At 42.4% G+C, this 256,945-nt stretch overlaps 3 protein-coding genes across 10 annotated transcripts; all 3 read right to left on the bottom strand.

Annotated features, from left to right (window-relative positions):
• Positions 1 to 12,103: 12,103 nt before the first annotated feature.
• On the bottom strand, positions 12,104 to 23,539 carry lzic (leucine zipper and CTNNBIP1 domain containing). 4 transcript variants are annotated; one of them, XM_067970348.1, is made up of 7 exons: positions 23,465 to 23,539; positions 20,128 to 20,235; positions 17,531 to 17,666; positions 15,662 to 15,760; positions 14,431 to 14,526; positions 14,101 to 14,182; positions 12,104 to 12,400 (listed from the first exon to the last, which is right to left on the bottom strand). In XM_067970348.1, exons 2-7 carry the CDS (start codon positions 20,226 to 20,228, stop codon positions 12,342 to 12,344), a joined length of 573 nt encoding a protein of 190 aa, XP_067826449.1. In that variant the 5' UTR covers positions 20,229 to 20,235; positions 23,465 to 23,539; the 3' UTR covers positions 12,104 to 12,341. The 4 variants fall into 4 exon arrangements, with proteins under 4 accessions (XP_067826449.1, XP_067826450.1, XP_067826447.1 ...); XM_067970349.1 differs by lacking the exon at positions 23,465 to 23,539 and adding an exon at positions 22,400 to 22,906; XM_067970346.1 differs by lacking the exon at positions 23,465 to 23,539 and adding an exon at positions 22,047 to 22,377.
• A 9,248-nt stretch (positions 23,540 to 32,787) lies between these two features.
• Positions 32,788 to 194,038, bottom strand: pik3cd (phosphatidylinositol-4,5-bisphosphate 3-kinase, catalytic subunit delta). Of its 5 annotated transcripts, XM_067970341.1 has the most exons (26): positions 193,725 to 194,038; positions 193,452 to 193,553; positions 145,877 to 145,985; positions 117,330 to 117,467; positions 101,004 to 101,172; positions 97,938 to 98,166; positions 93,409 to 93,641; positions 90,353 to 90,532; positions 88,934 to 89,089; positions 80,784 to 80,873; positions 69,193 to 69,414; positions 57,910 to 58,006; positions 56,212 to 56,342; positions 55,141 to 55,191; positions 54,132 to 54,299; positions 48,891 to 49,012; positions 48,517 to 48,660; positions 48,253 to 48,352; positions 46,725 to 46,903; positions 45,782 to 45,891; positions 44,034 to 44,112; positions 42,129 to 42,296; positions 39,168 to 39,291; positions 38,000 to 38,145; positions 35,618 to 35,750; positions 32,788 to 35,159 (listed from the first exon to the last, which is right to left on the bottom strand). In XM_067970341.1, the coding sequence occupies exons 5-26, from the start codon at positions 101,142 to 101,144 to the stop codon at positions 35,022 to 35,024; spliced, it is 3,141 nt and encodes a 1,046-aa protein (XP_067826442.1). In that variant the 5' UTR covers positions 101,145 to 101,172; positions 117,330 to 117,467; positions 145,877 to 145,985; positions 193,452 to 193,553; positions 193,725 to 194,038; the 3' UTR covers positions 32,788 to 35,021. The 5 variants fall into 5 exon arrangements, with proteins under 5 accessions (XP_067826442.1, XP_067826443.1, XP_067826444.1 ...); XM_067970342.1 differs by lacking the exons at positions 193,452 to 193,553; positions 193,725 to 194,038 and adding an exon at positions 149,780 to 149,855; XM_067970343.1 differs by lacking the exons at positions 193,452 to 193,553; positions 193,725 to 194,038 and adding an exon at positions 149,097 to 149,149.
• Positions 194,039 to 231,563: 37,525 nt separating this feature from the next.
• foxl2l (forkhead box L2-like) lies at positions 231,564 to 233,053 on the bottom strand. Its single transcript, XM_067970078.1, has one exon. It carries the CDS (start codon positions 232,943 to 232,945, stop codon positions 232,094 to 232,096), a length of 852 nt encoding a protein of 283 aa, XP_067826179.1. The 5' UTR covers positions 232,946 to 233,053; the 3' UTR covers positions 231,564 to 232,093.
• Between the last annotated feature and the right edge of the window lie 23,892 nt (positions 233,054 to 256,945).

Here is a 256,945-nt window from a genome sequence, read left to right as displayed (position 1 = left end):
CTACAGTCTTATACATTTGCTTTCTGCAATTATGCAATGCTACATTATTACAGACATAAAACTTCTAATCATATAGATACATTAATGGCATCAAGGAGCCCAAGCAAAACTGAGGTCAGTGGGTGTTAAGGGCAAAACGCTCCAGTAGCTGACACACAGGAAGATGGTCATGATTGTCAGGGGACAATTATCGCAGCCCCAGGACACTGCTGCAGAAGTTCCTCAAGGCAGTGCCCTTGGCCCAAACATCTTCAGCAGTTTCACTGATGGACCTTCCCTTCAGCATAAGATCAGGAATGGGGATATTCACTGACAATCCTACACTGTTTGGTTCCATTCATAACTCCTCTGATAATGAAGCAGCCCATGCCAGACTACAATGAGAACTGGACAACCACCAAGCTTGGGCTGATGTAACTAGTAACATTCATGCTATGTAAGTGCCAGGCAATGACCAACTCCAAGAGGAGAAAGCACAATCACCGTCCCCTGACCATCAACAACATTGCTGAATCCCCCACCATTAACATCTTGGGGTGTCCATTGACTAAAAGTGTAACTGGACCAGTCAACAGCACTGTGGCTACAAGAAGGATAGAGCTGGATACCCATTGGCAAATGGCTCTCCCCCCTGATCCCTCAAAGCCTCTTCACTTTCTACAAAGCACAAGTTAGGAGTGTGACAAATAGACACCACTCGTGTGGATGGGTACAGCCACAACAACACTCAAGAAACTCAACACTATCCAGAAAAGAGCAGTCCACTTTATCAGTACACTTGCTATGGGACTCGATATCTATTCTCTCTACCACTGGTGCACTGTGGCTGCAGTATGTATTATCTACAAAATGCACTGCAGCAACTCTCAGCCCTGTGGCCTCTACCACTGAAAAGCATAAAAGCAGCAATGTCGAGGGAACACCATTATGTCCAAGTTCTTCTCTAAGTCACACATTATCCTGACCTGAACATTATCACCATTCCTTCAATGTCATTGGAATCCCTTACCAAGAATCATAGAATTGTACAGTGCAGAAGACAGCCATTTGGCCCATCATGCCTGTGCTGGCTCTTTGAAAGAGCTATCCAATTAGTCCCACTCTCCTCTTTCCCCATTGCCCTGAAAATTTTTCCTTTTCAAGTATTTATTCAATTCCCTTTTGAAAGTTACCATTGAATCTGCTTCCACCACCCTTTCAGGCTGTGCATTCCAGATCATAACAACTCGCTACACAAAAAAAAATGTCTCCTCATCTCCCCTCTGGTTCTTTTGCCAATTACCTTAAATCTGTGTCCGCTGGTTACTGATCCTCCTGCCAGTGTTAACAGTTTCTCCTTGTTTACTCTATCAAAACCTCTCATAATTTTGAACACCTCTATTAAATCTCCCCTTAGTCTTCTCTGCTCTAAGGAAAACAATCCCAGCTTCTCCAGTCTCCACATAACTGAAGTCCCTCATCCCTGGTACCATTCTAGTAAATCTCCTCTGCACCCTCTCCAAGGTCTTGACATCCTTCCTAAAGTGTGGTGCCCAGAATTGGATTTATAAAGGGTTAGCACCATTATGGGAACATCATTACCATGACTACAGCAGTTCAAGAAAGGCCACCAACTACTCAGGGTAACTAGAGATGGGCAATAAATGAGGCATTATCAACAATGCCCAAATCCCGAGAACAAATTTTTAAAAATTGGCATGGTGCTGTAGTTTGAAAAGTCTTTGACCTAAGATCACACAGCATTATCAGTATCAATTGGAGCAAACCCATTACTACAGAGTTCACGTGTGTATTTTTTCCAGGGTGAATTCAGAGGACAGTTTAAGTTCCACTTTCATATCCTCAAACTTAAAACAGTTCCCCTTTATCAATATTCTGAATTGTAGGTATTACTCCTACTTCACTATCTGTCAGTTGTGACAACTTTCAAGAGTCGCAGAACAACAGACCTTATTCTACAGGCAAAATAGCCTCATTTCAAAGGAAGCTTAGTTACTTTGGGCTGGTAATTCTATGAAAAGTGGATTTTAAGGTTATGTTTTCATCACAAGAGTAGAGTCATGTTTGGAGTGTGTCAGAAAAGTTATCCCTGATGCATTCAACAGCTTCCCCATTTTGAGATGCTTACTTATTGCCACTATATATATATAAAAGTTTTGACAGCATCTGTGAATTTCAGATATCAAAACTGCAGTGTCAAAAGTATATAAAAGAGAGAGCCAGATATTTCATGTTGGTTTCTTCTAATCTGGAACTGGAAATTTACATGCCCCTGCCAATCTGCAATCTTCTCTCACCTGCAGCAAATAAGCTGGAATTGAACTCAGGATGTTTACAGCAATGAGACTTTGTGGCTTTAGAGGGACAGACCGTTTAAACACAGCTCTATCTTCGAGCAGAATAATTGTGATTATATACTGTGCTCCTGTCGTTATAGAACAGCACATCATAGAACAATAATTTACGGCGCAGAAGGCGGTCATTCAACCCACTGGGTCTGTGTTGGCTCTTTACTAGAGCAATCCAATACTAACCCTGCTGCCCTGCTCTTTCCCTATAGTCCTATATCTTCCTTAACTTCAATTTTTAAATCCACTTTTCTGTTAAAGGATGCCATGGTCTCTCCCCTAATGGCAAAGCTCCAATAAATCTCTGTGTAAAGAAATTTCTCCTTATCTCTCCTTACTGACTTACCATGAGCATTGCTACAGGAGATCTGCTACATCCCAAAAATCTTCTCTCTGTTACATTAAAATCAGTAAACATTTAATAAATGTAAATGAATGTAAGCAATGTCAATGAGTTTTTTCTGCATTATTTACTTTCCTTGCTGGAGTACAGTCCCATATGCAATGGCAACCCTGCAGTACCTCACCTTAATGGCCTTTCAACATAAGCAATGATGTTTATCAAGATTTTAAAAATTAATTTGTCTTACTCCCGATTGAATCTAGCATGAATTATCTACGGAACAGATATCTCCACATTTCCGCTGTTAAAAAAAAAACATTTTATTATCCAGGATTCATCTTTAAGCTGACTTGGGTCAAACAAAAAGGTTAATGTTTTAAAACCACATATGCAGATGTGTCGCAGATAAATTTTACATTGTTAATCAAACTAAACAAACCTCAACCTTTCCCGCTTCCATACACGGCTCAATATGAGGCCTCGTGTGGTTTCCACTAATTGAGAGATAATTAGTAGCTGCATAGAGAGGAACTCTTCGATCCGCTGCTATTATGTGGCATTCATTTCTTTAATGAGGTTGCAGGTTATTTTCGGCGCAAGAGGGGAGAGCATTGCAAAATTCCGATTTCTGATATGGGGGGAGGCTGCCAGGAAATTTCACCTTTGCTACTTTTCGTCTATTATTTAGTGCAGTCCTCCACCTTAAACATTACGACGTATTTGCAAAATATGTCAGAGGGGGGACAATGTAAATGGAAGCCTGCAGCAGACTGCCGGCGAGGAATCGTGGGTGTTGATACGTGCTGTCTGAACAAAAAAAAAATCACAAATCTTTAAAGGGTGCACACCAACCTAAGTTTCCTTTACATTTCATACATGCACGGAAATGGGAAGCTGTCAAATCTATAATTCCGAACATTAGAAAATGCATAAACTAAACAGCACAATTATCAGTCCTCGGGGACTCGAGTTCGACTCCTGCATAAAACAAAGCAAACGCACAAAAAAAGAAACCTCCCTGTAACATCCGCGGCGAAAAAGGAATTATTTGGGAAAAAATATATACCCTGCGTGCGGGCCGTTTGGGGGGTTGTTCCTCTTGCACACAAAAAAAATCTATCGCAGGTTTCTTTCAACTGGGACTGCCGTGTCTCTCATTAATGCTGAATTTACAATGTTATATGTAAATTACATGCAAACAGCACTCGAGTGCACATTTTATGTTATTTCTGTGTTTTAACAAATAAAGCGTGCTACAGATATAATGGCATGTCTTCTTTGGAGCTGTCAGGTGGTGCAGCAGATATTTTCGGTGAGCCGTATCCAGCATTATGCCTTTGCACAAATAAGATAGTTGCAACATTCAAACTTGGCAATAATGAATCATATGCTAAACAGATGGTTGTGGGCACTATAGAATGAAAAAAAAAACGCTGTACGTTTGCCTCTTGCTGCATAAAGCATTCACTCTGTATCTACTCATATTTGATGCATTAAATGCTAAGCCAGGAATGCATGTTGACTTCAAACTTCACATCTGTTTCTAAATCGTCCACAGTCCACCCTCACCTTACCTGAATGATCTTTTCTAGCCATATGTCCGAGCCCAGCCCCACCAACCCCCCTGCTCCTCACTCTGGAGTTCATCCACTCCCTCAGCTCCATCACTGATGGCCAGTCTTTCAGTCACTATGCCCCTGCTTTCTGAAACTCTCTCCCGAAACCACTTCACCGTACAACCTTCTCCCTTTCTTCAAAAGCCTCCGATAACTTTGCATTTGGCTCCCTCTTAATGTTCGCCATCTCCTGCTCAGTGTCCAAGTCTCCTCCTTGTAAATTGCATTGTCTGGAAGAAGTTGCCGACCCTGTTATCCGGTGCTTAGGTGGGTCTTCACACTGTTATGCCACTAAGGCTGTCAAATATACTGTTTTTAAAGTGTATTTTGATTGTACTCTAAATGGAATGTTGTGTGGCTTCATGCATTTCCCTCTTACCAGCTTTGACTATGTTAGGATTGGTGCATTATTCATCTTCAGAACGTGACTATGATAGAAAGCATGGCACCCAAAGTATGTTCCAGTTGACTTGAACCCAAGATTGTGGGGTTGGGTCATTTCCCTGGACACAATGCACCCTAAAACCACAAGACAACATGACGAAAAGCCAATTTCTCCTTGTTAAAGCCTTTGATGATCATTATCAATTAACTCATTCAGTATTCTGCACCTGTGCAAATTTAAAATTGAGTATTTCACTCCAGTCTTTTCATAAGCTTGACAAAAAGGTACGTTTTCAAGTATCACCAGCCGTGACAGAAATGAATAGTACATGGGGAGTTTTCCATCAGACTGCATGTTTAAAGCAGTTATATTGCAGTACAATGGGAGGAGGAGGAGCAGGAGGCCCAGGACTCACAGTGGGAACCAACCCAGATCTACCACAACATAGTCACTTGGGTATAGCAAAGGACCAATACATGAGGACGCTCAGGCTCACCAGGGAATGGATGATTTATTTTTCCTTATGAAGTAATGTATACATACAATAGTCCCTCCACAAAAACAGTTGATGTTGCGTCCGTTAACTTCTTAAAGTCATTGGATAGCTCCCCCTGTTCATTAAAAGGGATTGCTGGGTGCACTACTAAACCAAACAGACCACAAGTTCATCAACTGTTCCACACTGGATGGCATCATAGCAAAGCTCATCCTGTTTTCATCTAGTTTCCACATGCAAAATTTCCAGCATATTTTCCCCTTTCTAGTTCAAGAGTACTAAAGCCAATTGTAAAACCCACACTGTTGTCCAAGCAGCCAGTTGAGCACAAACCAGTAACTGAACTTGGAACCTTCGTGCTCTGTATGGCGTAGTAGCAAACTGGCCCACTTGGCTATCAGGGAAGCCCTCCACTGATCTATTCAATGTTGATGCTATCCTGTGGACCTCCTACTAATTTGATTGCAATGGACTCCTATCCAAACAGACAGCAATAACCAGATTTTAATCCTGACCTGCAGCTGAAGTAGACACACACTTTTGAACACTGCTTCAATAGTTTCTTTTTCCTCCTCTTCCAAATCATTATCTTTGTTGGAAGCTACATCTACACATTTCGTAGAGAGTAGATATTGCATTATGTTAAAAGACAGTCGAACTGAAAGAGCTTTGTTCTAAGTGTCACTGTTAAAATCTGCTCTATGCCATTACTGCTCCATTTTGTTTACATTAACAGCAGCGAGTAATGTAGGACCAGTAGTACAATCGCATCATCAGTCACCCAAAGGGTCAAGCACAAAGGCCACAGACAAGAGCAGATTGTGACAGCTCCTAGTGTGGGGCCTGTTGTTCTACACGAGGTTGGAATCCTGCAGTAAATTCTCCATCATTCTGTCAACATCCGAATCTCCCGAATGAATTAATGATATCTATGACGCAAATACACCCAGACAGGCTGAGTAAATTATAAATTTATTTTCTCATCTTGGAAATAGATTTTTTTTAAAAAGCACAGTTATGCACTGTTACACAAAATTAACACATACAAAAATTACAGACAGTTTTTAATATTTGCAGAATGATGGGAATAAGGGATATTCTGCTGCTCTGTACATTTCTCTGTGCCTACTTAGCATTCCAAGTTAGAAATCTGCTCAGCCTCTTGCAGATACTATAGTACATGACCCATTTGAAAGCAGCAAAAGGAATTCAGCTTTGAAGATTCTAATTTGTCAAATCTTTTATAAAAAGACAGAGGTACTGGAAAAGATTCAAAGAGTAAAAAGAATAGTTCTAAGCTTCTGATCATTCCGCTAAGGGAGACTGATCCATTCTTATTGCAGAAAAAATGATGTTGAAGGAGAGACATGACCAAAGTTATTAAAATCATGAAGGGAATCAATAAAGTGGAAGTAGAGAGGTACTTTGAATAGAATCATGAAAGGAGCACCAGGGGACGTGATTAGAAGCTAAAAAAGCCATGAGCTAAATGTAACAAGCAACAATTTCTTCACAGTTTGGGGTAGAACTTGGCTGTCTTTGCGCCTGATTTCCAGACAGAAAACAAGGGCAAAAATGATCAATTACGCTGGGCTCACCCCAAAGATGCCTGAAAAAACATCCTATGCCATATTGGCCTCAGACAATTTCAGGAGGCCATCTAAAACGGGCATTAGGCTCCTTGCTAATGCAGGGGACATCTGTCAGATCAACCAGTCATCACTGACAGATGCAGTGTTTCCAAGGTGCAACAATTCGACACTTTTCCTATGGGAAGGCAGGCTCATCATGTGGCCGGGTTGACAAGAGTCCAGGGCCTGGTAGATGGCACTCTGCATGACAGCAGGCCATAGGATATGATTAAGGAGTGGGAAAGCCACTTTGTTGAGCCAATCTGGCAGTGATATGCTGGTGTAAGTTGATGCCTAAGGTCTCCAAAGCCCCAGTCACAGTGTTTGTGGCCGCTCTATCGTCTGGGGCCTCCTTCCAGTTGCCACATGCTTCATGCTGCTTTGCAGTTGTGAAAATCTTTCGCATGTTGCTGTCGAGAGGTCCAAGTTGCACTGCTGCACATTTTCCGGCAGCCCTTCAGGGTGTTCAGTGCAGCCTGAAAATATATCACAAAGGCCTTTTGCTCACTAATCATCCTCCTTCTGAAGGCAAGCTCATGGGTACCAATCGCTTGCCGTGCAACAGAGAAACACCTGGGTGCTCAGGTGCTGGAAAGTTGTTTGCTGTTCTTGCACTTTGCACTTCCACTTGCTTCACCCAGTGCTCCCTCCTCAAACTCACCATCTAATGCCCCAGGGTGCTAGGATCAATGATGGTGCTTACGTCAAATGGAATGTGTGATGTGAACCGCTGTGTGATCGGATCCTGGCTGCCACCATTTGCTGCCCCCTCACCTTTAGAAGATACAATCGGAACAGAAAGGGAAGATGTTACAAAGGGGGCGATTTTAACCCTACATGCCCAGCACAACGGTGGGTGGGCAGTTAAAATTGCCCAGGTTATTTATCCATCCATGAGCTACCCGGAACCCGTCAACAGCGATTTTTACACAGGCTTCTCTGATGTACTCCCAATAACCAACCACTGTTTACTGTCTAGTGTTATATATGAAGAATGACTCCATGGGGGAAGAAGACCTGCTTGTGCCTTTGGAACCATACCCAACAAGAGTCAGTGCTGTCATGATAGAAGAGGAGAAAATTAGAACAAAATATATATATATATATATGTTGAGCAGGAAGTATAATATCTTGGTGGTGGGATGTTGCAGCATAGTGGAGGCCCAATTCCCTATGCGCTAACAGGTTGGCAGGCTGTAACTAGTGGGGTGCAGCAAGGATCGGTGCTTGGGCCTCAGCTATTTACAATGTATATTAATAACTTAGATGAAGGGACCGAGTGTAACGTATCCAAGTTTGCTGACGATACAAAGCTTGGTGGGAAAGTAAGCTGTGAGGAGGACACCAAGATTCTGCAAAGGGATATAGACAGATTAAGTGAGTGGGCAAGAAGGTGGCAGATGGAATATAATGTGGGGAAATGTGAGGTTATTCACTTTGGTCGGAAGACTAGAAAAACAGAACATTTTTTAAATGGTGAGAAACTATTAAATGTTGATGTTGAGAGAGACTTGGGTGTCCTCATACAAGAAACACAAAGTTAGTATGTAGGTACAGCTAGCGACTAGGAAAGCAAGTGGCATATTGGTCTTTATTGCAAGGGGGTTGGAGTACAAGAGTAAGGACGTCTCACTACAGTTGTACAGGGCTTCAGTGAGATCTCATCTGGAGTACTAGGTACAGTTTTGGTCTCTTTACCTAAGGAAGGATATACTTGCGTTGGAGGCAGTATAACGAAGGTTCACTAGATTAATTCCTGGGATGAGAGGATTGTCCTATGAGGAGAGGTTGGGTAGAATGGGCCTGTTCTCTCTGGAGTTTAGAAGAATGAGAGGTGATCTCATTGAAACATAAGATTCTAAGGGAGCTTGACAGGGTAGATGCTGAGAGATTGCTTCCCCTGGCTAGAGAGTCCAGAATTAGGGGGCATAGTCGCAGGATAAGGGGTCGGCCATTCAAGACTGAGATGAGGAGGAATTTCTTCACGCAAAGGGTTGTGAATCTTAGGAATTCTCTACCCCAGAGGGCTATGGACGCTGAGTTGTTGAAGGCTGAGATGGATAGATTTTTGGACTCTAGGGGAATCAAGGGATAAAGGGATCAGGCGGGAAAGTGGAGTTGAGGTCGAAGGTCAGCCAGGATCTGATTGAATGGTGGAGCAGGTTCGAGGGGCTGTGTGGCCGACTCCTGCTCCTATTTCTTATGTACATATCCCTGACTTCGTAATCTTCGTTGTGTTGCCATGGAAAGATGTTGAGCAGGGGCCAAATGCTTGGTTCGAGGTAGGAAGGTGGGGTAAAGCTAGGGCTGATGGCACAGAATAACTGGTATCAATAAAAGTGACCACAAAGCTGTCTGATTGTTGTAAAAATCCAACTGGTTCACTAATGTCCTTTAGGAAAGGAAATCTGCTGTCCTTGCCCGATCTGGTCTATATGTAACTCCAGTCCCACACCAACGTGGTGGACTCTTAACTGTCCTGTGAAGTGGTCTAGCAAGGTACTCAGTTGTATCAAACCGCTACCAACAGTTCAAGAAGGCAGCCCACCAGCATCTTCTCATGTCTAGGGTCTAGACAGAATAGATGGAGAGAAACTGTTCCCCATTGGCAGAAGGGTCAAGACCCAGAGGACATAGATTTAAGATGATTAGCAAAAGAACCAAAGGTGACATGAGGATAAACTTTTTTACGCAGCAAGTGGTTAGGATCTGGAATGAACTGCCAGAGGGGGTGGTGGAGGCAGATTCAATTAAGGCCTTCAAAAGGGCACTGGATAAGTACTTGAAAGGAAAAAATTTGCAGGGCTACAGGGATAGGGCGGGGGGGGAATGGGATTAGCTGAATTGCTCTTGCATAGAGCCGGCACGGACTCGATGGGCCAAATGGCCTCCTTCCGTGTTGTAACCTTTCTATGAAAAGAAATCAGACGGACAGACACCCCAGTTTCACACACCATCTAGTGGCTGATTTATGACCAGCACTAGAGGAGGACTGGGAACCGGTCAGCCTTGTTTGTGTTCGCTAGGCCAAAGATACGATGCAGGGCAATAAAACAAAAGAAAATAGGCCTTCTTAAACAATTAACATCTTGAATGGGATTGTCTCCAAAATAATTAACACTATAATTCATTGATTTAACTCTTTCGTTCCTAACCCTTTCCCTCAATCCCTCCCACACAAAAAACAGACCTAATCTTAAAATATGGGCAAATTCAAAAGCCCACTAACTTTCAAATTGACCTGGTCAAATTCTTGTTACCCAAATAAATACCTGCTTACAATCAAAATCTGTTCGAGGCTTGGCAGCAAAAGACTTTAAGTCAGAACACAAACTCGGTTGTGGTAGCAGAAAGGCAAAGGCAATTTATCCTGATTTGGAGAGAAAGAGCAAAGACTCAGCAGACTCAGACTTCAAAGGGACCCTATGATAAAAAGGCTGACTAATAGTTATACTCATTTCACAAATGATAGTCTGCACTATCGGAGGTGCCGTCTTTCATATGAGATGTTAAACTGAGGTCCCATCTGCCCTCTCGGGTGGATGTAAAAGATCCCATGATACTATTTCGAAGAAGAGCATGGGAGTCCTGGCCAATATTTATCCTTCAATCCATCACTAAAAAAAAACAAATTAGGCCATTATCACATTGCTGTTTGTGGGAGCTTGCTGTGTGCAAATTGGCTCCCGTGTTTCCTACATTACAAGTGATTACACTTCAAAAGTACTTCATTAGCTGCAAAGCACTTTGGGACATCCTGAGGTCATGAAAGGTGCTATATAAATGCAAGTTCTTTCTTTTCCCAGCACAAATGAATTTAATACAGTTGGCAATTGAAGCTGAAGGATATTAAAACAGACCAGTAGCTGGTCATGGTGTGATCCGGACTACGTACTGACATTACAACAAGAATGGTAAAAACCCAAGACTCCCCACAGGCTCAATTCCCAGTATTGCCTGGGCCACGTGGGGCACCAGTCAAGTGCTGCGAACGTTCTCCCCCACTCCCTTCTCCGAAGAGTTATCTGCAGGGTGGCAAATGTTACAATGCTGAAAATTATAGGTCAATTAGCCTTACCTCAGTTGTGGATAAACTTTTATAGTCCATAGTCTGGGATGAAATTAGTGAGCATTTAGAAAGCTACCAGGAACAGTCAGCATGAATTTTTAAAGGATGGGTGGTAAACATCTGCGTATCTGCCAATTTCCATTATTTGCTGGGAAGAGAGGAGAGGAGAGGGTGCCCGTGCCCGGGTGCCTCCATTTCAGTGATAATTGAATTTGTTAATAACAGAGTATAATTTGATACCAGTGTCAGTACTGTACCTGTGAACTTTAACATATTTTGTTTCAAAGCCAGAAAAACTGCTCCACAGAGTGGTAGGATCCAGATCCACCCTGTCCATTGATTAGATCTAGGTTGTGGATTCAGCCAGGCTGAGAGGAATACCTCACAGGCAGAGGAGCAAAAAACATCCAGCAGTGAAATAACCTGTGCTACTCACAAACCCTCCTTGCAACATTGGCAGAAGCCCGGTAAGACTGCCAGACCACCCTCCCACCTTCAGAGGGCGGTGCACAGTGCAGGATGACATAGCTGCTCCTGCTAAAGGGGTCTGATGAAAGGTCATCAACTCCGTCAATCTATGGAACAGGCTCCTTGGGAGATGTTGAAAGCAGATAATATTGGTTCATTCAATACAAATTAGGTAAGATTTCTTTCAGAAAATAATATTTTGGGATTATAGTATGAGTAATTTGAGCCATGATATATGGTAAGTGTGTCAAGCTTGGGAGGAACAGGTGACTTTGGAGCAATGGTTCCCAAAGCTCTCCACTACTGTGGTTTTCCTCGTCTCTTGTCTGGGTCTGTTGTCGACTAACTGATAGAGGTTGATTGCTATGATTAGTCAACAGATCAATTATCAGTGTATCATGCGACTACCAGGATAGTCGAAGGTGAACTAAATGGACCGTGGTCATTTTTCATCGAGCAATTCTTACTTCCTTTGAAATGTTAACCCTACCTTTCTCTCTCCACAGATGCTGCTTGACCAGCTGAGTGTTTCCAGTATTTTCTGTTTTTATTTCAGATTTCCAGCATCTGCAGTATTTAAATTTTTGTTTTATTGCTGCTCTCTACACTGGCACAGCAAGAATATAAACAATTATACAGGTCATAAAAACTCATACCGTATCTTGCAGTCGAGCACAGTGAAATTAATCTTTAAGACATTGAAGAAACACCACAAGCACAACTGAACTCAAATTACAATAGTTGGGATACATGGTGGACTAGGATTTTATTTTATAAAGAAAAACAATTCAAGATGCGACGCTTAGTGTTCGAAGCTGAATACATACAGAAAGATTTGGAAAGGCTGTGCATACAAAATAACATATATACAAGTTCTATTCCGATTTTACATTTTGTTCGGGTTTAATCAAAAAACAAACAGGACATTAAAATGTAAACAAAGAAAACAGGGTGTTATCTGGAAAATGGGAACGTAAATCACTCCTCACTTCTTTGTGATTTCCACTCCTGAACTGGCGAGGGCAAGGACTTTGTCTCCAGTTCCTGCAAGTTTAAGGACACATTTTCTTATTGCAATGATTGTATTTTGTTCAAAGCTTCCCTTGCTGCAAATTAAATCCAAGTAACATTCCATGTCGTTCAGGCATTTCCCCCACTTGTTTCCCCATTTTTTGGGGTATCTGAACCCCTTTATCTTCTTCCACTCTCACATGGTCTCCCTGGGCTGCCCAGCGGCTGAGGCCAGAGGAAGTGATTGGGTAACCTGTGCCCAGGCCTCTGCTACTTCAGCTTTGAGCCGACTACTGGCATCAGTCTAGAATGCACAGGGGGCACCTCTACTGCCCACATTGCCTTCCACTGCAGGCTGACGTCTGATCTCTGCTTGGCTAGTAGAGCTCAGTGGAGATGTGAATAAATAGTAAATGGAAAATATTAAACACTGAACTTGCAGTCAGAGCCTGCTCTTCCTCTAGAACACATGTAAATAAGGTTTAATAAGCATATATTTGGTCACATAATATTAACCAATACAAAACTACAAGTTTAAGTGGCTAAATTGTGCAATTTTTTAGTTTTAGTTGAGTCTATTGTGTATTTATATCTAATTTGCATGTGCCCAACATAATTTACCACCATTTTCATATTTTGGCCTACTAAGTGTACTTTCTATCTTCACAAACAAGCTTAAATTATATTTGCACATAAGTTATGTCTCGTTATCGCTAATAAGTATTTTATAAAAACACAAGTGCCAGGCTTTGATTTGTTAATGAAATTGTGGAAAAGTTGTTTCACTTGTGACCCTTTGTGGCACCCCCACAAATTTGTAAGTATTCATGCGTAGAGTGTTATTTACTACCCTGAAGGAAGAGGGATAGGTGTTAAGGTCTAGTCTTTTTGTTAAGATTCAGCCTTTTATGGTATTTGCTTTTGGAGGAAATAAGTCAAGCTCCACAAGAATGAGGATTTTCACAATTGGAACTACCATTTTTTAAAAAAAAATCACAGCTGCTGGTCCATGACAGATACCATCACCTACAATGTGTCAGTCAGAAACCTCGTGTGGTTTTGGTAATTAAAAGCACCAACAGTTAGATATTCCTTCTGTTGAGTTGCCTCAGGGACCCTGGGCCGGGGAGGGAGAAAAAAAGTCAGCCAATGTTCCCTGTTCCTGGTCACTATTTAGTGACTGCTGTGTAAGTTTGTTTGTGTGGGCTTGACTTTAATAGCAGTTGAACAGTCCACTGACACTCACTGTCCAGGCTAGCTGAACCAGCTTTGATCCCCAGCTGAGTTTGTTGCATTCAACTGGGGTGGCAATAGGGATGTTCCAGTTAGCTGAGGCACCCCGAGATTTGGGAGGGGATAATTGACGAGAGTCACTGCTCTTCATTGCCATCCAATAACCCTTGCTGGGAGCGTGACGGTCACGTGAAGATAGAATTGGACTTGGGATGTGATGCGTCAACGGCAGAATAATCTGTTGCCACAGTGAAGGCTCACACTGACCACTTGGTACGGGGTACAAGGGGGTAATGTCTTCCAGAAGAGAGAAAGTGTCAAAATAGCAGGGAAAGTTAGCAAGAGAAAAAATACTTAGCCAAATAACCATTTCAATGAAACAAAAATTAAACTGCTCACTTCACTACACTTAGAAATATGTTGCAACTAATTTCACTAAGCTGCAAAATTTAATGTCGTGGTTATGAGACACACACGCACTCACACTGATTCAGACTTACCTAGGTCTCTGGAGACTTTCTCAAACTGACTGAGCGTAGCACTCGCATTTGCCGAGAGAAAAGCTTCTTCTTCTGGCGTAAGCTGAAATGAAATGTCAGAACATTAACTCTTTTCTGCAGTCTCAAAACCAGCCCAGAATTACATTCTGCATGGCAATGCTACCTTATATATTCCATCACAAGGACAAGTCATCACAAGACTATATACCACAATAACAGCATCACTAATCACTCAGATTCATCAATTTGTGCCTTATTGCAAGATGATCTCATAAAATTAGGAACAGTCCTTCAACTGCTTGGTCGTAACATTGGTCTTTACATCGTTACCTTTTCTTCCAGCTTCCTCAAGGCTGTGAGCACCTCAACCTTCTGCTGTGTGTAGACATCCCTTGGCAGTTTTCCTACTATTACATCTCTCTCCATCTGAAGAAACATAGTAATATCAATCCTCGATTTTTAAGAAATATTTACTACAATTATTACACGCTGACATTGTGGGAACAGCATCTTTCAAAACATATGCATATTTCCCAGAGAATCAAAAATTATTCTCTGAGGCTTCACCCTATAGGCCAATTGGCAAAGAAATGTGCAACTGAACTCCACAGACTCGAAGGAGCAAGTTTTGATTCCTAGTCTGTGATGCTACAATTGGTCTGAGCATCCCGACACAATAGAGGAGAAAAAAAACAACTAGAGATCCTGCACCCATTCGCTATCCAGTGATCCATACTGGAAAATGTGCATGTATGGACGTTAAGCAAGGTCTATTTTTGATCGTATTTTTGTTAGGCAAGAGTATTAAGGGTTACGGAACCAAGGCGGGTAGATGGAGTTAAGATACAGATCAGTCATGATCTAATTGAATGGCAGAACAGGCTCAAGGCGGGGGAATGGACTACTCCTGTTCCTAACGTCAGGATCTGGCTTGACAATGATGTCCTCCACAAATATATAGTCAACCAATATGATGGCACTAGGTTCACGCATGAAGAATAGCTACTTTGCCGAGGAGCTGGAGGGTGACCAGCTTCTTTAAAACCAAGTCCCAGCAAGAGTCAGCCCCTGCAGATGAGGGGTAAAAATTGGGGAAAAATAAATTAATCTCCGAATCAGTAACAAGTCCAACAAAAATCCAATACCAGCCAGTGTATGTGCTCCTGCTCTGGATTAAAAGAGCTTCACATCCACTGAAATAAAATGGCTGTCATTTGGGCTTTTCCAGCAGTTCCTCAATCACTTGAATGAAAGGAGACTGTTGAAAATGATTATAAAATATCTATTAGGTGTTCAGTGTTAATCAATAAACTCCTCCCTTTTAATTAACATTATCTGCAGAGACATAAGATTGCAATCTTATCATATTATTCTGTTCCAAACAAATTAGTACAGGCCTGAAAAGGGTTAAAACAATGTCATGGTGGGCAAATACTGAATAACCATCATCAGCGATACCAGCTGTCTTGATTCTAACCTCCTTCTTCCTTAGTATTCAGAAATGTCAACGGCACGACTGAACTTTTCAGCAGATTAATCAGCTTCACTGTGGGGGGCTTACCTCTGCCAGTCTAGTCCGCAGCTGTCCAGGCTGTTTCTTTGCAAACATTCGGATAACCTCTGGAGTTTTGAAGGCCTGACTAATAGCTGCTTGGATTGCCTGCCAAAGAGAAAACAAAAAAATCAAAAGCTTTAACAAGATTGACACAAAAACAAACCTGAGTGAGACTCACCAAAAATTGTCACAAATACAATCTTCTCACAATTCCAGGAACAACATTCCATGCAAAGGTTTATGCTGAATATTGCTCAAGGATATAAGATAGAATTAATCCATATTTAGTTGCGAGGTTGGGATGATGCAGCTCCAAAGCCATATCAAAGCCATTCTCCAGGAGAGGTGCTTCAGTATGGAAAGAGATACTGTATCCAGTGTTAATTGTATCATGTGATTTATATCAATTAGTGTTAATTGTATTCAGGTGGTGTGTGACAATTGGGGACTCTCTTGTATCCTTTTTATATGAGAGCTGATCAAGTGTGTGTGAAAGGGGGATCTCTTTGAATAAAGGCTTGGAAGCAACTGAAGACCAGGTTCGAGTATTCTTTCCTTCATCATCTGGCTATCCAATTTATAACATCCAGTACAGTTTACTTCACCTCCCCAGACATGATTCAGCAAAGCTCACTCTATATTCAGTCAAGTGTGGGATCCGAATCCTAACATCTCCTAGTTAGGGATGCAACACTGGCACTGAAGCTACCCACCTAAATTGTTGTCTTATTATAAGTTGCTTTCTGCATTTCAAGGATAGGTGAACCAAACATTTTATTTAAAATAATCCCTCCCCCTGCCAAAGCTATGTCATTCTATGACCCATTGAAAGGGGATGCGTCCCTCCCAGTTTTCCATTTTATTTCAGCCTCTGCTCAACAGCACCCTCCGAACTTCTGTATAGAATTGTGGGCATATACGGTCTCAAGATTCAATGAGTCAATGCACTCGTACGGCAACAGGCTGAGTTGATAGACTACACAAATTCAACCCTAGAGCTATGATTGAGCTGAAAGGCCCATCACCACTTGGTAAGTTTTACTTGTGCTTTGCTGTGGTATCAACAGAAACTACATGCACTCACTTCACCTAGTGTAGGAAAACTACAGTAACCCATTTTTTGTGACCCTTATGTAAGCAGGAAACTGCTGTGTTGCATAAAGTCAATAATGCAAGAGACAAATCCTGTCCATAATCAAATCACCACATCTAAGCAAGGCAAATAGACACAGGTCTTCAAACAAATGGTCTGATTTCTATTTGTGGCACAAGCTGTTAGAAAAAAAGCAAATACTAAATATTAAGGCACCTACAGTGCTGAACCGTGAACTGTGAGACAGAATCTCAGCTGAATCTGTGTCCCTAAAGAGCATGTCTAAGGCAGAATTACAAATATTAAGTTAAGAACAACTGGCATTTGTATAGCGCCTTTGAGGTTGGAAGAAGTCCCACATCTCCTGTTTCACAGGAGCGTAAGACGACTAAAATTGATACCAGGCCAAAGAAGGAGATATTACAAAAGCAAAATACTGTGGGTGCTGGCAATCTGAAATAAAAACAGAAAATACTGGAAGCCCTTTTTCCATGAACTCTGCTCTTGCTTATCAACTCAAATCCTGAACTTCTTCCAGTTCTGATGCAAGGTCATCGACCTGAAACATTAACTCTGTTGCTCTCTTCAAAGATGCTGCCTGACCTGTGGAGCGTTTCCAGCATTTTCTGTTTTTATGAAGGAGATATTACCGCAGGTAACAGACGCTTAAACCTTTTGACGCAAGGACTACCTCCCTGGGAGGACAGTGAGTTAACACATGCGCAATTCAATTCCTGCTGCTAGCTCTAAACAAATACAAACTCATCAGCTCCATTTCTTACAAGCTGCATCCCGCTGAGCTCATCAACTAACGTCATATCTCCAGACATGATTTTCTTCAGTGACTCGTTGAATTCACTCAGCTGTTCCAATGTTTCCTGCTTTGTTTCTTCATATTCTTCTGGCTCAAGTTCTTCTCTGAAATTGTGGGGGGGGGGGGGGAGAAGAATAGGCAAAAAAAAAAATCAATAAACATGCCTTCACTCCAGATCCACACCACAGACCTCCAGGCACCCACAGCAGCCCCTCCACCTTTCAATAAGGAGCCGAGAATACTGTATGAATTATGTAATAGGACATTTTTCCTCCTCCTGTCCCATCTTCCACTGACTCTCTCACTGGGGTACGGTACCACAGGCCTTTACTTCATTCACCTGCGAGCCTTAATAATTATTGGCATTAAGGTATTTGACTATGGAGGGGGGGCATCACTAACACTGTTGAGAGAATTGCTGGGGGGGGGGGGGGGGCGGGCACACAGAGATTATGGGGGAAAAGATGATCCTATCCTCACCCGGAGCCCACATACATGTAGCTGCAATTTGGGTTACTGGATAACAGTCACCCGGAGCAGCAACCCCTTATCAGTTTTCCCTTTCTTAAAATCAGGGTTGCAGCAGCCAATTGTTATGCCCCTTAGTGCTGCACCACTGAGATCAACAAACTCAGCACAGGCCACAGTGGTCTGTGGCTTAGAGACATTAAGTAGCCTCAGAGGTATTCACACTTCCAGATGAGGAAAATGGTTCTTTGTGCAACAAAGCTTGGGCTGTTAGTTAAAGACCAACAATCCTGCCCACAAGCATAGTTCTAATACCCATTCAACATACATGCTGATCTAGGATTTCTTTTAAGTATTATTCTAAGCTATTTGTATTCAAATACCTAATTTTGGTTGTAATTTGTATTAGGATTATGTATGAGCACAACATATTGTTACATTCTAATGTATCATACTCGTAAAAAAAATTACTTTATCCCTCTTTTAAGCTTTTTCTTTTAATTTATCAGAAATCCCTTTTTAATCTTTGTCCTTCAATGTTATGCTTCTCTATAAAATTTCATCAAAACATTTTCACTTCAATGATTGCTAGGTTAATCCTTTTAGTTTCTACTTTTATTTTTCACTAAGCTATTTTGTAGAGATTTTTTAAATCATGGCGTCCTCTGCTGAGCGCCAATCCATGGCGAAGAGCAGCAGAAAACTTCTGCTCTGCCCCAGACATTCTGATTGACCACAAGGAGGTATGAACAGATATTCTGGGAATGACCTAATCTTGCATTTCTCTCCCCTCCTGCCTCCCAACTAGCACCATGAAAATGGGAAACTCATTCGGCATGGAGCATTCATGTCCTAAAACATGGTGTGACACGAGCTAGTGCTCTTGTGCACTAACCCCCACCTCGCAACAACATTTTGTTCCTACCACAGCAATTCACCACTGCGCACTGTGGCTGCAGTGTGTACCATCTACAGGATGCACTGCAGCAACTCGACAAGGCTTCTTCGACAGCACCTCCCAAACCCTCAATCTCTACCACCTAGAATGACAAGGGCAGCAGGCACATGGGAACACCACTGCCTGCACGTTCCCCTCCAAGTCACACACCATCCTGACTTGGAAATATATCGGCCATTCCTTTATCGTCGCTGGGTCAAAATCCTGGAACTCCCTTCCTAACAGCACTGTGAGAGAACCTTCACCACACGGACTGCAGTGGTTCAAGAAGGCGGCTCACCACCACCTTCTCAAGGGCAATTAGGGATGGGCAATAAATGCTGGCCTTGCCAGCGATGCCCGCATCCCATGAACGAATAAAAAAATATTCTGCCTTTCACGTATATCCTTATCTAATCCCAGCTTTATTATACCACCAATTAGTGGTATTAATTATCTATTTTATCCCATCATCAATTTGTGGTGTTTATCTATTGTTATAGAATCAAATAAGAAAATGTTTGGATTTTTGGACACCTGCACTTACACTGGTTCATTCCCATTTAAATTGCTGCTGTCCTTCGGGATCAGGTACCAGTGATGTCTGTCAATCATATCAGCGTGTGAAGGTTCATGGGGATTAGTTTCATCAGTTGTCCCCAAGCTGCTAAGTGACGTAAATCACTGCTGTGGATACTCCAACCAGGGTATTTTGGGGGGGGGGAAGGAGGACGAGAGTGTGAATGACATTATGAATAATACCCACTTCCTTCGCCCCACCATTGGCAGCCGTGCCTTCAGCCATCTCGGCCCTAAGCTCTGGAATTCCCTCCCTAAACCCTTTCACCTCTCCATCTCTCTCTCCGCCTTTAAGAAGCTGCCTCTTTGACCAAGCGTTTGGTCACCTGTCCTAATGACCCTTTCTTTGGCTTGGTATCAATTTCTATCTGACTATGCTTCTGTGAAGTGCTTTGGGACGTTTTACCACATTAAAGGGGCTAAATAAATGCAAGTTGTTGTTACCACAGCAGAAGGGCACTTCCCTCCGCCTGACAATAAGCCATCCATAGCAGCAGTAATGAAGAGCACATTTTACACATGAATGAAGTGATGGGAGGAGAAAATAAAAAATAAGAAAAAAGGTTTTGACCAACTGTTACCTGCATTCATCGAGATCCTGTAACTGCTGCATCAACCTGTCCAGCTGTTCCTCTAAATTCTGCTTCAGTTTACTCGTCTCACTCTTTCCTCGTGATGCCATCTTTATGCTAGATTCAAGACAAACATTACACAAGGATTTATCCTTAGTAAATGGAAACACCTGGACCATTATCAAATGTTCCCCGCCATTATTTAATAAATGTTTCTGAAAAATCCCCGGGTTGAGTGGCAGAGTATTTTTCAGATATCATAATACTTCTAGTTATACCAAAAAAAAGCTATTTTTCTTTTTGAAAAAGATGAGTCTGTATTATGGCAGGAGTTACATTTCCCCTGCACTGCAGTTTGTTTTGTTAGCAGGCCTCATGCAGAGTGACCCTATTCCATTCTCCACTGTGATTCTAAACACAGTGATGCCCATGAACAAGTTTCTCTGATTTACAAACAGAAAATGCATGAAATACACAGGTCAGTCAGCCACTCTAAAGAGAAAAGGCAAGTTATGATGTTTCAGGTGTGTACCAGGTGTCCATCAGAACTCCTGAATTGCTGTGCATTTCCAGTATTTTAAAAAGATTTCTAGCATTTGAAGGTTTCTTCTTTTTATTTTGAAGGAATTGGATAAATACTTGAAGGGAAACAAATTACAGGCCGAGAGGGAAAGAGCAGGGGAGTGGGACTAATTGGATAGTTCTACCAAAGAGACAGCACAGGCACGATGGGCCGAATGGCTTCCTTCTGTGCTGTATCATTCTATGGTTCTATGCTTTTTGCTCAGCTGGTATTAGGGAGTTGCTTGTGGTCCTGGAGTGTTCCATCTTTTTGGTAGAGGTGGTAGCAGAGTTAGATAGGTGAAAGGAAGGGAAAACAATATTAGCCAGTCTTACAAAGACCAGCAAGAAGCCAAATACATCATAGTATTTACAGCGGCCCAGACCAAACTGACAGACCAGGGATCTTTACGGCAAATACATTTCTTGCAAAATGGTCCAGGCACACAAATAACTATTTTTCTATTCATTTTTTCAGTATACCTTTTCTCTTCTGAAGGCAGTGACTCGTGGCAAGAGATCCTTTGGTACTTTATCCAAATGGCCACTACTTCTTTATATGAGACACTGGACAGTGAGGGGCAGTCGGCTAATTCATAGCTGCAACTATTAAAGTGGAGCCCAACCCGAACCTCACCCAGCACCCACACACATACACTTCAGTGATCAGGAATGGAAGCCTGACTGTTTCTTCCCCCCTTCCCCCCACTCCCTTTGTCCCACTGTTGGCATCGATCTAGGCCCCGAGCTGTGGAATTCCCTCCCTAAACATCTCCACCTTTAAGAAGCTCCAGTTAGACAGGTTCATACTCCTGTGACTTGGCCAACGTTGTCTACCTCATACGTTGCAGGAAAGGATGCCCCGGAGCATGGTACATTGGCGAGACCATGCAGACGCTGCGACAACGGATGAACGGACACCGCGCAACAATCGCCAGACAGGAGGGTTCCCTCCCAGTCGGGGAACACTTTAGCAGTCAAGGACATTCTGCCACCGATCTTCGGGTAAGCGTTCTCCAAGGTGGCCTTCGAGACACACGACAACGCAAAATCGTCGAGCAGAAATTGATAGCCAAGTTCCGCACCCATGAAGACGGCCTCAACCGGGATCTTGGGTTCATGTCACGCTACACGTAACCCCACCAGCGGGGGAAAAAAGTGTTATCTGTTTTTAATACAACTGGACATTCTCTCTCTCTGCATTTCAGGGCTCTTTCTCTCCTTGTCTGTGTAATTTGACCCTTGTGTATTCAGTATACTGGGACATACTGTTTTCCGTGGCTAACCTGTCTGAACACCAACGACACCTTTGATTCCCAGCCTAATATAAGATATGCGATTTGAGAACCTCTCATTCACTCACTCACCTGACGAAGGAGATAATCTCCGAAAGCTTGTGATTTTCAAATAAAACTGTTGGACTATAACCTGGTGTTGTAAGATTCCTTATATTAATTGGGGCAGAGGTAAAACTATTGTTGGAATACTGCTCCTCTTTCATTGGACCTTTTAACAATGTACTTTGGGGGAAAATAGTTCATCGTTAAGTTGCATTATTACTCATGCGGTATAAATCATACAAACTGCTGTTTATTTAAGACCACTCAAACTGAACATTAATGATCTTAGCCAGTAAAGCAAAACACTGCTCAACAGGGCCAGATATTGGGTATGGAATTGCTGACAGTTAACCTGGACTTGCACAGCATCTCGTACCAACCTGCTTATCTCCTCTGTCAAGAAAGTGGGACAAAAGGTCTCAACTGAAGGATAGCGTTGCAAGGTATGCAGCGCTCCCTCAGTGCATAGAATTTAGGGCACAGAAACAGGCCATTCAGCCCAACTGGTCTATGCTGGTGTTTATGTTCCACACGAGCCTCCTCCCACCACATTTTATCTAACCCTATCAGTATAACCTTCTGTTCTTTTCTCCCTCATGCGCTTATCTAGCTTCCCTGTCAGCCTCGGTTATTAGTTTAAATTCAGGAATGAACAACTAAAAAAGGCAAGAATGGCAGCAGGAGGGGTAAAGATGCTCAAGGCACGAAGTGCCAAGCTTGCTGGCACCTGTCATTCGCTCAGTGTGAAGACATCAGGACAACAGCTAAATGTCCAGTTAAAAAGTTCACAGGTGACCCCGGGAAATAACCAGAACCGAACTGGAGCTGCAGAGTCTCCGCCTCACGGTGATGAGGGCCGCCTCTCCCGGGGAGGGGGGGGGGATGAGGGCCGCCTCTCCCGGGGAGGGGGGGGGGATGAGGGCCGCCTCTCCCGGGGAGGGGGGGGGGGATGAGGGCCGCCTCTCCCGGGGAGGGGGGGGGGATGAGGGCCGCCTCTCCCGGGGAGGGGGGGTGGGGGGGGGGGATGAGGGCCGCCTCTCCCGGGGAGGGGGGGTGGGGGGGGGGGATGAGGGCCGCCTCTCCCGGGGAGGGGGGGTGGGGTGGGGATGAGGGCCGCCTCTCCCGGGGAGGGGGGGGTGGGGGGGGGATGAGGGCCGCCTCTCCCGGGGAGGGGGGGTGGGGTGGGGATGAGGGCCGCCTCTCCCGGGGTGGGGGGGGGGGGTGAGGGCCGCCTCTCCCGGGGAGGGGGGCGGGGGGATGAGGGCCGCCTCTCCCGGGGAGGAGGAGGGGGGGGGATGAGGCGGGGGGCGGGGGGATGAGGGCCGCCTCTCCCGGGGAGAGGGCCGCCTCCAATCCGCCCGCTGAACCAGGCACGTTGCCGCAGCACAAGGCGCGACGCCCGCCACTGACCGCGTTGACCCCGAGCCCCCGCTCCCCGCACTCACCTCTCAGCACGGGGAGGGGAGGGGGGGGGACCGCCTGCCGACGGACCTGCTTCCGGCCCGATATCCAATCAGGACACAGCATCGGGCTTCTTCTGTGTCACATTCAATCGGCTCCCCCGGAACAGCGTAACCCGTTTCCGGCTCAGTGCAGTTTTTTGCCTGACAACCGGGGGGAGAGAGCTGGACCGCCCACTCGGCTCACTGGGGAGTGAGGCAGCCATTGGGGACCAGCAACTCTGACTGACTTGTTTTCCATCCTAGACCCAGGAGACACTGAGTCCAATTGTCGCACCCCCACTGCTTGAGGTCAGCACAGACCCACACATAGCAACCAACAGTGTGTCCCCACCCCCCACCCCCCCCAACTAGGGTTTGACAAAAATGACAGTGGGATTTAAACTCCCTGTGCTGCCTGGGTGTTGTGTCAAAGTGCATCATTGCAAAGCTGGTTAGAGTGGAGGAAACAGAGATTAGGAGTTAAGGGTAGCGGAAGATTGGGGCTCGAGCTGGGGGGGGGGGGGGGGAAGAGAGGAAGACTGCGTGTTGGGGGATTGGGGATCAGGCGGGAGGGAGACTGGGGATGGGGTGGATGTGGGGCCCAGCACCAATGTGGTGAGTGGGAGCGGCGCCGTTAGAGTGGCAGCCAGTAAAGGTGTGAGTGAAACCCGGGGTCTCTACTGTGGGTAAATAGTGAAAGATTATTTCCAGTGATGGGTGAATGGGGAACAAGGGGACGGAGACTGAGGATTCTCAGTGGAAGAACCAAATGTAAGGAATCTTACAACACCAGGTTATAGTCCAACAGTTTTATTTGAAAATCACAAGCTTTCGGAGGCTTTCTCCTTCGTCAGGTGAAGTGCCCCAAATCCAGAGCCCGCTGCCCATTGCACGATCTCTTGATTTGGTTCAGGTCGGCCTGGGCCGGTTGCTTTTTATGTGTGAAGTCCAAGTACAGATCGGCTCTGATTGAGGCTCCCGGTTCCGAGTTGTCCCGAGTCCAAACCAGAGTCCAAGGAGATATCTTTTTGTGTGTGAGAAGTGCTGGATTAACCAAATGGCCATGGCCCCATCTAGTGGTGATCAAAGGGATTTTACTCTACACTTGAATGACTCATCACAAGTTGGTTTCCAAAAAGCTGACTAATGATAGGCACTGATTTTTAAAAAAGGCTCAAAGATATGTTGATAATTTACATTGAAAAACAACAAAATCCAATTTTGTTTTCAAGTTTTTATTTATCTTAGGAATTTTAATAAATTTTAAATGTTTTCAAAATTTCTTTTGCTAACAGTGCTTATTTTCACTTTCGGCATCCATTATCAATATGAAGCATGACCAAATGCAGAGTTCAGTTCTTTTACATCATTCCACAATGTGTCTTAACCCCAACTCCTGAAGAGCACCCTCTACTGTACCAATGTGAATGTTCCCTTTTTTGTCTGGCAAGGCCGGCATTTATTGCCCATCCCTAATTGCCCTTGAGGAGGTGGTGGTGAGCCGCCTTCTTGAACCGGTACAGTCCGTGTGGTGAAGGTTCTCCCACAGTGCTGTTAGGTAGGCAGTTTCAGGATTTTGACTCAGCGACGATGAAGGAACGGCGATAAATTTCCAAGTCAGGATGGTGTGTGACTTGGAGGGGAACGTGCAGGTGGTGTTGTTCCCATGTGCCTGCTGCCCTCGTCCTTCTAGGTGGTAGAGGTCGCGGGTTTGGGAGGTGCTGTCGAAGAATCCTTGGCGAGTTGCTGCAGTGCATCCTGTGAATGGTACACACTGCAGCCACAGTGCGCCGGTGGTGAAGGGAGTGAATGTTTAGGGTGGTGGATTGGGTGCCAATCAAGTGCGCTGCTTTGTCCTGGATGGTGTCGAGCTTCTCGAGTGTTGTTGGAGCTGCACTCATCCAGGCAAGTGGAGAGTATTTCATCACACTCATGACTTGTGCCTTGTAGATGGTAGAAAGTCTTTGGGGAGTCAGGAGGTGAGTCACTCGCCGCAGAATACCCAGCCTCTGACCTTCTCTTGTAGCCACAGTATTTATATGGCTGGTCCAGTTAAGTTTCTGGTCAATGGTGACCCCCAGGACATTGATGGTGGGGGGATTCAGCGATAGTCTTGCCGTTGAATGTCAAGGTGAGGTGGTTAGACTTTGTCTTGTTGGCACGGATGTTACTTGCCACTTATCAGCCCAAGCCTGGATGTTGTCCAGGTCTTGCTGCGTGCGGGCACGGACTGCTTCATTATCTGAGGGGTTGCCAGAGTAGCCACCCGTAACGCTTTGCTGAGTGAGACCCAACTTGTGTTAGGAATAGAACTGAGAATGCTCAACCTCATTCCACGGAAGACCCTTCTAACTAACATGGAGAACACGTTCAGCCCATCCAGCTGGGTTACATTCAAACCCAGATCCTCGAGGTGAAAACCCAGTAATCTAACTTAGCATGGCTTTTTCAAAAATGTAGACACAACCTTTCCCCAATTATACGATAGTGACGGGAAGATTGAAATGGGGACTAATTACATCTGCATCCCCTGTTTCAATCATCCTCTGTCCATTAACCCCACCTCACCTCAAGACTACACTTGGTTTTGACTCCAGAGTACAATGTCACAGGAGATTGACGAGTAATAAAGGAAAAATCTTGCGTCTGTGTGCAAGCCCTTTCAGCTTTTTCCATTGTAAATTTCTATGTTCACATTTATAATGAAAATTGCCCATCTCAATGTCATGTTGTAATTACAGCCTCCCATCAGCGGTGGTGCTGCAGCACATCAGTATTGTATCTCCCAGCTCGTCAGCCGACACTGCAGAGAAACCCCAAGGATCCAGCTCCTCACTTTCCCAAATTGCCATGTGTTTTGCTATTGAGCTATAAATAATAATATAAAATCAATATATTATACAAAAATAAGAATGACATACATGACTTTGGGACTGAATTACATCTGCATGCTCTGGTCCAATTCTCCCCGACCTCAAACCCCATTTCATCTGAAGACTACACTTGGTCTCGACTCTTTGGGATAATTTTAACTTTCAGCGATAGTGTAAAACAGGCGATATTGGATTGGCCGCCCGTTAGACAGCCCGCCTGATTTTCCTTTCCACCGGATGAAAGTTAAAAATTACCCCCCTGTGCAATGCCATGGGAGATCAGCTAGTAATATATTAAGCATCTTGCATATAGCATGCACTGCCTATAAGTATTGCATTTCCTGTAGCAGTCACTGGTTGATGCCACCTCTGTTATAAAACAGTGTATCCTCTGATTCTCTATGAGCAACACCATGGTACTTTACATCGTGTGTAGTCTGCACTTCCTGTAAGTACCACATTTACTTCCTATCACACTCTGTATGTTACACTTCAGTGTATCTACGACTCGCCTTGAGCAATGAGAGAGATCAGCGCTCAGGAGGAATTTTTTTTTGAAATCGATGAAGATTCCCTGTCTGGATTGTCATCCAGCAATCCCTGCTGGAACGTTCAGCTCTGGAGGCTGTCTGAGGGCAAGCTTGGAATTGGCTGCGTTGCCAGCTCACTCACTCAGTGGTTGACTCGTCTACTGCCACTCCCTCTCTAAGCTCACAGATTAAGAAGGGGCATTTTGACTGAGATCCCAGAGGGACGACTGGCTGAGAGGCAGTTCCTCTGCTGTCCCGACTAACACTTAGCCCTCAACCAACACCACTAAAATAGATTACGTAGAATGTATAGCACAGAAACAGGCCATTCGGCCCAACCGGTCAATGTTTATGCTCCACACGAGCCTCCTCTCTTCCCTCTTCATCTAACCCTATCAGCATAACCTTCTGTACCGTTCTCCCTCATGCGCTAATCTAGTTTCCCCATAAACCCATCCTATATGCCTCAACTATTAGCTGGTTATTTATCTTGTTGCTGTTTGTGGGATCTTGCTGTGTGTAAATTGGCTGCCACATTTCCCGACAGCAGTAACTACACTTCAAAAGGACTTGATTGGCTGTACTTTGAGATGGCCTGCGATAGTGAAAGATGTTACATAAATGCAAGTTTTTTCTTTGGAACTGCACCTCGGCAAGAGTCAGTAACTTTCGATGTTGGGGGGGGCGGGGGGGGTTGAGAAAAAGTTAGCAAAAAGATCTGAACATTGCAATTTCCATTTATTGGACTAGTTCGATCCTACATGTACACAGTCTGGTTTATCTAGTTATCACACGGATTGATTAATACTGAGTCAGAAAGAATAAAGAGATTAACATTTGAGGAAGAAATTTAGAGTGGAGGGCTGCTGGAGTGCAAAGCTGAATGGTGAACTTGTACACAGCTCGAACTAAGGTGTCTGTCACTTTTTGGTTTCGAAACTCCCACCTCATCTCCAGCTCGCCCTCCACGCTGTCGATAATCACTCACTTTCTTTTGGGTGCTTTTGCTTTCTTTCTCTTGTGGCTCATTCTTCCCCCTCAGTGTCAATCGTCATAATCCGACTGATCGCTGTTCCACTTGCTCTGTTCGAAGTGTTCAGTGGGACTCACAAAATCCACACCTCTTCCTAACAATACTAATGTGCAACAGGACACAGCCCCAGCACCAACTGCCCCTCTTCCACAATAAAGAAAAGGAACATTTTAAAAGAAATGTGTAAAAAAAAACTCATCTTGAATAATGGAAAATAAACCCATGTCTGGGACTCCTGTGAGTTACTCGGCCTCGGATACTCAACTGTTTACTTTCCATGACCCACCACTTCCTGATGTGTGACCTTGTTCAGACTGATGCTGGGAAACACACCACCTGCAATATAAACTCAGTCAGATTGCGACTACAGTCAGAGTTTCCTTGTGCATGGATCACTTTGTGGTAAATTTGCATATCAGAACTACTTGTGTTGCTTTGCTAAGTACAGAACAAGGGGGCATAACCTTAAAATTAGAGCTAGGCCGTTCAGGGGTGACGTCAGGAAGCACTTCTTCACGTAAATGGTAGTGGAAATCTGGAACTCTCACCCCCGCCGAGGTCAATTGAAAATTTCAAATCTGAGATTGATAGATTTTTGATGAAGTGAGTGATGTGGAACCAAGACCGGTAAATGGAGTTAAGAGATCAGCCATGATCTAATTAAATGGTGGAGCAGGCTCAAGGAGCTGAATGGTTTTCTCCTGTTCCAATGTTCCTAATGCTGGTCGGTAACATGCAAGCTTCAGGCCCACTCTACCCTCCTCTGGTAATCACTGGGGCTCATGAACCGTTTTTTTTGAAGTGTAGACTCAGTGCCTAAACCACGAGAGGGCGCCATTGTCCAGTTTTGATTTTTCGCAATGACTGGTAAATTCCTCGGGCACAAATCTGGGCCTTTTTCTGTAATCACTACAAAATTTTTCCACTTGCAGGATGGACAAACACTGGTCTTTCTCTTAAGCAACTCAGTCTCATTCTGCTTGGAACAGGGTACCTGGATGTTAACTGATGTGGTTTCTGCAACAGCCTATCAGTGAACTATGCAAAATTACTTGTATTTTTTTTTGGTGCTAATGACAGGTTATTTTTCCTCTTTCTAATGTTCACCCTCTGCTCTCCCAAGATACCAACTCAAGTCAGTGGATTCATGGGTGGCCGCTGGTGTTTTGTCCAGGTGACCATTCCTCAGGGCTCAGCCTGTACAGTGAAGGTCAGCGGGCTACTTGACTGGGACATCACAAGTGAGCCCAATTATATCCTCACCCCACATCTACATACAATCACTAGACAGAGATCAGAAGCATGAACCCTGGCTGTTTCTCCCCCCCGCCCACAACCCCACCCCGAGCAGCTAGAGGACACAGAGCCCGACTGTGGAATCTCAATACAGACCCGACTGATGTCACCTCATACAGCAGGGTTCAAACTAATTCGATTTTTGGGCAGCATCATAAACCAGGAGAACCCAGTTCTGATTACTATCTCACTCTGTCGCACCTCCCGAGCAATGCATTTTTATTAACCTTAAAGAAATTAGTATTTAAATAAATACATAACAAGGTATTCTGACATTTTTATTTGATTTTTTTTCCAACATTACTTCTGCAAACACACTGGGATATTGCAAATGTCCACTTCTCAATAATACAGGCTGCATTTTATAATGCCACTGGTACCTCAGGTATGGTCTCCAAACAGGGTTTGAATGATTTCAGTTTGTAGATCAATTATCCATAAAGGCGAACACTTGCACCAAAACAAGGTGATGAGCCATGTGCCATAAGCAGGCAACTCCTGCAGCTTGTCCACTGTATATCATCTTATTACACACATTATACATCCGTATTTCCTTAAATATAATAACGTTTTTATAACACAACTTGACTTTTAAAAAAAAACTTATTGAAGCATTAAGTTATCTGAAGCAAGGTTTTAATTTATCAAGTATCCAGTTTTTTTCTTTTAAAAAGAACATAAGGTAAATTCTGTACAAGCAACCTGATTTATAGACAAGACGCCTCACCAACAGTACTGACAGGCATCCCCTGCAGTCTCCAGTTAGTGGTTTGTCTGCAGGATTTAAATTAAGGGAGTGAATGGTTAATCCAACTTTTTACATTATACATACATGTGGAAATAGTATCCTTTTGCTTAGACTTTTGTTTAATCTTCCCCTCTCTCTCTCTCTCTCTCTCTCTCCCCACCCCCAGCCCCCCTACCAAAAAAAAGAGATCTGGGAAGTTACAGTCAATGCCCTGCCAAGGCTGGCGAACCAACAGGTTAGGGGCGATTTTAACACTACCCGCCTGGCCGTAAAAATCACCAGGGAGATTTACCCGGTGATTTCCCGCTGCTGTCAATTATAGCCCACTTTTCCGAGCAGGTAGCAAGAACGTCCGTTGGAAGCCAGCAGGGTCCTTCATTAAACATATACGTTGGTTTCCATCGCTATCATCGGGGATGGTGGGAAGAGGAGTCGGGGCCAGAAGAGGTAAGTTTTGATTAACTTATGAAAAAAAACTTTCCTTGCGGGGCCAGGAAGGGCTGGAGGGCTCCTCCAAGCCTCATAAGGGAAGCTTAGACCTCCCGTGCCCCGGGCTGCTCCCCACAACCACCCCCCCTCCCTCCTTCCCGATTGCGGGGCCCTCCTGAAACCTCATCCCAGCCACCCAGACCCAGTATTAAAGCTGTGGTAAATGTGAATCTTCCCTCAGCCTCTCGTGCTTCCTGTGGTGAGGTTGGGGGGGGGAGAAAGAGAACAAGAGATTTGCGCAGAGGAACATTAAAACGCCCCTTTTTGACTCACTTTTTGACACTGTTACGAGCTCAGCTTTGAGCCCACGTAGGTAGTGAAACTTACCCACGATCTAGTGCTCACCACAAGCCCATGATGTACCTGGAAAGGGGACGGGGAAAGGAGGAAGACTGACAGTCCTCCTCACTCCCTGGAAATAACTTTCCGCTCACTAAGTCACGGGGGTAAATCTTGACTTTGGGCGACAGTGTGAAACGGGCGATAGCGAGTCGGCTGCCTGTGTTACACCTCTCCCGATTTTCATTTCCATTAACATCAATCAGGAGAGATGTAAAAACGGGCTGGCCGCCTCCTGCCACTCAAACCCAACCCAACATCCCCCTTCCCGCCGGTTTTGGGCATGCATTTGTGCGCCCGGGAGTTAAAATCGGCCATGGCTTCATGTTGCCAAGGTCAGGGGCGTGCCACTTGCCCTCTGCAGCACCCGTTCTGTCCCCTCCGCCCCCCCACCCCGACCAAGTTAAAATCAGGGCTTTGTATTTCAGTCTGTGAGCTGGGACCAGTCCCATCTACTCCCTCACACCCCTCCTCCCAGGAGGTAGAACACATCACTGCAGCTTGAGCTCCATCTGGTGAGGGAGATGGGAAGAGATGAACTGGAAGGCCAGGTGAGGTTAACATTTAAACTTGTGAACCCTCTGGTTCAGCTCTCAGCCTGCCTGCCTTTTTAAACCTTGGCTGCCTTCCAGTGACAACAACTGTGGCTGCGAGATACCAAACTCTGGAAAGCAGTTCATTTGAGATCTGCTTGTAAAGTTTATAAATTACAACAGTGAGCAACTGCTTGTAAAACCTGGAGTGCTTTGAAAGGCCTTGGTGAAGGCTTTACATTTTAATAGAAGGCCAAGTTTTTTTTTTAAAAAAAAGGTGCAAGTATTATTGTTACTGCAGTCAGACCCAGTATTAAAGCTGTGGTAAATGTGAATCTTCCCTCAGCCTCTCGTGCTTCCTGTGGTGGGGTTGGGGGAAAAGAGAACAAGAGATTTGCGCAGAGGAACATTAAAACGCCCCTTTTTGACTCACTTGATAGTTTAAAGCACAAACACATCACTAAAGCAGTAACCTGCTAGTGTATTGGTTAAGATACTCACATCACAATGTTATGAGCTCAGCTTTGAGCCCAAGTAGGTAGTGAAACTTACCCACGATCAATTGCTCACCACAAGCCCGAGATGTACCTGGAAAGGGGACGGGGAAAGGAGGAAAACTGACAGTCCTCCTCACTCCCTGGAAATAACTTCCTGCTCACTAAGTCACGGGGGTAGATCTGGACTTTATGCGATAGTGTGAAACGGGAGATAGTGAGTCGGCTGCCTGTGTTACACCTCTCGCGATTTTTATTTCCATCAACATCTAATCGGGAGAAATGTAAAAACGGGCTGCCACTTGCTATTGCCCATTTTTCACTGTCGCACAAGGTCGAGATCTACCCCAGTGTGGGACTGGTACAGCAAAGGGACTGCAGCCTGCTCCCCCGACCAAGGAATGCTGTACAGTGCCGAGCAACGATCAGTAACACATATTCCTCCCTCACAATGACTCAGTGTGTATAAGCTTAAAGAGGTTTTTTTTGCCTCTAAGTAATGCACGTTGCTATTTGAGGAAATGCAGCTCACGTATTTGGGAAATGAATATCTGAAGCCAGAGGGAGGTGTATTCAAGTCACGGCCGTCTGTTTAGCGCCTGAAAAAGGGGCGGCCAGGAGTTGTAAGACGAGGGGAGGGAAATTCGATTGCCCCATTGGTGGCCATATACTGGCAGGCCTGTAAATAGCCCGCCTGCCTGAGACACGCGTATGCAAATTGGGGTCCTACGCCAGTTGCCGGACCCTGACGCAAATAGGCGGAGCTTGCGCTGCAGGAACTCCGCCCCCTTTGTAGCAGGTCATGAGCGGCCTAACCAGCGGCCTTTAAAGGGACTGCTCGAGGCCGCTCAATAAAAATGGTCACGCGACTTATTCAAAAAGTTACATTTCTGTGCACCTCCTGGATCCACAAAATGACCACGGTCCAATCCCGGCCAGGGCTCCCCCCACCCTCGACTTCGCCTGCACCCCTCCCCACCCCTCCCCTCCCCTCCCCTCCACGGGCCAGCTTGCCGTTGAAGCCGCCCGCAATTTGTCAGGCCTCGACCGGCGAGCTGCGTCGGGACATCCGTTTCGTGGCTGCAGCTTCCAGTCAAGTGAGGCTCGACGCTGAATTCAGCCTAGTCCTCAGGCCTCAGCAATCGCCCCGGCAACCTGCCACCCGTAATGGGGCGCAACAACAATTTCTCCCCCAGTGAGCAGGGTTGAGTGGACGCATCACTTAGCACCTAGTAACACCCTAATGTCCTTGCCACATATTTTGGGGTATAAAGGCTGTATGTGTAATTTTGACAAATGTGTCTAAACTAAAAGTTTTTAAATAGCAGAAAAAAAAAGTTTCTAACATTTGGACTTACTGCAAGCAAAATTAGTTTACACAAAGCATTTCAGATGTCCTGGGATATTAATTTTGTAAACATATTCCTTCAAGAACAATTGCTCAAGATTCGACAATGCACAAAACGTACCTCGAATAAAAACAAAAACATTCAACCTTGTTTTTAAATATGCAAATATTAAATAGCTCGATTTACACAAATAAGTTTGCATAAGAAGCAAAACAAAGGCACGTTTAACTTCATCAAGGTGCAATTACACTATCTTTTGCATCTAAACAAATAAGTGCGACCAACGCAAGGCTACTTTGGTAGAAAATAAGAGCCGCGGCAAAATCTGGTCTCGAAATATTCCGTGTCCACAGTGGTTTTTACAGGTCTTTGGAAAGGTATCCCAAAACTGCTTGGGTTGGACAGTAGGACGTTTGGTCCCTCACCAATACTCGCTGGGCACTCGATGAGCTTCCGTTTCCACTGGGTCTTCAACACGGACACCCCCCCCCCCGCCAACCCCACACACCGACACCACTCCTCCTGAAGTCATCACTGCTTTCAAGCCTTGGACGAGCTTTGTACCAGCAGGACTTGCTCACTAGCTGCCCCCACACTGAAGCTACTGACAAGGCACTGCTGTTAAATATGGCTTTGCAGAAGCAAAAAAAAACCCCCTCCGACATTTCTGCTTTCTGCTTTGCAGTGCTGCTCTCTTGCAAACAGCCAGAAACGGGGGGGGGTTAATCTTCATTACAAAGCTGTTGATGATGTAGTACCTATAAACAACAAAGTACCCTTTAGACACATTTTCAGTTACTTATAAATATAACCATACTTTTCTCTTTCGTAATAAAAATGACTCAGGAAGCAGGTACGGCCTGTTTTACAAAAGAAAAAGCTCTTGAAAAGCTGCCCTATCATTGGTAATGATCAATCCCACTTGGAGAATCACGTAGGTCACATCCACTAAAGGATCAGAACACTGAAATTCACTGGGTGCTTTATTCATTCCATCGTTGCCCAACCAGACGACCCGACAGGGATTTAAAACGCAGCCTGGAAGTGACCAGCCTGCTCTCCTGGCTGTTACACTGCTCCGTCAGTTAACGCTTGAATCAACACCATGGTGCGAGTTTTGACCGGGCTGGGATGCTTCACAGAAGCAGAACACCTCACTTCAGCAGGGGGAGGGGTGATGGACATGAACATTTTGCTTCAACCCAAAACATGCAACGACTGAGCGCAGGAAGACATTGGCGCCTGAAGTTCTGGAAATTCAGATCTGCTTGACTGCCCTTCTGCTGAAAGGTGGGAGGGAACCTGGTTGAGAGCTGATTCACTGCGGTTACAGGACAAGACAGTCGTTAAACCTGCATTATTTTCAGGTTGAACAGTTGTCCACTTGACTTTTTCTTGCACTTTTCCCTCTTCAAGTTGGCGGCTATGCAGCTGTTGCCAGTCCTATCGAGTGCACTAAACAGCTAGACGAAAAGAGAAAGTCCGAGACAATAACAGAACATGTTAGAGAGCAACAGGCCAGCGTAGAGAGGGCAGAATGCCCCTTGAACCTGGGTAATTAAAGTGGATATTCAGAGCCAATTCTGTACCTAAGACCACATCTCGGAATGGAAAGGAAGTGGTTGCAGACAGTGCAAGTATCCACATTGCATGAGTAAACATCTTCCCAAGTTCACAAAATGTCGAGAAAGCTTCGCATTCTTCATAAACATAATCGCTCGTCAATCACATATCGATTCATTTGTGGATGCAGGATGCTGACAGGCTATTATTGGTCACTTTGCTTCCTCGAGTTTTTCTTCTTTTAGTTAAAGGCTATATAGAAAGAGAGAGAGAGAGAGAGAGAGAAAGAGAGAAAGAGAGAGAGTTCGTTCAGCTATGACCGATTGTCTTTGGCTACATTGTGAGCCATCCAATTCACTTTGGTCTTCCAGCTTTCACGCAGTGCTTCATCAAATTTCATTTTGAAGTGTTTAAGTGCCTCTTCTTCTGTTTTTCCTAAAGCTAGTGAATCCTGCCAAACAAAAATCCCAAATATAAAGTGAAATTCTCTAAATCAGCAATAATGACAATTACAAGAGTATTACATGCACAGCCGGTGATATCTCAGCTGCAGAAGTATAATACAAAACACTCATCTATTGTCCGCAGTGAGTTTCCACTTATTCAGGCATCTATTCTTACCCACTGTATACAAAACTACACCGTTTAATATTAAACATCACGTCGAAGGAGAAGGCAAGTGTCGGGGAAACTGTTCTTTCAATATTAAGAACTCTGCCCTCAATCTAGAGTATTGTTGATATTAAAGAACAGGTTGCCTGCCTTGGAAACAATGGGACCCTGCTCCGTTTTCACAGGCACAATTCTGCTGGAGTTTTGTGGCTGTGTTTCAGGGTTTTGCTGGATTGTAATTAGATCCTCCCCCTCATTGTGCTGGAGCTGCTTCAGGGACATTATGCATTTCCTCACCTTGAGATACTGGATATCTTTGGAGCAGCTGAGCTCTGGGAGTCCAGCAGCTTGCATCAGTGCAAAGAGGTTAATGAAGAGAGGGCCGTGCCTCCGGAGAATCATGTACGCTTGTTCACAATACTTTCGGAACCTTTTCAAGACATCAATCGGATAGGAATGGAAAAAAGGAAAAAATCCCAGTGAATTCAAAGAACGTTAGCAATACACACACACACACACACACACACACACACACGATGCATTCTTTTACTGCAGAAATGTTTACGAGAAAGGATTTTAAAGCCTGATTTGGAGATTCTTATGCCTCAATATCAGCTTCAAATTATTAATATTGGATTCATACTATAGCATGGGACTGAACTATTAACTTATTAATACTGAAATTCTAACACAAGGACTAAATATGTAAAATTTTAAATTCACTACAGAATAAAATAGAGAATAAGTTTAAACTATTGGAGCAGCACAGATCTCACACACTATTACTGTAAGGGATCACATACAGCAATGATAATCAGACCCTTCGAGAAATGTAGCACAATACAGCACAGGTAATGCAATGCCATCTGGATAGTTCAGTTGCCTTATTATCCCCATTAAACATCATGTAGATTCTACATAAGAACTTCTATGAACAGGAAAAGGCCAGTTAGCCCAACAGCCCAGCCCAACCCAACTCAACTTGGTTCAAAACAGTCAATGGTATGCATAACATTCCATTTGCACACTTGTTTGCACTGTACACTACAGAAAACTGCAAGCTCCTGTCACGCTCATCCAGTGCTACTGAAAGGGTGGAACTCCCAATGAGCGACATTCATGTACAAAAGCTTAACGTATCTCTGTGTGCACGATGTTTACACGTGTGCATTAACCTGTTTGTTTTCGAGGTGTGGAATTCCTAATTATTATGAAAAGAAGCTGGTTTTAAGTAACAAAAACATCAGTGAAAGAAAGTGGCGAACCCTTGCCCTTTTTTTCCAAGAATGGGGAGGAGGGGGCGACTTGATTTTGACTGTGAATGGATGGAAAATTCAGTTCACAGTGATTTCATGGCGAGACAGGAAATCTCATTATATTACAAACAGCAATAAGGAAGTTGCTGACTATGTAAAGGTCGTATTGTAAACTCCTCCCCTCCCACCATCTGTCGGGACATCAAGCCCCTTCCTAGCCCTCAAAAAAAATCGCAATGTCATGACCCTCTCCACAACTCTATTCCCCTTCAAGATAGTGATCCCATTCAATGAAAGTCAAATTAAATTCAAAGCAGTTCCTGTTATCAGAACAAAAACCACATTTAAAATCTCTCTTACGAGGAACTTTTTCTTCCCCATTGCTGATCTTTAAGAATAATTTTGTTTAAATACTGACTGCTGACATCATTGGGGAAACGTCACGAGACTTTCTAAAATTCAATGGCTTTGCGAAGAATGTGTTCATTTTGTTGAAGTGTTTAAAATTTTACTTGCTGGTCACCACCGTGACATCTCTCACTGTAATGGACCTCGAGTTTAACACTAAGGCGGCCATGCTCAGCGGGTCGATGCGACTGAGCTGGCTGCTTGTTTCAATACATGGGTGGGGGGAAATTGGAACAACAGGAAAGAGCGACGTAGGACAGTTTTAAAAAGAAGTCCATGTGTGTGTGTGTGTGGAGCGGCAAGGAGGAGAAACTACCATTTGACCCAAGCTTAGTGACGTTGTTACTAATGGTGTCCCATGCTAATTAGTTACCAAATATCCACTTCCAGAGGGGGTTGATTCCAAGGGGTGGAAATTTGAGCTTATATTTAAAACTCAGGTGGGCTTATAAGGGGTAATTTTATACATAGAATTAATAGCTCAGAAACAGGCCATTCGACCCACTGGTCTATGCTGGTGTTTATGCTCCACACGAGCATCCTCCCACTTTACTTCATCTAACCCTATCAGCATATCCTTCTATTCCTTTCTCCCTCATGTACTTATCTAGCTTCCCCTTAAATGAGTCTATGCTATTCGTCTCAACTATTCCTTGTGGTAGCGAGTTCCACATTCTCACCACTCTCTGGGTAAAGAAGTTTCTCCTGAATTCCCTATTGGATTTATTAGTTACTATCTTATATTTATGACCCTTAGTTTTGGACTCCCCCACAAGTGGAAACATCATCTTCTACATCTACTTTATCAAAACCCTTCATAACTTTAAAGATCTCTATTAAATCACCCCTCAGCCTACACTTTGAGAGAAAAGAGCCCCAGCAATATGAGTTTGCACTCCTGGTGCAGAGCCTCACCAACTGGGAGCTCACATCAGGAACTCAGGTACGTGGCCCCATGATTTCTGTCCATTCATTTTGGTTAATATCACAATGGCTGGAAGGCTGTATTGTTTACCTTTCAAACTTCTCGCTGTTGTTGGTTTTTCCTTGCTGTATCACGTGCACAAAGTCGTGCGTTAGAATGAATGGCACCCGCTCCCTGTTGATCCCAAACTTACTCTTGAAGTTTCCAAGGAAGTGTCCGAAATCGATGTGGAAGAGCTGTGGATGAAAATTCATTCTTTTAGTGAGAAAGATCTCCCAGAATAGAATTCAAGCAGATATTTAAAGGCTACAATTTATTATATAAAATCATTTAATGGGAACTTGGTGATGCAGTTATTAAGAGAATTCTCTTGCAACTCAGATTGGAGCTCCAGCTAGGACTTGGTTACTCTGCAGCTACGGGAAGGGGTGAGCCCAGTTGACTGAAGTTCAGGTACCTAGTTCAGTTTGGGTGCTACTCTGTTCAGCTGAACATGAAGGAATAGTTCCTCTGTTTGCTAATTGTAAAATCGTAAATATTTTGGGCAGGAGAAGACCATTGGCCCATCTAGTCTCCACTTCCAAACCTCCCATTAGGTTTCTAACCAGATACTGGAACCAATATCCCAGTATCCCCCGTCCTAACAGGAATTCAAATGTTTTTCTGTTCCACCACCCCGCTGGTAATGAAGAATTAAACACGTATTGATCTCGCGCCTTTCACATCCTCAGGATGGCCCAAAGCATTTCAGAACTAGTCAATTTTTGAACAGAAGTCACTGCTGTTATGGGCAAACACTGTAGCCAATTTGTGCAAGCAAGGTCCCACAAACAACAAAATGAGATAGCGGCCGGGACATTGAGAGCTCTCTGATCTAGAGTAGAGTGCGGGGAGGGTTAAGGGAAGGATTGCTCCCTTCTTCTCTTTCCCTCAGCCTTTTAAAAAAAAAAGGTTATACCTACTCTAAAAAGGAAAAGGGGTGAATGCTACAAGTCACAGAATACACGACACATCACTGTTCCATGAAAGTGCCAGCTTTGGTCACTCGTCACTCAGTTTGTGCTAAGTTAAGTGATTTTAGCCAGGGTGGCAGTAGGGACTATACAATTGGCTCCAGGACTCTTGGGATGGGATGAGAGGGGAAGAAGAAATCAGCCAGACTTTCTGCTTCTGACCTCTATCCAGTGACTCCAGCTGGGAAGTGCCCACGTGTGTTATTTGTAATCCAAGTAATCATATTTTTCTCGTATCCTCATACCTGTCCATTTTCCCTGATCATAATATTGTCACTGTGCCGATCTCCAATTCCAAGCACATAGGTAGCTACACAGTAGCCAGCACACGAGAGGGTGAACTCCTCAATGGCTCGATCCAGTGCTTCCCTGCAAGGTAAAGAGCAAAGTAATTTTGTACATCGCTGGAGAAAAGGGGGCAACTGATTTACAATTCCCTGCGACTATGGATTCCAAACAAGTATTGCCTCCCATGTTGCATCAGTTCTTGTAATGCAACAATCACCTCACTGCAAGTCTCTATAAAACCTGTGCTTCAATGAGGAGAGAAAACCAGTGGCTGAAAAATCAGATTCTTATAGCAAGATGCCAGCTGATGAAAAAATATCAAAAACAAGATTTTGTAAGGTCACTGTAACCACAAGAAAGCAAACAGATAGCGTTATATTTAGTGGTGGTGGCCAGATCACCATGAGAACCATAGTATCATGGGACCTTTTACATCCACCCAAACGGACAGGCAGATAGGAAAGGCTCTCCATTTAACATCTCATCTGAAAGACGGCACCTCTGACAATGCAGCATTCCATCCGTGTTATGTTGCAGTGTCAGCCTCGATCCCGTGCTGAAGTCCTACGTGGGAAGGGTAGCGTAGGCGTATTGCAGAGTAAACTGAGCACAACCAGGCAAGAAGACAATGTGATTATGTGTCTGTTTTTCCAGGAAATGGTTCTCTGGTTGTGATTCACCTGCGCTCGCTATGTAACTGGCAAAACCATGTGGTTAGCATGGACCAATCACCAACATGGGAGGCACTCTGCAATTATACATTTTGCAGTGAAATAGTCTTAGACACAAAACTTTTAATAGTTTAGATTTACACTAAAATCACCAAATTAAAGCATGCAGTTTCAAAAAGGCTCCAAACTTTTCATATTTTTTACTTTGTTGTAGTTCTGTTGTTCTTAAGGGCCGTTCATTTTTGAAACAGGCCGTTCATTTTGATTTGGTGTTTTTCAATATGAAGCCCCTTTTGTTGCATCAGGAATTTCAAAAATGTATATTTTATTTAGCTTCATGTGGTTTTCTTGAAATTTAATTAATTTTATCTTTGAAAAAGAAACATAAAAAAAACCATGTCAGGTAAACAATTAAAAAAAATACGATGCTACACATTGAAAAAACGAAGAAATTTTAATTCTAGTTAAGAAGTCTCAATTAAGAGGGGGATTGGGAGCAGAATGTTTGCAAGCACAAGTCTCAAGTAAGCTCAAACTGCTGCTCTGCAGGCAGCCTGCGGACTTGAACCACCAATCATGCTGTTCACTAGGATTCTATAATCCATGTGGGTTTGGGGGTGGGGAGTGTAATTATGGCCATTTTGCTTCTCTTTTGGCGGTCGGTGATCCCATCGCCCGAGAGGACTATATCGTCCCTGATTCCGCTCCCAGCAGTCGCAATGTGCGTCTGCTTTTGTCTTCCGCAATCGGGAAGAGCTTTTGTACCTAGACTTGGTAGGGGTGAGGGATGGAGGAAGGGGGGTAGGGGAGATCAGGCAGAAAGAAAAGGCACCCAGATAAACCACCATGGTGCTGGAGGACTCAACAAAACGTTAAACATGGTTGAGGAAGAACGGGTGGGTCTTTTCTAAACAGAATCCTTGGCTTCTCCCCAGCACGTCCCTCGCAGTTAGGGCCCAGTTCACTTGTACAGCGATATATTGGCATTGAAGTGCCACTGCTCTTATAGTCATATAGCAAACATGGTGCTGCAATGGCAATATTAAGACCACCATTTGGGTGAAGCAGAATAGCTGACCTGCTATTATGTTTCATAATTTTTCCCTTTCTTACGCCCCACTCTACCCCCACCCCACCCAAAAAAAATACAACATTTTCAAAGAGTGCAAAAAATTATTCAGTTTGTTTTAAAAAAATATCGGGGAGGGGGTGGGAAAGAGAGGAAAAGGGAGATCAGCAATTTTTCTGGCACTGTTTCGAACCATTGCTCACTGCTGTATTGGACAAAATGCAAACTTCAGCTCCTAAGTGCTCTGCAAGACTCAGTATCATTTCATCACAACAGTTAAACCACACAGTAGAAAATACAAAATAGCAACAGTGGGAAATTCAACACCAACCGTGTCAGTGGAAAACAAGAGCATAAAATGGGCCCACAAGTGCACATACAAAATTTGTGTCATTCGATTTCAAACTCATAAGGTACATCACTATGACTCATACTTTGCATCACGCCCGAGATACACTCACAGAGGGAAATGTCAGCCAAATGTCACGGGATTGCGACCACGGAGTGCCTCCCCAGCACGTCAGAAAGATTACGTTTAATGCTTTGAAAAACAAAGGAATAAAGCCTTGCTACACGCGTAATAAAATCATCCGGACTAAACTTCCAAGAATTCTAAATATTCCAAATAGTCGGATGAACAATCTGTTTGTTGTTATGGTTGGGTGTTTAACTTCAGCAAGAGATTCCACAATTCCCTGAAAGACAAACCAAACCCAGTTTAACGGTCGTGCTTACTGACTCAATTATCTCCCGAGGTTATCCAATCGATGAATGTTTCATTAACGTAAACTATGTTTTTGTGCAGAGTGTTCAGTGATTAAAGAATCATTGAATGGAAGCTCTGTGTTCACCCAACGCATTAGCTGCTCCAGCCTCTTCAACAAGGTCCACGCAGCACCAAGAGAGGAAAAAAAAACTGCAAATCTGAAATGCTGGAAATACACAGCAGGTCACTCACTAGCTGAGAGAGGGGGAAAAAAATTGGGTTAATGTCTCGGGTGGGACCCTTTCATCTGAATCCTGAAGAAAGGTCATAGCCAAAACGTTAAGTGTCTTTTCTCTTTCAGATACTGACTGACCCTGGCATGTATTTCTGGCATTTTTGGTCTTTATTTCTATTCAGCATGAAGATTCCTAAAAGTCCTAAATTACGATGGGTGTTCTTCTTCATTCCTTACCCCGGGTTCTTCGATTTTAGCCAGTTCAGCAGAGCGTCCTTGTTAAAAGCCGCAGTAGCTGCCATATTGCTTTTATTGAGTTGGATATTTGCAATTGTTTCTGCATGTGTTACCACTTCAATCACTCCTGTTTTGTCTCCGGTGGAAAGACAGGCGTAAGGAATCATCCTGAAGGAAAAAGAATGTACACGTTATGAACATCTTCTTGAAGTCATATTTTCAATAACTAGACAACATTCCACTAGTGCAGCTTGGTTGACAATGAAAGATGCATCCCTAATAATTTCTGCCCTGTCAGACTGAGGGGGTGATTTTAAACCCCAAGAACGGGTGGGTTGGGGGCAGGCGGGAATTGAAAATAGTTGTTTTTTTGGGGTCGCAACTGCAAAATTTTCGGACTTTGCATTCCCAGTGGGAAGCCTGTACTTTTACGTGCCGATGTTAAACCTGGAAATAAAGCCGGGTTGCGGTCGCGACCCAAAAAACAACCATTTTCAACTCCCGCCCACCCCTAACTCACCCGTTCTTGGGGTTTAAAAATCACTCCCTGACAGTTTTGTACATAAACTCGGGTTGTTTTGAGAATTTAAAGGTTACTGACTGACCTGCTTCAGATTTTCCAATAACAAGGTATTTTGAAGGGTTTTAAACGTATTACAAATCACACCTTTGAGGCTGTTCAAAGGCATTCTTTGTACAGGCATTGTTTCACTATTATATATATTCTCAGACACCTTTGCTACTCCCACACATTACTTCATATCTGGAGGAACTTCTCCCTTATCATCCAACAGTCCTGCACCAAGTCCTCTTCACCAAGTGAAGATTGGTACAATAGTTTTTTGCACCCTCCCACCACAAACTCCAAGATCTGAGCACTATTTTTAGTTAACGTAACTGAGTAAATATTCCTATGTGCACTTTTTAAAAAATAAGTGGGTTTATGTTCAAGTAATGCACACAGGAATTTTGTACGAGTGCATTAGTGAACTGTGCGCTAAAAGTTTCAATCCTTACACTTCTATAACAAAGCGATGAAACACGTCAAAAATCCATCAATTTAAAAGTGGCTTCATGTATAATTAGTATTGTAATGTGAAAAGTATTGTAAAAAGATGCTGAGATTAAATATACAAAACGATTCTTAAATCACAGTATTCTGTGTCCCAGTTTAATTTTTCATTTTGATATTTCTGAAGCAAAGAAATAAATTTCTTGTTATTAAATTGTCAGACTGGTTCCTCAAGTCTCTGAAGCACCTTTTCTCTATGTTAAAGACAGTATATAAATGCAAGTTATTGGTAATGGTTTGTTTTAATATCGATTTGAACTACAGCTCATGGGAACATCCTTGGACTGATGTTCAGTATTTCAACAGAAACTGCTCTGGACTTAATTCCCTAGACAGGGGTGTTATATCATTTAAATTCAGTCTTTGGAGGAGAGTGTTGAAATAATTATCTTTTCCGATAGCACAGTCTGTAAGCATGTAATGCTATGTGTGGATTTGCGAGTGAGAGAGAGTGAAACTGGCCATGACATCACAACTATGTGGGCAGAAATGTGATAAAGCTCCAATATGATAAAACTATAAAGTGCAAATTTCAGAAATATAAACAGCTACACTTAGAATAAAATATTTTTAAGAAATCATTGATCACATCAGTGCTTTTTGTATTTTGCTGTGTCAGTGTCATATCACATGAACCTTCATGGCTTAATTGGCTTGGCAGCAAGAATTGAACTAATTTATGGCGAGGTATCTCTGTGGAATGGTGTAGACCGGCTTATGATACAGTTTGATGCCATGCTGTCACTTTCAAGTGGGATCAGTTTGGATTCCGTCTGTGTAACAGCACAATTTGAAGAAAGCTCTGGAAGAAGACATCATAAATACTTTATTACCTATAATCCAGGCCCTGTTTTTTCCACAGAACATCCATTAGCTGGATCATCTGAATTGTTAACATGTCCTGGCGAAGATCTATTGTAAGAAAAAGAATACGAATAAGTTAAGTTGGGTGTTTTTAAAAAGATGTCTACCAGTGGACCTTCAATGCTGTAACTGCTAACCTGTCCTGTCCCTTTAAGGCCAGTGATCAAGTACCCCTCGTGAGAATCCAGGTAATTTTAGCTGCTTGCAAACTGGCGAGGTCAATTACAGGTAGATAAATGTGCTTGTAAATTTCAAGCTCCAGCTCAGTACAACCCAGAAGGAAATGCCTGGCTTTCTTTCTTTAGATTGTTTTGCCTCTGTAACAAAGTTTGACACCTGCAGCGTGATGGACATTTGCTAGATTTTATATATACTAGTGAATGTCCCACTGCTCACAGTAAGAGAGAGGATGTGTTCTTTGATGAGGATAGGAACCTTGTATCATGTAAAATAGAATGTAGGTGTGTGTCGCTTTAAGGCTCTGCATTCTTGAAATGAATGCTGGGGTTCAGGCTGCAGATCAGAACCCTGGATTAGTTTGATCGAATGGTCATTAACCAGTTGGAGATAGTGGAACTGGTAGGAGGGAGGGAGCTGTCGCACACAGCAGTTTAAGATTGCTTTGTGTCTGAGAGAGAGCAGAATATCGGAAGTAGAACGTATAAATTATCTCAATTCTAACAATCACGGTTTAAAACTTTAAACGTTTTCATTTTCACCTGACTTGGAACTGTTTGAAGTTTGTTGTAATTTATTTAGTCTGTTGCACCCGTTAAAGTGAAAGTCAGGGCTGGAAGTCAATCACCTATCTCACACTAAAATCAGGTATGTGCAAAAGAAATTTGGGTAGATAAATTTAGGGGATAATTCTCATAAATTTGATTAGAATTAAAAGTGATTGAGAAGGGTGCTTGAAAAGCAATGATTACAGGATGTGGATGCAAGGCAAGACTTCTTTATATATAAGAGAATATACAGCAAATTGAATTCAACACGTGCAGAAAGTAAGTTACATAATGTCCGAGGGGCAGTGCCACAAGTGAGTTATACAGGTCGGCATCACAAGTGAAAACAGAACCCAAGAAACTCCCCAGCAAGGTCAGCTCCTCATATCATCCCAAACACGCCCCTTCACCGTGTCAGAACGGCCCGATGCTCAGTGGCAGCTGTTACCATGGTGCTCGTGATATTAGTTGTTTATTTGTTGATGGTTCACGATCTTTAGAGGCAGGTAAGGGGCTTACCATGGTTACAGACAACCATCAATTAAGCAGGTAGTTTTTTTGGCGATTTTTGTTTTGAACTGCTGGTCATTTGCAGGGGAGTACTTCTGGTTAGGTTTTTAATCTCCATAATTTCAGATCTATTGTCACTTTTACACATGCTTTTCATGGCCTTGTATAAATAATTTGATTTCACAAGTTATCGTATACGTATAAGGCTGGTCCAGTGCTCCAAGCGGGGAGCTGCACATGCAGGGAGTGCGGGTTAGACAGACGGGGCTACAGTGTCGTGGCTCCATCTCCAAAATATTTGTAGCTCTATCGCTGAGCTACACTACCATCGAGCGCAGTTTTCCAGCTGGGAGTGTGGGATTGTGAAATTAGCTCCACAGTGTATGAGAATAAGTGAAGTTATTATATTCACTATAATGCACTCCATAATACTGAAGCGTAACAATTAAAACAAAATCAGAGGGACACAAAGATTTTCGTACCATCTCCATTCTTGAATATGATACCCATGGGATTCCCATCAGGTCTCTGATTTTTGTAAACAATCCACAGTGGTTTCATTTTGGAATCCATGAACTTGCATTTATCCACCCTGGAAAAGTCAGTAAGAACATGAGTAAAATAGACCACTGATTATAGAGTAGGAGGAAAATAATAATTAATAATTGATTTACTTGCTATGGGTCTCAAATGTACATTTGGCTAATTTGAGTCACTAACATGACAAATATGTCCAGTAAATTTCACAGCACTGGATGTAAAAATTACCACAAAACTCATTTTTGGCCAAAAATATCTTTTCGAATGAAAATTCCTTTCCAACGTGTCGGTTACTAACTCGTCACGGTCTCAGATTGCTCCTTAGTGGTTCTGGTTTTGCTTTAGGTTTGCATGACCTAAACTTTTTCCTTTCGCCAAATTTCCCCTCCTGAAGGCATCGAGTCCCTTGTTGGGATATGGTTCCACAGTAGCCAGTCACTCTTCAGTATCTCGCCCCAATGGCCAATTGATATTGAGTGCAGACAAGCTTATCAACTGTGGATGTCACATGTCCTCATCTGAACACCACATACTTGCACTTCCAGTAAGGTCTGCTAGATGGTGATAAGGAGCAGGTACCGTGGCTGATTTTGTCTTCTCGAACTCAATTTGGCCAATTTGAGTGTCCGTACCACTCCCCCAGCTGAGATCAACTAATTCAGCACAGATCAGGAATCAAACACAAGCTGTTCCAAATCTGTTTGGCTCAGAAACGGTGTCTTTACTTCAAAGTTATTGGGGACAGCCGATATGTAAAATTTCTCATTGTAACAAAATCAAAACCATCTCCTAGAAAATAGCACAATGCCCACTATAAGCTCTGGACCTACATTCAAGTGAAGCTGGTAATATCGCCTGCCTAACTATCCAATTATGTCCACGTACCAGAGTTCTGTGAGGAAGTTGCTGGGATTCAAGGGACAATAGAGGTTAGAAAGAGCTTCCATGTATGTCTCTTGTCTCATGAACAGCTGCATAGCTTCTCTTGTTTTTGGCTTGGTTGTCTTCTGGGAGCTGGACTTCACAAAATCATTTAGGGCTTTCATTTTCTTAAGTGCTTCACACTGCAAAAGAATACAGTGATAGATTGATTCAGTGAACAGTTGCATTAATCTAATATTAAATTGTGAGATGGAGAATGACCACAAAGAACCCCAACAGTCATGCATGTACAGTGGGGTGATACACTGGACTATGAAAAGCTTTCCATAGTAGAGGCTCAGGCCTCAGGTACTTGATATGTTGCAGTCGCTCTGCTCCAATGACACCTATTGAATTTTGACTATGAAAACATTGATCTCAAAGTGTAGTATGTAAAGTTTCATTGGGTTGCTGTTGAGCTCCTAGTCATCATCGTGCTCAGATCCATCAGCACAAAAAGCTAGCGTTTATGGGGATGGTATCGAAGATCATAGTATCAAGGTATGTTACAACACAGAAGGAGGCCATTCAGCCCATCATGCCTGTACCGGCTCTTTGAAAGAGCTATCCAATTCGTCCCACTCCCCTGCTCTTTCCTCAAAGCCCTGTAAATCTTTTCCCTTCAAGTAGAAAGCAAAATCTTTATATCTGTTATCAGTAACCCGGGTCAGGCACAATACGTTTCAATGACAGACTCCCTTACCTTCCCTACAAAAAGTATCCTCCCCCCACTAGCTACATTTTAGGATAGAACTTCTGATCGGCCAAATCTACCCATGGATGTGTAATGCACTCAAACTACAATCCTATGCTCTCCATTTTTACGCAAGCAATAACTCATTTTTAAAAATGGTTGAACACTTGTGTGAAAATAGTGCACACAGGAATGTAGACTGAAGACATTAAGTGTTCATAAGCGAACTTCACCGATCAAAACTGCTTTTCTTTTTTCCATCATCCTCCTCTTGGGATTTATGAGTGAGCCTATTCCATGCCTTCCTACCTTGTGGACTAATTGCTGTTGTGGCAAAGTATCAAAAGCATTGCTAAAATCTAGATAAATCACATCCTCAGAATTACCGTTGTCAACCAGGCCAGTTATTTTGCTCAAAGAGCTCCAGTAAAGTTTTTAGGCAAGACCTCTCTCCTATAAATACACACTAACTCCTTACCATACCGTGCGACCTAGGTGTTTCATTATCCTGTCTTTTCAGGATACCTTATAACATTTCACAACAGATGTTGAGCTCACTGGCTTCTGGCTTCCAGTATCATCCATATGCCCTTATTTTTAAGGAAAAAGAATTCCGTGATGTTGGCTACTTTTCAATTGGCATTATTTGTGATGTGATTTTAAGTAGGGGTTTAGTGCATAAGAATTATGGAAAATCAGTTCCCCCACCCCGCCAAGAGCAATGAACCGCATCACAGAACTGCTCGCTCTCAAATGGTTAACGGCCTGAATTATTGGCCAAGCCATGCCTCCCCTCACCTGTTTCAACAAGGACTTAATGTGGTGGTTAGTCCCTCGGCAGTAGGCTTCCAGAATTAAACCAAATCGTAGTGATACTGCTGGAAAATGCATTTCAGACCTAAAGCACACACAAAATGGGATTTGTCATCAGAATAATCAATACAGTCGAATGGTGCACCCCTCACAATTGTAAACATTAACAGGTAGGAATCAAGCACATTGATGTTCATCCGTCACCATGGTGTAAGTACACAGTGTATAAACACATTGTTTTTTTTTTACCTGAGGTGCCAGAACAGGAAGTGTCCTATTTTTTTGTTGGTCAAAGCCCTGTCCAATAGGAACTTTGTTAGTTCAGCGTCCAGGTAAGGCTCATATTTCAGCACTTGTACCAGCTGCAACAGATACTGGAACAGCTCTTCCTCACTGCAGGGCATGGGGAAAATAGCAAAACCAGAAAGAATTCTTTAACCACACGTACAAAATGAAACCGAAAACCATCGGAAATTGAATTATCATAAACTTGATTATAGTAACATTCTTGTAACATTAATGAGACAATCCAAAACAAATCCAATTGACAAATATCTCTGGAAATCAGCCAACTTCCCTGAAGAGTTCAGCTTAAGTGACTTGTTTTCCCAAACACTACATACCTCAGCTTCTTTAAACAGTTTATTGCCATTGAGCGGACGTAGCGACTGGGGAAGCTGTAGTCCAGAAGCTCCAGCGCGTTTAGTGCAGGCAGTTCTTGCCATGACTGCAGGAGGTATATCATCTGCAAGATAAAATACACCCTGCTGCAATTACACGGTTAATTCATGCAAGCACATTGATCAGATGCAGTGCAATAATGTCTCTGTCCATTTGCTCCCGTTAAGTTGCATTGAGTCCAAGAATAATCACTAGCATCATCCAATCCAAACAAAGAGGTTTCCCTGCTTGCCACACTGAACACTGTATATGCCAATCATCTGCTACATTTGTCAAGTGTCAATCATCTTCCGTACACTGGAAACTTGTAAAATATATTTTGTACAATACTCGTCGTAAGTATTTCCTGTTAATTCTGAAGTGCTGATCTGCAAGGTCTGAACAAAGTTCTGTCCTGAAATGGTTAAGAACTACCACTGCAGCAGAGTGCCTCGTCGAACAGCAGGCTGCTGACTAGGGACCCAGGGTTAATTGCTTATGACTCGAGCTTGTGGAGAGGGAGAGAACAGGAAGGCTGCTTAGGGCACATGTCCAACAGAGAGAAAGCTTCTGCTAACCAGTTCAAAAGTACAGGTGAAACTAATTGCTGTTGACGCTGTGTTGCACACAGCTCTGTTCTCTGGACTTCATCAACAGTCGCCAGAGATGCTGGTTACAGACAATATGGGGTCAGTGTTTCTCAAAACAGCTGAGCTCACGTTTATCAATTCGTTTACACTCCTGATGTGAAGCCTCACCAACCAGGAGCTCACATCAGAGAAAAGAGCCCCAGCTGGTTCAGTCTTTCCTAATAATTATAGCCTCTCAGTTCTTGTAAATCTTGTCTGCATCTTCCCTAGTGCCTCTATATCCTTTTAATAATATGGAGACCAGAACTGTGCACAGTACTCAATTGTGGTCAAACCAAGGTTCCATACAAGTTTAACATAATCTCTCTGCTTTTCAATTCTATTCCTGTAGAAATGAACCCCAATGCTTTGTTTTCATTTTTTTATGGCCTTGTTAAAGGCATTAAATTTAATTTACTGTACATATATCCTGCGCCCGACATCAATCTGTCCTCCCACTGAGCGAGTTTACCCCGTCGTTTTAAAAAAAAAGTGAGCAGACTCTAAGAGATTTTCAATATTCAAACGGTGGCCTAAATGAATAATAAAACACGAGTAACTTTTCTGTCCCTTTGTAAGCTTCAATACGCCACAGTGGGTTAAACTCAATGGCCACAAGTGTAACAACACATTTTCCTTCATTCAATTTCTGAAAACAAACTGATACTCTCACACAAGAGTCTGGCTGTCTCATTATTATGGTCACAGTGGCTTAGACACCTATCACTCTCAGCATAAAGCTCCTTTTAACATTTGCCTTTCATCGACAAGATGCCAACAGCTGCTCAACATGTAAGGACATCTAGCAGCTCAGTCAGAGTCAATCAATAGCTTTGTCTATCTAGAATCTAGGGCTGGACAATTCTTTCCATAATTTATCAATAACACTAATGGACTCTGCACACCTTATGCTTCATAAATAAACCCTTAGGTCTTCTTGACTGCCCAGAAATTACAGCATGAAATTAAGATAAATTAAGGACATTGCAGCTTCTGTTTCTCTCAGATCAGCTTAACTGAAAGTAATGTATCGAACCAGATTAATGCATTGATTTCAGAGCAATGGAAATGCTGAAAGCTCCTGCTTTTATTCAACAGCCTTCCGACAAAATTGTATGAAAAAAGACTGAACTCCAGCGGTGAGGGAGGAGTGGAATTTTTGCAATATGGGTGGAAATATTTACATTTCCATATGAAAAATATGGACGATCTAATCGTCCCAACCTGTGCGCGTGCTGCCTGGACCAGGTGTCAATATAACAACTGTTGTAGGTGTTATATGTGGCTGGAATCAGATATAGGGTTAATAATTTCACTTTTATAATGATGGAACATGTGATTATGGATTCTGATTTCTCTAAAGAATTTTTATTGCCATTGTGCCAAGCTCATTAGCCCTGGTTTACAACAGTTGAACCTCTGTTCTTCTCTAAAAAGGAATATAGTTGCTTCATTAGGAGTTCTACAGTCGACAGCCAGCTCGCAAAATGTAATTAAATGTCCGCCCAGATTGGCTGCCAGGGAAGCACATATTGCAGAATCATTTTTCTTGCTTTCGTATAGAATTAGAACAAGATCCCCCCCCCATGGCTTTGTGGGTTAGTGTACCATGTGGTGTGGTCCTCGCCATCGAGATCAGAAGGTCCCATGTTCAATTACTGATCTGCGCTGAGATGGCTGCAGCAGATGGGATGCTACAATTTGTCTCAGCCTTTCTGAGGTCGGGAAGAGAAAGCAAAAAAAATAAATCAGCCAGGCTTCCTGCTCCTAATTGGTATCCAGTGACTCCGACTGGAAAGTGAGCATTGGTGGATACTGGGTGACGAGAATAGGGATTGAGGCTAGCGGCCAACGTGTGTGTAAAAAAAAAAGGATATCTTGGCATGTCCTTACAAAATACGGCCACTTTCTATTTGTACAACAGGCCTAAAAATGTCCCTCAGTCTTTGCTCTATCACGTCCAAGTCTCAAAACGGGAAGAGGGGGCTCTACGCTCAAAATTTGTACAGTTTGACTCCAAGACTTTTAGCTGGGATGGATTCCACTGTCATGCCAACACTCAGTGTCTGAACTCTCACAGAGAATTGTCACTTGGGTGAGGTACCGGAGAACTGCCGGTGACCATAGAAAAGAGGGAGAAAGTTGGGGCAAGAAATTAAATAAAATACAAAAAAAAATTACAGACTCAATGCCCCTTTACATATTGGTTGTTGTTGTTTTTGTATCTTCCCTTGGAGAGCAGTGCGAGGTAGTGGAAGGATACGCAGGCTGATTAACGTCTGACAGGCCACGATGTGAACACTCCTTCCGTTGCCATCTTTAGACCAGCCGACAGGGTGGTTAGTCCTTTAGGGCGGGGGGGGGGGGGGTTAGGGTTTAATGGGCTCCCACAACCCGTATGATGAGGGTGAGGCCATCTACACTCACTCGAGTATCCTGCTGGATGTTAACCCAGAACTCATTGCTGGAACTCCAGTCTCCGCTCGCCGGGACTGTCTGGAGTGGGATTTGAACCTTGCATCTTCTGATTCACAGGCAGGAATGCTACAACGAAGCCAAAGGCTCACTCCCTACATATTGGTACATCAGTCATATTCCCCTCATCAATTTATCTCGCAAAAAGCAAGCCAACATACACATCTATTATCTTATAACCATTAAGGAGAAAAATCTAAAATTACAAAACAGTCTGTCCTGATCTCCAATTGTACAGAGCACGTTCTGGGAAAACAGATCAGATCATAAACCACGTCATGAGCAGGCAGCAAACAATGACTGCCAGTAGCTTGTGACTAAGAAGGAAATGTGTGGGAAGGTTAAAAGTGAAAATATCTAAGCAGATAACAGGCATTTTTCTGTAAACTGGATTCTAATTAGGTCAGGACAATAAATCTATTTTTCTTCTCCAGAAGTTTTGCAGTTTTCCCGTTTAGTCAGTGCCGTGTTATACTCAACATTCACAGCCTGTGTCTGCAGGTTTCTTATGCTGAAAACACCTCGAGAACGTGTATTTACAATGAATGGCCTCACCACCCTGGACCAGTTCAGGTTCATTCTCCGCCGTGGGGTGGCGGGGTGAGGGGGGTGGGTATGAAATATCCCAGAGGAGACATCCCGGAGGTCCAACTAAATCCATCTGAAAATAAACTGTCTGAAGTGGTTACTTCAACAGGTCATTAGGGGGTTTAGTTTGTACAGCATCAGTAGTGTTCGCTCATGACAGCACCTAATCGACCCACAGATCGAGTCACTGTCCCCATAGCCATGTTGTTAAGGACACCTGATGGTGTATTGCTAAATTACACAGTCCATAAGATCCATCCCTGGTCTATGCTGAATTCGCTAATCTCAGTTGAGGCAGGAATCAGGGATCAGCAACCAGTGCCCCATGGCTATTAAGGGGAGGGGGAGAATTAACCAAAAGATTCTGCTTTCTATCCAGTGACCCCTGTTGGAAACTACATCTGGAGACATTGGGTGAGGCTAGGGGCTAGGATCGCTCTTGGTGGTAATTCCCCCCATGGTCGAATAACCTGACGCCACTCATTATCTAGATATGCATATGGAGAATGGCCACATGGGTTAGGTGTAGGAGGACTGCTGGTACCCATGGAACTGGATGCCAGCATGAGTCAGTGCCAACAGGAGAGGAGGGGGGAGAACACTGGGAGGATAAAACAATAAATATTTTTTAAAAGGGAAAAAAAAATCTGCAGGTTCTCATGAGTGTACATGCTGCGATGTGTATCAATTTTGATGTGTAGATCAGTAAAATGTACTGTCCTTTTAAAGAAACAGTGGAAGAGACAGTACTAAAGTATATTATGCTTGGCCTACTGCCCAAGTACCTAGTTCTCTCTCCCTAATAGAATGCAAGTCTGGCGCACCGAAATCTGGCCCTGCTCAGCAGTCTCGTCACTGAAAGGTCTGGATTGAGGATTGGCTGTTTGAGGACGCATTGCATCTGGACCTTACATGAACTAGGATGGAGAATTAAAACGGCTAATTAAGCCCAATATGCACCTCATCAAGCACTGTCTTCATTTATGACAAATTCTCCATTGACAGCTGTGTTATACTGTACATTATACAGGAACAATTTTCAAAAGCAGAAAAAAAAAGTCTCAATCCTTTTCCCGTAATGTGTGTGTCCCTCTTGTACATTTCCATCTTTTCCCTTTCTTGGAAATCTGGATACCCCTCCCAGGAAACAGAAGGGCGAGTCCGCTTGGTCATTTGGGACAGTTATACCTCATCTTCCATCTGGTCGCGCATGATCTGGCCCTTTAGGTTTGTTTGTCTGTCGCACCCACAGCTGTGGAGACAGCCCCCCCCCCCCCCCCCCCGAAGATGCCTTTAGTCTCCGCCTATCTTGACATTCAGACACTCACTGAAACCTATCTGCCTGTGCATTCTTTTCAAATATACTGTATTTTGGGGATTTTATTAAACAAATTGTTTTGTCGCAAATAACGCACGGCACAATTCCGACCTCTAACTCTCAGCCCGTCCATCTGCCCAACCTGCAGGCCTCGTGTTAGCTCAACGAGAGGTGCACTCATCTCAGCTTCTTACTTGAGCAACATCTTCATGCTTATTCCACTTCGTTATAGACAGTAGCTTAGCGAGGGCATCGGGAAACTGGTTACGAACTTCATATCTTAGCTTCCACACGAGATCCTTCTCGTCTTCAAAAAACTCGGTGCATGCTTTGCGTTCCATAATCTCCTTCAATTGCTGTTGCTGTGTGGAAGTTTCAGGGAACAAAATTACATGTTTTTCAACAGGTATAGTCTCTATATTTTTCTCCGTTCACAAGATTACCAAATAGGAGCACCACAATATATTTGCACTGTTACTGGATTCAAAATACATTATACATATTCTTCAGGAGAGGCCAAGTGAAAAGCCCGAGTATCCACTTATCTCCATTGTTAAAGTGCTGTTGTCACCTTTGGAATAATGATGGAGAGAGCTACAATACAGTAATTGCATCAAATAATACAGTTTAATTTAATTTAAGCTCCTGTGGTTTGAGAAGGCTCCTGATAGCATTGGGAATAAAGCACAGTGCAGAAACAATTTGAGTAAGGGGGAAGCACTGGCCAGTGATGTCTGACTGAACAGCAGCTTCACGGGACAGGCACTGTAGATATAATAATATTCTGCTGCTCAGCAGATTACCGCACACAGACTGCACGTCACCAGCAAATAATTCACGTGTCACGGGAAGCAACAGCGTACGCACCGCGGGAGAGCAACCCCATCACAACAGACAACGTATGTGTTACTGGGGAACGTGCACATCACCAACACCGTCTATATGTTGCTGGAGAGAAACATAGCTGCTTATCTGGGAGTAACTCAGTAAGCATATAGCGGGCAAGTAAACACAGCATGATGCTGGGAAGTAACACAGCCTTCACACTACTGGGGAGTAACACAATGTACATGTTACCAGGGAGTAACAAACAGGCACAAGTTACTGGACAATAGCCCACTGTGTACACTTTATTTGGGAGTAACACACAGTGTACATGTTCCTGGGCATAAGCGTAGCGTGTATACATTATTGATGATTTACCTCTGCCTGTGATGCTTTTACATGGTCTCCATGCTTACCCAACTCAAGAATCTGAGGAAGGGAAAAATATATTAGCAAATTAACATTGAAAACAAACTTTACAGTCAAATTACAAAATTAAAAGACAACTAAACAGATATTTAGAGTTTCCGTTTTAGAAAATGTAGATTGCTATTTTGTAAGTATTCATCCAGGGGAGGAGAATATTGATCCTATTAATCGGGTCTAAGTGTTACGGGCTCCCCTGGCGCCTTGTTAGTTGAGGCAGTGAGGAGCTGAGACATACAGACCAAGATAGCCCTTCACGCAATCTCTGGTCTGTGCCAAGTTAGCTGATCTCAGTTCGGGCAGAAGTACAGGTGCAAAAACTACCCTCAGAATGTCTGGATTGGGGGAGGTGAAATCAACCAGGGTCCCTGCTTTTCACGGCTAACCAGTGAATCCTGCTAGAAGTGCAGGCATGGGGGCAGGGGAGAAATCAGCCAGGGATTTCCCCTCTTGATCACTATCCGTTGTAGGATTGGGCTAGGTTGTGATGCACTCCATGGTTGAACATCCCGCTGACACTCACTGCCTAGACTCACATGTGGTGACTTAGGTGAAATACTAGAGGGCATCTGGTGCTTGTGAAACTGACCGCAGCACGACCAACACCTTGGGCAGGGGCGGGAAGAGAAAGAGGCAAAACCAATGAAGCAGTAGAAATATCCAGAGTAGAGTTTGTTTAAACGTAGACCCGTGCCAGTGAATCAATCACACACTACAAACATTAGCTGTAGAATCATTTCTGCCTTCCTCCTCTCCCCAGATTTTATCTTCTTTCTTTCCAGTTGCTCCTCCAGGAAACGCTCCAATCCCCAAATGGGATCATAGGCAGACAAGCTGTTTTCAGATCTCTAACTCCATAATGCTAAATAGTCCAGAGGTGTGTGCACGTAGCCTGGACCAATGCACCATTTCATTTCTCGTTGCTTTGGGGAACTGCCTTGCTTTTGCTTAGTACCTTCCACTGCTAGTCTTGTGGAATCAAACATCTAAACAAACACTCACGAGATCTAAATCTGCACGTACCTTGTCAAAAGATGGGTAGTAGATAGGGTGGGATACAACACTGTGGAAATGGATATGCAAGGCCGCAGTGCTGTCGGTGTTTGGGTTGCTCTGCACAGTGCCCATCGGGTTCAATAGCTCTCCCTTGTCATCTGAGAAATAGACAGGATGTGCACTGTTAAAAAGTCTGAAATTAATTTATCACTTATTTAAAAGAAAACCCTTCCACATTTTGATGTTTACAGAACTGTAATAGTTGGAGGAGAGCCATTTCTCTGACTCAAATGCTAGTGAGTGATTAGGATATTTCTGAGCAGGGATCAGTGCCTTTCCTAATCCAGAATGTCAAGCCCTGTGTTCAAATAACATCTCCAAGTTCAGTAACAGCCAGGACATTTACATTTTTTTAATTAAGATTCATCTGCTCACATCATCCAACATTCCACCAGTACACAGTCATGCGCCTGTCAACATCACACCTTGTAATTTCTTAAAAGGCATAAGAAACTAAACATAATGGAGTATAAATTTGACGTGGGTTATAGCACAAAATGGGTGATAGCAAATCAGCAACCCGTTTTACACTCTGCCCGTAACAAAATTATACACCGAAAAGTTTAATCTATAATGGGCCAATACTCTCTGGAGTTTAGAAAAATGAGAGGTGTTCTCATTGAAACATATAAAGGTCCGAAGCGGGCTTGACAGTGTAGATACTGAGAGGCTATTTCCCCTGGCTAGAGAATCCAGAACTAAGGGGCATATAGTCCCAGGACAAGGGGTCGGCCATTTAGGACTGAGATGAGGAGGAATTTCTTCACTCGGAGGGTTGTGAATCTTTGGAATTCTCTACCCTAGAGGACTGTGGATGCTGAGTCGTTGGGTATATTCAAGGCTGAGATCGATAGATTTTTGGACACTAAGGGAATCAAGGGATATGGGGAGCGGGCGGGAAAGTGGAGTTGAAGTTGAAGATCAGCCATGATCTTATTGAATGGTGGAGTGGAACATGGCCTACTCCTGCTCCTGTTTCTTAAGTTCTTACGAGAAGCAGTTGGGATTTAATTTATTTCCCAATGGACACATTACTTTTTTTTCGTACTAAACCAAAATTTAGATTTTACCTCAGCAAAATATTTTTAAAACCAAGAAAACAGTGTAAGTGAATGTTTGGCATCTCTTGCTAATTGTGAGAAGTGTAGCAGATGTTAGTTCTGAAAACTTGGAGTTTGGTAGCTTGCAGTACTGGTTTCAAGTATGAGTTTCAAACATTTTCACCTCTCTTGTCAACTCTGTGCTGCTTTTAATTTAAAACACAATGATGATTTTTGCATTGAATATACTCGAGATACTGCTGCTGGCTCAGGTTTGACTTGTTCTTTGTTAATTTAAAGCAATGATCAGTACACAGGATTTCTGTGGAGTTGTCCATTCCACTCACACTGGTTTCATCTGACCGTATTGTCCTAAAATCTGCATTCCTTCTTGTGTTTCACACATCAACAGTTGGGATGTTTGTGTAATTCTTGCTGTTAATTTTGCTATAGCATAGGCTGGAAGAGACAGGTAATTCTGCTTCAACTCAATCACCCACCCAGTTCGTGATATTTGGGCTAGAGTCACTGATTAAAGCAGCATGATAAGAGCCTCTTACTGGGAACAGAAGAAGGCATCGTTTATCGTACCTTGACTGAATAACTGATCAGATTTGTGTCTTACCGGGCATCGATGGCCACGTGTACAACCACACATCACCAGTCTTTAGCTGGTCCTTGTAATCAAATACCATGGTGTTCACCCAGGCAATTGGGCAATCCTGGAAAGGAAACAGAAATATTCCAATCAATAAAGATACAGACTGAATGAGATCAGATACAAATCTTAAATTGCCAAGTAATGAGTACTAGTCAAATGAAAATTCAGTTTATTCAACAAGGGAATACTTCATCTCATCCATCCAATGAACGATATGGGGCTTTGTCCTCAGGATATCTCAATGCACTTCACATTCAATTAATGACTGCTTTAGGTGATGATTGAGGAAAGAACATTGGCCATGGAATCTTCTGCATCCACCTGAACAGTCAGATTGGGCCTCATCCAAAAGACGGCACCTTTTAAAAAATTCATTCTCGGAAATTGGACGTTGCTGGCAAGGCCGGCTTTTATTGTCCATCCCTAGTTGCCCTGAGGAGGTGGGCCTTCTTTTTGAAGTTTGATACAACTGAATGGCTTGCTAGGCCAATTCAGAGGGCAGTTAAGAGTTAACCACATTGCGACACTTGCTCAGGATAGCACTGAAACGTCAGCCGAGATTATGTGCTCAGGTCCCGGAGTACAGTTCCAAGATTCAGTTTAACTTTTGCAGAAGTAATCTTTTATTTAGTGTTTATAATTAAGTTAGATTTAGAATTCCGTCTGAACTCTGTATGGAAAAAAAGTGTCTCATGATTTGCTGCATTTTATACCTGAAAATTCATGTGGAGATTTTGTGATTTTTTTAAATTCATTCATGGGACGTGGGTATCGCTGGTAAGGCCAGCATTGATTGCCCATCCCGAATTGCCCTTGAGAAGGTGGTGGCGAGCCGCCTTCTTGAACCGCTGCAGTCCGTGTGGTGAAGGTTCTCCCACAGTGCTGTTAGGAAGGGAGTTCCAGGATTTTGACCCAGTGATGATGAAGGAATGGCGATATATTTCCAAGTCGGGATGGTGTGTGACTTGGAGGGGAACGTGCAGGTGGTGTTGTTCCCATGTGCCTGCTGCTCTTGTCCTTCTAGGTGGTAGAGGTCACGGGTTTGGGAGGTGCTGTCGAAGAAGCCTTGGCGAGTTGCTGCAGTGCATCCTGTGGATGGTACACACTGCAGCCATGGTGCGCTGGTGGTGAAGGGAGTGAATGTTTAGGGTGGTGGATGGGGTACCAATCAAGCGGGCTGCTTTGTCCTGGATGGTATCAAGCTTCTTGAGTGTTGTTGGAGCTGCACTCATCCAGGCAAGTGGAGAGTATTCCATCACACTCCTGACCTGTGCCTTGTACGTGGTGGAAAGGCTTTGAGGAGTCAGGAGGTGAGTCACTCGCTGCAGAATACCCAGCCTCTGATCTGCTCTTGTAGCCATGGTATTTATGTGGTTGGTCCAGTTAAGTTTCTGGTCAATGGTGACCCCCAGGATTTTGATGGTGGGGGATTCGGCGATGGTAATACCATTGAATGTCAAGGGGAGGTGGTTAGACTCTCTCTTGTTGGAGATGGTCATTGCCTGGCACTTGTCTGGCGCGAATGTTACTTGCCACTTATTTGCCCAAGCCTGGATGTTGTCCAGGTCTTGCTGCATGTGGGCACGGACTGCTTCATTATCTGAGGGGTTGCGAATGGAACTGAACACTGTGCAATCATCAGCGAACATCCCCATTTCTGACCTTATGATGGAGGGAAGGTCATTGATGAAGCAGTTGAAGATGGTTGGGCCGAGGACACTGCCTTGAGGAACTCCTGCAGCAATGTCCTGGGGCTGAGATGATTGGCCTCCAACAACCACTATCATCTTCCTTTGTGCTAGGTATGACTCCAGCCACTGGAGAGTTTTCCCTTTGATTCCCATTGACTTCAATTTTACTAGGGCTCCTTGGTGCCACACTCGGTCAAATGCTGCCTTGATATCAAGGGCAGTCACTCTCACCTCACCTCTGGAATTCAGCTCTTTTGTCCATGTTTGGACCAAGGCTGTAATGAGGTCTGGAGCCGAGTGGTCCTGGCAGAACCCAAACTGCGCATCGGTGAGTAGGTTATTGGTGAGTAAGTGCTGCTTGATAGAAGCTGTCATCGATAGTGCTATCACTTTGCTGATGATTGAGAGTCGACTGATGGGACGGTAATTGGCCGGATTGGATTTGTCCTGCTTTTTGTGGACAGGAAATACATGGGCAATTTTCCACATTGTCGGGTAGATGCCAGTGTTGTAGCTGTACTGGAACAGTTTGGCTAGAGACGCAGCGAGCTCTGGAGCACAAGACTTCAGCACTGCAGCCGGGATTTTGTCGGGGCCCATAGCCTTTGCTGTATCCAATGCACTCAGTCATTTCTTGATATCACGTGAAATGAATCGAATTGGCTGAAGACTGGCTTCCGTGATGGTGGGGATATCAGGAGGAGGCAGAGATGGATGCAAACGCTTCAGCATTGTCATTTGCACTCACGTGCTGGACTCCGCCATCATTGAGGATGGGGATGTTTACAGAGCCTCCTCCTCCTGTTCGTTGTTTAATTGTCCACCACCTTTCACGACTGGATGTGGCAGGACTGCAGAGCTTTGATCTGATCCGTTGGTTGTGGAATCGCTTAGCTCTGTCTATAGCATGTTGCTTCCACTGTTTAGCATGCATGTAGTCCTGTGTTGTAGCTTCACCAGGTTGGCATCTCATTTTTAGGTACGCCTGGTGCTGCTCCTGGCATGCTCTTCTACACTCCTCATTGGACCAGAGTTGATCACCTGGCTTGTTGGTAATGGTAGAGTGAGGAATATGCCGGGCCATGAGGTTACAGATTGTGCTGGAATATAATTCTACTACTGCTGATGGCCCACAGCGCCTCATGGATATCCAGTTTTGAGCTGCTAGATCTGAACTGAATCTATTCCATTTAGCACGGTGATAGTGCCACACAACACGTTGGATGGTGTCCTCAGTACGAAGACAGGACTTCGTCTCCAAGAGGACTGTGTGGTAGTCACTCCGATCAACACCGTCATGGACAGATGCATCTGTGACAGGTACATTGGTGAGGACGAGGTCAAGTAGGTTTTTCCCTCGTGTTGGTTCGCTCACCACCTGCCGCAGGCCCAGTCTGGCAGCTATGTCCTTCAGGACTCGGCCAGCTCGGTCAGTAGAGGTGCTACCAAGCCACTCTTGGTGATGGACATTGAAGTCCCCCACCCAGAGTACATTCTGTGCCCTTGCTACCCTCAGTGCTTCCTCCAAGTGTTGCTCAACATGGAGGAGGACTGATTCATCAGCTGAGGGAGGGTGGTAGGTGGTAATCAGCAGGAGGTTTCCTTGCCCATGTTTGACCTGATGCCATGAGGTTTCAAGGGGTCCGGAGTCTTAATTATTATCTTTACTATCAATTGCACTTTAGCACTCAATAAACTTGATGCTCATTGCAATCATTAATCTCTCAATGTGGACATGATCCAATGATAATTAGATTGAGAAACTTGATGATTGTATTTTTGCCTGAGACAGGTATCATGGTAGACAATAAAACTGCCATCATATTGGCAAAAATGGATACAATAATCTCAACCTGTAATTCAGTGATGATCAGTATAAGATGGTCCAGCTTCACACTCAGTTTGTGACCTCATCTGAACCCCTTGATGAATTTATTGTACTCATCCCCAGTTATCTGTTATTCTCTTTGATCCATTTGTAGATATTATATCACGGAACCCAGACCATAAATCTGGTGACTAACAATAACAAGGTAAAAAGAACTTGTACTTTGGGCTGTGTGTCGTGCAAAATAAGATTTGGCGATAAAGTGGAAGTAAATGCCACTTTGATATCTACAAATTTGTAATACCGGTCCTTAAAGAGAGTTTGGGGTTGTCAGTACGGTGACGTATCTCACTGGTGTGACACAGATTCTATCCCGACTCCTCAGGCACACATGCTACTATAGGGAGCAAAAATACAATCGTACACTGCCACACACCTGCTAGCAAACAGCTCCTGCCCGCACTGATGGAAGCAGGTCATGCACTCCTGCTTCTCTCAGCTGCCGTTGCAAGTGTGGGTCTATGGAAATGCTTTAAAAGGATTTGTTTTCAACAAATTTAACTTTACGAATCAAGTTTAAAAAAATGTCAGTTTTGGTGCCAAACCACAACTATGTCAAGAAGGCAGTGCCAAAGGTAATACTTTTTTGGCCAGAAAATGATAACTTCTAAAATGGCGGCTAAATTGAGCCTTCAAGTGACCGGCAAGGTTATTTACATTTGACTTATTTTAGTTCATTCAGCCATGCTGGGGTTTTTCTTCAGGTAGCAAGTTGCAATCTTAAGCATGTCACCAGAAGGCCAAGGGAGAGTGAAGAGAAGGTGCAGAATTGAAGAGATGTTTTCCCACTGGAATAGAGAGTACAGTCACCGCGTACCATTCTGTCATAACTTGTTGTGACTGGAACAAAGACACATTGACAGAAGCCTGAGAGTTGATCACCTGCTTGGCCAAAACTGTATGTCATTGTGTTACTTTTGTTTTGAAAGCAAAAAGAGGCTATAGGAAAAAAAGGGGACAAAATAAAAGAACAAATGAACCCAGTGCTTCATTAACAGTCAATATTTAATGTACCTGTTTAGATCAAATCTCACCGAAGGTCTAAGCAGAGAGTTGTGGGTGGCTGGATGAGCAAGAGATGCTTCTGTTTACATGCACATTAACATTGCACAATGCACTCCATGGGCTCCCTGGAAGCTCAGTGGGTAAATGCACAGTGTGGTGTGACACTGAGTCATGCAGATAGGAATGACCCAAGATTGAACCCCACCAACACCATTTAACTGATATTAGTGGGGCACTAACCTTGCCTCAAAGTCCCCAGTTTTGGGGCGGGGGGGGGGGGGGGGGACAGTGAGAGAGGGAAATCAGCTGCAGTTCAGTCTTGTTCACCATCGAATTTGCATCCAAAATATGGGGGCGGAGGAGGGGCACTAAGTGGTAAACCACACATACACACACATTTAATTGAGAATTTCTACTTCCACATTCTTACTATCCGTCAACAACACTTCTCGGTAATTCATGACTTGGCAACAGCAAGAAGTTATTCAAGAGATTTTCATTTGGAAAACAGTTTCAAACAGATGGTCATAAATAGGGAGTTGATATTGCACTGGCTGTAATAAAAAATTCTTTTCATACAAAATCTGTATGACTAAAAGGTGTGTGTGTGTATATATATATATATATATATATATTTTCACTGGTGTGATCAGCTTGTGCTGATCACGTGCTGGATGGTTCCAGTCAATAGCGCTGTCAGCACCTTACATTCTTGTCTTATGTGCGTGTGTGTTTCCACACCCACACATAAATATATATATCGTATGCACACAAGATTGTAGGGAGCACTGTTGACTGGGATCATCAGTTCCATTGTGACTGCCTTTGACATCAAGGCAGCATTTGACCGAGTGTGGCACCAAGCAGCCCAAGCAAAATTGAAGTCAATGGGAATTAGGGGGCAAACTCTCCAGTGGCTGGAGTCATACCTAGCACAAAGGAAGATGGTAGTGGTTGTTGGAGGCCAATCATCTCAGCCCCAGGACATTGCTGCAGGAGTTCCTCAGGGCAGTGTCCAAGGCCCAACCATCTTCAGCTGATTCATCAATGACCTTCCCTCCATCATAAGGTCAGAAATGGGGATGTTCGCTGATTGCACAGTATTCAGTTCCATTCGCAACCCCTCAGATAATGAAGCAGTCCGTGCCCGCATGCAGCAAGACCTGGACAACATCCAGGCTTGGGCTGATAAGTGGCAAGTAACATTCGCGCCAGACAAGTGCCAGGCAATGACCATCTCCAACAAGAGAGAGTCTAACCACCTCCCTTTCACATTCAACGGCATTACCATCGCCGAATCCCCCACCATCAAAATCCTGGGGGACTCGGCGATGGTAATGCCGTTGAATGTGAAAGACACTTATCTGGACCAGCCACATAAATACTGTGGCTACAAGAGCAGATCACAGGCTGGGTATCCTGCGGCGAGTGACTCACGTCCTGACTCCCCAAAGCCTTGCCACCATCTACAAGGCACAGGTCAGGAGTGTGATGGAATACTCTCCACTTGCCTGGATGAGTGCAGCTCCAACAACACTCAAGAAGCTCGACACCATCCAGGACAAAGCAGCCCGCTTGATTGGCACCTTATCCACCACCCTAAACATTCACTCCCTTCACCACCGGCGCACTGTGGCTGCAGTGTGTACCATCCACAGGATGCACTGCAGCGACTCGCCAAGGCTTCTTCGACAGCACCTCCCAAATCCGCGACCTCTACCACCTAGAAGGACAAGGGCAGCAGGCACATGGGAACAACACCACCTGCACGTTCCCCTCCACGTCACACACCATCCAGACTTGGAAATATATCGCTGTTCCTTCATCGTCGCTGGGTCAAAATCCTGGAACTCCCTACTTAATAGCACTGTGGGAGAACCTTCACCACACGGACTGCAACGGTTCAAGGCGGCGGCTCACCACCACCTTCTCAAAGGCAATTAGGGATGGGCAATAAATGCTGGCCTCGCCAGCGATGCCCACATCCCATGAACGAATAAAAAAGGCACAAATTGATCACACCAGTGAATTCATTTCAGAAAAACACACAATGCAGCTATACTGCTCCTTCGGCCAGTCGTTGAGTATATTCAAGATTGAGATCCAGAGATTTTTTATATTTGTTCACGGGATGTGGGCGTCGCTGGCGAGGCCAGCATTTATTGCCCATCCCTAATTGCCCTCGAGAAGGGAATCAAGGGATAAGACGGGAAAGTGGAGTTAAGGTAGAAGATCAGCCATGATCTTATTGAATGATGGAGCGGGCTCGAGGGGTCGTATGGCCCATTCCTGCTCCTATTTCTTATGTTCTTATAATGGAGAGGACCTTCCCCACCATCCCCCCAAATGGATAATCGAGTCCCCAAATTTTCATACATTGTTCATTGTTCTGCTTCTTCCCACATGCCCAGCTCAGTACTCCCCAGCACCACTCACCTCCATTACTTCTGCCGGCGCGGCCAGCTGGTGCTGCAACGTGGTGATCAGCTAATCTGCCAACTCACCTACCTACCCACGACTCCAGCTGCCATACTTGCCACAGGTTCCAGTGAGATGGCCAAAAATGCTGCTGTGATACCAACCAAAGACCCCCAGCGACAGAGGCGAGTAATAAAGGCAGTGTGTGCTCACCCCCAATGATCCCGATCGGGGACTCCACATGCTGATCTCAGTAGAGCAGCTGACTGTAAAGTGAAAACAGAGCCTGCCTGCCTGCTGTCTGTCCATATGTGCCCCCATGTTGGTGAAGAGGACATCATCTGGTCTTGCTGGCAGGAGGCGCCGTGCTCTGAAATTTAAAAAATACTGACAGCCCCAACTCCCTGATTCTTGTGGATAATTGCAAATGTTGGGTAATTGAGGTTCTACTATATCTTACCTGTGTCTCTACTACAAGTGATGGAGTTTTATGTTGCTATGAACTCCAGTATTAACATGGTGTTCTATTATAAACTACATGGAGGTTTATAACTCACAAACAATAAGCCAACTGCTGGCTACTTTGAGAGAGTTGGCTCCCTGCTGGTAAACTGTGTACACATCATGATGTGGCACTGGTTTCCAAAGTTGTATATTAAGCCTCTTCTCTAGCCCAAATATCAAAACAACCCCAACACTGGATAAGGTCTTATTATTTTAAACAACAATTAAATAAGGCATGTAATAAAATTTCATAAAATACAGCAATGTTAATGTCCAAACACCTTAATGCGACAGTATCAAATTCCTCTCTGCTATTTTATTGGAGGCCGTTTAAAATAAATAGATTGATGTCTCCATTAAAAGATGGGAGAGAGATGAATTTTGATACAAGTGTGTTAAATGTTCAGCTAACATCAGTGACAGCAATTTCTAGCCTTAAAATTTATAGCCTTAGTCATAGTTAGAAAATTTAGGTTCCTGCCTAATACGTAACAACTAAACCTTACATCGCAAGTGAAACATTGTCAATACCTGGTTGTATATAAGGCAAATACTATTACGTAGATGTTCATTCCCAGAACTTGAAAAAGATAGGAAATGCCTCCTGTTCCCAACTCTAATGACGACCAAACCCAGTTAATAGTCTCAATATAGTCTTAAAGTGCCCAACCTCCAATCCTGTCTCAGCTTTGACCACATAACCAAATAGGTTGGTATGAAAATGTTAAACAATACCCTGTTAACCCTGGGCAAAAGTACATCTCGTGCATTCCCTGCAGTGCCTCAGTCATCTGAAATACATATTTGCATTTCTCTGACTCATTGTTAACTTATTTTCATGACCTCTTACTCAAAAAGCACATTTGGATTTGAATGTGGTATCACACAATCCTGTACTTGCATGCGAAGAACCACAGAACAAGTCTGTTTTTGTCCTTTTAGTACATTCATAGAATGATACAGCACAGGAGGCCATTCAGCCCATCGTGCCTGTGCCAGCTCTTTGAAAGAGCTATCCAATTAGTCCCACTCCCCTGCTCATTTATTTATCTGTATAATACTTTACAATGTTGTGTTTGCCAACACCTTGACTTGCATCATTGCACCAAAACTGAAGTCTTAAAAAAAATAGCTAACCGTGAACTTATATTTGACAGTGGGCACTTTTCTCCGAATTGGGTTTCTGCCATCTGTCCGCATAACACGACCAACCGCTATTCTACTGACTGAAGCGCTGGAGTCTTAAAAACCTCCTTGAGGCTATGTTCAGATAGCAGTCAAAATAACATGACCTTCATAGCTTATTGGTGCAGTTTATTGAAGAGAGACTCGGTCTGCAGGGGGACTTTTAACTTGCCCCGCAGGATAGAAGACAGATCGCCCGCCCAACTGACTTCAATGGAAAAGAAAAATCAGGCGGGGTATCAAAAACGGGCCGCCAACCCACTACCGCCTGTAACTGCGGATCTTCAGCAATGCCCACGACAAATTATCAAGCAAACTCACAGGCAGATTTTGTTAAAGCACTTTTCAAGACTAATTAAACATACAAATCTACGGAGCTCTGGGGCCAGATGGTTAAAATCTGAACCCAGGGGTTTTAATTCCAGGTCTCACCTTCGCCTTCAGCTGCCTAGGCCCTAAAGCTCTGGAATTCCCTCCCTAAACCTCTCCACCTCACTTTCCTCCTTTAAGGACACTCCTTAAAACCTACCTCTTTGACCAAGCTTTTGGTCATCGGTTTCAATGTCTCTTTCTTTGGCTCAGTTTTCAATTTTTTTGTCTGATTCCGCTCCAGTGAAGCAGCTTGAGACTTTTTACTACATTAAAGATGCTATATAAATGCAAGCTGCTGATTAAATTTAAACTCGTCTATCTCATAGTACCCATGCTGCAGAAGTATAGAAAAAAAGGACTGGTCTTATGTAAAAAAATATAGAAGACTGCGCTCGGTGATGTTAACGTCCAAACACATAATGTGGTCGTATCAAATTCCTCTCTCTGCTAATTTAATAGATTTTAAAAAAATAAAAAGATTAATATCTCTGCTAAAATACCAGAGAGAGGGGAATTTTGATACAAGTGTGTTCAGTGTTCAGATAACATCAGTGCCAGCAATTTCTAGCCTTAAGATTTAGAATAAAATGTTTTTATCTGCATGTACAATAAAGGTGGGGACTTCACTCATTTTTGTAAGCTGTTGGGATTTCCATATTGGTTTCTACTGTACAAAATATTCAGTTAAAGAGAGAAATTTTATAGGAACATAGGAATTGCTACACGAAAAAAGACTAAGGTCCATCTAGTTTGCTTTCTACTCCTGGTAGTCGCATGATACAAGGATAATGGAGTTGTTGACTAATCATAGCAATCAATCTCTATCAATTAGCCGACAACAGACCCAGACATGACACAAGGAAAATTCCCAGTGGTGGAGAGCTTGGGAAACATAGGTCCAAAGTCACCTGTTCCTCCCAAGCCTGCTACATTTACCATATGTCATGTCTCAAATTACTGATATACTGCATCCCAAGATGTTATTATCTGAAAGAAATCTATCTAATGTTTTTGTTGTAAGCACCCAAATCTCTGAACAGGAGCCATTACTAGGATGTGACTACCGAAATTAAATAAATCACATAATACATTGACTGAAATGGTTGCAGTGTACTCGATATCTTCCTGTGACTCCAGATGATAAGGCACCACACTGAATACCTCAGACTGTATTTGAGCCCACCATGAGAATGGATATCCCTGGTGGTGAGCTATTTCCAATTCTCACTCAGTGACAGCATCAAATGCTCAGAGGCCAGAGTGGGCGAGGTTTATTTCTCAGCCTCTTCCACACAGCTGCGCTGACAATGGAAGCTATCTGTCCCTTCACTTTCCTGGCGAGGTTGCCTTATAAATAACATTTCGTGAAATGTTAAAAATGGAAAGCCCACCCTATTTAACTTTCATCCACCGGTCTCAAAAGCAGTTTTTTCTCCCATTGCTGGGCCAATGCCAGCAAGTCACCTTCAAGCAATACATTTTTAGAAGTGTGGCATCATTGCAGAATTATTGGATGTCCTATTAATAAAGTGACCTGCCACAGAATTGTGGCTCATTTATATTTTTTAAAAATGGGGGAAAAGACTTAGAAGCCATAATTGCCTGAAAATGTCCTGACACGGCCACACAAACAACTCCTTAGTGCTGAAAGTGTACAGTTATATGCTGTGTTTCTCCACAATCCCATAGCACGGGGTCAAAGAACGTTGTCTGTTGAAATTACTTGAACTGTTGAAATTCTACAATTTAAATAAAGCAGTTCCAATGCTGATGACGCATCTCATTGAAAACCAGACTGAGAATGCAGAAATGATTTCCCTTAAATGGGCCCTGCAGGCACTTAGGAATGTTTTAGGTAGGCTAAGTTCCTGTTAAGTGCCACAACGTGCTCTGGAAACTCTGCTCAAATTCACCATGTTTGTTGGGGTAATAATATCCATCAGTAATAAAAACTCAGTAGGAACATTTGGCTTTCTTCCCCCTCATTCCTGCGTCACGACATTTACTCTCCTGCCACGTGCAAAACCAAGGGATCTACAAAGCGGTCACTAAATTAAACTTACCCGAATGTAATTTAGTAATGGATCACCCAATCTGAGTAATTCATATCAGATCTAGTAAATATAAATGAAAATTTTATTGATTAATGCGGAAATCGGAGTTCGCAATGCAAATTCAACTTACAGCTTTTTTTGATTTCTTCTTGGTGGACCGGGCCTTTTTGGCCTTTTCAATCACTGCATACAAAGCGAAACAGAGTCTTGTCATGCGTGGAAGGTCGCTGAAGTTGATGTCAAACTCCAAATTCTGATTCCACAAAGGCTCTGAGCACACGTTAACCTCATGACTGGAAACCGTTTTGCAAAGCATCTCACTCCCATGAAACAAGCCTGCTTGAACGACGAGCTAGGATTGAGGAAGGAAAGGATAATATAAATCTACAGTTAATCATACAAGTGACAAAATGTCAGCTGTTACATCTACAAGCAAGCCGAACTAGGATTTTGGAGAACCAAACTGTTAATTCACACATCGACTTTTCCCACAACATTTTAAAATGCAGGACTCTGCGTTAAGATGTGACTTTAATGGAAATGTTCTAACTCTATTTGTGCTGTGGATGCGTTTGCTTCTTCAAGTGTAATCAGGCTGAAGGGGCTGTCACACAGTTTACTTGTTGATAAAGCCTTTTCAGCAGCAAAGGTTGACCTGTGCTGGGGTAACTTGTCCCTGGAATCATTTCTCAACTATCCTTAATACAACATAGGTACAATACAATAGATAAGACCCAAAGGAGGTTTTAAAGAAATTATTTTTATGCCATGCACTTGGGTGGGCACTTGAATTTTAAAACAGCACAAAGAGTCAGATTCTTTAGTGGGGGAAACATCACCAAGAAACTACAGCTGCATTTCCTGTTGTCCAACTAATCCAACAGCTTGACTAAAATTGGATCAATTGAAACGACTTCACACTTCTGGAGGGAAGCCTCGCTCACTAACACCACATAATGGTAATGCAGGCGCACGGCTTTCTGACGACGACCTTTATATACCTGTTGTCATGTGGGCAGCTGCGGTGCCACAAATGGGACCCTATTCGATTGCAGAGGAAGGAGGGATTTCCGATCAGAACTCGAGAGTGATGCTGAATTGAAGGTGTTGGGTGAGGTCTCACTTGGAGCCCTAATTTAGTTTAAGTGGTCAGGAAATCATGCACAACACCTGCTCCAATTTCCAAAATGCGCTCCCCGTGGTAGAGGCTCCACAAAGTTTGAAAACGAACCTCAATATTTTCATACACGGCAGTGAGTACCACTCTGGTCCACCAGAGTTAAACGACTGTCACAGTTTCCTGTGATTATTGCGGTCGTCAATGTTCAGACTTCAAAGAGTCCTCTCTGGGGGCTGAGGCAAACACCAATCTCAAATTAACTGCAAGCACTAATTCTCCCTTCATTATTTTTTCTAATGGACCGCCTCTTGCTGTTACTATCATCTCTGGCCCTTGTGATTTTCATGTTTTTTTTTTAAAGCTATGAACATTTGCTATCTTCTAAGTAGCTCTCAGAAAAATCCAGTACAACATAATTTTTTTAATAAAATGTGGTACCTTTCCAATTCTCTCCCCTGGTCTGAAGGTGCCGACTTACACTTGGGTACAACCCCACGGCCCTCAGTACCTCGCCTCACTGACCATTCGCCATGTGCGAGACTGGACAGTGACTGTTAGCAGGGTATTCAGCCACCATTTGGGCGCCATTACAGCTGAGTCAAAACCTGTCCTCACTCAACGTCCCCACACATGCACAATCCAACAGGAGCCACTGGAGAACAACCTACGGCAGGAACCCTGGCTGATTGTTCCTCTATACTATTGCCAGTTACGTTTCCACCATGGCTGAAATCAGCTAACTCAACGCAGTCTAGTAATGGAACTTGGGACTTTTGTTGTGTGGCCCAATAGCACATCAAGCTGAGTGTATGCAGATCCATTAACAAGAAGTCTCGTAAAAGTACCCTCAACACAAAGCAAGTAACTCAATCACATTCATACAAAATTAATCTCTGGAGTGGAGCTTCTCTTTTATCACTTACAAGCCCAACAATTTTCCGACATCATTTTGCATGTCGATTCGGTTGAGTAACAGAAATGTACGTAACCACAAAAAATTTCTCATAAGTGACATTTTCTGTACACATATTCAAATAAGTCATAAATTAGTAACATAAAAATAAACTTGTTTTATTTCGTCAGGCAACTCGTGGCTACGACTTTCTTCCCATATCCCCCTTGAATCACTGATACCAATTTGTGGTTTGGTTTTAATTCAATGGGGTGGGAGCTGAGTTAATATTCCCATTTATGACCTAAACATAATACAAGTATCTCAGAATACTATAAAAAAGTTAGTAACCAGTTGCTATGGGATGACGGTCTTTGAAGAACACTGCTGATGTTGATACTTGATGTCCAAGACTTCTAGACTGTCTACTGTAATAATTTAATTGGCAAAGCGAGCTTATGTAAATGAAGCACTAATCGTAGAAAAGATTATATCTGCAAAGCACACAAAGATCAAAGAATGAAATAAGAACTGCTGCGATTGCCTGATAAGCTAACCTTACTCATTTTTGAGCTATCTGGAAATAAATGTGGCCACTTTTTCAAGCCTGCATCATCTTTGCAGATATCAGCTCACAATAATCAACATTTCAGCGCTAAAGGCACAATGTTATCCTATGTACAGCGTAGAGGACTGCTTCAATAGTGGCAAACAGCTTAGTGCTATGTGCCATCACCACAGCAATGGCATGGGGTAAAAGTGGAGGAGAAGCATGACAGAAAAGGACAGCTGCTCCAATGCATTTTGTTCACGGGGAGGAAAGATGTGGGTTTTTGCCAGTGATCCCACATGGTAAAACTCTTCACCTTGTCTGTGACACTATAACAAGGTTCTGAGCAAAACCTTCCTCCAAAAACTGGGGGGGGGGGGGGGGGGGGAGCATCTATGATCCAGCCCGCTCCAACTCATTCCTAGTGGACAGTGACAGGGCAACACTGGCAGAGATCTGGATGCGGATCGTTTGGTTGCCCTCTCGATGGTAATGCTGTGTGTTTTAAGGAGACCAAACTGGTAGAGGAGAAAATCATCAATACCGTTAAAAGTGGTGGTGATTGGAGTAACAATCTGGTTTGATTTGGGGCAAATTCCTTGTTATCTTTGATAGCTGAAATTAGACACACCGTTTCTAAACAAGAATTTCTGGCTTGCAATGTTCAATTCACAGTGATGACGCACGACCTTTAAAAGGTCAGCTCAACGATAACATTTTAGTTACTGAAAAGTGGCCTAAAGTTCAAAAACAACAAGTCTATGGAAAACAAGCCTGAAAGCTCAATGAATATGTTTATTGTTTCAAAGAAAATGCTACTTTTTATTTAAAAGAAGAGCCTCACAACTTGAGGTCTAGTCTGTAAAAGTTATTTTTATCTGTCTGAGATGTGTGAACCAAAATGACCTCAAAATATTTGGCCCCGACAGTCAGTCCATGTCACGAAACAAAGATGGTACAATTTGCTGACAATTTTTAAATGACTTTTTTTTCTTTTTTTTTGAATGAGTGGAACATTTCAGAACCCAGAATCAGGTCAGGTACAGCACAGTTAGATGCAAAGCAATGTTCTCTCCCAGGCTCCATCCTCAGAAGTGCATGCTATACTGTAAGCGCTGTGGGGTTCAAAACCCCTGTAACAAAAGACATTTGAAGGAAAGGGTTAAATTTACCCCTTTTAAACAAAGGCATTTGAAAACCTGCAAACACAATAATGTGGCAAACTGTGTTCTCCCAAATCCTGTTTTTCCTTCAATGATGCTGATGGCATTGGAGAAGTGAGAGTTTCTGGATTGAAGACATTGTACTGCAGAAATATCTCTAGATTATTAAGTAAATAAGCTAGGTGGATAATATTGAGCTTAAAGCGTTGTCAGGCTTTCAAAACTCGCAGGCTTTTGGAAACACAAGCTTTTCAATACGGCGGGGGGGGGGGGGGGGGGGGTAATGCAAGAAATGGCATACATCAAAGGCTTGAATCGGGAAAGCAATGATAGGTGTGAAAAGGCATTGGCTCTTTCATTCCTATCTGGCGGTCTGTTCAAAGAGCTGGGAGTTGTGAAGCATCCGGCATATGGTCAAATGGTATACGGTACAGATTTGAAGCCATTGAAGCAATCAAAATTAGAGATGTAAGGACCATTAAGAATGTCTGGGCATAGAAATGTAAGGGGCTATCTCTACATGAAAGGCCATAAACAGACACAGTAAAGGAGCCTTTTACAACCCATCGTTCGAGCACATGGTCTTTTCTACATCAAAGGGTCTCCAGTCACATGATCAAAGCCTAAACTGTCAATCATTGCAGTACGTTAATGATTGAGGCGTGACAACAGGGAGCAATTGGACAAAAAGAATGACCCTCCCCAATCCTACGTCCGATTGGTAAAACACCAATATAAAAAGGTGACTTTGAGAACGCACACTGCAGTTGAACATCACGCAAGAAGAGGTGGACCTCAAGGACCGAAGAGCTGATCAACCTTCAGGCCCGATGAGCAAAATCCTTGGTTTAAAGGATCCTTGTATTAATGATTTGCCTGGTGTGTATGAATTGTTAAGTCATTACATAATAATGTTGCAAATTATTAAGTGTATAACGGGATTTTATAGAGGAAAATCATATGTATGGTTTGATTTTTCTTCATGAATGCTCAAAAGAATATTAAATAATTACTTTTAATTAACAAAACTACCGTGAGTGAGGGTGACTTTCTTTGCTTGATTATTCGTCTAGTGTCCAAGAATCACACAAAATAAGGAATTCCCTCCACTGCCCACACCAATTTAGTGCCAAATTAGGAGCAGTTGTGTGCTGTGAGCCCGTAACTATCACTAACTAGATTGATGTGGAGATGCCGGTGATGGACTGGGGTTGACAATTGTAAACAATTTTACAACACCAAGTTATAGTCCAGCAATTTTATTTTAAATTCACAAGCTTTCGGAGACTTCCTCCTTCCTCAGGTAAACATTTACCTGAGGAAGGAGGAAGTCTCCGAAAGCTTTTGAATTTAAAATAAATTTGCTGGACTATAACTTGGTGTTGTAAAATTGTTTACAATTAACTAGATTGAGATTGCCCAAACCCATTTCATGTAGAAGCCCTGAAGGCAACAGACGTAGGAGACTTCTGTCACATCAGTCTGGACGAGATTTAAAGCCAGATCCCAGAGGTGAAAGGCCAGCGTCCAATCCACAATGTATGAGGCGGAAAAATAATGCAAAGCTAACATATTATTAGGTAAAACCAGAATATTCAATTTATATATGTGCGAATGTACCATACAAGGCAAGCACAGGTTTCAAAACCAGCACAAGGAGTCTTATTATCGACAGTATAGTACGACAGTATTCCCTTCGGTCCCTTGGTGCTACTAGGGTAGAAAGGATCAATATACTTTCATTTTGTTGTTAGTTTTGTCCATTATTTTAAACTGCTCAATGCAAGGCATTTTCTTTAAGGCTAAGCTCGCAAATGTGAGGGTGTGTATGTTGAAACAGTTCCTCATGGACACATTACTCCGTCACACCCACAGACCAGGGTTCGTCTGAGGTTGGGACTGGAACTCTATGTTGGGACTGGAAGCAGGTCTTCACACAAAAAATGATCGATACCTGGAATGCAGTTCCAATATGGCAGTGAAAGGAAAAATTCTGGAGTCATTCAAGAAGTGAGGCGATCAAATGTTGTGATGATGGTGGGGTGGGGGGGGGGTTGAGGGGAAAGAGATAAATTGTAGATGTTAAGGGAAGTATGAGCTAGATGTGTAAAAGGAATTTCACTCTGCATCAATATTTTGATGCCCAAAATGGAAAGTGCTCCCAACACTGACATTCCTCATCTTGATCAGCATGAGAAAACATTTTTAAAAACAGAAATAAATATTTTATTTCCCCATGATCAAATACTTTGCCCACACAGGGAGAATGACCATTTGAGTATAAGTACCAAGAGGGTTGTCAGTGTCCCAGGAACTACATCCCAGTGGCCATCAACTTCAGAAGAATGGGCAAAATTAGAGGGGGGGGGGCGGGGAGAGGGGTGGAAACAGAGGTCACGATCCTCAGACATTTCACTGAGCAGCAGGAGTCCATGTGAACTGCTCTAGACCTCTACGCTCTCAAAACATACTGCAACCAATTTCAAGTTAACCGGTTAATCATTTTTGCAGTCTGGTATATTTTTGTACCTTCCTCCACAAAATGCTGATGTACATGACAATTCCCACGGTAGATGAAATGATAACTAAGGACAAGACTGGGTCAAGCTTCAAGTGACAACTCTCTGATGTGTTTGGAAAGCAACAACCACAAAACTGATTTTTTTTTTTAAAAAAGCACAAATGCCAAAAAAAACTGCAAGAAAACCAGAAAACATATCGTAGGTCGGTCAACATTTGCAAAGAGAAAAGACAGGTGAAAGGTTTGGGTATGGACCCTTTGTTGGAATGTTCCGATGGATGGAAACATGTTTACCCAAATTTTCTCTTTACAGGTGCTGGCACACCTCCTGTGGTTTTTTTTAAAAATAAAGTCATTTGGCCATTAAATATATTAGTATATTGGTCACCACAAGGATTGACATAACGTTTACCAAAAAATTTAGATAAAAACAAGAATCTTATTTCATTGATACAAATTTTTTGACTGCTTGTGTACATGGTCATCCCATACAGACAGCCAACACTCAGACAGGACATGAGTCAATATGAGAACAAAACCACTGCACTGATTCCCCTTCCTACCAAACTCAGACCAATATAATGACTTGCTCATAACTTCAGGCAGCATGAAGGTTGGTATCCAGTCCATCTGTTCCAATTAACAGTCGTCACCTGGGTCAAAGACCCAATGCCAGAATGACAATGACAAGAGATAATGTGCAACATTCCCTTCTGGTGGATGTTGGGAGGAAACAAGAAGTTAGAGATAGATTGACAGAAATCCAGTGGCAAGAATTATAAGCCACAGATGGGGAAAGGGAGCCAGGATCATCAATGTTATCCTCATAAACAAGACAGATTGTGCAAGGAAGCGTGATACGCCCAGGGTAAAAGAGTAATGTTATCCAGTAATCACAATCATATGTCAGGACATTACATTTCTCACTGAGGAAAGAAACATGTAAAGACAAGCAATGATTGCAAGAAAGTAACCACAGTGAGTGCGGGAGTGTGTTTCACAGGATTACAAAGAGTATTTTCTTTTCCCTACGGTGATGGAGGAGGAAGGGGTCGTTGGGGTTAAATACTTCACAAACGTCATCTCTCGTACATCTAAACTGCTTACATCTGGTGTTCATCTGTCGTGTCACACGTTTCAAAGGTGTGACACTGAGTTGTGACAACATGCAATGTGACACTTTCACATGAGACACGTCATAACTCAGTGTCACATCCCCATGGGGGAATAATGAGTGATAGTTGAAATGAGGGTTTAGCTGTTAAATCCCCAAATATCTGATTGACTAAAAATGTTAGTCAGTAAGTACCAACATGGAACAAGTAAGCAGCAAAAGAAAACTGAACAATCAAATCGCTCAATTGTTTTTTTGAAAGCTACCAATTCTGAACTTTTAAAAATGGCCAGAAGCAATCAAATTGCTCCAAAAATTCTGTAAAGTTTACTTGAGCTGCCATCTTAGCTTTTTCCCCACCAGCTGGTAACTGGCTGGCAGTTATAACACCAGAAACCAATAAACATTGAACAATCTTTTATGATATTGCAAATCTCTGCCAAACATTTTCTCAGGGATCAATTCCTGTGCCAGGAGACCATGGCTCAATTTGGAATACAGTTCTTGACCTGAAATTTTGGGTTTGGCTTTGCTGACTGTTTTTTCCGCAAATATTTTGGTTCTTCCTGATTGTGTAATTGGCCTGGACAACAGTCAAAGTCTCTGTCCTCTTCATTTTGGTTCCAGGATGCAGGTGAAGTGTCTGTCCCTTCAGAGTCTAATGAACACTATCACTTATTGGAGTTGAGAAGGGGAGGGGACAATGCAGCACACACCACAACTTTATGGTTGGCGGCAAGAACAAGCCATTCGCAAGAGTGTGCCATGAATTGCTGTTTGTAAGTCCAGAAGCCTGTAAGGTGCTGCTTTTTTTAAATAAAAATATCAAGACACCATAAACCATTTTGGAGGTATTGTAAAGAATTCTATACAAGCCTTGTTTATGCAATTTTTGTTTTCTAAAGCATCCATCTATTGATTTACTGTTCCATCGACAGACTCCTCCCACTCCCCGATCAATCTCCTCACCCTCCCTTAGACTACTCTGGTTTGGTCTTTACACCAAATATGCAGATTTGGGCCTAGCTGTCTGGGGCCTTTGACCTACCCTGTACTTTTACTAAACCTAATTGGCAATTGAACACATTGAAACTTATTTCCATCCCTACACCACTTTACTGTTCAAAAAAATTCTGGAGGCACATAGTCCTGAGGGGAAAAATGGTGGTGTTGGGGGAGAAGAAACCATGAATGACCCCAAATTGCCATTCTCTCACCCGCCCACCCAGGTGCCTCTTGATCTACTCGTTCACTCACCGAGCAAGAATACTTCCAGGCCTGCCCATTTGCACCAAGTATTTTCCACCTGTTCTCTGTGAAGTGCGTCCCATCTTGCCAGCTCCCACGCCTGTCTACCTGCCCGTGTTTTCAGTCCACTTGTACACCCACCTACTCATACCAAATGGTTCCCGAGCCCACTGCCGCATTGACTCCTGCTTGGAATGCCTTTGAGCACCTTGTTCAAGTACCCATTCTTCATGTGTGAGCCTGCACAGCGAGGTCCACCACAACTGAGCCTGATCTTATCCTCAACAGACCTCCACACATGTCCACTTCCAGCAATCAAAGGCAGGAACCCTGAATGATTATCTTCCTCCTTGGGATGCCAAGGGTAATTGTACACATGCAACAAAAAAAAACACCCAGAGGGTTTGTACTCTTGCTTGATTGCTACAAACTGCAAATGGACGTGTATAGATGCAAAGTGAGGATAGTGTTGGGCTCAACTACGATATCCTCCACATCTGTATTGCCATCCAAGAGTCACGGTCAAGGATCAAATGTGAATAATGGGCTTTATCAATTGGGCGAGGTAAGATTCAGGTACCCATGGAGCTGTACCAAAAGTAAAGGACGAGAGAGAGAGAGAGAGAGAGAGAGAGAGCGCGCGCGGCACTGGGACGAGACAGAGAGGGGGACGGCACTGGGATGGGACGGGACGGGACGAGACAGACAGACACAGAGAGAGAGAGGCGGCACTGGGACGAGAAACAAAAAAAAAGTACAGCAGGTTCAGTGCTCCTACACATGCAGTCCATTTTCCACATTTTGCAATGCGACCTGGAGGAGAATGTTTTCCCCAGCAAGCTCAGCTTTCATTCCAGTCATTTTGGCCTCCCTCCACACATTCCTTAACCCTCCCACCCACTTCCTCTGTAGGAAATCCCACTAGTTGGGAGCCGCCTTATTCCACACTCTTCCCGCATAATGGTCACTAGTCCCACAGAATGATGGTATGCTGCACTGTTGGACGCTGGATGTCGATGCTTCATGATCTCAGAGCGACAGTGAGCCATGTTGGAGGTGGTGTGGCTTCCAGGTTTCATGAGATCTGATCATCTAATGCGATCAGGAAACCCAGCTGCTACAGTGTAAACCAGTATAGAAAAAAGCTTTGTCAGTCGATCACATCGGCAAAGATGGTGTCTGTTTAAAATCTTAAGAAACTTGTATACACAACTCGTATCTTGGGAGACATTTAATGTATGTTATTTTAGGCATTTAGTTAAATCAGTTTCTTTTAAATAAAAAATGTACCCAAATTAAGGGTGGGAATATAACATCCATTGCTATTTTAGTGAACTCACAAGCCTGTGTGTAAAAACATTTACAATTTTGCACACTGTGGCTGCAGTGTGTATCATCCATAGGATGCACTGCAGCAACTCACTAAGGCTTCTTCGACAGCACCTCCCAAATCCGTGACATCAACCACTTCGAAGGACAAGGGCAGCAGGCACATGGGAACAAAACCAACTGCACGTTCCCCTGCAAGTCACACACCATCCAGACTTGGAAATATATCGCTGTTCCTTCATTGTCGCTGGGTCAAAATCCTGGAACTCCCTACCTAACAGCACTGTGGGAGAACCTTCACCACACGGACTGCAGTGGCTCAAGAAGGAGGCTCACCACCACCTTCTCAAAGGCAATTAGGGATGGGCAATAAATGCTGGCCTTGCCAGCGACACCCACATACTGTGAACGAATAAAAAAAACAATGGTGGAGATCTTCCTCCCCTCCAGCTCTTTCACCAGTTGAGCTCTGCATTGGGCAACTCAATCTCCTCTATCCCCCACCCCCTCCCTGCCTGATTAGTTGCAAAACAAAAGAAGAAAAGGGAGAGAGCAGTGAGGGAAAGTACAAGTGGTGAATCCACGTAACCTCTGTGGGTCAGACCAGGCCGCCCTCTTCGTAATGCAGGAATTGTGTTGGGAGGTCAGGAGTAGAGTGAGGTGGGGGTGGGGGAGATGTTTTGAGAAAACTCAGTGGTGTCGGTATGGACCGCGAGCCTTTCTGCAATTTTTGTGGCATTATTGTGGGAGAGATTTTCCTCGGGTGCAAAGGATAGTCTGGGTAGAGTGTGCAGAGGACAATTGGGCGGGGAGGATTGCATGCCTGTATCACACCTTATCTGATTTTCCTTTGTACATTCTGCTCAGGCAATGTTTTATGCCCGAACACTAAACGGGAAAATCTCACCCAATATATTTCAGAATACTCTTGTAAAAAAAAAGTGTGAACTGCACACAGAAGTTTTTCCGAAACGAATAATTTCTAAATTTTCAAAAACCATCGCCATCTTAAAGTAGACAAATGTATTTCACAAACCAGGCAAGATGCTGAATTTGTTCTCATCAAAATGCCATTGCTTCTTTCGTCCTTTCCTGCATTTCTTTTTATAACCAAACCAATAACCCAATTTGTACTTTGCTTGAGATTTTGCGTTTCGTACAATGCTCCCTCTCTGTTTAAATTATAAAACGGTCCTGGATTAGAATGTCCACACTAACAAGTCACAATCTTTAAGCTTTCAAAAAAAAAAATTCGATAAAAATGTTTCCTCTTCATTAAAAAATAAGATGTTTTTCTCTGGGACAGTTCACTATTTTTGAGTTCAAAATACAAGATTTTTTTTATAAACTCCAAAAATGCTTTGATTTTTGAAAAACAACACCTGACAGTCAGCTCTCTCTTTTTCATCTTTGCAAAACATCATCATGCAATGACAAGCCAGTTTCTTGCAAAGTGCGACATGCACCGTTGACCCCCCACTCCTTCACCCTTGTAAGACTAAACTTCCCCTTGTTGCTTGCAACCACAAAAAAAAAGAATTTTTACTGCCGAGAAATCATGATTCTAAGAAGAAATAACTTGCTTCAAGAGGTCTGAACCCAAAACCTCTACACTTCCTGTGCTTGTATATAAATTTTGCAAACTCGCTTACAACACAAATGTGGATTTGTGGTTGAAGTCATATGACTAGTAATCTATATATATTAATCATTTAACGCAGTAAACAACTAGGTAAGTTCACAACAAGGGGTGGGGGAGGGAGGGGGCGGGATATGACACCAACCTTCATTCCTTCGTCTGCATTCACTTTGCTCCCCGAAAGTAAACTGATTGTAAATGGCTTTTCCAAGTTCCAGAGGCTAATGCCAGATTGCTGAAATGAAAAAGGAAATGTTCCATTAATTTACGGGCAGATTTGCCAAGAGGCCAACTGTTAAGACTTGGTGAGCAGAATCAGCAAGTTGGATTGCAAACTCACTGAGATGAACAGGACTGTTTATTCATTTTTTTCTGCTGTGGAACAGTTCCTCCCGTATACACCACACACTTTTGTCGGCTCATTGAAAATAAGAGACTTGATAACTCTTTGTGTGCTGTGTTTTTCAGCTGGATAAAGCCACTCTACTGACATATGTGGCCAATTCCAGCTGGTGGTAATTTAAAAAAAAATTAGTGTTTGAGCACCAGGATCATCATCGTCTGGGAAGCCTGCCATTTCCTGCTCCACATAATGGCAGTAGCGCTCTGACTGCCCAGCCCCAGAGCGGCTGGGATGCAGCAGGTGGTCGGCAGGCTGCACAGTGACTGCAAGTGTTGATTATGTTGATAAGTAGGAGATACTTAAAAGCAAAAGAAAAGGGAGGAGCAAAACTGTAGGTGCTGTAAATACACAGATCATTCAGCATCTATAAAGAGAAAAGGCAGGTTAAGATTTTGGGTGTGCACCCTTTGTCAGAACTGAAAACAAAGATTAAAAAAAAAACTCCCTTAGCAGGGTTGAAAAAAAGGGTGGTTGGAAACAACAGACCTTCCGAAAAAAGTTAAACGACCGACAAACTGCTGAATAGAAAAGCAAGAAACTATTCATTGCTTTAAATGATCATCTCAGTGAGGCAATAAAGTCACTGAAAGGACCAGAGAGCGTCAATATAGATTTGATTAAATGGTACGGCGAAGGTCCAAACCAGGGAAAAACGCAAGAAAATGAAAGAAGAAAGAGAAAACAAAACAGCTTTAGATGTAGAAATGAAAACACAAAATGTTGGAAACACAGAAACCGATGAAGAATAAACTATTAAAAACACCTTATTTGGGAGGCAACAAAGGTCTCCATCGAAAGTACTTTTCATCCTTCTCCCAAATTGTATTACATGTGCATTAAATTTTTAAAGCAAATGTTAATTTATATCACAAGGTTTAACATTGCTTTTCAACAATTGATTTGTTAAGTTGAAAGCGCATTAATCTTTTTCTACCAACAATCTAACATATTGAAACACATTTGTTTTAAGAACAAAATCTTGTTTGTTTCCTATCAAAGAATTCTTATGTAACTGGAGGCTCATCTGCCAAACTTAGTTAATGTGAATTGGTAACTGGACTGCTTTTGCAGCTGGAAGCTAACACAGAATACATTACAATACATTCAAAAAAAAATTAACAATGGAACACTTGTAATAAACTGGAAAATAGAATATCTTTACCACATCAGATGCTTGTCAATCAGGGTTTGAAGTTACATTTTTGACAAGCAAGCAAATTACCATCAATTTAAAAATGTCAAAAGTTTGGTCTGTATTTTCTGCTATGCCAAATTTTCCATGGTAAAGAATATCGAAGAGGCTGTATAATGGGCAGCCGATCCGCTATCACCTGTTTTGCGCTCCTGCTGTAGTTCAATTTCACCCCAATTTATGTTTTAAAGAATCTGTCACTCGTTTATGGATTTGTTACACTTAATGCACGGAGGAAAATACTGTCTATTTTCCTCTTTTTGCAAAGGATGTTTTGTAGACAGATTTAAGCCCATAATAGTAATACTGTAATTACATTTCGAAATGAGAATCGACAGATCTGGGACAGGCTGTCTGCCCATCTTCTCAGCTGAGGAATGATGCATGAAAAAAAATAAAAGCACACATTGATACACAGACGTTCTCTTAGTCTTTACATCCAACTGGCCAGTACATAGTGACAAGTAGTTCAGTTTTCCTCAACTTTGTGGCTCAACATGAGTTTTGCCATCTTCATAAAATTCCTTATATCTGCACTGCAATTGTTGAGACTGTGTCAATTTTTTTGGTCCTCATTGGAAAGGAGAAAAATGCAGGGACTTAACCAGTTACTTTCCTCTCTTCTTCCAATCATATTACACAAAATCTTTCTGGCCATTCACATTGAAGCAAAAAAACAAAATCCATTACATTCTACACCCAGGTTGAGACTCAGAGGAAAGCTTTTGAGAACAGTGTTGCGTTGTATGATGTGAATTCTGAGGCAAGTCAATTATTATCTGCTCCTAGGGATAAAATGGCAGTAAGATTACCTGCACAACCTGCAACTCCATTAATGGCTAATCTAGAGACACTGTTCTCCACAAGCCTTGGACTCCATTTTAAATGCCTGTGCCCTGCTCCGTACCCAACTCTGCCTGTAATCCACTCCTGAGCCTGCTTATGCCTTGTCCATGGCTCAACATTACTCTAATTTAATTTTCTTTCATAAATTAACTTACCTCTCCAGCACGCAGCCTTGCTACCCATACATTCCAAACCCAAACCTGGCATCCACCCGCACCCAAGGCCTCACCATTAGCCTCCACCTGGACCCGTCATGTCAGTCACACAGACTACCCTCCTCTGCAGCCCACAATTAGTGCCACAGGATATTCACCAAAAAGGGACGGTTGGCTGAGCCAAACCGAGTTGGTATTGGTGTTTAAATATCCACTGATTTTCATCTGCAAGCAGACACAGGTTCCAAAACGCCGACTGTCCGTGTAAAATGCAGATGGTTGGCATGAAGGCTATTTATGCTTTGCCAGCTGCTGTGATTTGCCTGCACATTCGTGGCACAAATGAACAGGCCAAGTATGAATGTACCATTCGTGAAGCCAATCAGGTTCAGCTCAGTTAGTCAGCAACTGAAACACCCTCCTCTCAAATTGTTCACAGGGAACGTATCACATGCTGTTCCAATCTATCTGGAAGGTCACTGATGACACAGCATGTGATACCTTCACTCTGAATTTTGTGAAACTACAAGCAGCTCCAACAGCAAAGCTTTGTAGGGTCCCAGCGGATTTTAGGCCAGTGCATAATAGTGACATTGTAGTGCTGAATGAAAAAAAAAATCAAAGAAAGCACAAAGGAAGTGGCATTAAAGCAAATGTCTCTGAAAGGGCAGAAGTCAAAACTGAATTGTTCTCATCCTTGCTTTCTGAAGCTTGTCTGTGCCCATAGCGCACACACACCAGCAGGGAAGAGGACAGTTCAAAGAAAGGGAAAAAGAACTGTCCTCAGCAAAGAATCTGTATCAAACCACTGACCAAAAAGGTACAAATATTTTCAAGAGCTATACCATTTTTGTCTGTGTGTTTAAAATATTCATCGGCTCCATGGTGTAGTTTTTCTTTGCCGAGCCCCTTCTTCCAATTAATTTTCTTCCCTCCGATCCTCCTCTCCTGAAGGGGTTGACTCCTTGCTGGGGGACAATGCCACAGGCACTCCATACCATGCCTGTTTGGCCACTGTTCATGCACAAGTCCAGACATTAAGTGATTCAATCGCAGGGGACATTACAGCCAAGTCCAGTTATGTCCTTAATTGACATCCACAAATGTTGGTGTCAATCACAATTAGTAAAGGGACCCCCCCCCCTCCCCATTCCTGCTGAAGTTGCCCTCCTTAGGGACACTAAAGACAACTTTACTGACCCCTTCCATAGCACTGGCTGAGTTGAGTTTACTCAGCACAGACCAGGGACTGAACTGACACAATAACATTTACGTTAAAGAAAACTATTGGCAGTTTTTAGTAAAGACAATACAGTCAGAGCCTGACAGAAAGGAAGGGCACGGTATAAGGTGTAACTTCAACACAGCCTCCAGTCAAGGGGGACATTGATGGGAATTGGAGAAGATGCTCGTCTGTTGCCACTAGAATCAATGTCCTTTTTATCCTATAATGTATTCAAGGTGGAACTACCGAAGGAAACAACAAATAATGCTATCTGTAAGATAAGGTGAGGCATTTAAACGTAAATTAGATTAGTAGAAGCACCTAGTAAAATTTAGATTTACTACATTCAAGGATTGTTGCATGCAAAATCTGTTTATATCACCATATTTCAGATTAGCATCTCAAACACTATTAACCACACACGGCATGTTGAAAGTACTTACCACTGTCTATTTTTAAACTATGAATGATAGAATACTACAGGAGTTCTATGTCATGTATTGGCGCAGCACAACATAAAACTGTAAAGTCCCTAAAGCATTTAGGTGTGCTTTGAACTCTAAATGACTGTGGTCACTTCAACAACATATTTCCTGTAATTTTGGCTTACTTCCTGCAGTGCAACCTTGCTTGTATTTTGCATGATTAATGTATTTAACACATTAAAATTCTGCAATCTAAGCTTTCCTACTCCTTTCGCAACTTTTCTTGTATACTAATTATTTAAGCAACGCATTTGTAGCTTTTTGAATACCCGAACATACATAAATAATTCTAGAATTGGTTCCAATGCAAATTGTAAACAAACTCAACAACAAAGGATTGCAGCGGTCAGAAATCACGTGGGTTAGTATGTGTTGCTCACCATTTAAAGATAGCAATACTAGCTTGGTATTTTTTGTTTTAGTGCAGAAATATTCGTTCAATTTTGAATGAGTTAAATTCATACTGTTGAAACAATTTCATCAATATTGAACAGACATCTACAAGCAACATAAAATGGTGCCTAGATTCTATAAATAGCATTCATCAAAATGGTACTCTTACATGTCTGGGCATTAAGCTAGAGGAAGGCAAAGATTTATGGGATATGGGAACTGGGTGGTTAAATGTAATTAGGACTATTTGCTCGCCTGGAGGGCAAATGCTGACACGGACTAGTTGGGCCAAATGGCCTGTTTCTACATTGTCTTTCTATGTGTAATCCGCAAGAGGTATAGATTTCCTGTGCATATCAACCTGGTTTACTGGGACAGCACAATTTCTGCTGAAACCACGTTAATTTTTTAAAAATCATTCACAAAATGTTTATTTTCTTCACATTCATAAAAGGTTGATACTAGAAAAGCCTAAACTTCAAAAAAAAAACCTGATGGGCATTCATTCTGAAATGGATTTGAACACTGCCCTCCTGCTCACTAGAGTAAGTATCCTGCTTGTACATGTTCCTCTTGATAATATCCATTCATTCAGTTCCAACTTCATTGGAGTAGTCTTATATACTTAACTAAGTCTAAGTGGACAAATGTAAGGAGTCTTACAACACCAGGTTATAGTCCAACAGCTTTATTTGAAACCACAAGCTTTCGGAGGCTTCCTCCTTCATCAGGCGACGAAGGAGGAAGCCTCCGAAAGCTTGTGGTTTCAAATAAAGCTGTTGGACTATAACCTGGTGTTGTAAGACTCCTTACATTTGTCCACCCCAGTCCATCGCCGGCATCTCCACATCAAGTCTAAGAGGGGCTGCTTCGCTGTTTCATTCAATGGCGTCAACTAGTATTGCTGCGTAAAAAACATAACTTGCTTGCAACCAGAGCCAATGTTTGAGCTGTACCAGATGTTTCAAAGCAATGACGTTCTGACATGACGTCCCCATATGTAGCCCCCTCTTGGGGCACCTGTGTGATTAGGTTGAAAGAACTAGGGTTTGCAGCAAAAGAACAAACCTGCATTATATAGCATCTTTCATGTCCATGGGACATTCTAAAGTGCTTTGCAACCAATGGGTTACATTGAAACATAGAAAATAGGAGCAAGAGTAGGCCATTCAGCCCTTCGGGCCTGCTCCACCATTCATGGCTGATTGTCTAACTCAGTACCCTGTTTCTGCTTTTTCCCCATATCCCTTGACCCCTTTAGCATTAATATATCTATCACTTTCTTGAATACATCGAATGACTTGGCCTCCACTGCCTTCAGTGGTAGAGAATTCCACAGGTTGACCACCCTCTGAGTGAAGAAGTTTCTCCTCATCCCGGTTCTAAATGGCATACTCCGTATCCTGAGACTGTGACCCCCTGGTTCTGGACTCTCCAGCCATCATAGGAACAAAGGAACAGGAGTAGGCCATTCAGCCCCTCGTGCCTGCTCCCCAATTTGTGTAATCTCTCCTCGTAACTTAATCCTTGAAGTCCGGGTATCATTTTAGTAAACCTACGCTGCACTCCCTCCAAGGCCAATATGTCCTTCCGAAGGTGCGGTGCCCAGAACTGCTCACAGTACTCCAGGTGCGGTCTAACCAGGGTTTTGTATAGCTGCACCATAACTTCTGCCCCCTTGTACTCTAGTCCTCTAGATATAAAGGCCAGCATTCCATTTGCCTTCTTGATTATTTTCTGCACCTGTTCATGACACTTCAATGATCTATGTACCTGAACCCCTAAGTCCCTTTGGACATCCACTGTTTTTAACTTTTTACCATTTAGAAAGTACCCTGTTCTATCCTTTTCTGATCCAAAGTGGATGGCCTCACATTTGTCTACATTGAATTCCATTTGCCACAGTTTTGCCGATTCACCTAATCTATCAATATCCCTTTGTAATTTTATGTTTTCATCTACACTGCTTACAATGCCACCAATCTTTGTGTCATCGGCAAACCTAGATATGAGACTTTCTATGCCTTCATCTAAGTCGTTAATAAATATTGTGAATAATTGAGGCCCCAAGACAGATCCCTGCGGGACTCCACTAGTCACATCCTGCCAATGTGAGTACCTACCCATTATCCCTACTCTCTGTCGCCTTTCGCTCAGCCAATTTCCGAACCAAGTCCGTACTTTTCCCTCGATTCCATGGGCTTCTATCTTAGCTAACAGTCTCTTATGTGGGACCTTATCAAATGCCTTCTGGAAGTCCATATAAATAACATCCATTGACATTCCCCTGTCCACTACTTTAGTCACCTCTTCAAAAAATTCAATCAGGTTTGTCAGGCACGACCTACCTTTCACAAATCCATGCTGGCTCTCTCTGATTAACTGAAAATTCTCGAGGTGTTTAGTCACCCTATCCTTAATTATAGACTCCAGCAATTTCCCCACAACAGATGTTAGGCTAACTGGTCTATAATTCCCTGGTTTCCCTCTCTCTCCTTTCTTAATAAGCGAAGTGACATGTGCAATTTTCCAATCTAGAGGGACAGTTCCTGAATCTAGAGAACTTTGAAAGATTATAGTCAGCACATCTGCAATGTGCTCACCTACTTCCTTTAAAACCCTGGGATGGAAACCATCTGGTCCTGGGGATTTGTCACTCTTTAGTGACAACATCCTCCCTGCATCTAGTCTGTCTTGTCCGATAGAATTTTAGATGTTTCAATGAGATCACCTCTCATTCTTCTAAACTCTGTGAATATAGGCCTAGTCGACCCAATCTCTCCTCATACATCAGTCCTGCCATCCCAGGAATCAGTCTGGCAAACCTTGGTCCCTCCATGGCAAGGACATCCTTCCTCAGATAAGGAGACCAAAACTGCACACAATACTCCAGATGTGGTCTCACCAAGGCCCTGTATAACTGCAGTAAGACAATACTGCTCCTGTACTCAAATCCTTTTGCAATGAAGGCCAACATACCATTCGCCTTCCTAACTGCTTGCTGCACCTGAATGCTCGCTTTCAGCGACTGGTGTACAAGGACACTCAGGTCTCGTTGCACCTCCTCTTTTCCCAATCTATCACCATTCAGATAATAATCTGCCTTTTTATTTTTACAACCAAAATGGATAACCTCACATTTATCCACGTTATACTGCATCTAACCATATTCTTGCCCACTCACCCAACTTGTCTAAATCACAATACTTTTGAAGTGCAGTCACTATTACTTATGTGGAGAAATGCAGCACTTAATTTGTACACAGAAAGGGTCCATAAAGAGCAAACGAATGACCAGCAGGGTAAGTACTGTAGACATTTGACCTGTACTCGTAGTGAGCCACATTAGAGTCTCCCCGGGTACCAGTGCTGTCAACATGATTACTTTAACATCTGAGATACTTGGATAATATTAAAATCTAATCTGATTATGGATTGCACAAAAAATAATTAATCTGGTTACTGATTAGGCAGTTCACCCAGTATAATTTTCTCCCAGTCATCATTATGGTCTGCTAAGTTTAGAATCTAGTTAAGCTGCGTAACCCTATCCACTTAGACTGTTCCAGAGGGAAAAAACAATGCAAGTTACTTACCTTTTTAATTGGAAGCGGTGGCGGTTTGGAATAAGTCCGGCTCTTTGTGATTTGTCCCATGCTATTGGACTGCTCCTCTTGACACATCTTTATTGTTGAATTGTGGACCATCGTCAAATGTGGAGTTAGACTACTGGACATACAATTACAGATATACTGGAGAAAGAAAAAAAAGGTACATTGTGCTGGTAACTCGTTAAAATGCAAAATGCAGTCAAACATTTTGAGGCAATTTGTCCGTACAATAACTGTCTCATCACTTTATGGATAAATGCAAGGTCACAAATCAAAACAATGTGCGGGTAATCATCTTAGAGTTGATATTGTTGAGCATCACCGCAACTATACCTTGTAATAGCTTAACCTGATAGCAGAAAGCCTCTCCTCTATGTTCCAAATATTCAGACAACCTAATTTCTGGTTCCGTTTTGCATAATTTTGATTTACACACCCAAATAGTCAAAAATTAAAAATTCCAATTTGAATATTTGGACGAGGTCCTCTGCTGGCAAGTTATAATATATTCATTTTATTTAGATAATTGCTAACATAATGACAAATATCTCCAAATTACAGCTCGCTTCCATCTCAATTTCCTCCACTGCTCCTCCTTCACAAGATGTTTGCGACCTATCTCTTCCACCTTCCTCCAGACAGATGAGTTGGGTGATCTGGATCAAAGAGGTTCTCACAGTTGTCACCAATACTGTTTCACTCAAGTGGGTTAGATTTTTTCCATTGTCCTAAGATGGAATGACAGACTGCAACGCTACACAGTCGTGGCTCATATCAGGACAGATGAAAACTGACTGAGGCAAGTTTGTTTCCCTGGCGATCAAACTCATGACCTTTTGGGTTGGATTCAAGCACTCAATCATTTGAGTTACGTGGCTACCACCACGATTAATAAACAAGCACACATCGGAACAGGAGTAGAGCATGTTCCGCCATTCATTAAATCATAGCTGATCAGTATCTTAACTCCATCTACCCGCCTCGGTTCCGTACTCTTGCCTAACAAAAATCTATCAATCTCGGTTTTGAAATTTTCAATTGACCTCCCTCAACAGCTTTTTAGGGAAAGCGAGATCCAGATTTCCGTTATATGTTCACTGTAGAAATATTGTCGGCCATTCCAATCCTTCCTACACTACTGTTGAGGTTTTAAGACCTACAATATTTACAGACTGTACAAAAGTAGCGATGATAATTGCAACTTCAGCAGTCAACTGACAGGAGCCACCATTCATGAAGCGTCAAGTACTGTAGCGCCATAGCACGGATACAGTTGGCCCTTTCTGCTGATAGGCATCACTGAGGCCGTGAATCGAACACTGGAACTGGAGTGGCACTTCAAACATAAACCAAACTCGACAGCACACATCACCAAACTGAAAACAAAAAGGTAACGCAGCCCACCTTAAATCGACCGAGTGGGTATTTCCCGTAGATATATTCATCCGTCGCATTCACTTGTAGAGTGTAATCTTCTGGGTCTTCGACTACTTTATGCCGGAAAACTGTAGCTTTCTTCTTCACTACCAATTTCATTAGAAGTGCAGGAGGCGCTTGGGAGGAAATTTGGAAGCTGAAACTTTCCTGATGTAAAAGAAAAAAAAAAGCAAAAAATCGCTTAGCTGAAGTCCTAACAGGCGAAGCAGTTCAAAACATTTACGACACAGCATACAGATGATGAACTATCTATTTGCATATTTCTAACTTGTTGCAGATATCGAGCTGGACAGGTACTTTTCAGATTGTAGAGATCACTGATTCTGCTTAGGCAGTGATCAGTGATGCTGAAACCAAGAGAGTATTTAGTGCAGACCCAAAATTTGTAACGCTCAACCTCAGAGCAATACTCTCTTCACCACCAATGTGATTTTTTTCCATTTGCCATGGCAGCCAATAAGGAACTACCAGAATCACAGCAGTTTCCCCTGCCGGAATCTGGTCAATGATTCTGGGTATGACAGGATGAGAGGGAAGGCATAAAGGAATCTCAAGTTCCAGTAAATTGACAAGCCACTGATAGCTAAAGTTCAGCTACCCGGAATCCCGCTGTGGAACCTGAATATGTTGCCACAAAGTTACTCTTCCTTCTCCTCTCCCTCCCACCCTCTATCATTTGTTGGAGCTGATGTGGATCATGTAATGGTCGAAGGTACCTTTGTGAGGTTGGACCTTACAATTGCAAGTATCCACTTTGATGTTCTGAACCCCAATGAGATACGAAGCAGAAAGATCGGTGGGGTTTGGAGGACACCAAAGCCAGAACTGCATGGAGTCAGGAGCAGAGAAGTTAGGACAGAGTTTGTTTCTGTAACTCATGACTTTGGTTTTGTTGCTGATGCATTCTTAGAGGAAGAGTATTAACTGGACTGCACATGGCTCAAGCCAGTTTCTGTTTCAAAAACGATGCACTGCTCCCCAGGCTACTTTCAGCTCTGGGTTTGACCATTATGGCGGGCGTGGGCAAATCACACACTAAATCAAATGACGAAGTCTTAACTTAGACTTTTCAAAACTGTTATGGTATAAAGAGGCCAGATATATAATGTCCCACTGTTCATCTGTAACAAGTCTGTCAAGGCCTTCCCCTGAGGCCTCTCTCGCACAGCTGGTGCGCACTGAAGTAAAGATTGAGTAAAAGAGAGAAAAGTTTTTCCTTTGATAGAAGAGAGCTTTATTTTTGATTACGGTATGGAATTGCAGTAGTTGAAGGGTTAAAGCCTCAAAGTATTTTCTTTGTTAAATGCTGTTATTCCCAATATTCCCACAGTTGCACAGGAAAGCAAATCAATTTTTCCCCAGCTTCTGCTTCCTGAAACTCTCGACTCTGCCGGAGACAGTGCCAAAGGGTCCAACCACTTTCTGGTCCCTCTCCCAAGTGACTATTCTTCATAGGGTGAATTCAGGGCTTCCAGCGAGAGAGCTCTGCTCAATGGGAGATGCAGTTGGAGATAGGGCTGCAACACTGTAGCCCTGATTCTCTGACCTGCCACCTTTTCAAACCCAGCTCTCTGCAGTGAGAAGCAGGAGTGCTTAATTTACCCTCACGTGTGATGACAAACAATGAGCATTGGCAAATTATTCCACCATAGGGGACATAAAGCCAAGTCCAGTTCGGCTGTTAAGTCGACATCCTTGGCTGTACACTTTCCAGCAGAGCTCACTGGGTAGCAGTCAGGAACAGAAGCATCAGAGAATTTTGTTGCACTGAAGGAAACCATTCAGCCCATCGTGTTGATACTGGCGTTTTGCTCGAGAAAGAAATACTTGCATTTATATAGCGCCCTTCACGACCTCAGATCGTCCCAAAGCACTTTAATGCCAATGAAGTACTTTTGAAATGTAGTCACTGTTGTCACGTAGGAGACACGGCAACCAATTTGCACCCAGCAAGGTCCCACAAGCAGCAGTGTGACAACGACCAGATAATTTGTTTTTAGTGGCGTTGGTTGAGGGATAAATATTGGCCAGGACACTGGGGAGAATTCCCCTGCTCTCCTTCGATATAGTGCCATGGGTTTAACATCCCATCCGATAGATTGCACATCTGACAGTGCAGCACTCTCTCAGTACTGCACTGAAATGTCAGCCTAGATTTTGTTCTCAAGTCTCTGGAGTGGGACTTGAACTTGCAACACTGTGAGCAACCAAGATTAATCTCATTGCCTTAATCCCTCCCCATAGCCCTTTATCTTCCATTGCTTCAAATACTTATCCACTTTTCCCTTAAACAATGCAATGGTCTCTGCCTCAACCATTGTGGCAAAATATTCCATACTCCAGCAATCCTCTGCAAGAAGATATTTTGAATATCACTGCCTTAAAAATAATTTTAAATTGATGACCCATCACTGACTCCCCAATTAGAGTAAATAGTCTTTCCCTATTCATCCTAGAACTCGGTCAGATTTTTCTCCTCCCGAGCCTGGGATATTTAGTTCAACTGGAAGTCCCCGAATGATACCCTAGGCAGAAGTCAGCTAGCTCAACTTGGACAGGAAATTGAACCTAAATCTGATCTGTACTGCTCAGTTACAATCTACTTTTGACAATCAAGTCATTGGGAAACTCTGGAAAGTTTTTTTTGGTGCAATATTGAATGATAGGTCATTATTCAGCTCAGACGGATGATTGAATTAGTATTTTCAATAACCTGCTAATGATTATCAGTTTCATAGATCTGAAAAGGCTTTGTGCAAAAACTATAGCAGATCAACTTCAAAGACTACACACTTTAGTTACACTGAAGATATATTTAAGTAGTAGTACAGGTATAAACTGCCTGTCTTTTTTAAACAACCAGTAATCACTTCTTTGGGACTGAATTTTCCAAGGCAGTGGTGCTTTTTAAAATTCTTAAAGATTGGGATTTGAATGCTGAAATTAAAATGAAGCTGATTTTTTTTTTGGCAGTTGTTTCAATGTAAACTAAAAGAACGACTAAGAAAGCATTGTGTACTCACTTCGGTGAACTGAAACTTCACATTTATGACAATGTTTCGGTTATTCTGCTTCCTGCTGATGCTGCTATCTACTACTTCTGGGATTGGTTCCAGGTCCCTGGGAAAGCTGTATTCCATCCACTGCCGCCATGACAATCGCTGCCGCTCTGCCGCTTTCTCCTCACAGAACTGACGCATGCTCCCACGAAACTCATTCACCTCAGAATTGTGCATGCTGTCAAACTCATGAAGACCTGCAATGAAGAGAAAATGTTCCTCTCAATCATTTTCTTTTAATGATACATAAACAAAAGTATTGCTCGTAAACTTCGATCAGTGTGACCAAATAGTCAGCACGGGTTCAAGTCTGGCGAAAGGTTTGGAAAGGCAGAATGTAACAGGGACCAGAGGGCAGTGTGAGCAGGTAAAGGGCACAAGAGTATTCAGAGATCCCTAGTCAAAAAAGTAAAAGCCCATGGGATCCAAGGGAAAGTGGCTAGTTGGTTCCAAAATTGGCTCAGTGGCAGGAAGCAAAGGATAATGGTTGACGGGTGTTTTTGCGACTAAAAGGCTGATTCCAGTGGGGTTCTGCAGGGCTCAGTACGAGGTCTCTTGCTTTTTGCTGTACATATTAATGATTTGGACTTGAATGTGGGGGGCTTGATCAAGAAGTTTGCAGGTGATGCAAAAATTGGTCGTGTGGTTGATAGTGAGGAGGAAAGCTGTAGACTGCAGGAAGATATCAATGGACCGGTAGAGGAACAAAGGGACCTTGGAGTGCATGTCCACAGATTCCTGAAGGTAGCAGGACAGGTACACAAGGTGGTTAAAAAGGCATAAAAAAGAAGAGCAGGGAGGTTATGCTAGAACTGTTTAAGACATTTACTGTTTAAAATGTTTAAAACATTTACCTGACGAAGGAGGAAGCCTCCGAAAGCTTGTAGATTTCAAATAAAAATTGTTGGACTATAACTTGGTGTTGTAAAATTGTTTACAATTGTTTAAGACATTGGTTAGGCCACAGCTTGAGTACTGCGTACAGTTCTGGTCACCACATTACAGGAAAGGTGTGATTGCACTAGCGAGGATGCAGAGAAGATTTACGAGGATGTTGCCAGGACTGAAGAATTTTAACTATGAGAAAAGATTGGATCGTCTGCGGTTGTTTTCTTTAAAACAAATGAGGCTGGGGGGAGATTTAATTGAGGTATATAAAATTATGATGGGACTACCTAGAGTGGATAAGGAGGACCTATTTCCCTTAGCAGAGGGGTCAGTGACTGGGGACATACATTTAAAGTAATTGGTAGAAGGATTAGAGGGGAGCTGAGGAGAATTTCTTTCACCCAGCAGGTGGTGGGGGTCTGGAACTCACTGCCTGAAAGGGTGGTCGAGGCAGGAAACCCTCAACTCATTTAAAAAGTACTTGGATGTGCACTTGAAGTGCTGTAACCTCCAGGGCTACGGACCAAGTGCTGGAAAGTGGGATTAAGCTGGATAGCTCTTTTTCGGCCTGCATGGACATGATGGGCCGAATGGCCTCCTTCTGTGCTGTAACTTTCTAAGATTCTATGATTCACATTGATCTGCTGTTCGAAGGAATGCTGGAGATTCTTATATCTGGCTCTCCTTAAGATATGCTTCTTTTGAAACATTTTTTCACCTTAAAAATAACTCAATAAAAGATTAAAGAACAGAATGCAAGGAGATCCATGCAACAGCAATCCGTCCCGACAGCTGCTCCTGCCCTCTGTCGCCTTTAACACATGATTCTCCTTACAGACAAATAAACCATTAAGCTTGTCCCATGTAGACGTAGTGCAACCATGTATTATGTGGCATCGTTCCCTGATCTTGCAATCTCCTTGGAGAGGCAAAACACCAGAAGAAAAAACCCGCAGCCAATTCGGGATAAGCTCTGGGAATTTCTTCTCATTTCACATTTTTTGTTGTCCCACGAATAACTCAATAGATTTTTGAAGAAATTAATAAAGGAGAGGCATAATGTCTGAGGCTCCTCCCACTCAGCTAATTAGTCCGTTCCTTGATGCCACCTTTTGTCCACCAGCGCACTCAGCACTTAACATGTTTCAGGGCCTCTTTAATAGATCCTGCAACACGGGACAACAGAGGAGTTCAAACCAACTCTCATTGGACTCGTCCCACACTTAGGTGACTTCAGCAAAATGTAACTGCGTACGGTGGTGTAGTGGTTATGTTACTGGACTAGCAATCCAGAGGCCTAGGCTAATAATAGAGAACACAAGTTCAAATCATGGTAGTTTGGGAATTTCAATTCAAAAAATCTGGAAATAAAAAAGGCAGTATCAGTAAAAGTGACCAAGAAGCTGTTGGCTTGTCGTAAAAACCCAACTAGTTCACTCGTGTCCTTTCGGGGAGGAAGCCTGCCGTCCTTACCTGGTGTGGTCTTTATCTAACGCCAGTCCCACACCAACACGGTTGACTCTTAACTGCCCTCTGAGTTGGCCCAGCAAGACTCTCAGTTGTACCAAACTGCTAGCGGTTCAAGAAGGCGGCCCACCACCACCTTCTCAGGGCAACTAGGCAATAAATGCCAGCCTTGCCAGCAATGCCCACATCCCAAGAATTAAGTAATAAAAAAAAACTGATTGTCATCATGGTAAACCATTAACTGACTCTTCTCCCTCCTCCCCACTAAAAAGACTTCCTCAGCTTTGGAAATTGCTTAAAATATTGTCCATAAATAAATTTTTAAAAAATGGAAAATGCTGGAAATACACAGTACGTCAATCAGCAAGTGAAATGGAAAGAATTGTGCATTACCAGCATTATCTATTTTTATTTCAGATTTCAAGCATTTTTAAAAAATCTGTGTGAAAATAAAAGTTCATCTAAAGTACAAGTGTTAGCATTTGTAAGAGTTAAAAACATCCACTTCTAAGTTTAGTAGATCCTTGTAAAGTTTTAAATAGGTACACAATTATTTCTTAACGATCACAATTGGCTCAGTAAACAAGTATTGAGGGTGGAGCTCTAACAATACTCATTAAGAGCCAGTATAATGGATTTCTCCACAATTCTCATCAGCCTTAGTAACCAAGTGAAAATAATGTTGTTGATACATTGAATGATTTCAACCCATCCAGAGTCCCTTTGCATCTCTGACTTTTTAAGTCAATATTTTTAATCAGTTGAGAACTTTCCTGGAATGTTTTTTTTGGGCAACCTCATTTCTCCTGCGATGTCAACAAGTCCCAAAAAGCTGGTCCATTCCTGGAACACTTCCTTTTCCCGCAACTGTCAAATCACAACCATAATCCTTATACAATATACTTCTTTTATCCATGTGCAGAATTCTTCAAATTTTAACTGGCTACACATTACAGTTGCGAATGAACATTCCTGTAGGTTTTGTGTTGCAATAGGGAACAGAGAGCTGAACTAACAACTCCCTTTCCCAGAATAGTTGAATCTCAGCCATAATCCTTCTAGTACAATGGACTACATTTTACCAATAGCATAAGGTAGTCTCAGTAAAGATTCTCATACCTACAAAATAAAAGTTGCATGTCCCAGACAATAATATGCTGCTGTGTAATGAAAGAAAACAAAAATGGAGCAATTCTATTCCTTCTATAAATTAAACAGCACAAAATTTGTATCTCTTTTTGCAACTGATAAACAAAAATATTTAATATTTGCCAAACTCTGCACTGGTCAATTTTTCCCCTGATTATTGAAAATGAGGAAGATGAATGATAAGTGTGGATTGATTTTTCTATTTTCCTTTTGGATTACAAGTTGCAGTTGACCCATTTTGGAGTCGTCTTATACAGAGTACAGACTCCCAGAAATAACCAACAACGAGCAGTGTCAGGGATCTGTGAGCAGGACCACACTATGCAGAAAATAGATCTTTATAGCAAAAAACCATTGGAGGGAAAATCAGTTGCCCGGGAGGCAGCAAGGCCGCATTTATGGTTAGATGATGGGTGAAGATAGGATCAGGTTCTTAGCAATAAACTCCACAGGTCGTATAGTCTATTGACGGTCACAGAGCAGACAGACATGAAGAATACCCACTCGGGTGAAGTATCAGAGGGTAGGCTCCAATTGAGGAAGTGAAACCCATCAAAAACCAAAACCTTCAGCAAGAAAGGTTGGGAAGAAACAAAAGCTTCAAACAGTCAATATTTTTATAGAATAGAATTAGTGAGAAAACTCATTGTATTTCTTTATATTTTTAAGGAATCTTACAACACCAGGTTATAGTCCAACAATTTTATTTTAAAATCACAAGCTTTCGGAGATTATCTCCTTCGTCAGGTGAGTAGTGAATGAGAGGTTCTCAAATCGCGACCTGTGGAGTTTATTGCTAAGAACCTGATCCTATCTTCACCCATCATCTAACCATAAATGCGGCCTTGCTGCCTCAGTCCATCACCGGCATCTCCACATCATTTTTATTTTTAGGTAGTATTACTGCAGAGTTCCCTGAAGCCTTATAGCTGCTGCTGAATAACGTATATTGAATGTCTCACAAGCATTTTCAGCTTTGTGGGTCTTACCTTTTCCAATTAGAAGGCTGATCTGTGAGTTAATGAGTTTTTCTGCTCTGTCTCCTTCTCTCGCTACAAGTTTCAAGATAGGAAGGAACGGTCGCACGTCACAGAGGCGTCTGTGTTCATCTTCCAGCTCCTCCTGCTCAGCTGTGTGGTTGATGCAGGTGAAGACATAAGCGTCTGGTTCATTTAAAGTGTGGAACAGGGGTTGATGCTGAGCCTGCTGCCAAAGCAACTGGAGAAAGAGGAGACAACACTCATTACTTCAGTTATTACATTTTAAGGGAAAGCAAGATTCTGTTAGGAGATGACAACAACAATCTTTCTGAAACCCCCACCATTTCGGATGGCTCATCTGTACAATTAAAAATGACCTATTTGCAAAGCATCAAACCTCCATTCTTAACCAACACTGCTGTGATGAAGATATCTCCTTCTCACTGTTACCACTTGATCAACCTTTTAAATATAGAGATCTGCAGTTTCTACTTTCATGTTATATCTGGTTGTTCATGTCTTTCTTTTTTAATCTCCATAAATTAATGTCCAGTGTATGTTTATGGTCCTACTTATTAACACAATAAAACCAGATGGTCAGAAGGTTGATAACCAGAGGACACAGATTGAAGACAGTTGGCAAAAGAACCAGGGGGAGATGATGGAGAGATGTAGCGAGCTGTCATGATCTGGAAGGCACTATCTGCAAGAGTGATGGAAGCAGATTCAACAGAAACTTTCAAAAGGGAGTTGAATATATACTTAAAGGGGAAAAATTTGCAGGGCTATGAGGAAAGAGCAGGGGAGCGAGACCAATTGGATAGCTCTTTCAAAGAGCCGGCACAGGCTTGATGGGCTGAATGGCCTCCTTCCGTGCTGTAAGATTCTATGATTTTCGTGGTTTCTTTCCAATCTATTATGGATGAAGTGCTAGAGGAGAAAAGGGTGTCTGCTATTTTCCTCCAGTGCTACTATTTGCAAAGAAAGCCACACCTGAGACCCACACGATAACCCCCCATTCTGGTCATCACTGACCCCATTTCTCCTTCTATAATGAGTAGCATCAGTGGCAATAATCAATTCTCCATAGAGGTCATATTATCTCTTACTTCAACATATAAGATAAAGCTACACTGGATAGCACTCTTTAGAAGCGGGGACAGGGCTGAGCATCTTGTGTGTTATTTTCTTCTTTGTGTGACTTCACTGCTGTGGAGAATATGTTAAAATGAAGAATTTTCAATGAAGTTTGAGGCAAATATAAAATAAAACACCTGCTCTTTTCCTAAAGCAAAACTATAACGGCTGTCCCGAATACAAGAACACAACTGGGGGGGGGGGGGGGGGGGGGAAACGGGTGCCTTCATTTTCTCAATAATTATAAATATATTTAGGTTTTCAGATAAGAATTAATACAAAAGAAAAGATGTAAACATGGGAGTAAGGAGTAAATAAATAGTCGTTAGTTTCAATAAAAGCTTGGAAGGACAGCAGTTTCTTCATTAGAACTTTGAATTTGTTCGCAACCATTTTTTAGGGCCATTAACTTGTACTGTAAGGTAAATGAATGCATTCTCTTCCTGAATGAACACCACAATTTTCGGTTGCACTTACAGGTGCAGTGTGTGCAATCCTTCCTCAAAACTGTTGAACAGGAACTTCCATGCAAGTCATTTACTGTAAGCAATGAAGTAACAACTGCAACTACTGTGCAATAATGAGCTTACTGGCAAAAGATTATTAACCATAGATGCCCTGATCTGAAAAATTGCAGCCAATCAACTTCCCATCATAGAATCTTACAGCACAGAAGGAGGCCACTCGGCCCATAGTGCCTGTGCCAGCTCTTTAAAAGAGCTATGAAATTAATCCCAATGCCCCCACTCTTTCCCCATATCCCTATATATGCAGTGGCAAGCATTGCCTCAGAAAGCAATGAGCCACAATGACTTCAGTAAAGGGTTCTCCTGGCACTGATATCCAATTGGTCTCACTCCCTGCTCTTTTCCCCCAACCCTGCAAATTTTTCCTTTACAAGTATTTATCCAATTCCCTTTTGAAAGTTACAATCAAATCTGCTTCCACCACCCTTTCAGGCAGTGCGTTCCAGATCATAACAACTTGCTGCGTAAAAAAAATTCTCCTCAACCCCACCTCTGGTTCTTTTGCCAATTGCCTTAAACTTCTGTTTACTTGAGGTTTTTAGTAGAGACTTCTTTCTCTTGTTTTCTTTTTTAGACATTCTGTTACAATTGATTTGGTGGTTTATACAAAGTGCAATATCTGAAGTCAAAGAGGTTCACAGTTCGGGCAGTTCAACGCAGAGAAATGTGAAGTGGTAAACTTTGGGTAAAACAACAGTGAAAGGAAATATACCCTAAAAGATAGGATTCTTAACAAGCATTGAGGAACAGAAAGATACATTGATCTACAAAGGTACTGGTTGAAAAGGCCATAAAAAAACAATAGGATTTTGGGTTTTACTTTTTGGGATTTTGGCTTTTACTTTTAGGTATACACAGAGTACAAAAGCAAGGAAAGAATGTGGAATTTGTACAAGACATTGGTTAGGTCATAGTTGGAGTATCGTGAGCAGTTCTGGATACCTGATTATAGGAAGGATGTTGGAGTGACAGAACAGGGTTCAGCCAAGATTCCAGGAATGAGACATTAAAATTATGGAGATAGGCTCGAAACATTGGGGCTTTTCCACTGAAGGTTAAAAGGGGTAATTTAAGAGAGGGGATTTTGAAAATTAAGAGACAGTGAAAGATTGTTTTCAGTGGTTAACAAATTGGCAACAAAGGGGGAATAAACTCAATCGTCACTGGAAGGATGAAGGAGAAAGTGAGAAAAAAAATGTGATCTCCATAGGGATTATTAGAACATGGACTGCTTTACCAAGAATTACTATTGTGGCAACGATAATACAATTTAAAAGGGAATTTGAATACCACAGTCGAGGATTGTGTTAGTGAGAAAGCAGTTGAGTTTTCTTTTTGAATCACAAATGCCTAACTCCTGGATATTTTAAGAGACTTTATGGTCATGAAAAGCAATATTTTAATTATTTACCTTTTTGATGAATTTGATTGTAGAACTGCGAGGCACAAAGAAGTTTAAGTAAATCCCCGTTGGCAACAGAAATTCAACCTCCACATCCGGACTCTCGTCCTCACTCCAAAAGTCCTGCTGGTAATGTATTCCTGGAGGCATTATGGCCAATTTTCAGCTGCAATTTCCCCTGCGACAAAGAAGATAAAGTGGATTTTGAGATATGGACAGAACCGGACTTCAAACATCGCATCTCCACAGTAAGCCCTTGGTGTCAGTTCTAAAAACAATCCAATTCATTCAAGCTGCAGTGTGTATGAGATAAACACTCATCTATTAAGTTTATGGAGTTCAGATCTGGATTCTGATATCATTTGGATCCAGAAACCTAAAATAAAACAAAATTTGCCAGGAGCAAGTTCGCAATCTTAGATGAGTTGTCAGGGGGAGGAGAAAAGCTGAAGTGGGGCACTTCCTTAGTGAGCAGGAGGAAGTAGGAGGAGCAACTGAAGGTTATTATAAAAGCAGCTTGTGACTTCGAATAGGCATTCTGCACAGTAAAGTTAATGCACGTGTACAAACAGCACACACAGGATCAGAGGATGAGTGCATTAAAAATGCTTCATACATCGCCGATCGGAATCTCTTCCCTTTTATCTCCGTTTTTAAAGCATTCGCCCTGACTTGGTCGCCTTTAAATCTCAATGGGGCGATTTTCGGGTAAGCAAATCCATCATGGAGGGGGGCGGGTGCGAGCCTGTTGCCGAATCAATCCGAGGCCTGACCAATTTTCACGGCCGGGCTTCATTTCTATCATGCCAATGAGCGGCGAGTGCTAAATCAGCGCTCAAAAGGCAGCTCACCAATGGGTGAGGAGTCAGGAAATTTGGCAGCTCCTCGGAAGAGTCAAGGTGAAAAGAGAGTTAAACGAGGGGGTGGGGAGGCACGGACAGGCTGTAAGATTTTTGTGAGGCCAAGAGGAGCATTCATGTTTCTCCTGACCTCACAAAGATCTTTTTAAAAAAAATCAGGCTTATCATGGGTTGTTTCATGAGCAGCCTGCAGCATCCCTTTAAGCACCCCCGGTTAGGTTGCTGAATGTCTAGTACCAGTGGACGAAGAAGGGAAAGGAGTATTGCTCAGTATTGACTCTGCACTCCACCCTGAGATTGCACAGCTGACATTTAGGAACCCACCTTGTGAGCAGAGAATGGGGCTGCACTGCTGAACAGTCATCTTAGAAATCTACAGTTCGTTAAAAAGAATGATTTTAAAAATATCTAATCCATAAATAAAAAAAAAAGGGTCTCAGGCCGAGACCTCTTGCTAAAATCTATTGGCTAACAGAGTTTCCAATAGCACGCAGAATAAGTTAAGGGTGCAGCTATTATAGAATCATAGAATGATTGCAGCATGGTTAACTATATATTAGGTATACAAGATATACATTAGCTATATATATATATGCGCTATATTAGATACACATTAGATATAAATTCTTTTTGAAATCCTTAATTCTTTTTAAAGAACTGTAGATTTCGAAGACGACTGTTCAACAGTTCAGTCCCTCCTCTGCTGATACACATGTACACCCTGGATTTTCCCCTATGGCAAGGGAAAGTAAGCAGATTCTTTAAATAAATAAAAGATGTAAAACAGTTCTGGTTTCTGGGGTATTTTTCACGATAGTATTTTTCCTTATTTGCAGAAGAGCGATTCGTTGTGATTTGATATTCAGGAAATAAAATGAAGCAGTTTCACAGGCAGCTTCCCCCCCATCACTTTTTCTGAGTGACTATGCTACAGGGTATTTACCCATCCCTGTTCACGTCAGAGACACGATAGGTTCGTGTGTAGAAACGAGAAATCTGGCACGCTTCAGAAAGGAAGAGAGAAATCTGGCAGATGTAGCATCACTTGGCAAAGCAACATTTTTCTTTTGGGCCTTGGTAACCCAAACGATTTGTTCATTTAATTTCTGACACACAGATTCCGGCATAGGAACATCTCTACAGTGCAGAAGGCGGTCATTCAGCCCATCATGCCTGTGCCGGCTCTTCGAATGAGCTATCCAATTAATCCCACTCCTCTGCTCTTTCCCCACAGCCCATCAAATTTTTCCTTTTCAAGTATTTATCCAATTCCCTTTTGAAAGTTACTGTTGAATCTGTTTCCACCGCTCTTTCAGGCAGCGCATTCCACAGATCGTTACAACTGGCTGCATTAAAAAAGTGTTTCCTCATTCCCCCCGCCGGCTCTTTTGCCAATTACCGTAAATCTTGGTTTACGGTGGGCCCGTTACTCATTACTGGCACCGCACTCCTATGATCCTACAGAAGCCATCATCAAAACCACAATAAATAGCGATATAACATTCACGCTACTCGTAGTGATGAGCTTCACACAGCACCACCTGGACACAGGCAACCACAGAACAATACTGTCACATGCAGAAACGGGATTTTTATTTTTAAGATCACAAAAAACTGCACATCCATGACGACACATGGCCGGCAGAGTTACTGAATTACACATACACATCAGTAGACCTCCCACAGTGTCGTGGAGGTGTCATAGCGCTAGGCTGTTTCAGGGGTGATGTCAGGAAGCACTGCTTTACGCAAAGGGAGGTAGAAATCTGGAACTCTTTCGCCGCGTCCCCCCTCCCCTGGGGGTGTGCAAGGTAGGGAACAGGTGTGGAGCATTTACGGCAAGTTGCAAAGGAGGGAGCAGAGGTGAAGCTGGAGCACACGTGGGCCCCAGAGAGGCGTGTAGCAGGGCACAGGTTCCTTAAATTACGGCGGAGGATTGTGCAGGCCCAGGTATCTTGATGTCGGCATGCTGTAAAGAGAGTTGCAGGCTTGTGTGTGTAACCTCTATCATGTAAAACAAAAGCTGGAGGGTCATGGTGGCTGTACATTGGAGAATTTTTTTTTGCAGCAATGCAATTGAACGGAAAATTTATTTGGAGGAAAGATTAACCGCAACATAACTAGTGAATTAACAAAAGCAGAACATAACCAATTAGAGAAGGAGAAAAACATTTTAAAAATCCACGAGGAAGAAGAACAGAAACTTAATGAACACAGAAGAAAATTGACAGATGTTCATGACAGACACAAATTGGTGTAATTAGCTATATAATCAACAATGTAAATTAAAATATACACAGTATAGTTTTCAATTAGTCCAGATACACATTTATGTTGAAACTCCAGCTCCCCCTCCTTTCCACTAAGGAATATATAAACACTGCACAAGCCAGTAGGTGATGCACATGTTATTTTCTTGAAGCACAAGTCAAGCTATTTAAAAACTGTGACCGACAACTAAAGAGGAAATGAGCCACACACACGAGGTTTTCCAATTTTGTGAAAGGCAAGCCTTTTTATCCGACTATGTGAATGATTCGAGGCTCCCTTGGCTTATTATATATATTGGTGAATGACTTTTGCTCCTATGGTTAGGCCATGGGTGGAGGTCTGCTGGGAACAGGTATGGCGGCAGGGATCAAGTTTGTGATCTGCTGCAAGAAAGCTACTTAAAAAGTAGCAGGGGGTCTCGGCCGGGCTGGAGTGACCAAGAAATGCAGATACCCATGGCTGCCATGAAGCTGCTGCTATTGAGGTATCAGGTCAAGTGTGGGTCACTCAGGGCTGAGGGGACATGGAGCTCGAAAAGTAAATGAAATACTAGTAACTAGAGATGGTAGAGCAATATGAATGGATTCACTGGATCTGATTGTTCCAAAGGATGTCGAGGTGAATGGATGTGATTAGCATGGAACAATCAGAAACACAACTAAGACACTGTAAACATACAACCTTGGAAACACAAAACTTTTAATATAGATCGAAACATGCAGGGAATGGGACTCTTGAATTGATTAAGTAACTAGGTTTTGAAGCATTTACTCCATTACTTTTATTAACAAGAATTCTATGTCAAAACTGCTCTGATCCAAATGAAATCTCGACTCTTAGATTTTGAAGATTAAAACTGTTTAATCTTAAGAGCATAAGGCTGACAAACATCCTATCTTCCCTCCAGAGGCGTATGCTGTGGGGTCACAGATGTAGTTAACCTGTCTCTGCGTGGGCTGACGGCACAGCTTTAACTTTAGCATTAATAAACTACTACAAGATTGGGCTATTAGCAAGATCATCATACTCTGTTTCCACTGACTCCACCATCTCTTCCGTACATCTCTATGGGCTGAAATTAATATTTCAGCAGATTCCTTGCAATGTTTAGAGAGGTAGATAGATGGTTAGAAATAGATTTACAGCACGGAGGAAAGTCACTGGCAGCAGTTGGGTCAGAAGAAGCAGAAGAAAGCCCCAATTGGGTGCCTTCAATGGCAAGAAAGTCAGGTCATTTACACTACAGGGCTGCTACTGATGGTGCTCGTGCTATTGGAGGTAACTCTGCAGTAAAAAGGGGGTGTTAGAAGCTGATTAAAGGGCATGTGTAGAAGTGATTTATCACAATACTGACAGTTGATCCACTTTAACACAAAACATTTAGATAGGGTCCACAGAGGGAGGGGCAGCAGCCCCAATAATGATGAGAACTCGTCAAGAAGCTAGCTTTAGATTTCCACTTTCATCTAACATTCTCACTTGGATTTCCCCTTGGCTGGTTATCAAAACTTGCCGAACAGAAATGCCTCCTCACCCTGCAGAAGCGTGCCCCGTGATAGGCCAACCGAGCACCAACATCGACGAGGGCCGATTGCAGTAGGCTCGACAGATCAGGCTGCGTTTTTTTTTGGAAAGGGGGTAGAAAGGCAAAAAAAAAACAAAGTAAAATCACGGGAAACAACAACTATTGCAGTTGCTATTCAACAATTGCTGCATGGCACTGTTTGGCCAGTAGTCATTATCAAAGTACAGGGTTCAGAACTTTCATTCTTCCTCACTGCAGACCTTTTATTACGTACTTTGGAACACCGATTATCTACCACAATGTAGGGATCCTCTCCACCCTGTTTGTTAATGGAAACTGGGAGATAGTACAGTCCCAAAATTTTGCACATATGAAACAGCAATACTGTAGAATGGGAATGAAGACAATTACAAGACAAATGATCTAAATTAAATTTGATCTTTCTTGAGCTACAGGTTGATTTATGTCAAGCAAGAGGACATTGATGTTAGCAAGCTGCTCAACCAAGTGACATCTCGCAGGAGAATTTGTCCCACAATAAATTCTGGCAGATAATTGGAGAAACTAATAATAGGAGCAGCAATTGGATATTCCATTGTATTATGATTTGACTGAAATAAAAAATTGGGTCGTACGATTTTAGTGGGGCGGGGGAGGGGGGGGGGAACAACTCAATAAAAAGCAAGTTGAACACACCTCCACCAAGCATTCGACAACACTGAATGATGCCAAATGCACCAATAATATCAATAGTGGTTTCTAGTGTGGACACCTGCGATTTTGATCATTGAGACTGGATATTTAAAGTCCAATTTTCATTTTAAAAATAAAATGTGCAATGTATGGATGAATCCCTTTCTGAGTGTACCTGTGTGAATGTGATACATTTATGATGTGGAGATGCCGGTGATGGACTGGGGTGGACAAATGTAAGGAGTCTTACAACACCAGGTTATAGTCCAACAGCTTTATTTGAAATCACAAGCTTTCGGAGCTTTCCTCCTTCGTCAAGTGCTTTCCTCCTCACCTGACGAAGGAGGAAAGCTCCGAAAGCTTGTGATTTCAAATAAAGCTGTTGGACTATAACCTGGTGTTGTAAGACTCCTTACAGTGATACATTCACACACGCGCGCGCACCCACACGCACACAAAATTCCTGTCCCTCACTGTTTTGTGTGGGCAAAAGGGCACAGCCCTAAATTATGTTTTGCCACAATATTCAATTTTTAAAAAATCTTGTAAAGGGGAGCGCACTGCTCTGTTTAGTTATGCAGATATATTCAAATCAATTGAGTTAGCAATTGACAGAGCCACTCACATGGGCACTGAACAATTTGGCTAATGGCAAGCTTCTGGTTTTCTGTGGTTAGTATAGGCTTAAAAAGAAGGTAAAACAAAGTTCTGGTTCTGAAGAGAGGTGATGACAAATTAGTTTAATAAAAAAAAATAATTTCATCAGTATTAGACCAATCTTTGTGACTGACTTCCAAATACAATTTTCCCATTGGCGTGTTAGTGAACAGCAGTGCCTAGCTTGGTACATTTAAACAGTGTAATTAAAATTTACTGGGCAACAACATTTATTTTTGTTAGGCAAGGGTATTAAGGAGCCCTCATCCATGCCTTTATTACCTCTCGACTTGACTATTCTAATGCTCTCCCTGGCTGGCTTCCCATCTTCCACCCTCCATAAACTTGAGCGCATCCAAAACTCTGCTGCCCGTAGCCTAACTCGCACCAAGTCCCATTCACCCATTACCCCTGTGTTCACTGACCTACATTGGCTCCCAGTCCAGCAACGCCTCGATTTTAAAATTCTCATCCTTGTTTTCAAATCCCTCCATGGCCTCGCCCCTCCTTATTTCTGTAACCTCCTCCAACCCTACAACCCTCCGAGATCTCTGCGCTCCTCCAATTCCTGCCTCGTGCGCATCCCCGATTTTAATCGCTCCACCATTGGCGGCTGTGCTTTCAGCTGCCTAGGCCCAAGTTCTGGAATTCCCTCCCTAAACCTCTCTGTCCATCTCTCCTCATGAAAGATGCTCCTTAAAACCTCTCTCTTTGACCAAGCTTTTGGTCACCTGTCCTAATATCTCATGTGGCTCGGTGTCAAATTTTGTTTGATAACACTCCTATGAAGCACCTTGGGACGTTTTACTAAGTTAAAGGCGCTATATAAATGCAAGTTGTTGTGATGGAACCAAGGCGGGTAGATGGAGTTAAGATACAGATCGGCCATGATCTAACTGAATGGCGGATCAGACTCGAGGGGCTGATAGGAACAGGAGTAGACCAATGTTCCTAAAATGCACCATTGTAAACCTACAGATGATTTTATTTTTTAACAAAACTATCTTTGGTCACGAACAAAAATAATGTAAATGATCACGTGAAAGGACCACAGGCCATCTCCTTCCATTGAATGAGGAACCAATCCATTTATTTTAGAATGCTTTACCAGTCAGCAGTTAGTCCATTTTCCATACGTTGAATGTGAAGTACCACCTCCTCATGGTATAATTAGTTAGTGGTTTCCTAAGTTTGTAATGTCATCTGATTTTTGCCTTCCAGCTCCGCACAAAGAACTGCTCTATTCCATCTTTTGAAAACGGGGTCCCTGAACCATAAGGGATCTGCGAGGTCATCAGATTTCTACCCATCTTATCATTAGATTTCTGTATTTGTTGACTTACCAGCATGTTATTTGAGTTGTTATACACCAATAAGATGTTTTCTGAAATGATAGGGTTTCCTTTACGTGGCTGCCACTACCTTTCAGGTTAGGACGGGTGGAGACCCCCAGGGAGTAGGGCAGTATTTGTAGTGGGTTCCCCAACACAGAAACATTGAAAAACACTGCACAATACACCATCCTCATTTTAAACACTTGGGAGTTCTGTTACAAATCAGTACCAACAGTCAATGCACTCCAAAAGTAATTGATTGCATGAAGTGCTTTGAGTTATTTTGATGAGGTGATAAATTGTTACATAAGTACTAAATATTTATTTCTTTTAGGCAACCGTATATCCTTAGTTAAATAAACCACAGGACAGAGAGAAAAAATAAATCAGGTGGAGGTGGCCCCAGGTCACTGTGAAGATCTGGTTGGCTGCCGGCCAAAAAGGGAATGGACAGATATTTGGAAGCCAGCCATCCTTGTTGACAACAGGACACAATAGGTCCTTTCATTGGTTTACAAGGAAATAATCTTGAAAAGAAAGGCTTGCATTTCTATAGCACCTTTCACGACCTCAAGATGTCCCACGGCACTTCACAGTCAATGAAATACTTTTTTTTTTTGAAGTGCAGTCACTGTTGTAATGTAGGAAACGCAGCAGTCAATTTTCACACAGCAAGCTCCCACAAACAGCGATGAGATAATGACCAGATAATCTGTTTTTGGGATATTGGTTGAGGGATAAATATTGGCCAGGACACCGTGGAGAACTCTCCTGCTCGTTTTCAAAATAGTGCGGTGGGATCTTTTACATCCACATGAGAGGACAGACTTGGTTTAACTGTAGTATCACCTCAACATTAAGCATCAATCCAAAAGATCTGCACAGAATACTAATACAGCAAATTTGCTTACCTGAAGTCTGGCCCTGACGTTATCTGGAACTACATCACTTGGATACATAGATTCAAATGCACCGTTAACCACGGCTTGTTAAACCAGGACCACCGAAGCACAATCACGTTATGGCAAATCTAACCTTTCCCTATTTCTCCATTATAGCATCAAAGTCCTTTTGCACTTCAAGCAATGACTGCCAAATCAGTGAGACATCTATCCTGGTTACAGTTGACTGCAGCTGGATAAAACTCCCCACTCCAAAAATAATAAAATAATCTAGCCTCACCTGCCCACCTGGGTTTAGCTTAACACTACACAACTCTCCTCTTACTAAACTCAAGACTATGTTTAAATACTCAATTTATTTTAAAAATTCTGAAGACCCGTGGTACCATAAATCTGGTATGCAAGTCATGTGCATGGTATTTACCTTTTGACTTAATGATAACCAATTTGGTAAAAATCTTTCCAAGTGGTACCAATGTGCAAGTATATATTTAGAGGAAATAAAAGCAAATAAATAGATCTGACTTGGCAAACCAACTCTTACAGCATGTATGATTTTAGAAACAGACCAGTAGGAAAAGGTAAATGATCAAGATGTATTTCACACAGCTATTACTACAAGCTTGTAAACCGGTTACAAGATTTAAAAAAAAAATCAAACAGTGGATACAGTTGGTCATGTTAACAATACTAATAGTATCTATGTTGACCCTTTACAGGACCTGTTTGGTATTTTAAAACTAGTAACGATCCCTGTCTATGGTGTAACCCTCACAAATGTTCCCATCTTCATAAATAATTAAAATGTTCCATATAGTTTTCAGTTGAAAACAAAGTCATCTGATAAGACATTGTAAGAGTCATATTGTTTGATTACATTTCTCAAATATTTTGTTGCATCTGATACTCAGCATGGCTGAAGTACGGGATTTGAAGCAGGTTTATTTGTCTGTAAATGTTATATTTAGATTTTAAAGTCAGACAACATCCAATTATGAAAATATATCAATAATCAGATAGCACTGCTTCTAAACAATTTGCACATTGCAAAAACTCGTAGTTAAAATAATGTTACATCCTGAAACACAAAAATTAATACATATACATGCCTGCTGTATAAATTAAATATTAATACAATGAATGCTAACTTGCCTCAGTTCTTGAGTTGGAATGTGTGAAGAAGACTATTAGACCCATACATTAATATTAACGATCCTGGTGTCGATTTACTGTAGTGATGAGTACACTCAACCAGGAGCAGTCTTCCTTGAATGAACGTAAGTTTTATTGTAAATCAACTTTGCAGTTCAGAAATACGATACTGGTTACATCACACAAGAATCCTGTGCGCAAGTATAAAATCTTGGCTGAAATTCTCAACCAAGTAGCAGTAACTCCAGCGACAATTCAAGTGGGAAGTCAAGCATTTACGCCAGCTCAATGATGAAAGCCTGCCAGTTGACATCAGTCACAGCTTCAAGCAAACATCACAGCCAGAAGCACTGCCAGAATACACTTCAGTCTTTTAATCCTCTCCATTGCCTTGCAATATTTCTCCATTTCCCTTGCCGCACCAACCTTGCTGCTTCATGCACGAAATGAAATTCTCACTAGGGCTGCCAATAAGCATAGCAAATTATGTTTATGAACCACAACTTGAAAACAGAAAGAAAAACCCACACACAACCATAATGCTCCTCCTGCCCAGCCCATCCACCAACGGGAGGCTGGACTTAGATTATGTTAATCGACTAGAAGCTCCACCTCAGGATCAGTTACTAAAAGTGAAAATTCAACAGTTGAAAATGAACATGGTTTCCCAGGGAAAGTTGCTTACGAATTTCAGAAACTCTGCACAAGTATTAAATCCACACATTTGGATGTCCCAGACTCCATCTGATTGCAGACTCATTAAATTATATGGAATTCATTCATTCTTCTAAAACCAGCAAAGGTAAGTTGTAAAATACAATAAAAATGCTTCTGCATGCAAAACATCTGGGAGCTCAGGGCATTCTCTACATAACAACAACTTGAATTTATATAGCGCCTTTAACGTAGTAAAACGCCCCAAGGCGCTTCACAAGAGCGTTATCAAACAAAATTTGACACCAATATCCAAAACATAATAAGAACACTTGTAATGTGGAGGCACGTTCTGCTTTATCAGCAGGTAAAACACATGAAGCTCTAATCACAAACATTTCCCCAATCTGGGAATCTCCACTACACGGATAGGTGAGGGTGAAGTTTCAAAATGCTGAAGCCTCATAACAGTGGTCTTGTCAGTGATGTTACTTGTAATCTGTTAGTTTGAAGACTGTGTAATAAATGGAATTGAAGGGGTAGGAATTGGACCTCGTCACGCATGTTTTACGGTCAAAAATGGACGCAACGAGGGCCAAGTTTTGACCAACATCCTGCATCCCAAGGATGGCTGAAAGACGTCCAACCTGATATCGGGTCAGGCCATTTTTAAGGAGTCCAAAGTTTTTTTTTCATTCGTTCATGGGATGTGGCCGTCGCTGGCGAGGCCGGAATTTATTGCCCATCCCTAATTGCCCTCGAGAAGGTGGTGGTGAGCCGCCTTCTTGAACCAAAAACAGCCATTAGGCCGCTTGCATATGCTGATGAGGGGCCTAAAGTTTGTTTTATGACCCCTCAGGCTAACTGAGCTGTCCTGAGCAGAGCAGGCACTGGTCTGCTTTGCCCAGGTTTTCCAGGCATGGATGTGGCCAAACAGCTGCCACCAAAAAGGTTGTTTTTTAAATTTTAAGTCTGGTGTGGAACAAGGCAAGCGGCCCGACGTTCATACTCATTAAATGGGCGAGCTGCATGGAGAGGAGTGATGGGCACCGGCAGCTTGCCCAAATAGCGGTAATGAGGCCCGAGGCCCAATTTCAGGCGAGCCTCAGGCTTCCCGGTTGAGGCGCACACTCCATGCGTGGCTTCCATTTCAGGCCTATAAAATGAGCCTAAAAGGGAATTTCCGCCCCAAACAGAACAACAGTGGCTACACAGAGTTTTAGGTTGGAGGTTCTCCTCGCCCAATCTCTACCTGGGGAGGGACCAAAAAAAAGAAGAAACCCTGGAATTCACCTAATAATCTTTTAGTAGTCAGCTTATGAACAGATCTTAAGGGATGTTGATGGAAGATTCACTATTTTTATTCTGCGGTTTTCCAGTTCATAGTCGTGTAACGTTCGCTACAACGGACTATTACTAGGGTTAGGAAAATAGTGTTGAAGGAAAGGCACAGAACACCAGCCAATTCAAAGTAACAACGGGAATTCGAAAATTAAAAGTAAATGATCACTTTGCTCCATTTCTCCATCAATGTGCGAAGCAAAACTATTAACATTGGGGCACCTTGTGGAATTAGGCCATTTACCTTCAAAGGCAAATAAACATGACCCATCAAGGTCTGCCAGTGCTGAATATCATCATAAAAGTAGTGGACGTTATTTAGTCACTAAAAATACTAAGAAATGTTAGCAGTGTCATAACATAACAGCAGTTTCTTCCAGAACAAATGATTAGAAATATCTTTAATGTAGATACTTTGGAGATGGAGCAGTACCACAGAGCAGCAATGCTCCGACCCATGCTATAATATCACGTTCCTCACACTCTTTTAAAACGCTCACGAGAGGTTATATCAGACAGCTGCTAGGGCCAATTACTCTGCGTGAAAGGGAAATTCAGAATATTTACTCATGTGGAAAACATCAGACTTTCATTTTTTTAAAAATCAAATTGTTTAATATGTTAAGACAACAGCCATAATGAAGCCAATAGAGGGAGTGGAATGGAGATGATGCAATAAATATAACTAACGAGTGTTCGCACTATCGCAAACTATTTACAACAGGAAACCGAATCCGGAGGAGGGTTTAAGGTACTTTTACAATTCAGGTCTCAGGAGACGAGCATCCATGTACCATCTCCCCATGTTTGCACTGTAAAATCTGACCCTCTTATCCCAGCAGTAGAATTTTGGATCCACAAAGTGTGGGATTATGAACACATCTCTGACTACTATTACAACAGCTTGTATTTATAGCGTGCTTTTCACATACAGTTAGATGCCTTGGCATGCTTTACAATAAAAGGAGGAAACAGGTACGGCATTCTGGGCAAGTTGACGCTGCGGAGAATTGAGGCATGGAGGCCAGCTAGGAGGACGTTCAAGACGTCAAGCCTCAAAGTGAAGAAGATATTGACCAGGATTCTGGCAGCAGAAGGGGAGAGATGGTGTCGATACGGGCAATGCCACGGTGTTGGAGAAAATAGTTTTGGTGACAGAGCAGAGGCGGGGATGGAAGCTGGGCTTGGGGATTGAGAAGGACGCCAAGGCCCTGAACTTTCCAACTCAGTTCGCGATGGTAGCCAGAGAGATTGACGGAATTGAGGCCAGGTGCATGAAGCTGCGGAATGGCCAGTTGTGTTGAGATTCAGCTGCAGGAGGTTTTGACTCATCCAGGTCTTGATATCAAAATAGGCAACTGGAGAGTGTGGTAAAAATCTTTGGGTCAAGGGAGGTGGCAGTGAGGAATAACTGGGTGTTGTCGGCCTACATGTGGAAACTAACCCTATGTTTCTGGATAATAATGCCAAGGGGCAGCATGTAGTTAATGAAGAGGAGGGGGCTGAGCATGCACACAGCAATTGACCATGCAAGCAGAGGAGAAGCAACTGGCCACGCTGGAATGGAGATAAGAGAGAAACTAGAAGAAAGCAGTGACCCAGAGATAGACTTTAGAGGACAATGGAGCATTTGCCTGTGCCAAAGGCAGCAGAGAGGTCAAAGAGGATGAGGGGAGAAAGGGAACCATAGTGACAGTCACACAGAATGTTAGTTGTGACTTTGACCAGTGAGGTCTTAGTACTGTCAGTGGATTGGGAGAGCCAGATTTAACTGTGTAAAAGCCCACGTACAGATGCTGATTTTCCAAAATCTGCACTAAACATATGGCAGTAGTTTACAGCATTGCCAATATAAATTGCAGAATTTAGCTCATTTACACCAGATATAGTAACACGTTGGGTCATCTTGATCTCTAGTTATCCTGCAAACAAGATACATAGAAGTTTGTGGTCTCATCTGTTTCTAAGCAAATTTTAATACAGTACACACAGGTTCACATGGCATAAGTTCATCAGCCCAGCCTACATGTAAATTTGAGGACACACAAACTCCGGGTCTTAAGTTATTTGCATACCAGTTTATTCCACTGTTCTACTTGATCTACCATTACTTCTCCATAATTCCATGATTGGGGAATTAACTGGGTCACACAAATGAGGTTTAGAACACTATTCCCTTATGGGGCCCGGGTCGTTTTAAGTACAAAACACGACATTTCTTTCACATCGAGCCTGTGTGGGTGAAAAGGTTCAAAGAAACTGTTTTTAATGTGTTAACATTTTCCAACCAATTTTGCATTGATGTGGTATTGATGATGTTTTCAGTCTAAAAGGTCATACTGGTACATTTCTGCTCTTACCAACATAATCTTATGGCAGTGCGGCTGGGATCACAAGTGCTCGTGATGCCATCACCATTCAATGGAAGGTTAACATGTGATTATCTATTACACTATTTGTTTATCACCCACTGAGGACATATTAGAACTGAATAGTTGTGCTTCATCGTACACTTTAAGTGAACTTGTATGTTATTCTTAACCATTTCTCATGTGGCCCAAGGCTATTGTGCACAATGTTTTAAAACTGCCAAAGGCGGGGTGGGGGGGAAAAAGAACTAATTGTTGGGTAGAGTAATTGAGTTGAGGAGGCTGACTTCATGCATTCCTCGACATTTTCCATGCTAGGTCTTCTCAAATATAAAAAGAACGCTCACAGTCTTCTTCCACCTACTGTTGCAGAAGCCAGAAGACATTACACAATGGAATAAAGCACCTTTTTGAATCGAGACCGAAGCCATACACAACGCAAGTACCAACGCAGATCCTTCATGTGCATGGACTACTTTCAGCGTCACTACTCAACTAACTCATGAATATTACACACGCCCCAAGGTTCTAAAATTGCATCCGACTCCAAAAAAAACTCAAGGAACGTTTACTTTTGTTCTGGGTTTTGTGGGAGTGCCACCGAGCATACCTATGTGTCGGCTCTCCTGTGTTTATATACTGCCCTGTGTCTCTAGTTGTCCGAGCCGTGTTGGAGGTCTACTTGAAAAATGGAGACCTCATTTCTGTGCATTTGAGCAACTTCTGACCCTGTTCCTGAATCAGCCTCCTTCACAGAACAGGGGGGGGGCACAGGATAGTCTTGAGGATGCCAAATTTTTTTTGTTGTAAAAGATCTTCCACTTTCAGAAAATTAATTGCCACCAAACAGGCACCGATCCAGTAGATCATGACAGCATTTTACACCATGATTACAAGCACATAGTTCTGGCTCTGTGCTTTTCAAAGACCAGTGTGGGAGGCAGCAATACTGGTAGTGGATCCGAAGACCCAGGGAAAAATGGAGTTGCCACTGCTGTCCAGTGTGAGCTAACTGGTAAATTTGATATTCTGCAGTCAGCTACACAAGGACCATGCGTTGAGAGTCGAAAGCATTGCAATCATGTAAAAGCACCTTCAAACAAACTGAACATATCAAGGTGGTTAGTTATCCCTAGTTCAAGATCTAATCTGATTGTTTCTTTTCCTACCATAACACGGCCTTCTGTTTTTTTGCCGTTTTGTTTATTATTTGAGGAATATTCGTGCATCTATTAAAATGCAGGAACACCAATGTTCCTCAAAAACACTTTTTTCTGATTATGCATTTTTCTATGCTAAAGGCGCTAAATAAATGCAACGACTTGTTGTTTTATATTCTTACCCAGGCTCAAAATGATTTCATGCTAGAAAATTAGATTTTGGTGTGTACGTTACATTTCAGAATAAATAATCTGTCTGTACTCTGTAGCCAAGAAACAAAGGTCAGTGGATAATACTTTGTTTCTGGAAGCTTTGCAAGCTGCAAACACTCCAGGAATCTTACGAACATACTTCAGGAGACTGCACTAGGTACAGGAACATGGTTCTTTACCAAATAACCCAGAGAAAGGCTATTGGAACCATGGAAGTGTACAATATAAGTTTACTAGGATGGCACCAGAGATAAGAGGATATAGTTATGAAGAGAGATTTGGAAAACTAGGACTTTATTCACTGGGGTAGGAATAGACATGTTCCAAATTTTGATAGGGTAAATGGTGAAAGATTATTTCCCCACTAAATCGATAACAAGGGGATATAAATTTAAGATTGTTACGAGAAGCATAAGGGGAGAGGTTTGAAGGAATTCATTCAACAAAGCATTATTAGAATATGCAAGTGGCTGTCGAAGCCAATCGATCGTGGTATTTAAGAGGGAATTATATAAAGTTAAAGGAAATACTGAAGACTCGGAGGTAGAGTAAGAAAATGTGATTACTGTAGATGATAAGGGGTCACCCGTTTGGTACAGAAATGAGGAGGAATTTCTTCTCCCAGAGGGTCGTGAGTCTTTGGAATTCTTTACCCCAAAAAGCTGTGGAGGCTGAATCATTGAATACATTCAAGACTGAGTTTTTGATCAGCAAGGGAGTCAAAGGATATGGGGAAAAGTGGAGTTGAGGTAAAAATCAGATCAGCCATGATCTCATTGAATGGCGGAGCAGGCTCGAGGGGCTGAATGGCCTACTCCTGCTCCTATCTCTTATGGCTCCAAAATGGAGCTAGCATGGGAACAGGCACAATGGGGTGAATGGTGTTCTTCTATACTGAAAATTCTACAACTTTATAAACTCAACTCATGGAAGGGCCCTGCAGCCCTTGTTACAAGAGCAAGTTTAAAATAAATCAGGAGTGCTTGCCTGTCTGTTCGATGGTAACCAATACAGGGGGTGGTTAGAGTATGCAGTAGAAGACAGTGCTTTACAGAAAATAAACTGAAGAGTGGCACTGGGAAGTTACAGGCCTCTGTATCCCAGTAAACCCTTGTGCCAAATGGCCTATTATATTTCTACCAGAATTTTGTGTTAAATAAATAATTAAACATGACCCAAAATAGGTACGTAAATAGGTACTTACCGTTGTTGCTGGTGGTAGTTCTAGTGGGGTAAGGTGCTGTTGGGAAGTCCTGTGATTTGATTGAGGGACATGCAGTGGAATTCCTGACCATCAGTTGGTGGAGACAAGCTTGCTGTTCAGATGGACGATTGCCGGCAACTGTCATGGAGGCAGATGGAGAAATTGAGCAAACTGGTTTTCAATTTTTTTCCTCAAATGTATTTACAGAATTACTGTAAATGCTTCGTAAAACTAAAAAACTGGAGGTTTTCAATTTTGGTGGGGAGTGGGGCGGAGGGCAGTTATTGTATACTGGGAGCAGGCATGCAAAGTGATGGGAGTCGCAGACTATTTTTGGGTTGCAGGACTTGTTGTTGAAAGTAAAGCTCACAAAGAAAGAAGTCAACCGTGATAACCTCATATAAATGTGGTACATGTATGGTTCATACAAGAGACCCACTTCCAAAGCTGATCAACAAAACAAAGTCACTGATTTGGCTATTATTAATGCTTATGGCTGGGATTAAGCTGCATTATCCCAACACCTATTTTTTAAAAAAAGAACTATACAATAAAAAGTATATACATAATGAACATGTCTCTTCAAAAAAAATTGTAGCTCCCCCAGCAACTCAGCCATGTTATAAAGACAAAACTGACCTTTTCGGTTCATATTTCTCCTCCTGGCAGAATGGGGTCATTCAGCCCATCACCTTTGAACCATGTTTTTCTCCAGGAGTTACATAGTCTAATCCCATCCTCCTGCTCACTACAATATACTTTAATACTCTTCTTTTGCAAGCAACTGTCTAATTCCTTTTTCAAATAATTTTTGGACTCCCCTTCAACCATGGTTTGGGACAGAGATTTCCAAATTCTAACCACCTTCTGTAAAAGAATGTTTTCCCCTCACCCCCATTTAAATCTTGTGGCTATAAAATTTTAAGCTCCCGTATTGACCGATCCCATAATGACCAATGGAAACAATCCATCGCTATTTATCCTCTCGTAAAACCCTTCATAATCTTGAAACACTCTATCCACTTATCCCTTCACTTCCTCAGTTCCACTGAAAAAGCTCGAGCTTCTCAAGTCTCTTCTTCCTAACTGTAACCTCCCTTTCCTGGCACAACTCCATTTCTCTACCGACATGGCCATGTTCCCTTTTAACTTTGCAGTAAGACTCTTCCGTGGAACCTTATCGAACACTTTTGGCAAAAGCTATATAAACTGCATCAACAGCGCTTCCGTTACCTATCCCACAGAAACCAGTGAGGAGTCACTGTCCACAGCGGAGAGGAAGGAAAAATAATTGGGGGGAGAAACTGGCAAGGAAACAGCGGAAACTAATTAAAATAGATTCAAATTTCATGTCATAATGAGTTCAAGTTTCAAGGTTTATAAACCAATGTTGCTCCCTATTGTTTTCATTCAGCACACAAAGCTGGCATTCACAAATTACATCGAACTACAGTGTGGAAACAGGCCATTCGGCTCAATTGGTCTATGCTCCACACAAGCCTCCTCCCACCTGACTTCATACCCTTCTATTCCTTTCTCCTTCATGTACTAATCTTGCACTTAAATGCATCTATGCTATTCGCCTCAACCACTCCATGTGGCAGCAAGTTCCACATTCTAATCATTCTCTGGGTAAAGAAGTTTCTCCCGACTTCCTTGTTGGATTTATTAGTGACTATCTTATATTTATGACTCCTAGTTTTGGACTCCCCCACAAGCAGAAACATTGTCTCCACATCTACCCTATCAAATCCCTTCAGAATTTTAAAGACCCCTATCAGGTCATCCCTCGGTCTTTTCTTTTCGAGAGAAAAGAGCCCCGTCCCAGCCTGTTCAGTCTTTCCTAATGGATAGATGGCATGAAGGAGCCCTGGCATAATTATGCTTGGCATCCATGATCAATAGCCAGATTATGCACCGTTTATAAACTATGATGAAAATATATTGACAAACCCTAGAAACTATAACTGGCGAGACCGTCAAAGCTGAAGGATTTTTTTTTCTTCTTTCTCAATGGCACAGTATCTTATGAGCATTGCAGCGAGCGCTTAAAAACATTGGGAAAAACGCAGCTTTGAAGAATTAATGTCCGGACATCTGCCTTATTGAAATAAAACAAAAACATCCACCAGATGCCTGAAGCGGCTTGAAATGCTCTACAATATGTCATTTACTAAATGAACTGGTGATAGATAGTGGCAAAAGTAAGTTCTGCAGCGATGTTCCTGTATTAAGCCAGTGTTTCCTGTGGTAAAACAAACTATATTTTCAGGATAAGGTTTTGCAATGCTGTTTGCATATAGAGAGGGAGGGGGAAAGGCAGCACGACCTTTTTAAAAGTCTGAATCTAGGGTGACATAGGATATTGAGCTGATTATGAGATATTCGATAATAAGTGATAAAGAATAATGTTAAATTTCCTACAATGTTCATTGTATATGGAGATTAAACAACAGTTAGAGACAAACACTTTGCAAAGGAAAATACTGTCCCTATCAGAAGATTCACAGCATCTTGGTTAGGCCAGCCTTCGCTGTTGTATACAAAGGCTTTCTACTGGATAGCAATGAGACCTTGTATCAAGAAGAAAGAAATCTGAACACATACCAAATAAATTCCAGGTTGCACCAGATCAGAAAGAGCACTGGCAGCAAGACAGCAGACAGGGCTGTGTGTGATGGCTGAATTATTCAAAGAATGAGCTAGATAGAATTTTTTGATCGTGTAGATAGGAAGAAACTATTTACACTGGCAGGTGGGTCGGTAACCAGAAGTCATAGATTTAAGATAATTGGTAAAAATTCCAGTGGGGAAATGATGAGAATTTTTTTTAATTCAGTGAGTTGTTACGATCTGGAATGTACTTCCTGAAAGGGTGGTGAAAGCTGATTCAGCAGTAACTTTCAAAAAGGAATTGGATAAATACTTGAAAAGGAGAAATTTGCAGGGCTATAGGAAAAGAGCAGGGGAGTGGAGCTAATTGGATAGCTCTTTCAGAGAGCTGGCGCAGACACGATGGGCCAAATGGCCTCCTTCTGTGCTGTATGATTCTAATACACCTGTGTGGGCAATTCTATGTTTTCCCCTCATTCATTCAACAATCACGTACAAATGAATTTCCAAAATAGTACAAGAGGCTTGAACCAAAAAGAAAACACATGCTGCTATTCATTCCAATGAGGTGAAAAACAGATTTTATAACAATAGAATTAAAAACATTTTTTTTTTTTTTTTAAGTGTTTCCTTTTTTCCCCCCCCCCAGGGTTCCCCCAACATCACACACCACTTGGTGCTTTGGAAGGATCCCAGGAAGCTGGGTCCCAGGTCTCGATTGCTTTAGGGGCAGCTAACTGGTGCACTAGCACAATCCCACGATGACTGATTGCTGACGCTCTGTCATTCCTTCTGGGAAAATTGCCTCGGCTCTGTTCAGCACCTTCGAGAACAGCCAGCAGCAATCGATAACTTATCATGTGGGACACTGCAAAGGACCTTTTGTCCGACCACTTGGTGCCACAGTGTCTTGACACAACAATGAAACATATTCTTTTGCAGAACAAAAAGCTTACATGTGATAATGGACTTCAGAGCATTTGATGATAAAACTGAAGAGTTTTCAGAATACTTTAAATTCCATTACTTTCGGGCTTGGGATTCAAGATATAAACTGTAACAGATGTAGGCTTGCAACAGTCTACCAAACATTAAAGCTGGAAAAGATCGGCATAAATATAAAAACAGAATAACTTTATGTTAAACTAGAAATTCTTTTGAGAAACTTTTCAACAATCGACGTTATAAGTTCAAAGGGGCCTAAGGTGCCCCACCTATCAAAAAGGTGATAAATGTTGCACAGGACATATCCCCAATAGGAAATATTCTCCATTTATTTCACCAGGCAATACTGAACTTCACATTTACACGTGTGATCAGAATTTAGGTCGATGGGAACAAACCAAAGATGGACATCCGTGTGGATCTCCTTGCATCAGGTAAACAAAGAATGTCATTGTTGAGGGAAATGATGATCCTCTTTGCTCCACAGTATTCATGGACGAAGCACTGTAGATTAAAATTCCTCTCCCGATGTTCATGACCCCTTCAATATCAACAGTGGAATGAAAAAGATGTAGGAGACCTCAGCAGTCACAATTCTCCAACCTTGTCAAGACCACATTTAAAGTTGCCTTGTGCTTCTCTGTGATCTTGCAGATCTATTTTCAGTTGTATAAGCTAAATACACATCATGCAAAGAAACTCCAAAATTTGGATGAAACAACTTGGCCTTTGACATCCTCTATGATTTGGGATTCAACCTGCATTAAGCTCCTTCAGCATTACAGGTTCTTCGCTGCGGGTTTGGTGGTTGAACACCATCAAGCGTTCTTGAGTCGTCAAAACACTTTTGCGGGTGATGCAAAGTTCTCTCTTTTTTCTGGGGATGGAGTTCTACTGAGCAACCTCATCCGAAGCCTCCCTCATGGTTCATGAATTAGGTGGAACCACTCTCATGCAAAGTATTGCTACATCCCAGGCCATGACCTGCGCCAGCACCAGATCCTTCTTCTGCTCGGTGAACCTGGACTTCCTGGCTTGTTTGTTCAAGTGGACTATTTTCAAATCAGGTGAGACACTGCTGTTACCACTTAATTACTTAGGGTGGCAACTGTGGCTCAATGGTAGCACACTCGCCTGAGTCAGAAGTTGTGGGTTCAAGTCCCACTGGGCAAATGGATGACCAAGGTCCCCACCAGACTTTCCTTTGCCAGTCATCTGTTTCTCAGGTGAGAAATAGGTGGCCAGCAGTAGAAATTCCACCCAAAATCTCCCTATCATTTTCATTTGGATATCTTTCACACTGTAGAAACTGTTCCAAAATAATATTGAACTTAGGAGCAGGAGAGCCCTGCTGAGGAGCTCAAACATCTGCTGCCAAGACACCTTATGCTACCAAATTTAAATGGTACTATTTAGTAAATTTGAATAGTATTTAATGTAGTTACTTTTCACCTGCCACCGATTGAGACCCGACTGAAAGCTGCCCATGAAGTGGCTGCAGAATGAGTGAAATGCTCAACAGCCAGATCGCACAGTGGAAAATGCACTCTGCTTTGGGCAGCAAAGCCACCGAGTTTCCAATGATCTTCTTGTCATAAAACACTGATTTCCTAGAAATCCTAAACACCTGAGCTCAGTAAACATAAAAATAGAGTGTTCGCCTACATCCCACACCGTGTAACCGATGATGCGCTTCTGATCAGTGGGGTGGCAGACAGAATGACTGACAACCATTTCCTGATTTAAACAAATCTGGGAAACTACCTTGGGGCGAAACCCCTGGTGACAACTACGAACTGCTCTATCTTCACACCAAGTCAAAAAAGGCTGATTTACAATTCAGGCCAGCAGCTCAGCAACTTTGTGAGCCAAGAACAGTGCTGTTTTCCATGTAATAAAACCATAGACACCCAGACAATGAAACTTATGAAGAATCACTCTGAAGTTCCAATATGGAATGAAGAGAGGTTCATCTGGGCATTGGTATCTTGCTTCATGCAAGAAACTAAGGAGAGCCCCCTACTGGCTTGGAGTCCAGTAGTTCAGGGAAGGCTACGTTATTGGCAATATGTACATGAATGGAACTAGGCTTTAAACTCAGTTCAAACAAATGTTAGAGACTCTGAAATATGGTGCACCTACATACTTGGGGGGGGGGGGGCAACAGACTTTCAGCCCAACCATTCAACAAACTATTCCCAATTTGTATTGCAAATCCTTTCAGTGGATGTTTCTTGGAAGCAAAATATCAACAACCCTCAGTGGGTGACCTTGTCCTGGGTTCCAACAACCGTGCCGTCAATCTAAGTACTGCGATTCAGGGTGTAGAATCTGATCTCAGCTGCACAATCTGATCCTATCTGCAGTGCAAGGTAACGCCGCCTTTGCTTATAACCAGGCCTATGCAAATGTGAGACACTATTTTGTCGCCTGTTGAATGTGAGAAAATGATCTATGGTTAAAAACCCAAAAATATAAAAAAGGACATTCCACCAGTCTGTGCGGCAGCACACTGGAGTCACAATGAGAACCACCAATCTGCTACTGTGGAGTACAATGTAAACATGTTTTGCAGCAGGAGTGATTAATGATGTGATGCCATCCATGTCTTCAATTTATAAAATGGCAATACACAAAAAAAAACTTACATTTATACAGCGCGACCTCACGATATTTCACAACCTCAGGACATCCCAAAGCACTTTACAATCAGTGAAGTACTTTAAAAGTGTAGTCACTCTTGTAATGTAGGAAACACAGCAGCCAATTTGCACACAGCAAGCTCCCACAAACAGCAATGAGATAATGACCAGATAATCTGTTTTAGTGGTGTTGGTTGAGGGATAAATATTGGCCAGGACACAGTGGAGAATTCCCCTGCTCCTCTTCAAATATTGTCATGGGATCTTTTACATCCATCTGAGAGCGCAGACGGGGCCTCGATTTAATGTCCCATCCAAAAGACGGCACCTCCAACAGTGCAGAACTCCCTCAGTACTCCACCGGAGTGTCAGCGTGGATTACGTGCTCAAGTCTCTGTGGACCTAAGACTACAACCTTCTGACTCAGAGGCGAGAGTGCTATCGACTGCGCCATGGCTGACACATCTTATAAGGCACGTTACTATGGCAACAATGTCTCGACCACAGTAAAATAGATTTTCACAATTGGAAAGCGTAATGACTTGTAATTGGAAATCAAAACCATTACGACATAGATCCACCCAATATTTTAATCTAGAAAGAATCCAAAAACTGTTAAGACTTTACCTTCTGCTGTTTTCTTTCAGTCACCTAAAGCTATAGCGTACGACAGAAAGCATCAGTGGCTACAAAAGCAACTCCAGTCACAATTCGATACGCAATCTTCCACAACAAGCATCTCGATTTAATCAGGCTCGGAGCTGTATTTCTGGCAACAGACACATTTTCTTCAATGCGACCAAATCTTTTAAGCTGTAATGGACCAGGGTCTTGCTCCCAAAACACCCACTTGGCTCACTGGTGTACTCCAAATTCACCTAGCCATCAAACATACTGGATCATGACACAGATCTGTTTATGTTCCAGTGGCTGTTCAATGAAATTAACTTTCAAGGAAGTCTGATTCACAGAAATGTGCATGCAAATACATACCCCATTCATCACTTCCTACTCTCATTTTATCAAGACTACAAACAAGCACAGAAATATATGGCAACACATGCAAATTAGTTTTAGCCAAGAAATAGGGGACAATTATCTGCTGCCAGAAACCAGTTTCTTTTAATTAATTGGCAGTCTTAAAAATTCTGAGTACTTGCTACACATCAGGAAGAAACATTTCAGGAACTTAATTATCTCAAAAGAACATCTTTTAGGGGGGTGCAGTGGAGCTGGACTCAGAACAGTATTGCAAGGAGCCAGTGCGCGCGGTCACAGTTTGAATCCTGCTCTGGGCTCTGTTTCCTGTGCCAAGCCCCACCAGGGGAGGGTTGCTGCAGTGTGCCACTCACTAGCTGGCCATCTGGAAGAGATCTGGAACATGCTGTTCTCAGCAGTGCAGATGCAAAGATCTAGTAATAATAGATTGAAAATTGAGGAGCCTTTTTTTTTAATATGAAATCGTTTTAGATAGAGTTTGGATCATTTAAAATAGTCACCATGTCAACTCCACTAGGCATTGCTTGCATTGGGTCAGGTGCTTCCATCTGCACTGCAGCTGAGTTGCTTAGTGAGATGGTGTTTGTGGGGGATTTCCATCAGGGAAAGTTCCCAGCCTTCCATAAGAGGCACCAAGGATGACCTGGTACTTCCCCAGAAAGGAAGAAAGAGGACGATCCAAGATAAAAGACTAAACCATCTACAGTATCGGGTGCCTCGCATCAGGTGTGAAATTGGCACTTTTGGGTAGCTTGCTTGCCTGCGTGTACCTTTGTAAATACCAGTTTAAATGACAGGGCAAAAGGGGCCTTAAGCTAGAATTTTAGATGAAATTCCTCCTCTATTGGTCACCTCGTTCAAAAATGCTGAAGACCAGGATGTCCAGGTGAGAATTAATGAGTATCCTGTTGATCCAGGGTACTCTGCATTGACATGCAAGATCCCTCGTTAGGTATCACAGTGCCACATGTTGATAGAATGGAAGCCTTTACTGTTGAAGTACACCACTGGATGTGAAGGCATTAGCCTGAGGGTGCCCTCATCTCCATTTGAGTGTGGGAAACCAGCAGTGGTGTCGAACCATTGTTGGTCTCTCCAAATCTGACTAACAGTACTGTGGAATTGGATGTGTCAATAATTCCTCTAGAACAGTGCATTCATCAGCTCTGAAATGCAGGTGGACCTAATTCTTTAGCTGATTCCCAAAACCATCCATCCTCACCAAGGTGGCTGAAAATGAGGATGCAGAAAACATCCGTTAATCTGACAGTGCAAAGTCAAAGACTGATGACCTATAGGGACTGGGGTTGGAGAGAGTTAAAGGCTGTACCTTAATTGAGAGGTTCAGGTGACGTCTGTGAACAGCTCGATTTTCACACTAATGACTTGTAAACAGCTACTGTACCGTGTGTGTGTGTGTGTGTGTGTGTGTGTGTGTGTGTGTGTGTGTCTCTCTGTCTGGTGGCACTTCCTCATTTTTGGAAACTGAAACTTAAACTACTTTTAAAACAATCTTGCTTCTCGTTCAAAACTATCTCGCTTCTCGTTCAAAAATACTGCAAATCAAGTCAGCCAGGTGAAAATGGATGAGTATTGGTCTGGAGTTTCCTCCGTGGGTGCAATCCGGAAGTTTGACCTGAAAATGCGCCCAATTTTGCCCATGTCAAGTTAATTGTAAACAATTTTACAACACCAAGTTATAGTCCAGCAATTTTATTTTAAATTCACAAGCTTTCGGAGGCTACCTCCTTCCTCAGGTGAACGATGTGGAAATCGTTCACCTGAGGAAGGAGGTAGCCTCCGAAAGCTTGTGAATTTAAAATAAAATTGCTGGACTATAACTTGGTGTTGTAAAATTGTTTACAATTGTCAACCCCAGTCCATCACCGGCATCTCCACATCATGTCAAGTTATGCTTAAGTATCCTCCCAACTTCATCAGAATATGCTCGAACTTAAAAAGGACGTAAATCATCATAAACAATCGGGGTCCAAGAAAAGCGCCTAACTCGTGATATATTTCTTCTTTAAGTATGAAAATTTAAGTTTCAACTCATTTAACCATCGTTCATGCACATCAGGCACAGCAGATATAAGAACCTGCAATTGGGGAAGCTTTTCAATTTTTAATGTGACTTGCACTGATGCCATAAAATGCATTCAAAGAAACAGGAAATACAGAGCACGTTTTGATGAGGATAAATTTTTTAAAACCCTCAAAAAAATTGCAATAAAACTCCAGTGGTATGACTTTCTTTCCCGCTGCACCTGAAAATCTGGTCGCAGTGTGAAGAGAGACCCTGCGAACTAGCGCAAATGGAGGATACACGCACTGGAGAGGCAGGGGAATGGCCATGGCCAGTTTTGTGGGGAGGGATGCGTTCAGCCAGAGGGTTTGATGAACGGCCGTAAAAGATCGAGGAGACTTGGGCACATTGCAGTTACGCGCGTTACATCCAGAATTCCGCGATCTGTTAAGCCGCATAATCGGTTTGCGCCAGGATTACGTGCGTCTCTGGACGCATATGCAGAGGAAACTCCAGGCCGTAGTGTCGATCCTGGGTCGTCTGCCCCCACAACAACATAATAATTCTAATGAGGCTAAATACAGAGAACATTATAAGGATGTGACACACTTGTATGCTTGAAGGTCTGAGACTTGTATGTCAAGCTACGAGGGAAAAATGTGATTTACGAACAGTTGTCGTGTCCCAGGAACAGGTTCTACTCCTCGGCTCGCTTGCAGTCACCAAAGCCGTTGGTTTAATTTTTAACCCATTATGGTGAATGAACTGAAATCTCAAAAACTCTGGCCAGCCCAATTCTCCAGTGTAGCTGGTGCTCTGAGCATTTTTTAAAAAAAAAACAAGTCTTTCTGGATTCATTTCTGATCTTTCACTGAAGTTCCAGACTTGTATTATTTACATCATTAAAATCGATCTCCCCTTTTCCTGCAACATTAATGGCTTGTTATGGCCCAGACTTTCTAAACACCATTTCCTGTCACTGGCTATAACAGCCTTCGTTGGGGCAGCTAATTCCCCATGGGAATTGGGAATTGGGAATGTAAATTCAGATTGTGTAGCCTGAGGCTAATAATGATCCCATTCAGCAGTAACACTGCACACTGGAATTCATGCAGTATACTCAGTGCACCTCTTGGTGATCTGAAAGATGGAAAATATCACATTCTAGACTCATTTTGTATGGGCTAAAATAGCTAATCAAATTTATTTAAGCTTAAACAATTCACAAGAGGCAAAGATATTAGTCACAGGCTGCCCAGTTTTGCTGTGTAATTTTCCTCAGCCAGATTTCCTGCTCGCGAGGGTTGTCCAGTGACCTCTGCTGGAAAGTGTGCGTGTGATGGATAATGAGAACAGGACGGGGCTCGGCTGCAATCTATTGTTGAATATCCCGCAAAGACTCTCACATGAAGAAAGGCCACTTGGGCTATGTAGCAGGGGGTGCTGCTTGTGGAACCCCACCCAAGCAAGGGACAGCACCTTCAGGAGAGGAAGAGAGAACATTGCAGGGGAGGAGGGGAATGCAAATGGAAACAAACTCTGTGGGCCAGAATTCTGTCAATCAATTAAAGGGTTCAAATTGTGCTTATTTAAGCTGAAGAGGCATGCAGCAAGTGGCCTGTTACATTAACAGCTAATGCCTTCCTATTCATTCTTACTTAAACAACTGAAAATGGTTTAAGCTCAGTATTAGTCCAGCTTTACAAAGTTTGTGTTGAGGAAACAACAGCTCATAAAACTGTCAGAAGCCAGGTCATCTACATTGTTGAACTATCATAGCGCATTGAGGCAGGTACTGGTTACCGCTCTCTGAACGTGCTCATTGTATATTCATGGTATGGTTTTTGGCATCAAATCTCACCTATTCAGTAACACAGCCAGACAATATAAAACATGAAAATGAACAGGATTGCTGAATTAATTATTAAGAGATTCACTGATAAGGGTGGGACAGGGGGAGCATGTCACACTCATTTTGCATCTCCTGGGCAATGAATACAACACCTCACGCATCAATTACCCTTTGATTCCTTTTGACGAACTTCAGATTAACAAACGAAAGTGAAGGTTTTTAAAAGGGGAGTGTGTGTTGTTCATGATGTTGTTGTTGACGCCCAGTTCTTTCCAACAGGCCATCGTGGACAAGCATCGGGTGGCACTGCCCAACAATGGGGAGGGGGGAGGAGCGGAAATAACATTGTTGGATGTCATCACATAGCACTCTCGTACCTCTCCAGTGCCTGGTTACAAACTGATGTGGGCGAAGACCTGAAGCAGGTTATCTTCTAATCTTTTCAAAGTGCCTTTACATTACATTGACTTCAGACATGCCAATCTTAAGCAATTTAGGGCACTGGTAAATATAAACTTACTGGCCTCTAAATTACAGATGACAGTGGAGACCTACTTTTTCCCCTGAGTCTGACAATCCAGTGCCAGTCCTGAGCCCTCTACCCCAAGGCCCAATGCATTGAGTGCCATGACGTAAACACACAACCAGCTCAGAATCAGGATTCCTCACATCATGCATGGACAATGCGGAAACCCACAGAGCACCTGTGCAAGGGATACATGCACGTGTGGAACAGTGGGGTTTGGCTTCTTGATATGGCATATATGTAGGCCGGAACCAGTTACTTGTGAGAAAGTGATACATGGAAGCTGCTCTCCCGAGCACCAGACTCAAACCCTGACAAAACGTAAATGAATATTGAGTTAGGCAGTGACGTCGAGTTCTGGGATATAAAGGACTGTTTATTTTAAATCAAAATTTTGATGTCTGCTGTAATCTTCAGATTTCCAAAACTCAAGCTTGATGAAAATTAAATTACTTCTTCTGATCTGTCTCGTCTTTCCTTCGACTCAATTAAACTTGAGTGATGTCCTGTGAGGGCTTTGGGAGACAAGCATTCACACGGTACAGTCCCCACCACTAATAGTGGGCACGTTTGTGCGAACACGATTTGCCCACTATACGTGGTGCAAAGAAAAAACAAATGATCGTGTGAAATAGTGGAGGCGCAAAGGAACTCAGGATAATTCTGTTCAGTACGTGGAGAGGGTGATTCATAGGCTTGCACTGACAACCGATGAATCGGTCAACTTTGCTGAGATTAAAGTCCTGGAACCATCAGGGGTGTGAAGGAGGGAGAGTTAAACGGGACGGGTGCACTGTCTCATCTTAAAACCGGAATCTGTCACCTCAATTCTTTATTATTTTTAAGTTGGATCGTTCTTAACCCCAATGAGAAAGAACCTCTTTCAAAAGTTTAAAACTTAGCCTTTATAATTGACGCTTATGGTCACGCCAAGTGGTTAGTGCTATTTGCCCTATATAGGCCACTGTGCGGGATAAACGGGGATGGTGCAAGTGGTGGGGACTGTACCACAGGACTACCTTCACTCTGTTATCCAGAAATAAAGATGAGGGAGGTGAACTCAAATCATTCTGACTGAGGTTTTACAGGTATTCGCCTATCCTGTCAATTTGGATAAAATTCTTCCTGATAAATTAAGACTGTACAGTTCCAATCGACTGGGACAGTGGGATATCCAATTACACAAGCTGTTTCTCCAAGGTTAATGAGCTGAGCTCCTTCCAGCTCAGAAATTCAGCAATTGGAGTCGTGCTGTCAGTCATGAATAAAATATACACATGCAGAAAGGTTTAATTCTGTGCAAGTCAAGGTTAGGGAAATAACCGAGTTGTAGCCTTAGTTACCGCTGGGAGCTACGTTCTAAGGTGCGGGAAAGTGAGAGAATAGACATTCCAGTAAGAATTACTGTATTGTCAGTTGTTTCATAAAAGTAGTCAGGGATGCTTGTCCCTTAATCCTGTCAGTCAGTCTTCGGTCAGCATAGAGTTTCCATCAGTGAAATGCCTCACAACAGCAGGCTTGCTTGATTGATTACTTGACTTTGAACTGATCTGCTACTGGATCACATGATTTGTATTGCCCAGATACCAGGGTTTATTTTAGTGCAGCATTAAAGGGAAATGACTTCCCCCATATAGCCCATAAATTAAAAATCATACAGATTGATGTCGGAAACCTGACACCAGCCATACAACCAAATACACGATACACTCCCCCATCTCCTAAACGTCATGCGTATGTACTGTCCTTTCAACTTGCCTCCATTTCACCTGTACTTTTTAAAATACCTGTATACTTACTTCATTAGTTTACTGGTATATTTTATATCAATCGAAGGTTTTTAAGATACCGCAAAGAGAAGTAAAGCAGCCACGAATAAGCCAGCGATTTTGGCTATGCCATGGACTTTCAGCCATTGCCCGAATGTTCACCCTCGTAAGAATTTCCTCAGATTGGACAAAACACAGTTCACCACGATTCAGAAGTCAGTGATAAAGCTGTGCGTTGATGGGTTTATGTCGTTGTCTAAACGTGTTGTGCCTGTAGCTTGCTTATGCGATTTACAAAATGTTTACTGGTACAAAATGTCATTTACCCTTACAAGAGGATGTATTTGCGGTAGGTACAAAAACAAAGCTTCTAATCAGGCAGAAGTGAATGCAAAAAGCAACAGCACGTATAATTCATATCATTTCAGTCACTGAACCTAAACATTCTCCTGATTTCAGGTCCCAGAATCTTCTTGTTAATAATGGGAATGTCAAGTTACACAAACTTGTTAAAAATGATTAAAAGCATGAAGTAAATAGAAGTAGTGGCCAGCAGTGAAGCAGGAAAAATCTCAGTGTCTGGAGGAGTTACTTGAACAGTCTCATAGTGGAGGATGTTTATCATGTCTCACTGCCAGCTATGACATGGCCTCCATTTCCAGGCTTTTGTGTCATTAAATGTACACTAAACAGATGGGCCATTAAATTATTCGCATTTTGTCCATTTTCCTCTTTCCTTCCTCCCCCCTCCCCCCCCTCCACACTGCTGTAGACGTGAAGCATCTTAAAGGAAACTGTGGCATCTGGAGCTCCAACTTCAGAAGGGATATTTACTCAGATCTGATAGTTCCACAGTATAGCTTCTGGATTTGACATAATGCAGAGCACATTAATCTGTCCAATATGATTACACCACCTCCAGAGTATGGACCATGACAGTAGGATCAGTCTAGACAAATAACAGCTCTCTACTGTATTCTGGCTTGATGTACCTACATTTTAAAAAATACACATTAAATAGCAGCAAACAAACCCGATCAGGAATAACCTCTGGCTTCACCGACACTTTGCACATCCATGTTTCATCCCGCAACGGTGTAAAAAGTTGATGTCAGCTGCACTATTTCTCAATCTGTTAACGAGATGGGTTCCCCTCTTTTTCCTTTCCCTCATCCGTTGAACGAAGTTATCACCTTTACGTAGCTACATCACAAACAGAATCAACATTCCAAGTTGGTCACGAATCTGTGAAGGATTAAACATAACTCCCGGGCCTCATTTAAATGCCACCTGCTGCCCGTTCCGGTCAGGAAGGCAGCATTGGGTGGCTGCCGGCACGGGAAGATCAGGAGGCCCTAGGCTGCTCGCTGGTTTTCATAGAGCTGTCGGATCTTGCCGGTTTTCAGCTAAGTGGCAGCGAGGAGGTTTCAGGAGAGTGTCTTGCGGGAGGGAACTGGGGATGGGGGGGGGGGGGTGGGGGGAGTACCCGGACAAAGGAAACCGTGACTTTCCTTTTGGGGCCCAGAGGAGCACACCGAGCTCCACAAAAGGAAATCTTTTCACTTACCTGGAGGACACCTTCCTCGTTCCCACCAGCTGCCCAGCTGCTTCACCCTGATGGGAAATCCATGGTGGCTTTGCCCGCTCAGGCCGCGGTTAAAATACCACCCGAGTCCTATTGACGTTGTAGGGCCCCAATTAGCTTTTATCCCTGCCTCATCAGCCACCAAAACCAGTGACGTTAAAATCAGACATCAACGGGAGTGGGAAATGGAGCCGTTGCATTTTGACTGCTCGTCCGCTCCATTTCCACCCAGTGTTAAAATCCCCCCTCTGTCATTTCATTCAGTCCGACTGCAAAAAGGCAGAGTTACTGGGCAACTAAGAATGCCCTCGACTGGTGAATGGTGCCTCTATTTTGTTCCGGACACAATAAATGTTGACTAGTCTACACCCCATCATTAAAAATCTAACTGTCTGGACACACAATTAAGTGGACACACAATTAAGTGGACTATCTTTCATTTGGGAACACAGAAACAGTAGTAGGCCATTCAGCTCCTCGAGCCTGCTCTACTATTCAATTAGATCATGGCCGGCCTGTACCTCAACTCCACGGACCCACCTTAGCTCCATATCCTCTGATACCCTTACCTAACAAAAATTTATCAATCTCAATCTTGAAAGCTCCAATTGCCCCAGCATCCACAGCCTTTTGGGGGGATAAGAGAATTTCAGATTTCTACTCCCCTTTACGTGGAGAAAGTACTTTCTGATTTCCCTCCTTATTGGCTTCATTCTTGATCAACTCAGCAACCCCCCTCCCCCCCAGCCAAACTTCCTGGCCTTGAGTTCAAACCTAGCCCAGATTTAAAGTGAAAGTCTTCTCTTTCTGCCAGCCGTAAGGATCCTTAACGAAACAGGTATGGGTAGTCTCAGCCCACTTCACCAGGAGGTGAGACTCCATGGCACAGTTCATCATTTGTCACAAAATCAAAAATCTCATTTAGGCAGGCGACAGGATTAGCTGGGATGGGAAATGAAACATTCACACTGATGTAAGAGGGAGTATTCTTCAAACTCTGAGGGTTAACGGCAGATTATTTGGGTGGTGTAGAGGGCGCGTCACTTGTCCAAATCTGGGGTTGGTTGATAGGGACACTGGGTACCAATTTAAAACACTGTTCCATTTCATGAACATGCACCTCCTTAATAAACACAAAAAGTAATGCAAAAGATATATTAATAAACATTTTGGTGAAATTGGTCTTAAAAGATGAAACTCTTCTTTCAATACCAGACTGAACCCAAGATGGTCACTTATTGCAGCATAAAGTTTATTGTAATCACAATAGCTTGGAAATAATTCTATCAGTTGACAAATCTTAAATAGGATTTCCTGGCAATAAAATCTTGCTTCCTATTTAAATTGGAGCTAATCGGATAAAACGCAAGATGGTCATCCGTGGTACTCGGGTATTCTTGTGGCCATCACGATCAATTTGAAACCACCGAGTGATTACTGAACGTTGCAAGCTAGACCCTCCTCGGACATTTGCACTTCCTTTTAAAACAACATGATTGATTTCAAACCAAGGCGCCTCCCACCAAACATTTTCCCTCGTTCAATTACGATAATTCTGAAACGGCTCAGTTGATTAACTTCAAACACACTGCATATGGCTTTGTGCCATCAAAAGCTCTCTTCACAAAAACATGCGCGCATACACACACCTGGAGAGCTCAACTGTTTTGCTGCTAAGTACGCCTACAGTTTTTAAGAGAAACAAAATAAAAGACGATAATTGTGGCAGAAAGTAGCAGTTCACGTCCCTGGAAGTGCAGAGCATTTTAAAACGAAGTGTTTGTGTTCTTCTGCAAACTTTATCGCTTGTATGCTTTGAAAGCTCCCAAAATTAAAGGAAGGCACTAATCTAGCAAGCTACACATTGCTCGTTATTTTAACTGCTTCTGTTGAAAGGCTGCCCTACTCGGCCTGGGAGACAGATGTTCTCTCAGATTAGAAGTGAGACCAACATGGTGAGTAGGCACCAAGCGGAGAGACCCTGGTGGACTATACCCACCAGCTATCATATAGCTGGAGCCACTGCCGGGCCCAATACAGAGCCAGTCTGCCTTTTTAACACAGCCCCCATCAAATTTAGCTGTGAATATTGGGCAGTACTTGGTGGGCACTGCAATAAAAAAAAAGAGACAGACCGCTCGCTACCAGCTTGGAAACAGGCCAGCCGCCACGTAGCAATCAATAGCAGCTGCAGGGTACTTTCCATACAGGAACACCCCCCGGCTCTAGGCCAACCGAAGCAGGGTCCATGTGAAAGAAATCCGTTTCGCCGTCTCTGTGAGGAGCCATTCAACTAAAGGAAACTGGGTTTAGAATGTTTTTTTAAACACATGGGGTATATTCTATAATGGGGTAAAAGCACTTCAAATTGAATCCTCCCCCCTCTACAGCTTGTTTATTGTTTAAAATGGTCATTTTTATAACAGACATGTCAGAAGTAATAATTGTCTTATCATTATGGTATATTAGTCCCATTTATACAACATTCCTCGATATTCTTTCGAACCCTCTCACCATATCCTATAACAAGCAGTGCCAAAATTTTTTTAAATTCCAAGCGTCAAATTGGTGAAAATAAAAACCCAGTTGTCAAATTAGTGATTTAAAATTAACAATCCAAGAACTCAAAGAGATCTGTAGAGAGGAATGAAATCACCCAATAATAATCATTATACTGAAGGATTTTTAGAAGCCTAAAAACTTGTCTTATGGCTTGGCTTGTCACCCAATTCTTAAACCTTGGGTTCACCCCAAAAAGATAAGGAGACTGAATCTCTTATAAACCAAAACCTGTACCAGCTGTGTCTGAGACGGTTTGCCCAGGAGTAATAATTATCCCATCGTTATGGGATATTGTGCACCAGAGGTCATGTGCTTTGCCCACTGCCTTCTTCAAAAGGTGGAAAATAGCTTACCACCAAATCAAAGAGTTTCAGCTAAAAACAGATTTATGAGATCAAACACAGAAGCTGTAAGAAATTACAAGAAATTGGAAGTACAATACTTAAAGGGTTAAAATATCCTTTTCCACCACTATTTCTTTTAAAAACAGTTTATGATGTGCAAGGCTCCTGAATGTAGATTTGCATAATGCACTGGTGTATGTGGATGACAATTCCTCGTTATCTGTACACAGTCCATATGTCTATTCAGAGCTGAGCTAAAGTTGAGAAACTAGAGCAGTGATTTATGCAAAGATAAGTCTTTCATGTCATGGGTATTGATGTTGAGACAGTAATGGTCTTCCTCCCAAACATCCTCCTTGATGGAAGTCACTCAAGATCATGAATTTGTCTATTTCCCAACCCTGTTGACATATATCATATATAAAAAAACATTTCAGGGAGACTTGCCTTTGCCACTAAACAATCTTTGACCCAATCAATATGTGAATATAGGGAACATGGAACGGTACCAACAAAGAAGGCTAGCTGATTCTCACTGAATAGTTGGTTAGATCTGATCAGGTACATATATTGGCCATTCCCATTCTTGTACTCACCCCCCACCCCGCACAGAAATTGATGAAGCCAAAGACTGCTTGGTGGTCAGAGCAAGACACATTGTGGGAATATACAAGCTCATTATCTCGGGTGGCTGAACTATTCAGAGGATACTTGAGACAAAGGGTTTCCTTCAAAGATACAGCTGGCTGAAACTAATTTTAAGTTGGATTTATCCTTTTTATCAAACATCATGTGGAATGCAGAAACCTCCCTGCTTGACAGAACTTCCATTAAAAATGTTGGATGACTCCTTTTTGTCCGTCAAGAACAATAAAAGGAGGGCTGTTGCATTATTAAGTGAGGAAGTTTCAGGCATCGTCACCTTGATGCTGCTCATTTCAGCACCATGGAGTGGAGAGACACAGCTTCAAACCCCACTCTCAGCCGCTATACCGAAAGGGGAAGCCAGCAGAGGTGTCTCCACCAGGCGGCTGTCATGTACTTCTACAGCTAAGAGTAGATCAGTTACTTGCCTGCCCAACTACACAAGAGTGGTGCTGTGCATTGTTTTACTGTGCCACAGACAAGTTGGTATATTTAGATACAGAACACGCTTCTTCAGAGGCGCTCCTGAACAAGAGCTGTTACCAGCAGTCATAAAGAAAACAGCCATGCTTAGTCATCCAGGTAGCTGTGTGGGAGGTTATGGTGTCGCAGCATGTGATACCCATTAAAAACATAACCTTCTGGATAGGCCAGTGTTGCGGTTCAGTCTACCACAAGTTAGCTGATCAAAATACTTTATAGTAAAACCATCAGCTATCTAATATGAATCACCTTGTTCGATTATCCGAATAGATGAATGTGCTTCCTTCTCTATTTTATGCCTGACTATGTCATTCCACTGTACTACAGATATATGTTTATTACCCTTCAGTATACTAAATCATCTAGCCTTGGCATCTCATCTATCAATCGAATAGATTTAATGGCTCCCCGCTCTCTCACCTTCACATCAACTAGCTCAGACATTAAAAACAAAGTACAGGGGTGAGGACAGGCATTTTGCCCAACACAATTCCCAAACAGATCATGTACAATTTGTTCTAACATGGACTCTGGTGAACTCGTAGGCAGAACATCCAAAGGATTCAATTTCTCCCCAGAAGTAATCAAACTATATTCCAGGATATTAATCCAAATTTACAAGCCATACTATTAATCAGTTGCATTCCACAGATGCATTATCCTTATAATTTTCAATTGCATTCTCAACTAGATACTGGGCCTGCTGATGTTTCAAAATGTTAACTGACATTACCTGCTTTGGCTGAGAGTCTATTCCACATTTCCACCAGTGAGTGAGTCTGTGAGTGTATAAAAAAAAATCTTTGATACTGAAACTTGCTTGAAACTGTTAATTTCCCTTGAAACCTGCTATTTTCCCACTCACAATCCAAAGTAACCAATTTCTATCTGAAATATCCAACTTCTGCTCTGTGCATTACAACTTGGAGTGCCAAGTCACAGGATCTCCTGACCGAACTTCTCTCCAACACATCAAAGCACTTTTGAAGTTAATTTACCCATATTCGCAAATGAAGTTTCCGTTTGTCTAATTTTTTCTTGTTAGGTAATACTGAATGCGAATTTTTCACTCTACCTGAGAATCTGCGACACTTGCATCAGTGATTGGTTGTTGATAGTCAACAGTTGTACATGGCATCAAACCAAACCACAGCAATGTCAAGAAAGCATCACAATTCATTTTATGATGTCTCTATCGCCATTCGCTAAACTGTAAAAGCTCTATTTTTGAATTTGGTTATATTTATGTCAGATCAAGGGACTAAATGGCTTTAAAATAGTCTCAAAACAATCTAACAACCAAAATACATTGACCATCTTCCTCACCTTCTCACACATCTATTAAGGTACAATTTAAGTCGCCTAACTTCAAAAGAGGTTTGCATCATTGTAAAACGAGCATGCTCAGCCATATCTTGTATCCAACCAATTCCGCTCTGTAGCCAGGGACTGTTGAAATAAGATGAGGTAGATCCCCTGCCAACCTCTTTCCTTCCTTCCTGTCACCTAGACTACTCACTGAATAGTTATCTGTTAAATATCTTGTGACTGCACACTTCCTGTATCCAAACCTTCGGGCCTGTTGTCACTCTCTATGTCAACATTTATAATGGAAAGTCCCCATGTAAGTACTGTAACCTTAATGGCAAAACCCTAGTCAACAAGTCAACAATTCACTGTCAACTTTGAACCAAATCACTTAGAAAAAAAAAGGAAAAAAAATGTCCTTTTTTTCACCTCAGTAACTGAAATTTTCAATGTCCAAAATAAGCTTTTGGTCAAAGCTTTGTTGCAACTTCTTACAAACAAACACAATAGCATTTGTGGCTTTTTTTGCTGAAGGTTGGAAAACAAAATAAAAATATTGATCTTTATTTTGGTTAAAAAAAATTCAGTTCAAAAATCTCTCCTGAGCCACTTTTGAGGCATAAGAATTTTTTATATTTATATAAACTTGGAAGTACATAAATTATGAACTTTGAACCCTAATTTTCTTTTAATTCATTCTTGGAATGTGGAAGTCAATGGCAAGTTTGGCATTTACTGCCCAACCCTAGTTGCCCTGGGAAAGTGGTGATGCAACAGAGTAGTTTGCTCGGCCTCTTCAGAGGGCAGTTAAGTGTCAACCACGTTGGTGTGGGACTGGAGTCACATATAGGCCAGACCGGCAGATTTACTTCCCTCGGGGACACGAATGAACCAGTTGGATTTTCTTGACAATCCGATAGCTTCATGGTCATTTCTCATTTGTTGATACCAGCTTTTTATTCCCAGATTTTTTTTTAAAAACTGAATTCAAATTCTCAATCTGCCATGGTGGGAACTGAACTCTCGTTAGCTGACTTAATAGTCCAGTAGCATAAACACCAGATTACCATACCTGATATTGCAGTATAATGTTCTTTTATAAAAATTTATGTTCTCTAAAAAGTCTGTATAAGTCAGTAAACTCACTAATAGTGCACTAAATCATAATTTATTTACTTCTGATGCATATTGGGAGCATAGATGTTTCTGGATGGACACTTACTTTTAACCAAAATACTCCGAGCCCCTTGGCACCCCACCCCCTCCCCCCGCAGTGCTCCCAAGTTCTAGCCCCAATTCTGAGAAATCAGTGTCTTTGGTAATTTTAATTGGCATAAAATCCCCGTTTTTGTAAAACCTCCAACTCCCCCATGAGCAACGCCAGAGAGGTTCTGCTAAATACAAGTTCTGACCTGTTGATCTGCAGAAGACAGCCTGAAAAGCGATACAGTGTGTTGCATAAAAAGAGTGGCAGAGAATATTAACTAAATATAAAGCCCTCACCATTACAACTGTTGACAAACAACCTCTTGCTTCCTCTTGTAGTGCCAGGTGCTTTGATAGATTCTGTAAGCGTCCATCTGCTGCACTTGTGGTATTATTTGTGGTGAATCATGGCAATGAAATATAGGGGAGCTGCAGGACGTACCCTCATTTAAAAAAAAAGGGGCTTGCAATCCTCCAGCTACTCAGTGAAAACCAGAGTGCTAAATGGCACCAAAGCACAAGTAAAAATCGACAGCCAGTAAATTATTCAGTGTTACGGTCAATGCATCAGGACACTTCTCTCCTGACAGATTTCTGTGAACCAAGTCAAGACTGTGATGGACGATGGGAAACAATGTTGCTACATGTTTGTCCCTGACCGTATTAATCTCATAAATTACACAGCAGTTGAACCCAACTAAAAGGTTCTTTACACCAACGAGCCTAAGACGGGGTTGGGGGGTGCGGGGAGTTACTTTCCAGCTTTAGGAAGCTCATGAACGGAGCAATGAGCTTGTGCTTATTTGATCAAAGTGGCAGGTTTATAACTTTCAAAGGGCTAAATTCAAAGTGGTGAGGGGTGAATTAAAACAAATGGATCAGAGGAGGACATTTGTCAACATTTCAGTAGAAGATAAACGGAACGCCTTTAAAGGAATAATGCTGGACATGCACGTACCTAAGATATAATTGGACGCCTTTAAAATTCGATTGAGGATTATTGAATTGAGCTACCAAAGTCTTCACAGTAGCGACACTCACACTTCACACGGATTTAATTTACTAATTCCTCACAATTATTTTTGTTGCACAAGCTGTTTTATGCACTCTTAACAGCAGATCAAGCTACTGACAGCAAAACAAACCAATACATCAAAGGAAAAGAAAACCACCAGGCTGTGCAGCTGCAAACCTCATACAAATAATAGCAACATGTTTAAACGGCCACATTCACTTTTCACAGAAGTGGCGACAGCGACTCATGTCACTCGCGGAATCAGCAGCCAATGACAACATGCCCACGACCTGAATGCAACTTACTGACTGGCTTGACCAGTTTCGCCGAGGAAATGGATCATCTTTAGACTCTCACAAGCATTTGGTCCAGACGATGAAAAGGACACCGACCAGCCCCACTTTATCCAATGCACTCTGGTAAACAACATGTTGTTTGATCATTCAAACATTAAGAGAGAAACAGCACAGGACACCTTCTCAGCATCTCCTCGTTCGGATCTACTTTGTGTCGCTCCCTAAACTCTGAGGGTATAAAAAGGATCCAATATAGCAGGACCTTCCAGAGTTAGGCCCTAGTTCTCGGAGTGAACCTTACATACAACCCTACATGCACTGTACTTGCAAAACTATTTAGAAATTAAAAACTGATGCACACAAAGCTTGGATAAAGGTATAAGAACATAAGAAATAGGAGCAGGAGTAGGCCATATGGCCCCTCAAGCCTGTTCTGCCATTCAATCAGATCATGGCTGATCTTCGACCTCAACTCCACTTTCCTGCCTGATCCCCATATCCCTCGATTCCCCTAGAGCCCAGCAATCTGTCTATCTCATCCTTGAATATATTCAACGACTCAGCATCCACCGCCCTCTGGGATAGAGAATTTCAAAAATCAGGGGGAAAACTCTCCAGTGGCTGGAGTCATACCTAGCACAAAGGAAGATGGTAGTGGTTGTTGGAGGCCAATCATCTCAGCCCCAGGACATTGCTGAAGTAGTTCCTCAGGGCAGTGTCCCAGGCCCAACCATCTTCAGCTGCTTCATCAATGACCTCCCCTCCATCATAAGGTCAGAAATGGGGATGTTCGCTGATGATTGCACAACGTTCAGTTCCGTTCGCAAACCCTCAGATAATGAAGCAGTCCGAGCCCGCATGCAGCAAGACCTGGACAACATCCTGGCTTGGGCTGATAAGTGGCAAGTAACATTCGCGCCAGACAAGTGCCAGGCAATGACCATCTCCAACAAGAGAGAGTGTCTAACCACCTCCCTTTGACATTCAATGGCATTACCATCACCCAATCCCCCATCAACAACATCCTGGGGGTCACCATTGAACAGAAACTTAATTTGACCAGCCACATAAATACTGTGGCTACAAGAGCAGGGTATTCTTTGGCGAGTGACTCACCTCCTGACTCCCCAAAGCCTTTCCGCCATCTACAAGGTACAAGTCAGGAGTGTGATGGAATACTTTCCACTTGCCTGGATGAGTGCAGCTCCAACAACACTCAAGAAGCTCGACACCATCCAGAACAAAGCAGCCCACTTGATTGGCACCCCATCCACCACCCTAAATATTCACTCCCTTCACCACCGGCGCACAGTGGCTGCAGTGTGTACCATCCACAGGATGCACTGCAGCAACTCGCCAAGGCTTCTTTGACAGCGCCTCCCAAACCCGCGACCTCTACCCCTAGAAGGACAAGAGCAGCAGGCACATGGGAACAACACCACCTGCACGTTCCCCTCCAAATCACACACCATCCTGACTTGGAAATATATCGCCGTTCCTTCATCATCGCTGGGTCAAAATCCTGGAACTCCCTTCCTAACAGCACTGTGGGAGAACCTTCACCACACGGACTGCAGTGGTTCAAGAAGGCGGCTCATCACCACCTTCTCAAGGGCAATTAGGGATGGGCAATAAATGCCAGCCTCGCCAGCGACGCCCACATCCCATGAACGAATAAAAAAAAACAACCCTCAGTGAAGAAATTCCTCCTCATCTCAGTGTTAAATGGTCGACCCCTTATCCTGCGACTATGCCCCTAGTTCTAGACTCTCCAGCCAGGGAAACAACCTCTCAACATCTACCCTATCAAGCCCCCTCATAATCTTATATGTTTCAATTTGATCACCTCTCATTCTTCAAAACTCCAGACAGTATAGGCCCATTCTACTCAACCTCGCCTCATAGGACAACCTTCTCATCCCAGGAATTAACCTAGTGAAACTTTGCTGCACTGCCTCTCAGGCAAGTATATCCTTCCTTAGGTAAGGAGACCAAAATTGTACACAGTATTCCAGGTGAGGTCTCACCAAAGCCCTGTATTCTAAAATCAGCTTTCACAAACAAATATCAACCAGCTTCATTTGAAGAATTCCCATTAACTATAACAGATGAGATGTTAACATGAGATGACACACATTACAAAATATTAAATGATACACCTTGAATATTACTTCAAATTAAGCGAGACACCAGAGCACAGGACATGAAGTTAAATGAGTGAAAAATAGCTTTAAACAGATATGAAGAAAAATTTCCCTACTTAAACAGGATAAACATTGGAACAATCTTCCAGCTGAGCTAGTAGAAGCATAAACAAACAGTGGGGACATTTAAATTAAGCCTCGGCGCTACAATGGGAGTTAGAACAGTAGAGGGATGAGCTTGAGTGGGCTGAATGGCCTTTCCTCTATCCTGACTTTCCTTATACATTTATATAACAAAGATCATAAAAATAAGTACAGGTTGAAGAGTCAATTCATCCAACACATCCTTCCAAATATGCCGATGGTGCCCTCCCCTCATCTAATCGCCTCTTGAATGGTGTCAGAGCTTCCACCTCCACTATGTATGAACAAGATGATCATATTTAAAGGAATTAGGAACACTTTTACTGACTACTCTCACAGACTTTGCGGTTTGTATACGATCCAATATTGCAAGAAGAAAAACAAACAGAGCCCACATAGAGCAAGAAGTTCCTTCAAGTACTTCGAATGTGAAGTAGAAGCTATTACTAGTAAACTGGGATTGTATGACAATTAACAAGCTACTTATTCACTGCACTTATGTGAACAGAATGCATTTCCGATTTATTCCACAAGTAAAATATTAAAAGAATGGTATTTTAAAAAACTGATGTACAACCAGCCTCAGATTTCTTTTTAATTTACCAAACAGTGGCACACAGCTTGATTAAGAATTCTTGGGGTCCTGGGCAACACCACCCCCCAGTCCATTAGAATCATAGAAGTTTACAACATGGAAACAGGCCCTTCGGCCCAACATGTCCATGTCGCCCAGTTTATACCACTAAGCTAGTCCCAATTGCCTGCACTTGGCCCATATCCCTCTATACCCATCTTCCCCATGTAACTGTCCAAATGCTTTTTAAAAGACAAAATTGTACCCGCCTCTACTACTGCCTCTGGCAGCTCGTTCCAGACACTCACCACCCTTTGAGTGAAAAAATTGCCCCTCTGGACCCTTTTGTATCTCTCCCCTCTCACCTTAAATCTATGCCCCCTCGTTATAGACTCCCCTACCTTTGGGAAAAGATTTTGACTATCTACCTTATCTATGCCCCTCATTATGTTATAGACTTCTATAAGATCACCCCTTAACCTCCTACTCTCCAGGGAAAAAAGTCTCAGTCTATCCAACCTCTCCCTATAAGTCAAACCATCAAGTCCCGGTAGCATCCTAGTAAATCTTTTCTGCACTCTTTCTAGTTTAATAATATCCTTTCTATAATAGGGTGACCAGAACTGTACACAGTATTCCAAGTGTGGCCTAACTAATGTCCTGTACAACTTCAACAAGACATCCCAACTCCTGTATTCAACGTTCTGACCAATGAAACCAAGCATGCTGAATGCCTTCTTCACCACCCTATCCACCTGTGACTCCACTTTCAAGGAGCTATGAACCTGTACTCCTAGATCTCTTTGTTCTATAACTCTCCCCAACGCCCTACCATTAACGGAGTAGGTCCTGGCCCGATTCGATCTACCAAAATGCATCAGCTCACATTTATCTAAATTAAACTCCATCTGCCATTCATCGGCCCACTGGCCCAATTTACCAAGATCCCGTTGCAATCCTAGATAAAGCACAAATGTGTAGTAAAATGAATGAAGAAATAGGCGGGTAGAATGTTTACGCACTGCATTAACAATAAAGAAAGAACTTGCATTTATATAGTGCCTTTCATAACCTCAGGACATCCCAAAGCGCTTTACAGCCAATGAAGTACTTTTGAAGTGTAGTCACTGTTGTAATATAAGAAATGCAGCAGCCAATTTGCACACAGCAAGATCCCAGAAACAGCAATGTGATAATGACTAGATGACATGTTTTAGTGATGTTGGTCGAGGCATGAATATTGGCCACGATACCGGGGAGAACTCCCCTACTCTTCTTTGAAATAGTGCCACGGAATCTTTTACGTCCACCTGCGAGGGCAGATGGGGCCTCGGTTTAACAGAGGTCTCATCCGAAAGATGGCATCGCCGACAGTGCAACACTGTCTCAATACTGCACAGGAGTGGCAGCGTAGATTACAGACTCAAGTCTCTGGAGTGGGACCTGAACCCACGACTTTCTGACTCAGACGCTAGCGTGCTCCCACTGAGCCACGCCTAACGCATCAAGCAAATCACATCACAATATACTAAGCTTAGATGACAAAATACTACGCTTATACTTTCTGCATTTTCTATTTTTGTTTCAGATTTCCAGTATTTGCAGTTCTTTTCTTTTAATTCCAACTTTCTTAAGTGGAAACTTAGAATTCTGTGATTTATTTGTATGACTAACAAACTGCCAAAAAGCTTAAACACAAACACATAGAAGTGAAATGTACTCACACCAACATTATCAGTAAAGCTACTGAAAGGGGGAATCTCACACCCATACAGTAGACTGGTACATACATACAATCCTGGAGTTATCAAACAATAATTAAAGATACAGCACTCCAAGAAGTTCAAAATGTATACAATATTGAACATTACATAGAAACATAGAAAATAGGAGGAGTAGGCCCTTCGAGCCTGCTCCGCCATTCAATATGATCATGGCTGATCCTCTATCTCAATACCATATTCCCGCTCTCTCCCCATACCCAATGATGCCTTTATGTTTAGAAATCTATCAAGCTCCTTCTTAAATATATTCAGTGACTTGGCCGCCACAGCCTTCTGTGGTAGAGAATTCCATAGGTTCACCATCCTCTGAGTGAAGAAATTTCTCCTCGTCTCAGTCCTAAATGTCCTACCCCATATCCTGAGACTGTGACCCCTCATTCTGGACCCCCCCCAAGCCAGGGGAAGCATCCTCTCTGCATCCAGTCTGTCTAGCCCTGTCAGAATTTTATATGTTTCAATGAGATCCCCTCTCATTCTTCTAAACTCGAGTGAATACAGGCCGAGTCGACCCAATCTCTCTTCATATGACAGTCCTGCCACCCCAGGAATCAGTCTGGTGAACCTTCGCTGCACTCCCTCTATGGCAAGTATATCCTTTCTTAGGTAAGGTGTGCAGTTTTGGTCTCAATACTCCAGGTGTGGTTTCGCCAAGGCCCTGTATAACTGCAGTAAGACATCCTTGCACCTGTACTCAAATCCTCTTGCAATGAAGGCCAACATACCATTTGTCTTCCTAACTGCTTGCTGCACCTGCATGTTTGCTTTCAGTGACTGGTGTACAAGGACACCCAGGTCCCTTTGAACATTAACATTTCCAATTTGAACAATACTCTGCCTTTTTGTTTTCCTTCCGAAGTGGATAACTTCACATTTATCCACATTATACTGCATCTGCCATGTATTTGCACACTCACTCAACTTGTCTAAATCGCCTTGAATCTCTTTGCATCCTCCTCACAACTCCAGTTTTTTGTCATTGTTTGTGTTTGATTTAGTTGGAGAATATGTAACAGAAGCACAGTAATAAATGACACTCTCTAGTTATTGAAATACTCACTGCTCTATCAACATAAACAGACACAAACCTTATAGTACCAGAAGAAAACACGATTTATAGAATCCCCTGGTTCCATCGCCATCCATTTGACTTCATAGTGAAACAGCTTCACACTCGGACTGGCTGCTTCTGAGTATCTACAAATATTTTAAAAATCAAAATAAAACATGGTCAACATAGCGACATCCAAAAATTGAAATATTATCAAAAGGACATAATCACTATTACAAAACAAACTGGATGCCTTCATTGGTCTGTTACAAAATAGCTTCCTTGGCACCAAGTTCTCCCCACTATGCAGTTAGCTTGTAAAATTACATTTTGTGATTTGACCAACTTGCTTAATTGCATTCATAAAAGAACTTGCAGTCTGTTCGTCATAGTAACAAATCACAAAATTCCAATTTACCATTTAGGAAAGTTGAAATAAAAAGAGCAGAAAAACAAACTGCAAATGTTAGAAATCTAAAAACAAAAACAGAAAATGCAGGAAGTACACAGCAGGTCAGTCAGCATCTGGCAAGAGAAAAAAAAATGGTAGACAGAATGTTCTGACAAAGGCCCACATCCTGAAACATGAACCCACCTTTTCTCTTCTCAGATGCTGATGGACTTGCTGTGTATTTCCAGCATTTTCTGTTACTATTTATAAACAGGATCGAGCTCCTGCCAAGCTGTCAGTCCTGCTGTTCTGAGGGAACAGCAGCTGCCTGATACTGCTTGCCTGGCAACTGAATGCCTTTCCCAGGCACCAGCTTGTTACGAGGATACCTCATCACATCTTCAGGAACATCCCAAGATACTTCATCTCCAATGAAATATTTTTGAAGTGAGCTCACTTATTATTTAGGCAAATGTGGCAGCCAAATTATACACAGCAGGGGCTTACAAACCGCAAATGAGATAAATGGCCAGTTAATCTGTTTCTGGTGGCTTCGCATAAAAGGAGGAATGCTGACCAAGACATCAGGAGAAGTCCCTGCTCTTTTTGTTTTGAACAGTGCTGTGGCATCTTGAACATACACGGAAATGTCAGCCGAGATTATATATTCAAATCCTGGAGTGGGACTTGAAAAGTCATGTTGGCTGCACTACGTTCGTGATAAGTGAACAAATAATTTGAATCAAGAGGAATAGACCATATGTGGCATCACCTGGTCCTTCAGTATACATGTTAGATGCAATATCATTTTTAAAAAGGCTTAAGGTTTTGACATTGTAACTGGGACTAATTATATATGCACATGCAAGCACACACACACACATTTGGTTTCTACAGAGAAAAGAACAAAGACAATGTAGGGGTGACGGTGCAGTCTAAGAGGGTGCGGGTTGGAGAATTGTGGCAACCATGCTGTAGGCCCTACCTCCTACCCACACTCCCTGCAGGTGTGGCTCCCTGTTGGAAGTGTGGGATCACAGGATCACCCCTTTATTGTACAGGAAAAAAGTGTTTCCAGATCGTCTTAACACAAAGAGAAAAAAAGAGTTCCACGTTGCACAGCACTGGAAACCACCCTTCTAGAAGTGCTGAACCAATCTGAGTGCCATCACCATGGAGAGTGCAGTGAGGCAGCAGTACAACTGATTGCTTCAAACACTCGCCATAGCAACAGTAGCTCATCACAGCAATCGACGGATTGCCTCATAGGATCATGTTTCACATTAAACTACACGGTGACTTCACAAAATGTATTCTTTTGTTCAAATATAAAAAAAAACATAAAACACAGCATCAAACAGTAAAATAAATGCATGTGCTGAAAATCTCTACATCTATCTTTTTAAAAAAAATAAGCTTGCAAAATAACAAGGTCTAAAAACAGTTTCTGATGAGAATGGATTCACTCCTGGGTTGTCATTGGAATATATAGATCTCCCATGGGACTTCCCACAGTACGTCAGGTGAGATGTTATTTTACAAAGGTGAGAGCGTTATAACATGCAACACACACAATGCGTTCTGTGCAAGGCTGCAGCTGTGTTTTAGTGGCCTGTCCTTTTCTCTAACTCCGGAGACACACTGTTGTTGATCTGGGAAGTTTACAGATTGGCAGGTGCTTGTAAATGCCCAGCTGTCACTGGAAGAACGAAAGGGAAAGTCCGAAGAGATATTTTCACATGGAGGGTTATTAGAACATGGGCTGCTTTAGTGCAAGAGCCAGTGACTGTAACATCATTTAAAAGGGAATTGGATACAAAGGAAGAATGTATACACAAATAGCGAGTGAGCAGGGAAAAGATATCGGAAAAGACAACTCAGGTTCAAGAGTTAGCACTGGCACAGGCATGATGGGCTGAATGGCCTCCTTCTGTGCTGTAATTTCTATGATTCCTACTGTTGCTCTGTGCACTAGGATTAGTAAAAGCACTTAATATCAGTTTTATGTGGATCCTCACCATGGTTAGTTACCTGAAAGTACTTGCATTTATATAGCGCCTTTCATTTCCTTGGGATCTCCCGAAGTGCTGCACAGCCAATGAATTAATTTTTGAAATATAGTCACTGTTGTGATGTAGACAAACACAGCAGCCAACTTGCACCCAAGCAAGGTCTCACAAATGAGATAAATGACCTGTTGGTTTTGATGGTCTTGGTTGAGGGATAAACATTGGTCAGGTCACCCGGAGAACTCCACTGCTCCTTTCTGTATGGTTCTAAGGGATCTTTTACTTCCGCCTAAACAGGTAGTTAAAGGCCTCGGTTTATTGACCCATCATAAACAATGTGCCGTCAACAGCGCAACACTCCCTCAGTACTGCACGGAAGCATCAGCCCAGATTGCACAATGTTTAATGTTTTAACTGCCTAATCTTTCAGGTTCCAGCTAACAAGCGTTCTACATGCCAAGGAAAGGATAAGGCCCTTCACACCTTTCATCTACCATCTCACATTCATCAGGAAGCATTTGATCCAACAGACCAACACTTGCAGCTTCAGCTATTGACAAAGAGGGAGGCAGCACACAACTAACATCGCCAAAGACAGATTAGCCAGTCATGCATTTCATTGCTGTTTGTGGGACCTCGCTGTGCATAAGTCTGCCTACACAACAATAATGCCTATACTTCAAAAGGAATTAATTGGCTGTAATATATTTTGGGACGTCCTGAGAACGTGAAAGGCACTATAAAAATGCAAGTTCTTTCTCTAAGTCAGAAATATTAGAAGTGGGTCAGTCAAACCACTAATTCAATGATGTGGACCAACCCAGTCCCACTGCCAGCAATGGATACCTTTGGACCACCTCTAGTGCAAGCAGTTTTCTATCCTACATGTAACAGCCTCTCTCCTCCCCCAGGTGTACCGACCACTCAACCAGGTATAAAACCCAAGATTAAAGAGCGTCATTTTACACCCTCCAATTTAACTGTATTCGCGACAGCTGCTACGACTAGTTTGCTTCCTTAGTTGTCAACATGTAGTCAGTGTGCAACAAGATAGCATACTCTGCAAAGTGCTAAATCCATCAAGACGTGCAAACAAAATCTAGAACATATTTTGCAGTTAAAAGTACCGACTAGCAAAAACACAGTGAAGCTGTACCACAACAAACATGCATCGCGATTTTGCGTAGTTTTGAAAACAGTCCATTTCAGCTCCAAAGGGACGACGTCAGGAGTCCAGTGCATAGATATCGATGGTGCATCCGTGCTACTTGTTCAGTGCCGACATTGTGACTTCGCAGCAACTTGTGTAGTGTAAATCGCGAGTCAAGATCTGACTGACTGAAATGAAGTGGACAGAGAGGGTGCATCCTCCAGGCTCTCTCACTCCGCTTCACTCCAGTGTCAGATTGGGTCCCGACTCCAGATTCAGGCTACACATAACTATAGAACCATAGAAAAAGATACAGCACAGAAAGGGGCCATTCAGCCCTTCGTGTCCGCACCGGCTCGAAGAACAACCAGGTGCCCGTTCTAATCCCACCTTCCAGCACTCGGTCCGTAGCCCTGCAGCATACAGCACTTTTGGTGCAGGTCCGCAAAAGCAAAGTCGCTTCACATCAACGCACCAGCTATAGTGTGGATGTGCCTTAACCTGTTAACCCCAAACCATGTGGTCAGCACAGAACCGAGAGGACAATTAGAAACCAATAGTATTAAATGTTCAATTAATCCGTGCACACACAAACACGATAACAGGAAATCCAGCTGCAGAACAGAAACTACATACATTGCACCAAAGAAATAGCAGCCCCCCACTCCCCTCCCCAGTTTATCCGTTCTCACAACAGTTTTTTTTAAATGGCAGTATGTGGAGGAAGTGGCTTGCGTTACCACCAAATGTCCACTCTTTGGAGAAACAGGGACACTTCTGGGAAATGCTGTAGCTCTCACAAAAATATACATCAGATGGAGAGAACTGCTGCTTTATCTGGCTTTGCTCTACGTTTCTTAGCACAGTAAGTCCACTCTGCAGAATCAGTTTTATATTGAAAGGAGCACTGCCATCTGGTTAAAGTGCCCAGGTCTGTAAAACAGCAGATTATACAACAGTTCAATCGTGCCTACCACTAATAATTTAACATTTAACATCAAAGGTGCTTCACTGAATTTGTTCCCACACAGCTTTTACCCACCAAGCTGCAATTTAAGTCTTCAGATTTGGCAAAAAAGACACAGCACTCTGCAAACAGTGACAACACCCTTTTAAGTTCTATGTGGAAATAATTGAAGTTCCCACCATCACACACACCCCCCAACTCAATACCTATGCTATACAATCTTGTTTTTCAATGTTCAGATAACAACCCACACACCCACCAGATAGTCTCTGCAAGGACATTTGTTACATTCGTCTGAGTTGTTGGATCTTCCAACAATCAAAAGAGATCAGGTTCTGATGAAGAGCAGTTTGCCCAAAACATTAACTCATTGGTTCTCTTCACTGATTCACTGCGCGTCTCCAATGTTTTCTGCTTTGGTTAATGGGACCAAGCTTCCAGATTTCACAATTCAAAGCTCTGATGTCTACATGTTAACAACGGGATAAAATGAGAACAGGAAATGCACCTGGATTGTAATCTTGCCTGTTCTCCATCTCTTTCTGCAGTTACAGTCCTGGGATTTCTCAACACATGAACTCCAAACTCAACAGGATTATTGGTGGATGGGACACTGGGTCCAAAGTGAACTCCCCCTTCCCCCCAAAAACAGAATTATGGATTTAATTGGTTTGGCCATAACCAGGCTTTTAAGCAGAATTATCATTCTTCCTCATTTTTCTCCGAATGAAGATCAGAAGGGAGGAGGGTTGATAATCTCAGGAGTACTCCTGTGTGCTAAAAGTTCATTGGCAGAGTCCTGAGAGTAAAGCAGTTCCCAGTCTTGCACTTGGCAATGGCAGAACATTGTGAGGAAAGAACAGTAAGGGGAGGAAGGTTTCCATGGTGTTGGAGAGTGTTAGAGCATTGATGTCCGTGGCAGCTTGGTTCAGTGGTAGTGCTCTCACCTCTCAGTCAAGCCCCATTCCAGGAACTTGAGCACATACTCTAGTCATCAAAGCAGTGCTGAAGGAGCGCTTCTTTGTTGGAGTTGCCATTTTTCGAATTAGATGTTGAACCGAGACCCTATCTGGACCTAAACGTTCCCATGACACTTTTCAAAGAACAGCAGGGAGTTTTCCTGCTGTCCTGGCCAACATTTATCCATCAATCAACACCACCAAAACTAACTGATCGGTTCTCTCATCACTGTTTGTGCACAAATTGCCTGCCATATTTGCCTACAAAACAAGAGTGTTGCACCTCAAAATCAATTCATTTGCCATGAAGCACTTTAGGACGTCCTGTCGATATGAAAGGCTCTGTATGAGTACAAGTTCTTTCATTAGTCTCGATGCCACAGAGTTGGGGTGAACACATCAATTCTTGCTCTGCCCAGTTGCTGCTCTCAGCTATGCCCTGCAGAGGTTGCAACGTCTTCCTGTGAGGCGAGGGGGAACATCACTCCTGGCGACTAGTTACTGGGGACACTGGAAGCAGACAATGCACTCATCCTCTTGACAGCAGAAGCTGTAAGGCAAGCACTGACCAAAATTTACCGTTACATTACCAGAAAAATTACAGAAAAACATAAGACTTTTAAAACAATTAAAAAATAAGAAAATAAATACAATAAAACCTATATGTTCTAATTCAGTGAAAAATATAGCCTGTTGTGAGGAATTTCGTGTCTTGTTTGTGCATTACAGCAGTGACTGCACGTAAAGCGCTTTGGGACGTTCTGAGGTTGTGGAAGGTGCTATATAAATGCAGGTTCTTTCTTTCTTGTTCGCTCATTTTCATTGTGTAACTGCACCTTCTGAGCAGTTTGACTTTCCTGTCTGCCACAAAACGTTTCTTTTTAAAATACTTTATGATGTGATAATGACCGACATTTACAGTGCACCATGTGGTTTTTACACTCAGTAACCTAAAAACCCCATATTTGCTTTAGAACAAATGAACATTACAGTTTACAAAATATGCACACAAGCCTAGCAGAAATTCTGCCCATGCATTTTGCTCACAACCCATTTATATAATTTTAATTATCCCCCCTCCCAAATAAGGATGGCATTTATTATTAAATTATTCAAAGTACTGCTTAGAAACTGTATTTAGTTTCCTTAAGGAACATGTAAGAAAAATAAATAATCCTTTCTGCATTAAACTATTCCCATAAAGCCATTTTGTGCATTGACAATGATCTGGGATCACTCCATTTTAACCTTAAAAAGTTTAGAAGGGGACAGGGTTAACTTTCCCAGATGGTCCCGATTGTGCAGTGGCTGAATTCTTGCTTTCACAAAATTATCTAATTGTTTTTGTCTTTTTCTGAGAAATAAATTGTTTTTCTAGTATTTTTTTAATGAATTGATCCCTCGTGTTTCAGTCACAAAAAATGGTGCAACATTCCACAGTGAAAAGCTGGATTAAATGCAACTGCGCCAGCTGAACTGGGATGTTGGTGCTGGGTGGAGTGCAGATTGTTCAAACCTGAATACAGCTTTACAGGAGTGAAAGGGTTAAAAGCTGCTGTGCATTCTCTCCCTAAACCTCTCCGCCTCTCTCTCTTCCTTTAAGACGTTCCTTAAAACCTCTCTCTTTGACCAAGCTTTTGGTCACCTGTCCTAATATTTCCTAATCCAGCTCGGTGCAGTGCTCCCCTGGAGTGTCTTGGGATGTTTCACCATGTTAAAGGCGCTATATAAATGCAAGTAGTTGTTGGATGTTACGGAGCACCTGAACTCACACAACAGAAGAATGCAGGAGTACAACCAAGTGGTGACAGAATACTACGGCAACATCTGAGGGGTCTAACGCCTGTTTTAGGACCCCTCTGCCAAATTGGGCAATGTGGAGTGGAGCAGAGGCTGGGCTGCAGATTCTTCAGTGGCCAACATAGCAGAGTAGAACTGGAGACAACTACAAGGACAAATACATTAGCTACCTGACCCTTGTGCACAGAAAGACTGAGGAATTATACTGAGGTAGCAAGAAGGAAGGCACAGGTTTCCCGTGGCTGATAAATCGCCAACCCTGGCAATAGTTAATTTAGCCTTTAACGATGTAGATATGGCTGCCCTAATGACAAGTCATTAGCTGAGCCACTCTGACCAGCAAGCTCCCAGGTTCATCCTTGGTCTGTGCGGAGTTGGCCGATCTGAGCCAGGGGAGCACTAGAGGTGATGACGTTGGCCTTGGCTTTCCCAGGTTTGGGAGGAAAAATTAACCAGGTTCCTCACTTGTGATTGCTCTCCAGTTACCACTGGACACATGGGCCCCGATATTAGCGGGGAGGCGGGATGGCAGCGGGGGGGGGGGGAGGGAGGAAGAGCGATTGGGCGCGTGGGTAACCCGTCCAATAAAATCTGTCCGTTCCCCACGTGATCGCGGGTAAATTGGAGCGACTCAACGTGGCTTCTGGGTTTGCCGTCCGAAAGCTGTGCAGCGGGCAGACTGCGCACCCGGCATCACAGGCTGTCGGCTGGTGCAGCTCTATTTAAAAAGGGACAGTCCTCAAAGGGGCTGCTCCTGGAGCAAAAACCCAAACAGCACAATGCATCAGCACAGGGGGAAGGCTGCTCCAAGATTTAGTGATCCCTCACCCCAGTTACTACTGGATGGGGTGTGGAGGAGGAGGGATGTCTTCTACCCAAAGGACGGGAGGAAGTGGCCTGCCTCTGCCACCAAGAAGACCTGGCTCGAGGTGGCAGAGGAGGTCACCAGCAGCAGCATCTCCCACACCTGGATCCAGTGCAGGAAGCGCTTCAATGACCTAACTAGGTCAGCCAAAATGAGGACACTTACTCATTCTCCTACAGTCTGTCTTCCACATCACTGTCCCCACCCCCCAACTCATTCTGCACTGCCAACACTAATCTATCACATCACTCCACTACTGCCACATCTTGGCCATGCTTGACTGGCTTCTATAATAAGGTCCTTTCATGAGGTTCATGATGAACGCCCACACTTGATGCCATAAATTGGGTCAATCTACAGTGGGCGTATGTGTAGTTAGAGGACTGTTTTGTGCAGGGAGGTGGGTGGGGCGGGGTGCTGGTTTGGGCGCTGCTCTATCAAGGTGGTGAGGACTGGACTCTTCACACTGTCTGATGTTAGGAGAACCGTTCACATATCAGCGACTCCCTGGCCTCACAAGCAGCCAGGTGAGTGGCTGCTCTGCCCACGGGTTGCTCCTCCTCCTCCTCCTCCTCCTCCTCCTCGTGGGGGGCAGATGTGGATGGGGCCTCCTCGAGCGGCACCCCTCTCTGTTGTGCCATGTTGTGCAGGGCACAACAGACGACTATAATGCGTCCCACTCTGTCTGGTGCGTATTGAAGCGCTCCCCCAGAACGATCAAGGCACCTGATGCGCATCTTGAGCAGCCCTTTAGCATGCTCAATTGTAGACCTGGTGGCGATGTGGCTGTCGTTACATTGACGCTGTTGCTCAGTGGTGGGTTTCGTCAGAGGTGTCATGAGCCACGTGGAGCAGGGGGTATCCCTCGTCCCCGAGGAGCCAGCCCTTACGGGAGTTTGGTGCGTGGAAGAGCGGCGGGATGTTGGACTCCCGGAGGATGACGGAATAGCTGCCAGGGTATCTGGCGCACACGTGAAGGAATCTCTTGCGGTGGTCACAAATGAGCCGAGTGTTAATGGAGTGATAACCCTTCCTGTTGATGAACAGTCCTGGCTCGTGTGGAGGTGCTCGTATTGCTATCGATTGGGTGCAATCGATTACACCCTGCACCCGTAGGAAGCCAGCCATAGTGTGGAATCCCACTGCCCTCTCCGTCTGGCTGAGGTGGTCTGTGGGGAAGTTGATGTAGTGCGAGGCCCTGCGAAACAAGCCATCGGTGACCTGCCTTATGCACTTGTGTGCAGACGACTGAGAGACCCCGGCGACGTCCCGGTGGCAGCCTGGAATGATTCGGAGGCCAAGAAGTCGAGGGCAGTGGTGACTTTGACAGCGACAGGTAAGGAGATGCTGCTCAGCCCAGCTGGGAGCAGCTCGGCATGAAGATGTCTGCGATTACCTGGCGACTGACTAAGCCTCTGTATGCACTGCTCCTCAGAGGTTCAGGAAGTTTAGCCTCAGTCGATAGACCTTGTTGTGAGGGTAGTGCCTCCTGCGACGTCGCTCTCTCTGGTGTTGCCCTCCGTGCTCGTGTGCAGGTGGAGCACTGTGTTGTGGAGCTCCACGTGGCGGAGGTGGACGCAGTGCCTGGCGAGGCTGGTGATGTTGCTCGTCCTCAGGTGAAGAATTGAATGCAGCATGGCGCCCCCCCCATCCTGACGGTGTGAGTTTGAGGGGGTCCGCAAAGTAGGTAAATATGTTTGCACAGCAGAGTTTTGGGTGGAAAGTAAGAATTTTGAGTGAAAAACACCAAAGTCTTGCAGCCAAAACTTTGTCTGAAGTAATAGAGTGCCCTGCTGCAATAAATGAAGTTTACTCCCCATCTGTCAAATAATCATTTGCATCTCCCACTGGCTGCTGGCTGAAACACGTCTGTGGCAACAGGGAGTGTTTCCCACAGCACAGGAAACACGCTGAGGAACCTTCAAAATTGCACCCTGCCAAAATGTCCAGTCAATCAAGTAGTTCAAATACTTCAACCATCTGACAAACTATGCAAATCATCATCCCGCTGGCTTTAATTCCCGGTGGGACTCCCGCATTCGGGAGGCGCACGTGCAACCGGACGCGTCACTGGGGAACCCGGAAGTCAGCGGGTTGGAGCCGGGCTTTTAGCGATTTTCGGAGCCCCCCCCCCTGCCCCCAACGGACCCGCTCTGTCATCCGAAAATTGGCCCCATGTTGTGGATGGGACTGTACATGGCGGTGGTGACTCTTGTCGATTAGCCTGTTGACACAAACTTATCACAGACAAATAACGATCACTCGGGTGAGGTAGCAGAGGGCACCAGACGCCGATGAAACCATTCCACAGCAAGTAAGAGAGGGAGAAGAGGGGAGGAAAATCGCAAGAGAAAATTAGCATGCAGAATTTTCTCTAAAAACTTTTTTTCATAACAGGAACAGAAATCCAGGTGAGAATACTGTCTGGGAGGATTACAAACCTTTCCATCTAAAGAATTCCAATGCAACAGAGACAGTCCCAGAATTTATGGATAAAGTACTCTTGATGTCAAAGCCAAGTTCCAGGACATGCCTCTTGACCAGCAGCGGCTGGTCTTTGCTGGAAGATGGCCGAACCCAGTCTTTATTTGGAGAATGTAATTCAGAAAACACAGTGCAACCTGTGTGAGGAGTGGAGTGTCACACTCATGTGAATTTGACTCTCAGTTCTCTTACTTATAGAGCCTATGTTCAGCAACTGTGGACGGTCGGTCAGTAAAATCCAAAGCCATCTCAAAGCATTGCAGCTTCACTGAGCAAAGGGAGCACCAAAAGAGCGTTGCACGGCATTGTCATAGAATCACACAGCACAGAAGGAGGCCATTCAGTCCATCATGCCTGTGCTGGCTCTGTCCAATTAGTCCCACTCCCCTGTTTTTTTTCCCATAGCCCTCCAAATCACAGTCATCCTGCTGAGAACGTGCAAATGAGAAAGGCTTCTGCTCTTTTAACGCAAGTGTTCCATGGGCTGCATTCAGCCTCCGGGCCGTACATTCAACACACCCAGACTGGAATGCACTGCCTGAATGAGTGGTGGAAGCAGATTCAAGAACAACTTTCAAAAGAGAACTGGATAAATAATTTAAGGGGAAAAAAACTTGCTGCGCTATGGGGAAAGGGCAGGGGAGTGGGACTAATTTTCTTTCAAAGAGCTGGCACAGGCATGATGGGCCAAATGGCCTTCTTCCATGTGCTGTATTATTCTATGATTACGTGTTTAAAAGTGCAGCTTGAATCAATAAACTTCTGATTCAGGCAAGAGTGTTCACAACTGAGTCAAGCTGACACCTGGTTAAAAAAATACTGACAAAAACAGGAAGAAGGTTATGGGAGGGGACCAAAAGCATGGTTGAAGAGTCGGGGTGTGAGGAGGTTTTTGAAGTTGGGGAGAGATGCAGCGAGAGGAGTTTAGGAAGAGAATTCGAGCACGCAGGGCTTTGATGGCTGATGGTTTGCCACCGATCATAGAATCTTACAGCACAGAAGGTGGTCATTCAGCCCATCATGCCTGAGCTGGCTCTTTAAAAGAGCTGTCCAATTAGTCCCACTCCCCCGCTCTTTCCCCATAGCCCTGAAAACAACAGCCACCCTGCTACAATGCCACAAATGTCACCATGGATCTGTGCCCCAGTCTCCAATGCAGCATTCAATCGTCCTTGCCAACTGCAAACTCACCAGGATGTTTATGAAAGAGGAACTGTCTGGTGGCTGCTTGCCAACTAAGAAGTCAACAACAGAGGTTAGCGTCTGTGTTCTGTAACGTGACACCAATGTTCAACAGGTGGCAGAGACGACGATTTGATGGTGTGGTTCACAACAGCAATGGCCAATTTCCACTTCCCTCTCGCCCACCAAAAAAGAGACGAGTTACACCATAATCTAACGGTGGTTCGAGCACTTACGTGGCCCAACGGACATGGGATTCAGAGAGGGCAGATCATAATTCAACCCTAAAAACAGCTATGGAATATGGGGGCGATAATCAACATGGGCGGCAGCACAAAATGGGTAACAGCACATCGGCAACCCACTTTACACTCCGCCCGATTTAAAAATCCACTATCGCCTGTTTAGCGCTACGAGCCAATACAAATTTCACTGCCAATGTGTTGCATCTTGCACAATAACCATGTGGTTATCATTGCAAAATTGACACCAAAAACGAAAGCAGCCTGCATGAAACCACCAAAGATGTGCACAATTCTACAACTTTTCAAATGGACGATTAAAAATATCGGTCACAGGCTTCTATTCAATGCAGTTGTAACTCAAGTACTGAAATTCAAATTTAACTGGAATTCTAAATTTTAAAAATGTCTTCCCGCATCCAAACTGAAGCTGTTGGTGTAAACTGACTCACTGCTGTATCGATGTTATCACATATTATAACGCTTCTACTTTTTTTTTTAAATTCACTCGTGGGATATGGGCGTCACTGGCAACGGTAGCATTTGTCGCCCATCCCTAGTTGCCCTCGAAAAGGAAGTAGTGAGCCATTTTTAAAAATATTATTCATTCGCGGTGGCGCTGGCAAGTCCGGCTTTTATTACCCACCCCTTGTTGCCCTGAGAAAGTGGTTATGGGCTTTCTTCTTGGACCGCTGCAGTCCATGCGGTGAAGGTGCTCCTATAATGCTGCTGTGTAGGGAGTTCCATGATTCTGACCCATGACAATGAAGGAACGGTGATATATGTCCAGGTCGGGCAGGTGTGAGCTTAGGAGACAGCTACTTCTTCAGTCAGAGCCCCGTCTCAACCCATTTCTTAGTGGGAATGAGCAGACAGAACACCACAGACACTGGCACTGGCCAGCAGTGTCAATTATGGCTGTGGAAAATGGAAGTGTCTTCCTGATCCACTCTGGGGTTACGGCATGTTGTTATCCTGGGTCTACCAGTGCTGACCTGGAGGTGCTCGGTGAGTACCGCAAGTGGAAAACTGTCATTCCCCAGATCTGACATCCTTGGACAACAGAAGCACATAAGTTCACCACAGTCACGCCAAGACATATTGTAAACAACTATTCCGTTGCATGTGGAAACATTGCCCACATTTACTGGATGGAAGTCTCCTCTCTCTCACATCTAGAAGAGCAAAGCTTGGTTTAAATTGGGGTGGGGTCCCAGGTCTGCCGACTCTCAACGCTCGGGTCTCCCGCAGCCAGCAGCTACTCCCAACGTTAATTTGCGGGATTCGCCAAGGCGAGCGGCTGGAAAGACCTGCTCTCTTTGTGGGTGCTGGCGGCTGCATGAGACCCACACGTCCAGAGCTGGAGGCCCTAGTACCCCATCAAATCCAATATTACAGCAGTTTCAATCAAGGCACTTCACATCCAAGCCAGTTTCAAATACACATTATAGTCTGCAGCGCAGAATGAAACGGAGAGGCGGCCTGACACACTTCCAAGAGTCATCTTCACACACATCACCCAGTGCCTGGCGCATTTAAAAGTTGCACAGGTGGGTTTTCCTTTGTAACAAAGATCTTGTGAATGGGGAAACTTAATGTAAGCCCGAGCAGGTCAATGGACAAGCTTTAATTTGTATTACCTTTTTGTGTTAGTTTTCTCCTCTTTTGAAATATTGACCCATGCCGCGATACATCTCTGTTACTTCACCCCGCCAGCCATTCTTCATGTTTTGAGCGTTGGGAGGCCATTCCAACATGGGGAGCATCACAAACCAGTCTGATGCTGTTCTCACCGAATTTCCTCTCCCTAGCCCAGGGGCAATGAGACCCCCCCCACCACAGCAGCCCTCGTGTCACTCTGGCTGAAATCAATTAATTGAGCTGAGGCCAGGAATCAAACCAGGCCCCTGCTGATCTGAGCCATTAGGAGAGTCACCAAGAGCACCTTTTAAACATTAGCCCAGACTGGATATCTTTGCAAATGTAACGTGCTTCTGAGGAGGGGGGAGGAGAAAGGAGGAATCGGACAGAATGACGGTGGAAGTAACCACACTTCAGGAAGGGTTATAATATGGTAAACCAGGAAAATCTATCTCCACTGGTCAGTAAGTTGTAAGTAGAGTGCATAAATTTGAGATAATCAACAAAAGTCAAAAGGGTTTTTTTTTTTAAAAATGAGCAGGTAGTTAGGACATGAAAAGGCCTACCAGAAGCAGTGGTGGAATCAGAATCCATTATAAACTTTTAAAAGGGAAAATGGATAAACATTTGAAAAAGAAAAATTTTAAAAGCGTATGAGGAAAGGGCAGGGAAACAGGACTAACTAGGCTGGCATAGGCGCAATGGGCTGAATGGCCTCCTTCTGCGTTATAAAGTTCTGAGATTCTATTAATCTCAAAGTACTTTGCACATCATGTTTAAAAGTTGAAAGATACAACTATCCAAATACAACACAAACAGAAACACTACAACTTAGCACATGTAAAGTTTCAGTGTGAGTATGCTTAGGAGCCCAAGCGTTAATAATGGGGCAGCATTACGAAAGGTATGCTCTGTCATAATGCTGCCCCATTGTTCAAGCTCAGCCTCCAATTCTCTACAGCAGGGATCCCGTAACCCAGATGCTCACTAACGATAAGAACTGTGCAAGCTTACTTAAATAAAGGTTCCGTAAGTGATAACAGCTCTTATCTGCCCTTTATTTGTAGATATAGGGGCCACCGTTTGTCTATTTGTAGAGCTGCATTCAGAGAAGAAACACTTCTGAGAAACTGCTTCTCAGAACTTTAGCTGCGGGCTAGTGAAGAGCAAGGAAGAAGTCCGTTGGTTTTCCTTTATAAACTTCTGCTTTAAATGTGAATTCCTTTTTTATATTTGGTTGCGTTGATCTAACATGCTCGCTCAATGCTGATATACATTGAACCAAACAGGTGCATGGTTAAGGTGCATTGAGAGGCCTATTTTACGACAACTTGCATTTATATAGTGCCTTTAACATAGTGAAACATTCCAAGGCACTTCACAGGAGGGTTATCAGACAAAAACGGACATCAAGGCAAAGGAGACATTAAATGCCCAAATCATCACAAGGCTTAGAAAAATCTACAATTCTTGGTGCTGTTTTTGGGTCTCCTCACCACGGCCTCAACTGCATTTAATATTTTAAATTAGACACGAGTGCAGCATGATAATACTGCCCACTGGTACCTCATCCAGTGCCAGTCACCCAAAAGCCTAGATAGTGCCCAACAGCCTATATAGTGCCAGCTGCGGAGGGCATCAAAACCAAGTGCAATTCTCTGGGAGCCTTGACTGATTTTCTTCTGGGGCCTTCTGGTCTGTGTAGCTAAGCATTACACTACTGATGGTCTGTCTTCCCATTTAGGGGAATGACAGACCTTTGACCGAATATAGTGATCATTAGGACATTTTGCTTATGGCAGGGCCACATAAATAAAATGTTATAACCCACCAAAATGGATTCTCGTTCTATTTATCCATTTAAATAAAAAGGCATAATCATTGCCAAGGTCGCCGGTTGTCGATTTTCCAGAAAGATGGATAGATTGCGACCCACAAAATACAAGTGAAAAATCGCAGAATCTCATCAATAAAACACTAATTGATCGTAAATCAGTGCCCAAAAATCATTGCTTTTTATTTTCCATTCGACCTTTTTTCGAATTTATTTAGGAAAACACCAGCAACATCGAAAATCTTTAATAAAACATAATTGGAGAAGTTACAAAAAGGATGTTAAAAAAAAAGTACTTTTTAAAAAAGAAAAAGTTGACTAATTGTGTGATTCCCACTTTAACTTTGCTCAGATTTCAGCAGCCACTGAAAGTCAATGGTACATTTATTGCCATTAAAATACCTTTGAAGTTCCAGCGCACTGTAATACGACATTTTCTGCACTGATTAAAGCTTTTCGGCGCAAGGTCAAACCCACAGGTAGCTCGTGTCTGTTATTATCATCCCGTTACAGACACCGGTAATCGTAGTACTGAGCTTTGTAGACTCAAGTAAAACATAAAACCCACCCAGAGGAAATGAAGTGAAGCTTCAGGGTATCTATCTAACCTCACATGCTGCATTATTCATCCTAGATGGCTTTCTTTCCATGATTGGACATCCCACCGGTCCCAATGGCTCGGTCGCGATCTGGAGTATTTGATGATCATCATCTATACTTAATCCCATTCCTAAATCAGATATTGAGCCAGCTCTTTTTTAAAAAAGGCCCTGACAATGGGTCTCCACCCCTAATGTTAACCCATCTTGTCTTCCTTCAGGTGCTGAAGCTTAGCATTTGCTGGTCTTATTTCAGATTTTCAGTTTATTTTCACTTTTTAAAAAGGCTATAATGGGACACATTAACTGCTTTCGCTGAACATAGATACCCAGTGGCTTGACAAAAATGTAAACCGCTTCAAAGATCACTCAGAAGAATGCTTTCAATTCCGACAAAGTTTCTTCTAAGCCTGGTCCTCAGGCGAGTTCCCCCCCTCCCTGCGCTCCATCGTCACAAATCACTGATTAGGCCTCAGCTCGAGTATCGTGTCCAATTCTGGGCATCCTAGGAAGGATATCAAGGCCTTGGAGAAAGTACAGAGATTTACTATAATGATACCGGGGATGAGGGACTTTAGTTATGCGGAGAGACTGGAGAAGCTGGGGTTGTTCTCCTTAGAGCAGAAAAGATTAAGGGAAGATGTAATTGAGGTGTTCAAAATTATAAGGGATTTTGATAGAATAAGTAAGTTGAAACCATTTCCATTGGCGAGTGGATCGGTAACCAGAGGACACAAATTTAAGATAATTGGCAAAAGAACGAGAGGGAAGATGAGGAGAATAATTTTTTTTTAAAAACGCAGTGAGTCGTTACGATCTGGAATGCACTGCCTGAAAGGGTGGTGGAAGCAGGTTCAAGCATAACTTTCATAAGGGAATTGGGTAAATACTTGAAAAGGAAATAAGTTTACTGTTTCAAGTCACACTTTTGAGCACATAATCTAGACCGGGGGTGTCAAACAGATAGCCGAATCCAGCCCGCAGAACACTTTCAACGGGCCCGCAGACTCCCAAACCGGATGGGCAACCTGGAATTGGCTGCATTTCCCGCTCAGATTGAAAGTCTGGTCACTTTAAATTGGGTGCGCGGAATCTCCCTTTCCCTTTCAGCTGCAGCACGTGGTCAGTGGTGGTCGGGCTGTTGCTGCACAGGTTGATTGTGTTTCAGGTGAGCATGTGCTGGAGTGGTCTTTACAGACGAGGTGCTTTTCACAGACTTGGGGGTAGATATTGATTTCGGGCACAGACTTGGCGATGCGCAGCCAGCAGGCGCCCTATTCCAGAGGCCCAAGGATTGATGGAAATTGATCCCTGGACCTCATCAACATGCTCGGCACTGGTCGTATCGCCACTGGCAGCTCGCCTGAGCCCAGACTTCCATTTGAGGCCACCGTCCCACTACTAAATCGGTACGCTTTGCAACCATTTTATATCGGTTTGTTTTACAGAATTGGGACTGACTTCCCGGTTTAAAAGAAATTAAAGGCATAATGAAGCATGAATCATAGAAAGTTACGGCACAGAAGGAGGCCATTCGGCCCATCAGGTCTGTGCCGGCTGAAAAAGAGCTATCCAGCTTAATCCCACTTTCCAGCACTTGGTCCGTTGCCCTGTAGGTTACGGCACTTCATATGCACATCCAATTAAGTTTAAAAATGAGTTGAGGGTTTCTGCCTCTACCACCCTTTCAGGCAATGAGTTCCAGACCCCCCCACTGCCCTCTGGGTGAAAACATTTCTCCTTAGCTCCCCTCGAATCCCTCTACCAATCACTTTAAATCTATGCCCCCTGGTCACTGACCTCTCTGCTAAGGGAAATAGGTCCACCCCATCCACTCTAGCTAGTCCCGTCATCGTTTTATATACCTCAATTAAATCTCCCTTCAGCCTCCTTTGTTCCAAAGAAAACAATCTCAGCCTATCCAATCTTTTCTCATAGCTAAAATTCTCCATCTCTGGCAACATCCTCGTAAATCTCCTCTGTACCCTCTCTAGTGCAATCACATCTTTCCTGTAATGTGGTGACCAGAACTGTACACAGTACTCAAGCTGTGGCCTAACCAATGTTTTATACAGTTCCAGCATAACCTCCCTGCTCTTATATTCTATGCTTCGGTTAATAAAGGAAAGTATCCCTTATGCCTTTTTAACCACCTTATCTACCTGTCCTGCTACCTTCAGGGATCTGTGGACATGCACTCCAAGGTCCCTTTGTTCCTCTACACCTCTCAGTATCCTCCTGTTTATTGTGTACTCCTTTACCTTGTTTGCCCTCCCCAAATGCATTACCTCTCACTTCTCTGGATTGAATTCCATTTGCCACTTTTCTGCTGACCTGACCAGTCCTGCAGTCTACAGCTTTCCTCCTCACTATCAACCACACGGCCAATCTTTGTATCATCTGCAGACTTCTTGATCAAGCCCCCCATATTCACGTCCAAATCATTAATATATACCACAAAAAGCAAGGGACCTAGTACTGAGCCTTGCGGTGCCCCACTGGAAATAGCCTTCCAGTCGCAAAAACACCCGTCAACCATTATCCTTTGCTTCCTGCCACTGAGCCAATTTTGGATCCAACTTGCCACTTTCCCTTGGACCCCATGGGCTTTTACTTTTTTGACCAGTCTGCCATGTGGGACCTTGTCAAAAGCCTTGCTAAAATCCATGTACATCAAACACATTACCCTCATCAACCCTCCTTGTTACCGCTCAAAAAATTCAATCAAGTTAGTGAACTTGTATTATTAATGCTTAATGAAAATAAATTACTTGTGGAGTTGCTTAATGTGACAGGATTGTTTCCCCACCAATCTTCATTTCTTTATTCATTCACCATCTCGTAACATTAATCCCTGATTTTCAAGTTCTGTAGTCACAAGTAGCCGTCATGTTTTCATCCAAGAAGAGGAAAAGCAGTTCAAGAGTGTCGTTTGTTTCTAAAGAAATGAAGACTTTCTGTATTTCTGTGCGGACATGAACGGAAAGCCCACGTGCCTGATTTGTAAGCAACAGGTAGCTGCGGCGAAAGAATACAAGGTTCGAAGACACTATGAAGCAAACCATGGTAAGAAATATGTTAAGTACACAGGAAAGTTACGGGAAGATACATTTTCTGAGTTAGCACAGTCATTGAGAAAGCAGCAATGTTTACTAATGCTCGCGATGCTGCTGTTAAGGCGAGCGATGTGATTGCCCATGAAATAGCTGCGTTCACAAAATCATTTTCTGAGGGAGAATTTTTGAAGAACTGCATGTTAAAAGCTGCAGAAATAGTGTGCCCAGATCAGCGGCGAGTTTGTGCAAATATCAGCCTCTCAAAGAACACAATCGCTGAGAGAATCAATGATTTAGCTGAGAATTTGAACAGTCAATTTCGGGACAAAGCAAAATCCTTTGCTGCTTTTTCAATTGTAATTGATGAAAGCACTGTTGTAACTGATGTGGCTCAGCGAGCAGTATTCATTCATGGAGGTGATGAGAACATGTGTGTAACAGAGGAGTTTGTGGAATTGGTGCCAATGAGAGACACACCATCCGCAAATGACCTCGTCAACAGCTTGGCTGGAGTTCTGGATAAATTGGAGGGCAAGAAAGCTGGAGCAGTGGCAAAACTGACAGCCAAATTGCAAAGTATCAACACAAACCAGCAGTTTTCACTGCATTAGGGATGGGCAATAAATGCTGGCCTTGCCCACATCCCGTGAACGAATATAAAAAAAAAAATTTACATTAAGAAGCTCTGCACAGTGAAGCTTTGAAAATGAATCACGTTATGGGTGTGGTTATTAAAACTGTGAATTTGACTTGAAGCCATGGACAATGAAAAGCTTTAAGACCTTGCTTTCACTTTCTTCGCTCCCCCATTGGCGGCAGTGCTGTCAGCTGTCCAAGCCCTAAGCTCTAGAATCCCCTCTCTAAACCTCTACCTCTCTCTCCCCCCTTAAGGCTCCCCTTAAAACCTACCTCTTGTGAGCAAAAGCTTGATCACTGTTCTAATATCCCCTTACGTGGCTCGGTGTCAAAATTTGTTTGCTATCGTTCCAGTGAAGCGTCTTGAGATATTTTGCTGCTTTAAAAAGGTGCTATACAAATGCAAGTTGTTACTGTTGAATCTTACGGACTTCCTGAACTCGCTCAACAGAAAAATGCAGGAGTACAACCAAGTGGTGAAAGAATACTACGACAACATCCGAGGGGGCCAACACCTATTTTAGGACCAAATTGGGCGGTGTGGAGTGAAGCAGGCATTGGAGTGGAAAAGAATGTTTCTGTGGAGCCAGGAGAAGCAGCATTGCACCTCTGACTCCACAGTACCCAGGTTGGCGAACCCCAATGCCACTCCACCCCACCTCACCCCTCCCGGTCTTACATTCAGGCGCCCCAAAATTCAGCAATTTAAAATAGGCGATCTGCCTGTGGAGGCCCAGCAGGAGCCGGCAGCTCACCCAACTAATGTTAGCGAGGCGTGAGGCCCAATATTGGGCTGGCCTCGGGCCTCCACGTTGAGTAATGCACTCTGTGCGCAGCACCCACTTCAGGCCCGAAAACAGGCCTGAAGCAAGTTCACCCCCATTAAATCAAGGCCCTGTCTGCTTATTCCGGATAGGTGAAGATCTCACAATACAATTTGCAGACGAGCAAGGAGTGCTTCCTAGCCAACATTCCTCCCTCAAACAACACCATCAAAATCAGATTAAATAGTTGTTCATTACCTGTTTGTGTGCAAAATAGTTGCTACATTCACCCATATAACAGCAACTGCACAACTTAATTCACTGAATATGGAGCGACTTGGGATGTTTCAGAAATACAGTTCTTCATTTTTACTCGGTGTTCGATCTGTCCTTTTGTAAAATATTTTTGGGACTTATCCCTATATTAAAAAGGCGCTTTATAAGTGGAAGCAGTCTCACATTCTTGTTATTTTCTGGAGTTGTTTACATGGACTTCGAAATATTATAGAGAGGATTTAGCCAAGGAGAAGTGAAGTGAAAGGCTGGTTTTGTTTACACGTTTGCTGAAACCTGTTCACATGCACTAGCACTTCTCTATGGTTAGCTTAGACATCCCAATTGAGGGCAGTAGCGTTAGTTAAATTTTTGTCTCACCTGCAACTCGCAGCCATTGAAAGTCACATTTATTCAAAGCGTAAAGTAAAATAAAACAGTGCTCTTTTCAAATGTGAATTGTTGCCGATTTCAGTGTTGTTCAAGGTCGATCTGCCTGCCCAGAAATCACCAGTAGTGCTAAGCTGCTCTCACATATAAATATCTGTCTTCCTCCTGGGCAAGACACACTAAAGTTCCTCTTTTTTTTCCTGTTATTTACACAAAAGGAACTAAATCCTTCTCAGAAAAGTATTTTGGTCATTTCTTAACTCACTATTTTCGTCTATTCCTCAAGCATTGAGATCGTTTCTCCATTTTTTTTTCTTATTGACTGAATCAGAACACTATATTTGCCTATTTAGGTCAGTAAATTGCTCTGCATATTTTAATCTAATCATCTTGCAATACCTGCTGACTCCCACTGGAAGTCAACCTACTGTGTTGCCCTGGGAGATTGGAAGGAAAAGTTTCATTTTTCTCAGGAATTCACCAACAATCTTACTTTGGAATGTTATTGCAACAATAAACAGCAAGGCAGAATAGAATTTTTTATTTTTTGGCCATTCTACTGAAATTACATAAGGGCTATAAAAATCCTTGACACAAAGTCCCATTATTGTTCCTAAAAGCAACAGCACTCATCAAAACAAATCACTCACATGGTGATGGGATGGGGGGAAAAGAGGGGAAATGCATTTAATTCCACTCCATTCTGTTCTACAGCCATGGATTTGCCATGTTAAATGTGACATGTTCACTTTTAAATTTGTCTTTCACTCAACACTCCAGCTTACAATTCGTAATGTCACTGTAACGCCTGACTATACATTGGCCCCTACATCCTCTCTTCTCTGGTGAATTTTTATGTTTATTGAGGCAAGGGACGTTAAGGGTAGCGAATGGAAAACGTTCCCAATACAGGGACCCAGTGTTATCATTGTAAGCACAAGAAGCCCGGTATAGTGCAGGTATCTACAGAGTAATGCTGCTTCGACTCATCCCCCACAATGTACCTTCAGCTGCCTCTAACTATTGCGCTTTTGTGTCCTCTCGAAGTGAGATTGATATTTCAGCGCCAATATAGAGGCGGTTTTGTGCTGCAGGACCATACCCACTTGAGCTAAGACTGCCCAAACTTCATTCACAAAGGAATCTTACAGGCAGAGAGGGGCAGCTGGTCTCCCTTCAATCTTGGCTGGGTTCAAACCCAAGTCCCAGAGATGAAGGGACATCGGAACATATGAAAAGCAGTCGGCCATTCAGCCCCTTGAGTCTCTTCCACCAATCAATTAGATCATGCCTGATCTGTACCTCAACCCCATTTACCTGCCTTTGACATAAATCTCTTGAAACCCTTACCTATCAAAAATCTATCAATCTCAGTCTTGCAAGCTTCAGTAGACCCAGCATCCACAGCCTTTTGGGGAAGAGAGTTCCAGATTTCCACTACCCTTTGTGCGAAGAAGTGCTTCATGATTTCACTCCTGAATGGCCTAGTTCTAATTTTAAGATTACGCCTTCTTGTTCTGGATTCCCCCACCAGAGTAAATAGTTTCTCTGTATCTACCCTATTGAATCCTTTTATCATTTTCAACACGAGACAAAGCCCGACTCCGCTGTGCTAACCAGAGCTCCAGCTCTTGTACTTTTTAAAACATAATACATGTCACAGATTCTAAATTTGATCTGTGATCAACAGCAAACTTGGATTTATACAGCACATCGAAAAATATCCCAATGAATGTGATGGGGGGAGAGAGAAACAGACCCTGATTGTAAACGAGAGGGTGGGGGAGGAGAGGGGAAGTTCAGAGAAATGACCAATCAGACAAAATGGCTGTGCAGGAAGCTGACCTGGAGAAAAGTTTTTAAAACGTCATTTGTTGTGCTACAGTACGGCAGGATGTGGGTTTGTGCACAAGATTCCCCACCAAGTGGTGATTCTTGTTTGAAGTTCTTGGACCGAGAATGGCTGCCTAACCGCCTTTTCTTCCAGGAAAGTGCGTGAGGGAGAGGCTGGGTAATCCTAAAACCAGCTGCATTGTTGCAGTGCTCCTCACATACATTAAGATGCGTCAAAAGGACTTCATACTGACGAGGAAATTAGCTGCTAAGCAGGAGGGAAATGGGAAAATAGAGAGGGCTTGGACAGGGATGGAAAAGGGTTTGAGGAGGCTTTTGAATGAAGTGAGGAAGGCGAGAAGGCAGAGAGGTTTGTGAAGGGAGTTCCAGAGTACAGGAATGTAGTACACGCAACATCAATGAAGGAGTGCTTATGGACGTGTGAGGCTGGATAAAAATCACTAAGGTAGGGTGGGGCAAAGCCACGGAGGGATTTGAAAACAAATATCAGAATCATGACCTCAATTCATAAGTGCACAGGAAAGCTACTGGGACTTAGCAGCACAGGAGCAATGCAACGGAGAGACTTTGTGCGGGTGAGTTCAGGACTGTGTCATTTTGAATGAATTGTAACTAATAAATTGTTGAAGCAGAGGGGTGGCTAGGAAAGCTTTAGAAAAATCCCACCTTGAGGTGATAAAGGCATGGACTAGGGTTTTGGAATAGTGGGAAGTGAGAGGGGCCAGGAAATGTTGCAGAGGCGGAAGGTCTTGGTGAGGGAACAGATGTGGGAGAAGCAGCTCGGCTTGGGGTCAGGCAGAACATTGAGCTTCCCTTGGCCCCAACTAAGCCCAAGGTAGCAGCCGGGTAAGTTTAAGGAGTTACGGTCTGATGTATGTTGGTACAGGTTTGGGAGCCTGCGAGGATAGCTTTAGTTTGACTGAAATAGAGCTGAAACAAAGACTGGCTCGTCCGTGCCTTAATATCAAACAGGCCAGTGTAGCAGCAGCTTGTGGGTCAATGGAGAGGTCGAGGTCTGTGCCATAAGCATACATGTGGAAGCTGACTCCAAGGTTCCTGATCAAGGGTAAATGATGGCGAAGAGGGGACCAAGCATTGAGCCCTTAGGTACATTGGAGGTGATCATGCTGGCAGAGGAGGAAAGGTCAATGGAGGCAGTGTAATGTCTGTGTTGTTACAGGTATGAGCAGAAGCAGGGGAGAAGAGTACCATAGAGAAAGACCGCAGGAGGATGGAGTAGCCGACAGTGTCAAATAAGGCAGAGAAGTCAAGGAAGAAAAGGAGAGACATCGAGCCCAAGTCTTGCAGCAACCACTCCAAAGGTGTGTCCTGGTAATTTTTAATAATAATCATATACTTATTAACTATTAATCCAGAAAGGGTGGTGGGAAGCGGATTCAACAGTAACTTTCAAAAGGGAACTGGATAATTACTTGACGGGGAAAAATTTGCAGGGCTATGGGGAAGGAACAGTGGAGTGGGACTAATTGGATAGCTCTTTTAAAGAGCTAGCACAGGCACAGTGGGCCAAATGGCCTCCTTCTGTGCTGTATGGTTCTATGATTTTCCATAAAGCTCAGGAATTAGTTTGCTTTTTACTAATTGTGAACCTAATAAAAGTGTAAAAAAAATTTCGAGAATCACTGCCTTGTATAAATAGAAAAAACTCATCAGGATTAGTGGTTTCTGGCAAATAAGCCACTTGAGCCATGGCTGCTTTAACTTCCGAGCACTGACATGCAGTTGGCATCACTTCAGTTATTTACAAAGCACCAACTGCGGCCTGCATTCTGCATTTAATCAGTCCTGACCTGCATTTTTCACTTTGAGTGGGTCCCTCTAAAAAGTGTTGTGATTTGACTTGATACAAAAACGTGTTTCAGTTTATTGGTGTTAATCCTATTTGGAGAGGTTTTTTTTCCTCTAGATGCCATCCACTTAACCACAGCATTAGATTCAAGAACTACCTACATTAAACACATAAAATACTCTGGTAACTTGCCTGGGACAGTGGTGCATTTAGCAATAAGAACCCCATCGACAAGAGTCAAATTTCAGGCAACAGTTTTGTGGATTAATCCACTTAGTCTGAGCAATTCTGAAAGTCACAAAGAAAGACTTCCATTTATGCAGCTGTTTCACATCCCCAGGATGTCCCAAAGCACTTTACAGCCAAAGAAGTACTTTTGAAGTGGAGTCACTATTGCAATGTAGGAACAGGGCAGCCAATTTGCGCACAGCAAGGTCCCACAAGCAGCAATGTGATAAATGACCAGATAATTTGTTTTAGTGATGTTGGTTGAGAGATAAATATTGGCCAGGACATACAGGAACAGCAATTTGCAGATAATCTGTGCAACTCAGATTCTTCTCATCAGGCATTCCTCCACTGAAACAGCCGTTTCAAAACAGGCAACTTCTCAACAGCTGATCCACAGATTTTAAGTTACAAAATTGTATCTGGGAGAAACAACATTTCCTGTCCTTGCTGTGTTGCCTTGGAATAGAGCAGAAATTCCTCGAAGGAGCTCAAATTTATCTGTGGAAATATGGTAAATTGAAACACTGTATTCGACCCACGATCAACATTTCAAAAGCAAAGAACTTAAATAGGACAAGGTACAAAGGGAGATTCCAATTCAGTGAGATTTTTATTTCGGTACTGAAAGGATACGGCCACCAAAACTGAATCAACAAGCTAACTTCTGAAACATCTCAAGTCTTGCACAAGAAAGTCACGTATGAACTTTGTGCACGATCCAATCAAGTGTTTTTTTAAAATGGTTGTGACACAATGGGTAGTAGAAATCTGGAACTCTCTCCCCCAAAAAGCTATTGAGACTCGGTCATTTGAAAATTTCAAAACGGAGATTGATCGGTTTTTGTTAGGCAGGGGTATTAAGGGTTACGGAACGATGACAGGTGTATGGAGTTAAAAGACAGATCCGCCATGATCTAACTGAATGGCAGAACAGGCTCAAGGAGTTGTATGGCCTACTCCTATTCCAATGTTCCTAGATGCATGATTACCAGCAAGCCTACTTTCAAAAATATAAGGAAACTCTATGCCTGATGCATTAGCTCTGCAAATACCAAAGAACAGGACCCTCATCATTCTTGTTTTTTACGTTTAAAGTCAGATGCAATATAATTCTCAACAGGGAAAGGAGAAATGGTGATCAAACTAACTTGCATCATTCGCATGCAAACCCTAGCAACTGGATTTCGAGAAGCAGAGGCAGAGATCTGGAAGCAAACATAGGCCACTTGCTTGCTCTCTTGGTCCTGAAGGACCCAACAAAAGATTAGGGAGGAGAGGAAACTCTGATGTACAAACACTCACTCCAAAGGTTTGCAGGGCCCGAGTCTTCACAGACTGGTTTGTGAAGCTTGGGTCATGCAATCAATAAGATGTGGTGTAGAAGAATTTACAAGTATCCAGATTTGATAAGTGCTTTTGGACATTGCCGTCATATGAAAAGACAGTATCAAGAATACTTGCAGAAAATCAGGCGGGCAATGTCCTCCAGTGCTTCTGCTAAATAGTCACAGTGAAGGTTTGGAATTGAGAATACTTAAACCACAGCACATCTACTTCATGAGGCAACTCGAGAGACCAAACAGCAGCCTGCCGCACCCTCACACAACAGTTTCAGATGTGAGTTAAAAATATTTACATGCGTTTCCCCAACTAATAAAAAGGCATTTATTTCTAAATTACATTGAACAAGAATTAAAAAGAAATACCATTTCCAACATATCACTTCTCCACACAGTCAGTGCCTCAGGAATAAATAATAATTGGAACTGTCATGCAATTTGCTTATCAAGACAATTCAAGTATGTCGGACAGAACAAGCTGTAAAACACATGGGGTATTCAAGGGGTTAAACAATATTTTTGTGTTTTAAAAATAAACTGTTTGATGTACTTTTTGGAATGATTCTGTAACAAGGAATACTATGCCCTTAAAAACCACTAGCCTAAATAGTCACTTCCTTGGAGAATTGCAGAATTATTTTACAGTTATTTCTTTGGAAGAGTTTGGGACAACATGAAAATGGATGAATCTCCAGTACAAAATACGAGTTCTTTTCCTGTGATTCACCACGTGGTAAGTTTCTGATCTCAGCTGTATTGTTATAGGGAGGCACTGAGTAAAGGCCAGTTACTTCCCAGAGTGGCGGGGGGGGGGGGGGGGGGAAGAAAATATCAATGAGTTCCTCACTCCAGGCCTCTCTCACAGTTGTACAGAAGTACTGGCAGAATCTGGGAGCAAATCTCCAGCTGGGAAGTTGAGTGGGAAAGGTCAGGAGAAAATAACTTACAAGGGCTAATCCCTTAACTGCCAATGTCCAGAATACTTGTACTGTAACTCTCTTTTTGTCCATTTTCAACCTTTGCTTTTTCTACCTCCTCTACAGGTCCTTCCATGCCACACACTACGCCCCAGCATGTGACTGGCAGCCAAGTCTCTGCCAAGCTATTCTTGAATATGCCTCTAGTTTCCATCACCAGCACAAAAAGCTTACAAAGAAACACCAAGCCAGCTGCAATTCTGTGTCTGTAGTGTGTTCGCACAACTGAGGTGCTTTACAAACTTGTCAAGTGATATCTGGCAGTTTCTTCACCCAAAAAGGGATTAGAGTTCATATTTTTAGAATTCTGTCTCTTCACCAAAATGCGATTCAGCTGCCCCTCAGGTGGAAAACCTTCCGGGAACCACAGCACAATGCCATACCTAATGTTCTTCAGTCCCAGACAGTTTCAGTACCTCTCTCTCCCCCCCCACAATACATAAATATATCCATCCTCGATTTATACATGTATTGTGGAACTTCAAAGATGCAAATAATTGATCATGCAAACTCGCAAGACTGAAGTAATAGTGTCAAAGTTCTTATTGATATTACACATTATTTGGGTCACCTGCCAGCATATATTGTTCACTCACAAAGAACAGGCAGGTGACCCATTACTAGACTTCAGCCAATGCCGAGACTGGCCACAAGGGTGGTTTGGGTGGGGTGTATCATGAGTCACTGGTCTCTGTCCTATTTTTCACAGCTTGACTCAGAATGAACTTCTTCAGAAAGATTCCACCATCCCTCGACACAGCAGTCCAGTGCACTGGCGTCCTGTGCCCATGGTACCCTGCGACCTCTCTCCTCTCCAAACAGCCCGATTGTACAGCCATGTTATATCTACTGTTCAGCTTCGGGTTTGATCTGAAAGGTGCCAACAGAAAAACCATTACCGAGCCAAACTCCTCGGCCAGAGTGAGACACAGCATAAATTCTGTGGAAAATCAGGAAGGCCATTTTTCAAATTTGTCTTTCTAAACCATCAGCAACTTTTATTTTTATAAATGAGGACTGTTTAGGTTGCAACTTTCAAGGAGAAGTTACAAGAAGCAAACTCAGCTCCTCTTTCAGACAGTTCAACTGATTGGGTCTTAACCCAGTCATTGAAAGGCTTCAGTTGCGGCAGAAAGCTCTGTGAGGTTCGTAATATTTTTGAAGGTGCGCTTGCTTCCATTTTCTCCCATTCCTCGGAGGTCCCTGCAAATTGCATGACCTGTAGCTCAGAGGGCAAGAAGTCAACCTACTCCCAGACCTCCTGCAAAGCCACTCAGAACTAGCTGCCAACTGAAATGTGAGGAGGGTGACATGAGGACTCCCTTTACTGATTTTTCCCTGTGGTGAATTTTAAAATTCTCACCCTTGTTTTCAAATCCCTCCATGGCCTCACCCGTCCCCATCTCTGTAACCTCCTCCAGCCCTACAACTCTCCGAGATCTCTGCGCTCCTCAAATTCTGGCCTCTCGCACATCCCAGATTTTCATCGCTCCACTAATGGTGGCCGTGCCTTCAGCTGCCAAGGCCCTAAGCTCTGGAGTTCTCTCCCTAACCCTCTCCACCTTTAAGATGCTCCTTAAAACCTACATCTTTGACCAAGCTTTTAGTCACCTGTCCCAATATCTCCTTATGTAGTTCAGTGTCAAAATTTTGTTTGATAACACTCCTGTGAAGCACCTTGGGACGTTTTACTACGTTAAAGGCGCTATATAAATGCAAGTCGTTGTGAAGTGCTTGGCCTCTATTTAGCAACTTCCCCCCACAATTCAGCTCTGTTTAGGAACTCAGCAACGTGCAGGCTGTACATGCAAACATACAATCACAGCAAATAATGTCCAACTCACTGCACCTCCACACCATCCACAAGTCTCTTAATAATTATGCGGTCTTCAGTGTATCATAAACTTTTGGCGAACTGTTGCCACATTTTTAATGAGTTAAAAGTCTGCTCTCTGATGTGAGTGCATGAGCTTGAGCAGCCTCAACCCATTCCCTAGTGACTGTCAATTCACAGCATAAAGCTGCACAGAGTTCAGTTCATATTGGCACTCTGATTCAAAGAGGTCATAAGGACATGTAGTGTAGGAAATGGAATGTTACACAGTGCCGAAGCGGATGTTATTCTGCTCCAATAACAGTTGATGCACACTGTCAGAGAACAGAAAAGCCTAATATTGCCAGAATCTGTGTCACCACCACCCCCACCACAATGATCCCAGACTCTCTGTCCTCCAGACTCCTGTATTACTCCCTACTCTCCAGAACCTCCCCTCCCACTGCTCCCTGATTTCTGGATCACCCTAACACTGTCAGACCCTGAGACCTCCCTTTCTATCGTCCCCCTCACGCCCCAGGGCCCGTCCCCCTCACGCCCCCAAATTCTGCAACCACCACCTCAAAGTAATGCTAGACCATAAAATCCATCAACTACTGCCAGACAATTGTTCCGTTGCTTTCAGATTCCACAACTGCCCCCAAAGATGATAAATCAGCTTTGCCGATAATGCTATTTGGCATAACATCCTTGTTCTTATAAAACCTTCAATTCACCATTTGCAAAACTACATGAGATCTGATGTTTATAATCTCACACACCCACCCACCCCCGATATATACCCTAACTAAGGTCACAGAGATCGTGTAGGCGACAGACCCCAAAACAAGAGATGAGATATGTATAAGACAGATGAAGATGAACATCTGGTGGGATTTCCAAAGTGGTTGAGAACATACTTTCAACAATGGCCAATTGACACCACCACCTCACAACACACTCTGATCCAGCAGAACAGCATTTCTTGTGTTCCACTCTTGCCAAAAAGTGGCAATACGGCAGCGAAAGAGTAAAGGAAAAGAGACTCAAGCTGTAAAGACTACAAGGACCCAGCATAAATAAGATCAGCTTTCACTTTCTCCACACAAAGCTTCATTCCCCTGAACACCAAGTTTATGGAGTGTGGAAGATAGGAGGCCGGCCAGGAGAGCATTGGAATAGTCAAGTCTGGAGGTAACAAAGGCATGGATGAGGGTTTCAGCATATGAGCTGAGGCAGGGACGGAGATGGGCGATGTTACGGAGGTGGATGTAGGTGGACTTGGTGATGGAGTGGATATGTGGTCGGAAGCTCATCTTAGGGTCAAATAGGACGTCAAGGCTGTGAACGGTCTGGTTCAGCACTGGACAGTGGGATGGAGTCAGTCGCTAGGGAACAGAGTTTGTGGCGGGGACTGAAGACAATGGCTTCGGTCTTCCCAATATTTAGTTGGAGGAAATTTTTGCTTGTCGGGCAGGCAGTGTGACAAATGAGAGACAGCGGAGGGGTCGAGGGAGATGGTTGTGAGGTCGAGCTGGGTGTCATCAGCATACATGTGGAATCTGACCAGAATCACATAAGCAGCTTCTGTCACGATGTTAAAGCATATTGACATAAGTATGTTCTTTTCTATAGCTATCAATAATACTCTGTAGGTTTTACTGCATCATTAAAATGACCAGGTTAAGATGGCTTTAGGTTGACACATCAAATAATTCACTGGGCTCAGTGTGGATTGCAGAAAGCTTCACTTGATGAAAACCATCACTTCATATTCCAGTTTCCTTGTTAAATACAGATGCCAAAATTCTGTTTTGTCCACTGCAGTAAAAGTCTCGGGGAAATTTAGTCCAGCCTGATCAAATCATTTCCATAAAGAACAGATTATCACTGCCAAATAGTATGGCTCACTCCCTGTGGCCTGTACCCTAGACACAGACAGATGTTTGATTGCATGGGGTTGGAGGAGTCACCATCCGCTCTGTGCAACCACAAAACACAGAACCACCCGACTCCTTCTACTTTTTTTTTGGTGGACAAAACAGAATTTTTGCTTTTTCCAGAGACTCAGTTCCAGCACAGAGTGTGAAAGGCATCGGGCAACGATGGACCCGGCCCAACCTGAACACCCAGAAAAGCTATCAAGCTGTCGGGGGTTAAAACTGACTGCTCCACTCTTTTCTAAGCCATTCATGATGTGAAACTGAAACCAAAATCATGAAGAATAACTAAACCCACCCAACCTGTAGTTATAAAATGTAAAGTTAGAACATATAGCTGTATATTCAGGGATATTATAACAAACAGTTTAAGGCATTACATTTTTGAGATTTTTGATTTTAATCACTCCACCACTGACAGCCGTACGTTCAGCTGCCTCGGCTCTAAGCTCTGGAATTCCCTCCCTAAACCTCGCTGTCTCTCTCTCCTCCTTTAAAGACCCTACTTTAATACCTAGCTCTTTAGACAAGCTTTTGGTCACCTGTCCTGATATCTCGATGTGGCTCAGTGTCAAATTCTGTTTGATAACCCTCCTGTGAAGTGCCTGGGGACGTTTCGCTATGATAAATGCAAGTTGTTGTAAGAATGGACATAGGACAGGGAGACTGGTCATCCCTGGAAACTTACTATAAAAGTGTCAATATTTAAATCAGATTTCAGTTATAACCAACTCAAAAACTCTCTGGGATTAACATTACAACACTGGAAAACTAGCACTAGCAAGAAGAAATTAAAGCCTTTTTAAAATGGAGCTTGTATTGTTTTAAACATGGTTTTAACACCCTACGAGAAGAGTATTCAGAGTCAGACTCCAGCTTCAGTGCAGCTAAAACCCTAAAGGAAATGCTCTGAAATCATCAGATTGATTTCCCGTCCTTTCAAAATCAACCCTGACAGGCGTCCACAGACCATTTTCGTATTAGTCAAGCAAGATAGCTGTCTATTCATGCTGTGCACTGACTTAGAGGGTTAGAGAAAGCAATTTTGTATTTAAATATGGCTAAACTGCACCCATCCTTGACTTCCACAGTGGGTGTGTAGGACAAGGAACCAATTTCTGAAACTGAATCATAATGAGAAGCCAGAAACCACCAGTGGCTTATTAGAACAGAACAACAATTTATCTTAAAAACCTTCAACTGCAGTTACCATCGAAGATGTTGTTCAGCAGAACTGACCAAGTTGATCTTAAGTAGATGCAGCTTATGTCCTTCCTGTGATTATTTTCAGTTACAACATCCTGAACACATGCTTCTTGCAATCATGAGCACTGAAGTGCTCAAGCCTTGATTTTCCTATTTGTATGAATAAGAGTTCACTATTTTGAAATGAGAGGAGTCTCAGGCCAGCTACAGAAGGACCAAAAATTGATCTGAGTGTAAATTTTTACCATGCAATTTTGAGTCCTGAAACAGGCCAAATCACACTGGTTATTATACCATTCCCCACCCCCCTTCAACTAAGGTAAGAAATAGATCCTTACTATTATTAGTAGAATCATAGAAAATTTATGACAGAAGGAGGCCATTCGGCCCATCGTGTCACCTCTGGCCGAAAATGAGCCACCCAGCGTAATCCCACTTTCCAGCACTTGGTCTGTAGCCATATAGGTTACAGCACTTCAGGTGCACATCCAGATACTTTTTAAATGAGTTGAGGGTTTCTGCCTCCACCACCCTTTCAGGCAGTGAGTTCCAGATCCACACCACCCTCTGGATAATAGTTTTTCTCCTCAGCTCCCCTCTAATCCCTCTACCAATCACTTTAAATTTATGCCTCCTGGTTATTGACCCCTCTGCTAGGAGAAATAGGTCCTTCCTATCCACTCTATCCAGGCCAGTCATAATTTTATATACCTCAATTAAATCTCCCCTCAGCCTCCTTTGTTCCAAGGAAAACAACCCCAGCCTGTCCAATCTTTCCTCATAGCTAAAATTCTCCAGCCCTGGCAACATACTCATAAATCTCCTCTGTACCCTCTCTAGTGCAATCACATCTTTCCTGTAGTGTGGTGACCAGAACTGTACGCAGTACTCAAGCTGTGGCCTAACCAATGTTTTATACAGTTCTAACATAACCTCCCTGCTCTTATATTCTATGCCTCAGCTAATAAAGGAAAGTATTCCAAATGCCTTTTAACCACCTTATCTACCTGTCCTGCTACCTTCAGGGATCTGTGGACATGCACTCCAAGGTCTCTCACTTCCTCTACACCTCTCAGTATCCTCCCATTTATTGTGTATTCCCTTGCCTTGTTTGCTCTCCCCGAATGCATTACCTCACATTTCTCTGGATTGAATTCCATTTGCCATTTTTCTGCCCACCTGACCAGTCCTTAGATATCTTCCTGCAGTCTACAGCTTTCCTCCTCACTATCAACCACAGGGCCAATTTTTGTATCATCTGCAAACTTCTTAATCATGCCCCCTACATTTAAGTCCAAATCATTCATATATACCACAAAAAGCAAGGGACCTAGTACTGAGCCCTGCAGAGCCCCACTGGAAACATCCTTCCAGTCACAAAAACACTTGTCGACCATTACAATTTGCTTCCTGCCACTGATCCAATTTCGGATCCAACTTGCTACTTTCCCTTGGACGCCACGGGCTTGTACTTTTTTGACCAGTCTGCCATGTGGGACCTTGTCAAAAGCCTTGCTAAAATCCATGTAGACTACATCAAACGCACTTACCCTCCTTGTACCTCCTCAAAAAATGTAATCAAGTTAGTCAGACACGACCTTCCCTTAACAAATCCATGCTGACTGCCCTTGATTGGGCTGCACTATTTATCACTCAAAAATACTGTGGGCAAGTCCTGCTACAAGGTAAAAATACCAGTCAAAGCTGCAAAGGAGGAAAAAAAACTGTCCCTCTCTATGTAAATAGAAATGTGATTGCATACTGTGACCAAATGTCACACCCTTGTATTGCAGTCTGTTTTCACCTTACCAAGTTCGGGACTATAGATGTGGTATTGACACATTTAACCAATATTGTGAGTCTTTGTGTCATTTATGAGAAAGGTGACTAATAGCTATAGTGGGCTCATACCAATAGACAGTGCTGGCTAACCAATCAAAATCAAATATAGGCTAACCGACCTTAAAGTACTTGAGTTAATAAAAACAGAAAATGCTGGAGAAGCTCAGCAAGTCTGGCAGCATCTGTGGAGAAAGAAACAGAGTTATCGTTTCAGGTCGAAGACCTTTCGTCAGAACTGGAAGATGTTAAAAGAATTAACAGTTTTTAAGCAACTGGAGGGGGGTGGAGAGAGAGAGAGAGAGAGAGAGAGCAAAAGGGAGGGTCTGTGATAGGGTAGAGAGCAATCTTGTACTTGCATAAAAACTGTTAACTCTCTAACCTCTCCCAGTTCTGACGAAAGGTCTTCGACCTGAAACATTAATTCTGTTCCTTTCTCCACAGATGCTGAGCTTCTCCAGCATTTTCTGTTTCTCTTTCAGATTTCCAGCATCCGCAGTATTTTGCTTTTGGTTAAAGGATTTGAGGTTGGTACATTTCCTGGCCTAGAGGGGTGTGTAGAATGGCATAGCACAGTTCTGCTTCTGATTGCACACTATAGAACTTGCACTTATATTGTACCTCATGATGCCTTCAAGGCATCGCAAAGTGCTTCACAACCCATGAACTTGATCAATCTTTTGCTTACCCTCCTAATATCTCTTTCTTCGGCTCAGCATACATATTTTCAAATGCCTCTGTGAAGCGCCTTGGGACATTTTTCTAAGTTAAAGGAATTGTATAAATGCAAGCTGTTGTTGAATTATACTGTTATTACCTAGGCAGTCAATGTGCACACAAGGTCCTACAAACAGTAAGGGGGTGATTTTAAACCCCAAGAACAGGCGGGTGGGAGTTAAAAATTGTTGGTTTTTGGGTCGCAACCGCAACCTGGCTTTATTTCCGGGTTTAACGTCAGCGGGGAAAAGTACAGGCTTCCCACTGGGAATACAAAGTCCGAAAAATTTGCGTTTGCGACCCAAAAAAATTATTTTCAACTCCCACCCGCCCCCAAGGTTTAAGTCACCCCCTAAATGCGATGAATGACCAAATTTTGGTAGTGTTGGTTGGGGAAGGAATGTTGGCCAGGACTCCAGCAGGCAGATGGGGCTTCCATTTAATATCTTGCTGGAAAGAAACAATATGGCACCCTCTCGCTACTGCAGTGAAGCGTTAGCATAGATTATATATTCAAGTCCTGGAGTGGGGCTTAAACCCATGATTTTCTGACTCAGTGGCAGGGGTACTACCAACTGGTCCATTGGGAAGCCTGACTCAGTTGTGTCACGCAAACTACCTCATCATGTATAACTCTTGCATTCTGTGGCTCCAGTGTCAAACTCACTGTCCTGGATTTGCGGCATGAATTGTGCATCTTTCCCTCTGTCCCATACATGCCAAAAAATTGCAAGCATACAAATAACAGATCACTGTGCTCAATTCAAATCACTGCCATTACTGTTTAGTGGAATGGGGATACTTTACTTGATAAAACTTCTATTTTCTCCCCTTTCTAAAGGGTCTCCTCTGTGCCACTCATGGTTGACAAGGCAGCCAAATCAGCTCCTGGGAGATGCGGACGTTGTCCGTTGGGATACTTTCAGCTTGGATTTTTCCCTCCCTCCGTGGTGCAGTTATAGCACGGTTTTGGTCTCTGGCTAGTATCTTTGTTACCATTGGTAAGGGTAACCCAAGGTATACCACCAGGAGCGCCTCAATGCGGGCAGCACTGAGTTCAGTGGCACCGGCCATTTGGGTTTGGTTCTGCTCTCCGGGCAGCTAGTTTTTAAATTAATAATCAAAAAAAAACAAGAAAACGCTGGAAACATACAGCAGATTAGTCAGCCTCTGTGGAGGACAGACAAGTTAATGCTTCAGATGTGGACCCTTCTTCAGAACACAAGAAAAGCCCACATTTCAAATAAACTCCTCTGATCCCTCCACAGATGCTGACTGACCTACTGTGTTTTTCCTGCATTTACTGTTTTTAGACTCCGCATTATTTTGCTTTTTACTTGGCTAATTTTCAATGTTATGACATGGGCGGGAATGCTCATTTTTTTTATAGATTTATTTTTCAGTATTATCAAAGTTCTGAGGAGGCACTAAAATTAAAATGCCACGACTGTGAACCATGGAAGTAATCTCACATCTCTGACTTTTAATGCACTCAGGAGTCACATCACTAACCTGATTGCCACGTTATACTGTCACTCTGAATTGATGTGTACATGAAGTCACTCTGCAATGACACGAAAGTGGCTGTACAACTGTAGCCTTAGAAGCTATAGACAACCCCGAAACAGAGACCTATTCAGCGGTAAGTTTCCAGTCAATTGTATCCTATACGACTCATTTAGCACCTTACTAATACGCAAACAGTGGAGACGAGTACAGAGATTTTTTTTTGGCTTCATTTGAATTTTAAAAGAAGATTTCACTCACAAAGCAACAAGTCAAATATGCTTTGATATACTCAACAATAACTAAGCAATCTAGAGAACATTGCTATTTCTTTGCAAATATCTTAAAAAGGCAATAGGGTTGTTAGTTATCAGATTACACAGAGTGATTACAATCAGATCTAAATGATAATAGAAGAAAAAACAAACAATAGTATAGGGTGGTGACATTGAAGTATGGCTCGGCTTCACAATTAAGTTACACCCACACAAGTCAAGCATTAAACATATTCTGATGATGAAAACACATGAAGTGATGCTCTCACTACTTCAGCACATAACAAGAAATATGTTCCAACACTGCATTTTTTTTTCAGCTTATACCCGTAAGCAACGAATTGTTCATGTGTGTCACCTTTAAACAGCTGCGTGCTTTTTAATGGTTTGAACTTTTTCTAAAAGCAAGTACAGCCTTGGATTTTTCAAAAACATTTCTGTAATTTTTTCCCAAAAAAAAGTTCAAAAGTCTTGGTACCATCCATGATGCAAATACTATTGTTAAAATATCCCATAGACAGTGGATGACCCTAGTCGACAGTATATCTATTGACTGTGAACGCTGAGAGGATAAAATATTCTTCTTGTGAAGTTGTAGAACCCGTTGTGTTGAACCTACACTGTTTTCTTCCGGTTGGTTTGGTTGTGGTGTTCCTGAGGGTCTTTGTTTTTAAATAGAGCCTGGACAGCGTACCCTCAATCCACCCAGATGTACCTGGCCTCAAAGTCTTTGGGTAAGCTACAGTGATAGACTTAAATGTTAATTTTCAATCACGACTGTCCTGTGTGGTGCATTATTATGGAGACTGGGCCAGGCTAAAAGGGGGTGGAACATAGTGTAGGAATCCCCAACCATGTATAAAATGCCAGTTACTCTACACAGTGAAGAGAAAATAGTGGAGCTATCAGGCAGCCTTACAAATCATCAAAAATGCTGCAAAATACTTCTGCAATCCCTCAGTGAAGAAACTAACTGGGATGTGAGGTATAACCATTGAGTTATTTGTAAATGAACATGACCTACATTGGAAAATCGGTACATCTGCACACACTTTCTGACTGTCACATTTCTGACATGACATTTCATTCTTAACGTAAAACAAATCAGAACTGAGGAGTAGGGAACCTAAAAGTCAAAAGTGAGGAAAGCAGCTAAAAATGAAAAATTACTAAGCACTTATTAAAAACAACCAATCCTCAAAGAACAGAGTCAGGAACAGGTGAACCAAACAAATCACTCAAAATTTTACTCCACTATTTTTCGACTTTAGCTTGCTGACTAATGTCAAAAAATAAAATGTGTAACATAGCACAAACAGAACAAAATTACACATTTCACAATATTCCTGTAAAGTTGCCTTTTGTTTCGCAGAGTACCTCTAAGGTTTTTAGTTGAAGGCCCCAGCATCAGCTTAATAGTTTCCCCCTGCAATTTACTGAATGCCCCAAGTCTGAGCAGGTGCAAAATGATTCTTTCACTGCAACTGGCAGGGTGTGAATTGTCATGCTGTAACAAGATTTGTTTAAACCTTTGTTTTTCCAAATGATTTGAAAACATGGCGGCTAATGAATTCTGTTGGCTTTTACAGGTAAACATTTACATTTATGCTATTATTAAATCCTTATTTTTTTTACCTCAGAGAGACAGTCTAGTTGATAGAGACACAGATAGAGAGACACTCAGACATATGATTTGAATAGCTGTGCTTTCAAACCCCCTCCTTAGTGCTGCTAAACCCCAAGAAACTCCTCCTGTGGCAACTAAACTCCATAAACCCCACCCCCACAGGTGCTAACACCTCAAGGCCTGCAGTAAATAGTGAAGCTAAACTCCAGGATCCTCACCCAGTGCTGTCAAACACTAGGACTACCTGTTCAGTGTTACCGATCCCCAGGCATCCCCCAGTGTTAAAGTCATACTACCTCCCAAGGCTACCAAATCCAGAATTCCCCCCACCCCTGTCCCATGCTACAAAATCCTAGGACCCCCATGTTCAGTGCTGCCAGGCTCCAGGATCTCCACTCCAGTTATGATAAAACCAAGGTCCATGACCCAGTGCTACCAAAAGCCATTAACCTCCCACCTCCCCACAAGTCGCTGAACCCCGGAATGAGCCCCCCACCCCACCCATGCTGTTAAACCTTAAAAGGCCCAACAGAGTGGTACTGAACTCCAGGACTCCCATCCCAGTTCTAGCAAATCTTAGGTCCACCTCCCAATGTTACCAAACCCCACGACCTCTGCCCTCCACTCCCTCCCCCCCCACTTCTCAGTGCTGTTAAATACTGGGTAGCTACCTCCAACTGAGTAAACCAGTCCACCATCTTACTGTATAACCAGGGCTTTAAAAAAGGTAAGTGATAAAAATTGAGTACATAGGTAAAGAAACATATATTAAGGCTGCCAACTTAATGTGCATGGAAATATGGACAGAATCACGGTATGTAATGCACAAAATACTGGAAAAAAATGATGTAATAAACATGATTTAACTTATTCAGGTACCAGACATTAATGGCTCTGATAATTCAATGTCTGCCATAACATCTCTACTGATTTTTCACTGAAAATCCTCCAACTCACTGTGAGTAACACCCCAGGAGATCCGCTAGTTATATATTAAGAAGCGTACATCTAGTGTGTACAAAAGTTACTCCAGGTATCACGTTATTGCAAAACAATCTTCGGATGCTTCAGCTGCACTGCATTTTTATATAAAAATCTAATTCCCCCGTACAATATTACTTTAGGTAAAGATGAAACAGTAATCCAGGATTTACCAGTGCGAGAAGTTGTTCAGCTCCCAATGCTGCCACATAAGATTCTGTTGTTCGTAAATAATGGAATCCAGCTCCTTGCAAACAGCAAGTCTGGCAGCATTTCAATGTACTCTATAGGGCCAGAAGTCATCACAGTGCTTTTTCTGCAAATCTTGAACATTCAACAAGTGAGTTTTTCTAGCCTAATTCCATAATTACAAAGGTTACGAGAAACAAAAAGCAGGTGTATTTTAAAAGCTGGAAAAGGCCTTGCAATACTAAAAAGGTTTTAAGATGCATTTTGTAAATGAAATCTAGATTCGATTAAAATGCAACAAAGACATTTAGTGGAACTTTCCACTTCAAAAAAAATGCCCTTTTGATTAGCCTAGGTAAACAAACAGATCATAGCATCGTTTTGCAGTTTGACTAATTTTATAACCGTTAGCTCGGCTTAGTTGTCAGTATTCTCACTTTCAGGTAAGAAAGTTGTGGGTTTAAGCCCCAACTCGAGCACATATTCTGATACTTCAGTGCAGCGGTTACACAACAGTAATCACTACACTGCAAAAGTAATTAATTGTATGTGGAGCGTTTTGTAACATTATAAGGTGCTATGTAAATGAAAGTCTTTGTTATCAGGGAACTATAAAATGTACCATGACATATGTGCTGTCAAACCCATCATACTACTGATTACTTGGATGCTTACAACACTATTAGTCCTGAAGGAAAGCTCTCTGTACTAGTTTTACTGAAGCATCATTAGTCAGCCTATATGATTACAAATTTGACTTGCAAATTCATTGCAAATGCTTACTAAGGAAACAAAACAAAACCAGAAATGTGAGTTGACAGTCAGAAAACCCTCTGCAAAGGTGCTGATAAAGGTCTGTTAAATCAGTCCAGACAGTCAAAAGGTCATACGAAGGAAGTAGTCACAGACAGAAACATTTACATGGTATCTGTACATTAAATGAGCCAAGTTTTCAAAAAATTAAAACATCTCTGTAATGCAACATGCTGGATTTTGTGTTTCATTCCTCGTATTAGGGATAGAATTTCAGCTAATATTTTTAATAAATACAAATATCAGAGCAAAACAAAGCTGTTTAAGAATGACATTCTCAACTGGCCAAAGTGCCCACAGAGGAAGAAGGCAATTCTCTAAGATCCAGTGAAGAGTTTGAAGCTTTTTAAGGGGACACATTGCTTCTTCCAATCAAGATTACTCGAGCATGCAAATTCTCAAAATAGGGCTATTATTTGACAAGGGGGAAGATATTTTAAAGTTGATCAAAATCTAGTTCAAAAAAATTTGAGAGTTACTGAGAGGTTGTTGCCGTTCAATGACTGACTCATAATAAATATCCCTCCCACTGCCCTGCCCCACCCCCACAAAGCCAAATATAAGAAATAACTTGCATTTATATAGCACCTTTCACATCCTCAGGACATCCCAGAGTGCTTCACAGCCAATTAAGTACTTTTGAAGTGTAAATACTGTTATAATGTAGGCAATCATGGCAGTTGATTTGCACAAAGCAAGTTCCCACAAATAGCAATGAGATAAATAGGAACATAGGAACAGGAGTAGGCCATTCAGCCCCTCGTGCCTGCTCCACTATTTGATAAGATCATGGCTGATCTGTGATCTAACTCCATATACCTGCCTTTGGCCCATATCCCTTAATACCTTTGGTTGCCAAAAAGCTATCTATCTCACATTTAAATTTAGCAATTGAGCGAGTATCAATTGCCATTTGCGGAAGAGAGTTCCAAACTTCTACAACCCTTTGTGTGTAGAAATGTTTTTTAATCTTGCTCCTGAAAGGTCTGGCTTTAATTTTTAGACTGTGCCCCCTACTCCTAAAATCCCCAACCAGCAGAAATAGTTTCTCTCTATCCACCCTATCTGTTCCCCTCAATATCTTATAAACTTCGATCAGATCACCCCTTAACCTTCGAAACTCCAGAGAATACAACCCCAATTTGTGTAATCTCTCCTCGAAAATTATCCCTTGAATGACCAGATTTTTTTTTAAAACTGATGTTGGTTGAGGGATAAATATTGGCCTGGCCACCAGGAGAACTACCCTGCTCTTCTTCAAACAGTGCCATTGGATTTTTATATCCACTTGAGCAGGCAAATGGAGCCACAGTTTAACATCTTATCTGAAAGTGTTACAGTCCAGCTGACCAGTACTGGGTAGACACCATCAAGGCGGTTCTTTGCTCAACTCACGAGGAGATACATCTGAATGACCCAAAGCAGAGTTCCTTCCTCATTTTGTCTTTGTTCAAAGAAAAAAAGTGTAAGTTTTTGTATACAATATATTTTTCTACGAATATTTTTCCACTTGATTTGTTCTCCCCTTTTCTTATTGATATGCTTTTTCGTTTGAACTGAGTATTGCTACTGCATTCTGGAACAGCAGCACAGAGCATAGCCACAACATAATTTTGCAGAAATAACTTGTGCCACAATTAGGAACTCACTGACAGATTGAACTCAATTAGAATTTATCAAACTACAAAACTCCAAAGCAGTAGGGTATTGAAATGTTATTATGGTAGAATTTTCTTTTTATTTGTTCATGGGATGCCTGGCACTTGTCTGGTGCAAATGTTACTTGCCACTTATGAGCCCAAGCCTGGATGTTGTCCAGGTCTTGCTGCATGCGGACATGGACTGCTTCATTATCTGAGGGGTTGCGAATGGAACCGAACACTGTGCAATCATCAGCGAACATCTCCATTTCTGACCTTATGATGGAGGGAAGGTCATTGATGAAGCAGCTGAAGATGGTTGGGCCTTGGACACTGCCCTGAGGAACTCCTGCAGCAATGTCCTGGGGCTGAGATGATTGGCCTCCAACAACCACTACCATCTTCCTTTGTGCTAGGTATGACTCCAGCCACTGGAGAGTTTTCCCCCTGATTCCCATTGACTTCAATTTTGCTAGGGCTCCTTGGTGCCACACTCGGTCAAATGCTGCCTTGATGTCAAGAATGGCCACTACTGCTTCCATTGTTTCACTTCAGTTCGTTGTACAAAAAGATATTACACAGTAGAATAACTTCAGAATTATTTTTTTCCTCTCCCATTACTATTTAGGTGCTTTAAAGCACCACACCCACACTTACAGCCTATGACGTGATCGGGAGAATCATTGCTTTCCATACAGTGGCCAAGGTGAATCTGAAAAGTATTTTAATTATTTTAATAAAACACGAGTCCAGGGACTAAACAAAGTACCCAATTCACTATTGAAAGCAATTGCGTGTGAAGTGATAATAGCCCAATTTACAAATTCAGGTTTTGGGAATTTTGTCAGAACACTTGGCAGGAGCTACTTATATTAGGACTGCATATATATGGATTAAATATTTTAGAGCACTGTATGACTATGTATGGATTAAATATTTTAGAGCACTGTCCATTATTCATTAGCTACCTAGACTTTGACTGTATACTGTAGGGAATAAATACAGTGCAGCCATTTAAAAAAAACATGTCTTTGGTTTGTTCAACTGCAATGGCGATTTTAATAGATATTAATGTGGTTTGTTAAAATAATTTCACACAGAACTTTAACAGAACAGACTCATTTTACATTGTAAATTGCACCTGAGGACAGATAATACTTAATTTTGGGAGAACCTGAATGAAAGGAATGGAAGCAGATGGTAAACTCTGCACAGAAATATTTATCACGCTAATTTCCCACCACAACCTGACCACCACCTCTTATATGATACAAAACACAGTGTCAGGTGATGAAGGTTCATTATCTAAGGTGACACAGAAGTCATCCAACATGTCAGTAATTAAGAGCATCCTACCCAAAGAGGGTACCAAAAAAATCAAAAGACTAATTAACCCTTCAAAAAAGGCACAAAAGTATTACAACACTTCTTTTGCTTTGTCCAAAATGGTACAAGATGACAACGTTAAAGTCCCTTTCAAGGTGTAGTCTGCACACAGGCACGAGCCAGTGCTCGATGCTTCAGTTCATGCTGTAATTAGAAGTGCTCATTTTGAATGATGTTTCTTGCACAAAATCGGAAAGGTTTTTCAGTTCTCAATAGGTGGCCCACCTTTTTCTGATGGCCTACGGTAAAAGGTTTAACGACAAAAATAAACAAACTCGATGATTTGTTTTTAAATGTCTTTAAAAACAAAAGTTATTTTGGACATTATCAATATTTCATTAAGTCTTATAAATGGAATATTATATTAATGTTACCTTTAAGTGTTACACATTCATTTTGGAGAACAAAATAGTTTATCCCAATGGAACTCCAATTGTGCCTCAGGAATTAGTTCAACAAAATACCAAAAAAAATGGGATTTCACAAATAATAACGATCAAAATACAAAGTTAACAATGAGCCACTATACTGAAAAAAAAGTCAGTTCAAAAATATTTAAATGAAAACTCGTGAACTTCTTATAACTATATCTAATATGACAAACTTAAGTGTTACTGGCTACCGGGCATTTAAAAACCTGCTGAATTCCCGGTACAAACAAACACTCATTTTCAGTTTGAACACTGAAGAATCTAAAGTAAAAACTAAAATGCTGCATTTCATGTAATAAGAATAAATGATTGAACATACAAAAATTACTCAAATATTCCATTTTACTCATTGGCTTCTCATTCCAAAACACAGCCAACCATGATAGATACATGAGACCATAACCATCATAATTCTGCACATAAAAATATAGTCAACACATCAATATAGTCTAATTGCCAGTTATTCTCGATATTACAGGTTGGGCTGGACAAACTGAAGACTAGCACACTTTAGTTTGGTAACCAGAATATTGACTTTGGCTGGTCTGCAGAGAGTACAATCCAAACAAGCAAAAAAAAGTTAATTTTTAAGATTTTGATTTTTTTTAAAAGTACTATAAGAAAAGAATACTGAGGAAGGATGTTTAAACACATCCTAAAATATCCACACAAGAAGAAAAAAAGCTCAGCCTTGATTTAGTCTGAAAGTATTCTTTTATAGGGACAGAAATATAGTTGCAACTTAATTTATCCAAGTCAAATTATCTTTTAGTAACCAATTACACAAACAGATCCTAATATATATTTTGCTGAGATATGAAATGTAATAATGATTTACTTGCATAAAAATATTTTACAATTGGTTAGTTCCTTCCCTCCCCAAGAGGGTTGAATATACTCTTGGAATAGTTAAGGAAAAGGATGCCATTTATGAAGATGTGTAAAAGTTCAAAATATCTAAATTTTATTGTAAAGTTATGTGTTACAAATATTTACACTTCAGATGAATATTAAAGACAGGCAGATTATCAGATAATGACTTTTCTTTTTCCTTTCTTGCCAGCTTACTCTTTTTCCCTCATGTCCTCAAGACTTCTTGCTGGCTTCAAGCTCCAAGAGCTCTAGTCCAAGTGATCATGATCCATATGTGATTCTTGGCAGGGAGGGATAGTGAGCTATTCAACCATGGGAGGAATCATCCCTGAACCTGATTCTATTTTCACCGCTATTTATACAGTAATTCAGGCAGGGGTAATTGGATAACTATACAGAATGGGAACACTAGATGATTTCCACCTTCCCAATCCAGGGATAAGGAGGCCACTGGTAGTACCCCACCTCCTCCCAGGCTGAGATAACCTTACTCATTACTAATGGGGAATTAAAATTAAGACTTCCCTACTACTCAATAAGCCACTGGAGAGCCCAAAATTGGTTTGCATTCTAGTTTGGGATCATAATTATACATTCTGGGGCACAACTGCCACAGTTGTCATTAGTCACATTTAGTACAGGTCTTCCTTTGCAGTGTACAACATACACATATAAACCCATTTTCTGTATATTTCCAATTATTTCTGCAAGAAATACATCTAACCACAGCTTTATTTTCAGTTTGAAAAATGTATTAAGTCTTTGAGGCTATTTCTTATACATAAATGTAATATTTAGAACATCGTTGTAGTTATTTCTGCAACTTAATCCTTAACACGATTCTCTTTTAATATGTATTTTACTGCAACAACTTCTCCTGGAATCCCTGAGAATGGTTTAGTAGACTAAGAATTTATGAATCTGGCCTAAAATTGATCAGTAGACAGTCTGAAAAAAAAATATTGCCAACAGCTTAACAGTCCAGCCAAAATGCTACCCTATGGAATCCATACGAAACAGGGTGGGGATCTTAACTGTGACAATCATCAATATGAAAATTTCTCCAACTAAATTACAATTAAATAAAATAATAATTTTCAGGTCTGATTTTGAACGACTTTAAAACCCCGCTTTTGGGCCAATAAATGGGATTCTGTCTCATTAATCTATTTAATCAAATAACTTGAAGCTGATCTGAATAGCACTGAATTTAATAAGCATTTAGTTTTCAACTATCAGATGATGCTTCGTTTGCTAAAGTAGCCAAATATAACCTTTTCTGTATTCAGACAAAATCCAGATAGAGATAAAATTACATTAAATACAATTTGTTTTTCAAACAAACATTGGAAGCTTAAAAGGATGATTTTGCCATCAAAATAATGCTTTGTAAGAAGAAAATGACAGGATTCAAATATCATGGAAAAAAAATGAGTTCCAAAAGTATAACATAGTGGATCATGATTCTCTTGGACCGTGTCATGGAATATTAACCCTAAAATGCAGGTAACCATCCCAAAAAATCCTATTATGACTTGTAATTAAAAATGGAATTTAACTTATTCAACCACCTTAAACCAATAGGTCAAATTATCAGCTGATAGAAATGCAGAATGTGATCCCCAAAATACAAGTAAAAATTCCAGAATTCCATAAAAATCGAATGTGACTGATTTGCAGTCCTCAGAACATGTCATGTAATATACCTCTAGGGAGCAGAAATTTCTTTCTTTCCTTGAGGACAATAATTAATCGTATCACTGGGCACATCACTTCAAAGCTGCTTTAGCAATGATATTCTAACACTACTAAAATAAAACCATAACATTTGTAACTGTTTAGTGTTTCACTTTTATATGGGAATATTGCATGCTGCAAAATAAACTAATGCAACCCCTTGGGTCCATGTAATGAAATGCTCCTCGTTACCTTTTCTAATAAAGCAACAACAGAAAAACTGAGACAATCCTGCACTTTCACTCAATGTCATTTCTGCAAGGAAGGAAGGAGCAAGAGACTGTGGCAAGAGCCTGTACAAAAGTCCCAATGCAGCAAAATCTATACTTTGAGGTCTGATATTCTAAGTATTGAGATACAATCCCCCAGATTTCCTCTCATCACTTTCTCTCCCCCCCCCCCCCCCACTAGATTCTTCACACACCAACGTTTGTGAAACTGAATATTATAAACATGATACTAGATGTTCTATTTGCATATTAAGTTAATCTTTTTCTGCATAAGTCATCTATACTTTGATTTAAAATAGTAATAGGCTGTAACCCTTTCAGAGTGGACACCTGCACATGTGACATTCTTCAGGAAACAATGTAAAGATACCAGATTATAAATAGCAACTGGATAACAATAGCTCCCTTAAGTTTAATGGGTAACCACACATGGAATGTTATACTTTGTATTTTATGGTACACATACTTGGATCATTCACACCATTAACTGTCAGCAAGTTGAAACACTTCCTATCAGTTGCAACATAACCAAAGCAAATAAGAGCTCCCTCACCACATTCATTTCTTCATCAACAAAAAATGTCTTTAAAATATTCTGCATACTGTTTTAGTAAAAATGACCCTACCTCTTGGTGCGTGTGGATTGTAAAAAAATTGGCAGAAAATATTTCAAATGTGCCTAACACACAAGTCCCTTCAAAACATGTCAAGTACACAATTTTTGATCACCAGTTAAAGCATATTAATTATAAACAGTCACATTTCGCGTGAGCTAATGCCTTCAAAGGCAATGCAATTTAAATTTGATATTGCACTTTTAAAGATAATTTAAATGTAGGATCTCAAAGCCAGATTCGGCCCTTTACTGAAACAAAAGATACATCAGCAGACCCAGGTCCAATGTCTGTCACCACAACAATCCTTACTGGGTCAATATTAACAGAGCTTTACTCACTAATGCTTCAGTTACTCCCGCAGTCGGGCCAAATGCATGCTGCTGAATTGGCTCCTCACGGGTCTAATGTTCACCCCGAAGAAATAGGAAAACAATGAATCACTGAAAGGAATGGAGATACAAAAATAACGCTTTAAATTGTCAAGAAGGTGAAAGTAAACATATTGTTTTATTTACATCTAAATACTGATATTCAGTATTCAAGAAAACCCGCTTGTTTTCAATATATTTCACATTTATATATCATAAATCCACTGATTGAGGGATGTGTACCGGGTTGTCGAGGTTTCACACGCTCCCGGTAACCGGCAGTGGGTCAGTCGCATCTCCCATTGAAGCTGATGAGCGGCTCGGCGTCCGGCCGCCGCTCATAAACCGAGCCCGTCAGGTAGCCGCTGGTTTGCAGTTTCTTTTACTGTGAACCATCCGAAACAAGAAAATAGATTTTTTTTAAAAACTAAAGTGCAAAAAAATGGAGGCCCGTGAGTTGAGAAGCGGAAGTGCTTAAATGTGCGGCTCACGTTGAACAACAGCCAAGACCGAGCAGCACAGCCGGTCAATAGCGCACAGGCTCGACAGCGCCCACAGCGCAAGACTCTGCTCACTGAGCGCGGTGAGTCACCACTGGGCCGGCCGATCGCCAGCACCACTCACCCAGTGCATGATAGACCCAGCACCACTCACCCAGTGCATGACAGACCCAGCACCACTCACCCAGTGCATGACAGACCCAGCACCACTCACCCACTGCATGATAGACCCAGCACCACTCACCCAGTGCATGACAGACCCAGCACCACTCACCCAGTGCATGACAGACCCAGCACCACTCACCCACTGCATGATAGACCCAGCACCACTCACCCAGTGCATGACAGACCCAGCACCACTCACCCAGTGCATGATAGACCCAGCACCACTCACCCAGTGCATGACAGACCCAGCACCACTCACCCAGTGCATGACAGACCCAGCACCACTCACCCAGTGCATGATAGACCCAGCACCACTCACCCAGTGCATGCGAGACCCAGCACCACTCACCCAGTGCATGATAGACCCAGCACCACTCACCCAGTGCATGAGAGACCCAGCACCACTCACCCAGTGCATGACAGACCCAGCACCACTCACCCAGTGCATGATAGACCCAGCACCACTCACCCAGTGCATGCGAGACCCAGCACCACTCACCCAGTGCATGATAGACCCAGCACCACTCACCCAGTGCATGAGAGACCCAGCACCACTCACCCAGTGCATGACAGACCCAGCACCACTCACCCAGTGCATGATAGACCCAGCACCACTCACCCAGTGCATGAGAGACCCAGCACCACTCACCCAGTGCATGACAGACCCAGCACCACTCACCCAGTGCATGATAGACCCAGCACCACTCACCCAGTGCATGCGAGACCCAGCACCACTCACCCAGTGCATGATATACCCAGCACCACTCACCCTTAGCATGATAGACCCAGCACCACTCACGTACTGCATGAGAGACCCAGCACCACTCACCCACTGCATGACAGACCCAGCACCACTCACCCACTGCATGATAGACCCAGCACCACTCACCCACTGCATGATAGACCCAGCACCACTCACCCACTGCATGACAGACCCATCACCACTCACCCACTGCATGATAGACCCAGCACCACTCACCCACTGCATGACAGACCCAGCACCACTCACCCACTGCATGACAGTCCCAGCACCGCTCACCCAGTGCATGATAGACTCAGCACCACTCACCCAGTGCATGATAGACCCAGCACCACTCACCCAGTGCATGATAGACCCAGCACCACTCACCCAGTGCATGATAGACCCAGCACCACTCACCCACTGCATGAGAGACCCAGCACCACTCACCCAGTGCATGATAGACCCAGCACCACTCACCCAGTGCATGATAGACCCAGCACCACTCACCCACTGCATGAGAGACCCAGCACCACTCACCCAGTGCATGACAGACCCAGCACCACTCACCCACTGCATGATAGACCCAGCACCACTCACCCAGTGCATGACAGACCCAGCACCACTCACCCAGTGCATGACAGACCCAGCACCACTCACCCACTGCATGATAGACCCAGCACCACTCACCCAGTGCATGACAGACCCAGCACCACTCACCCAGTGCATGATAGACCCAGCACCACTCACCCAGTGCATGACAGACCCAGCACCACTCACCCAGTGCATGACAGACCCAGCACCACTCACCCAGTGCATGATAGACCCAGCACCACTCACCCAGTGCATGCGAGACCCAGCACCACTCACCCAGTGCATGATAGACCCAGCACCACTCACCCAGTGCATGAGAGACCCAGCACCACTCACCCAGTGCATGACAGACCCAGCACCACTCACCCAGTGCATGATAGACCCAGCACCACTCACCCAGTGCATGCGAGACCCAGCACCACTCACCCAGTGCATGATAGACCCAGCACCACTCACCCAGTGCATGAGAGACCCAGCACCACTCACCCAGTGCATGACAGACCCAGCACCACTCACCCAGTGCATGATAGACCCAGCACCACTCACCCAGTGCATGAGAGACCCAGCACCACTCACCCAGTGCATGACAGACCCAGCACCACTCACCCAGTGCATGATAGACCCAGCACCACTCACCCAGTGCATGCGAGACCCAGCACCACTCACCCAGTGCATGATATACCCAGCACCACTCACCCTTAGCATGATAGACCCAGCACCACTCACGTACTGCATGAGAGACCCAGCACCACTCACCCACTGCATGACAGACCCAGCACCACTCACCCACTGCATGATAGACCCAGCACCACTCACCCACTGCATGATAGACCCAGCACCACTCACCCACTGCATGACAGACCCATCACCACTCACCCACTGCATGATAGACCCAGCACCACTCACCCACTGCATGACAGACCCAGCACCACTCACCCACTGCATGACAGTCCCAGCACCGCTCACCCAGTGCATGATAGACTCAGCACCACTCACCCAGTGCATGATAGACCCAGCACCACTCACCCAGTGCATGATAGACCCAGCACCACTCACCCAGTGCATGATAGACCCAGCACCACTCACCCACTGCATGAGAGACCCAGCACCACTCACCCAGTGCATGATAGACCCAGCACCACTCACCCAGTGCATGATAGACCCAGCACCACTCACCCAGTGCATGCGAGACCCAGCACCACTCACCCAGTGCATGAGAGACCCAGCACCACTCACCCAGTGTATGACAGACCCAGCACCACTCACCCAGTGCATGACAGACCCAGCACCACTCACCCAGTGCATGACAGACCCAGCACCACTCACCCAGTGCATGAGAGACCCAGCACCACTCACCCAGTGCATGACAGACCCAGCACCACTCACCCACTGCATGAGAGACCCAGCACCACTCACCCAGTGCATGACAGACCCAGCACCACTCACCCACTGCATGATAGACCCAGCACCACTCACCCACTGCATGACAGACCCAGCACCACTCACCCACTGCATGACAGACCCAGCACCACTCACCCAGTGCATGATAGACCCAGCACCACTCACCCAGTGCATCATAGACCCAGCACCACTCACCCAGTGCATGATAGACCCAGCACCACTCACCCACTGCATGCGAGACCCAGCACCACTCACCCAGTGCATGATAGACCCAGCACCATTCACCCTTAGCATGATAGACCCAGCACCACTCACCCAGTGCATGAGAGACCCAGCACCACTCACCCAGTGCATGATAGACCCAGCACCACTCACCCAGTGCATGATAGACCCAGCACCACTCACTCACTGCATGATAGACCCAGCATCACTCACCCAGTGCATGATAGACCCAGCACCACTCACCCAGTGCATGAGAGACCCAGCACCGCTCACCCAGTGCATGATAGACCCAGCACCACTCACCCACTGCATGATAGACCCAGCACCACTCACCCACTGCATGATAGACTCAGCACCACTCACCCACGGCATGATAGACCCAGCACCACTCACCCACTGCATGATAGACTCAGCACCACTCACCCACGGCATGATAGACCCAGCACCACTCACCCAGTGCATGAGAGACCCAGCACCGCTCACCCACTGCATGAGAGACCCAGCACCACTCACCCAGTGCATGATAGACCCAGCACCACTCACCCAGTGCATGACAGACCCAGCACCACTCACCCAGTGCATGAGAGACCCAGCACCACTCACCCAGTGCATGACAGACCCAGCACCACTCACCCACTGCATGAGAGACCCAGCACCACTCACCCAGTGCATGACAGACCCAGCACCACTCACCCACTGCATGATAGACCCAGCACCACTCACCCACTGCATGACAGACCCAGCACCACTCACCCACTGCATGACAGACCCAGCACCACTCACCCAGTGCATGATAGACCCAGCACCACTCACCCAGTGCATCATAGACCCAGCACCACTCACCCAGTGCATGATAGACCCAGCACCACTCACCCACTGCATGCGAGACCCAGCACCACTCACCCAGTGCATGATAGACCCAGCACCATTCACCCTTAGCATGATAGACCCAGCACCACTCACCCAGTGCATGAGAGACCCAGCACCACTCACCCAGTGCATGATAGACCCAGCACCACTCACCCAGTGCATGATAGACCCAGCACCACTCACTCACTGCATGATAGACCCAGCATCACTCACCCAGTGCATGATAGACCCAGCACCACTCACCCAGTGCATGAGAGACCCAGCACCGCTCACCCAGTGCATGATAGACCCAGCACCACTCACCCACTGCATGATAGACCCAGCACCACTCACCCACTGCATGATAGACTCAGCACCACTCACCCACGGCATGATAGACCCAGCACCACTCACCCACTGCATGATAGACTCAGCACCACTCACCCACGGCATGATAGACCCAGCACCACTCACCCAGTGCATGAGAGACCCAGCACCGCTCACCCAGTGCATGATAGACCCAGCACCACTCACCCAGTGCATGATAGACCCAGCACCACTCACTCACTGCATGATAGACCCAGCACCACTCACCCAGTGCATGATAGACCCAGCACCACTCACTCACTGCATGATAGACCCAGCATCACTCACCCAGTGCATGAGAGACCCAGCACCGCTCACCCAGTGCATGATAGACCCAGCACCACTCACCCAGTGCATGAGAGACCCAGCACCGCTCACCCGGTGCATGATAGACCCAGCACCACTCACTCACTGCATGACAGACCCAGCACCGCTCACCCAGTGCATGATAGACCCAGCACCACTCACTCACTGCATGATAGACCCAGCATCACTCACCCAGTGCATGATAGACCCAGCACCACTCACCCAGTGCATGAGAGACCCAGCACCGCTCACCCAGTGCATGATAGACCCAGCACCACTCACCCAGTGCATGAGAGACCCAGCACCGCTCACCCAGTGCATGATAGACCCAGCACCACTCACCCACTGCATGATAGACCCAGCACCACTCACCCACTGCATGATAGACTCAGCACCACTCACCCACGGCATGATAGACCCAGCACCACACACCCAGTGCATGAGAGACCCAGCACCCCTCACCCAGTGCATGATAGACCCAGCACCACTCTCCCAGTGCGTGATAGACCCAGCACCACTCACCCAGTGCGTGATAGACACAGCACCACTCACCCAGTGCGTGATAGACCCAGCACCACTCTCCCAGTGCGTGATAGACCCAGCACCACTCACCCAGTGCGTGATAGACCCAGCACCACTCACCCAGTGCGTGATAGACTCAACATAATTCACCCAGTGCATGATAGACCCAGCACCACTCACCCAGTGCGTGATAGACTCAACATAATTCACCCAGTGCATGATAGACCCAGCACCACTCACCCACGGCATGATAGACCCAGCACCAGTCACCCAGTGCATGATATACCCAGCATCACTCACCCACTCCATGATAGACTCAGCACCACTCACCCAGTGCATGATATACCCAGCACCACTCACCCAGTGCATGATAAACCCAGCACCACTCACCCAGTGCATGATAGACCCAGCACCACTCACCCAGTGCATGATATACCCAGCATTGCCCACCCAGTGCATGATAGACCCAGCATCGCCCACCCGGTCATGATAGACCCAGCACCACTCACCCACTGCATGATAGACCCAGCACCACTCACCCAGTGCATGACATACACAGCACCCCTCACTCAATGCCTGATATACATAGCACCACTCAACCAGTGCCCAGCAGAATTCAGTTAATGCATAGTAAACCCAGAACTCCTCTTATGCATGGTAAACTGAGTGACTCGAACTTTGAGATTGGAGGTATCAAGGTCAAGAGGAGGATATTTGAGACTTTCATCTTGATCAAAGCTCGCTGAAGTAATTTTATAATCACAGTCTTTTCATGCTCCCTCCTCCCTAAAAAAATTGAAGGGTACAATGTGGGCAGCAGGATTCTGTTCACATAACTAATCATTTTTTGACCTATCTCATCTTATTCTTTTCCTGCAGTATATAAAATGAAAAGACGCCCCTTGGTCATACCTACCTAAGACCATTGGGTTACTTGTTGCGGCAGTAGGTATCATTAGAGGTATTTCATAACATCCACATTTATTATTCACTTTGGGTGAAGGGTCTCCATCTAAGACATTAAGGGGGTAAAATTGGTCTGTGCCAGTAGCGTGAAACAGGCTCACAGCAATTTGGCAGCCCATCTTACACTATGCCTGACTTTCCATCGATGGATCAAATTAATTGGTAGACCAATTTTGCCCCCTTACCCTGCCTTTTCTTTTTCAAATGCTAATAGACTTGCAGTGTATTTTCATCATTTTCTAATTTTATTTCATATGTCCAGTTAATATTGCAATCTTTTTTTCTGCGTTGTTTTGTTGAATTAAATCAGAACAGTGTTCTGCATCTGTTCCTGTGGCGTTATTATCCTACAAAGCTCAATAACAATCTTAATAAAAATGCAGTGCAAAAGTTTTTGCGGCAAGAGATGTAACATCTGCTATGTGTGAACTTGCTGCGCAGCTAATTTAAGTAAACTTACAGTGAAACATTCATCAGAGACAGACTCCTAATGGTTGATTGGCAGGGAATCATCATAATGGTAAACAGATTAAAAAACATGGCCTTGATTGCCAGCTACTTTGCATTGTGTCGCGTTTAACAAAGCACTCTACTCAAAACTGAAGTTTTATACTGACAAATGCTTCTGCAAAGAGTAACATTTTAATACTTCTCCATTTAAAAGGGTGGTTGATATCTAGATATGTCTATGAAAAGCTGCATAAAATGCAAGAGCTGATTTTCATTAGTCATTGCTTTTCTTTAGTTGTATAATGTTTATAAGCATGAAAGAAAGAAATACCAAACTCAGCATAGTGTAATCTCACCACCATATGTTGATCGGAAGGGCAAAGAGTAATTTGAGACTATGGTAACACCAGTGGATTTTTCTTTTTTCTATTTTTGTTGATATTAAAATGGAAAACTTGTCCCTTGCTCATGCCCACCTAAGACCATTCGGTTACTTGGTATGTTATTACACCCACACTGATTATTCACTTTGGGTGAGGGGTCTCCATCCAGAACATTATGGGGGTGAAATTGGTCTGCACAAGTAGAGCGAAACAGGTTCATAGCAAATCAGCAGCCCATTTCACACGATTTTCACGATTAACCCAATTAACCCAATACGACTGCACCTAAGTGTCATTGGGGGTAATTTTGACTTTTGCCGATAGTGTAAAACGGGCGATATTGGATCAGTCGCCCATTACATTTCTCTCCCCATTTTCATTTCCGTTGACTTCAATGGAAACAAAAATGGGGAGAGATGTATAACAAGCGGCTTATCTGATATTGCCCATTTTACACTATCGACAAAAGTCAAAATTACCCCTTTGATTAAGAACAAAGTAACTCTTTATTATTCAACTGATGCAGTCAAGGCCAACTTAACATCATTCATGTAAGGATATCTTAGCCAGCTGAGTGTTGAACTTGGCACCGGAAAGTCTTGTGTTTGAATTCCAACAGGTTTCACTCACTCATCTTTCTGAGATGGATTCAATGAGTCTAAGGATAATTGGGAGGACACTGAAGGGACTCTGCAGTATTTGTAACACTGTGCAGTATTTCCAGATTGTTTAGTAATGGAAATGGAGATTGGTGCTGTGCTGACACGATGGGTCAAACAGCTTCGGTCTGTGCTGTAAACATTTATGGTTCTCTGAATTGACCCATCCAGTGTGGGTAATCCCCATTTCCCTGCTACAAGCACATGCAACAATAAGTTAACCCAATCTCAAATGTGTCATTAACCTAGGCAGAGAGGGGTAATTTAATATCGTTCATCTAGTACAGACAGCAGCAATTTATAGTTAACCCAATGCAAACAACAACAACTGGACATCATTCACCAAATGGAGAGCAACTCAATAAAACAAAAAGCAAAATACAACAGATGCCAGAAATTTGAAATAAAAACAGAAAATGCTGGAAACACTCAGCAGGTCAGGCAGCATCTGTGGAGAGAGGAAGGCAGGGGTAATGAGGTCATACAAGAGATGATTCTGGTGTCACATAAATGAAGTGCTACTTACTACAACTCTTTAGTCACTGTTCTTCTAGTTATATCCAGGGGGTGTTCCAAACTTTAAACGATAGGGAGTGGTCCCAGCTTTAGACAAATGGGAGTGCTCAGTGTGTGCTTATAAGTTGCACAGAGATCAGCTCTGTTAGTGTTACGGTCATATTACTCCCAGTAGGTAGATTTGCCTCAGTAGCAAAGTTGACCTGAGTCAAATTGCATGGTATAAGCTCCAGCTGACAATCCCCCCTCCTCCACCCCTTCATTCCCCCTTCCAATGATGTTCGGAGAATATGAGAGGAAGCAGTTAACAATCTGGTGCTGCATTTACACTAATCCAGCACCTGGTTAGTTGTATAATAACAGCACAATTCTCTGACCAGATAATAAGAAGTGCAAGAGCAATGCAATAATTAAATGGAGACAAAATGGGCGAGTAACGTAATGAAAGAAATGACTTCACCATTCCTGTGTGCTCCCTTTTAATCCAATGTAGGCATGACTCAACATCATACACCTCATCTATAGCAATGATATTTAAGCACTTTGAAATGTGAATTACTCACACAGTTCCACAGTACAGTTTTCCAGCTAGTAATGCATTGCAATACACTTACACTATACCAGCTATGATATTCCCCTGTAACATACAGTAAAATCAATCTCAGTGCCACTGGTGCTCAAGGCACATGAACTAATTGCAGGAGCCATCTGTCTGCTGCGGTGCCCATGACACTCTTGCCAGTGGAAAAAAAAGGGACATGATCAACAATAAATAAACTTATTCTTCATAATACAAAGGCATTTAACACAGTCTGGAGTGTGTCCAAAGCAATAACAGATCTCCTGCTTGAATTCTGATGGTTTATGCCACTATCTTTTAAACATGCAATATTTATTAATATGTATACCGTCAAGAAAATGTTTTAAGTAACATTCAGCATCATTTAGTCAACACCATGTCAATATTTTTCCTCGTCACTTGTTCTCTGCAACTCAGTGCTCTTAACTCAGTATCAGCAAGATCAGACAATATTTCATCAATTCCAACTCAATATTTGCCAAGAGCTATCCAATATATTTCACTTAGTAGCTTTTAACTTTGTGCAAATTATAGGATTTAATTCAGAGTTTTGATGAAACACACAATCCCCAAAAGTATTCATCAGATATTGCTCAGAATTATTTCAATTTAACATCGTTCATTGTCCCTCACAGAATAGTACAGGATTTTCTTTGATTATGTGGTCCCATTGCGCTGGTGGTGGGATCGTTGCACTTTACATGTGCAGGAGCTAGAAACAGAATGTGCAGGACCCGGGAACAGACACAGAAGAACAACCAAAAACATAAATAAAGAAAGACTCAAGCGAAAAAAAAAGCACAGAGAGACAGCCAGTAAACGACGTACAGAGACAGAAAGAACCAAAAGAGGAGATAGAGAAACAACCAGCCATGCAAGGAAACATGATATTACAAGCCATGGGAGATCCACTAGTTAGTAATAAAAATTCCCGAAATAGGAAAATATGTCTAATAAAAACAGTACTGTATTAAAAGGTATTGTAAAAATTGGGGTAAAAACCACACAAAGCCTGAGGCACTTTAAGAGCTCCTTCCCTTACTCCCAAAGTGCAGCCCTTTCGTAAATGGGTGCAAGGCCTACCTTCCAAATTCTGTGATTGTCCTATGCTCATGGAGCACCTGCTCTCCACCGAATCTTTTTGTCAGTTAATGTTCAGGAAGCCATCAGCAGGATTCCGGTGCAATTGGCCATTTTAACTTCCAATTGGACATATTTTATATATCGGGAACTGCTCATTTCTTCACCTGTTTAGATTTGCAAAGGATTGCACAAGTTCAGTTTGATCTGCTTTGAAGCAAATGCTTCTTCAATTTCAGCACCATAAAGAAATGCCAGATGACAAAATATATTAGAAGTAAAAACAGAAAATGCTGGAAACACTCAGCAGGTTAGGCAGCATCTGTGGAGAAACAGAGTTAACCTTTTTATGTCGATGACCTTTCATCAGAATATATTAGAAGTAATTCATTATTTTATTTATTAAATTAGAGCATGTACCATGAGTTTTTTGAATGCAAGTCTTCGATGTGTTCTCTGTGGCATTTATGCCTTGCAATTTGCATCCAGCTGCATATTGCGGTGTATATGCCCTCCTGGTAAGTTCTTCTGTATCAGGGAGTGTTGATTCTAGCTGCCTATGATTCAGAAGGCTGCCATTTGCATCTGCAGTTAACATTGATACACCTGTATCAGTGCCAGGAGTACCCTTTACTGAAGTCATTATGGCTCATTGCTTTCGGAAGCAATGCTTTACTCAGCGAGTTGTTATGATCTGGAATGCATTGCCTGAAAGGGTGGTGGAAGCAGATTCAATAATAACTTTCAAAATGGAATTGGATATATACTTAAAAAGGGAAAATTTGCAGGGCTACGGGGAAAGAGCAGGAGAGTGAGACTAATTGGTAGCTCTTTCAGAGAGCCAGCACAGGCATGATGGGCCTTGGCCTCCTTCTGTGCTGTATGATTCTATGATTGACTCTATGATTCTAGGTGGTCGGGGGCAAGTTTAACTACTCTTTAGATTTTGGAAGCCCAAATTCTTGTTCCAACTGCTGTGTCTATTATCTTCAGCCAAAGGGAGATGGTCTGTGTCACTACAGTCATCACTCCTGTGCCATTGGTATTGTTTCCTGCTCAATGTCAAACTGCAGAGCAGATCAATCATACGTCCATCCCTTGAACTGCTGTTGGCAAGGACTATGTGCCTGCTCCACACATGCTATATGTTGTAACACTGTTGGAATCCTGAGATAAGCTATGAGGAGTATTCAGTAGACCAGACCTTTTCCCTACATGTGCTGGCCTCTCAAAAGCCATCCGCTCGGCTAAATCTTCAGCACCGCTGGGCTGCGCTTCACCCTTTGGTACCTCATTCCCAACACTAAATAATATCCCTGAAGGCCTGGACTTTTCTTCGGGGCAGTTTTGCCGATGGAGATGGGGCAGGGTGTGGTGGGGTGGACTTCACCTGTGACCTCTGACCCATTTTCCCGGGTTAAGGATCGCTACCCATGGAAGGGAGGCTCCTAGGAAGCCCGTTACTGCCAGCGAGAGGGACTTGGCGATGCCGCAGCGGAACGTTGAAGATTAACTTGCCATTTTGATTTGATTTGTAAAAAACAAGGAAATAAAAGTAATTAACACATTATTCCCAAAAAAGAGGAAAACACAGGCCTTAGTGGTTACAGATCTACTCTATTTTTCTTGAGGTTTTATATTTTGTAAAAAGCAGCAAGCATTCCTTCTGTTTTACTGTAAGTTAACTAAGTACAAAATGTTGCAATTAGTTCACCTCAAAGCTTCTGAGACCTTTAGTTGTACCAAGCTATTTCCCCATTTCCTGCAAAAGGCAGGTTTTTCAGGAACCTTAAAACAGACCTTATCTTAAGATCCTCTTTGGGATTTACATCCTTATTTTGAACTTCCTCTTTAAACACATTGGGTAAGAAATCTCTTCCTTAAAATTTGTTTTTCTGGCTGTGAATAGCTACTAAAAATTTTACCTCTGCCAACAGGTACCTGCTCAATCACAGCTCACTCTTCCAAAATGTGGGAAGTCTTAGAAAATTGGTTTGCTCCTTTCTCAGCTTTCTTCAGAAATTCTTTCCATTCTTTGGATGATCGAAACACTAAGAGCAGTAGTGGAGCCAGTGCGGGGTTAGGGGGGGTCATGATCTGCCCAATCATTTTGAGGTTGGCCAACGCCTCCATTTCGCACCCAGGAACCTCTGGCACACATCTCAGGCCTCCAGGTTCGGCCTGCCAATCTGTGCAATTCCCCCGCTCGTTCTTCACACCTGGTATGTCGGCATTCCCCAGTTCGCAGCTTGGTCCCTTTCCTGCCAAGTCAGCCAAATCTTGAGTTCCAATCCCCTCCCCACCTCCTGAGTCGGTTAAACTTTGCTATGTCACTGACTAAAGGGTAGAATTTTCACGGCAGTTCTCCAATCTCCAACCGTGTCTTCGGTGGAAGATTGGCGGAAACCCCAGAGAACTGGGACGGAAGGTTGATTATGCTGTTTCTCCATGGTTCCCAATGACCTTCCGCTGAAGTTATGGCAGACGATCAGGAATAAACCCAACGGAAATCATTGGGGTTAAGAGTTCTACTCAATAGTTTTAGAGAAAAGCAGACTTTTTAAAGAAGTACTATCTCAATAGAAAGTACTAATGGAAGATTTGTCTACTACTTACATATAAACATACAAACGTACAAAAAGATGGACAGGAAAAGATCAACTGGTCCATCGGGCCTGTCCCAAACGGTCGCAACACAACTAAGCATCACAATCTCTAGTTGCGTTGATAAGACCACCTACAACCTTTAATCGAAACAAGTGTGCTCTCGACACACATACACAATTCGTAATCGACTTCACAATGTCTTGCAAGATTTTAACTATATGTGTAGTGGGTCATTTTCCAAGGATTTGCGGGAATTTCCTCCCGAGACCTTTTCGCCTCTCCACTCTCTCTCCTCCTTTAAGTTGCTCTTTAACACCGACCTCCTTAACCAAGCTTTTGGTCACCTGTCCTAACGTCTCCGTCTTTGGCTCGGTGTCAATTTTTGACTGATTACGCTCCTGTGAAGCGCCTTGGGATGTGTTACTACGTTAAAGGTGCTATATAAATGCAAGTTGTTGTTGTTGTTGTTGTCGTGGTGAAGTGCTTGGCCTTTACTTAGCAATTTCCTCACCACAATTCAGCTCAGATTGGGAACTCAGCAGCGCGTAGACTGTAAATGCAAACCACATATAATAATAGCAAATAATGCCCAACTCACTGCAGCATCTCACCATTCACAAGTCTCTTTTAATAATGATGCGGTCTTCAGTGCATCATAAACTTTTGCCTATCTGTTGCTACATTTTTAATGAGTTGAAAGTCTCCTCTCTGATGGCTTTAAGTGCATGAGTTTGAGCAGCCTTATCCCATTCCCTCGTGATTGTTAATTCACCCATCACCAGCACGTATCAGGAAAGTGTGGACACATGAAATCAGTGGGTGGAAAATCGTGGTCAACGCACGCTGATTTTTTAATATGCACTGGCAGCAGTCAATGGTCCTCAATTCAGTTCGTACTTGGTAAATTTAAACTTCAAACGTTAAAAAAAATCTGTTTATGTACGGATTTAAAATTATGTAATTTTGTTTTCCTTGCTTTAGAAAAAAACTGCAATAACAGAGTAAGTGTGGAAATGGGTACGGGTTTAGTTCACTCAGTGCGCATGTGTTTTATAAAAACAGCTCATCAGGTTACTGTCAGCGCTGGGTTATATGGCCCATCAGGATTCATTTACAACATACTAAAGAGCATAGATCTAATCAGCCAGCTTTAATTAACTAAGGATGCGCAGTCAAACAACGGATGAGGTCAGAATCTGGAGAAGGAGTAACAGCTGACATGCAGCAAAGTGCCTCATTATACCTAGTAATGCAAATTTACTTTCCAACTAAAACCGTTTATTTGCCTGGTTTATTATCTGCCTCATCCCTCCCCAGATGCCTCTCTAGGATCCATGCACCATGAATTAGTATCCTAGCTGTTATGTGATTAATCATTAGAATAAATTTAATTTTGAAAACATCCACTTTCCCACAAACCAAAACTCAGAGTGCTTGCCAAATTTGAAAGCTGCTGCTGATTTATTTAGATTTTTAGATTCATCCTCTCTGCAATGTTTTTAAAGGGAAGTGAGCAGAGGCTAGTGGTGAACGATATATCAAGCCAGCAAACCTAAAATGAGTTTGGGCAGCAGTGCAAATCAAGGTTTGCTTTTGTTTCTGGGAGTTTTCATTCCCCTAATGTAATGGCAACATTGGTCGACAAGCAATGAAAAGTTTATCATCCAGGAATGCAAAACTGGATGAAAAAATCTCTGATCTCAAAGCATCTCATGCACTTGTGCTCTCAGAGTGAGGCTTTAACTCGCACCAAGTCCGGTTCACCCATTGCCCCAGTGCTCACCGACCTACGTTGTTGGCTCCCGGTCCAGCAACGCCTCGAATTAAAATTCTCATCCTTGTGTTCAAATTGATCCACGGTCTAGCCCCTCCCTATCCCTGTAATGTCCTCCCATCCTACAACCCTCCAAAAACTCTGCGTTCCACCAATTCTGGCCTCTTGTGCATCCCTGCTCTGCTTCACCCCACCATTGGTGGCCATGTCTTCAACTGCCTAGGCCCTAAGCTGTGGAATTCCCTCTCTAAATCTCTCCAGCTCTCTACCTCTCTCTTCTCCTTTAAGATGCTCCTTAAAGCCTACTTCTTTGACCAAGCTTTTGGTCACCTGCCCTAATATCTCCTTATATGGCTCGGTGTCAAATTTTGTTTGATAATCACCCCTGTGAAGCACCTTGGGGTGTTCTACTATTTTAAAGGTGCTATATAAATGCAAATTGTTGTTGTTAAAGTGCTATATAAATGCAAGTTGTTGGTGTTCAGCCTGGACATCCTTGGTGCATCTCCCTGCACTTTGATCTTCTCTGTCCACATCAAAAGCCTGTGTGGCCCACATCGGTAAAATCTAAGGTTGTTCATGTGTGCTTTTGTCAGTCTCTCTTATAAAGAAGTGGAGTGCACCAACAGATAGCGAATGATGGGTTCAAATCACCTGGGTGATAGCAGCAACAAACACATTAACGTATTGGTATGAAATTCTTCCATCTACAAGTTTAACAGAGGCCTTTTTAAAATAAATAGCTTAATTTGAAATGTGTTAATGCATTTGCTACTAGTATTACATAGTGTGGAGATGCCGGTGATGGACTGGGGTTGACAATTGTAAACAATTTTACAACACCAAGTTATAGTCCAGCAATTTTATTTTAAATTCACAAGCTTTCGGAGGCTTCCTCCTTCCTCAGGTAAATGTTCCATATGTATGGAACATTTACCTGAGGAACATTTACCTGAAGTCATGCTATGTATTACATAGCATGACTTCAAGCACCAATATCACTAAAACAGATTATCTGGTCATTATCACATTGCTGTTTGTGGGACCATACTGTGCGTAAATTGACTGCCGTGTTTCCTGCATTACTAAAGTGGCTATACTTCAAAAAAGAACTTCATTAGCTGTAAAGTACTTTGGGACGACCTGATGTTGTGAAAGGCGTGATGTAAATGCAAGTCTTTCTTTCTTTCATTACTTGGAGTGAGATGTACTACATAATGCAAACAGTAGTTATTTAACAGGTCATGATGTGGAGATGCCGGTGATGGACTGGGGTTGACAATTGTAAGCAATTTTACAACACCAAGTTATAGTCCAGCAATTTTATTTTAAATTCACAAGCTTTCGGAGGCTTCCTCCTTCGTCAGGTGAACGATGTGAAATTGTCACATCGTTCACCTGACGAAGGAGGAAGCCTCCGAAAGCTTGTGAATTTAAAATAAAATTGCTGGACTATAACTTGGTGTTGTAAAATTGTTTACAATATTTAACAGGTGTGGGAGTTCAGCCCATTGGAATTCCCAGATGTGCCTTGTAGGGTGTTCAGTGCAGCTGCCATTTTTATTTATTTACTAGCTGATCTCCTGTGACATTGCTCACATTAAGTCGGAGAAAGCAGTGTTTTGTAATGACGGGAGCGTTATGCCGTGAGACTTTAACCAGCAGTATGGTTTAAATTGTCAGTGTACTTCCTCTCTCAAGCTGCCTAGGAGTGAAGGAAGTTTCAAGCTGGTTATTGAAAACCTGCTCATACAGTCAGCATGTGTTCAGGTTGCTGGCAATTTAATCCAAATTCTAATTGTCAACTGTGCCGGTGAGCTGCATTATAGTAACCAGCCGGAAACTTCCTTCGCTATTAGGCACTCTTAACTTAATCTGTGCTACAGACTCCATTGTGTTACCAGTGCTGCTGCAACCTTGATTTCTTTTTTAGTTTTGTCCAAGTGATACGGCAATGATCAAAGGACTTGGTCTGGCTTTCTGTGTGTTCCTTCATATTTACAGAACAGATCAGACTGTCCTACCACGAAGAGAAGACAGAAAAAATGGTCACCAAGAATCAATTCTGATAGTTATTACTAGCATTACAACAGTAACCACACTTCAAAAGTTTTGGAACGCCCGAGACTGTGGAAAGCGCTATATAAAGGCAAGTCTTTCTTCTTTCTTTCTAACAGGTCTGCATTGTAGTAACTTAATCTGAAAGTGACCTTCACCTTGTAGTTTTGACTGGAATCAAAGAATCTTGTACACTGCCATGAATGATCGAAATATCCTATTCAATTTGGAAATCCCCATACAGATGGGAGAACTAGCTATACTTAGAAGTTGAAAATATCTTTAGAAGCTTACAACTTGTGTAACGAGATAATTTAATCAATTTGTTCGATATAATATGCAGTACAGAACACAGTGCATTGATTAGTGATGTCCTGAAAAGATGAAAATATTCCAGCCCATTCACTTCAGTGAAACAAGATCTTCTAATGCTGCTCATCAGTAATCCATCATATCAACGTATGAAAGTTATCAGGCACATGATGTCTTATGATAAGAGTAGACATGTGTTATTGAAGATGGAAGGGCAAGAAGAGGAAATAAAGGTGTGTAGAACACCATCACCTCCAAGTTCCCCCGCAAGTCACACACCATCCTGACACATCACCGTTCATCATCGCTGAGTCAAAATCCTGGTACTACCAACCTAACAGCACTGTGCGAGTACCTTCACCACACGGACTGCAGCGGTTCAAGAAGAAAGCCCATAACCACCTTCTCACGGCAACTATGGGTGGGCAATAAACGCCGGCCTTGCCAGCGATACCCACATCCCGAGAATGAATAGTTAAAAAAATGGGTTTACACTTCTGCTCCCCATCCAGATACAGTCTGCACTTATTTCAAAGTTGCTTAATTCGCAGTTGCCATTTAATCCTCCGTGCCTGAATATTGTTTGATTTCAGCCTGTCGAGAATATGTTTGCTAGCTTCAGTCTATTAGAACAACGGAATGAGGAGGCTTAGCACGGAGATTGAAATGAGGAGACCTAACCTATTGTGGTTAAACTGGACACCACTTAAAGTGGGTGAATCGTGTTAACACCAACTATAAGCGGTGGGAACTGTACTACAACAGCTCCTGTCATTACAAAATACCGTGTGCTGCAACTCACCATTAGAGACACCACTGGTGATCCACAGTATTGTCAAATATCTGTAGCTCTTCTTAACACTGTACATAATCTGCCTTTTCTGAGCTTTCAGTGCCCTCTAGCCTCACCAAGTGTCAGTACATCAGCAAGTGCAGCATCAGAAACTTGATTTTCAAGAACTGCACATGGCACATTTAAATTCTGCTTAGTACCATCTCTGAATGCTGCTGGTGCCTTTTAATTTTAAATTCTAGCATTAGTTAGGCAAGTACAAAGATGAAGTCTGCAGCTTTATTCTTGATCCCACAGAGAGCAGGATTATTGCAACATTACAGTACAGTCTGTTCCTAATAATTCAAGGTCTTTTTTTGCACTGAAAGAATTTGAATGATCCAATAATTTGAATGTAAATAATGCAACAAAGTGGGAATTTGGTGCAAGAAAAATTCATTTTCATATAAAATTGAATTAAGCGACTTTGAATTAAGAGAAGTAGAATGCACATTTTTTATTCATTCTCGGGATATGGGCATCGCTGGCAAGGCTGGCATGTATTGCCCTTGAGAAGGTGATGGACTGCGCTTAATTATTGGAGATATAGCTGATATAATTGTGAAATATTTTTCTTCAAAACAGAAACTAAATGACCTCATTCCGAAACTTCACTCGGATACGATCCATCCATCTTATTAAATTCGCCACTTGTCTTTTTCTAAGACACAATAGATGGGTGGCATGGTGGCCAAGCACACTGGTGCTTGAGCACAGTGTTTCTTAGAGTGCTGGGTCGCAGATTTCCGCTGACAGTTCCCCACACAGCGGGACTGGGGCGCAGTCATGGGGCAGACGGAAATCTCAGGTTACCCTGAGGTTACGCTGCTGTTACAGCCAACGGGAAAATCTGCCATCTGCCCCCACCCCCGCTACTGTCTAGACCCCCATCCATCAGCAAGATTCAATGGGGGGGGGGGGGTGGAAACTCAACTTGGGCAGGGTCACAAGGCGAGCGGCAGCCCGTTATACCCCTCGTCCAATTTTTCTTCCCATTGATTTCATCTGAAAATTGAAGAGAAGTGAAAAGGGCGAGTAGTACACCATATGTCCACTAGACGGGGTTAAGTGAACACTAAAAGGTGGTGGGTGATCTTCATTGGGAAAAAGGAGGCTCCAACCAAATAAGGTTAAATGCTGCTTGTAGGGATTTTCCTTTTTAAAGCAAAAATCAAACCATCAACATATTTTTTAGTAAAATGATTCTTTCTTTCCAATAAGGTACGTAGCTGTTATAATCATAATATGCAAAACTTCTGAACCACTAGCCGTTCAGATAGTCATGAAATGTGTAATTAAATGTAAGAATCAGAGGCTGTTTTCAGAGAGAGAGAGAGAGAGCCTGTAATTGTAAGATTCCAGAATCTAACACTGCCAGTGCCAGTTTGAACATCAGAGGTTCATAATGTCAAACATTGTCAAGTCCATTGTAAATAATGACAATACATTAATGGAGAGGGTTGATGAGGGTAGTGCAGTTGATGTTGTGCATATGGACTTTCAAAAGACATTTGATAAAGTACCATATAATAAACCTGTTAGCAAAATTAAGGCCCGTGGGATTCAAGGGACAGTGGTAGCGTGGATACAAAATTGGTTCAGGGACAGAAAGCAGAGCGTGGTGGTGAACGGTTGTTTTTTAGACTGGAGGGGAGTATACAGTGGTGTTCCCCAGGGGTCAGTATTATATATCTTTTTGATATACATTAATGACCTGGACTTGGGTATAGAGGGTATAATTTCAAAGTTTGCAGATGAGATGAAACTTGGAAATGTCGGAGGATAGTAACAGACTTCAGGAGGACATAGACTGGTGAAATGGAAAGAGACATAGCAGATGAAATTTAATGCATAGAAGTGTGAAGTGATGCATTTTGGTAGGAAGAATGAGGAGAGGCAATATAAACTAAATGGTGCAATTTTAAAAGGTGCAGGAACAGAGAGACCTGGGGGTGCACATACACAAATCTTTGAAGGTGGCAGGACAAGTTGAGAAGGCTGTTAAGAAAGCATATGGGATCCTGGGCTTTATTAATAGAGGCATAGAATACAAAAGCAACAAAGTTATGCTAAACCATTATAAAACACTGGTTAGGCCTCAGCTGGAGTATTTTGTTCAATTCTGGGCACCACACTTTAGGAAGGATGTCAAGGTCTTAGAGAGGGTGCAGAAGAGATTTACTAGAATGGTACCAGGTATGAGGGACTTCAGTTATGTGGAGAGACTGGAGGCGCTAAGGTTGTTCTCCTCAGGACAGAGAAGGTTAAGGCGAGATTTGATAGAGATGTTCAAAATCATGAACGGTTTTGATAGAGTAAATAGGGAGAAAATTTTTCCAGTGGCAGAAGGGTCAGTAACCAAAGGACACAGATTTAAGGTGATTGGCAAAAGAGCCAGAGGCGACATGAGGAAACATTTTTTTATGCAGCGAGTTGTAATGATCTGAAATGCACTGCCTGAAAGGACAGAATATCCAGCAATGCAGCACTCCCTCAGCACTGCACTGAAATTCCAGCTAACTTTATGTGCTGAAGCCCTGGAGGGGGAGATTGAACTGACAACCTCTAATTCAGGCAGTAGTGCTCCCAACAGCAGCACATACGATGGAGTAGATTTGCCACATTCACCTGAGGAAGGAGGAAGCCTCCGAAAGCTTGTGGATTTTAAAATAAAATTGTTGGACTATAACTTGGTGTTGTAAAATTGTTTACAATTGAAAGGGTGGTGGAAGCAGATTCAATAGTAACTTTCAAAAGGGAATTAGATAAATACTTGAAGGGAAAAAAATTAATAGGGCTATGGGAAAAGATCAGGGGAATGGGACGAATTGGATAGCTCTTTCAAAGAGCCAACACAGGCATGATGGGCCGCATGGCCTTCTCCTGTGTTATACCTACTATAATACTATGAAGACTGTATAAACTTACCCTGGGTGCGTAATGCAGAATTCCATGTAGATGAGAATATGATGACTGAGTCTATTTCTGCATTCCCCCTCCCACCCTTCCATTGAACAGGGGTGTACATTTTGCTCCTCTTAAATCAAGGTTGCTTAATTTAAATGATCCCATAGGGGCAAACAGCAAAATTCCACAAGCACCAGTTAAGCGAATGACAAGTTCATCTGTTTGCTGGCATTGTTTGAGAGAGGGAGCAATGTTAGCAAGAACAAGTCCCTCCTCTTCTTTGAATAGTGCCATGGGTTGTTTAACATTCACCTAAACCATAAGTAGAGCAAGATGGGGCTTCAGTTTAACATCTCTTCCAAAGGACAGAATATCCAGCAATGCAGCACTCCCTCAGCACTGCACTGAAATACCAGCTAACTTTATGTGCTGAAGCCCTGGAGGGGGAGATTGAACTGACAACCTCTAATTCAGGCAGTAGTGCTCCCAACAGCAGCACATACGATGGAGTAGATTTGCCACATGCCCCTCGCCAATGTTTTGATGTAATTCAGGAAGGAGCGGAAATATTGTAAGCAGATGCAAATAGGAATAATACATCCCTCCGATGTTTTGCTGTCATTTGCGCCTTAGCAATGCTGGACACAAAACATATCTGTTGGTCACTGACATCCAGCATTGCCATGGTGACAGAGTGGGGCCTTTCAATTGTTATCACTGTCAAAGCCCATCACGGATTGCACAGGATGCTGGAGGCAGGCTTCAAATTTTAACATGAAATTTGCCCATTTCCTTGGCAGCTTGGAGGCTGCCGGCACCTCTCTAGGCCATGGGAGGCCTCCACGGCCTGCCGCAGAATCACTCCTCACCCACTCTTGGCAGATTCCTCTGTGGAGGCCTAATTACATGGCAATCACCCGAGACCAGAAGATCCGCTGGTTTCAGGGCCGGTTACAGGAGCACATCTTTGTAGTGAGTGAGATCTCGCCAGGCCGAAGATGCACCTCAGTTCAGCTGCTGCTGAAAATCTAGGCTGACGTTTCTGACCTTCCCACAACCTGGGGTAGATTTTGACTTTGTGCGATTGTGCGAGTCGGCAGCCCGTTTTACATCTCTCCCAATCTTTATTTCCATTGAAGTCATTTGAAATAAAAATGGGGAGAGATGTAAAAGAAGCTGTCGACTCGCTATCACCTGTTTTACACAATCACACAAAGTCAAAATCTAACCCTCCCCCCACCCCACCCCAGCTCCCCCCACCACCGGGGTTGGTTTATGGTGTTAGAGTTGCTTTAATGGAGTTACATAAATTCCCTAGTCTGATTGATGAAGATGAGCTGAAGACTTGCCCAAAGTTGTGTACATGTTATGCACTTGTTTTTTTTTTGGTCACCGTTTTATGTTTAGAAGTGATAATAAGAGACTGAACCACTTATTAGCCCTGCCAGACAAATCACAGTGTGCACAGTACATCTGAGATCAAGTTCTGTCTGTGAGAAACATTTCCTAATCCACCTCTCATGCCTGTGATGTCTTTGCGCTCTGGTGTCTGTATTATTTTGTATCTTGAAAGCAAATAATGTTTTGAAACAAAAAGAACTAACAAAACTGGTATGAACAAGGTGCAATGGATAGACCCAACCAGCACAATAGTGTGGCCATTTTGGAGAAAGCTATAATTTGTCAAATTATACGTGCTCAGAGAATTCATGTAGGAGGTCTGCACAGTAACCAAAACATTTAAGTTTTCACTGACCTCTGTCCTCGGCCTCCTACACTGTTCCAATGAAGCTCAATGCAAGCTCAGGGAACAGCACCTCATCTTTCCATTAAGCAGTTTGCAGCCTTCTGGCCTCAACATTGAGTTCAACAACTTCAAAGCGTAATTTTCCTGGACAGCAGGCGGTGGTAATGGTTCTGCTATTATCCTTCACACCTCCTCTGGACCCACCTTTGGTTTCTTCACTTGTCCCATTACCACTCCCTTTTGCCTTGCACCATCATCCCTTTTTTCATTTAATCACTCCTGCCCTCCAGCCTATCATAGACATTCCCCTTTATTCTTTCCTCCTCCCCTTCCCCTATTCCCTGCTTATAAACTGTTAAATCTCTCGCTTCTTCCAGTTCTGAAGAAAGGTCATCAGCCTAAAACATTAACTCTGTTTTTCTCTCCATAGATGCTGCCTGACCTGCTGAGCGATTCCAGCATTTTCTGTTTTTCATTTCAGATTTCCAGCATCGGCAGTATTTTGCTTTCATTTAAGTTTACTCAAATTCTTAAGTACAAGTAACTCCCAGCCCCCACCGCCCAATTTTCTCCTCCACTCCCTTGAAGATGTTGACCCTTGCTGGGGTATTTCCAATGGTACAATTACCCTCTGTTGCCTCACTCATGTGAGGCAGCGAATGGTGGTGGGTTATTTCAATTGTGCGGGAGAGGGACATTACAGCTAAGTCTCTTGGAATAACTCTGCCTCCAATTGAGTCAGAGTCAGCGCCTTCAGCAGGGAAAGGTGGGAGATTTGGGGAAAGATTAGAGCATGTCCCTACACATCACATATAAGTTAGTTGGAGAAAATTAACAACTTGCTTAGCTGGCCAAAGCACCATGGGGTTTCCCTGCCATAACTTCGGCGGAAAATCGCCGTAAATGGCCGTTTCTCCAGGGGTTCTGCTGAGCTACTGCCGTAGTTACGGTAGGCGATCAGGGCAGTCCTCCTCTCCCCTCGTGGAAATTATCAGCACGTGCGTTTAACGATGTGAAAGCAGAAAATGCTGAAAATACATATCAGGCCCACCAGGATCTGAAAAAAGTAACGGACCTGCTGTGTACTTCCAGCATTTGTAGGGGGAGTTTATTTGTAAGTAAATAATGCTCTCTAAAAGAGCTATCCACTAAGTCCCATTCCCGCACTCTTTCCCCAGACATTTAAAAAAAATGCAATATTTATCCACATCCATTTGAAAATCTACTGTGGATTCTGTTTCCACTACTGGTTCTGATGGGGCATTCCAAACATTCTCCTAGCCTCTCCCTTTGTTCTTTTAGAAATGATTCTAAATTTATGTTCTGTGTTTTTATTTTTTGAGAATGATACCTCCTTATTTTGTAAGGTATTTTCTTCATTTTCTGGGAGGTCTTCTTTAACATGCCACAGTTTTGGACCAAGGCAACAGGTCTTTGCTAATGATTTTCTGAAGTCTGCTAACGCTAGGTGTGAGAGAAGCACCTTAGGGTGATCCTTCCTACAGTTTTCCCTCACTCATTTTCTGGGGGAGAGGGAGGGAGGGGTGGGGGGGTTCACACTAGCTGTCTGTCGGGCTCCTTTTCTCGATGGTTCAGGTTGTGATTAGAATCATAGACGATCACAGCACAGTAGCAAGTCAGGTGACCCATCAAGTCTGTGCCAATTCTGCTCCTCATGAACCGCCTGGTCTGATTCCACTGATTTAATCAGAAATATGCCTCTGTGGTGATATGTGGAGGGGTAGGAGCATGAACTTGCAAATACTACTCCACGGCCCAGTGCTTCAACACTTCAGTCGTGGGAGTAGATTTGACACTAGCTTTTCAAACAGAAGTGGATGTATATTTGCAAAATAAAAATTTGGAGAAAGAGCAAGGGAATGAATGGGAAGGGATGATCTATGAACAAATGAATTAATGGGATTATCTATGAATGGGACTCTTTCAAAGAGCAACATTAACTCACAACAAAACCCCTGCAAAGTACACAGCACTGTCACACCATCCTCACCGTAGATGCTTCCAAACTAATTTATTTTTCTTCATTGAAAGCTTCATACAAAGAAAATACTAAAAAGACACCAGGTGTGAGATTCTGAAGTTGTGTTTATTCGGTGGAATCATTTCCATTGCTCTGTAATATTCAACGTTGCCGGTACTCTGGAATTCACCATATCTGCATTATGGTCAGATTTCAGTACAACAATAACTTGCATTTATATAGTATATTTAACATAGTAAAACATCCTGAGGCACTTCACATGAGCTTTATCAGACAAAATCTGACACCGAGCCACATAAGGAGATATTAGGACAACTTGCTCATTGGTACAAGTACAATTTCTCTCATTTCACTGCTCTCACCAATCACTATAGTGGATTTTGTGAGAGTTGTATCGTGTTAGCATAACATTCACTCCACAAACAAACAAACACTACCTGTCACGTCTTGTTGCTCTCCTCAGGCCTACGTCACAATAAGCAAAGCCTGTGTTGTGCCTCATCTGTAGAGAACAGCTGGCAGGCAGGGACCTAAACCATTTAAATGGATTTGAATGAACACAGCCCTGGATGACTCTACTTTAAAGGAGAGGTGAAACCATTAATGTCTTTTTTTAAAACCAACCAGTTAAACAGACTTGTTAAGTTTAATACTGTTTCATTCTGTTTATTTTCATTCTGTTTTTGTGATTGTTTTTAAACGTTAATTGATGATTACATCTTCATCAAAGCGACTTTGAGGAATTATGAGTCTGACAATGTGAGGGAGCTGATTTGTCAAAAAATGCGTTTACATTGGGCTAAATGCTATCTCAGTGCTGCTGGCTCCTGATGCATGGGTCTCGTGATGCCAGTGACAACACCAAAGTGAATTTGTTGGATTCACTAAGGATTAATTCATTAAGCAGCCAAGAAAGAAAAGAAAGAACTTGCATTTATATAGCTCCTTCCAAGATCTCTGGACGTCCCAAAGCACTTTACAGTACTTTTTGAAGTGTAGTCATTGTTGTTATGTAGGAAACATGGCAGCCAATTTGTGCACAGCAAGGTCACACAAACAGCAATGTGATAATGACCAGATAATTTGTTTCAGTGATATTGGTTGAGGGACATCGGGGGGGGGGGGGGGGGGGGGGACTCCCCTGCTCGTATTTGAAATAGTGCCTTGGGATCCTTTAAGTCCATTATAAAGTCCATAATAAAATTGGTTTAACTTCTCATCCCAAAGAGGTCTCCTGTGACAGTGAAGCACCCCCTCAGTACTGCACTGGAGTGTCAGCCTAGGTTTTGTGCTCAAGTCTCTGGAATGGGGCTTGATCCCACAACCTTCTGACTCAGAGGCGAGAGTGCCTGACACAGTAAATAAAAATGGCCACAAAGCCGGTCAGACAAGTTTAGTTGGGCATTGCCACCAGCTTCACGAGATCCACACCTCAGGAGTTTGTACGGCTGGTGTACTTTGGATCATTTTCATAGATGCACTTTGAAAGGGTCTTCATCAACCCTATTAGTTACAGTAGAGGGTCAGTCATCTATTCCCTCAAAGGGAAAAACAATAAAAGGTCACCAACTATCCTTTAGAAACAACTTTCATATACACAACTCCCCTCCTTGAAGGAGGGAGTCTTACTCCGCTTCACTTTGGAGTCAGTTTGAGCCTTCACACCCGGTTCAGCGTCCATGCCAAGGGAAACCACTTTTCAGGACACTAAATTTCTAGTGTAGATGCAATCTTACAGGCCAAGAAATCCAAGAGTGCTTCCCAGTTGGTATGGGAGGTGAGGATGGTCAGAGACTGGTAGCCACTGTCTAAAAGAACATCAAGTGCTCCCTTTCAGCTTTGGATAATGATTGGGAGACACAAACCCCTAAAGTAAGCGTTCCAATCTTAACTATGAGGCATATCGTTTATAGTTAAAGTTTATTTCCTCAGAATAGGAGCTAATCTCGACAACTCCCTTTCCTGATACGATCAATTATTATATGTGACTCACCTTTGTGGACTGAATAGGTGAAACCCTTGCCAGAATGATGATCACTCCTTCAAAATAGGCTGCTCCGAGGGACATCTTTCAGTTCGCCCTTAGTACATCTGCACCGTTCCTGTTTTTCATGTTACAGGTGAGGGGGGGTTCTGTTCACTGGAGTCCGGAGGAGAGGTTCTATTTTCATTCCTCTGATAGTGTTTTTCTTTCTGTGATGTATCACTACAGTTCTGATACACATTGATAACATCAAATTATCGCTAAGTGTTACAAGCAAAAACAATCAAGGCGAAATAATCAGCTTCTTCAAAGAAACCCGATTGTTCTGAATTATTTTGCATTTAAGTTTTGATATTTTATCCTTTGTGATGAGGCTCGATATTTTCACAACATTTTGTTATTATTATTGTTCCTGAGCAGCGTGGGTTCATTAAATGTTAACCACAGGACACGCGCTTCTTTTCATTGGCAATTTCTACCGAAAACATTGTTGTGGTGCAAATATGTTTATGAAGAGGCTGGTGAAACAGCTAAGAGTTCGTTTCTTGTTCAGCACTGACAAAACTACCAAACAGTTTTTAAAAAAATCCGTGTAAATTGTCCAAAAAAAAAACAACTTTGGGTTAAAATGAACTAAGTCAGTAAAATAGTTATTCAAGTCCACAGGGTACAGTCAAGGACTGACAATGCTAGTCACTCTTCACTATATGATTTTTCAAATAACATAACGAAGTGACATTTGAACAAAAATTAAGTCTAAATTGGTAGAGGCACATAGTTTAAATTGTTACGGTCTTTTGATTTAAAATAAACATGACATTGGCTTATTCGATCTAAATACGATAAATAATCGTACTGTGATAAAATGTGTGCCTTCACCGGAATCTTTTCTTACCGCCGGATAGTTCGTGAGTAATTCAAATATTGCATTCAAATATTACTCGGACTGAATAGTTCGCTTGGCTGTTTCTGGGTCCTTCTCACTTCTCCCATGGTCTATCCCCGGCGGTAGAAATCGATTTGGGGGATTGTGGACATTCTCTGAAACTTATACACAAAGTTGTCGGGGGAAAAAAGCCGCATGGACGTCGATTGCTATTAACGATGCTACTACAATTTAAAACAGAGTGTATCATATTTTATTCACTCCGCAATTTAAGAAAGGCGAGGGAGGGAAACTAATGGATTAAAGACCAGTTAGCTTAATCTCTGTTGTCGGGAAATTACCAGAGTCTGTAATTAAGGACTGAACACCTTAAATTTTTTCAGCTGATCAGAGAGAGCCAGCATGGATTTGTAAAGGGTAGGTCGTGTCTGACGAACCTGATTGAATTTTTTGAAGAGGTGATTACAGTAGTGGACAGGGGAATGTCTACGGATGTTGTTTATATGGACTTCCAGAAGGCATTCGATGGAGAGCCACATATCTAAGTTTGCCGATGACGCAAAGATAGGCAGCATTGTAAGCAGTGTAGATGGAAGCATAACATTACAGAGAGATATTAATAGATTAAGTGAATGGGCAAAACTGTGGCAATAGATTTCAATGTAGGCAAATGTGAGGTCACCCACTTTTGGATGGATCAGAGTACTTTCTAAATGGTGAAAAGCTCGAAACAGTGGAGGTCCAAAGAGACTTAGGGGTCCATGTACATAGATCATTAAAATGTCATGGACAGGTACAGAAAATAAACAAAAAGGCTAATGGAATACTGGCCCTTATATCTAGAGGACTAGAATGCAAGGTGGTAGAAGTTATGCTACAACTATACAAAGCCTTGGTTGGACCACACCTGGAGTACTGTGTTCACTTCTGGGCACCGCACCTTAGGAAGGATATATTATAAAGTGGAGTTAAGGTAGAAGATCAGCCATGATCTTATCGAATGGCAAAGCAGACTGGAGGGGCCATATGGCCTATTCCTGCTCCTATTTCTTATGCTTTTATATTGGCCTTGGAGGGAGTGCAATGTAGATTTACTAGAATGATACCTGGACTCCAAAGGTTAAATTACAAGGAGAGATTACACAAACTAGGGTTGTATTCCTGGAATTTAGAAGATTAAGGGGTGATTTGTTCAAAGTTTAAGATATTTAGGGGAACTGATAGGGTAGATAGAGAGAAACTATTTCTGCTGGTTGGGGAGTCCAGGACTAAGGGACATAGCCTAAAAGTTAGAGCCAGGACTTTCAGGAGTGAAGTTAGGAAACACTTCTACATGCAAAGGGTGGTAGAAGTTTGGAACTCTCTTCAGGAAATGGCAGTTAAAGCTAGCTCAATTGTTAATTTTAAATCTGAGATTGATAGATTTTTGTTAACCAAAGGTATTAAGGGATATAGGGCCAAGGTGGGAATATGGAGTTAGATCACAGATCAGCCATGATCTCATTGAATGGCGGAACAGATGGCCTACCCCTGTTCCTATGTCAGAGTAATGTAATAAAAAGTATTGAAGATAATGAACGTGTGCTGGTGTATTTGGGTGGGCTAAAACCCCAGGTGCTGGAGTGGGAAGGGACAAGCTGCGTAAGAAAGGCCCATCACCAACTTCTAGGAGTCCCCAAAATTCTCAATCCAGCCCTGTCCGTAAATAATTTGCAGCCTCTTGTTAAGGATACCAATGCCCCCACTGCTTGGATGAGATGAAGAATGTAAGCAATCCCTCGTCCGTCCGCTTTTCAGTTTACTGACGTTCTCATCACTAACTGCGTTTCTTGGCTAACGGCAACAGCAGGCCCCAAACTATCCAATTTAACTGGAATTCTGGTTTGTTTTATTGATAGATCAACACCAGCAATATTCCAATGCCTTGCCTTAAAAGTTTTTTTTAAAACTATAGGCAATTAGATAATATTCTAATATTACTTTCTTTTTTATTAGTCTTGTTCATTAAAGTAATTTCATTAAATACTTAAAAAGCCAATTTAAAATAAAAATAAAACAATTTAAGCATTTCTGCCAGTCTTTCCTTATTTTCGCTTCCCCGTTCATATTTTATTATTTTAACTTCGCAATTTGATATATTGTCTGATTAATACACCCTATTATAACAAGTATACACCATCTAATTTTCTTTAACAAAACCATTTATTTTTACATTATTTTGCGGGCCTTCCAAGTCCCAGCCATTTTGTGTGTGGGGGAGTGAAGAATGGCTCTTTGCCTTTGATGTGGAGATGCCGGTGATGGACTGGGGTTGACAATTGTAAACAATTTTACACTTTGCCTTTGTGATAGGACCAAATCAATCTTTGATGCATCACAACAGGTAGAGGGCGTGCTATCTCATCCATGGGACTGGCGGTCATATAACAATAGTCCACAGGTTTCAAAATGTCGTTTCCAAGAGATACAATTGCCTTTCCCGGCGCGGAGCATTATTAAAAAGAGACACTGATGGACTAACCAAAGTAATCCATTGACCTGAGTGGATCATCATCCGGTAACCAGATCGGCTGCATATTATACACCAGCCTCACCCCTTTTTGCTATGATTTTATTTTGACTTTTCTGCTCTTCATGCAGTAGTGCATTTTCCAGCAAGGGGGTATTGGTAGATTGAAGGTGTGTTTATAGCAAGAATTCCCCTGGTCACTAATTTCCTCTGTTCACTATGTCTAGCGAAATCTTAAATGCATCGTAAAAGAAGTACCAGACGAAATCTTCGCAAATGCATTTAGCGTATGACTACCTGGTGCCGAGAGCAATTCTCCTCACTATAGTTAGTTCACTGGTGGGATTCCAGCAATAACACGGGACCGACAAATGGAGTTACCCCATTATATGGGAAATTGATTTTAAAAAGAATTCTGTTAAAATCATTTGTAATGGATGTAAAGAGACTATTGGAATTCAATGAAACCAAACATTACAGAAATGTAAAAAAATATGGTTCTCGGAGTTATAATATAACAAATTTTCCTTAATGTGAGCATCAAAAAGTCAGCAAGGCGGGAAGGTAAATTAAATAGTTACACAATTCTATTGTAATTCACACATATTGCATCATTCTACTCTATGTAAATATAAATAATTAAGAAGGTCTGTGGTTATACAGAAATATAATACAACAATAATAGTGGTTATATATAGTGACTCAAAGCATTTCAAAATTTAGCTTCCCAGACACACGATTACTTCTCGCTGTCGGAGCGCTGCTCGGAGATACTTTCTTATAATATACAAACGGAAGTAATCAACTGACCGGGACCATTAGTGAGGTAGTACCAAACTACACGGTGCACATTAACCTGGACCATTGTATTATTGTCTTATTGACGCTTCTGCACATCATTCAATATTCAGCATAGATGGTTTTCGCCAGTATTAACATTGGTGGGGAATTCTGTTGGACCTTGCTGCAGAACATTCTACATTCTGATGGAACATTACTGGAGAATTAATTACTGCTGACCATTCAGATCAACCATCAATTAATACCTTAATCCACTGCTGTTCTTACCCTACTTCCTGCATACAACAAATTAACCATTTGCTGTATAACTATAACATCCACATTATTTTTACCTTTCCGTTCATTTTTAAAAATATTTAGTTAACCTACCGTATTATCAAAGTTGTGCAATATTCCACACGAGGCACACGTTTACTTAGGGCTGTGAATATTACGCGGGCACACCAGTAATTTGTTTTCTGATGGAAATCTACGAATAAAACGCGGATGCTAAATGGGGGTTTCCAACTGTTATAAAATTGATTTTCAGACGTAAATCTGTAAAATAATCATCTGGGGAGTCATGAAGAAAGAGTGTGGAAGTTCAGTCAAACTACATCACATCAAAATTACATTTTGTTGACATACAATACTATTAGCAGTCAGCTCATTAATTACAATCTTCTAATCCTAATTAGTAGTTTTTGGTATCCGCCGTTACTGGAAAGGCTCGTGATATAAGCAATTTTGATTATTACCTGTAACCTACTTTGAACATATGTGTGTATATATATATATATATTACAAAGACATAATGTTTGGTGTTTTTCTTAGCGTGTGAGGCTACCTGAGAGATTGGTCCACTACCGATTGTGCTGCGTACGGAGCATGAAACCAATCTTCAGTGTTACATTGAAGGAAAGAATCCAGACACCGCTGAATTGCTTTAAGTTTCTTCTGTGATAGTAAAGAACTGACTATCCCCTCCGCTTATATCCAACTTTTAAAATGCCATTTATAGCTGGAGGCTAATAAACAGAGCTGCGTTCCCTGCGCATGCAAGGAGCTTTGCTTTTCCCGTAGTGTCAGCCGATAGTGTGACTCGAAGCTATCTGCTCCCGGTACCCCAAGGCACAGGCATGATACCGGCATTTTGTGTACACGGATGCACCATGTGAGTGTGTGTGTATGTGTGTGTATGAGTGCATTGGGCCTACCGTGTTTAATTCACAACTTACTGAGGATTGTGCTTTACAGAGATATATAGAAAGGTACAAATGCTGGAAATCGGAAATAAATTTAGAAAAAAATTGGAAACACACAGCAGGACTGGAAAAAAAAAGATAGGTTAACGTTTCTATTGGAGATTGAGTCAGAACAGCATGTTAAAATGATATGGGGTTTTGGTCAGGTAAACAGGGGAAACTATTTTCCCTGCTTGGTGAAAGAAGGAAATTAGAGAGTGGGAGATTTTTTTCTAGGTAGAGAGTTGTTAGGATATGGAATGGTCTACCAGAAACAATGCTGGGAGCTGAATCCATAATAACTTTTAAAAGTGGATAGCCATTTGAAAAATAAAATAAAATAAAGGGCAATGGGACTGTGACTGAATGGATAGCTCATTCAGAGAGCGAGCACAAGTGGGATGGACTGACTGGCCTTCTGTGATTCTATGGGAGATGGGGGATGGAAGAATTCTCTTACAGCTCATCTTAATATATTTAATGACCAGTGCACCTTGAAACGTTCATACACTACACGTTATATACTGAGAGAGACAGGCTCACCGTCTGTATTATCGTTTTGCTGAAAACAAGCCGTATGATTTCCTTTTTTTCTATCCTATTTTTCTATTTCTCTGATTTGAGAATCAGTTCGTGAATTAAATTCTGAGCACAGTCAACTTTTAATTAGTGCCCGGAATACCAGTCTCTCCACAAACACACCTACCGTATTACTGGGACATACTGCTTCTCGAAACCGCCAATGTATATAAATCCGATGATCGGTTTGTTACATTCTGTGAACGTTGAAGCAGCTTCGAGCTGTATAAGAGCCTGCACCGGTATTGTAATGATGTGACAGTGCAGTGTTCAGTAGAGAAACTGGATTTGGTCGATTATTACACGCTCAATCCCACTATCTCATTCATTTAACGCCTCTTTCTCATGAGCCACTCTTCAAATCTATGTGCACGTTAAACTTGTAGAAAAAAATCTATTCAGTTATATTTCTACAATATTACTCACCTGTGATATTTTTAATTCACTTTGAAAACTTCGAAAGAGCCGTGCTTCGATTTAATGGGTAGTTATAGTACTAGATAAGGACCAGTGAAACCACCAGAACTGGCATAATTCTGCGAGCATTGTATCGATTCTGTAGTAAACGTCAGTTAAATAAACGAAACATGGGCAGCCTCGTCTGAAAAGTCCACACAGGTGCTTTATACTTGTATTATTACTAGAATATGCCATCAACTTTCGTTTAAATGCATTTATAGATTTTCTGTTTATTAAACATACACTCTTAAAATTCAAGAGAAAGCCTTCGTGACAAATGATTCAGCGGATGCAAAATGCACAAGAAAAAAAGTAGTTGCTTGGTTGGAATTACTCGTATGCCTAAAATGCTCATTCTGCCCCTGATTTAAACTATATCAACTTTACCGATTTGAAAACAAACATACTTTATATTCGGGTTGATCGGTTGCATTATAAAGAGTGCACTGGTCATTACATATGTTAAGCTGAGCTGTAAGAGAATTCTTATTCTTGGCATTAAAATGTTCATTACCGATCGTGTGAATTGATTTCGTTATTGTCCCTGCACAATTTCCATATAAAGTGTACTTCAGAGATACTTCGTTTTATTGTTTTAAAGGTTCAACAACTGATTTTGAAACGATGCAAAGTCTGTAAGGATTCGACAAGAAAAGTGCCAACTTCAAAACTCGCGTCATTCCTGATGTGAGAGAAATCTTGTCAAAACAGGAATTAAGTCATTGGCATGAAAAATTAACACTTGACCCAAGTGGACCAGGTATGACGCTGCTAAAATGAACGCAACGCAAGCATTTATGTACTTAAAGAACTTCAGGCCAGTTTCAAAAATCTAAGATCAAACATCGGCTGATATACAAGGTGACCACAAGCTTTAACATAGCAATAACTAGCAAAATAAAATGGTGACATGCAGTGACTACAGCAATACAAACTAAGCTGCACTGTTATGCATTTGATATGAAGCTGTGAACGGTGCAGTAAGGAAACACTGCGACTAAACTAAAACCTTTGGAAACGTCCAACTTTTTATAATTTGTGCACTCGTTTCATTCTGGTCCTGCTCACCTCCACCTAGTGTACAGCAGCACTGTCCAATAGGTTAGCCACATGGGGCTAAATGGGAATCCAGATGTGGAAAATTGCATTTCTGATTAGTAAATAAAAATGAGTAACAAACACGATCATTGGCATTGTGATCCCTAAACTCATGTTCCCACCGCTATGTATGTGTACTTACGCCTATTTGTGAGCTTGTTGGTAAAATGCTAAGACGAAAAGCAGTGTGCGAGTGTTTTTAAACTTTGTGAGTGTTTTACTTCCTTGGTTACTAAATGATGGTTGATGTTTAAGTAAATATACACCTGAAGTACTTTTACCTGCATTGTGTGAATATAAGGCATTTTGTACTAAATAGTGGCTAAAATGGTGTTGCTGCAGCCACAACTGTGACTCGTCAGCGATTTATATTGGACAACACTGGTCTACATTGTGGACTAAAAATTTACAAAATTATGTTTTTTAAAGTGTACGTAAGGAGGACTGGGTTAGCAGATGTGAAACGGCATCTTGCAGTTTTGATTGTTGACAGTTTTAAAATCTAATTTCCATAGCCACCTCTAAAAATATACACTATTTATAAATCATCGTATAACTGCCGTAAGCTTTACTATCTTCAGATGAGCTATACAATGACATGGATGGTAGACGGAACACATCTCCATTCTATCGTCCTTAAATGGGATTAAGAATTCCTCTAAGAGAAGCGCTTACCACTTCACTAAAATGCTCAACAGAGGAATTCCTCACCCAACGCATTTACAACGTTGCTACACATATCTAGTGACCGCAGTAATATTACCCTACGATTCGCAAAAGCAGTATGAATAACCAATGTTCTATAACTCAAGAAACAATGACAATAAGAAGAATTGTCTTGCTAAGATCTGTATTTTATTGCCAGCTTTTGTTACGAATGAAATTAATTGCATGATATTAACAGTTAACAGTGTTTTCTCAGGGCTGTTCTCAGTGCTTTCCGAAAAGTAAAATGTCTCGTTACCCCTTTACAATCTTATCATTACCAAAACAGGGCAAAATTTCGATTTGCTTGAAGAATAAATTCGTATTGGTTCTGATATAATTTGTACAATGTTTAAAATGACAATCATATTAAATATAATTTTCGCGCTTAGAGCCACTATTTATTACTTAAAACATTAAATATATGTATTGTATATAGAAATATATTACTTGATCAATTTACAATGCAACATCGTCTGGTCTTGCAGCGTCTGTTTTGTCTGAAAACAATTTACTGGCCAGGTGCGAAAGGGTCATATAGTCAAAACAAGACATCCGCTAAGAGCTGAGTTGGCGAGATATGAAAAGCGCATGTTTTTATATATGTGGAAATGCTGAGAGAAAAAATATGCGATCTTTACATCCATTCAAATGTTTTGTTTTGATTATTTGACCCTTTCGCACCTGGCCAGTAAATTGTTTTCAGACAAAACAGACTGTGTAATACCAGACAGAGCTCGGAACATAGCAACAGGGGTAGGCTGTTCAGCCCCTCGAGTCTGTTCGACCTTTCAATTGGATCATATCTGATTTGTGCCTGCATTGTAAATTGATCAAGAAAGCATCAAGCAGATCATTAGGGAAATTTAAAAAATATACAGTATTTAGCACAAAAAGTGTAACACGGTTAGAGATAAAGATTCTGAATAATTGAGGGTTTTTTCTTACTCAAACGGGTCAGAACATAACAGAGAATGGATAAACTGGATTTACAAAGGCAGAAAAATATTGGCTACTGCCCAATGAGGACTTACATTCTCAACTATGGAGGCTGATACTAGTTTGTTTTCTGAAGGATAGCCTTGTAATGTATTCTCGTGTAAATCTGTATATTAATTACGTTCCGAAAATAGCAAATTGTGTAAAATACATAAAACTGGAGCACTGAGACTTCACGGTTTCGAAATTATCCCATTGTGAAAAAAAACTTCCTTAAAGGTGCTGCTCACCTGAATATTTTCATACGCAGGGAAATATGCGAAGTTTTATCAGCCAAGGCGAATCAAGTCTTGCGAATGTATTCTACAACGGCATTTCTGAGAAACTCGACAAGACACCCAAATAACGCTCAAAGAGAAATACTCAACAGAGAAAATCTGTCATGCAATTTTCGCTAGTCACTAATAGGCAAGAAAGTTTTAATATTAAGATAAACAAGTCAGCCGCACAAATGAATGGTTCCCATGTACTCCTGTCAGCTTGAAGGTCGCTTATCTTACAATTTTTAAAAACTCATAATGATCAAATACACTCTCGCGGGAAATGTAAGTACAATTGGTGGCAATAGCATTTTCCCATTGCTTCTATATTTCCAAAAATGAGAGGTGTTTTCCGGTTAAACATATCACCTTCCGACTAAACTGTGAACTGTAATTATTGCCTTAAATTTAAATTACACGTACCTGCTTTATCTTTGACATTAGCATCTCTGTATCATAACAATGTAACTTCAACATTTGATATTGATCTTTTTAAGCTACTCGGAAATAAAATAGAAACGTTTTAAAATTGAATTTGAATCCTTTTAAAATAGGTTTAAGCACAGATGATACTGTAACATCGATACAATGAACAGTATTCCGATAAATTGAGTTATTGAAAAACATCCATCGACTAAAAAATGGAAATGCTATTTATAATTTTCCCCCATTTTTTAGGCACAGAATGGCTTCACTTGCCTTGCCACTAAATTATACCCATCTTTTTGGCAGCTGTCTGATTTAGAACCTGAAAAGTTTCTCTTTTTTTGATTATGTTATACAATGGGATCTTCTGAAAGCTGCCTTTCTTGATGCATTTATAGTCCCAGTTCAAAAAAATGATTTGGCTGTTCTATACTTTTCAATATGCTTCAATTCTGCGAAAATTGCATTAATTAAAATCGCCTATTAGAAGCCCAAGTTGAAAAGTTTTCAGTCCTGTGTTTGACGCGCTAAACAATTGTTCTCTTAAACATTCATTTGATTTTCCAGATACATACTTTTATTACTAAGGAATTGAAATGCCATTTAGATTAACGAGAGTGTCCCTTTCCTCCTCTTATGCACTTGAAATAAAAAATCTGGGCAGCTCTTTTTAACTTGCTGAAGTCTCCTAATATTTCATGGAATCTGTACAGTCGCATTAGTTGGGTACTTTCTACAAACAACTGGCAATTTGACCAGACTCAGATGAAGCATTGTGTGCTAAGTGACAATACGACAAAACTAAGAATGTAGTATTTAATAAAACATATAAGGGTAAAAATATGTAAAATGGAATTAGATGTTAAACTTATAAAAACTCCCTCTCATTTAAGTCACACAAAGTGATAGTTCTTCACGGAAATGCATTAATCACAATATGCTGGGGCCTTATGTAAGAACCACAAAAAAAATGTATTTTACCGTCTTTTTTGTAATTTGAACCTCTTGCAAAGATGTTGTTAGACCAATTCTTTATTGAGTTTTAGTGTTAAATAACAATCTATTACAGGACTATAAAACGGCACTTGTGGGTTACCGCTTTCCTCAACTACTAAAATTCAATAAAGATTCAGTTTGTATAAATCTTTTGCAAACGGTTCGAAATATGGACTAACCGCTTTAACAATCAATGCTACAGACCGACAGCTTTTTCCGAATTATTATATTTTCTTTAACTTATTGAAATACAATGACACGCAAAGATGGGTATTAGAAATAGAAATATTCTATTGTGTAAGAAAATAGCCCCAAACAGATTTGCTGATGGTAACCGGGCATCAGAAATCTATTTTATTTTCTTGTTTTAATGTTACTTTCACTTGAATATTTTTTGACTTAAGTGAATAAAATGGTTCACATTTATACGTTAAGGCTCAGTACAAAAAAACTCCAACTTGTCGACATTTTTTGAGACAAATAAATTGTTTTAACACAAGTAAACTCGAATCATAGGTGGCCTGTGACCTTCCTAAAATAACTTATTAAAATAGTTGGAAGAATATAGTTAGGCAGTTACTGTCTTCAACAGCGAGCAGCATTAAAGTTAGTGACGCTAGGACTCTTGAAAAACATTTATTTTGACAAAAAAATACACCAAAGTGCTATGCATCGACACTTGACATTGGTCCAAAACCTTCATCTGTTAGAACGTCGATAACGCTTTCAACATCGGATCTTTTTAAAAAACCTTTTTGTAGAACATTTTGATTTACTAAAGACAAACAGATCAAAATTCACAAATTAAAGTACAACATACGGTCAAACATGTTAAGCACTATTTAAGTAAATAAACCCTGTTAACAATTTCAAATAACAAACGCTCGTTTTTTTTTAATATTCCATTTTTTTCTGACAAAGCAAACACAAGTTTTCGGCGCCCGTTTGGTACCAAAATCTTTCACAACCCAGGCTCAACTTCAGCTTTTACGAACACACTTGTCTTGGTTGAGATGCTGGGTCCATTTAATTTTCCAGCAAATGCACCTTAGTTTGCAAACCAGGAAAACAATTCAAGCTTTTTTGGCACTTTCAAAGAAAACGTCTTACCACCGCCAGTGATGATATGTATTTTAAATGTCTTGGAAAGTTACATATCCATTCTGGTGGTCATAGGTCCATATTCCCAATAGGAGCAATGCACGACTGGCACCTCGGGTTGCCGGGCGCATGAGAGCTGGTATCCGCTGCTCGCTGCATGTGCCCCCGGACTCATCTGTTGATTCATGCCGGCGTAGGGGCTAGCGGGTCCCGGGACTAAAGGCAAGGTCTGCATTCGTGAATAAGGGCTGTAAGATGAGGTCAGTCCATTCATTTGAACCGGGCTGACATTCCCATTAGCAGCCTGGCAGGACTGATGATAGGTCATCGAGGCATTCGACTGTCCTTGTCCCATTGACCACGAATTGCTCGCAAAGGGAGACTGCAGGTACTTGGGAGTTTGATAATAAAATGGGTCCGAATAATTCACACACGGTTTTCCAGGCAGAAACGGAGATGAAGACGGTCTGTACGGCCTCTTAACCCTTCTTCTCCTTCTGTAATTCCCTTTATCAAACATGTCTTCAAAAGCTGGATCCAAAGTCCAGTAATTCCCCTTTCTCTCTCCCCCACCTTCTCTGGGAACTTTGACAAAACACTCGTTCAGGCTAAGATTGTGCCTGATGCTATTTTGCCATCCTTTCTTATTTTTTTCATAGTAAGGAAATTTGGCAACGATATATTGGTAGATGCCATTAAGAGTGAGCCTCTTCTCCGAGCTTTCCTTTATTGCCATCGCTATTAAAGCCACATAAGAATACGGTGGCTTTTGAGAAAGATCAACTTTCTCCATGGACTCCTTGTCCCCAGCCTTGTCCAAAATTGATTCGTCTCTGACAGATGAATCGTCGCTGATCCCTTCCGGATCATAGCTCTCCTTATCGTGAAACGTTTCCATCATTTTAGCGCCTTGGCGCCAAATCAGATGTGGCTTGAACTGTAAAAATCCAGAGAAATGAAGATGTCTTCCTCCTCTGCACAGAACTCTGCCCTCTTCTGAAAGCCCTAAACTCCAGCTCGAGAATCTTTACTCCTCCCACTAAATTCTCAATGGCTGATCACTAACTCATTTAAATATGACCAATGGTGATTTTGTGGAAGGGTTACTCTGAGGTCAAAATAACCCAGAGTTGAGATTTGTTTTATCATTCATTCCACCTCCTACACAGAAACACTGGGGGAAAAAAAAGAGGTTGAGTTAAACTGGAAGGAGTTTAATAGGTTGAAGTAATTTATTGTTCGCTGATACACGTCTGTCAGCACCTTGCTCAGGTGTCTATTTAAACACGATTAAAAAGAAACACTACACAACGTTACCTTATAATCCCCAAATCAGCCTTTGAGCCATTTTACACACCCTATACAAATACAGTATAAGAACCGACTTAGCCTGTTAGACATTCTGTAAACTCACCTAAAAGTTCACACGAAGGCTAAAAGTAGTAAAAATAATAGAGTAGGTTTTATTCCAGTTTAAGTCACGTTGATACCAGCACGGCCCATGGAATCATAGAATGATACTGCACAGAAGGAGGCCATTCGGCCCATCGTGCCTGTGCCGGCTCTTTTAAAGAGCTATCCAATTAGTCCCATTCCCCTGCAAATTTTTTTCCCCTTCATGTATCCAATTCCCTTTTGAAAGTTATTATCGAATTTGCTTCCACCACTCTTTCAGGCAGTGCATTCCAGATCGTAACAACTCGCTGTGTAAAAAAAAAATCTCGTCTCACCTCTGGTTCTTTTGCTAGAAACTACATACTGGTTTCACTCTTTAATTGGAAGCTTTAATTTTTACAATTTACTAAATTAAATGGTGACTCCATCATACACAGCGACAAGGGGAGGAGAGGTAATGGGGACACACGACTATGTTCCGAATTACATTTGGATATGTAAATGTAGTTATGTCAGTGGAGAATGGCTCTGTAGCGCAAAATGGAAAGGAAACGAATTCGCCTTTCCAAGGGAGAAAAAAAATGCATGACTATCTCATCTTTCTCTGAAAATGCTGCTTGGGAATATTAGTGTGTTACTGTCCACGCGTAAAGTTCGGACACAATTTAAAACTGATCTCACACTGAATCAGACCAATGAGTCACCAGTTCAGGCGTTAACAACTTCTCTTGATCCTTTAATTGGCAAGGGAGAGCTGGACTTGGCGCAGTTACAACTTTTCCCTGCGCCCAACCAGACACACGGAAGGCACCGGCGTCAACACACTCTCTGCGTTTCTTAGATCGTCTTGGCAAAAAGGGGATTAAAATAGGTACTGCAATGCATTCTTCACATCGAAAACTTTTGAAATTCAGTAAAGTTATTGACTAAATAGTCTAACGTCTGCAGGAGGCGAGACTGCACCTGCCGTTAATTGCAGTGCGTTGGCATCTAATTTATAGCCTTTCTCCGCTGTTGCAGTTTCTTGGCTTCAGTGCTGGGAATCTACTTCCTGGATTCCCCGATGAATAACACGCTATACATATAAAATAACAATGTTCTTAAATTCCCAAGCTGTTAACTGTTGAAGCAAATTATATATATATATGTATATATAATGTCCATGCTACAGCTAGTGACAAATAAATTGGAATGTGCTAAAAATAATCAGAAGCGACCAAACAGTTTACCTCACAGTGAACAGTAAATTGCATGGATGCCAATAAATAAACCCACAAGGTGCTAATACTTCATCCTGGTGGATTTGGGTGACATCACAGTGAATAACAAACTTGAACGATTTCAGAACTATGGAACAACGAAAGCAAATCACTGCAGGTGCTGGAAATCTGAAATAAAAACAGATCTTTTTGGAAACACTCAGCAGGTTAGGCAGCATATGTGGAGCCAGAGACAGGGTTAACGTTTCAGGTGGATGACCTTTCATCAGAACTGGAAGAAGTTGGAGATTGAACAGTTTATGCAGAGGGAGAGGGGAGGAGAGTGAGAAAGAACAAAACGGTAGAGGCCAGGAGTGATTAAATGACAGAAAGGATGATGGTGCAAGGCAAAAGGGGGTGGTAATGGGACAAGTAAAGAAACAAAAGATGGGTCCAAGGGAGGTGTAAATGGCAACAGCAGAACCATTACCAACACTTGCTGTCCAAGAAAATGGACATCGTTCACCTGAGGAAGGAGGTAGCCTCCGAAAGCTTGTGAATTTAAAATAAAATTGCTGGACTATAACTTGGTGTTGTAAAATTGTTTACAAGAAAATGGGAGCAGTGATTATGCTCTGAAGTTGTTCAACTCAGTGTTAAGGCTGGAAGGTTGTAAAGTGCCCAATCGAAAGATGAGGTGCTGTTCCTATGGGATTTGTGGAGTGAAGTCTGCCTGAATATTCAGTTTAGCGCTGTTTTTGCACAATGGTGGCACAAAATTAAAGCCCAAAGGAGATTGGACAAACTTGAGTCTGCCATAGCACCACGGGTTCTTTCTGAGGCCCGCCCTCGAGCGCCGGCAACACCGCGTGGTGTGATGCAAGAGTGGGGTTATCTTTGTGCTGAGTGCTCCAATCTGCTGTCTGAAGTTGGTGCAAAAGAATTCATAGGAACAGGGGTAGGCCATTCAGATATATTTAATCCCAAAGAACAGTGATTGTTATTGGTGAGCATAAGAAGTCTTGAGTTGGACTCAGACAAAACCTAAATGTAATTCAATACACACGAAAATCCCATTACTAGGATGGGGGTTGCAAAAATACAATTCTTGCTTTCAGCGCAAATATACAGGACATTTCCCTTTTTCAGTTTGTACTTCCTGTGTGAAGGCTTCCTTTACTGGGAGGAAGCGGCAACAGACGTGAGTGTCAGTTTCCTTCTGTCAGTGTGATTGTTGAATGGGAAATGCCTCTCCTTGTTCTTAGACAACATGCAAGGGGTTTGAGGCTACTGTTAGTTCTCCTTGTACTCTCCCAAAATATGACCAGTGCCAATGGAGCCACATGTTCTTCAACATCGTTTTACTTCAAGGTCAACAAAGTGCAACGTACAAAGTTCCTTACACCAACTCTGATAGAAGTTCAGAATGGCAGAAATTGAATTCCCAAACCATTACACATACAGTTGGCTGTAATCTGCAAACAGATCGAACTCGCACTGTCAAAATTTAGTCAAAGCCCTTGTTTGCCACAATCACAGCGAGGGTACTCTACGTGTGTAAGTTGTCCACACTTTGTTCAGTTGATTTTTCTAAATCAAGCTATGTGGGACTCTTAAATTCTTTGCGGCAATGACACCAGATCATATGCAAAGGTGCCGTGTTGTTTTTTTAAGGCCTATGTGCCTTTAATGTTTCCTGTTGCCTTGGAGCCGAGAGGGTAAATGTGAGGAAAGTGATAGGAAACCTTGTGACTCAGATGAATTGCCATGCCAGTTTCATATGGTGAAAGTTTGCACTCCCAACTTTAGTGTACTCTGATTTCCATACTGCTGAAACACTCATGAATTGCAAGAAACAATAACGAAGTGCATTAAACAGCAACTTTAGCATCTCATTTTACTCTTGACCTGGCTGCAAGTAGCCACACAAGAGAAGCCAAATGCCTCTCCCTCTGATTTTCTGTTTCGACTGTATAAAACAAAGCCAGGTAAAGCATATCAATTCAAAGCCACCCTTATAATGATCAACCTGTTTTTCTAAAAGGAACTTAGTACAGTGATAGCAAACACAGAAGGTTTACTAGCTAAATACTCTATCAAATAAAACATTAGTACTGTAATGGGAAAACTAAGACAGAGTGCATCATCCCTAGGTTAGGAATGGTCATAATCTTATGCTGCAGTATCAGTGCCAACCAAGCAGTACACTGTTTATACTGCCTGTCTGAAACTGCTATTCTCTACCCAGGACAGAACTCTGTTTATGTATTTTTGAAATGCAGGTGGCAGTGTCTGCACTGTTGAAATGTTTAAATTAAATGCAGATGGGTTTTATGATCTCCCGAGTTCATTTTAAGTCCAGTCTAACACTGGCCTGGAGTTACATTTCATGCAGTATTAAACCGAAACAGTGTAAGACTGCCTCCTCTGGATAGACTTCTCTCTGCTGTCACGTTGGGTCCAGATTCCACATTTATCCTTCCGATTTAGCATTTCTGCAAAGTGAGAAACACTTCATAGTGATGCTAAAGTTGCAGTATAAATGTACTATGATATTGTTTCCTGCAGTCCACGAGGGAGAACATTTTTGTTACAATACCAGTGTTTCACCAGTGTACACTAAAGTTGGTGATGCAAACTTTCATGGTATGGAACTAGGATGGAAATTCATTTGAGTCACAAGATTTCCTATTTCTTTCATGTTAGTATTTTATAAGTGTCATCAGAGAAAGATTATGGAATTGTATCCTAATAGTCCTTGCAGTCTCTGTGAAAATGAAAATGCAAGCATCTTGAGGTAAGCAATGAGTAACATCATGCATCAGTGTCTAATTGATACTCCCAATGCAACAATTTAAGACCACAGCTTTTTCTCTTCAAGCTATCTTGTACATGCATGTCATTTTAGCAGCGGACTGTTGTCTTGCTACAGTTGTAACGTAAACTGTGGAAAGATATATACAACAACAACTTGCATTTATATAGGGCTTTTAACATAGTAAAACATTCCAAGGCGCTTCACGGGAGTGATTTTCAAACAAAATTTCAATCCGACCCACATAAGGACAGGTGACCAAAAGTTTGGTCAAAGAGGTAGGTTTTAAGGAGAGTCTTAAAGGAGGAGAGCTAGGTAGAGAGGCGGAGAGGTTTTGAGAATTCCAGAGCTTAGGGCCTAGACAGATGAAGGCATGGCTGCCAATGGTAGAGCGATTAAAATGGGGGATGTGCAAGAGGCAAGAATTGGAGGAGCGCAGAGGTCTCGGAGAGTTGTAGGGCTGGAAGTTATTACAGAGATCAGGAGGGGAAAGGCCTTGGAGGGATTTGAAAACAAGGATGACAATTTTAAAATCGAGGCGTTCCCAGACTGGGAGCTAATGTAGGTCAGCGAACACAGGGGTGATGGGTGAACGGGACTTGGTGTAAGTTAGTTTACCGGCAGCAGAGTTTTGGATGAGCTCAAGTTTATGGAGGATGGAAGATATATATACATATATTATATATCACCTGCTTTTTACATTATATTTACAGAGGGAGAGTACTGTGAAATAAATTGTTAAATAATATGTTTATTCCATGAATGGGGATGACAACACCTCTCATGAGTGGCAAAATTGTGAATGAGATATACAAATTTCTCTCACAGGTGCAGTAAACACTTAACGCAACTCATTTCTACGCATTGTAATTTTGCATTGTAGATGTTCCAGCTTCCTGTTATTTTATTAAACCTTTAAAATAAACTTAATATTTGGCCTGGTATGGTAGTCAAACATTTCATCTTGTGCAGAACATAGTACTGTGAAGTAGGGGAGTTATTAAGTGGCAGCTTTTGTAACAACACCAACATTCTGCGGTGCTGAATACAAGCAACAGCTGTTTGAGTTTTGTTTCTAATTGCTGGTGACTCAGAAGGAACTAGTTCCAGCTGTTCTGCTTCCTCGTGCAAGAGGAATAAGTTCTGTATGGAAGAATCATCAGGGAAACAAGAGATAATATGTGCTAAGTAGCTAGGAAATGGTTGAACTCCTTCAGTCATGCTAACCAAGGATAATTGCCCTGATAATGTATTGATATTGTACCAACACAGAATACATTTTTTAAAGAAATCATAAACGACATATTTATTTTAATTAAAAAGCATTGACATCAATAGGACAATGGGACAGTCCACACACGCATACTATTTATATTCATTCCCACAGTGGTTCTGTTTTTTGATATTTTGTATTCTTCTCTTTTGTGATGTTCTCACATCTCCCTGTGGCATGTGCCATCCTCTGCCAAGAGAGTGAGTGAGTGACCTGCTTCCAGTCTGCTACCAATGCTGTTCTGTAATGGGCTGCTTTGGAGATGCACCAGTGTGGACAAGTCCCGAGGAGAGGTACAACGTGGTGCACGCTTCCACCAGGGTCTTGGTTGAGGACACCATCGCCATCCTCAAGATGGCTGGATATCCTCAGATGACTGCACAGATCACTGTGATGGTACAGTCTGATCAAGGTCTCAAAGATTATTATAACCTGCAATGTGCTGCACAATTTTGCACTACAAATGGACACAGTCATGCAACAGGCAGGAGAAGAAAGGATGCATCAAATAGAAGCAGAGGACAAGACCAACCACAAGACAGAAGACTTTCCTGCACAGTTATTAGCTCACTCAGCAAGAATCATCAGGCAGGTATAATGGATCAAAAATGTAAGTAAGTGCTTTAAACCTCCAGCGCAAAAGAGTAATTTCCACAATACTCTTCTCTAATATCAAACCTTTTTTCCATTAGCTTCAACCACACCTCAACACCCAAGAATGCCACGTTATTTCTCCCCAACTGTTGTAGTGTCTTTCATACTTCAAGAACTATCAGGGCGCATTCTCGTATGGGATGACACAACTTTTATTGACCCGTAAAATGCATGCTGTAAATGTGTTCAATGTGTCTTGCCTCAGTGCTATCCCTTAGTGAAAGTGTACGGTGTGTGTCTTTTAATCATGTGTTTCTTCTGGATATTTCCCCAGCGGGAAGAGGAAGTGAGGGTGTGGATGGCTGCTATGTGCCAGTGTCTAGGGATGGAGGTAGAGCATTAATTCTTGGTGCTGGGTCAGTAGATGGCCGTGAGACTTTGGGGATTGATGTGGTGCCTGCCTGGACCTTTATGCCCCGAGAGACATCATCCATGCCAGCTCCATCCATTCCCCTGCTGCTGAGCATTCCCTTAGCATAGCTAGAGATCTTCATCAGAACAGACTGTTGGACATCGGTAAAGTTGTTGAAGCCACATGTTATGGTTTTCTCAAGCTGATTCTCCAACAAGGTAAAACAGACCGCTGCAGATAGGAGAGCAAGGTTTGTAGAGCACTAGTCAGAGCATTTATGATGGATGCTATGCCTGAGTTTACAATCTTGGCCAATGGAAGCTCCGCTGCAGAGGGCCCAGGAGTGACCACATTCAGAGCCCCCCCAAAGTGGATATAGCTGCGATGGTGCATGCCACCGTAGGAATAGGCAATGCAGCATGCTCTGAGGTGTTCAGTTACAGCTGGTTAGTAGACAATGATTCCATTTCCTCTTGTGCACATATTTTAGAAAGCTAGTAATAAGGCACTCCATGAAACACACTACATTGTGTTAGGCTGCAATGCATGTATTTTTGTGAAAGAGTGAACAAAGAGATGAGTAATAAAACCAAAGCATCCCAGCCATGGAATGGAGAAGATGTATGACCTTCCTCTTACCCACTCCCTCAATTGCATCAACCCCAAGAATTTCCATGGCGCTCTCCTCATTAGGGTGATGGCTTTAATAAATTCACCTCCAATTTGTATGCACTGCTTCTTGTTATGTGCAGTCTTCTCCTGCAAGCAGATATAAAAGTGACACATGTTGGAAAAAAGAATGAGAGAAGATGTGTGTCATCCAAGTGCACCAGCCACCAGCCACCTTATCTGAGCGTAGGAACGTGCAGCATTCAAGTACTTTGTTCTGGCAGCATACTTAGTACTCTTCCAAAAAGAGCCACCCTTGTCTTCAGTACTTCCTGCAAGCAGCCCCTCCAAAGCATCGTCACTGAATGGTGCTTGTCTGCCTTCAGCCATTTTCCTTCTCAGTAGCATGACTGCTTTAAGGAGGCCCAGCAGCCCTTTAAAAGCTGCTGCACCTAGATAATGCTCCACCTGACCCCATTGTACTTTGAGTGTGTCATGTTCTGTTTACTAGAAGTGCCCAATATTTATTATAATAAACTGACGTCACATTACGGAAGGAGGTGCAGGAAGCACAGATGATGCACACAGTGCAAACCTCAATTTAATGAACAACCACTGTGCTAAGGCTACACTATCCATCCCCATAATACAAGCAGTGGGAAGCTAACAGATATGAAGGTAGCAAGGGAAATGCCACAGGATACAAAAGGATCATTATCCCATTATCATCTTTCCAACAATTTATACCAAATGCATTGCACTCTATTTAAAAGTAACTCTAAGATTTGCATACAAGATTGATTAAAGTGAAATATCTCAAAAAAACCCTCTGGTTTTGGTACATTTGAAAAGGCATTTTATCCTCCAAACATGCAAATATTTAATGCTAAATTACATTAAGGTGTGAAACATGACGACACAAAATAGTGCAATGTAATTACAACAATTATGTTGATGTGCCTTTTTTTTAAAAACAGATTATACATCCATTATGCATCAATAAGCTGTAACATTGTGTTCCAAATGGGTCTCTTTGCTGTTGTTTACAGCTTGCTGTTTGTGGATGAGTGAAAATTTTACAACAAATTGTTTTAAATTGGTGGTTGTAAACAAAAGAATTCAATTATGCAAGCCAGTATTCCGCACTAACCCTGTTTACTCCATAAGAGAGGCGAGCCAAATAATCCCCAAATTATGAAATCATGGAGTCCCAAGGCTCTTACTGACGAATGGAATGAATTCTGTGTTCCCTATTCCCCACTGTGCCCGCTCTAAAGTCTCTTTATAGCACAGGTTTAAAATAAAAGATACAAAATAAGTTTACATTTATTGAGTCACTTTATACTGCGTTGAGATAAAGACTGAAAGTGGTTAAATTGGCGGCAGTGGCTACTTCAAACTAGTGTTATGGAAAGATCAAAAGAAACTTTGTACAATAAACCTCTGTAACAAGAACATTATCCTGGGAAAATAAACTGGACATACTTGTAATAGGATCTTACTGTATGGAACTGCATATCACAGGTATAGGTCTAAAAAGATATACAAGATCAGACTTGTTTTATCACATATTTTCTTCAGTAAAACTTTAAGAATTATTTGCTCAAACATTATGCAACGAAAGAGCATTTACTACTAGTACATATTATACAAAGGCTTCTTTTGAAGGAAAAAAATCCAGAACTCATTACTTCTATCTCATAAATTGCTGAATGGAAATGTGAAGAGATGGCTCTCGGAATGTATGTAGGTTACCTATAAACGTGTTAACAACATTGCTGTTAATAAAGTGTCAATACAACATAGTTGTTCCAGGCTCAACTATATTTTCCTAAAAGATTGCTGATGTGACAACATCTAATGTCGACAGTAACAGTGTGCTGGAAAGTTTCATTTGTTTTTACGCCGTAAACAAGATCTCCTTATAATCTTGTTCTTCGAACCAGCCAAATTAAGAGGTTTATGGGGAACTAATTGGGACGAGTCCAAGTATTTTTTTTAGAAATTGGGCATTCTTATCGGTGAGTGAGCCCCACTGTAATGGTCTGCATTGCCCAAATGTTGTATAAAATAACCGATGGTTGGAAATATGCTTGAAGGGTTCAGTGCAATCTAGGGGGCTCTGATAATATATTGAACTATTCAAGCTTCCTCTTACAGATTATAGATGCATTTACATTATATCAGTGTAGCCAACAGAGATGTGAATAGCTTCCATTAACTACTACTCTCTGTTTTCTGTCTTTTAGCCAGGTTCCTGTAGATGTTGCCACATTCCCTTCAATACTGCAAGCCTTAATTGTATCAACAAGCCTCCTACCGGGCACCTTACCAAATTCCTTTTGAAAATCCATATACACAACATCCACTGCATTTCCTTTAACAACACAATCCATTATTTCCCCAAACAACTGTTAAATTAGTCAGACATCACTTGTCTTTACAAATCCCTGCTGGCTGTCCTCCATTAACCCATCCCTTTCTAACTGAATATTATTTTTTTTCATATCTACTCACCTGTCAATTTACTTTTAATGGTGAGAGAGAGCCAGCTGGAACAAATGTTAATCGCTCGCATTAAAAACATTGAAAACTGAGTTTAAAGTTTCCAGGCAATCCAATGGGCTTTGCACTGGGATTACAAAACTCACCTCTTGGCTTCAGTGCAATTGGGAGTCAGATCATTGATCCGACTCCTGAGTTATACTGCCATTACCTTGTTGATGTGTATCAAAACCTACTTTGAATCAATGTGACAGTGGAACTCTGGCAATGTGGAAGGAGTCTGGTATTTTACACAATACATTTCTACATTTTCTGAAATGGAAGTGACACTTCGCTATATGACATGTAACATGGGCCAATTAATTTCAATCTGGGTGCTGTAAACACTTATGCCAAACACTTGCTTTGGAAACATCATCTTTTCTATACATCATGTGACAGAATTCTTTGACTTTGAAAAGAGGAGGACTGGTTTGGTTGCTTTTTCCCCTTATTTTGAACAGTCTGTTTTTTTTTATAAAAAAGCACAACCCCACAATTAGACAGAATGATCAAAGAAATGAAAAGACCAGCCTGTCTCAGTGTGTGCGTTCTTCAGTAACCCACATCTAAAATCAAAATGAAATCATTTGGGTGCACCTACAAACAGCCATAATCACAAATTAAAAGTGATTAAATCCCTAATGCATGCATTCCAACCAGTACATTTTGCACTCATGGCATCTCACTTTGAACAGCCTGTGAGCTGTAATGTTAAATCAAAGGGCATAGAATTAAATATAATCCCACAAAAGACAGTCAGCTTCTTCTGTAACCGGTGGTGGCACTTTTACCGGGCTAGAGGGGCTGAGTTTAGAAATATATCCATTGCCAACATTCAATTTTACATATTCCTGAATTATTTTAAAGGTTAAGGGGAGGTGTTGCAACACAGTGAAGTTAGCAGGTCAGAATAATAGAAATAAATATAAAATATTGGAAAGTCTCAGCAGGTCAGGCAGAATCTGTGGAGAAAGAAACAGAGTTAACACAGTGACCTGAAACGTTAATTCTGTTTCTCTCTCCACAGATGCTGCCTGACCTGCTGAACCTTTCCAGCATTTTCTGTTTTTATTTTAGATTTTCAGCATCTGCAGTATTTTCCTTTTTTTATTGTTTAAGAGAAGTATGAGTTAGAATAGAGACTTCAAGGTGAACTTGGAATATGCAACTTCAAAATAAATGAATAGTTAATACAGCAACAAAAAAAGCACCTTTGACCTACTGTATTCTTTTGTTGAGTAATCTGATAAGAGTTTAGCAAGAATGTTTACGACTTAATTTTTGTGGTTCAATATCACATTGGGAGGTGAAGTCAAACGGATGCTCTGAGCGGAATGACTTTTGGCATTGGTAAGGTTGACGGGGGGAGGAGTCGTTCCTGAGGTGTCATTGCATGCCATTGTAAGCACTGTGGGAAGCAAGATGATTTCGTTAAAATGTAAATCAATAATAAAATATCAAAAGGAATTATGGTGGAGCCCATTAAATAAAAGAACGAAGGAGTAGGAAAAAAACAGAACACAAAAGCAAAGGAAATGAAATAATAGAAGCAGAGTGTTGGAAAGTGCTTGAGACAATATAAGTGAAAAGTAAGAGAAGTGGTTGGTGGCATCATGAGAGTCGGAAGGCATACATCCAAATTTATTTTGCAAGGGCAGGGAAATTCGTCAGAGGGATTCGGAATGTTGTTTGTTCTCACGCTGGTGGCACCATACTCTGACCCAGGGGACAGTACAGGCAAGTACATCGATATCTGCATTCGAGTCTGAGGGGCCGGGGAGTGGGGGGAACCGATCGGCTTCTCTGTGTACACACTTTTAACTGCGAACTATATCCTTAAATGATGTTACACAAGGAGATGATACAGATGTTATTTTCCCATGTATAGCTCTGAGATAAAAGTGACTTTAGCATCAAAGATAAAAATAATAATTTTCTTAATACTTAAAAATAAAATCGAACTTATTACCTTTTGTCAATTTTACTGTTTTTGTTTATATGTTCCCGATTTGATTCTGTCCCTTTTAAAACACTTTTTCATTAAGATTGTGCCAGTGTTTATTGCCCATTCCAAGTTGCTCTGTGGGCATTGGGTCAAGCAGGGTGTGAAACTGGAGTCATGTGTAGGCCAAACTGGGTAGGAGGAGCTGATTCCCTTTCCTGAAGGACTTTAGTGAACCAGTTGAGTTTTTAAACCAGCTTCGGGGCAGCTTTCCTGGTCATTCTTTCTAGTGCGAACCCACAAATTACCGGATTTATTGAATTCAATTTCACAATTTGCCATGATCTCTCAACCTCTGCATCATTAAGTCCCCCTGTACCATAACCACTAGGCTACTGTATTCACCTTTCTGTTACACACGCTGTCCACCTTGATTATAATCGTCTCACTACTAGATATAACAGCAAATGTGATATGCCCTAACCATTTGTACCTGTAAAAAAAATTGGAGCGTGGTCATGTGGTTACTGGAACTATCCGGGATTGACTGAAGGGGTGGAGCTTAGAAATACTTTTTATTCAAAGACTCAGTGGGTGAATACACTACTGTTAAAGAAAGGATGTGCAAGACTGGATGCATATTGGATTCAATTAACTTTGGCCATGGGTGTGTTTATGTAGACTCCTGTCCCATGAGATTAAATGGATGGGATAGAATCCATGATCTCTTTAGTAAAAAGTAACACTGTATCACTAGAGGGGAGAGATAATGGGAACACTGTCTGTATGTTATTCACTGAGTACATTGGGTGAAGGTCGCCTCATTCACCTTTGAAGACGTATTTAGTCACTCGGGGCAAACAGTTCTTCATGCGACATTCTGATTATAGCAACAATTCCCCATACCCCCTGTTGTGAAGGTGGGATTAGCTGAATTGTCCCTTACGACTTTCCTCAGAAATGAATGGACCCGTCTCGGGAGGGTTCAGCTCCAGTGACCGCCCATATCGACACTGCCCCTTTACAGAGAGGCATTTCCTGTCTGCAGTCTCCAGGTTCGATTGTTCTGCGTGCCAGAACCGTGCAAAGCTTTTGTCACGCCAAGAGAGTGTTTTCCATCATCCCGTTATGGATGCAGGGATGTGTTACAACAAGAACATCAGAGTTATAAGAAACATTCCATCCTCTTTCTATTAGCGAGACAGTGTTGGCCGCTATTATGACAACGAAGGAATGTATTGGAAGCGAAACACTTCGTGCACAGTGTCAAAATATAAATAAAGACTATTTAAAGGATTGTTTTAATATAAATAACTGCATTAAATGAAGGCACGTGCAGGGTACAAACACAACAGACAGACACAACTATCTCCATGCAAGTGCGGAGTTGGTCTTTAAATGTGTTTTCCATGTTCTCTGTAGTTCAGACCGCACGTTACAAAGACAAGAGAGCAGGTAGAGGAATGTGTTAATTCGACTGGCGATACCTTTAGATGTGAAATTACTCAGGTCTTCATAGGCTGCACTCGTCCTAATAACGTACTTTGGGTTATGAGGAGCATTTTTCAGGAAATGACTACAATTTGGTCAATTATTGAAATTTATGAATTTAAATGTAGAATATTAATATAGAGTTTATGTAAATAAGCGAAACCATGCAAATGTATAATGTAGAAACAAGGTATTGTTTAAATATGTACAATAGTGAATGCCCTGCATAGCATTCAGCATATTAGGAGTGGATTATAAGGTAGTAATAGGGGTTTCAGTCAGGAGCCTAAAGCTGGACCGAGACTGGATACTGGCAGTATTTATTTACTTTATGTAACATATTGATTACAAATATTTGACTCCTGTCCCTGCTTCTTTGCTGTCATCACAGCTCACTCCTCCACACCAAATCAAATAGGTAATGCCGCATGCAACCTTAACCTCGGCGTAAATCTGGAGGCCCCGCCTGTATGATTGGGAAGAGAAGGGCGTGCTCGACACTCAGAGACCGCCTTCACTTTAGACGCCTCGTGGAGTATAACTCAGGTGAGGGGTCAAAGCGAGTGTGACGAATAGCCTTACAGCTCCTGGGTACTTTTAAAAGCCTACCTATAATTAATAAAAATGTTTAGGCAATGTCGACCCTACCACCTGCATTGTCTGAACATTTAATTCTATGTGCATGTAAGCTGCACACAAAACGATGAAGACCCCACAGAACATAAGACCTTATGGGATGGTGAGTTTGATAGCAATTCTTCATTCTCTAAAATCCCCAGAATAAAACACTTTAAATAACATGTGTTTTATTAATTATAATCTTTGAGTGCGTAGGTTCTGTACCATCCAGTTGATTCGATCATTTATTAAATGAAGATCTCATCAATTACATGGTACAGAACTTTGCAGTTTGCTTACATAACAACGGTAACTACACTTTAAAAAGCAATTCATAGCCTGGGCTATACTGACGACCTAAAGTCGCTATATAAATGCAAGTATTTCTTTATGGAGCAGATGCCTGGGCCAGTCAAAGTGTTTTATGCATGACATTAGTAGTACGTTTTAAATATCTTAAAATCTACAAAAAAGCGCGAATTAATATGTCCACAGAATCACTTAAGGCTATTTGGAGACATCAATTTGCGGAGGTAGCAGCAGGAATACATCTACTTCATAAAATTAACAGCACAGGATCAGGCCATTCGGCCCAGCCGGTCTGGGCTGGTGTTTATGCTCCACACAAGCCTCCTCTCACTCTATTTATCTCTCCCTATCAGTATATCCTTCTATTCCTTTCTCCCTCGTGTACTTATCGAGCTCCCCCTTAAATGCTATTTGCTTCAGCTACTCCACGTGGTAGTGAAATGATTCAGCAGCATTCCCCCAACCAGTGTTGACGCAAAATCAATTGTATTCGGATTTTGGGAGCTTTTGACTAGAGGATAAAGGGGTGGGTGAGAGTAATTAGAAGAAATGGTTGCACGCAAGGATTCGAGTAATTTAATTGTCAGAAATTGCAGGAATCAGACACAAGCAATCCGCGGGCTCAAAGTCACCTGATGGCTCAGGTGAAATATCATTGGAATCGTTCCCTCACACTGACCTGTTTCATTGCCAGGTCTGGGAATTTAACATCCAATCAAAACAGAAAATGCTGGAGATCCACAGCAGGTCACCTGTGAAAAGATGAGTTAAGGTTTCGGGTATATACTTTCAGAGGGGCCAGCTGCCGGTTCAGTTCTAACCAAAGGCCAATATCCCAATTGTTAAAATTGTTTTTCTCTTCACAGATGCTGACGAACCTGCTGCTTATTCCCACCCCTTGCAGTTTTTATTTCGGATTTCCATGACTTGCAGTTGCTTTTCCCCATTTCATTTGGACTGTAATAGACACCGAATTACTGGAATATGACGCCCCTCTATATAATACTAGTTACAATGATGCACAGTTCAGACTCTGGGATAATAGATTGAGTGAAACTGTAAATTTGTTTTAAAAAAATCTACAAAGCTCAAAAGGTACCGTTAACAGTTACTGCAGGTGTAACCAAATATCATCCCACCCCGACACAAACAAACATCGATCTGTTTCAGAAACGATGTCCAATGGACAACGAAGGGCGCTATTATCATTGTTGAGTGCGGCACAAATATTGCGGAAGCCTTAATATTTCAGATATCCAAAGCAGGAGAAGAAGGATTGGAGTCAGTGCAGACGAAACGAAAGACGCTGCTATTTTTGTTTCGGCAGTTACTGTTTTTGATTTAGCAAATATCACAATTGTAAACCAAACTGGTGATCGCTCACTGTTTCTTAATTCCTAGTAAAATATCTGTTCCTGCTCAACACAAAAGCTGGAGATGACCAACGCTACAGGACAGCTCTGTAAATCAGGTATTCAACAGTCCTAATTCCAAATTAGAATGAAGATCTGTGGATAAATGTGTTGGATACTCCGCCGTGGGTGTGTGTGAGGGAAATGCAAATATTTGACTAGTCTAATTTGACTAATTTGGAGTTTGTGATGGACTCGGGACTTCGGTAAATAAGAGTCGCTTGTTAGGAACGATCCTTTTGAGACCGTTTGTTTGTCTGTTCAGTATTTATCACAAAGGAGTGTTTATAGGAAACCGAGTAATCGCACGGTAACAGCCAGGCTCTGTGTAACAAACACAGGGGCTTTAAACAACTGCAGGACTATCACCGCCCGGCGGGGAGGAAGAAAGCAAAATAGTCAGGAGATAAGAAAGAGGTGGACAGGAACACAGAGAACAAGGGAGAAAATACAAAAAAAGAGGGAGGAGCTGAGAGAATAGAAAATAAATAGGCTGAGAAATAAAACGAGACAGACTAAGGAGGGAGCTGATTGCAAGGTGGACATCAATAATAGCAATGGACACTGACCCATTGGGGAAAAATACCAAGTTTGGGGACTGAATGTTACCTGAACGGGGTTTTTTAAAATTTAAATCAGCCTCAGGCGCTCAAAGCGCGCCTCCAATTCTGGCCTCTTGCTCATCCCTGATTATTAATCGCTCCACCATTGGCGGCCGTGCCTTCAAGCTGCCGAGGCCCTAAGCTCTGGAATTCCCTCCCTAAACCCCTCTACCTCTTTCTCATCCTTTAAAACCTACCTCTGACCTCACCTGTCCTTATGTGGCTCAGTGTCAAATGTTGTCCGATAAAGCTCCTGGAGACCTTTTACTCGGTTAAGGTAATGTGGTAAACTACAACTCGCATTTCTATAGAAATGTTGTTGTTGAATCTTTGTAGACATGTAACTGACGCTTCAACTCTAATACAGCGCTTCCCACCTCCCAACTGTTCTCAACGCTGAATAAAAACAAACCAGAAAATGCAAGAGTCACAGATGCAAATTAGTGGAACTAATGGTAATAAAACGGAGCAGTTAACACGGTAAAGGACAAGGTGGGTATTCTGAGCACTAGTTTCACTCTTAATGCTGGAATAGAGGGGTTAAAATTGGAATTAGGAGAACCTGTACGTTTATATTAAGATTAACAGTTACCATTGGTCATGGTTAGAGCTAACAGCAACATTGTTTCAGGGTTACCGTCCCGCTGCAGAGTTAGCGACTATCACAAGCAAGCAAAATATCACTATTATACAGACACTAGTCCATCTCTCATGGTGTTCCACACAGGGAGTCAAGACCGACTCTTCTGGTGAAGCGGGGTTCGAGGGTGGGGGATCATTTGGCAGAGGCACAGATGAAATTCAGTTCCCATTTTAAAGTCATACACACGGTCCATATGTTTGTGATAATATCATCTATTATTTATGATATATAAAAGAATCCTACATCTGTACGCACTTCCAATTACTTCTCCATTATAAATTCATTTGTCCATATTTATATTGGAAACTACTTATGTAAATTTATCACACTGTAATTACCCCCTCACACCATTGGTGGTCTAATAGGAAGGAAAGTTGATCCGAAGAAGATTGCATCTTCCAAAGTCCTTGATTTGCCGTGGATGGTGTCCTAGTACAGAAACCCTTGCCAATTGTTTGGCTTGCTTTTCCAAAAACCATCACGTGTTGTCCCTCCACAATGCCCAGCTCTGCTTTGGGCCTTCAGGCAAGGTTTCTAAAAGATTCTTTCAGGCTATGGTGCTGTAGTGGAGGGGTGGGTCTGAGGTGAATGTGGAACAATGGAGGAGGAGGAAGAAACATCTGAGACAGCCTAGCAGATGGTATCAGAGACAAAGAAATGCATGAACTCTCATATTTGTGGGGAGAGCGCAGAAAAAAGTGGGGTCAGTGAAGGTGGTGTGCCATTGAGAAGAGGAGGCTGAGGTTGTCCTTACCCCTCGAGGATAATCCAGAAATAGTGGGAAGATTTTGAAGAGGAGAGGAAGGTGTGGTATTGCATTACATGAACCAGTTGTTTACCATTTGACCTGGCTTGATCTGTTGTGCATCACATTCCAACCTACAGCCCTTGCATTTAAGGACATGGAATGGGATTTGTGATGGGGCAACAGTGAGGAAGGTAGAGGGGATGAGGATATCAAAGGTAAAGGTAGGTTATATGCAAGTTAAGGCAGGTGGAGTGCCAGAGGAGAGAAAGTTGGGAATTTGAGAGATGCTGGAAAGGGTTTTGGAGGTTAGTTTTTACTAGAAACATAGGGTGATTGTAGAGGAGTTTGAAACAGGCAGGGTAACATGGATATTAAATAAAACAAGAAAGTGTTTGGAAATTGCCTTGTGAAAGATAAATAGCTGCAGGTCATGTTATGTGAGGGACCTTCCAATATCCTGTCCAAGTAGTCATTATTCATGTATGAGCCAATCGAGTGAATGTCAGGGAACGATTAGGCTGCAAAGGCCATTATAGCCAATGTTCACACGTGCATTGCCAGCATAGGAACACAGCAAGCTAGGATTATACAGGACTGGAAAAATTCACATCCAGTCTGAAAACTCTTACATCTCTCTATCAAAATTTTCACCAGGTACTTATTCAACTCTCCTCTTGAATTTTATGATACAACCAGCCTCCACTGCCTTCCTTAACAATCCATTATATACATTCACCACCTTCTGTGTGACATGGTTTAATGTTAACTGTCTTTTCACCCTCCCTCTTATAGTTATTGTAGTAACTGTGATTATGTTAAACATATGGACATTTTTTTGACTATCAATCATGAGCATCACTACCATTGCCTTCGGTGACATCCGACGCATGCAGGCCAAGGATTGAACTGAGCACCTTCCCAGTCGATACAGCTCAGCTACCCACTGCCTCAACCAGTGGAGTCATCAAAATACATCTTCAATTCGGTTTAGAAATTTAATCCCAATTGTTAGAATTATTATTTATAGTCATTGCTTGTTCATAGTTCCATTTCCTCATAAAAACATTCAAATCAATGTCTTAAATGTATGGCTAGCAACAAAATGCATCTAGTGGAAGTCCATTAAATATGAAATGAGAGCACATACTGGAATGTCCAAAAGAGCCTGTTTATAAAATATGATTGCAAGCAATACTGTACTTAAATTGTAACTCTGCCGACGACTCTGGGGGATTTCAGTTCATTTTAATGACATTTATTAAACCTTTATTTTTGTTGGAAAAGCACTGAAGTTATGGGCACAGTGAGATGATGTCCCAGACGACTGTGCAAGCAGCAGTATGTGGGTCCATATTTGCGAGCTCCTACTCTCACTCTAGAATCTGGGAGAAGGGGGAAGCAAAGTGCAGATTAAGAACTACCTCACAGGAAAGAAGGCAGACAGGTTGAATCTCTAGTCCACTTCCTTGTGGTTAGATCAAGATGACAGGAGGTCTAGGACCAGATCACATCTTCTCAGGTAGGAAGCTCATTGCTGCTTAACAGAGAGAACACGAAAGAAAAAAGAGATAATTTAAATGAAGACAAAAATATGTCTGAAATCATTAGCATATCTGGAATAAAGATACTTTTCTGGACAAATTGGATGTTAAAACACCCAAATGTAGTTTAGTTAACATCAGGAACGAGTTGTGAAAGAACTGAAATAACTCACTTGAATAAGCTGACTTTGCACAGGCATCTTGTACTCAGGTTAATGGAAGTGTCCAGTGATACCAGGATCTCACAAGCCATAACTAATCTTAGGAATAATAACATTGCAAAATCAACCAGGCTGCATCATGGGAGTGCGTAGGGCAGCAGGGGAGAACAATCTGATTGAAACGTCAATAAATACGGATCTTCAGAGAAAATACTGACATTTCTCAGAATCTTAATTGTCAAAACGATGTTGCTCACAGGCTCAATTGAAGTAGCACACCCACAGCCTCACATGGCTAGATCCACCTTCAGTATAAATACAATTGCCGTCGGAATGCTCTGCTCCTGCTGTCATTGTGTACAGGTGGTAAAATATGCCAGGAGAGTCTCTTCAACCGGAATGAACAGTTGGCCTGGGTAGGAAATGGTTAATGTAACGAAAATAAATGAATGAAAAAAAATTGGTAATTTCAACATCCTCCGATACTAAAATGGTTAAGTATTTATATAGCTGGAGTGTCATCATTGCTCAAGTTCCACCACCCACATACTGAGAAAGAATCCCAGCCTTGGCAGCTCATAAATCTCAGATAATCATCGTGTGTAGGAGACAGTCTGTCTCCCCTCATGAATTGAAAAAAGCAAAGGACTGTTACAAATAATTCATTACAATACAGCGACTTTTCTGGTACAGATTTTTGACACAAATTAAATGATTCACACCTTTGGACGCCTTGCCAAAAGTTTACATAAAAACATCTCGAGATGCTTCTGTTATTTCCACCGAAGCATTCATTTTCATCTGTTTAATTACAGAAACCATTTCTTAAATGCTTCAAGCGAGTAAAACACGAAATTGTTACAACTCAGATCAGAGTTTCGGTGAGATGCAAGGCAGTTGGGCTGCTCCGTGTGAGAATGTGTTGTGAACGAGCATCTCACCACACCTCTCAAAGGTCCCGCCTTAATCGGATGTCCTAACTTTAAACAGTGCTGCAAGACCAGCTGATTTGCCGATTCCACAGAAAACCATACTCCCATCCCAAGCGCCAACCCAAATTCCACCCTTTCAATACATTGCACGTCGAGTCGTGTGGGCACAGCAGTATCGAATTTCCACTGTACAAAGAAACACTTGCCTTTCATGTAGTGCCGTTTCAGGACAACCCAAAGTGCTTCACATCCAATGGATTGCTGTTTGAAGTGAGGCAAATGTGCCTATCAATTTCTGCACAGTAAGGCCCCAGAAACAGTAAATGACCAGTTAATCTGCTTTTGGGTGTGTAGACATCCTATGGATGTTCAGCAGTGTTAAGAGTTGGTTGTTCCTGGCTGTATCAGAAACAATCAGTCTGAAAAAAAAACCTCTCCAATATGTCAACATCGACCTGTGTCCTTTTGCATATTTGGGAAAAAAATCTATTTTATATTCAGTTCTGGGCTTCCCAGTAGGATAGTGAAAATTAATTGAAAACTACAATTTGTGTATGTGACAATGACACCTGAGAAATATAGCAACAAAAAATGTCTTGTGTATGGAATTCGACCACCCATCCCAATTTTATACCTTAACTTTTATTTTCTTCCCACCTCCATGTTACCCTTCCATTCAGAGGGCAAGACAAAGCTGCCAACTTCTGTTTGGCAGTCTATATTGGCCAATAAGAGACACATTTGGTGGGTGGCAGAGTCTCCCTGACAATTCTTTTCTTGCCCCTTAGTTCCAAAAATGAGTTGCTAACTGGAAGCCAACAGTCTACTTCTGAGCTGGAATGCTGCCAACTCTCCTTTGCGAAGGAAGTACTGCAAGGGTTTTCACATTCCCAACACTGAGTTTGAGAGGGATCAGGTTTCCAATACACTCCAGAATAGCAGCTGTATAGCCAAAACTGAACTATGAGGGTGATCATATATGGTACAAGAGCTGCTTGGTTGCCAATATTACATTGTGGGAGTCATTAGATAGCCAAAGCTGTGTTAGAGAGATACCAGCCTGACAACACTTTCTTGTGAGAGCTACCAGACAGCTGACACAGTTATCAGGTTGTTAATACTCCGGTACAAGAGCTGCTCGGCTGCCAATATTCTACAATATGATCTACCAACTGCCAAAATGATGGTATGAAAGCTACTGCATTACAATTATTCTACTGAGCGACCAATATCTACCACAAGAGCCCTCAAGCTGTCAACATTCAATTACATGATCTACTGTACTACCAGTAAGTTACTACCATGTTATTAACAGTCTAAAATATTTTAAAACAGCCAACAATCTATGATCAAGGATAACAGATAGCCACTGCAGTAGCACAGGAGCAACTTGACTGTAAATACTACTCTAAGGACAAACTTTTTCTGAGTGTTAGCAGACAGCTGATAAAGGGAACCAGATGGCCAATACTCTTCTACAAGAAACGGGCTGCCAACAAGTACTATCAGATGGTCAACATTCTGCTATATCAGCCCTTTACACACCACTTCAAGAACTACTAGATGTCTAAGATTCTACTATTAGCCCTACCAGGTTTCCAACTCTCTACCATCCGGCTTACAATTTATTGCAAGAGCTTCTGGGTTGCCAACACTCAGTTACAAGAGAACTGCCAGCTCCCAACACCATTACAAGAGATCCCAGATAGCCATTATTGTACCACAAGGACTAACAGATTGCCAGCACTCTTCTATGGGAATTCCCAGGTAGCTGCCACTTTCTACGAGTGCAACAAGAGCTACATGACTACCACACTTTGAGAGTTACAGTACTGGCACTCTACTAGCTGAGGAACCCAACTGCTGGGTTTTTTAATACTGAAGAAAATAAGCTTTGGAATGGAATTTCTATTTTCTTATGTGGAAAACCCTTAATGACTCTCATGGAGTATAGTATTGTCATCTATAAGCAGTTTGTAGCATCAATTGGAAACATGTCAAATAATAACCATTTACCTCTAACATTTTTATAATCAATAAACCATTGAGAAATAATTAGAATGTTACACCATTTGATTATACGTATCACTGCTCAAGCGTGTTCAGAATTCGCTACTTTTCCTTCGTCAGTTAGGGGCCTTTTACATTGAGTAACTCCCTTTGTCAAATGCTAATGGTGTAATATTCCACTTTTATTACTGGAAAGTATTTGTCACTTCAGCCAACAGCCCAGATTGTAATATTTTAGCTCCTGCTATTACACAGAGCTTAAAATGTCAATAAAAGTGCTCTGATGTTGAAAGGAAACTGAGTTGCTTCAAGGAAAGTTTCAAACATTAATGGTTTTTAAATTAGACCATGCCCACCAACAATAAACAGATGCTTAAACTTTCACACACAGAGGCTGGCAGTACCAGGTATTTACCAAGAACTCAATCAAAAAATAACAGTCTATTTCTGCAGAATATTTTGAGTGTGGACATTTCCCCATGTTCAATGCTTTTGCTGTGCTCTGTCCCACAATATTCAATGTTAGTTGCCATAGATAATGATTTTTAGGGAAACAAACACAGGACTGAAATCATCTCTGTCCCTCAGGAATGATACACTCCAAGTCCTTGAATGTTTATCGGTTTCTAAGCCAGCCAAAGGCACCATTTGGGCCGATATCCCAATAGCCAAAAGCATTTGGTGCCAGTATCACTGCAGCCCCTGAATAGGCCAACGTGATAACAAAATGCCCGAACTCAGCAGGGATCTTAGGCCAGGTTTCCGTGGAATTTCAACTATTAGCATCAATGAAATAGACGTTAAATTAATCTTCTAATTTGCATTTGGACAAAGCTGAATTCTGAAGACAAAACAGTGAGTGGGAAATGGTTAATGTCATCCATTGCACCCTGTACTCAAATTTGCACCGAGTGCTTAGCAATCCAGGACTCTAATGTACTGGGTGAACACTTGAACTGTGAATAGGCAGGTTTCACACCAAGTATTTATGTTAGTATTTTAGTCTCTCTTGTGTAGGATAAGAGTTTTAAAAGCCCCTGATTGTGTCGAGACGGTTTTGTAGAAAAGGCTAGGCGCCAGTAATAAACAATCAGCCCTCAGTTCTGGTGCACAAAGCTCCTTACTGCCTCAGTCTGAAAAGCAAATGAAAAAGGTTTCAAGACCCTAATAGCTTTTTTTGAGAACTATTAGCTCCCTTACTTTAGCAATAGCCCAAAGAATCATTTCACTGTTATCTAGTGGACACCTCTAGCAGCAGAGTACTGAAATATCCCCAGTAAATGTACCAAAGCAACCAGAGCACCTCCATACTTCACAGCAAACAGAGACTATTGAACCATCCATACCTTCTTATCAATGTTAGTTTCCCTGCAGTTTCTGCTCTGGACTCTGGATTTGTGACTAAAATCTTCAGATTTCTACCAATGTTATTTACCATATTTGAAGTCCGTTATAGTTAGTTAAGATAATTGCCACCAAATTTGATATCTGCCCAGAACCTGTTCATTAGCACTAGGGATTGTTAGTTTTGAATCCCTTGGTTTTTTCTCCTTTTATTCCTTCTCATCTGAGAGCTAGCTTGTTCGTAGGCCTTTAATGCTACTTGAGTCAGCTGCCATAGGTTGACTGACCATGTGAGGATTACCTC

The sequence above is a fragment of the Heptranchias perlo genome, chromosome 32, assembly GCF_035084215.1.
Source record: "Heptranchias perlo isolate sHepPer1 chromosome 32, sHepPer1.hap1, whole genome shotgun sequence".
In the NCBI taxonomy this organism is placed as follows: domain Eukaryota; kingdom Metazoa; phylum Chordata; class Chondrichthyes; order Hexanchiformes; family Hexanchidae; genus Heptranchias; species Heptranchias perlo.
This window is presented reverse-complemented; position numbering and strand designations above follow the sequence as displayed.

What these genes read in the sequence shown, in the direction of transcription:
- pik3cd (XM_067970341.1), bottom strand. Translation starts at nt 101,144, where the DNA reads ATGCCTCCAGGAATACATTACCAGCAGGACTTTTGGAGTGAGGACGAG. An exon ending in CATATTCAAGAATGGAGATG is followed by an intron (nt 44,113 to 45,781) that starts GTACGAAAATCT and finishes TTCTTACAATAG; the next exon opens with ATCTTCGCCAGGACATGTTA. An exon ending in AAACAGGGCCTGGATTATAG is followed by an intron (nt 42,297 to 44,033) that starts GTAATAAAGTAT and finishes TTTTTCCTTCAG; the next exon opens with GATGATTCCTTACGCCTGTC.
- foxl2l (XM_067970078.1), bottom strand. Translation starts at nt 232,945, where the DNA reads ATGATGGAAACGTTTCACGATAAGGAGAGCTATGATCCGGAAGGGATC.
- lzic (XM_067970346.1), bottom strand. Translation starts at nt 22,180, where the DNA reads ATGAAAGAGGAGCAGTATTCCAACAATAGTTTTACCTCTGCCCCAATT. An exon ending in AGCTCAGCGGGATGCAGCTT is followed by an intron (nt 15,761 to 17,530) that starts GTAAGAAATGGA and finishes TCTCTTTGGCAG; the next exon opens with GCAATCCAAGCAGCTATTAG. An exon ending in GAAAGTCTCCAGAGACCTAG is followed by an intron (nt 12,401 to 14,100) that starts GTAAGTCTGAAT and finishes TTAAACTTGCAG; the next exon opens with GAACTGGAGACAAAGTCCTT.